The sequence below is a fragment of the Oryctolagus cuniculus genome, chromosome 11 (genome assembly GCF_964237555.1).
Source record: "Oryctolagus cuniculus chromosome 11, mOryCun1.1, whole genome shotgun sequence".
Lineage (NCBI taxonomy): Eukaryota > Metazoa > Chordata > Mammalia > Lagomorpha > Leporidae > Oryctolagus > Oryctolagus cuniculus.
In genome coordinates, this window is record NC_091442.1 from 114,722,358 (window position 1) to 114,961,008 (window position 238,651).

At 61.4% G+C, this 238,651-nt stretch overlaps 7 protein-coding genes and 1 long non-coding RNA gene across 27 annotated transcripts; 3 read left to right on the forward strand and 5 right to left on the reverse strand.

Moving 5' to 3' along the window:
* Nucleotides 1-9,184: 9,184 nt before the first annotated feature.
* Nucleotides 9,185-33,713, forward strand: MICALL1 (MICAL like 1). Its single transcript, XM_051840046.2, has 16 exons — nucleotides 9,185-9,694; nucleotides 14,140-14,188; nucleotides 14,481-14,622; nucleotides 19,399-19,487; nucleotides 20,218-20,360; nucleotides 22,823-23,268; nucleotides 24,323-24,380; nucleotides 25,098-25,477; nucleotides 26,340-26,755; nucleotides 29,409-29,543; nucleotides 29,965-30,091; nucleotides 30,189-30,279; nucleotides 30,368-30,441; nucleotides 31,462-31,576; nucleotides 31,729-31,775; nucleotides 32,611-33,713. Exons 1-16 carry the CDS (start codon nucleotides 9,549-9,551, stop codon nucleotides 32,730-32,732), a joined length of 2,580 nt encoding a protein of 859 aa, XP_051696006.2. The 5' UTR covers nucleotides 9,185-9,548; the 3' UTR covers nucleotides 32,733-33,713.
* LOC138844438 (uncharacterized) lies at nucleotides 20,367-22,670 on the forward strand. The gene is made up of 2 exons (XR_011380282.1): nucleotides 20,367-21,721; nucleotides 22,101-22,670. It is a non-coding gene; the product is annotated as an uncharacterized lncRNA (long non-coding RNA).
* Nucleotides 33,714-34,621: 908 nt separating the features above from the next.
* Nucleotides 34,622-39,834, reverse strand: C11H22orf23 (chromosome 11 C22orf23 homolog). 2 transcript variants are annotated; one of them, XM_008252019.4, is made up of 7 exons: nucleotides 39,644-39,834; nucleotides 39,377-39,488; nucleotides 38,407-38,469; nucleotides 36,319-36,501; nucleotides 35,655-35,783; nucleotides 35,478-35,578; nucleotides 34,622-35,332 (listed from the first exon to the last, which is right to left on the reverse strand). In XM_008252019.4, exons 1-7 carry the CDS (start codon nucleotides 39,683-39,685, stop codon nucleotides 35,261-35,263), a joined length of 702 nt encoding a protein of 233 aa, XP_008250241.3. In that variant the 5' UTR covers nucleotides 39,686-39,834; the 3' UTR covers nucleotides 34,622-35,260. The 2 variants fall into 2 exon arrangements, with proteins under 2 accessions (XP_008250241.3, XP_051696008.2); XM_051840048.2 differs by having other exon boundaries at nucleotides 34,622-35,578.
* A 37-nt stretch (nucleotides 39,835-39,871) lies between these two features.
* Nucleotides 39,872-134,666, forward strand: LOC100356004 (PRKCA-binding protein). The gene is given in 18 exon segments (XM_070052926.1): nucleotides 39,872-40,047; nucleotides 41,944-42,013; nucleotides 43,847-43,977; nucleotides 48,413-48,484; nucleotides 62,467-62,571; nucleotides 62,573-62,630; nucleotides 120,066-120,163; nucleotides 121,265-121,376; nucleotides 125,467-125,595; nucleotides 127,367-127,433; nucleotides 128,214-128,303; nucleotides 131,593-131,646; nucleotides 131,763-131,825; nucleotides 132,346-132,479; nucleotides 132,641-132,733; nucleotides 133,002-133,052; nucleotides 133,746-133,890; nucleotides 133,986-134,666. Coding segments are annotated over 18 exon segments (1,767 nt in total). The 5' UTR covers nucleotides 39,872-40,027; the 3' UTR covers nucleotides 134,261-134,666.
* On the reverse strand, nucleotides 51,969-61,273 carry SOX10 (SRY-box transcription factor 10). Its single transcript, XM_002723532.5, has 4 exons — nucleotides 61,051-61,273; nucleotides 60,104-60,609; nucleotides 55,854-56,122; nucleotides 51,969-53,765 (listed from the first exon to the last, which is right to left on the reverse strand). Exons 2-4 carry the CDS (start codon nucleotides 60,529-60,531, stop codon nucleotides 53,062-53,064), a joined length of 1,401 nt encoding a protein of 466 aa, XP_002723578.1. The 5' UTR covers nucleotides 60,532-60,609; nucleotides 61,051-61,273; the 3' UTR covers nucleotides 51,969-53,061.
* On the reverse strand, nucleotides 133,985-140,766 carry SLC16A8 (solute carrier family 16 member 8). 5 transcript variants are annotated; one of them, XM_070052924.1, is made up of 6 exons: nucleotides 140,628-140,766; nucleotides 139,725-139,772; nucleotides 139,318-139,542; nucleotides 138,886-139,029; nucleotides 137,927-138,724; nucleotides 133,985-136,333 (listed from the first exon to the last, which is right to left on the reverse strand). In XM_070052924.1, the coding sequence occupies exons 3-6, from the start codon at nucleotides 139,529-139,531 to the stop codon at nucleotides 135,990-135,992; spliced, it is 1,500 nt and encodes a 499-aa protein (XP_069909025.1). In that variant the 5' UTR covers nucleotides 139,532-139,542; nucleotides 139,725-139,772; nucleotides 140,628-140,766; the 3' UTR covers nucleotides 133,985-135,989. The 5 variants fall into 5 exon arrangements, with proteins under 5 accessions (XP_069909025.1, XP_069909023.1, XP_069909024.1 ...); XM_070052922.1 differs by having other exon boundaries at nucleotides 139,318-139,545; XM_070052923.1 differs by lacking the exon at nucleotides 140,628-140,766 and adding an exon at nucleotides 140,415-140,494 and having other exon boundaries at nucleotides 139,318-139,545.
* Nucleotides 140,767-141,342: 576 nt separating this feature from the next.
* On the reverse strand, nucleotides 141,343-171,308 carry BAIAP2L2 (BAR/IMD domain containing adaptor protein 2 like 2). Of its 3 annotated transcripts, XM_051837819.2 has the most exons (14): nucleotides 170,701-171,308; nucleotides 169,639-169,714; nucleotides 168,759-168,845; nucleotides 168,309-168,370; nucleotides 151,406-151,477; nucleotides 151,196-151,312; nucleotides 150,479-150,625; nucleotides 145,113-145,265; nucleotides 144,694-144,835; nucleotides 144,435-144,597; nucleotides 142,592-142,714; nucleotides 142,149-142,344; nucleotides 141,846-141,889; nucleotides 141,343-141,739 (listed from the first exon to the last, which is right to left on the reverse strand). In XM_051837819.2, the coding sequence occupies exons 1-14, from the start codon at nucleotides 170,749-170,751 to the stop codon at nucleotides 141,664-141,666; spliced, it is 1,509 nt and encodes a 502-aa protein (XP_051693779.1). In that variant the 5' UTR covers nucleotides 170,752-171,308; the 3' UTR covers nucleotides 141,343-141,663. The 3 variants fall into 3 exon arrangements, with proteins under 3 accessions (XP_051693779.1, XP_069909021.1, XP_069909020.1); XM_070052920.1 differs by having other exon boundaries at nucleotides 142,149-142,323; nucleotides 144,435-144,835; XM_070052919.1 differs by having other exon boundaries at nucleotides 144,435-144,835.
* Nucleotides 171,309-171,452: 144 nt separating this feature from the next.
* On the reverse strand, nucleotides 171,453-225,887 carry PLA2G6 (phospholipase A2 group VI). 13 transcript variants are annotated; one of them, XM_070051269.1, is made up of 18 exons: nucleotides 225,738-225,887; nucleotides 215,500-215,753; nucleotides 208,663-208,878; nucleotides 207,564-207,747; nucleotides 204,172-204,359; nucleotides 198,695-198,791; nucleotides 197,503-197,685; nucleotides 193,526-193,634; nucleotides 192,397-192,561; nucleotides 190,753-190,831; nucleotides 189,003-189,166; nucleotides 187,268-187,418; nucleotides 182,050-182,121; nucleotides 176,729-176,865; nucleotides 176,300-176,454; nucleotides 172,784-172,951; nucleotides 172,314-172,387; nucleotides 171,453-172,229 (listed from the first exon to the last, which is right to left on the reverse strand). In XM_070051269.1, the coding sequence occupies exons 2-18, from the start codon at nucleotides 215,706-215,708 to the stop codon at nucleotides 172,085-172,087; spliced, it is 2,496 nt and encodes an 831-aa protein (XP_069907370.1). In that variant the 5' UTR covers nucleotides 215,709-215,753; nucleotides 225,738-225,887; the 3' UTR covers nucleotides 171,453-172,084.
* Between the last annotated feature and the right edge of the window lie 12,764 nt (nucleotides 225,888-238,651).

The following is a 238,651-nucleotide window of genomic DNA, read 5'->3' on the forward strand; positions in this document are numbered from 1 at the left end:
TCCTGGTTCCTGTGGCTCCACATTCCTGTCCAGCCTGACTTCCTTCTTCCTGCCTGGCCTCTGGGCTGAGCTCCAGGTGCCTCCCTCCTGCCCTCAGGGCCGCCTCTGCTGCTCTATGCTTCAAATCCTGAGGCTGCCCCTGGGCCTCTGCTTCCTGCCTGTCAAATGCAGACAGCCTTTCCTCCCTGCCCCCACCCCACCCGGGGGAGGCCCCTAAACCCCAGCACGGAAGACCGGATGAGACAGGTGCACCCGCCCCTGCCTGTTCCCCCAGAGGGCAAAGCTCTCACTTTCTGTTTCTGTCTGGAAGGGCGGCAGCACGAGGGGCAGGTAAAGCGACAGACGGCCTTTTCCGGTGTCTTGACAGCCCCTTCCTCTCTCTGGGCCCTTGGGAAAGTCCCGCTCTGCCGGCCTGGGGGAGTGGGGAGGCCTCTGTGCCCGCCCATTATCCGCCCTCCACTGGTAGCTGTGCAGACCTGAAGTCAGATCCCGTGCTCTCCCCCCTCTCCTGCCACATTCCCGCCTCCGAGCCCCCTCCCAGGAAGCAGCAGGAACCCTCCCCCTACAGAGAAGACAGCACGCGGATGGCGGCCTCAGGCCTGCTGGAGCAAGACAAGACGTGGATAGCACGCGGATGGCGGCCTCAGGCCTGCTGGACCAGCCGTGTTTGCTGCAGTTGAGACTGGGAAGCTCTGGGAAGGCCCTGGCTGGAGGCCTCTGGGGCTCCCTGGCCAGGGTGGGCCTCACTGCAGTCCTGGCCTCCAGGCCCTGACGCTGGGGATCCCGGGAGGGCTCTTGGCTCAGCCAGTTCCTAGGAAGATAATGGAGTGGAGTTCAGTGAGCTCCAGGTGTGCAGCGGTGCGTGGCACGATGCCTGCCTCCACGCACCCGTGCTCACTTTTATGGTGAACAAGGTCCTTTGTGAAGTCGGAAAGAGCCAGGCTGGGGCCAGTGTTGTGGCACAGTGGATTAACTGGCTGCTTGTGACACAGGTGACATAGCCCATACTGGAGTGCCTGCCGGTTCCACTCCCAGCTCCTCTGCTTCTGATCCAGCTCCCTGCCAGTGCGCGTGGGAGAGCAGCAGCAGATGGCCAAGGGCTTGGATCCCTGCCACCCATGGGGGAGACCCAGATGGAGTTGCAGGCTCCTGGCTTCCGCCTCAGCCATTTGGGGAGTGAACCAGCAGGTGGAAGATCTATCTCCCCCTCTAATTCTGCCTTTCAATTAAATAAATATATATTTTTTTTAAATAAAAGAGCCAGGCTGTGTCCTGACTACCGGTCGGCAGCTGTGTTGCTCTCAGCTGGCTGCGTAACCTCTCCGAGCCCCATTGGTAAATGGGGGTAATGTGACTGTGTCTGCCTCATCGAGTGGCCGTGACGAATCCAGGAGGTGGTGCCCGTTAGTAATAAGGGCACTGTCCACGGGAGTGTGGTGGCGGCTCGGTGAAGTTGAGACAGCTGTGTTATTCAGGGTCTCCCCAACGGGGAGGGGCACGTCTGCCAAATACACGCCAACTATTCGTCTGTCCGTCCCCTCCTTCTGGGAGCTCTGTACCCTTTGCCCATCTCTCCATCTGTTTGTTGTGGTTGTTTACGTATCTGTTCTCCACAAGGCTCCTGGTCCTCCCTCCAGGGGCCCTCCCTCGGGTAGCACGAGGTAATTCCTCTCTGAAGTCCTGTCTCACTCTAAGGGTGGGATTCTGTGGGGCCAGTCAGGGCAGTCTTCAGGGAAGAGGTGACATTGGAAGCCTGGGTGTGACGTGGAAGAGCAGTTCGAGGTCATTTCAGAGGTAGCCAGAATTGGGGAGAGGGTCTGGCCAGTGGGGACCCCAACAAGCAGCCTGTGGTCAGGTGGGTGGGGGCTGGGCGCACGCCTCCCTCTGGGCTCCGTCTCTGCTGTCAGAGCGCTGCAGGGGCTGTGCCGTGGGAGGGTGCTTTCCAGGGTGGCTGCCTTGACCTGAGGCCTCCCCCATGACCCAGCCTGCCGTTCCCAGGCTCAGCGCCGTCCTGGTGGCAGGCCCAGGGCTCTTAGGTCCCGCAGAGCGGCGCTGGCTGCTGGTTGGTCTGGGGTAAGGAGGAAACCCACCTGCCAATCCCAGGAGGATTCTCCAGCGTGGGTGTATGAGGGTACTTCAAACCGTTCTTGGAAACAGAATTGAAAGGTGTTTATTTGGGGGCAGAAAATACTAGAATTCTGCATATGTGCATGTGGGGCAGAGAGACTTGGAGCAGCCTCCCGTGCTCAGGCGGGGGTTCCGGGGAACCCAGGCCGCATCCCGGCAGCCGGCAGGGGCCCAGGCTCGCGGAGCTGTCCTGGCATGCTCAGGGCGTGCCTCTGGCCCAGCAGGGATGGGAGAGCGCGGGGAGCAGCTGCCACTCCTGCCACAGCTTCCCACGCGCCTCCCTCTGCCCCTGGGCCCCAGCTCCTAAGGCCCCACAATGCTCCCATTGTCCACGGCTCTGCCAGGCTGCCCCCCAAGAGAGCAGCTCAGAGTGAAGGGCGTGCCAGGGCCCGAGTCCCGGGCTGTAGTCTGCGTGGAAACACAGAGCGGTCAGACCCACAGGTCACAGCTCGGGAGCCGGAGAGCCCTAGCCCAGGAATCCTAGGATCCGACCGCGGAGACGCTCGGGAACGCAGGCCGCGTGCTCACCGTGTTTTCTTCTCTCCCTCGTACGAGTTGCTGGTGCTCTGTGCCACGTCTCCCCCACTTCACTTCCAGCCATCTGTCGCCCTGGGCTATGTGGCAAACTCCTTTCTTGGGGCTGATTTTATTTTAAAATTAGCACTGGATTTCCTTCTCAGGATGTTAATTAAGCTACAAACAATGTTGTGTTGGTAAGAAAGTGAAACTGACGTTTTAAGTGAATGCTTCCAGCCCCGAGTTGCTGTGAGCGTGGGAAGCCGCGTGCTGGCATCCGTACCCAAGCCCTGCTTCAGGTCCTGGCCGCTCTGCGTCCGATGCCGCTCCCTGCTACTGCTGCCTGAGGAGGGGGTGGAGATGGCCCGAGTGCTGGGCCCCTGCCACCCAGGTGGGAGACCCTGATGGAGCTCTAGGCTCCTGGCTCCAGCCTGGCCCTGCCCTGGCTGTTGCGGGTATTTGGGGAGTGAACTGGAAGATGGAAGATTGTATGTGTGTGTGTGTGCATGTGTCTCCCTCTCTCACTCTGCCTTTCAAATAAAAATAAATGCATTTTTTCAAAAGATTTTATTTACAGACAGAGGCCAGAGACAGAGCTCTTCCATCCACTGCTTCACTCCCCAACTGGCTGCAGTGGTCAGGGCTGGGCCAGACCAAAGCCAGGAACTTCATCCTGGTCTCCCATGCGGGTGCAGGGGCCCAAGCACTTGGGCCATCCTCCACTGCTCTCCCAGGCCATTATCAGGGAGTTGGATGGGAAGAGGAGCAGCCGGGACATGAATCAGTGCCCATATGAGCCTACTATGCCACAGCACTGGCCCCAATAAATACATCTTTTTAAGAACCCAAATCAGTGACAGGTGCTGTATGAAGTTGTCTACACAGGCAGAGCACCTGGAGTGGTCAGTTGTACAGACAGCAGGTGGCAGCAGGTAGCGCCAGGGGCTTGGCGGGGGGGGGGGGGGGCAGGGGGGGGGTGACGCTGGGGAATGGGGGTTTGCATTTGGGGAGTTTCGGTTGGGAAGATAAAGTTCTGGAGGCGGATGGTGGTGATGGCTGCGCTCGAAAGCCTGAGGTGGCGAGTGTGATGTTGTGTGCACTTCACCAAAATAAAAAACACAATCACTAGCGAAGAAGCTCTGCAGCTGACTGTGCTAAGTGGAAAAGCCAGACGGAGGCCACGGTCTGTGCGTGTGTGTGTGCGCGTGTGATTTCACTTCAGGAAGTGCTCAGAGCAGGTGCATCCACAAAGACCGGAAGCAGCTTGGGGGGTTCGGGGGGGGGGGGCTGGAAGTGGTCGCTGGCGGGCACCTTTGGGGGTGATGAAAATGTCCTGAGATTAAACAGTGGCAATTGTCGCACAGCTCGGTGAATTTGGGGAAAGCCACTGGACTGAACACTTTAAAATGGGAGTTTTATGGTATGTGAATTATATCTCAATAAGGCCGATAGTTTCCAAAGTTACAACTACTAGTTCTTACAAATCTGAGCTAGAATGACTTGTAGAAAGCCATTCTGGGCCACCTGTGGTGCCAGCATCCTCTGTGGGTACTGGTTCAAGTCCCGGACACTCCACTTCCGATCCAGCTCCCTCCTAATGCGCCTTGGAAAGCAGTAAAAGACAGTCCAGGTGTTTGGGCCCCTGCGCCCACGTCGGAGACCCAGATGGAGCTCCAGGCTCCTGGCTTCTGCCTGGCCCAGCCCTGACCATCACGGCCATTCAAGGAATGAACCAGTGGAAACAATTCTCTCTCCCCTTAAGTCTGCTTTTCAAATAAGTAAAATAAAGTATTTGTAAAGATTTATTTTATTTGAAGGAGTTACACACAGAAGGAGAGGCAGAGAGAGAGAGAGAGGCAGAGAGAGGTATTCCATTCGCTGGTTCACTCCCCAAATGGCCACAACGGCTGGAGCTTAGCTGATCTGAAGCCAGTAGCCAGGAGTTTCTTCCTGGTCTCCCACCCGGGTGCAGGGGCCCAAGAACTTGGGCCATCTTCTACTGCTTTCCCAGGCCATAGCAGAGAGCTGGATGGGAAGTGGAGCCACTGGGATTAGAACCGGTGTCCATGTGCAATGCCTGCACTGCGCCACAGCGGCGGCGCCTTGTCTCCTAAAGTTAACCACTGAGCGCATTTGGACATGCATCCTTTCTTAATGTTTAAATTTTTAAAATTCTTCATCTACTGTATCTAAGTGTAGGTAAATATATATCATAAATTTAGAAGATATAAATAGTTTATAGAATGAAAAGCTTTGTTATATAATATAGTAAATGTATTAGTATAGATATTTATCTTTGTGCATGTTCTGTAAAAATGGGGCCCCACTGTACCCATTATTCTGCAGTTTGCTTTTTTCACTCCTTTTGAACGCTAGTTACAGAGACAGAGAGGTCTGCCATCTGCTGTTCCACACCCCAAATGGCCTCAACAGCTTGGGCTGGGCCAGGCTGAAGCCAGGAACCAGGAGCTTCTGGGTCTCCCATGTGGGTGCAGGGACCCAAGCACCTGGGCCATCTTCAGCTGCCTTCCCAGGCCACAGCAGGGGACAGCTGGGCCTTGAACCGGGCTCACATGGGACACTGGCGTCGCAGGCAGGGGCTTAACAAGCTGAACCACAGTGCCTGGCCCCTCTCTTTTTTTTTTTTTTTTTTTTTTTAATTAAATAAACAACCATTTGTGTATGTGTTTTTATTTGGATGTGTTCATACCTGAGCAGGCAAACTCAGTTTTACAGACCAGGGGTGGCATCAGCTTAGCCAGCATTAGTTTATTGCAGAAGAGACTCGGGAGGTGTTCACATGATGAAGGATTGCAGGGCTTCGTGGGACGCCATGGCCATGCGTGCAGCCTCCAGATGTTCCGCGGACGTCCCGGCTCGAAATAAACATCTGGAATGATCCCCGGCATCCACGCTGCCTGGCGGAGTCTGCACCGTCCTTAGAGCCTGTCCCACAGCCTTGACTGTTGCTGGCAACCCTGTGCCTTGTGATTTTTCTGGAAGCAGAAGGCTTCCTTTGGTTGCAGTTTCCACAGCACTCCCGTTGAAGAGTGGGATGGGCGTCACCCCAGGTGGCCCCATCATTCCTTCTTAACAGCCCCTTGTTTTGCCTTTTTCCCTGCACATGTCACTGTCTGAAATGACCTTAATTGGTTCATGTCCTGGTCGGGTGCCTGCCTAGCCCACTAGAGCCTGAGACCCGGAACCTTGTCTCGCTCCCCGCCCCCGTGGGCCCTGGGTCCCGGCACTGGCTCCCCTCACGGGTGCTCAGTGGGCATTTGGTGAGCGTCCCTGCTGGGCAGGGTCTGGAAGACTGTTCCAAATGGACCACGGAGGCTCCTGCTGCTTTGGAGGTGCCTGCGACAGGGTGAGGTTAACCACAACTTTATTTTCTTTGTAAAACCTTCGTAAAAGATCTGCTGCAACAGTCAAGGCTGGACCAAGAGGGAGCCAGGAGCCAGGAGCTCCCTCTGGGTCCCCCAGTACTTGGGCCATCATCTGCAGCTTTGCTAGGTGCGTTAGCAGGGAGCTGAGTGGAAAGTGGAGCAGCCGGGACTCACACTGGCACTTGGATAAGGGCTGCTGGCATGCAGGCAGCCACTTGACCCCCTGTGCCGCAACGCCTGCCCCTCTTTTTAAATTGTTGGCATGGAAGGGCTGCTTCCGTCTTTAGAAATCAAACGGAAAAGCCCCGAACGACATGCTCACGTCCCTCAGCCCCATCCTGAAGTCCTGGCTCGACGTGGGCAGGTGGCTGACTTGCCCGTCTGTGACTTCTGACCTCACCTGTGCACGTAGACTCACCTTCCCCCTGGCCCGGCGTTTATAGTGTGCACAGCACAATCGCGCCCATTGTCTCCCCTGATTACCCACCACTCTGAGATGCAGGCCAAAGATTATCCCCAGTTTACAGGGTAGGAAATGGGGCTCCCAAGGGTGAGCTGGCCGGCCTGTGGTCAGAGCTATGATCGCAGGTGCTGATCATGACGAGGTGAGCTGACTCAGAATGGGCTTAACAGGCCCACAGATAGATGGCTAGTGGGGGCCACGCGCTGGCTGTGTATACTATTATTATGGCATCGGGAGGAGTCAGGGTTGGATCCGGAGCTGTCCTCAGGGACCCAAGGGGAGCCTTGAAGGCTGCTCGTGGACAGGAATAGAATTACTCATACGGTTTTTGTTTTTAAAGATTTATTTGGAAGGGAGACTGATAGAGACCTTCCATCTGCTGGTTCACTGCCCAGGTGGCCAAAGTTAGGAGCCAGGAACTCCATCCATGTGGGAGACATGGATGTCAGGGACTTGAGTACCTGGACCTCCTGCAGCCTTCCCAGGCTGGCTCTGAAGTGGAGTACCTGGGATTCCAACTGGCACTCCAGTACGTAGCAAGCTGCGGCTTCACCCGGTGCACCACCACGCCGGGCCCTGCCCCGGGGCTTTAATGCAGGTCCTGCACGGTCTGTGAAGGTCAAGGCAGATGCTGGCCTCAGATCCTGAGCCCAAATCTCAGATTTAATTAAAGGAAGCGCCTGGAACCCTGCCTTCCTGAGTCACTTCCCCTAAGGGACAGGGCATAAAGGAGGGGGCAGTGCAGGGCCAAGAGGGGCAGGCCAGGCAGTGAGGCCATGGCAAGGCCTTCCCAGGGGGTCTGAGAGGCCACATTCTGGGCCAACATGGTGGCCTTCCAGTTTTGGGCACACCCAGGGGTATGAGGCTGACCCAGGTCGGCCTACCGCGGGCCCCGGGTCATAACTGTTCTGAATTGGGACTCTGGAAGTATTGAGGAGGTGGAAGTCCCTAAACTGGCTTCTCTCCTTAATCATGTATCCAAAAAGGCCCATGTGACAAGTGGACATTGCTAGGTCACGAGTTTCCCAGATAGCAAATATCAGATAAAACCTGTGACTGAGGACCCACATATCAGGCAGGCACTTTTTTTTTTTTTTTGTAAGATTTATTTATTTATTTGAAAGAGAGGCAGGGGGGGAGAGGTTTTCCATCCCCTGGTTCACTCCCTAGATGGCTGCAACCGCTGGAGCTGCGCCGATCCAAAGCCAGGAGCCAGGAGCTTCCTCCAGGTCTCCCACATGAGTGCAGGGGCCCAAGCACTTGGACCATCTTCTACTGCTTTCCCAGGCCATAGCAGAGAGCTGGATTGGAAGTGGAGCAGCCAGGACTTGAACCTGCGCCCACGTGTGATGCTGGCACTGCAGGCAGCGGCTTCACCTGCTATGTCACAGCGGCACTTTTTAAAAAGACCTATTTATTCATTTGAAAGAGTTACACACACACACACAGAAAAGAGATCTTCTGTCTGCTGCTTCATTCCCCAAATTGTTGCAACAGCCAGGGCTGGACCAGGCCAAAGCCAGGAGCCTGAAACTCCATCCAGGTCTCCCACACTGCAGGCTAATGGGGGCCTGCACTTGGGACCCACGCCCTCGGGCCATTGTCTGCGGCCTTCCCAGCAGCGTTAGCAGGGAGCTGGGCTGGAAGTGGAGCTGCCAGGACCTGCACTGGTTGTCCACACAGGATGCGGGGGTCACAGGCAGTGGCTGTCCTTGGAGCCACAACGCCATGCCCACTTTACACCCTAACCCTCAGCCACCAGCTAAAGTGGGATCATCCCCAGTTCCCAGGTGTAGACTGCAGCTGAGGGCGGCACAGGTCACAAGGCTGGTGGATGTGACTCCGCGCCCGTTCTGGATGACTAAGACCCCTGTGCCTGCCCACCGGGAGGCCGCAGACCCGCTCCAAGCCCAGCCCGGCCTCGGTCAGGGTGACCTCACTGCCGCGGGCAGAGGGAGGCTGATTCATCCGCGGGAGATTCGGCGGAGGCCTCTGGGACGGGGCCAGTAGATGGAGAAAGGCCAGCCCAGAACGGTACCGGAGGGGGCTGCTACCCCTGGGTCCTTTCCATAGGCCTGAGGCCCTGTCACTCCAATCCGACCTGCAGGGGACCCAGGCCCGGGGGCGGGGCAGATCCCTGAGCTTCCCGGGGGATAGAGGTCCTGCTTGCTGTTTGGGGCACTCAGTCTGTCACCGGGTGGACCCTGGGGCTGACGGTGGTGGAGGGGGCATGAGTCGCCCCTCCCCCTGCACTGCATGGGGAGGGGATGGCGGGAGTCAGCCGGCTGAGGGGGCGCGAGCCGGGAGGGAACTTGGCGGCCCAGCAGGGGAATGTCCCCAAGGTTTCAGGCCAGGATCGAGTGGGTTGAGGTTAGTGTGGGGGAAATCTGCCGGCGCTCAGGAGTGGGGAGCAAGCGGGAGGTGTCCCGCCTCTGGAGGGGGAGTCCCGGTGGGCAGCGTGGTGTTGGTGGGGGGAAGTCACTGTGGCAAGGGCTGGCCCGGGCGAGGCGCACGCCCGGGAAGGAGTAGTAGGGATCCTACGGCAGACGGGCCACCGGGTGTCTGACCTTCTGGGTGGGGGCTGGGGGTCCGCGCCTAGGGGCGGAGCCGCAGATGGGTGGGGCGCCAGGCCGCCCCCTCCCCGCTCCCCCGCGGCGGCGGGCGGGCCTCGGGCGGGGACCGGGGCGGCGGGAGGCCCGCGCCCGCGGCCGGCCCACTAGGAGGCGAGCGGGCCGCCGTGAGTAAGGGCGGCCGGCCGGGCCACGCGGGGCGGCGGCTGCTCGGGCAGGTCGGGGCAGGGCCGGGCCGGCCGGGCGGGCGGGCGGGGGCGGCGGCGGCGGGAGCCGAGCCCGGGCCCCGCGCCGGAGTCGGACGGGGACAGCGAGGCCCGCCCGCCCCGCGCCCTTCGCCCAGCGCCAGCCGGTGGGCGCCCCGAGCTCCGAGAGGCGCCGGGCAAGGCGCGCCGCAGCCGCAGCCGGAAATCGGTCTCGCGCGGCGGCCCCCGAGCCGGAGCCGGAGCCGGAGCCGGAGCCGAGCCGGGCCGGGCCCGCGCGGCCATGGCGGGGCCGCGGGGCGCGCTCCTGGCCTGGTGCCGCCGCCAGTGCGAGGGCTACCGCGGCGTGGAGATCCGCGACCTGAGCAGCTCCTTCCGGGACGGCCTGGCCTTCTGCGCCATCCTGCACCGCCACCGGCCCGACTTGCTGTGAGTGCCGGGGCGCGGCGGGCGGACGGGCGGGCGGACGGACGGGCGGGCGGCGGCGGCGGCGGCGGCGGCGGGCGCTGGGGGCCGCCGCCCCCCTCAGTGACGCGGAGCCCGGCCGGTGGCAGGCGCCGCCCCCCGGGGACGGCCCGGAGCGCGGAGACCCCGGCCCCGGCGGCACCCCTCCCCCCTCGGCCGCTCGGACCCCGCCCGCCGGACAGGGGGTCCTAACCCTCGCGGGGGCCGTGGCCCCGCCCGCGGGACGCTGAGCCCTCTGCTTGGGGACCCGCGCCCCTCCTGCGCCGGATGCCTGGGGGACGGGCGCGCCGAGCCCCAGTGCCCCACTTACGGCTGTAGAGGTCAGGATGCCCCACCCCCAAGTGCACTCTCCTAGGCGTCTATGGAGTTGGTCTGAGACCTGCAGATGGTTCCTGAGGGGCGGTGCTGTTGCAGCAGAAATTTCCATGGACAGGAAAGCACTTGGGTCACCGAGGGGCTCCGCGGCGCGGCAGGACCGCGTTTCCTTCCCTCGCCCGGGAGCCCCCAGCCCTCATCCATCCCCTTCGTGTCCGCAGACACAGCTTCCAGTCCCATTAGTGGGCCTTCCATGCAGACAAAGGGAATTAAATGCGGTTTTTCTCCTGTTAATCCGTTTTATGTCACTGTAATTCAGGGCCCCGCGGGGAATCTGGGGGGGCAAAGGGTAGCCATGTTCACCCCCTACACCCCACAGGGTGGGGGTGGGGCTGGGGCGGGGGCTCCTTGCTCTGTGAGTGCAGGGGGTCCCTGCTTCTCTGACTCATGGTGGGGCGGATCTTGTCTGCAGGCACCAGCCCAGTTCTAACCCAGAGGGTTAGAGGGGACCCCACGGTAACAGTTTCTGGATGAGTGGGCGTGCACCCTGCTGTGCTCTGGCGCTCAGAGGAGCAGAGGTGGCACTGGGAGAGACACGGCCTCAGGGACAGCCGCCAGCCGGCTGCTCAGGCTGAGAAATGGCCGCTTCCTGCCTGGAGCTGCCCTGTGAGAGTCTCAGGGGAGAGTGAGTTCAGACCCCCCCCCCCAACCTCCTTCTGTTAGTTCATGCGTTGTGAAACAGTGAGAGTTCACCTGTGCCCACCTGGCCTTTGGCCTCAGGTCACACCTGGAAATCTGGGACAGGAGTCCTGGCCCCCGCCTCCCCGCCTCCCCAGCGCCCTCCTCCAGGCTCCCCCTCCCCCGGCCCTAAGCGAGGCACCCCAGCCTGGCAGGGTTTGTGTCCTTGCACCTGCCGACCTGGAGGGATGGTCCCAGGGGTTGTGGTGCACACACACCCGCTTCACTCTGCACCAGGCGGTCCCAGGTCTGGGGGTGGGGCCTTGGAGGAGAGAGGAGGAGGTGAGAGGCCTGTGTCACTGCTGATGGAGGCGCTGGGTGGGCTGGGAAGGTAGAGGAGGAGGGTGCTGTTGTTGGGTCCGTGTTGGAGCTGGGGACTTGGGGGGGGGGTCTTCCGTGAGGCCGGGGCAGGGGTGGCCTAGCGTGGGAAAGCCCTCGGGGGTGGAGCTGAGCTGTTTCAGGGCGGGCTGCCTGGCTGGGCGTGTGTAACGGGGGCTGCATGGTGAGGCCCGAGCTCCGACGCTTGCAGCGTTGTCAGGGGGGCTGCGTGTGGTCAGGCGCGGGCAGGTGCCCGTCCTCGTCCTCGCACCCTGGCACTGGGCGGCAGAGGCTGCTGGCGCTGTTCCATGCCCACGTTTACCCAGCGCGTATTTACAGTTACTACTCCGTGCTGGTGCTGTCTGGCCACCGGGCTCCCGTGGGAACCGCAGGTGCTCCAGCAAGGGCCCGGGCTGGGCTGGGAAGACCTCCTGGGGCGAGCACCGGTGCTAAGGAGATGGACCACAGGGTTTTAGGCAGGGGAGGGATGTGGCTGGAGAGGGAGCGGAGGTTCTGTGCCATCACGCGGCCCACTGAGGCCCAGCTCCCCTGCAGGGCATGGGTGGTGGTGGGGCGGGATCCCTGTGAGCCCTGGGCGTGGGGGTGGGGAGGCCCAGAGCCCTGCTGTAGAGCGGTTCAGGCTTCCACAGTGCCTCTGCTGGGTGCGGCTGGGGCGGCAGGGAGGCTGGTCCATTCCTGGACTGGTTCCTGAGGCCGGGGACCATGTGGGTTTCATCTGTGAGTCCTGCGTTTTCCCCAGAGCCAAATAGAACTTCCCAGGCCTCCGCAACTCTGAGAAAATCTGTCACCAAGACCCGATGTCGGGTAGGGACGGAGATGGAGGCGGGATGGTGGAGGAGGTTCCTGCGGGAGGCTGCCCCTAGGCTTTTCACCGGTTATGCGGCCAACGGCCCACAGTGCCCGGCCACTCAGTGGAGAGTGGTGGGGGCTCCAGGTGGACGAAATAGCGACCTGACCCTTTGCAGGAGCGCTGCCAGGAAGACGGGGATGCACGGCGAGCCTGGTCACTCGTGTCTCCAGCGTGGGAGCAGGGGCCTGGGTGGAGAGGGGCAGAATAGCTTGCTTAGGGCCGCACTGCACTGTCAGGTGTGGGAAGACCGTGGAGTTAGTGAAGCAGCCGAGGGGCACGGACACGTGGCCGGGGGTGATGCAGGGGTGCAGCGGGAGCCCAGGGTCCTGCAGCTGCCCACTTCTGCAGCCGTCCAGGGTGCGTGGTCCCTGCCCGCCCCTGGACAGGGTTTAGTTAGGGGCAGGAGGAGGGGGGTGGGCTTGCCTGGCTCCCTCGTGTCAGGGAGGCCTGCGCTTCACCAAGCCCCACCTGCCAGTGCCCACGCCAGCTTGGGAGGCGGCACCCATGCTTTCCCCAGCCTGCAGGTGGGGACGCAGGCGGAGGCCGGAAGGCTGCGGACCTGCCTGAGGTCACAGAGCCCGGCCTGGGAGAACAGGGCCTGGGCCTCCAGCCCTCCCCTGTCTCAGGCCCTCGCAGCTGCAGTTTGCAATCCTAGAAGGAAGTGCAGGCTGTGGGGTCGGGGCCCCAGGAGGCTTCGGGGCAGGGAGCTGAGCTGCCTCAAGCTGGTTTCAACCCCTCCAGGGCCCTGGGGTCAGGAGGGGGGTGAGGGATAAATAAAGCCAGCAGGCGGTCAGCTGTCCCATGCCAGGTCCCTGGGCCGCCTCTCACCTGTCCCAGTGTAGTCCCCAGTGCCCCAGCCATTCAGCTGGGGCTCTGAGTGTATACCATTTCCTCTCTGGTTCCAACTTGTTCTGGCTCCATGAAGAAAAACATTTGTCCTGGGCCTGGGCTCGGAGTTGGCACGTCGGAGAAGGCGCTCTGAGCCTGGGGTGTGCAGGGCGAGGGCTGGCAGTGTGACTTCCCCTGTCCAGGCCTCAGCGTTCTCATCTGTAAAATGGTCCACTGGGCCCTGTTACGCCTGCTCTGGGCTCTCAGCAGGCAGGCGGCTTCCTGGGGAAGTGGGGAATCTCAGACGGCAGTGCCGGCTTCCTGGCCGCAGTCTGCCTGTATGCCTCCAGAGACCGTGAGCTTGTCCCATGCAACCTGGCAGCCCCAGCTCTGCTAGGGGCCTTCGAAAAGTTCATGCAAAATGGAATTAAGAGATAAGTTTGTTTTGGTGAGACATTTTTTCATAATATGCATTGTCCATGAACTTTTTGAAGAGCCCACAGGTTAGCAAGTTCCTGCTGCCTCGCCCGCTCCTCTGCAACCCGCAGACCTCCCCCAACCCTGCCAAGGCCGACGCTGGCCACTGTGACGTCACCACTGCGAACTCCACACCCTGCCCCTGCCCCCGTCACATCTTCTCTCTCTCTCTGCTTTTTAATAAGATTTATTTATTTGAAAGACAGAGCCATGGGGCTGGCGCTGTGGCGCAGCGGGTTAAAACCCTGTCCTGCAGTGCCAGCATCCCGTATGGGCGCTGGTTCAAGTCCCGGCTGCTCCACTTCGATCCAGCTCTCTGCTAACACACCTGGGAAAGCAGTAGAAGATGGCCTGAGTCCTAGGACCCCGGCACCCACGTGGGAGACCCGGAAGAAGTTCCTGGCTCCTGGCTTTGACCTGGCCCAACCCTGGACCAGCAGACAGAGGATTCTCTCTCTCTCTCTCTCTCTACCTCTCTCTGTCACTCTGCCTTTTAAATAAAATTTAAAAAGAAGAGCCAGAGAGAGAGAAGGTAGGACAGAGAGAAGAGAGATCTTCAGTCCGCTGGTTCATTCCCCAAATAGCTGTAATAGCCAGGGCTGGCCAGGCTGAAGCCAGGAGCCGTGAATCTATCCGGGTCTCCCACACAGGTGGCAGTGGCCTAAGCACTTGGGCCATGTCCAGTTGCTTTCCCAGGTGCGTTAGCAGGGAGCTGGATCAGAAGTAGAGCAGCTGGGGCTCCAACCATCTGTGAGATACCGGTGACGTGTGCGACAGCTCCCCCTGCGCCACCGCGCCGGCCCCACCGCGCAGCCCCTGTGACCCCTCTCTTGATCAACCCTCCCCTTTTTACCTTTTGCAGAGATTTCGATTCACTTTCCAAAGACAACATCTTCGAGAATAACCGTCTGGTGAGTCCCCAGACAGCTGGAAGCCCAAGAGGCTGAGTGTGTGTGTGCGCACACGTGTGTGTCTGAGTGTGCACATGTGTGTGACAAGGATCTTGCCCTTCAGCTGCCCTTGTCTGTGGGCTGCAGCTCCCAGAGAAGACCCCAGCCCCTCTTCTGTGGACCCCCTGTGCCTGCAGCCTCAGGCTGGCCCCTGCTCCACATCCTGTGGGCCTGGTGGGGGTGGGGAGCCCACAGTCCCCCACCCTGCCCAGGGCCCCCTGACACCACCTGCTCACCCTCCCGCCCCGCGCAGGCCTTCGACGTGGCTGAGAGAGAGTTGGGGATCCCCGCTCTGCTGGACCCCAGTGACATGGTCTCCATGCGCGTCCCCGACAGCCTCAGCATCATGACCTACGTGTCCCAGTATTACAACCACTTTGCTGCCCCTGGCCAAGGTGAGGCGGGGGGGTGGGGGAGGCTGGTCCTGGTCCTGTTACTTTTTTTCTCCCTGGGCGGGGTGGGCGGGGGCACAGCAGGAGCCTCGTCCCCTGGATCCCTCGGTCAGTCCTGTGCTCATTCAGCCCGGTGCTCGGCCCTGGGGCCCCCGAGGGTGCCCGCTGCCTGCAGGCTTGTGGGTGGACACAGGCGGCAAATACGGAAACCAAAAAGCGAACAAAATCAGGTTGGAGGGGACAGCTGGGGGAGTGCCCCCCGCACCGTTCCTGTCTGCGGCAGCTCTGTCCTGTGTGCGGGGTTGTGGGGAGCAACTCGGACTAGACTAAGTTACTGGAATTAAGACTTATTCTATGCATCTGCTCTCCCACAATATGGCGCTGGGAGAGGAGGTAATAGCTTCTACACAGCTGCCTCCAGTTCAACCAATAAACTGTAGGACCTGCTCCTGATTGGAGGAGAGCAGCGTACTCGGCGTGTGGGTAGCAGAGTTGGGATTGGTGGAAGAGGACTATAAAGGAGGAGAGAGACAACATGCACCAGGAACATCTATCTGAAGGAACACCTGTGCAGCCCCCGAGAGAGACGGCCGGCGGTGTGCCGCTCCCCCGCAGAAGTGGGGAAAAGTGGCAGGGGGAACCGCCCTTCCACGGAGGTGGAAGGGTCGGTAGCCAACCCGGGAAGAACCAGCAGCAAACCCGGGGAGGGCCAAGCAGACCAAAGAACAGCGCAGGGTCCTGTGTCGTTCCTCCACGGGGAGTGACACGGGGTGACCCCCAAGGCCTGGGCGGCCTGGGCGTGGGCTCCAAGGGGACAGCTCTGCGCTGAGCACCCCCAGGCTGGAGCCCCCCGGAGCGCTGGGGCCTCCTGCAGGGAGGAATTGGGCCCAGCAGGGGAAGCAGGGGCTCAAGGTCACACAGCAGATGGAGGGCGTCTGGAGGGTGTCCGGAGGGAGTCCGGAAGGTGTCCGGAGGGTGTCCAGAGGGTGTCCGGAGGGTGTCCAGAAAGTGTCCGGAGGGTGTCTGGAGGGTGTCCGGAAGGTGTCCGGAAGGTGTCCGGAGGGTGTCTGGAGCCCGCGTGGGTCGCCGCTGTCCCGGGGCCCTGTGTCTGCCTCCGCTCTCCCCCTGGCGCGTCCCAGCCCAGCCCCTCTCCTTTTAAAGAGTGTTTCATGAAGTCACGGTTTCTTTCCTTACTAACTCATGCTTGCTATAGAAACTATACCATACAGAAGCAGCACAAGAATGAAAAGAATGTGGAATTAACATGATAGTTGAGCAGGCGTTTGGGGAGAAGAGCTGGGACTCCATTTTTGCTCTTTCTCTTTCTTTCTTTGAAAGGCAGAGAGAGAGAGACAGATTTCTTCTATCCTCTGTTCACTCCCCAAATGCCTGCAACTGCTGGGGAAACTCCATCCGGGTCTCCCACGTGGGTGGCAGGGACCCAGGGACTTGGGCCACCACCCGCTGCCTCCCAGGGTGTTCTGCCACTGATTCTGTGTGGGACAGTGGGGCAGTTGCTATGCCTCTCTGCCTCAGTTTCCCCTCTGTGGCGGGGATTAGAATAGCGCCTATCAGGGGCTGGCATTGTGGTGCAGCAGGTTAAGCTGCCACCTGAGATGCCGACCACCCACATGGTTACTGGTTCGAGTCCTTGCTGCTCCACTTCCAATCCAGCTCCCAGCTAATGCGCCTGGGAAGACGGAGAAGGATGGCCCAAGTGCTTGGGCCCCTGCACCCCTGTGGGAGGCCTGGACGGAGTTTCTGGCTCCTGACCCAGCCCTGGCTGTTTTGGCCACTTGGGGAGTGAACCAGCCAATGGGAGATCTCTGTATCTCCTTCTCTGTCTCATAACTCTGCCTTCCAAATCAATCAATCAGTCATTCACAGGATTGATGTGAGGACCCACGGTCACCCTTCCTACGACAGGTGTCCCAGACAAACGACACAGCCACGCGTGATGGTGCCAAAGCTGCACCCATTTAGTAGAATCTACCTGACGTTTCAGAGTCTGATCTCTTCTTTCTTTCTCTCTTTTTTTTTTAATAAAGATTTTATTCATTTATTTGAGAGGTAGAGCTACAGACAGAGAAAGGACTTCCATCCGCTGGTTCACTCCCCAATTGGCCGCAATGCCCAGAGCTGTGTCGATCCGAAGCCAGGAGCCAGGAGCTTCCTCCGGGTCTCCCACGTGGGTGCAGGCACAAGGACTTGGGCCATCCTCTACTGCTTTCCCAGGCCACAGCAGAGAGCTGGATCGGAAGTGGGGCAGCTGGGATTCGAACTGGTGCCTATGTGGGATGCCGGCACTGCAGGCGGCGGCTTTACCTGCTACGCCGCAGCGCTGGGCCTGGGTCTGACCATAGCTGCCACCGGCTGGCTGTGGTCTGGTCCGAGCCTCCCCCACGGTGCTGGGCAGTGAGGGGAAGCAGCAGGCGCTCTGCAGGGAGCTGGGCTGCGGAGCCGCGAGGCTGGCAGGTTCCAGGCGGCAGGCAGGTGCCTTCTCCACCTGGGAAGTCGAGGCGCACCTGCGCTGCTCTACTGCGTGGACCCGATTGGCCTGTGCACTGAGGGTCACCCTCAGCCTTCTCTCCCGGGGCTTCCTCAGGGCCAAACCCAAACCTCTCTAGGAAACCCTGCAGGGCCGCTCCTCCTGGGACCCTCAGGGTGGGCCCTACTCCTGTGCTGTGTCTGGTGGGAGCACCCCCCACCCTGGGGGGACTCTTGTTGATAACTGTAGCTTGTGCTTTTCTTCCTTCTTTTTAAACAATTTATGCGAAAGGCAGAGAAATAGAGAGATCTCCCATCTGCTGATACGCTCCCCAAATGCCCGCCGCAGCCAGGGCTGGGCCAGGCCGAAGCTAGAAGCAGGAATTAGATCCAGGGACCCAGGTACTGGAGCCAGCACTGCTGCCTCCCAGGGTGAGCGTTAGGAGGAGGCTGGGATCGGAAGTGGAGCCGGAACTGCAACCCAGGCGCTGGGACAGGGCCGCATGGGCCGCACGCTGGTGCCCGGCGCTTGTCTGCCTAGCACTTGGTCCCTACGTGCAGCCGTGTTTATCCCACCTGCTGCTGAGGTGCAGGGGCAGGGCAGTGCCCCTGTCCCAGAGGCGCCGCTAGCTGCGCCGCTCCACCAGCTGTCCTGGGCACGTGGGGGCTGTTGGGCATGACTGATCAGACTTGCCTTGGTAACCTGGGGCCTGCTCCCGGCTAAGGTGTTGGCACCCTGCCCAGGGACCTTGCCCGTGAAGAGCCCCAGCCTGGCTGGAGAGGTCCCGAGGCTGTGGGAAATCAGGAGGGGAGCCTGCCCCACAGGGCATCAAGACAAAGTTGGGGGACTGCTGCCTGAGACGCCAGCATCTCATATGGGCGCCAGTTCGTGTCTCAGCTGCTCCACTTCTGAACCAGCTCCCTGCTAATGGTCTGGGAAAAGCAGCAGAGGGTGGGCCAAGTGCTTGGGGCCCTGCACCCACGTGGGAGACCCAGAAGAAGCTCCTGGCTCCTGGCTTCGGCCTGGCACAGCCACAGCTGTGGCAGCCATTTGGAGAGTGAACCAGGGGTTGGAAGACCTCTCTGTCTCTTCTTTATGTCTCTTGTAACTCTGACTTTCAAATAAATAATTTAAAAAAAGAAGACAGTAAGGGTGATCCAGGAGGGCTGCCCTGAGGAGGTGATGTTAGAGTAGAGCCTCAGAGGAGGAGGCCCTGTGCAGGTAGGGGGAGGAACGTTCCAGGCCAGGGGCAGCGGAGGGTGTGTGCTGTCAGGGAGTGAGCGTGAAGAGGAGGCGGTGAGGGTCCCCCGAGGGACCTGGGTCGGCGCCTGGGCGTCCCGGTCCCACGTCACGCACACGTGTGTGACTGAAGCAGCTTCAGGGAGCAGCGCTTCCCCTGGGAACACGTGATGCGTGCACGTGCTTGCTCTCCCGCCCCGGCTTCTGAACGTGCCGTGTGCCGTCACTGCCCGATTTCAGGGCCCGCCAGCGGGCTGCCACCGAGGTTTGGTCAGTGCCGGTTTAGACTACACTGAGGCCGGGTTTGGTTTTTAAAGTTATCACAGTGAAACCAACCCCCCCCCCACAGTTCCCCAACTTCTTTATTTGAAAGGCGGAGGGAGGGAGGGGGAGGGGGGGAGAGGGAGAGAGAGAGAGAGAGAGAGAGAGAGAGAGAGAGAGAGAGAGAGAGAGAGAGGCAGAGGCCTTCCATCTGCTGATTCACTCCCCAGCTGCCTGCAGCTGTCTGGTCTGGGCCAGGCTGAAGCCAGGAGCCGGGAGCTCACTCCATCCTGGCCTCCCAGGTGGGGGGCGGGGACCCAGATACCTGGGGCCATCACCTGTGGCCTCCCAGTGGACTTCAGCCGGGAGCTGGATTGGCGCTGCCCCGGGGGACGTGGGTCTCCCTGCAGGGTGTCCACCTCTGGGGTTGTGCTGTGATGGACGGTGCACAGCAGACCCCAGGGAGTCAGAGGACGCAGCTGAGTCTCACAGGAGCCCAGGTCGAGGTGGGGTGGGGGAGGGCCCTGCCCCCGCCCTCCCTGTCACCCCAGGCACTGCCTCCCCCCCCACCCCCGCACCTGTGCTGTTGCCTTCTTGTTCCCCTCGGCTACCCGCAGTGGGAGTTCCCCCTCCCCTGCCCCACTTTACTGAGCTCAGCGGGGCCGGGCGCCTTGCCCTCCGCACATGGCCGGCCGTGCAGCTCCCAGCACACCCCTGTGCCCGGCCCTCCTCCAGGCCTGGGCCTCCAGGGTCTCCACGTGCCTCAGGGCCCCTCTCCTGTCTCTTGGCAGCTGGCGTGTCACCCCCCAGAAGGGACCCGGCAGCCTCCTCTCCGCCGGCTCTAGCGCCCCCTACAGAGGAACCGGGACAGGAGACTCAGGTAGGCAGGCATGGGGTGGGAAGGGGGTAGGGGGCAGCTGTCATGGCGGCGACTGTCACGCGGGGACTCTGGTCAGAGGATGTTCTCTGCCCTCGTCCCCGTGGGCCAGGGTGCCCTCCCGATTCCTGATCCAGTGTGACGGTTCAGTTCCGCAGGCAGCTCGGGGAGGTGGGTGCTGCAGGCCCCGAAACGCAGATGAGGAACCTAGGCTCAGGGAGGTTTAGTCATTTGCCCAAGGTCACTCAGCAGGGAAGCGGGGGCCGTGCTGCCTGTTCCAAAAAGCTTAGAGGAAGTGAGAGCAGCGCTTTGTACTGAGGGGCTCCGGGGAGGCTGGGATGGAGGCTGGCAGGGCTGTACCAGTCCAGTTTCCCCCGGGGGGATCCCAAGGCCCAGAGACTCGGGCAGCTGGCTCAAGGTCCCAGAGCTAGGAAGGGGAGAAGACAGATGAGGTGGGCCCAGGAGGCCAGTGGTCTGTCAGTCCCAAAGGGGAGGGCCCCAGGAACCAGGAACCACAGGTTTCCATCCTGGCTCCGGGCCTTGAGCGAGTCTCCCCCCTTTCTGCCCTTGGCTCCCGCAGGTGGGGGCAGGAGGCAGCCTGCTGTCCTCTGCCCTCTGCATCACCACCAGGAAGCTTGGCGCACGGGGGAGGAGGGGGACGGGGGGAGTGTTCTGGAACAGGGTGGCTGTGACCGGGCCCCCACCCCCTCTCCGCCTGTCCTGTGCCCTGCAGGTCGAGCAGCTCTCCTCGGGCAGCCTGTCGGAGCAGGGCACCCACCGGACTCCCAGCAGCACCTGCGCGGCCTGCCGGCAGCACGTGCACCTGGTGCAGCGGTACCTGGTGGAGGGCAGGCTCTACCATCGGCACTGCTTCCGGTGAGTGGCCAGGAGAGCTGGGGCAGGAGCCTGTTCCTACCATCCCCAGAGCCAGGGACTCGGCACCCACGCGTGGCTCATTCCCACTTCATCCATGAGCTCCCAGCAGCCCAAGCTCTTTGAGGGTGGCTACCTGTTGATGATTAAGGAACATCAAATACTTTTTAAAAAAAATCTTTTCTTTTGCCGGTGCTGGGGCTCACTAGACTAATCCTCCGCCTTGCGACGCCGGCACACCGGGTTCTAGTCCCGGTCGGGGCGCCGGATTCTGTCCCGGTTGCCCCTCTTCCAGGCCAGCTCTCTGCTGTGGCCCGGGAAGGCAGTGGAGGATGGCCCAAGTGCTTGGGCCCTGCACCCCATGGGAGACCAGGAGAAGCACCTGGCTCCTGCCTTCGGATCAGTGCAGTGTGCCGGCCGCAGCGCGCCGGCTGCGGCGGCCATTGGAGGGTGAACCAACGGCAAAGGAAGACCTTTCTCTCTGTCTCTCTCTCTCACTGTCCACTCTGCCTGTAAAAAAAAAAAAAAAAAAAAAACTTTTCTTTTTTTCTTTGTTTGAAAGGCAGAACGACAGAGTATTTCTGGTTCACTCCTAAGTGGGACAAAGGCCGGGGCTAGGTCAGGCCAAAGCCAGGAGCCCAGAACTCCGTCTAGGTCTCCGACCACCCGGGCCGTCTTCTGCTGCCTTCCCAGGTGCATTAGCAGGGAGCTGGATTGGAAGTGGAGCGCCCGGGACTTGAACCTGTGCTCATAGGGGTTGCTGGCACTGCAGGTGCCACTTAACCTGCTGCGCCACAGCACCAGCCACGGGAACAGTGTGTACTTTAAATGCCACTGAGAAAAGGGAAGAATTTTTTTAAAACCATAAGAACTTGCTTTAAGGGGAGTGAACCTGTGGATGGAAGATCCCTCGTTCTCTGTAACTCTGCCTTTCAGATAAATTTATTTTTTATTTTTTATTTATTTATTTATTTATTTTTGACAGGCAGAGTGGACAGTGAGAGAGAGAGAGAGAGAGAGAGAGAGAGAAAGGTCTTCCTTTGCCGTTGGTTCACCCTCCAATGGCCGCCACGGCCAGCGCTCTGTGGCCGGCACACCGCGCTGATCCGATGGCAGGAGCCAGGAGCCAGGTGCTTTTCCTGGTCTCCCATGGGGTGCAGGGCCCAAGCACCTGGGCCATCTTCCACTGCACTCCCTGGCCACAGCAGAGAGCTGGCCTGGAAGAGGGGCAACCGGGACAGAATCCGGAGCCCCGACCGGGACTAGAACCCGGTGTGCCGGCGCCGCTAGGCGGAGGATTAGCCTAGTGAGCCACGGCACCGGCCGCCTTTCAGATAAATAAGTAAATCTTAAAAAAAAGTGAGGCCGGCGCCGCGGCTCACTAGGCTAATCCTCCGCCTAGCGGCGCCGGCACACCGGGTTCTAGTCCCGGTCGGGGCGCCGGATTCTGTCCCGGTTGCCCCTCTTCCAGGCCAGCCCTCTGCTGTGGCCCGGGAGTGCAGTGGAGGATGGCCCAGGTGCTTGGGCCCTGCACCCCATGGGAGACCAGGAAAAGCACCTGGCTCCTGGCTCCTGCCATCGGATCAGCGCGGTGCGCCGGCCGCAGCGCGCCGGCCGCGGCGGCCATTGGAGGGTGAACCAACGGCAAAGGAAGACCTTTCTCTCTGTCTCTCTCTCTCACTGTCCACTCTGCCTGTCAAAAAAAAAAATAAAATAAAAAAAAAAAAAAAAAAAAAAAGTGAGAGAGAACTTTAAGTGTGTGACTCCCAGGGAAAGCCAGGCTTTAATAAAATGCACCAGGAGGCAAAGAAAATAAGAAACTTAGTAAATTGATGAAAACATCGTACACGTCACCAAAACAGCCCAACCAAAAACAGCAGAGAAGGAAACGGAACGGCCAGGAGAGGCCGACGACTGGATTCCAGCCTGCACCTGCTGTGGGTTAGTGCGGTGCCTGCGAGGGGACCCAGCGCAGAACTGGGGCGTCCTGGGGAGGAGCCGCAGGTTGCAGTAAACGCACTCGCAAAGGAAGCCAGAGGCGCTCCCGGCACACACAGCCGTGACGGGAGCTCGAGTCTGCGCGTGCACGGCTGGAGGCAGGGTCTGGGAGAACGGCCGGACTTTGCCGCCTTCTGGACTCGTTTGGGTGAAAGCCATTGATTGGACTTCCTGCCACGGCCACGTGGCCACACGCGCACTGTGTGGCACCTCTGCCGGGGACCCCGGCTTCTTCCTCTTGCAGCGCACGCCGGAGGCGCGTTTCACAATTCCTGTGGCCTATTGCACGTGACTTTAACTGTTCCACTCTGCTCCTGAGGGGTGCCGTTTTCCTTTTCCTCTGGGAGGTGCAGGGCGCTGCGCTGGGGTCCCTCTGGCCGGCAGTTGGGACGAGGGGCGGAGGGACAGCCAGTTGGGAGGAAGGGCGGAGGGACAGCCCAGCGAAGCCCCGTCCTGTCGCCCGGCAGGTGTCGGCAGTGTTCCAGCACCCTGCTCCCCGGGGCTTACAGGAGCGGGCCTGAGGAGGGCACCTTCGAGTGTGCAGAACACTGTGCCAGGCTGGGCCCAGGAGGACGACTGGGACCCAGGTCCGGGCCACCCACACAGCCAAGGCCGCCGCAGACCACCGAAGAGACCCAGGATGGGGAGGCAGGCAGCCCCGGCACTTGCGTGGCTGCAGGGGCCGAAGCAGATGAGCCCAAAGCCAGCCCCGAGGCCCGGCCCCAGATCACCGCCAAGCCCCGGGTTCCCAGCAAATCCCAGGAGCTGACCAGCCCCCTAGCCGGCCGCCCCACGCCCGCCCCTAGGAAGGCGCCTGAGAGCCCAGCCCCGACGCCGCCAACGCCCCGGCCCCGGTCCAGCCTCCAGCAGGACGGCTCGGCGGAGCAGGCTGGCAGCAGTGGCCTTGTGAACGGTGAGCGAGGGCCCAGCTGGGGCGGGCAGCAGGTGCCGGTCTGCGTCCCTGTGCGTCGGGTGCACTGCTCGTTCTGAGTGGCGTGTGGCGTGTGCTGTGCGTGTGCTGGGGCGTCCTGTGTTTCTGAAGCTGGCGCTGCCTGTGGCAGAGCGTTCTCCAGCGGCTCTGTGTGCCGGGCTCTGTTCCCAGCGCCGGGCGCTTTCCGCTCCAGCGTGGGTTGGGACATTTGCGATGTTTGGTGTCCATCTTGTGTGCCCCAGGTCCAGGGTGAGTAGTGAGCGCACATCTGGGGACTGTGCATACTGGTGTCCTGGGCAGTCCCGGGCGTGCCCCAGGCGACCTCTTGTGCCCTACCTGGTGGCTGGGAGAGCTTGGGCTGGGGGAGGGCTGAGGGACTGGCAGGGCGGGTGGCCTTGCTTGGGCTGCAGTGGGGACCCTGCCCACTCTCCCTGGCCCCGCTCTGCCTGGGTTTACCTGAGCTCGGGGGACACACAGCGGATTGTACTACAGCGTGCGCCGGGCAGCCAGCCCTTACCTTGTCAGGGAAGACGCTGGAGTCTGAGTCGGGGGGGAGCCTCCCTGGGCCTCCCTGGGGCTTGCACCGGGACCTCCCGTGTCCGGTTCTGCTCAGTACTCACTGAGCTGGGCCCTGGGACCCAGTTACTGTTCAGACCTGGTTGTGCCTTCGAGGTGCTACCAGTGGGGCAGAGAGGCAGGGGTCTCAGGGTCTCAGGTGGATATGGAAGCCGTGTTCCAGTGGAGGGCAGGAGCAGGCGCTGCGTGGGATTCCCAGGGGACACCTGGAAGCCAGGGGAGCTTCCTGGAGGAGGTGGCGCCTGGTTGAGTTGAGATGCTATTTCCTAACTGCACATGCAAGCGGGGTCTCAGGTGGCCTGGCCTTGGCCCTCTGACCACTCTCCTGCTTACCTGGGCTGGAGTGCGAGGGTACAGGAGGCTGTCATGACCATCTAGAGGGGGCACTCCTGGGCGGGGCGGGTGCTGGGCCGCCCCCTGCTGGCCCCACAGGCCTGGCTCACTCTCCTTTCCCATCCAGGAAGACTGCACGAGCCCCCTGTCCCCAGGCCGAGGGGGACACCCAAGCTGTCAGAGAGGTAGGCTGGGCCCCGGGGGGCTTTCCTGCTCTGGGACAGAGGCCTTGCGTGGGCTCAGGATGGGGAGGGAGAGCTGGGCGTGCATCCCCTCCCCTGCATCCCCTCGATTCCCGTCGCCGCTGCCGTGGTCAGCAGCGCCGGGGGTGGGGGCAGCCACCCTGGAACCACTTCCCCTCCGCGGGCCCCACTGGAAAGTCCTGGAAAAGCGCACCTGGTTCCCGGTCCCCCAGTCCCAGGCCCCCACTTCACAGCCGAGCCCGGGTGCTTGCAGCCCTGCAGGGGGCGCTGTGCTGCCTGCTTGTCTGGGGGGAGGTGGGTGGGCCAGGGCTGCACCGCAGGTACCATTTGCAGTGGGCCCAGCCTGCGGCAGGTGCTCGGGTGGGGAACACCGTGGCTCCCTTGGGCCCTCAGTGGCCCCGTGCACGCGGGGATCTTAGTCCTATTGGGCACATGGAGAGACTGACAGGCCGGGTGACACCGCAGGGCCACACAGGCCCAGGGAGGCTCCTTTCCCTGGCCTCCTGGGTCCAGCGGGGATGTGACTGTAACGTCCCTTTCTGCCTTGGCCTGGATTGCCCCACAGGCCTGGGGGCGGGACAAGGGAAGGGGTGGTTTCTCACCGGCCCCTTGTGAAACGGGTTCAGAGCCTTCAGGAGAGAGCAGGAGGCCGCTGTCCAGCCTCCATGAATGGCTTCCTCTCCTTCCACCTCCCTGCAGGACGCCGGCCCCCAGGAAGGACCCCCCCTGGATCACACTGGTGCAGGCGGAGCCCAAGAAGAAGCCGGCACCCCTGCCCCCAAGCGGCAGCCCTGCACCACCAAGGCGCGGCGGCCAACAGGGGGAGAGCGGAGGTGTGGACGAGGTGGCCCAGCAGAGCCCTGCGGCTGCCCAGGAGCCCAAGCCCTACAACCCCTTTGAGGAGGACGAGGAGCAGGAGCAGGAGCAGGGGGAGGAGTCCTCGGCGGCCCCCAGCCCTGGCCCTGCCCACCCAGAGGCCACACCCAAGTCCCTGCATCCCTGGTACGGCATCACCCCCACCAGCAGCCCCAAGACCAAGAAGCGCCCTGCCCCGCGAGCGCCCAGCGCGTCCCCGCTCGGTGAGTGCGAGTGCTGGAGCCCTGGCTCTGTCCCTGCCGGTGCCGGGTGGGGTAGGGGCCCCTCGGCAGACCGAATACCGCTGGGCTTCCCTGTGTCCTCTCACCTTGGAGAGGTGGAAAATCAATCCGAACCTCCTCTGTGGGTGGTGGGGACCCAAGTACTTGTGCCATCACCTGCCGCCTCCCTCCCAGGGTGCACGTTAGCGGGGAGCCGGAAACAGAAGTGGAGCCGGGACTCTAACCCAGGCCCTGCAGCATGGGATGCGGGCATCTCAGGCGGCGCCTTAGCCACCGTGCCAGATGCCCGCCTCTCCCAGTCCGCATGCCCTGGGCTTGGTCACCTTCCAGCACGGCTGGGGTCTGGCTGCCTCTGAGCTGGCTGGGGCCGAGAGCGTGTTAGACACGGCTGCGGTCGGGGTTCAGGTGGTCTCCCTGGAGCCCTGGGCCCCTGAGCCGTGCGTGGTCTGCATGAGTAGAGGTAGGAGCGTAGGCAGGTTTGGGACGTGGCGGCAGGCCTGAGCTCTGGAGCCGGGCGCGTCTGGCTGCCAGGCCAGCCCTGGCGGGGGGAGGTGGCTTCTCCCCTCTGAAGCAACAGATCTCAGGCCGGTGACAGGCTTGGGAGCGTGGACTCGCCCCTGCAGGAGGATCCATGGCCCAGATCTGGCCACAGCGAGACTGCTCCTGCTCTCGCTCCCCCCACCCCCCGGCCTCCCTTGCGCCAGCTTTGCCTCTGGGCTCACTTGGGCGAGGGAGAGCGTGGAGGGGCAGAGCAGATGGTGAGGGGGGGGGACAGAGGACAGGTCAGGCGAGGCTGAGAGCCCTGCCTGGGCCCCTCACGCAACGCGCACTTGATCCTTCGCAGCTCTGCACGCCTCCCGCCTCTCGCACTCGGAGCCCCCATCGGCCACGCCGTCGCCCGCGCTCAGCGTGGAGAGCCTGTCGTCCGAGAGCTGCAGCCAGAGTGGCAGGGCCCAGCTGCTAGAGCCTCCGGCTGTGCCCAAGAGCTCCTCGGAGCCTGCCGTGCACGCCCCCGGCGCCCCTGGCAACTCTGCCAACCTCTCCGCCGACTCCTCCCTGTCTTCCTCTGGGGAGCTGGCACAGCCCAGCGTGGAGCAGACGCCACAGGCTGGCCCCAGCCTTGCCCCCAGGACGCGGGGCGGCCCAGGGCCCCAGCCAGCCAAGCCGAGCAGTGGCGTCACCCCCACCCCCCTCTCAGTGGCGGGAGACAGGAGCCCTGCGCCTTCGCCTGGAACCTCATCCCCCCAGCTGCAGCTCAAGGTGAGTGCCCATTGCCCTCGCTGGAGGCCGGGTCCTCTCTGGCAGGCACGGGTCTGCTCTCGAGGGCAGGGATGTCTGGGCCTTCCCAGCGGTGCTGGCCTCTGACTTCTGGAGTGGCCTTGGCCATGGCCCTCATTGAGCACCCTGTTGAGGGAGGCACAGGTCTGCCTATCCGTCTCTTCACCTGTCTGCCAGGCCTCCCGCCTGTGGTTCACCTGTCCCCCTGCTGGGCCCTCCAGCTGTTGTACCTCCAGGCATGGTTTGCCTGCACACAGGCCCACCTGGGATCCATCAGCCCGCCCTCTGCAGCCCCACCCCCTGGGTCCACCATCCGGACCCCCATTCACCCCGGCCAGGCCCTGGCCAGAGTTACACTAAGACCATGTCCTCGCCCTCCTGCTCAGTCTGCTCAGGGAGACAGGCAGCATAAATGTTCTAGAAGGTGGTCAGGTGACACAGAGTGGAGGGGAGCGGCTGGGGCTCACTGGGCACTCCCGTGTGGGCTGCCTGGACTCAAGATGGTGGGACGTGGTGGCCCCGTCCGCATGGTGCTCACAGCCAGGTTGGGGGAGGTGCTGGAGCTAGTGTGGGCGGGGTCAGCCCTCACCAGGCTGCAGGTGTGTGTCCTGCAGGGGGCTGCAGGGAAAGACAGGGACACCCTGTCCCCAGGTGTCCACCCCCTGACTGGGCTCTGTCACCTCTTAGTGCTGGTGGTGGACTGGGCGTGAGGCAGCTCTGGCCAAGGGCCCCTCTTGGGCAGGCTGTGCGTGTGTGTGTGTGTGTGTGCGTGTGTGTTTCCATTTTCATTTTAATCAAAAGGAAGAGAAGAGAGACAGAGAAAGAGAGATTGTCCACGTGCTAGCTCATTCCCCAAATGCCCGCAACAGCCAGGGCTAGGCCAGGCCCAGGCTAGGCGCCCGGAAGCCAGGCTGGGTGTCCCACACAGGCCAGGGGCCCAGGCATTTGAGCCAGGGTCTGCCGCCTCCCAGCACGTGCGTCCACAAGATCAGAGCAGAGCAGCTGGGCACAGACCAGGCTCTCTGATACGGGACGCAGATGTCGCGAGCGGTGGCTTACGTGTGTGCCCAACGCCCAGCCTCAGATGGCTCCTCTGCAGCCGCCTGTGCGCTGTGGGCGGTGGGCTGTGTGCGGCGGGCTGTGCACTGTGGGCGGTGGGCTGTGCATGGTGGGCTGTGTGCTGTGGGCGGTGGGCTGTGCGCGGCGGGCTGTGCGCAGTGGGCGGTGGGCTGTATGCTGTGGGTGGTGGGCTGTGCTCGGTGGGCTGTGCGCTGTGGGTGGTGGGACGTGGGCTGTGCACTGTGCGCTGTGGGCGGTGGGCTGTGCTCGGTGGGCTTTTTCTCTGCTCCATGCCAACAGCCTGGGGTTGCTGGGGTCAGGAGTCCCCCTGGGCTCCCCTTGGTGAAGGGGCCGCTCCCGTGCCACCCTCCGCAGGTTCCCGGTGCCCAAGGCCTGTAGCACACAGGCACCTGCAGATGCCAGCCGTGCAGGGTGCAAGGCGGCCCTCGGTCTGGCCCTAACCCTGCGCCTTGCAGACATCACTCAGCCTTCCCTGGCCCCTGTGCGCCGACTCCTGCTCTGCCTGCACCTCCCCCCCACCCCAGCTTCCCCTCGCTAGTGAGAGGAGCCCCTGGGCTCCTGGGTGTGGGAGGGTGGGGGCGGGGCCCTGGGGCTGTAGCCAACATTGATTTGCAGGAGCTGTGGCCAGGAAAGCCTGAAAACCCTGGAGGGGGAGGCTTTGGGCTTTGTGGCCCAGCTGGGCCCCCCGGGGTTTGTGGTGGGAGGGGCAGATCCCCAGCAGAGCTTCCTTGGGGGGGGGCTCCATCCCGCCCTCCCCAGGGTTCAGAGAGAATCTCAAAGGCCCTGGTTCCAGCCCCAGCCCCAGCCCCAGCCCCAGCCCCAGCCCCAGCCCCAGCCCCAGTGCATCTGGCGGGGCTGCCCTCTGGGAAGCAAACACACTGCCTGCCCTGCTCCACCCCAGCACTGTCCCTGCCTCGGAAACCGGAGCCCACCCCCAGCCTGCAAGAATCTCCCCCAGCCCCAGCCTGCAAGAATCTCCCCCAGCCCCAGCCTGCAAGGATCTCCCCCAGCCCAGCCCGGCTGCTGGGAGGAGGCTGGGTCACTTGGGCACTCCCAGCCGCCGTGCTGACGAGCGGGGAGCATAGGTAGCTATGGCCGCTGTGTGGTGTCAGGGCCTTGCGTGCCCCAGAGGCGGTGCCGCCCGGCTGGCCTGGCCTCAGAGACGGGAGGGGTCTCCCCAGAAGGATGCAGAGCCTGGGCTCATCAAGTGCAAAGGCGGCGGGAGCCCCGGAGACGCAGGACGGAACACAGTGGGTGCGGCGGGAGCCCCCGAGACGCAGGACGGAACACAGTGGGTGTGGCGGGAGCCCCGGAGACGCAGGACGGAGCACAGTGGGTGCGGCATCAGTGTGGCCCTGGCGCCCGGGAGAGCTCTGGAAGTGGAAACGTTTCTTCAGGGTGGCGGAGCCGGCATTCGGGGCGCTGTCTGCCGCCCCCCCCCGCCCCGCCCGTCCCGGGCCTGCGCCCTCCCTGCTCCCCGCAGGTCCACGCCATCAGCTGCGGGGGCTCGCGGCCCCCTCCCCCGACTCACCCTGCCTTATCTCCCTGCCTCCAGTCTTCCTGCAAGGAGAATCCTTTTAACCGGAAGCCGTCCCCTGCCGCGTCCCCAGCCACCAAGAAGGCCACCAAAGGATCCAAGCCAGTGAGGCCACCTGCCCCGGGCCACGGCTTCCCACTCATCAAACGCAAGGTGCCGGGGGGAGCGCCCGGCCGCCAGCCGGCCTGGGTCCCACACCCTCCCTTCCCAGCTTCAGGCTGCCCGAGGGAGTCCCTCGAGGCTGGGCCGTCCGGGCTGCTGCCCTCGGATGTCCAGGAGGGGCCCTGGGGGGGCCACCTGGGAGGCGGAGCGTCCAGCCCCGGGGACTGAGGGCAGGGCAGGGGTGGCGTGGTCACTGTGTCGCTCACAATAGCCCAAGTGTCAGGCGCTCCCATGGCGGAAGTCTCCTTAGACTGGTTAGAATGTTCCAGAGCGCCAGAGAGGGGGAGGGGTTTCTAGGGAGGGCAGGGGCGGTGCATGGAGGGGCGGGGCTGCCTGCATGCCCACACCTGCCCCAGCCTGGGGTGCAGGCCCCGGGAGCCTGCCGTGACCAGCGCAGCGTGCCCCGGGGCAGGTGCAGGCTGACCAGCACATCCCCGAGGAGGACATCCACGGAGAGATGGACACCATCGAGCGCCAGCTGGATGCCCTGGAGCACCGCGGGGTCGCGCTGGAGGAGAGGCTGCGCGGTGGCGGGAGCGGTGAGGGGCCCGGGGAGGGCCTGGCCAGTGGGCCGGGGTGGCGGGGAGCCGAGCTGGGACCCCCGGCAGCCCCGGCCTTGCTGGTGTCTGGTTCCAGAGGGCTGTGAGGACGACATGCTGGTGGACTGGTTCAGGCTCATCCACGAGAAGCACCTGCTGGTGCGGCGGGAGTCGGAGCTCATCTACGTGTGAGTGCCCCTCCCCCGGGCCCGGGGTCCTCCTGGCTCAGCACCGGCCCGCAGCCTTGTTAACGGCCGCCCTCTGCGCGCCCCGCAGCTTCAAGCAGCAGCACCTGGAGCAGCGCCAGGCCGACGTGGAGTATGAGCTCCGCTGCCTCCTCAACAAGCCGGGTGAGTGCAGCCGCGCCTGGCCGGGGACGGGGCCGGGGCGGGGCTGGGCGGGGGGGCGCCTCTGAGGATGCAGGCAGGGACCCGCGGGGCCCTGCAGAGCGCAGAGCGGGGGGCCAGGGCTTTGCGCACTCCTGTGGCCCAGCACGCCCCCGCCACGTCTCTGACAGCACAGGCAAGCTGCGCTGGCCGGCGGGGACAGCGGTCGGGCCCCTGCGCCCGCGGGGGGAAGCCCCAGGACTTCCCAGGCCTCCCTGATCTCCAGGAGGCTGGGCGTGGCCAGGGCTCAGAGGGAGCCGCAGCGACACCCTGTGGCCAGAGTGGGTGTAGCTGGGCTTGTCCGGCCCCCTGTGGCGGCCGCACATCCTAAGCTCCTGGACCTGCCCCCATGCTGCAAGGCTGATGGTGTTCCTCCTGTGGGAGGACACCCGGGGCTCTGGCCGTCTCCCCATCCTGCCCCCCGAAGCCTCGTGCACTTCTGTCGCCTGCATGAGTGAGCACTCGCAGGACCCCTGGAAACACGTGCTGGGCCCCCTGAGGGGCTTTGTGGGTAGCAGCCTTGTATCCTTGTCTCTTCTAAAAATTTATTTATTTATTTGAGAGGTAGAGTCACAGACAGAGAGAGGGAGAGACAGAGATATTAGGTTCCATCCGCTGGTTCACTCCTCAAATGGCCACAACAGCCAGAGCTGGGCCGATGTGAAGCCAGAAGTGTCTTCCAGTTCTCCCACATGGGCACAGGGGCCATTCGGAAGTCGAGCAGCCAGGACGAGAACCGGCACCCAAATGGGATGCCGGTGCCGCAGGCAGAGGCTTAACCCAGAGCCACGGTGCCGGGCCCATCCTTGGATCTTCATTTCCCGGAGAACTTGCAGCCCCACCCAGCTGGGCCCCGGCTCTCTGCACCTGGTACCTAGCTCGGAGCTGCCCCCCCACCCCCCGCACTCGGGCACTGGCCTCCGGCATCCTGGGGCGGAAGAGGGTTCTCCCACTGCTCACGCCGCTGACTCTCCTCCCTGGCAGAGAAGGACTGGACGGAGGAGGACCGGCTGCGGGAGAAGGTGCTGATGCAGGAGCTTGTCACCCTCATCGAGCAGCGCAACGCCATCGTCAACTGCTTGGACGAGGACCGGCAGAGGTGCTGGGCGGGGAGGGGCCGCGGGCGGGGCCCAGTCAGGCCCGGCCAGCACAGCCCGCCCCGGCCCTTGGTGGCCCTGGCCGCTGGAAGGGACGCGGGGATGGTCTGGCCCTTGCTCCTCGGGGCACTCGAGCTTCCCGTTCTCACTCCAGGGAGGAAGAGGAAGATAAGATGTTGGAAGCCATGATCAGGAAGAAAGGTGAGGCCCAAAGAACTCCTGTGTGCTTTCAGCTGGGGGAGGGGGAGTGGACGGGGCACCGCTGCGTGGCTGTGCGCCGACGCCTTAGCCTGGTCTTGCTGGGAAGGCTGTGCGTGGTAAGGGAGGCCAGTCCCCAGCTGGGAAGGCCGTGGCTGGCTTGGAGGACGACTGTGGGGCACCCTGATGGCCACAGGGAGGACTGGTCTGTTGGGGAGTTGGAGCAGGGGCTGCGGGTTGACAGCGTGCCTGGATCGGACCGTCCGATCTGCCGTCCCGGGCTCCTGGGGTTTTCCTTAGTTCCAGCGGTGACTCACTCTGTGGCCTTGTGGGTAAGTTGTGACTCAGGCCGGAGTCTGACCACGCGGCTTCCAGCCACAGCTCTTGGCACGGATGGGCTGGGCGCCGGGGCCAACCTCTCCGCATCCGAGGCGCCGGGGTGGTGGCGGCCGCCCTCCCGCCGTGCGCTCCGCACTTAGTCCAGGGCCTGGCGCCCACAGATGGTGCCGGTGGTGCGAGCCTGTTCCAGAGGCCGACGCTCCCTTGCCGACGCTCCCTTGCCGACGCTCGGTGTCAGAGAGGTGCTTTCTGAGGTTCCTCCCCGCGTGGCAGCTGGCGTTTGCGTTGGAACCAGGCGCTGTGAGCCCCAGGCCGGGAGGATCAGGCTGGCCCGGCCTGTGTCTCCTGGCCCCTGGGGAGGACACTTCCCCGGCTCCAGAGCGATGGGGGAGGCCGGGAAGGTGTGAAGGGACCGCCGAGCCCTGCTGGCTGGCATCTGCCCCGGAAAGACCGCCGCCCCCTCCTTACTTCATCGCCTGTCCCCCTTCCTCTTCCTCAGAGTTCCAGAGGGAGGCGGAGCCCGAGAGCAGGAAGAAGGGGAAGTTCAAGACCATGAAGGTGCTGAAGCTGCTAGGGAACAAGCGTGCCGCCAAGAGCCAGGCCCCCGGCGACAGGAGCTAGCGGGCGGGAGCCGCCCCGTCAGCCGCCCCCCGGGGAGATGGCCCTGGGCGGGCAGCCTGCGGTGCGGCCTCCCCTCCTCAGGTCCGCCGGCTGGTCCCCGTTCTCCGCCGCGGGCAGCCGGGACTCAGCCCCGCCTCACTGGCCTCTGAGAACTGCACCCGCCCGGTCAGGAGCAGAGGCAGGGCGGGCGCCGGGGCCCCGTCTCCCTGGCCAGCGCAGGCCCCTGCACCCCCTCGCTCGGGCGCGTTTGTGAAGTCTCTGGTTCGGCCTGAGTTAGCTGCCCGGTGGGCCGTGCTGTGGCAGGCAGGAGTGAGCCTGGCCCGCACGTGCCTCCTCTCCCCAGCTGCAGGGAAACCCGCTCCCCGCAGCGCAGGGCTGCAGGGCCGTGCTGGGGCAGGGGCTGCCCCGTTAACAACCCCGCGGGGAGCGGTGGGCCCTGGCCGCTACCGTGCTGACGTAGGTGCTAACCCTGGTCTGTCCTGTCGGCTGGCCCTTGCTTCGGCTTCCTCTTGTGCCCCCGGCCCAGTGAGAGGCACCTGTGGGGTCATCGCTAGCCTGTCTCCTCTGGCGAGGGACTGCAGGCCACTCGGCCACCTGGAGGGCCGTGGGAGGGGAGGGGTCGTGGCCTTCCCGGGACATGAGCCGCAGCTGTGCATCCGAGCACTGTGCCCTACGCTGTCGCCGGGATGCCCCCGGGCCACCAGCTGCCCTCTCTTCTGTGAGGACACCACGCCGATGAACTGTCACTGGCCCTCACCAGGAATCCATGGAGACCACTCAGGCCACGGCCACGCCTGCCCTCCTGCCTACCCTGCCGCACCTCGTGGCCAGGTGTCCCAGGCTGCCCTGAAGGACCTGGGCCACGCTGGGGTGGTTTACCTAGAGCAGGGCGGGGGACCTGTGTGCGCCGAGGGCCACCTCGCTATCGCTGGGTATCGAGCCGTCGTTCGTGAGCCTACAAAATGATCAACTGAAAACAGAGCCTGCTATGGATGTTTTGAATTTCTAGTCCCACCCGCGGTTGCCTGGGCAGGGCCAGACCAGGTGATTCTGTGGGCCTTCTACAGCCCCCGGCCCCGATGGTTCCCTGCCCCGGAAGAGGGCCCTCGAAGGGAGCCGTCTCCTTCCAAACGTGCCGGGTGACATGGCCATCTCCAAGGCCTGTGGGGACAGCAGGCAACAGAAGCGAAGCTGGCTGCGTGTAACCTGAGGGTTGGCTCAGCATCAGGAGGTGAGTGGTGGGGCAGCCGAGCCCGTGTCGGTGGCTGGAGCTGGAGCTGGCGGGCACGAGAGCACGGGCCCAGGGAGGCCGGGCCTTTCCCTGCAGACGGTGTGTGCGTGCATGTGTGTGCGTGTGCGCGCGGGAGTGCTGACAGCCCACGTGCTGAAGTGGGGGCTGTCGGGCCGGGCTGTCGTCCGGGGGCAGGGCCGTCAGGGTGGCCGGCGGCTGGCCCGCCACGCTGCACCTCCGCCCGCAGGTTCCTGTGGGTGTGTGGACGGAGGCTCCCCCGAGCCAGCACTTACCCTGTTGGTTGTGCACACTGCAGTGTGCCTACACAGCCAGGAAGTGGTGGCTGAAAACCCACAGTGGTTTGCTGATGTGGGGGGACAGGACAAGGAGAAGGCAGCAGGCAGGGCGTGTGGGTGTCGGCAGCCTGGGGCCCGGGCAGGTGGGGGCTGCCTTCCTTGTCAGCCAGTCCTCCCAGCAGCACTGGGGGGGAGGGGGGGCGGGGCTTGCAGATGCAGACGGGGCTGGGGCCATGGGTTTTCTCAAGGTCACGAGTGCATGCTGGGAGTGGAACTCCCGAGCCAGGCTCTTCCAGCAGGCTGCCTAGGCTGTAAAGCTAACTTAGCCCTGAGTGGCCACTTGCTAGTTCAGTGCCCTTGGCTGCAAGACCTTGAGAGCTTTATTTTCTACCACCATTATCTCAAGTTTACAGAAATTCAAGTGCTCCTGAGTGTTGCTTCATTGGCACTCGAAACGTCCCAGTAGGTCGCTGGACACGCACCTGTGCAGGGGCGTCACTCACTGAATAAGCCTTAGCCCTCTGAAAACAAGGCAGTGCGTGCGGTGACCCAAGTTAAATGTATTCTATTGGCCAATTAGTTGTCAAACATTTGCCCAAGGCTGTATGAAGTCAAATTCGTTGGTTCTAAGATGGGTATGATGAAAGGAATTGTTTTCATTCCCGGATGCACAGGCTGGAGGGGGTGGGAAGGAGGAGAGCCCGCTGGGTGACCTTGGACAAGGTCGCAGGACGTGGGCATGGCTTTCGCTGTGACTGGGGCCCTTTTCCCGAGAAACCGTTCAGTCTGTCTGAGGCTGCAGGTCTCAGCGACTCCGAGAGTAGGGCCGTGGTGTCCCTGGGCAGTGTCCAGGGTGCTGTGGGCACCCTGGGCTCCCCCAGGCAGGGCAGTGCTGTGTGGCCGTGCGACATGGCTGGAAGCCAGAGTGGCTGGGCTGACTGGGTGATGACCCTGCGTGGCGAGGGGTAGGTCCAGTGGCCAAGGCCGGGCTCCGGGGCTGCCTAAGCGATGGCAACAGCCCTCCGAAGCTCCTCGCTCCGCTTGCGGTCAATGTCTTCCATCTCCCGCAGTTTCTGCAAAGGGCAACAGGGAGCTGGTGTCGGGGCTGGAGCTCGGGGGGCCAGAGTGTGGCCCCGAGAGCCGCGGCTGCCCCCGGCCCGCCTGTCCTCGCGTCTCTGGCCCCACACTTGGGTGCGGCTCCCCGATGCTGTCTCCTACCTGGGAGATCTCGGCGAGGATGATGGCTCGGTACTGCTTGCCCTGTCCCAGGGCCTCCATGGCGGCCAGGAATTCTCTCCTCTCCTGGATTTCCTTCACCACTGCACAGGGGGGAGGGCCCTCAGTGCCCGGGCTGGGGGGCCTGTGGGGCGGTCCCGCAGCCCCCCAGGGGCTCACATTCTTCAAAGCGGTCCAGCTCGGGGCCCGGGTCCTGCCGCGCCGGGGGTGCCTTTCTCCTCCGTTCCTCTGTGTCCTTCCCCGTGGCAAAGAGGTCTTGGAGTCTCCGCTTCTCCTTCTCCAGGTCTCCTGGGGGGCCCAGAAGTGGCCAGGGAGGGTGCGAGGGGCGCCCCCTGCACGCTGCAGGGGGCCTGGGCTGTGCAGGCCCCGCCCCTTCTCCCCTGGGGGCACCTGAGCTTGTGAGAGGGGCAGGAAGAGACAAACCCACAGGCCTGTGGAAACAGGCCTGAGCCCTGGGCGGGGCCAGCAGTGACGTCAGAAACCAAGGGACAAGGGACAAGGCTGGAGCATGGGGCTGCCCAATCTGGGGACCGCGGGGCTGCTGGGCAGAGACCGGCAGGGTCCAGCTAACTGTGAAAATTTCTTGGGGGAAAAAAAGAGGAACGGGCCCCCTCTGTCCCCCGCAGCCAGCTCCCTTTGTCCGACTACCTCCGAACACCAGCAGTGGGCACGAGAGCGTTAGTACAAAGGCGGCCTGATTCCATGCGGCCTCCCCTGCCCCGTGGCTGCCGCCCCCACACGCGCGCGTGTGTGCACGCACACACACACGCACACACACGCACACGTACGCACGGCAGGCCCTCGCTGGGGCCCTGGCACTCACTCGTGGCCCGAGGCTTGAACTGCTCCCGGCTGTAGGCCCCGTTGGCTTGGCAGAGGCTCGCGGGCCGCAGGTGGGTCCTGGCTGCCAGGATGGGGGGCAGGTAGATGGCCGGGGCCGGCTGCTTGCAAGGTGAGCCCCTCTGGCTGGACGTAGGGCTGCACTGCAGGGGCAAGGCTCCCCCTCCTAGGGGAGGGAGGGTCCGGTGGGAGGAGCCCCCTGGCTGGTCTGTGTCAGGCCCACCCTCTGCGGGGCCGTGTCACTGTGCAGAGGTCCCGGGCAGGGAGAGTCTTTTGTTTCCAAACACTGGATTATGCTCTACTCAATTCAGTAACAGGCTCTTTCCACTTAAAGTGCATCAGACACCTTTCCAGGACACTCCCAAGTGTAACTTATTTTTATAGCTATTTACCAGTCCTTAGTGTGCACCTGATTTATTCCGCTGGCCTCTGAGTTTCAGAAACTTCAGGTTGTTCTTCCCAGGTGTGTGTGTTTTTGTTTGTTTGTTTCTTTTTTACTACTTCAAACAATGCTGCAATAAACATCTTTTATGTCAAAGTCTGTGTTGGCGCTTTTAATTCTGTAGATAACTTCTTAAACTTGCTGCTTGGGCCACAGGCAGAGAGGGACAACGTGGACGGTGATGGACACCTGTCCCTCCTGCTGTCTGCTCCCTCCCCACTGGCCTCCTCCCCCAGGCCAGCCAAGCTTGCCACTTCCTGTCTGGCCAGTTCCGGTCAGCACGGAGGTACCAGGCATCTCTGTGCCAAGCCCTGGACACCGAGGGGGAAGACAAGTCCCGCCCTCCCGGGGCTCACGCTGGGGTCAGGTGACGATAGGTGGTGTCCTCAACACCAGTGCCTCGTGGATTTCAGCGCTAGGAGGTGGCCAGGGGAGGCCTCATGGAGGCAACACTTGAGGACAGACCCAAGCTTTGCAGGCATCTGGGGGAAGGCGCTCCAGGCCGAGGGAACGGTGGCAGCCAAGCCCAGAGCCCGCACAGTGCCCCAGGAGCTGCCAGAAAGCCAAGGGCAGCAGAGGTCAGAGGTCATGGAAAGACGCCTCTACTATGTGTGAAATGGGATGCCAGGATGAGGTTTTGAGGAGAGGAGTGATCCTTGAGCTGTGCCAGGGTCAAGGCCACTCAGGTAGTGTGGAAGGCCCATGGGGACCTGGGCAGCCAGAGGAGGCACAGGGTCAGCAGATAGGCCGGTGCGCTGGAGGTGGGGTTGGGGCGGCTCCAGGGCACTGAGGAGCTGGAAGCTGGCACCGGAGCTGGGTCAGGCCTGCCTTCCTCCGAGTCCTCCGGCCCCCGCCCCCGCCCCCGCCCCACTCCTGCTTGTGCCCCTCCCTTTGGCCCACTCCCAGCAAATGATCCCGGCCTAGGTAATTCTGGGCATCAGGTTAAGGAAGGGGGATTTGTGGCTTGCCGTGGAATTTAGATTAAGCTCCCAGACAGTGAGCAGGATTCTGCTGAGAGGAGAGAAGCAGGGAGGGGCGGGGTTCTAAGAGAATCCCTGGGACATTCTGCCTGCAGTTCTGCGGGGCCACCAGCTGAGGAGCCTGCCGAGTGTGGGGACTGAGCTCCACGAGTCACATGGGGGACAGCACTGGCCTTTGGCCACCGAGTTGTCCTCCGACCCTGAACTAGCCTGACACGCCTCCCCCCGGCGGCCAGTGCTGGACAGGTGCTCCGGGACCTGCCTCTCCCTCTCCGATGCCCTCCCGACCGGCTCAAGTCCTTCCTTGGAGAAGGCAGCAGCTTTTGATGGAGTGAATACGACTCCTCTAGCCTCTCCCTCTTACATGGACGTCCACACGGGGCTCTGTTCAGGGCCACTCAGTGAGGTCACAGGAAGTCAGAGTTGTTTCCAAGATCCCGGGGGGCGCCCTGCTATTGTTCTAGAACACCCACTGCCGCTGTGGCAAGGCCCTGCCTGTCCTTCCCGGGTGTGGGATTCAGACCTCCTTTTGTTTCTGCTGGCTCCCGGGAGCGGGAGACACAGGAGGAAGACACAGGCACATTTCCTGGGGACGCATTCGTGGGGTCCCACACCCCTCCGCCCAGGAAGACTGTGGACTGCCCCTTACTTTTCATGGTGTCCCTGATGTGGCGCTGCTGGAAGTTGGTCAGCTTGGATTCTTTCATCATCACTGCAAGACACAGACGCTTCCATGAGGCCATCCCTCCATGGCCACTGGAATGTCAAATTGTATCATTCTTATCTCCGCTCTCTACAGAAAGTTTTGAATGGGAGGGAGGGAGGGGGAGGGAGAGAGGAAGAGAGGGAGGGAGAGAGAGAGAGAGAGAGAGAGAGACACCGGAGCTGGGCTGAAGCTGGAAGCTGAGAACTCTACCCAGGTGCCCACGTGGGTGACAGGAGCCCAGTTACTTGAGCCACCACCATTCCCTCCCTGAGCCCCCGGTAGCAGGAAGCCGGAGCCAGGAGCCGCTACTGACACTGAGTTCCCTGCCTACGGAGCGCTCCCTCTCCGTCTCCGGGTTCCTGATCTCACAGACTCATCTCCACCTAAGAGCTGTTACATTCATCTGCTCATGATGTGGTGCACTCTGCTCTACCGAGCAAGGGTTTCTCCCGTTCTGGGCTGAGAGCCCCAGCACCGAGCAGTGTTGAAAGCTTTGCATTTTTGTTGCTGTCAATACTTGTTCATTCAGGTGCCAGTGCTGGAGCCACAGGTCTGAGGCAGACTCCTGCCTGGTGGGATTTAGGATCTAGGGGAGCGGGCAGAACCCTGACGATCCGACCACAGGTTGAGCTAAGTCCAGCGCAGGAAGAGGTTATCTCGGGTGCGAGGGCCAACTCAGGTCCCGGCCTGGCCGCGGTGCGGGGAGCTTCGGCCTCCCTGGGAAAGGGCGGGTGGGAGGCACCCGGGCTGACTCTACAGTCTCAGCTCTGCCTTTTGGCCCCGTGCAAGCGCCAGCACCCTGCGCCTTGCCGCATCCCGGGCTCCCTGTTTGCAAAGGAGAGCAGCGACTGCGAGAGCTGAGTCAGGGAGCAAAGCTGTCACCATCGCCCTTCTCGCTGCCTTTAACGCTGACCTCGGAGCAGCTCGCAGGTCCCCGGGGTGTACGTGGCCGGCTTGGGGCAGCGCCAGGGCTCCGCTCCTTTGGTCACCGCCTCCACCGTCTCCCGCGAAGCCACAGGAGGACCCTAAGGGAAGGAGAGACGCCACGTCGCACCCCGGCCCTGACCCGCAACCTCTGCTCCCGCAAGCCCCCAGGCCCCGGAAACCTGGGAGCAGGGGTCGGGCCGCACGGAATCGTGACGTCACCGGCGCCTACGGACTCAGTGCCCCACCCTCTCACCCCGACACGCGGGCTGGTACACATCGAATCCTTATGCTTCATCCTGACGCGCTCGGGCGGCGCCCCGCTGCCCGCTGAGAGCGGCAGGGGCGCTCCCGCAGACGGAGACCCCGCTCCGCTACGGCACCCGCGCCAGCGCCCAGCAGAAACAGCGCGGTCCGGGAGACGCGCTCCGGCAACGCGGCCCTGGCTACCATGGCAACGAGGCGCGTCACTCGCGCATGCGCATATTCCCCCTTCCGGCCCGCCTGCCGGAAGGGGTTTTTCTCTGGGTCACGGCGCAGGCGCGGAATAGGCGGAGGCGCCGCGCGAGGCGGAGGCGCCGAGTTTGCGTTTGTTCTGGTGGGTCTGGGTTTCGGAACCGGTGGTTGAGTGGAGGGCGCCATGTCAGACAACGAGGACAAGTGAGTGCGGGAGCCTCGGAAGGGGCTGGGTGAAGCGGGGAGGCTGAGAGGCCGGCTTCGGGGGGCGGTGTCCGAGGGGCCTGGGGTCCTGGGGGGCCTGGGGTCCTGAGAGGCCTGGGGTCCTGAGGGGGCCGGCGGGGCGGCAGGGCGCGGGGAGCCGGGCCGTAGACCCAGCCGGGGGCGCGGCAGGGCGCGGGGAGCCGGGGCGTAGACCCAGCCGGGGGCGCGGCAGGGCGCGGGGAGCCGGGGCGTAGACCCAGCCGGGGGCTGGGCGCACTGGCTGGGCCGGCCGTGTGTCTGGCCGCGGCGGTGCCGAGGCGGGCGTAAGCATACCCCTGCCTCCGACGCTCGCCTCTTAGAGGAGGGGCAGGGCCGCACGCCCTCAGCTCCCGCGGGGTCGAGTGAGCTTAGGCGGCAGCCGGAGTTCTTAGCACAACGTGATGCAGGTGGGCGTTCGCCGCGTGGCCAGGGACTGGGAGACCTGGGGGCGGGCGAGGAGCGGCGCTCTGTTTCTTAAGGGTTGCGTGGTGGGGTGGGAGGAGAGCGAGAAGGCAGAGCCCTCAGCATGGGGACCGTAGTCCAAACTGAGAAGGCCGTCGGTGCCCGGTGCCCGAGCAGTGCTGGAGGCGGGGAGGGGGCCGAGACAGAGAGGCCGGACCGTGGGGCAGGACGCGCGGCCCAGCCGGGGAGCTGCACGGGGGGCAGCAGCCTGGAGGTCACTAGGGAGCTGAGTGGTGGCTTTGATGGAGCCGTGTGGGGGCGCGCGCGCTCGTGTGTGTACCCATGGGTACGTGCCCGCGCTCACGTGTGTGTGTGGGTGCGCGCGTGCTCGTGTGTGTACCCATGGGTACGTGCCCGCGCTCACGTGTGTGTGTGGGGGGGCGTGCTCGTGTGTGTACCCATGGGTACGTGCTCGCGCTCACGTGTGTGTGTGTGGGTGCGCGCGTGCTCGTGTGTGTACCCATGGGTACGTGCCCGCGCTCACGTGTGTGTACCCATGTGTACGTGCGCGTGCTCGTGTGTGTACCCATGTGTACGTGCCCGCGCTCACGTGTGTGGGGGGGCGTGCGTGCTCGTGTGTGTACGCATGGGTACGTGCCCGCGCTCATGTGTTGGGGGGGGCGTGCGTGCTCGTGTGTGTACGCATGGGTACGTGCCCGCGCTCATGTGTTGGGGGGGGCGTGCGTGCTGGTGTGTGTACGCATGTGTAGTGCCCGCGCTCACGTGTGTGGGTGCAGGTCGTTGGAGGAGATGACAGAGTTGGGGGACAGGAAGGGGGACAGTGAGGATGGAAGACCATTTCACACATTTTGCTCCAAATGGGAACATGGAATTAGGACTGGGGGGGGGCCAGCGGGAGAAGTTAAGTTTTTGTTTTTCTATTAACTTTAAAAAAATTTGTTTTTAAAAATTTATTTTTATTTATGTGAAAGAATTAGAGAGAGAGAGAGGTCTTCCGTCCACTGACTCACTCCCCAGATGGCCGCAATGGCTGGAGCTGAGCCAATCTGAAGCCAGGAGCAGGAGCTTCCTCCGGGTCTCCCGTGTGGGTGCAGGGCCCAGGCACTTGGCCATCCTCTGCTGCTTTTCCAGGCACATTAGCAGGGAGCAGCTGGGACTTGAACCAGCGCCCATGTGGGATGCGGGCACTGCAGGCCCCAGAAGTTAAGTTTTTAAGCTGGAGAGAGCCACGTGTTTAAATGCTGGTGGGTGTGGCCCATTGGAGAGGGAAGCAGGGTGATCTGGGAGCAGACAGGGTAGGACTGAGGGGAAGGGGCCAGTTTGGTTCGCTCATCAAGTGGGTATTTATTGGTGTCTGCTGCACCCTGGGTGAGATGACCCCTGGCTCTCTGCTTCCGGAGAGTGACCTCTGACCGCTGGTCTCTTCCTGTGCAGTTTTGACGGGGATGACTTTGACGACGTGGAGGAGGATGAAGGGCTGGACGACCTGGAGAATGCTGAGGAGGTCAGTATTCATCCTGCAGTCCTCGCTGCCGGACTGCCTGGCAGGGGATTTTTTTTTTTTTTTTCCAGAGATTTATTTATTTGAAAGGCAGAGATACAGAGAGGTAGAGACAGAGAGAGATCTTACATCTGCTGGTTCACTCCTCCAGTGGTTGCAGTAGCTGGAGCTGCGCCAATCCAAAGCCAGGAGCCAGGAGTTTCTTCCAGGTCTCCCATGTGGGTGCAGGGGCCCAAGGACTTGGGCCATCTTCCACTGCTTTCCCAGGCTGTAGCGGAGAGCTGGATTGGAAGAGGAGCAGCCAGGACTCGAACCGGTGCCCATACAGGATGCCGGCCCTGCAGGCGGCGGTTTTACCTGCTAGGCCACAACGCTGGCCCTGGCAGGTGATCATTCCCTCACGATGTCTTCCTCCTGTTTGTGGTCAGGGCTCTGCTGCAAGCGCCCCCAGCCCTGGCTGGTAGAGCAGCCTTGCTGGGTGGATCTGAAGGCTGTTGCCCTCCTGGTCCATAGCCCTTGACTTCTGGGCAGTTAGTTCTTCCATGTCCTTCTCTTCTTTTGTTTGTTTATTCACTTGGAAGGCAGAGTTACAGAGAGAGAGGGAGGGACAGAGATCTTCCATCTAGCGGTTCACACGCCGAATGCCTGGGGCTGGGCCACACTGAGTCTAGGAGCCAGGAACCCCATCCAGGTCTCCCACATAAGTGACAGGGGCCTAAGCACCTGAGCCAGGATGCCATCAGTTTCAATCCATTTTGCTCTCTCTTCTCTTGCCTCCTTTTTCTTTTATTTTTTTAAAAGGTTTTATTTATTACCTGAAAATCAGAGTTACTGAGAGAAAGGGAGAGAGACAGAGCAACAGAGATATCTCGTATCTGCTGGTTCATTCCCCAGATGGCTGCAATGGCCAGAGTTGGGCCAAGCTGAAGCCAGGAGCTTCTTCCAGGTCACCTGCATGGGTGGGGGCAGGGGTCCAACCACTGTGTATCTTCCACTGCTGTGTTTTTTAAATTAATTTACTTATTTTAAAGAGTTACACAGAGAAAGAGAGACAGAGGTAGAGATCTTACATCTGCTGGTTCACTCCCCAAATGACTGCAATGACCCAGGCTCGGTCAGGCAGAAGCGAGGAGCCAGGAGCTGCTTCTGGGTCTCCCACATGGGTGCAGGGGCCCAAGGACTTGGGCCATCTTCTACTGCTTTCTCAGGCACGTTAGCAGGGAGCTGATTTCGAAGTGGAGCAGCTGGGACTTGAACTAGCGGCCATGTGGGATGCCAGTACTGCAGGCTGTGGCTTAACCTGCTGCACCACAGCTCTGGCCCCCTTCCATTGGTTTTGCAAGGCCAGAGCAGAGAGCTAGATTGGAAGTGGAACAGCCGAGACTTGAACTAGAGCCCATATGGCGTGCCAGCGTTGCAGGCAGTGGCTCTATCTGCTGTGTCGCAATGCCAGCCTGCCAGTCATCTCTTACCTGCCTGGATGATTGATTTCTGATCCTCCTCAGTGATACCTCTGCTTCTGCCCTTGCCCTCAACAGCCACAGAGCATTCAGAGTAAGACTTCAGAATCTTAAATTGTGTCTTTCGGGGCCAGTGCTGTGGCTTAGTAGGGTAAGCCTCTGCCTGTGGCACTGGCATCTCCTATGGGAGCTGGTTCGTGTCCTGGCTGCTCCACTTCCCATCCAGCTCCTGGCTCCTGACTTTGAATCAGCCCAGCTCCAGCTGTTCTGGCCATTTGGGGAGTGAACCAGTGGATAGCAGACCTCTCCCTCTCTCCCCCTCCCTCACCTGAAAAATTCACTCACATTTTCCCTACTTTTCTGTCTTTCTGGCCAGGAAGGCCAGGAGAATGTTGAGATCCTGCCCTCTGGGGAGCGACCACAGGCCAACCAGAAGCGAATCACCACCCCGTACATGACCAAGTATGAGCGAGCCCGCGTGCTGGGCACCCGCGCCCTCCAGATCGCGTAAGTGACGGGCCCCTGCACTGTCTCCCGCATTGGCCAGAGCCGCTGAGAGCACTGGTGGTGCTGGCCCGTGTGCCAGGCGCTGTGCTGCCCTCGGCCCTCAGGGGGCCTGTGGGCTAAGGACGTGAGAAGTAGCTGCCGCCAAATGACAGTACAGGAGAGACTGACAGTGCAGTCACCTGAGGGTCAGTGAAGCAGAAAGCGAGCTCAGGGACCCCCAGCCTGTCCGAGCTGATGAGTCGCTGGTGGGGCGGGAGGGGGGCTGTGGCAGCACCCGTCGGGCCCAGGGGAGTGGGGACGGCTATCAGGGCAGCGTGCTGAAGACAGGAGAGTGGAGCGGTGGTGGGCTGCGGGGGACTCGGGAATCTGTGGCCCAGTCGCTTCTCGGCCTTTTGGCTAAGATCAAGTGTAACAATTTGTGACCCTCCTTTTCTTCAAGTTTGGAAGGATCGCTGGGTCCAGGAGACAGACAGTGGGCAGGTGGAGCTCAGAATGTCTGCTGGCTGCAGAAAATCCTGGGAGCCACAGGCAGTGGGGACCTGCAACGCCTGCCGAGGTCACGGGCGCCCGGGGGAACCGGCCAGAAAGCACCTCTGTGCCGGCAGGTGCTGTGGGAAAGCAGGGCTCTTGACGAGGCCCATCTCCCCCCAGGCTCGCCTGTCAGCTCTGCCTTCCTGGGGACGCCCGGCGTTGATGGGCTGCAACGTCAGGTCCTCTGCCGGGAGCCGGGGCTGAGGAAAGGAGCCCCTACGACACACGGCGAACAAGCTGGTGGGAGATGGAGGAGAGGGTGCTTCAGGGAGGGACTGTGCGGATTCGGCTGCAGGGAGAGCGCTGGGTGCTGGGGGGCGGCCATGCCCTCTGGTCTCCGCAGTCCGCCCGGCGGGTGGAGACCTCAGTGAAGGGTTTCACCAGGAGGCAGCCCCGCCCTCAGCCGTTCTTCAGCAGTAGCAGTGGCCTCTTGGCCTGGGGGTGCTGCGTGCTCTCCTGGGTGAGCGTAGCGCCGCACTCTGGCCTTCTGCACCAGCAGTCACGGCGCTCGTGAGTTGCGTGTGGCCGTTGCGGTGTAACGGGAAATTCGGGTTCTGTCTCACTCGCCACAGCGTAAGCACTCAGCAGCCACATGTGGTTAGTGTGACCGCGGGGGTAGCACAGATACAGGACATTTCTGTCACTGTAGAGCATGCTCATTAGTTCTTTTCAACCAGAGCCTCCTTGTGGAGCCGTCTGTCAGCACTGTCACTGTGGCGCTAAGGGAAGACACGGTGCAGTCTTCAGGTGTCCCTGGCAGGGAGGTGGCCCTTGCACAGGTACCCAGAATTCAGTGCGACATGAGTGATGCTCTACAAAAGGTAGAAAAAGTGAGAGATGGGAGTGATTGCAGGGTCCCTGGGGAAGCTTCATGAAGGAGTTAGAGTTCTGATGGGGAATGGGTCAAGGGAAACGGCTCTCAGGCATCTCAGGTGCCAGGAACAGCAAGAAGTTTGGGGCACAGGTTGGAGTGATGTCACTTGTGCCTTGAGTGACAAGTTCAGAGGACTGGAGACTAGTTGCTTGATAGGATGGAACACTCCAAGGTTCTGGGGCCAAGTCCAGCTCACTTACTAAGTCCAGGAGTCCTGTTTTTCTTGGAAACAGGCGTGGTCCACCTTGGTCTAGTCTGTAGCACTCTTTTTGGTTTAAGGTCCTTGTCTATTGTGAGCCCTCAGACAGCCGTGCTGTTCCCTTACCTGGCTCTGCCCAGCCCTGCACTTAGGCGCTGAACACATTTCTTGGATTTGTTTCTGGTGAAATGTCAGTGTGGTTTGTTGGCACCACCTGGTGGCTGCTGCTGCGTGTCGCACTGCTTCCTCACTGGGTGGCTGACATGTTTGTGGAGGCCGTGGTGCAGGACAGGTTGCCCAGGCCACAGAGCCTGCACCCGAGAGGGGCTGGAGGAATGCATGCCCTGGCAGTCATATCTTGAAAGAACAGGGAAGCATTTTTGTTACATTCTTTAAAGCTTCCTATTTGGGGACCACATAAATATTTACTAAGGGAGAGTGTAGACAAAAGTAAACGCTTGGTCTCTGCCCTTGGGAACTTCTTGGGCTCTCGAGAGTCACAAATTAGAAGGTCAGAATCAGTGGGGCAGCTTTGGAATGCAGGTTCTTGGGCCCCTTCGCTGGAGTTGCTCAGCGCGTCCGAGGGGAACTGGATCTGTTAGTGTAAACTTGAGGTGGAATGATCGGGGTGGCTTCCTGTGCAGTCCTGGGCCACCAGGAACTCATGGTCTGGTGCGGAGAACTTCCAAACAGGCAGTTACCACCCAGTGAGGTCGTTGCCAAGAGAAACATGTAAATGAGCTGAAGATTCAGCAGATGACGTCTAGCGGGGAGACACTTGAGCCTGTCCCAGGCTCCTAGGGAGAAAAGCATGTTAGGAGGCCCGCGAGGGAAACGGCACGGTGTGTGCGGGTGTCTCGTCCACTTCTGTTGCTGTAACAACAGACTTGGGACCGGCTCTTTCCTAAGAAGCTCGTTTGGCGTCTGGTCCTGGAGGGTGGCAAGTCCGCGAGCATGGTGCCGCAGCTGCTCCGTTTCTGGAGAGGGCCTTGTGCTGCATCACAGCATGGCAGGGTGCTCTACGTGACCAGACAGCAAGCTGCCGCTCCCTTACAGAGCCACTGACGCGGTTGTGGGGCCTCCCTCATGACCTTCCCGAATCCTGGTTTCCTCCCAAAGGCCCCACCTCCAACACCACTATCGTGAGTTTTGGGGATATATTGAAATCGTAGCACCAGGAGACCCTAAGTAGTTTGGCAGGGCTGGAGTGTGGGGGTACGTATAGGGAAGTAGCCTCAGAAGGTGCTAGAAAGGTGGACGGGGATGAGGCCAGGGTTCTGGCCTGGTGGCTGTTGGCATCTAGAAGGGCTTTAAGCAGACGAGTGCCCTGACCTTTGTGGCGCCCGGGAGGGGCCGGGCTGGAAGTGAGCTGCCGTAGAGAAGGAAGATGAGGGCAGCAGGGCTCTTGGGGTTGGGTTGAGGTGGTCAGGGAGATGGGCCTTAGTACTTGCTGCCCTTCTGCTGGGACACTGCCACGGCCACTGGCTCAGCCTCTTGGGAGGGTCCTTGGAAGTGGAGCCGGCATGACCAGTGTGTGTAGCCTAGTGATGCACACTTCAACTGCCATGTTCATGCACTTTTTTTTTTAAAGATTGAGTTATTTATTTATTTGAAATTATTTGTAGAATTACAGAGAGAGAGAAAGAGGTCTTCCATCCACTGGTTCACTCCCCAGATAGACACAATGGCCGGAGCTGAGACCATCCAAAGCTAGGAGCCAGGGGATTCTTCCAGGTCTCCCATGTGGGTGCAGGGGCCCAAGCACTTAGTCCACCCTCCACTGCCTTCCCAGGCCATAGCAGAGAGCTGGATCGGAAGAGGGGCAGCCGGGACTAGAGCCAGTGCCCATATGGGATGCCAGCGCCGCAGGTGGAGGCTTAGCCCACTCTGCCACAGCACCAGCCCCCTGTACACTTTTCTTAAGTTAGCAGATCTTCAGCTTGTTTCACAGGAAGTTAGATGAGGAGCAGGCAGGGCTCAGATCATGGCTCTGGCGCTTGCTGTTATGTGGCCTTGGGCAAGGTACTGACTTCTCTGCCTCGTTTTCCTCATCAGTAAAATAGAAATACAGTAGTTACTCAGCAGCAGGCGTTTAGCCCAGCGGTTACGGCGCCTGCGTCCCACCGAGGAGTCCCCAGGTTCAGCGCTCGCCTCTGGCCCCTGCTAATGCAGACTCTGGGATGGGAGTGTGTGCTCGCTCTCGTGTGCTCGCTGTCTCTCAAATAAATAAAATGTAAATATCTGTGCACCAAATAATACAGCATCAGCATCCATAAGGCAGAAATGCAGGGTCTTCGAGGGAAAATTAAAGCACATTGGGAACAGGAGACTAGCTCAGTTTTCACAGAAGTGAGAATGTGGACTGTTCTGCTGGAGTGGCTGTGCCGCTCCGCAGTCAGAATGCTGGGTACGACGCCTGCGTCCGTTGCCAGAGGACCTGGCTCCAAAGCCCAGCTCCTGCTGCTGGAGACCCTGAGTGGCAGGGGTGGTGGCTCAAGTACTTAGTCTCCTACCACCCACGTGGAGACCTGGATTGAGTTCCTGGCTCCTGGCTTTGACCCAGCCTAGCCCTGATCGCAGATGGAAACACTCGGACTCTCGAATAAAAATAAATTAATTTAAAAAGTAATTCTTGTTTCAAATGAGGCTACTGAGATCTGGGGAGAGATTCAGTCACCTGTCTGTGACTGCTTCCTGAGCTGGGTCTCCGGCAGTGCCCTTGTATCGCGCTCCCCACCACACCTGCCTGCCTAGGAGGTGACCTTTCTAGGTGAGGACCAGGCTCTGCTGCCCGTGTTGCAGTCTGCCCAACACCTGTCCTGCTCCTACAGGATGTGTGCCCCTGTGATGGTGGAGCTGGAGGGAGAGACAGATCCTTTGCTCATTGCCATGAAGGAACTCAAGTAAGTGTCCCCGATTCCGGCTCCATCCAGCAAAGTCTGGGGGGCACCCTCAGGGCTTTCTGCTTTACCCTCCACCCCTACTTTCTTGGCTGTCAAAGTCGCTGCTCGTTCCTTTAGATCCTTAGTGCATTCAGGAGTCAGCCATCGGGAGGGAGGAGGGAGAGGGAAGGGGGCATGGATGGGACAGGGTCTGCACGCCGTCTGCAGCCCTTATGTACCTGTGACTTCCCCCGCCACAGGGCCCGAAAGATCCCCATCATCATCCGCCGCTACCTGCCCGACGGGAGCTATGAGGACTGGGGGGTCGACGAGCTCATCATCACCGACTGAGCCGAGCCGTCTGCTGCCCTGGCCCCTGCCCACTTGGTTCCCGATTTCTACGTGTAAATAATAAACTATTTAGTCTTTCCGTCCCTCTACCTCCAGCTGTCTGTGATGCCAGCCCTGTTTCTGCCTGCTGCCTGGAACAGGCACCTGTCACAGTGGTCCGTGACCGTCAGCTCTGTAAAAGCACCAGGGGCCCTTCACCCCGCGGTCCCCCGCGTCCCTCCTCATCTTCCCACTCACCAGAGCAGAGGCTGCTGCAGGGAGACACCTCAGCTGCCTTCCCAACAGACAGACATGTCTTTGTGCCCAGGGAGCTGGTTGCCACGGAAACCCCCAATTTCCTTTCCTGTGGGGACTGGCTGCAGGGGCTTCTCCCTTCTCAGGAGTATCACAGAGCAGGTCTCATCAAGCCGCCCATTGTTTCCTGAGGACCTGCCTCAAGCCTCTTATCGTGGGCTCGGATCCCCTTTCAGGAGCAAGGCCCCAGCAGGAAGCGTGGGGGTGTGGTGATCCCCCACCCTCCCCAGGCAGAGCCCTGCTGAGCAGTCCGCAGCTGGAGCAAGGACAGCACACCTGCCCACCCCTGCCCCCACCCTATCCCCTTCTTCCTCGGGCCACCTCTGGGCTGCCATCCCCATGCCCTCTTTCCCAGCCCCTCTTGTGTGGGGCCTGTGCGGGATGGGTCCTGGGATAATGTGCTCCTGGGTTTGGCCTGCGCTGGAGCTCCCCTTCCTCTGCCTTAGGTGCTAATGGGTCCCCTCCGCCCCAGGTGAGCCCAGTCACACGGGCTCTTGCCTCCTCAGGGGAGGAGAGGGTGTATCTGACACCAGCAGAGACGGAAGATTGACACCCTGAGTATTCCGCCCGCCCGGCCTCCATCCCGCTGCCAGCTCCCCTTCCAGGAAGAGGAGCTGGGCCCGGCTGACCCCAGCAAGAGGCAGGGCCCCGGGACAGCGCACCCTGCTCAGTGGGGAGAGGATGAGTGTCGCAGGGGTGGGAGGGAAGCGTGCTGCTCAGGAGAAGGGTTAATTCCGGGAGCAGTGGACTTCGCACCCCTGCCACCCTCCTCCGAGCCCGTGGAATCCTTTAATCAAGTTGGGTGCTGAAATTTCAGCTCTGAAATGCCGCCTTTGTGCTGGCATCCAGGCAGCGGCCCCGGAGTGCGGGGGTCACTTTCTCGGCCCCGTTTCTCTAAATGGTCTCTTTGTTTCCTGCTGGGCCACTCAGTATCAGATGTGATTAAAGAGAGATGGGGTTTGGGCGGGAGGAGAGGGGGTGGGCTTAACCCTTAGGGGATAAGGGTGCAAGGGAAGTGGAGGAAGGGGTGTTCCCCCTCCCCGAACGTTCTGCTCTTGCAGGGAGCCCCTTGCTACTCAGGCCTGCCTTCTGACCTCTTGAATGGAAGGCCACCTGCCAGCGCTGGTGGCTGGTGTTTCCTCAGCGTGGCCACACTCCTTCTCCTAGGAGCTGCTACCCTGCTGAGGCCCAAGCGTGCCCGGAGCCTCTGGTCTTCCGATTTCTCTGAGGTCATCTGTCCTTTCCTGGGGGCACGTCCCTCCTTCCTCATGCCCAGTGACTTCCCAGCCGGCCTCGCGAGACGCAGGCCCCGGAGCTGGTGCTTTCATCTGAATGGGGCCTCTCGCCTTGGCCCTGCCGGCTCCGTGTCCATCAGCCCACTAGTGTGGGAGCAGCGAACAGGCCGGAAATGGACAGATGTCCTGCCTTTGAGTAAGGGGAAGGGTGGGTTGTAGAAGGTTTGTACGGACTGATCCCTGACAGAATTCTAGAATGGGGTTTTTCATACTTGGAAGCACTTAGGTAATAAAGAAGAGATCCAGTAGTGGGATGGGGTTCCTAAGAATATCGCCAGGTGAACTCTTTAGTGGTGACTGGTCTGGCAGACCCAAAGAACGTCCCAAGTCTCTATTTAACAAGGCCTTGGGCAGTCCTGGACAGCCGTGAGGTCGTGCTCTTCAGTGATGTAATGAGACCATGTCAGAACTGACCAGACTGTCCCACCCCGAGAGTTCAGACAGTGGTACTGATGGAGAGAGGAATTTAGTGTGTACGCAAGGCCCTGTCCCTCTTCGTTTCCACCTTTATTAGTGGCCCAAGTGAACATAATTCAAGTTTGCAGATAATAAAAGCTCTGAAGGAGTGCTAAGTTCCGAGAGATTTAATTACAGGTGGGAAAACAGATGTAACCCAACAAGATGAAATCTGTTAATGATCAGTATAAAATCTTGCATTTATCCACAAAAACCCAAAATACCAAAACAGCTCATACACAGTTTGGATGACTGACATTGCAAAGAGACCGTCTGGAAGAGCAGGGGCTTCCGCGGCCTCCAGGCCTCAGGGGGCTGGCGGTTCCTGGGTGTCTGAAGAGCGTGTGTGATGCAGCTTAGCAGGGAAGGAGCCTGGCCCCCTGGGGGGGCTGGGCTAGCGCCTGTGCCCCCGACTGGGGTAGGGGGCTGGAGATGCCTGGTCTGGAGCACCCCAGAATTGGGATGAAGTGAGGCCTGCAAGCCATGGGCAGGTGGAGCGAGCAGTGAGGAAGAGGGCGAGTGCTGGCACCCGCCTCTTGAAGCTCCAGTGTCCCCATCTGGAACGTGGGATAGGACTGGACCTGAATGACAAAGCCCTTGACCAGAGAGTACTCGAAGACTTTCCAACCAGCGCCCCGGGGTTGTGTGCTGGTGAGTGGGAGCTTGCTGAGGAACAAGCTCTTGGGCAGTGAGAGCTGGGCCACACCCTGGCGTGGGGGGGGGGCGGCTTGTGTGGCCCTCCATGTGCTGGGGGGTGCGGCCACAGAAGGCCCAACCATGCATCCTGGGGGACCTAGCCCCTGACTGCGAGACGGCAAGATGTCAGACCCCACCCCCTCCTCCCTCTCCTGGATGTGGAGGGACCACTGGGAAGGCTGTGAGCTCCAGCTGATCCCGCTGAGGTTACAGTCCCCTGTCCGCCTGCAGAGTGACCCCACTGAGAGGCCAGCTGTCCTGGCCTCCGCCGTGTCTCCAGTTCCTCAGGGGAGACAGCCCTGTGGATGGTCTGCCCTTTGCTTTCTGCTCCTAACTGTTGCCAGACTGGCTGTGGGGGCACAGGTATGGGGTGAGAGATCAAGAGACAGTCCAGGTCAGGCCCACCAAGCAGGTAACCGGAACCTTCAATTTTATTATGTGGAATGCTTAATGCAGAGTTAATAGGGGCTGGAGTAGCTAGGAGAGGGGACTACTGAGATAAATAAGGGGACAGTCATGAGTTACACGTGGATTGGGAGGGCTGCGGAGTGGAAGACGGGCAGAGAGGGCTACACACGTTCTTCAGATACGGCTGGGAGGCGGGGGGCAGGGCAAGAGGGGAGTGTACAGTCAGGATCTTAGTGTCTTCAGCCTGTGCCGGCAGCCTGAGTGCTGGGCCCCTCCTCCTGGGGTTGAGGGCTGGGGCCGAGCGGCTCTGAGTTCTCTGGGAAGCCCAGGGAGGTGGGACTGGCAGGACAGGGGTCACGGAGTCTAGTGAGGGAAGGGGGCAGTGGCAAGGAGCCCAGGGAGGAAGGCTCCGTGAATTGTCTCCGAGTCCATTCCTGGAGCCCCAGCCTCCTCGCCTCGGGTGTGGCACAGGCCTGGGAGGCTGAGTGGGGGGAAAACTGGGGGCTCGCTCACCAGTAGACAAGGCATGAGGTTGTTGGCACAGAATTGGGGCTGGGCGCCTCTGTGCCAATTCCTTCCTGCGTTCAGGAGGACAGGGGCCAGTGAAGGGATGAGAACCCCCACTGAGCCCCTGCACCCCAACTCCTCATGAGCTCAAAGCTGTCCTCAGCCCCAAGTGGCAGACAGAGCCAGCTCCAGGCTCTGATGCAGGTCCCTGGGTGCCTTAGCCGTGAGGCGCCACGAACAGGTGGCACAGGGGCCTGTCCCCCCTCACTCCAAGAGAGGCAGGAGTGCACAGGAGAGGCACGGCCTCCGATGCCCGTCTGACCCGCGAGGGGGAGGGGGTCCTTCTCAGGTCCTGGATAGAGGGTCATTCCTGAGGGCAGGGCACAGCCCTTCATCTTTCAGTCTAGGGCCTGTTAGCTGGCGCCTGGCTGGGGCAGGTGGGTCATCAGGGCAGTGAGCCAGACAGAAAGGCTTCCCTCCTCCACCGCCGCCACCAGGCCTGAGCCGGGCGAGGAGCAGGGCGCACGGGCTGAGGGAAGGGGGCGTGGGCCCCAGGAAGGGCCGGGCGAGGGCCAGTGGTGACAGCCCCCTTTAAGGCCGGGACAGCGTCGTATATACCGGCTGCTCCCAGTGTGTGGGGCTGTGGGACTGGGGCCCTGAGGGGCTGGGGTCAGAGATGGCCGTGTAGAGAGGCCGCTGTGAGGGCCCCATGTAGGAGAAGGCCGAGTAGAGACCAGAGGCCTGGCTGGAATGGCCATAGTAGGGTCCTGAGGGCTGATGGTCGGAGTAGTCAAACTGGGGGCGGGAGATGGAGGGGAAGGCGGAGCCGTAGTGGGGCAGGCTGAGGGAGGTGTAGGCAATCTGCGAGGTGGACGGCTGGTCGGTGTAGTGCGGGGGCCCTGGGGGTCCTGCGGTCTCTGTCTTCACCTGGGCTTTGGCATCCACACCAGGAGGCGAGACTGCGGGCAGAGCCACCCCTGGTGGCTTGGAGATCCAGGCGGAGTGTCCACTGGCTACGGCCAGGGCGCTGCCCAGCCCATAGCCAGCTGCTGAGTAGCTACCCACGTGGCCTGGGTGCCCGTTGGGCGGCAGGTACTGGTCCAACTCAGCCACGTCAAAGGTCTCCATGTTGGACATTACCTCGTGGCTGATCTCACCGATGTCCACGTTGCCGAAGTCGATGTGAGGCTTCCCGCCCTCCCCCATGGAGCGCCCATCCCGCTTGGGGTCTGCCTTGCCCGACTGCAGCTCTGTCTTTGGGGTGGTTGGAGGGGTGGGTGGGCCATGGCTCTGGCCTGGGGGGAAGGAGACAGAGAGAGCGAGGTCAGAGGCCAGGTGGGGACAGTGGGCTCTGATGGCTCCCCCTCAGGCAGCAGATACCTCCCGGAAGCTGGGCTCTGACCCCTGCGCCCGCCTTGTGGGTTTGACGTGTTTTGGTGGCAAGTTGGCATTTATTTATCTACTGATCTCCGGTTGGTCTCCAGTTGCTTACAAAAGCCTCCAATCTTGGGATGGGTGCTGCCTCCCAGCCTCCGTTATGCGCCTCCTGGGGAGGTCTGCTTCCATCTGGGACCCTTTCCTGTTGGCAAGTTCTTCTCTGCTCAGCTGTCAGTCCCCCTGCTGCACGCCCTCCTGCCCCAGCTGCTGACCCCCGTGTGGTCCGGCCTGTGGGCGCCTGTGCCGGGGCCCCTGCTGGCCACTCTCCTGACTTGCACACCCTCCGCACTCCTGACTACTCTTTCACTGCTGCTGGCCTGCCTGTGCCTGCTCCCTGCCTTCACCCCACACAGTGCTGCGTCCCCTCCAAACCCACCCCTCCTCCCACATCTGCCTGTTGCCCAGCCCTGGGGGCTGTGCTGCCCGCTGCCCCTCGAGGGGCTCTCCCTCCTTCTCCAGGAGGACACTTAGACCCCTGGCCCTTGTTCCTTGGGCTGCTCACATTCCCTGCAGAAAACATTAGGGGCACTGCTAAGGGCCAGGAACCGGGCCAGGTGCTAGGGAGACATGCAGAAGCAGGCTAAGTCCCTGCCTCCCGAAGCTCACAGTCTGGGCCGGATCCGGGACCGCGCGTGCCTGGAGCTGGGGGCCGCGCACTGCCCCGGGGACGGGGGGAGCCTCACTGAGGAAGTGAGCCCAGGCAGGGTTCTGAATGGTGAGAAAGCCACGTGCACAGTTCACTCAGAAGTGCTGGTTCTGTACATGGCCCGCAGACTTCTGGGGTGTGTGTGCATCTGACTCCTAGAATGAGGAGTATGCGTGTGTGGGAGGAACGGCTGGACTAGATGCATCACAGCCGTGTCCCTGGCTCTGCAGTCAGGAGCCCGTGCCTCCCCCATCAGACCCAGAGGCAGAGCCAGGCCGAGTAGGCCAAGGGCTCCGGACTTGGAGAGACCTGCCTGGGTTGACATCCTGGCCCTGTCACTTACTGTGTGACCCTGGCCAATTGGGTCTTAACCACTTTGCTTATCTACAAAAGCAGACAACACGCAGCCGCTCAGATTCCACATCCTTGGGTAGGCCTCCGGGGCCACAGTCTGGGTAGTCAGGTAACTTGGAGACACAGACGCCCGGAGGGCTGGGCGACCCCTCCCCAGAGACCCCGCCGTCTCTGCGTGTCAGGGGTTTCTCGTGCCCTGATTTCTTCCTCTGTTAAGTCCACCCGTCTCCGCCCCTCCTCTTCCTAGACCGTGGGCTCTCGGGGTCTGGGACCGGGGGCTGCCCTCGGCGCTCCCAGGGCCCACTCCACAACGCAGGCTCAGAGCGTGGCCTCTGAAGGCAGAGCTCTGCCCACTGCCGCGCGTCAGACCTGGGCACAGCCCTTTCTGTCCGTCAGGAACACACCCCGTTCCCTTCCCACCCATAAGGTGAGTCACTTTCAGAACTGCTGCAGGCTGAACGAGCGACTGCACACCACGTGACGGCCCGGTGCTGGCACCCGGTAGGCGCCAGGTTACCGTCAGCTGCGGCTCCCGTTATTGAGAATGAAAACGAGGCCGCACGTCTGGTCTGTCCCGACGTGTGGCGCAGCTGCCGTCCCAGGCCACATCGCCCCTCAGCGGGAGGCACGTGAGAGGCAGCCATCACCTCGCTCTGTCCTTGCTGGGGTTGCTCCACCCATGGCCTCCATAACTGGCCCCCTTTCGTCAGCCTGGCCAGCAGCTTCTCTCCCAACCACTTCCCTCAGCTCGGGGGTCTGCACTGAGCCCCCTCTGGGCCCCTGCTGCCCAGCCGGCGCAGCTGTACTGCCTAACAACCCCTCCCGGGAGCCCAGGACTGCTGGGGCGTGTCAGGGCCTCGTGCCATCCAGTCTTCTCTCTCCCCTGCCCGGCCCCCCTCCCCAGCCCTGGCATCAGCACCGTGGCAGCTCCCAGCCCAGCACTCACCTGAAGGGTGCTCAGGGTTCCCATCCGACATTGGGGAGCCCTCTCCTGGGTGCCGGTGGTCTAGGTGGGCGCTCTTATAATGGGCCTGGATGGCAGCAGCTCCGCCCTGCTCGGCCTCGCCGCCCGGGCACTCGGCCTCCCCTTGGGCTGCCTTCCCATTCTTCCGCCTCCGGGGCTGGTACTTGTAGTCCGGGTGGTCTTTCTTGTGCTGCATCCGGAGCCTCTCCGCCTCCTCAATGAAGGGGCGCTTGTCACTCTCATTCAGCAGCCTTGGGGCCGGGGGGACAGCAGAGAGGTCCTTGTGAGTGCCAGAGCCCCCAGTCTGGCTTCCCCCTGAACGTCTGCCCCGGAAAACATGAGCCGCCTTGGGGAGCCCACAGGGCAGGGCCCAGGTGGGGGCTGCCTAGTGCTATATGGACCAGAAGGTGCAAGGCCCAAGGAGCAGCAGCCTCAGGGCTGGGGTGGGTGTGAGCCCCTGAGGAGGACTTAGAAGTAGGGATAGAGGCTGCAAGGGGGCAGATAGCAGTCAAGGAAAGGAAAAGTCTTCTTGTCAAAGCTGTGTGCAGGTGCCGCTGGCTCCTGGTTAGTGCTGAGCCCCCTGGGCCGAGGTGTGCAGAGCAGAGCCCCGTCGGCTGCTTCCCAGCTGTGCGTGTGGCCTTGGCCAGTTACCGCTCTGGGCCTGCCTTTCTTCACCTATAACCACCCAGGGATGATGCTCTCTGTTTGGGGTGTGGGATCAGCCAAGATCCCACGCACGGGAGCCTGGGAAGAGCAGGGAGGCCTCCTGAGAAAGTGGTGTCCCAGCGCTGCTCGGGGTAGCTGGACAGGGGCTCGGTGTGCCCACCTCTGCAAAGCAGGGGTTGTGAATTCCAGTGTGCTGGAGGTGAGGGGGCCCGGTGGGGGCCCCCGTCCTCGAGCGGGCACCAGCATCTGCAGGAGACGCTGCATCTTTGTCTAGGGGGCCAGAGAGGAAGCCATGGTCTCTTCCCAGACCCTGGGACGGTCCCTAAGATCCTCTCACGGAGGGAGCAAGCCCTGGGGGTAGTTTCCCTGCCCACCCGACTCCACCTTCAGGCCAGGGTTGGAGGGTACAGGGGCTGCCCCAGGGTGAGGAGGGCAGGATGGGGAGGCGACAGGGTACTGCATGCCTGCCAGTGGTGGTGGGAATGCCCCTCCCTCTGACCAGAGGACCCCTCCCTGCCAGTAGGTGCCCTGTCCCCCAGACAGCAGCAGCGCTGGGCCGGGAGGGGGTGGTCACACCAGGCACCTCCTAGCCGGCAGCAGCATTCCTCTGCAGCTTAGTCTGCCCGCCACCCCAGCCCCGCCCCAGCTTTCTCCAAGGGTCCCTTGGCAGAGACCGTTCGGGTTGATGTTCACCCCAGCGCAGGGCCCTGGGGGCAGAGCGTGGGATGCAGGCGCCCTGGCCCGGGAGCAGATGGCAGGGAGAGCAGACAGGCCGAGCATAGAGGCCCCACAGCCGGGGAGCCCCATCCTTGTGTGCCCCCTGCCCAGCTGGCAACCAGTGGTCAGCAAGGAAATGGCAGGTGAACAGGCCAGGAGATTCCAACACTGGGTCCGAGTTTCCAGTGGTCGCCTAACCGAGGGCCACTGCCACCCCTGACTCCGGCCCTAACCTCAGCCCCACCTCCTGCACCAGGCTCTCCTCTAACCCCAGGTCCAGTGCACCCCACTGTGTAAACCCCCCAGTCTCAGAGTTAACTTTTGACAACTGCGCTAGCCCCCACTCTCCACCTTGTCAATCCTCGCTCTAACTGCAAACCCGGTCAGTCCTCATGTACACCTTCACATCAGCCCGCGGTCCTCCCGGTGTCCAGGGTCTGGATTGGTAGGGCAGGGCGAGCTGGCGAGGGGAGAGGGTCGGCCGGTTTCCCACTCACACAGAAAATCCCAGTTAGGGGCTCCCGATGGGTACTGGCTGTGTCTGCAGCTGTCCTGCACAGCCAGGGGTGCAGGGATACTACCTGGGGAAGAGGCTGTGGACGGGGACAGGAGAGGTTGAGGGGGCCCCACCACATGGGGAGGGCTCCCACCTGTGACCCCCTTTCCAGTTCTCTCGGCTTTGATGTTCATTCCAGGCAGGCCAGCCCACACACAACCACCACCACCACCTCGTGATCCGCATCCGCCGGCTGCCCCCAGACGGGCACCCACGGCCAGCGTGACTGTCGGAGCCCACAGAGCCACCCCGAGCCCGGGCTCTGCTGGGGCTGACCCCACACAGTCTGCCTGTGAGCCCTCATCTGTTTGGTTTGCGGACCCCTATTTCCCTGTGCTGCCTAGCTAACCATCCCCTTTCCCGGCACCCTGGGAGTCTTGAACTTGGCGGGGTCTGGGGAGGTGGGGGTTCCAGAAGCCTCTGGAGTGACTGGCCATCCCCGCTCACATCCAGATGTTTGTGGGGACCCTTGCCACCATCTGTGGGCACAGCTTTTGATCCTCGCTATTGTCCCACTGCCCTCCTGTCACTGGGGTTGGGTCCTGCTCTCCTGCCAGCCCTGCCCAGGTAGGCCCCTGTGCTCACAGCTCAAGAGCTGGCCAGGAGCAAGTCCCTCTGAAGGGACCTCCAGCCCAGCCAGGGGCAATGGAGGGGCAACCTGAGACCCTGGCCATGGGAGGTGGTGGGAGAGCCGGGCTCACGCGTGGGTCTGCCCAAGGTCCCCGGCGCTGTTCCGTCTGCCTCCCTTTGGCTGTGTCTCTCACTGCCTCTTTGTTCCACAGCGGCCAAGGCGCCGCGCACCCAGCCTGGGCCAAGCCCCACCCAGGTCTGGAGGGGCCTTGGACAGAGGGGAGCTAGCAGCGACCTCTGCTCCTGGCAGAGCTGGACACACAGCAGCTGGTCACCAAGCCCGGGTCTGCCCAGGATGAGCAGGGGCTGGTGGGGGAGGGGAAGGGGCACCAGGCGAGCACATGGCAAGGACGGGCCAGGGGACTGGGCGCAGGGACCCTCTTGCTCCTCCCAGCATCCAAGCCTCGGGCCCTCTAGCCCTCACCTCCACCCTGCTGGCTTAGTGGAGAGGGACAGGCAGCAGGCTCCGCTGACAGAGCCCAGTCTCTGAAACCCCCCATCCCGCTCCTTGTGACCACCATGCCGGGCACAATGTGGGGGAAGACCTCTGGCCCGGCTGTGCCACCAGCTGGTGTGTGACCTTTGCAGTGGCCCTGCCTCTCTGGGCCTGTGTCCTGGGCAGTGTGATGGAGATCAGGTGGCCACCACAGGCCGGCATCTCCTGAGCCTCTGTTCCCTCTTGGAGCTGGATGAGGGCTCTCAGGGTGGGGCTGAGGGGTCCCCTGCTTCACACGTCCCTAAGGGGCCAGGCTTTCCCCCTACGCGGTTTTCCCCAGAGGTGTGGGCTTGTCCCTGGGGCTCTGAGGGACCCTGGGCAGAACGGAGACCAGGGTGTCCTCCTGGCCAGAGTGCTCGGCTCCAACTCTGGGGCTGTGGGGAAGAGGTTGCTCAACTCTGGGTGGGGCCCTGGGAGGAAAGATGGCGCCCAACCAGGAGAGCAAGGAAGGGAGAGAGGCCAGCTTGGTGGCTCTGGAACAGGGTGGGAGAGAGCAAGGTGTCCTGGGTGCCCCTCCTCCCAGAGAAGCAGCCCCCCCCCCCGCCCAAGGGAGGGCGGGGCCAGGACCCAGTGGAGACAGGTGGGCCAGGGTGAGAACCCCCTGGCAGCTCTCCACCCCTACCCCCACTCCCTGCCCCTCATCCGAACGCCGTGGTCTCAGACCTCCCCTGACTTCTCAGCTGGCTGCCTCAGTTTCCCCGAATCTGCAGCTACGCCCCCGGTGCTTGCCCAAGCCTTTCCCCTCACATCCTCCCGAGCGATGAGATGGTGGCAGTTTGGCCCCCTTGGGTGTGCACCTACATGGGAAGGGAGTTAGTGAGGGGCTGTGGTGGGCTCCCGGAGGAGCAGCCCCGGAGGCCCTAGGTGCCACCGAAAGAATTCCAACCGCGAGGGGGCGCTTTCCTGGCCGCCACCCGGGGTGGGAAGAGACCCGGCCTAGGCGGCTGCAGTTCAGAGTTCGAGTCGCTAGCGGGCAGAACCCAAAGGCGCGCCTGTGGAGGCCAGGCAGGCACGGTCCCTGCACCTGGTCCTCCAGGCGCATCCCAGGAGGGGGCTGCCCCTGGGGAAAGGGCCCCCGGCAGACCCCGCCCCGGGGGGCAGGAGACGGGGCGCTCCCGCCTGGCGCGAACGCGTCGCAGCTGGCTGGTCGGGCCGGGGAGCGCTCACCTCCAAAGCTTGCCCAGCGTCTTGCTGAGCTCGGCATTGTGCAGGTGCGGGTACTGGTCGGCCAGCTTCCGGCGCGCCGCCTGCGCCCACACCATGAAGGCGTTCATGGGCCGCTTGACGTGTGGCTTGCTCTTGCTGGCGCCGTTGACGCGCACCGGCATGGGCACCAGTGTCCAGTCGTAGCCGCTGAGCACCTGGCTGACGGCCTCGCGGATGCACACGGGGAACTTGTCGTCGTCCGCCTCGCCGGCCTGCTGCTCCTTCTTCACCTTGCCCAGCTCGCCGGGCCCGGGGCTGGCTCGCAGGCTGGAGCCGCCGCCGCCGCCGTCGGGCCCCAGCGAAGGCGCGCTTCCTGGGGACAGGCAGCGGGGCTCTTCGGAGCCCACCGGGCTCAGCTCCACCTCCGACAGGTCCTGCTCCTCCGCCATGTCGCCCCCGGCCGCCGCCGCCTCGGCCGCCTCCCCCGGGCCCGCCGCGGGGGTCCTCGCAAAGAGCCCAACGCCCACCTGGTCGGAAAGGAGGGCGCAATGGAGCGGCGGCGCGCGCAGCCCCGAGGGCGGCCGGGCCGGGACGCGGGCGCAGCCCCGAGGTGTCGGGCCTCCCTGCGTGCGCTAAGCCCGCGCCGGCCGCTGGGGCCCCTCGCACATGCCAGACCCCAGGTGGGCGCGTCCCGCCTCCGCGCCTTCCCACCACCTGGCCCCAACCGTCTGTTGGTGTGGGTGGGTTTTTCTTTTGAAACCTCCTTTTGGGTGGAGGTTTGTTGATGGAAAGGAAGAAAAACGGACCCTTTATTCGGCTCTAATCCCGGCCCCTGGAATTTCCCACTTTTCTCTCACCTTGCCTTCTACCAGACCCGGATCCAGAGGGGCAGGTGTGGGGCGCGCGGGGCGTCCGCCTCTCCCTTCCGCCCGGCAGGGGCCCAGGCCTGGCCGGCCAGGCGCACTCACCTCCTCGGACCTCTCCTCCAGCCTGGGGCTCGTCCTCAGGAAGTGGAAAACCGAGTCCCAAGGTGTGCGGTCCAGCTCGGGGCTGGGGGGGGTGGCGCTGGTGGACCGGGAGGGAGGGGCTGAGGGGCCCCGAGCCTCAGGCCACGGCCTCTTAGGACGGAGCCTGAATCCACAGCACCAGCCACCCTGGCCGGACAGCCTGAGACTGACTGAGCGACTGAGCCGCGGGCTGCAGAGGCTGGGGAAGGAAGGGGGGGAGTGGGGGAGGGGGAGGGGAGGGAGGGAAGGGCAGAAGGTGGAGCCTCCAGCGCTTTCCTTCGTCCCCAACACTCAGGGGCCCCCCCACCCTGCCCGGGCACTGCTGCCCAGACCCAGCTCGCCTAGGCTTAGCTCGGACTTAGTCTGGGAAGCTCAGGGGCAGGGAGCGGGGGTGCAGACTGGCAGGGCGGGAACCTGTTGCTGGGTGGGGGGGTGGGGTTGGGCCCAGCTGGTGCCCTCACCCTCTGCCTCAGGTGGCAAGATCACAGTTGGCAAAGGACGGATGGGAGACATAGGGAGGCAGGTGGGGGGGGGGGGGTCCTGTCCGGCCGCCTGCGTAACAGGCCTTGCGGCCCAGCCCGTGTCACTGGGCCTCCCACTCCCCCAGTTCGCTCTCTCTGCCCCAAACTGCGGTAATGGGACAGAGATGCCAGGTCCCTACCAGGCGAGTGGGGGCAGCTGGACGCTCCCTGCCCAGTGCCGGCGCCCCAACTCCACCCAGGCACAGGAGGGGCCCCTGGCATGGGGTCGTCATCGAGCCCCACTTCCTGGGAGCAGTTCCTTCCCCTTGGGAGGGGGAGTCACCACGTGCTCCTGTGCCCCCCTGTGGTCCTTCCTGTGGGACCGTCACCCACGGCTCCTCTCCCCTCCCCTCTCAGGTAGGCAGGCAGGGGCAGGCGGAGCCTGGGTCCCACTGACCACCCCAAAGAGCTCCTGGCTGCAGCCGGGCTGGGAAGGGGGTCTGGGGCAGCCAAGGGGGTGGGGGGCGGAGTGGGACACAATGAGGTAGTCACACGAGGCAGAGGCATGTTGGGGGTGGGGGCGGCGGACACTGGAACACACACACACACATGCTTGCGCACACACAACCCGACAGACAATCGGGCCAGTGTGTCCGGGGCCTCGGAGCCCAGTGAATTAGGAGTTTGATAAGGGTTTTCTCTTTCTCTCGCTCGCTGGCCTTGGACAATCTCCCCCCAGTTTTCCTCGACGCCACCCCCGGTGCTGCCAACCCTCCTCCCCCCGCCTCCCTCTCTTCCCTGTGCCCAGACTCTTGTTCGGGCCTTGAAACAGTGAGCCGTCTTTGTTCGAAGCACAGGTGAACGGCAACGGCAATCATGTGATGGACACACACACACATAAAAAGCTTTTTAACAGCGCCCGCCCGGCCTCAGAAGCGCCCGGAGAGGAGCCGCCCTGGATGGACAGAGGGACGGAGGGACGAGCATCCGGCCGGCCGGGCCGCTGTCCCGGCTGCCCGCAGCAGTCTCCGACTCCGCTGCTGCCCGCCCGTTGTCCGCCTGCCCGGCATCTCTCTTGCGGTGGGTCCCTGTTCATGCCCCCACCCCCACCCCGGTTCCTCCTCTTCCAGGGAAGGGCCTCTCCCTGCGCCCCGCTGCACCTGTGACTGGGCCCGAGACCCCTGGGGCAGGGAGGCGGCTGTGCAGGGAGCCAGCGGCGGCGCAGAGTTAGGAAGTGGGTGTGGGGTCTTTCTCCAGCTCCCTGCCCCCTTACCCTCCTTGGCCCAGCTGTGCCATCCAGGGGGTGGGGGTGGCAGTGGGCGCGCACTGTCTGCACAGAAGCCACAGCAGACGGTGGGGGGGGGGGCGCACAGACACCCGTTCTCCTCAGTGCCGTGCCCGGGCAGTCTGCTGAGAGGTGCTGGGTGAGGCAGGTGGCGCGGGGGAAGGGCCGTAGGAGGACCAGGGCCGCATGCGTGTGTGTGGGGTGGGGGGTGGGGGGCTGCTGCGAGCACATCTCTGTCCCCCATGCTGCGACTGGGCTCCCCCTCCTGCCCATTCCACGCCCTGGGAACCCAGCTCTGTCCAGCAGGGGAAGAGGAAGCCCACCTCCCATCCCCCCAGCCCCGCAGGGAGATGGGAAGAGGGAGGGGTCCTGGCTGAAGTCACGGGGACCTCGGCCCTGGCAGGGCAGGGAGCAAGGGATCCCCTCACCCCGCACTCAGGGACATTAGTGACCCCTGTATCCCACCCCGAACCACACCCGCCCACGGTGAGGAGGGGTGCAGGTGGGCACTGGGGCCGAGCGCGTGGTGGGGCTCAGGCTGCCTTCCATGGACGAGGGAGTCCTCCCAGGAGGACAGGAGATTCCCAGGATCTAGGCTGGGTTCGCTCAAGGCTGGTCCCAGATCTCCCCAGGAGTCAGTCCCCTAGAAGGGGCGAGGAGATGAAACCCCGACCCACAGCCCTGAAGCCCACACAGCCTGGCAGAGCTGCCTCTGGCCAGCAAGGACCCTTAACCCCTTAGCCCCAGAGTCCTCTCCCTTAGGGTCCCGCTTTGTGGAAGGCCTGCCTGTGGTTCCTGCTCCTGCTCCATGACACGGGGCAGGGGTGGTCCCTATCACCCCCACCTGGCCCCCAGGACACACCAACGGGAAGTGGGGAGACTGCTGTGGGGCATGGCGAGGGAGGGGTCCAGTTGAGTTGAGCCCCTGTCCCAGCCTCAGTTTCTCCACGTAGGCATCAGGTGCTCTTGCTGAGAAGACGTAGGGATCAGCTCAGTGTGGCTGCGACCTGGGGTCCCGCTGTCCCCTCACACCCTCCCTCTCATAGGAGCTGGTTGGCCTAGGACTGTGTCTCAGAGGGCGGGCCGGGAGCCCAAGACTCTGCATTTCTAACCGGTTCTCAAGCGACGTCACTGCCTTCAGAATTGCTTGTGGAGTTTTAGAAAAACGCGGAAGCCCTGACCTGGGCCCAGTGGGTCAGCTCTGAATCTTGGGGTGAGGTGTACCCCTTTCCCCCAGGGCCTGCTGGTCTTCTCTGGAGCCCTGAGGCTGTGAAGTCCCCTCTTTAGGGGAGAGGGGAGGGAGCTGGGGCCATGGACCCCAGAGCTGGAGGCCAGAGCTTCAGGAGAGGAGCTGTGTACTGGGCAGGCCAAGGGCCTGGCAGCTTCCGGTCAGCCTGGGGCGGGGTTGCTCCCCTGGATGTCTGCTGGGCCCAGCCCCCACTTTTGGACAAGGCTTTGCCATCTCCGTGTGGAATGTGGTGGGAACACCCATGGTGTCCCAGTGGCCTTGGGCCCGTTACCCCGGGACCCTCTCAGGACTTGGCTGTTGTAAGCGTCGATGATTTCACCCATCGGCTGTATCCCCAGGTGGGTGAGAGCTGTCAGTGATACTCACCTACAGCACCTGAGGTAAAGGCGTGACGGGGGTTCTCACCTGCACAGGTGTGCTCCCGGCAGCCGGTGCCGGCTCACCCTCAGCAGTTCACAATCTGCCCGCCGACCCCCGACAGCAGACTGGGGTGTGTGTGTGGCTGGGCCCCCTCTCCCCGGCGCTGCCATCTTCACCGTGCAGGGGGCACCTCCAGGGCTTCCCCGAGCACTTGGTCCTCCCAACAGCCCTCCGAGGTGCTGCCGGTCTACGAAGGAAACAGGCACAAGGCAGTTCCGTGCGGGGCCCGAGCTCCTTCAGCTAATGGTGGTTGGGTCTGGACAGGCATAGCCCCGTGGGCCGCTCCCTGTGCTTTCTGGGCTTTGCTCTTGCTCCGCCGTCCCCCTAAGCGTGCGTCTCCCTCCCCCTGGGCCTGCTGGAGGCCTGCTCACTGCTTCCGCCCAGCTCAGGAGCCCTCTTCAGGGCCGCGCCTGAGCGCCTGCGCTGGACTTCTCTGCGGCTGCTCTCCTGGGGAGGCCGAGGAGGGGCCGTCTCTGTGGCTGCCTCCCCACTCCCTGCACAGCCCAGGTCCCGACAGAGCCCCCGCGGGCAGCCCATGCCTGCCTCGTGGGTCTCGGCCCCCCGGGGAGCCGGCGCCCCCTCCGGTCACCCTCCCTGAGTCTCAGGAGGGAAAGACTGGGCAGACTGCAGAGGGCTGGAGGCCGACGGCATTCCAGGGCCTGTCCCAGCAGGGCTGCTCACCCTTCCCTGTTTCTGGTCCAAGCTGAGGGTCCGAGACCAGGGCCAGGAAGGCAGCTGCGAGGGCCGAGCCTCCTCCCCTTCCCACCCCCCGCCCCCACCCCGGCCTGACTGGGAACAAGGAAGCTGGGGCCAGTGCTGGGGTTGCCTCGGGCAGCCTGACCTCTGTCTGCTTCTTAGAAGCCTTCAGAGACCGCTCGTTCCTGTCTTCCAAGCCCAGCTGCTGGACGCCCTCCCTGGTGTCTCCTGGGCCTCAGGCTGCTGGGACTGCTCTCTGAAGGTGGCTTCTGTGGAGGGCGCGGGACAGGAGCTGGCCCGGCGGGGACAGGAGCTGGCCCGGCGGGGCCGGGGGGTGGGTGGGATCCTGGCTGGGCCCTGGCTTTTTTTTTTTTTTTTAAGATTCATTTTTTACTTATTTGAAAGGCAGAGTTAGAGAGAGGGAAAGGCACACAGAGAGAGGTCTTCCATCTTCTGGTTCACTCCCCAGATGGCTGCAACGGCCGGGGCCGGGCCAGGCCGAAGCCAGGAGCTTCATTTGGGTCTCCCACGTGGGTGCAGGGTCCCAAGCATTGGAGCCATTTTCCACTGCTTTCGCAGGTACATTAGCAGGGAGCTGGATTGGAAGTGGAACAGCCCAGACTCGAACCGGTGACCCTATGGGATACCGGCAGGTGGCAGTCTTACCTGCTGCACCACAGCGCTGACCCCCTAGACCCTGCTTTGACCTGGTGGGAGGAGACCTGCAAAGAAAGCCAGAGGCCGGCGCAGCCCAGTGGGCGGCTGGAGCTGGGACCCCGAAGCCTTGAGGGCAGGGGCCCGTCCCGGTGGCTGCAGAGCCTGTGTTGCCCTAGCAACCTTCTTCTTGGTTTCCCCATCTGTAAAAGGGGTCAGGCCACATTATCTCTGAGCTCGTTTCCGATTTGATAGCCCGTGAGTTTTATTGCAAAGCAGGAGGCCAGTGCCTGAGCCGTCCTTCAAGGTGGCGTCTCAGACCCTTGGCAAGTACATTTGGGAAACCCTGCTTTCTGGAGGCACAGAGAGAGGGAGGGAGAGAAATTTTTTTTTTTTTTAAAGATTTATTTATTTTAGAGGCAGAGTCACAGAGAGAGGGAGAGACAGAGAGGTTTTCCATCTGCTGGTTCACTCCCCAGATGGCCACAACAGCCAGAACGGGGCCAATCCAAAGCCCGATGCCAGGAGCTTCTTCTGGGCCTCCCACGTCAGTGCAGGGGCCCAAGCACTTGGGATATCTTCCACTGCTTTTCCCAGGCCATTAGCAGGGAGTTGGGTTGGAAGTGGGACTCGAATTGGCACCCACATGGGATGCTGGCCTCCTTGGCAGAGGCTTAACCTACTTCACCACAGCGCCAGCCCCAAGAGAGAAATCTACTGCTGGTTCACTCTCCAAATGGCTGGAACTCAGGAGCCAGGTCAGACCAAAGACAGCAGCCCAGAGCTCAATCACGGCTCTCACGTGGGCTGCAGGGACTCAAGTGTCCAGCCCTCATCTGTGTCCCAGGGGTGTTCATTCGCAGGAAGCTGGAATGGGAAGTGGAGGAGCTGGGACACGAACCGTGCGCTCGACACAGGATATGGGCGTCCCAAGCGGCAACTTGGCTGCTGCAGCCAACGCCTGCCCCTCGGCCTCCTCTTCTGGGAGACGTGGGGCCTGTTGTTGAAAGCTCTAAGTTAAGGAATGACTTTGTTCAAAATCCTCATCCCTGGGGCTGCCGCTGTGGCACAGCAGGTTAAGCCACCACCGGCAACACCAGCGTCCCACATCAGAGCGCCGGTCCAAGGCCCAGCGGCTCCACTTCCGACCCAGCTCCCTGCTAATGTACCTGGGAAAGCTGTGGAAGATGGTCCCTGCACCTGCGTGGGAGACCTGGATGGAGTCAGCTTGGCCCAGCCCTGGCCATTTGGGGAGTGGACCAGCAGATGGAAGATTCTCTCTCTCTCCGTTTCAAATAAATAAGTCTTTAAAAGATGGCATCCTAATGTATCTTCATAGCACTCCCCTTTCGTAATGTCTGGCAGAGTGTTTGGTGGACTCTGGTCTCTCTATTCCAGAGAGCACCAGGTTGTCCTGCCTTGATTCTAGCTCCGCTCAGCCCAGCTTGCCTTTCCCTGGGAAAGGGCACAGTGTCAGGCCTGGGCAGGGGCCTGGCCTGCAGAGAACCCGGCATCTGTCCCACAGGTCCCTGTGTCCCTCTTGTCCTCACCTCCTGCCCATGGTGTTCCATCCACCTCTCACCTCCAACCCCTGGGCCCTCTACTTCCTTCTGGCTCCCTCCCAAAGTTCAAAGAGGAAAGTGGGGGTGGGGTGCCGTCTTTCGTTCCTCAGTCCCCCAGTGATGCCAGCTCAGAGCTCTGAGACCCTCGTGACCCACCCTGCACCTGCCTGACTGGCCGCCACTCGCTCCTGCGGGCCCCGCCCCCAGGACGTCTTCCTTGTTGGCAAAGGCCCTGCCCCCCCTTCTCAGCGGCACCTTGTCCCTGCTGGGCTGCCGGTGGGACGTGTGGTGCCTGCGAGGTGCACAGGTGAACAAGTGAGCGAGCCGATCCATGTAGCTGGGGGGAGCGGCTTGGTGTGGAGCGGGAGCTTGGGTGCTGGCACCCTGCTTATTAGCTGTGTGTCCTTGGCCAGTGACTGAAGGTCTCCTGAGCTCTGCTTCTTATCCTCCTGGTGAATGCTGTCGCCAGATGTCCCCCCCCGCCCAGCCCTGCCCCGGTGACCCTGGAAGCTGGCCCGGCAGGGTCTCGGGCACCATCCCATTGAACCACACAGAAGTGGAAGTGAGTAATGGTCATGTGACTGCCCAGTCATGGGCCTGGACATCTCCACTGGACTTCGGGCCCAGGCTTCCTGGGGACACACCCCGGGCAAGGCTCTGCTGTCGGTGCGGGAGAGGAAGGCGGGGAGTGCTCACCTTGTCTTTCAGGAGTTTCTGCGTGAGCCAGGAGTGTGCCCGCCCACACATTCCCCGGGCGCAGGCTGAGAGACTGGTGAAGGCAGAGGGAGGAAAGAAAGGGGGGCCGGCGCCGTGGCTCACTAGGCTAATCCTCCATCTGCAGCGCCTGCACCCCGGGTTCTAGTCCCAGTTGGGGTGCCGGATTCTGTCCCGGTTGCTCCTCTTCCAGTCCAGCTCTCTGCTGTGGCCCGGGAGTGCAGTGGAGGATGGCCCAGGTCCTTGGGCCCTGCACCTGCATGGGAGACCAGGAGCGGCACCTGGCTCCTGCTTCGGATGGGCGCAGTGCGCCAGCCGTAGTGGCCATTTGGGGGGTGAACCAATGGAAAAGGAAAACCTTTCTCTTTGTCTCTCTCTCTCTCACTGTCTAACTCTGCCTGTGAAAGAAAGAAAGAAAGAAAGAAAGAAAGAAAGAAAGAAAGAAAGAAAGAAAGAAAGAAAGAAAGAGAGAGAGAAAGAGAGAGAGAGAGAGAGAAAGAAAGAAAGGGGGAGATGGCCTTAAGAAACGACATATTTATTTGAAAGGCAGAGAAGGGGAAAAACCATTCGCTGGTTCATTCCCCAAATGGCCACAATACCTGGGGCTGGGCCAGGCCCAAGCCAGAAGCCAGGAACTCCATCCAGGTCTCCCACGTGAGGGTCAGGGCTTGGACTCAAACTGGGGCTCCCTCTGTGGGATGCTGGCGCTGCAGGCAGCGAGTTACCCCACTGCACCACGATGCTGGCCCCAAGAGAGTGGCATCACCAGCACCAGGCTGAGCCGGAGTGAGCTGGGGACACCTGCTCCCCTGTGGCTTAGCTGTGTCCACAGGAGTGAAAAATGGGGTGACCCAGTAGGATTCCAGGCTTTCTGTGAGCTCAGAGGCCCTCCCGGCGATACCCTCTCCTTCCTGGGAGATGTCACGTTACAACAGAAAGGGGAGCTGAGTGACCGTGAGACCTGGAGCAGACGCGGGAGTTCAAGGCCAGCCCTTGCCCCATTTATGGCAGTAGCAATGGAGCCAAGTTACACCATCTGCCTGCACCTTAGTCTGGTCACCCGTAAAACGAGGATAGCAGTACCCGCCTCACGGGAACGTGGCAAAGACAAGAGCCGAGGGACGGCCGCTGCTCAGCACAGAGCACCCAGGGGCCACCTCCTCTCGGCCATCTCAGCTCCAGTCAGTGTCCAGCGTCTCCAGGTAGGATGGCTCCTGATTCGGATCTGGTAATGTCTTAGATACCACAAGACCCAGGAAAATCTCTTCCCTCCTGGGGTGAAGCTTCGCAGGTCGGAACAGGGCCCCGGGCACAGGCCTGGGGGTGGGTCTGAGGCCACCTGCGGCCGTGTCTGCTGCTCTGTGCACGGGTATTTTGCAACTGTCCCCCTCCCTGCCAGGTGTCAAGTTGAGAAAGCCGGGAGCTTGAATGTCTTCTGTTTGGGTCTAGATGGCTGGGATCAAGGGTCAGTGACTTGGTTTTGGCAGTTGCAATGGCAGGAGCAGTTTCCAACTCTGCCGAGGTCTCTGCTCTTACTGTGTGACCCTGCGGAAGTCAGCCGCCCTCTCTGGTCACCTCCCTGTATCTGTACAATCCGGAAGTGGCCCTCTGACATCTCCAGGGGCTGGCTCAGGCTTGGCAGCCGGGCTCTAAGGGTTCTGCTCAGGGCTGGCTTTGTGAGCACACAGCGGGTTCTCAATAAGTGCTTGTGGTACCTCATCAACCAGGGCGACAACTCACTCAAAACCCCTGCTCCCCAGCAGGCCTCCCCCACCCCGGCACTAGCCTCCCCTCCCCCACAGCCATTTCTGCATTGCTTCTAAAGCCGCAGGTGCAGCAGGCACCCATGCACACAGGAAACAATAAATAAATAAATAAAACTTCAAGTTGCAGAGCAAATAAATACTCCCCTCTGCTGGCTCTAGGACAAAAATCCCAAGTCTTTGGGGGGGGGGGGCAGCATGGCCTGGCCCCACCCTCCAGCCAGGGTGGCTGCTTCTACCTGCTCCTAGTCAGGAAGCTGCTTCCCACCACCAAGCCCCTCCCACGGTCACCTCCCAGGCGGTGCGAGCCTGTGTGCACCTGCAGTTCCCTTCCCAGCACTGCTGCGGGGTCAGGGTTCTGCACAAGCAGCCACTGCCTTCCTCCCAGCGACGTTGGCTTCCCGACTCCTCAGCGACCAGCCCAGTGCATGGACGAATGAATGAAAGTAGTTTCGCGGCTCAATAGCTAATCCTCCGCCTGTGGCACCGGCACACCGGGTTCTAGTCCTGATCGGGGTGCCGGATTCTGTCCCGGTTGCTCCTCTTCCAGTCCAGCTCTCGGCTGTGGCCAGGGAGTGCAGTGGAGGATGGCCTAGGTCCTTGGGCCCTGCACCCGCCTGGGAGACCAGGAGAAGCACCTGGCTCCTGGCTTCGGATTAGCATGGTGCGCCGGCCACAGCGGCCATTTTGGGGGTGAACCAATGGAAAAGGAAGACCTTTCTCTCTGTCTCTCTCTCTCACTGTCCACTTTGCCTGTCAAAAAAAAAAAAAAAGTAGTTTCATGGTAGAGCCGATGCGGGCCAGGAGGAGGCTGGGGGTTGGAGAGAGGAGCTTGTCCAAGGCCTTGCGTGTGACAGGGCAGGGTCCTGATCCCCAATCTAGTGCTATTCTGGGGGGTCAGGCTCCTGAGGACCTGGGGAAGGGGAGGAGAAGAGGGAGGGGAGCTGGGCCAGCCCCACCCCTTCCCCAGCAGGCAGGAAGGGACAGGGCAGATCTGTCAGCTTGAGACACCACTGCCCCAGGGGACCCAGCCCTGAGCCCAGGGAGGCAGGGCCAGGAGGGGACAGGAAGCACCCTGTCCTCCCCTCCTCCCTCCTGCCCCACCCTCCGCCCCCATCACTGGCGAGAGCGTGCAGCCGCAGGCCTTGGCACTCGGGGGACGGGGGTGGGGAAACGGAGGAAGAAATCCCATTCTGGCCAAATGCCTTCCTCTCCTCCATTTGATTTCTGGGGCACAGGATGGCGACTGCCCTGGCAGCTGCTGGAGAGGCTGGCGGGACGGAGGACGGGAAGAGGGCACTGGCCACCTCGGTGTGCCTGGCGCTGTGCAGAGCCACTCTGCAGCCCTGCCCCAGGGCAGGAGGAGCCCCAGGGAGGCCTCACTGGAAGGCTGAGCTCTGCCGGGAATTGCTGTGTGACCCTGTGCGGGGCGGTGGGGGGGGAGGCCCCTCTCTGGCCACCGTCATCCTCCTCGTCCTCCTCATCCTCCATGTGGCCTTTGGCATTGCACTAAGTTTCTGGAGATCTGGTTCCCAGGACCCATTAGGAGTTGCAGATGTGGGTGGGAATCTGTATTTTTTTAAATTAAATATTTATTAATCTATTTATTTGAAAGGCAGAGTTACAGAGAGAGAGAGAAAGATCCTCCATCTTCTGGTTCATTCCCCCAAGTGGCCGCAGTAGCCAAGGCTGAGCCAGCCTGAAGCCAGGAGCCAGGCGCCTCCTCCACGTCTCCCACGTGGGTGCCGAGGCCCAAGCACTCGGGCCATCATCCCCCACTGCTTTCCCAGGCCACAGCCGGGAGCTGGACCAGAAGTGGAGCCGCTAGGAAATGAACTGGTGCCCCTATGGGTTGCTGGGGTCGCAGGTACCCGCTAAGCCCTAGTGCCAGCCCCAAGGGAGCCCTGCTGTAATTGTGCTGCACCTGATAGGGGCACTATTCAAGCCCCTCCCCCAATCTCAGCAGGCCACCCCTTGGCTTCTCTGGCACCTTCCTCACTGCCGTGTCCCGGCTCAGGGTGGCAAGGCTGCCGTGACTGCCACCCTTCTGTGGTGCTGGTGCACAGTAGGTGTGCAGGCCCCAGGGAGCAGGGTGCTGCACAGAGGAGCCAGTAGGTCTCCCCTCCAGCCTTGGTTTCTCCTGCCTTCTCCCTCTTTAGCGGGCGTCTTCCTCCTGGGTGGTGTCGTGGCGCAGCAGGTTAAGCTGCCTGCAGCACCGGCAGCCCGTATTGGACGCTATTCCAGTCTCGGCTGCTCCACTTGCAATCCAGCTTCCTGCTGATGCGTCTGGGAAAGCAGCGGAGGCTGGCCCAAGTGCTTGGGCCCCTGTGCCCATGTGGGAGTCCCAGATGAAGCTCCTGGCTCCTGGCTTTGACCTGGCCCAGCCCTCGCTGTTGCTGCCATTTGGGGGAGGGAACCAGAGGATGGGCGATCTCTCTCTCTCACAAATAAATAAATAAATCTTCTTTTAAAAATCTCTTCCTCCTGACCTTCCTTTCTCCTGTTCTTTCCACTCCCGTCTCTGCCTTGTCCTCTCTCTCCCGCCGTGTTCCCCCTTCCTGTCCCCAGCCTCCTCTCTTGGGGGGGGGGCTCTTGATTTTGAGCCCACAGCTGATTGCTCAGGCTCTCAGGCTCCTCTCTCTCACGTCCTCCCTGGCCCTGGAGTCCGTGCGCCCCTTCCTTTTGCCGCCCTGGGCTCTGCTCCCAAGGCCTCCACCCCCCCCCCATTTCCCCCTCATTACCTCCCTGCCCTGTATTTGTTCTCTCTCCCCCCACCCCACCGCCATCCCTATGCGTCCTGTCTCCTTCCAGTGGTGCTGGGCTCTGGGCGTGAGGACAAGCAACAGCTCAGGGAAGCTGAGCCGAGGGCCGGCGCCTGCTGGCCTGACCCTGGGCCCCACCCCACTGCTGGCTGCAGTCCACAGACCCAGCTTGCTCCTCCCCAGGCCACCTGCGGCCACGGGTCACCATGTCGCTCCTGCGCTCTGGGTCTAGTGCCCCATGTCCCACAGAACCGGTGCTGAAGGCAGGAGATAGGCAGGAGGGTGGGCGGGGGCCGTCCTGGCACTCGGGCCTCGTCTAGCTGTGGAGCGGAGGGTCTGCGCCTTCTCCTGGCGGGAGGCAGGGGCTGCGGGGACTGGCGGGGGAGCGGGTCTTGCGGCCCGTGAGCGTCCCTGTGCCCTGAGGGCCAGGCCGCTCTGCACAGGCCGCTCAGCCAGGCCTGCAGGACTGGGCCGAAGCAGGGAGAGGGTGGCAGGTGGGAAGGGGAAAGTCTTTCCATCCAGAAGCCAGGACCTGGGTACCGGGCTGTGCCGCCGACTTGCAGGGGCTCGGGGGCCGCATTCTTCCCCTCCCTGGGCCTCAGTTTCCCCACCTGAACAGCAAGGGGCTGCCCAAGGTGGCCTCAGGAGCCCTTCCTGCTCGCACTATCTGAGTTGGCCTTTCTGTCCTGCTGCTGCCTGGGGGCAGGGCAGAGACTGGCGGGGGGTGATGGGGTTTACCCAACGGAGCCCTCCCTCCTCCGTCTTCCAGGATCAAAAGAGGCCAGGGCACCAGGCTGTCCTCTGCGACCTGCCCTGACAGGTGCGTCCTGCCTCTGGTCCTGTTAACCCCTCAGGGCTGGGCCAGGCTGAGGGCCTGTACCTCCCATCTGCCACTCGAAGGGCCTCCCTTGCCGGCTGAGGTGCCAGGCTGGCCCTGGGGAGGCTGCGGGCGCAGGCCTCCCACGCTACCCTGTTGGAGGCCCCTCCTGGCCTCAGGGCCCTGGCTGAGGACAGCTGGGGTCGGGCTCCCCCGGCAGACCGGGGTGGGCCGGCTCCCCCATGCTGGGGACTTCACTCCAGGAGCCCTGGGCTGCAAGGAGCCCCTGTTCTTCCCAGACGCCCCCTCTGCGCCCCGCCGACTGCAGGCCCCGTGGGCCTGGGGGCAGGCCCTGAAGAGGGGCAGCCGGGAGAAGGGTTAAGTCAGGGACTCTCGGGATGGCTTTGGCCACGGCCATTCCTCCGGGAGAGGAGAACAAGGGGCCCATTCTGTGTGTGAGAATTAATAGCAAAGAGTCATCTGGGGTGTCATTCAAGCTCTGATCGACTCCCGGAGGAATGCGAGGGAGAGAGAGAGAGAGAGAGAGGACATGGTGGGGGGAGGTGGGGATGTCAGAGGCAGGGCGTGAGGGTCCGGCTTGTAACAGGAGCCGCCCTGGCCTGTGGCCTGCACCTGCCGTGGGTCCTGCCCCAACGCGGGATGGAGACCCGCTCCGTCACTCCCTCACCAAGGGTCTCGCCTTCTGTCTTCCCCCCTCCCAGATGACTGCGCCCTCCACCCCAGGTGGCTGTCTCCCCTGAGGCCTGGAGCCCTGCCCAGGCTGTGGGCCTGTCAGGGCTGGCCACTGGTCCTGCGTCCCTGGGCACCCCAGCGTGCTCCCATCTTTGCTTGGGGTGCTGTGAGTGCCAGCCCGGCTTCCTGAGCTGGGCCCTCTGTTCCCCCGTGGCCTGGCTCCAGGTGTCTCGGACTGCCCGAGTGGCGGGACACCAGCACACTCAGCCCCCTCCAGCTGCCCAGACCCCTGTGTCCGCCCCTGGGCCCTCGGGAGACTTCTAGAATGCACAGCGTGAGGAAGCCTTGGGGAAGCTCCAGGCCACACTCCTGGAGGGCACAGCCCCAGCCATCTGCCTCCCACCAAGGCCCCCGCCCCCAGGCCTCAGCCAGGGCAGCAGGAGCCTGGGGGCGGAGGAGCCCAGGGGCGGAGGAAACCAGGGGGAGGGCTTTGGTGCAGTCGTGGCAGGGGCCCCACTCCCTGACCTGGGACCTGGCTGCTTAGACTCCAGGCTCAGGCCCATCACACTCACCTGGGGGCTTTCTCAGAGGCAAAAGAGGAAACAGGTGCAAAGCGCCTGGCACAAGAGCCGACCTCCGCGCCTGCTGTAATTCGTATCGTGATTATTATTATTGGAGGGCCCGGCAGCTTCCACTGCGCTTGGCTGAAAGGCACGGCACACACCACTGGGTGCCGGCATCTGCACCTGGCAGCCGTGCCCTCCTGGGCAAATCCTCGGAATGCCATCATGGCTCCTCCTCGGCTGCGGTTTCGGTGCAGGTGAGTTTCCTGGCACCCAACCTCCCTTGCACCGGGGTCGCTTCCAGATCTGGTGACTCACCCCGGAGGCGTGGTGCTGGGTCAGGGTGTGCAGCCACGGTGGCAGCTCTGAGACTCTGGCCTCAGTTTCCTGCTCTGTGCCATGGGTAGGCTCCCTTGCCGTGGGAGACTCAGGGCATGGCCAAGCCTCAAGGGACCTCAGAGGCTGTCCGGCTGCACCCACGCATTGTGCAGAGGGGCAGCTGAGGCTGGGCCGGGAGGCTGCAAGGAGCTGAGTGGGTTTGGAGAATTCCTTAGCAGGGTGGGGAGAGGAGCAAATGCAGGAAGGGGGCGGGGCTTTTGCAGAGTGTAAGTGTTGGGGGTTGTAGGAGGGTCGCTTTGGGACCCCTCTTGAGGTGCTAATGCTGTGGCCTAGAGACCCCAGGAAGGGGCACAGGTGGTCCAGACCTGCACACAACCTTACCTAACCTCCCTTCCTCCCTTCCCTCCTCTTTCTTTCTCCTGCCTTCTCCCTCTTTAGAGGGTGTCTTCCCCCTGGGTGGGTGTCATGGCACAGCAGGTTATGCACAGGCAGCCCGTATTGGATGCTGTTCCTGTCTTGCAATCCAGCTCCCTGCTGATGCGTCTGGGAAAACAGTAGAGGATGGCCCAAGTGCTTGGGCTCCTGTGCCCATGTGGGAGTCCCGGGTGAAGCTCCTGGCTCCTAGCTTTCTTTCTTTCTTTTTAAAGATTTACTTATTTATTTGAAAGGCAGAGTTACAGAGAGAGGGAGACAGGGAGATCTTCCATTTGCTGGTTCACTCCACAAATGGCCACAATAGCCAGGGCTCAGCCAGCCTGAAACCAGGAGCCAGGAGCTTCTTCCACGTCTCTCTCTTGGGTGCAGGGGCCCAAGCACTTGGGCCATCTTCTGTTGCCTTCCCAGGCCATAAGCAGGGAGCTGGATCGGAAGTAGAGCAGCCGGGTCTTGAACCGCTGCCCATACAGGATGTCCCCATTGAAAGTGGTAGCTTTACCTGCTATGCCACAATGCTGGCCCTGCCCCTCTTTCTTTTAAAGTTTTGCCTTATTTTAAAGACAGAATGAGAGAGAGAGAGAGAGAGAGGATTCTTCCATCTGCTGGTTCACTCCTCAAAGGGCTGCAACTGCTATTGCTGGGCCAGGCTGAAGCCAGGAGCTGGGACTGCATCCTGGACCCTAGGGTGGTGGGACCCAGTCACTTGGACCACCCTCTGCTGCTTTCCTAAGTGCATTAGAAGTGGAGCAACTGGGACTCCGATATGGGACGAGGGCATCCCAAGTAGCCACCTAACCCTGCCCTACACAGCTTTACCCCCTTGGAGATGTTTTAAGGGGGAGAGGTGGTCAGCTTTTTTTTTTTTTTTTTTTTTTTTAAAGTTCATTCTGCATGGTTGGAGGGGAGAGGAGATGCTGGGCAGATCGGCCGCCAGGAGACAGAGCAGAAGCCTGGGGTGTGAATCCTGGTGGAACACGGCCCGACTTGTGCTGGGCTGGGGCCAGAGTGGGAAGGGAAGAGAGAACAGATCTGAGAAGGAATCAGGCCAGGGCCGCAGTGAAAGAGGTTGGGGACAGATGTGGAGCCTGCGCTGTGGCGTAGAGGGTAAAGCCACCACCTGTAGTGCCAGTAATTCCATCTGGGCGCCAGTTCAAGTCCTGGTTGCTCCACTTCCACTCCAGCTCCCTGCTAATGTGCCTGGGAAGGTAATGGAAGATGGCTCAAGTGCTTGGGCCCTGCACCCATGTGGGAGACCCAGATGAAGCTCCTGACTTTGGTGTGGCCCAGCCCAGGCCATTGCAACCGTTTGGGGAGTGAACCAGTTTACAAAAGATCTCTCTGTCTCTGTTTCTTTCTGTAACTGTGCTTTTCAAATAAATAAAAAATAAATTAAAAAAAAAAACTACACATGTCTGCTGTTCCCTGAGTGTTAGGTCTGGCACTTTCTACCTAGACATTGTGTACAAGGCGGTACCTGTAAGACACAGAGTATCTCCTGGCTGAATCTGCACAGGTGCATGGAGGGAGGGAGGGAGGGAGGGAGAGAGAGAGAGAAGGGAGGCAGGTTTCATTTAAGTGGAATCTGTATCACATGAACTTTTAACCAGAATCTTTATTCATTGTATACAAATTAAAAATATAGAGAAACAAGTGTGCACCCGATCTCATCTGATCTCAGAAGCTAAGCAGGGTCGGGCCTGGCTAGTAGCCGGTAGGGAGAAACATGGAGAAATAGCAGGGAGGGAAAACTCACCCCTGGCCCCCCTGTCCAGGGTGGGACAGTTTGGGGTGCGCATTTCTGAGCACACCCCAATGTGTCTGTGTCTGTCTCCACACGGAGGACGGGGCGGGCGTTTGGGGTGTGCCTGCCCACGTGTGACACGCCAGCAACAGCAAACTGTTCTAGTTTTATTATCAAAATGTTTATCTGTTTGAGAGGCAGAGAGAGAAAGAGACAGAGAGAGAGATACAGACAGAGTGCGAGACCAAGAACTCCCAACCGCTGGTTCACTCCCCAGACAGCTGCAGTAGCATGGACCTGGGCTGAAGCTGAGCTGGAGCTGGTGTCGGTCTGGGGCTGCGGCGTGGGCTGCGGCGTGGGCTGCGGTGTGGGGCTGCGGTGTGGGGCTGCGGTGTGGGGCTGCGGTGTGGGCTGCGGCGTGGGGCTCCGGCGTGGGGCTGCGGCGTGGGGCTGCGGTGTGGGGCTCCGGCGTGGGGCTGCGGTGTGGGCTGCGGTGTGGGGCTGCGGTGTGGGGCTCCGGCGTGGGGCTGCGGTGTGGGCTGCGGTGTGGGGCTCCGGCGTGGGCTGCGGTGTGGGCTCCGGCGTGGGGCTCCGGCGTGGGGCTGTGGCGTGGGGCTGCGGTGTGGGGCTCCGGCGTGGGGCTGCGGCGTGGGGCTGCGGTGTGGGCTGCGGTGTGGGGCTGCAGTGTGGGCTGCGGTGTGGGGCTGCGGCGTGGGGCTGTGGCGTGGGGCTCCGTCGTGGGGCTGCGGTGTGGGCTGCGGTGTGGGGCTGCGGTGTGGGGCTCTGGCGTGGGGCTGCGGCGTGGGGCTGCGGCGTGGGGCTGCGGTGTGGGGCTGCGGTGTGGGGCTCTGGCGTGGGGCTGCGGCGTGGGGCTGCGGCGTGGGGCTGCGGCGTGGGGCTGCGGTGTGGGGCTCTGGCGTGGGGCTGCGGCGTGGGGCTGCGGCGTGGGGCTGCGGCGTGGGGCTCTGGCGTGGGTGGCAGGAGCCCTGTTATGTGAGCACCACTGTTACCTCCCAGGAAGCTGGACTCAGAAGGTGGAGCTGGGCATTGAACCCAGGCACTCTGACATGCATGTGTCTTTTTTGTTTTTGAAGAGTTATTTATTTGAAAGACAGAGAGAGAGAGAGAGAGAGAGAGAATGAAGAGAGAGAGAGATCTTCCACTTGCTGGTTCACTCCCCAAAAGGCTGCAACGGGCCAGGTTGGGTCTGGGCCAGGCCAAAGCTGGGATCCAGGGCAGCTGGAGACTCCGGTGGACTTGCTGATATGGGATGCTGGCGTCGCGGGCAGGAGCTTAACTTTCTGTGCCATAGTGCCGGCCCTGGAACGTGAGTGTCCTATCTGGCATTTTTTTTTTAAAGATTTATTTATTTATTTGAAAGGCAGAGAGAGAAGACCTTCACCTGCTGGTTCACTCCCCAAATGGCTGCAATGGCCGGAGCTGGGCCAATCCAAAGCCAGGAGCCAAGAGCCTCTTCTGGGCCTCCCATGTGGGTGCAGGGGCCCAAGCCCTTGGGCCATCTTTCACTGCTTTCCCAGGCCACAGCAGAGAGCTGGATGGGAAATGGAGCAGCCGGGACTCCCATATGGGATGCTGGCACTGCAGGCGGCAGCTCTACCTGCTACAGCACAGCACTGGCCCCCTTAACCGGCATCTTCACTGCTAAACTAAATGCTTAAACCTTCTAGATTCTTCCTTGACCTGTCAGGGCCTGAGAAAGTGGAATGCAGTCTCCTATTTGCTTTAATTTCTCCTTGAGTCTCCTGCAGCTCTGCTTTATGGGTGTTGATGTTTTGTCCTCCGATGCACAAGTGTTTACTTATTTATTTATTTATTAGAGTGAGAGGGAGAAGTCCACACGCTCCCATCCGCTGATTCACTCCCTAAATGCTTGCAGCACCTGGGGCTGCTGGACTTGGCCGAAGCTGGGAGCTAGGAATTCGATCCAGGTCTCCCACGTGGATGGCAGGGTTCCCGTAAGCTGAGCCATCACGCTGCCTTCCAGGGTGTGCATTGGCAGGAATGGGGCACACAGTCAGATCCAGGAACTCGGATATGATTGAGGCATTTTAACCAGTGTCTTGACCAGTGGCTAAACACCTGCCCTAATATCTACATTTTAAAGATCTATCTATTTGAAAGGCAGAGTTACAGAGAGAGAGAAAGCTTCCATCCACTAGTTCACTTCCCAGATGGCTACAAGCCAGCAGCCCAGAGTTTCTTCCGGGTCTCCCATTAGGTGGCAGGGCCCAAGCACTTGGGCCATCTTCTGTTGCTTTCCCAGGTTATTAGCTGAGAGCTGGACTAGAAGTGGAGCATCCGGGTCTTGAACCCACACCCGTATGGGATGCTGGCATCCGAGGCGGCGGCTTAACTCATTATGCTGCAACACTGGCCTCCAAGTTTCCATTTTTGTATCTTCATTTTGGTTAGCTTTTAGCTTTGTCAGGTTCATGTTCTCCATCCTATTCAATGCTTTGTGGCCTGGGTTGACCCTCGTCGGTCGTCAGGTTCCATCCCTTGGCTGCTGTGTTTGGCGGCTGTGGCTTTAGCGCCTGCAGACATTTAATACGCATGTACATATGTAAAACTTTGAACCCCAGAGGCTGCCCAAACCGAATTGGAATCCTCATGTTGACACTCGCTGGGCATGTGACCCTGGGCAAATCCCTTCATGCTGGCGAGGCCTGGTCTATTTCCTGTAAGAGGATTCTAACTTCATGGGGTTGTTGTGGTTATAGGCGACAAGTCCCACGTGGAAAATTTCTCTGTGGGAAAGGGTGTTTGGCCTAGGGGTTTTGACACCCATGTCTCATATCAGTGCACTGAGTTCAGTACCTGGCTCTACTCCAGATTTCTGCTGTGTAGACCCTGGGAGGCCCATGGAGTCGAGCCCCCTCTACCCACATGGGAGACCTGGGTGGAGCTCCTGGCTCCAGTCTTAGGCCTGGCCCAGCCCCAGCTGTAGTGGGCATTTGTGGAGTAAACCAGACAGCTCTCTCTCTGTCTCTTTCTGCTTCTCAAATAAATACATAAGTAAATAAAAATTTAAAATCACCCTAGATGTGCACCTGCTGTCGGCAGGGCCCTGTGGCACGGAGAACTGGAGGCCGTTGGAGCAGCACCTTGCTGGGTCGAGGTTGGGGGTGGGAGAGGTGGCACACTTCACCTGGGGAACTGAGGGTGGCGCGGGCTGGCAGAGCGGCCGCAGGAGCTGAGACAGGGAGGATGGAGGGGACCCGGCTGGCTGAGGAGGAGTGAGGTCAGAACACCGTGCAGGAGCAGCCCTGGAATCTGGTGCACGGTAGATGGGGGATGCAGGGGCCCCGGGGCCAACCCCAGGCTTGCAGGGAGCCTAAAGGGGGAGGGGAGGCTGGGGCGACTGCAAGGCCAGGTTCCAGAGTTTGGAGCCCTAATGGGGAACCGTGAAGGGTTTGGCCCAGGACTGACTGGAGCCCCACCATAAGCCTTAAGCAGCTCACCCTGGCCAGGCAGGGGGTGAGGAGGGGAGGCGGGAGAGCAAGGCCCTGGCCCGGGGGCTGGATAGGAGGGGTCCCGCCAGCCAGACCCCGGGTGGAAGGAAGTTGGTGATGGATTGGTCTGTGTGGGTGGCAGGGTGAGGGCTGGCAGGCAGAGTGGGGGTGGAGGGTGATGCTGTGGCCAGCGATGACGGAAACCAGAGCCGCACCTTCCTGGCGGGGGCCTTGGACGTTGGGCGCTGGTCGCCGGCGAGGTCGGAGATGCGTGCAGCAGCCGGTGCAGCTTGGGAACCCGCGGCACAGCTGGGCACAGCTGCCTTCCCAAGCTTGCGGTCGTAGGTTACGGGGAAGTCCTGCTCCATCAGGGATCAGCCTTCCGGCACAGTGGGCTGGCGAGGCCTGGTCTAGATGGCTGCCGGCCGGCCGCCGAGGCTGGGAGCAGGTGTGCTGGTGGCCGTGCACCTGCCCCCAGGGACCTGGGATGTCTGTGGGGTCAGAGTGGCCACGGTCACCGGCCGTGGCTGCCCATCCCGTGGTGAGGGCCTTCCTCCAGGCGCTCGTTCAGCATTCACTGGGAATGGACCCTGCGCTATGTGAGGAGGGCAGCGGAGAGCGAGCCAGACCCCTCCCTGTCCTCCTGAGCCGGTCCCGAGGGCTCCTGGGAAGGGGGCACTTCAACGTGGCTGTGGGGAACAGAGCTGCAGGAAGGGCCCAGGCGGGGGCAGAGGCATGGCGGCACGGGGCAGGGCTGGGTCACGCCCACTGGGCAGGCTCCGGGGCCGTGCCCTGCTTCTGTGTCCTCATCCACCTTCTGGAAGGACTTGGATTTCACAGATGCAATGCTCTCTTTTACAGGGACAAACGCAAGAGGGCCCAAAAGGCACAGAGATTGCCTGAGGCCACCAGTGACAGCCCCAACTCCCAACTTGAGGTCTGGTGAGACAGGGCCTCCTGAGCCGAGTGAGCCCCGGGTGGCAGGAACTGGCGCAGGACTGCACCTGGGTGCGCCACTCCTGAGAAGGCAGAGGGAGAGGCGGCTGGGAGCCGGGCGGCCAGGGCTGAGTAACCTTGGGCCGCTTCACTTCTGTGCCTCAGGTCCGCATCTGTGAAATGGGGAGAATGACAGCACTGCTCCCAGGGGTCACTGCGATCTGGGGAAAGCACGGGGCCAGCGTGTGCAGGACGCCTACTGTGTGCTGTGGATCGTCCTGGGTCCTTGGGCTCCCTCAGCAGACACAACACAGATGCCGGCAGAGGGAAGAACCAACGGTCACTGGTTGACAGGGGGTGGAGAGGTGCGGGCCGGGGGGGGGGGCGGTGTCAGGAGCAGAGAGGAGAGTGCCCTCTGGGGAGCTGGTATTTCAGGAAGGTCGTTAGGCAGCAGGGCGTCTGCGGAGGAACATTCCAGAGAGCCCCCTGCAGAAGCCCCAGGAGGCTGTGTGGCCAAAGTAGGGGTGGAGCTGAGAGGGACCACCAGATGGCCCTCTGGTGGGAGACCGATGAAGCTCCTGGCTTCAGCCCGGCTCAACCCTGGCCATTGCGGCCATTTGGGAAGTGAACCAGTGGAAGGAAGATTTCTCTCTCTCTCTCTCTCTCTTTCAAATAAATAGTAAATCTAAAAAAAAAAAAAAAAAAAAAGCATGGAGCTGAGACTCAGATCTGGGTGCTCTTACATGGGATGCACACATACTATGTGGCCACTTTACCATTAAGCCAAATGCCTGCCCCTGTATCCCCCCCCCCTTTTTTTTTTTTTTTTGACAAGCAGAGTGGACAGTGAGAGAGAGAGAGAGACAGAGAGAAAGGTCTTCCTTTGCCGTTGGTGTACCCTCCAATGGCCGCTGCGGCCGGCGTACTGCACTGATCCAAAGGCAGGAGCCAGGTGCTTCTCCTGGTCTCCCATGTGGGTGCAGGGCCCAAGGACTTGGGCCATCCTCCACTGCACTCCCTGGCCACAGCAGAGAGCTGGCCTGGAAGAGGGGCAACCGGGACAGAATCCGGTGTCCACAGAATCTGGCGCCCCGACCGGGGCTAGAACCCAGTGTGCCGGCGCCGCAGGCGGAGGATTAGCCTAGTGAGCCGCGGCGCCTGCCCTGTTTTCCCTTTTAAAAAATTATTGTTTTTTTAGCAGCTTCGTTGAAGTAAGTTGACATAGGATAAACTGCACGTTTTCAGATGCGCACTCAGGAGTGGGTGTTTAACGCAGCCGTTCAAGCAGGCTTGGGATGCCGACAGCCCACATTGGAGTCGCAGCTCCAGCCTCCGTTCCCGGCTTCCTGCTCTGCACCTGGGAGGCAGCTGGATCCCCGCCACCCACAGGGGAGACCTGGACTGAGTTCCTGGTTCCTGTCTTTGACCAGGCTGTTGTGGGCATTTGGGGAGTGAACCAGTGGGTGGGAGAGTCCCTCTCTCTCTCTCACTCTGCCTTTCAAGTAAATATAAAAAATATCTTTAAAGATAAAATGTGGGGCCGGTGCTGTGGCGCAGTGGGTAAAGCAGTGCATATGGGTAAAGCATCCCATATGGACGCCAGTTTGAGTCCCAGCTGCTCCATTTCCGATCCAGCTCTCTGCTATGGCCTGGGAAAGCATTGGAAGATGGCCCAAGTCCTCGGGTCCCTGTACCTGCAAGGGAGACCTGGAGGAAGCTCCTGGCTCCTGGTTCCTGGCTTCTGACAGCTGTAGCTCTGGCCGTTGCGGCCATCTGGGGAGCAAACCAGTGGATGGAAGACCTCCCTCTCTCTCTCTTTCTCTCTCTCTCTCTTTCTCTATCTCTCTGTGACTCTGCCTTTCAAACAAATAAATAAATCTTAAAAAAACATGAAAATTATAATAAAGTAATTGATTTAAAAATATTAAATGTGCATTTAGATGATTTTTTAAAGGTTTATTTATTTATGTGAAAGGCAGTGTTACAGAGAGAGGAGAGACCTTCCATCCACTGGTTCACTCCCCAAATGGCCGCAATGCCCAGGGCTGGGCCAGATCTGGGAGCTTCTTCCGGGTGTCCCACATGGCCGCAGAGGTCCAAGCCCTCCAGGGCTTTCCCAGGTGCAGTAGCAGGGAGCTGGATTGGAAGTGGAGCAGCCTGGACTGGAACCGGCGCCCTTATGGGATGCCAGTGTTTCAGGCCATAGTTTTACCCACTGCCCTAAAACACTGGCCTCTCTTAGAAGAGTTTTGTCATTGGAAACCATCACCACAATCAAGTGAATGAGAGGGTCCATCACCCCCTCTACCCTCCTGCCCTTTGGCGACCGCTCCCTGCACCCACCCCATCCCCAGGCACCCACTGGTCTGTTTGCAGTCACTGTGGATTAATTTCCGTTTTCTAGAGTTTTATCTACATGGAGTAACGCGCCGTCGCCTTTGTTTGGTCTGGCTTCTCTCACTCGGCGTACTCGTTTTGAAGTTCATCAGTGCTGTGCGTGGCAGAGTTTATCCTTTTTACTACAGAACAATACACCATGGCGTGGGCAGACCATCACTTGTTTACGCATTCGCTGCTGATGGACACCTGGGCTCTTTCCAGAGTTTGACTATGACAAACATAGCTGCTGGGAACATCCACGTGCAAGCTGTGCAGACGCAGGCTTTCATGTTGCTGGGCAAATACCTGCACGTGGGCTGTCTGGGTCGTAGGGTATGTGTATTTAATTTCTCAAGAAACCATCAGGGGCAGGCTTGTGGCACAGCAGGTTAAACCGCCACTCGCAGGGCCTGCATCCCGTATCGTAGTGCTGATTTGGGTCCTGGCTCCTCAACTTCTGATCCAGCTCCCTGCTAATGCACCGGGAAGCAGCAGATGATGGCCCAAGTACTTGGGTCCCTGCCACCCACGTGGGAGACCCACGTGGAGTTCTTGGCTCCTGGTTTTAGCCTGGGCCAGCCCTGGCTGATGTGGGCATTTGGGGAGTGAACCAGAGGATAGAAGATCTCTCTGTCTCTGTCTATCACTCTCTGCCTCTTAAATAAATAAACAAACCTTTAAAAGGGGGCGGGGCTAGCACTGCGGCACCAGCATCCCATATGAGCACTGGTTCAAGTCCCGGCTGCTCCACTTCCAATCCAGCTCTCTGCTGTGGCCTGGGAAAAGCAGCAGAAGGTGGCCCAAGGGCTTGAGTCTCTGCCCCACATGGGAGACCTGGATGAAGCTCCTGGCTCCTGGCTTCAGAATGGCCCAGCTCTGGCCATTGTGGCCATTTGGAGAGTGAACCAGTGGATGGGAGATCTGTTTCTCTCTAACCCCCATCCCAGCTCTGCCTCTCAAATAAATAAAATCTTAAAAACAACAACAACGACGACGAGACTATCGAAATGTTTGTCAGTGGTGTGAGAGTTGCAGTTGCTCCAGATACTGGACAACGCATGGCAGGCTCAGGGTTTTTAACTCTGGCCATTCTAATAAATACGTAGTGGTGTCTCATTGTGGTCTCGATGAACCAGCCTGAGTCTCTTTACTGTTTGTTTGCCATCTGTGTGTCTTTGGTGAAATCTCTTCACATCTTTCGGCTGTTGAAAAACATGGCTGTTTGCTTTTTATTAAGTTTTGGGAGTTCTTCATATATTCTGATTACAGCCCCTCATTAGTTATATGATTTTCAAATATTTTCCTCTAATCTTTGCTTTTCATTTTCTTTTAAAAAGATTTTATGTATTTGAAAGGTAGATGACAGAGAGAGAATTTTCCATCCACTGCTGCACTCCTCAGATGCCTGCAACAGCCAGGGCTGGGCGGAGCCAGGAGCTCCATCCGGGTCTCCCACGGGAGTGGCAGGAGCCCAGTCGCCTGCACCACCTTCTGCCTCCAGGTGCACGAGCAGGAGGCCTGATCCAAAGCAGAAGCAGAACTCGGTCCCAGGCCCCCGCTGCGGGGTGTGGGCGTCCCAGGTGCCTGCCCTGTCTTCGTTCTCTTGGCTGTGTCTTTTGAAGAGGAAATGTTTCTAGCTTTGATGTACTCTTACTTTTTGTTTAAAGATTTATTTCATTTATTTGAAAGGCACAGTTATAGGGGGAGGGAGGGAGGGAGAGAGAGAGAGGATGATAGAGATCTGCCATCCGGTGGTTCACTCTCTGGATGGCTGCTACAGGGCTGCCGTCCCAGGCGCATCAGCAGGGAGCTGGACTGGAAGTGGAGCAGCTGGGACTTGCACAGGCGCCCATGTGGGATGGAGGCGCTGCGGGTGGTGGTTTTACCTGCTGCACCACAACGCCAGCCCTGATGAAGTCTAATTTATCAACTTTTCTTTTATAGGCTATGCCTTTAATGTTGTATCCAGGAAATCTTTGCCTAACGATGGTCCCACATATTTTCTCCTAGTCTTTCTTAGTGTCAGATTTTTACGTTTAGTCGTGGTCTGTTTTGAGGGTTTCTGCTTTGCTGTTTGCGTGCGGCGTGGCTCGTGGTTTTGTGCGTGGCTGTCCGTTCTCTTCCCGCGGACTTGTCTCCGCCGGCCGTAGGTGCGGTCCGTGGCCGGACGCTGTTCCGCCCTGGCCCAGGCGCCTTCCTGCCCAGCGTGGCCCCTCCGCCGTGATTCCTGGAACCTCATGAGTCTTGGGATCGGTGGCAGAGTCCTCCAACCTCGTTCTTTTTTCAAGTTGTTCTGACTTTTCCAGATCCCGTTTCGTTTCTATATAATTTTCAGGATCAGCTGGTCAAGTTCTACAAAAAAAGAGAAAAAGCTTGCTGGTGTGTCTGTCAATGAAGCCCGTAGAACAACTTGGGGATAACTGACACCTTGGCGATTCCGAGTCTTGACCCATGAATGTGATCCATCTCTGCATTTATTTGTCTTTCTTAATTTCTCTCATCAATATTTTATAGATTTATAGATAGCTCTTCAAAATTTTTGCTAACTTATCCCTCACTATGTCATTTTTAATTTTTTATTTCATCATTTAAAATTATTTTGAAAACAATTATTTATTTATTTGAAAGACATTGCGAGAGAGAGGGATAGAGAGAGAGAGGTCTTCTATCTGCTGGTTCACTCCCCAGATGGCTGCAACAACTGGGATTGGGCTGATCCGAAGCCAGGAGCTTCTTCTGGGTCTCCCATGTGGGTGCAGGGGCCCAAGCACCTGGGCCATCTTCCAGTGCTTTCCCAGGTGCATTAGCAGGGAGCTGGATTACAAGTGGAGCAGCTGGGACTCGAACTGGCGCCCTGGGATGCCAGCACTGCAGGCAGCGGCTTTACCTGCCACTCCACAGTGCCAGCCCCTGTTTTAAATTCATAAAACAAAACTTGTAGAGTTGTGCAGTATTCCCAGATACCCCACACCCAGCTTGCTGTATGATTTTAACATCATCCATTAGTATACTTGTCGCAGTCCACAAACCACACCCAACCCCTCCTGTTTTTTAACCCCCAACTCCCTGTTCCCCCGCCCTGCGCTCCTAGTAATCAGCATTCTGTGTTTGTGCTGAGGTTTTCTTCTGATTTAATATTTTTGGATAACATATTTTAAATTTACATTACAGTCCAAGGCCTAATGGCTCTACAAAGTAAAGAGTCCAACAAATAACAGAAGTAGAGAGGACAGCGTAGCAGGAAAATAGGCAAGGGCTATAAACAGTCAAATCAGAGGTTCAGCTCCACACAGAGTCGACTGCAAAAACAGCCACAAAATCGGCCGGCGCCGCGGCTCACTAGGCTAATCCTCCGCCTTGCGGCGCCAGCACACCAGGTTCTAGTCCCGGTCGGGGCGCCGGATTCTGTCCCGGTTGCCCCTCTTCCAGGCCAGCTCTCTGCTGTGGCCCGGGAGTGCAGTGGAGGATGGCCCAGGTGCTTGGGCCCTGCACCCCATGGGAGACCAGGAGAAGCTCCTGGCTCCTGCCATCGGATCAGCGCGGTGCGCCGGCCGCAGCACACCGGCTGCGGCGGCCATTGGAGGGTGAACCAACGGCAAAGGAAGACCTTTCTCTCTGTCTCTCTCTCTCACTGTCCACTCTGCCTGTCAAAAAAAAAAAAAAAAAAAAAGCCACAAAATCACTAAAACGTGGTGCTTCATACCTGCCATCAGCGTGAGAAAGAGTTAAAGTCTGACAAACACCGTATTTCCAGAAAGCTGACACACGGGCATTTCCATTCTTTTTTTATCTCAGCCCCCACACACGGGGGCGAGCGTGCGGGGTCTGTCTTCCGCGATGACTCACTCCACTGCACTTGATGTCTGCAGTTCCGTCTGCTGTTCTGCCAGTGGCAGGGCCTCCTTCCCAGTGGCCGCACGGTGTTCCACGGCGCACGCACACGCACGTCCCGCACCCGCTCATCTGACGACGGTCTTCTTGGTTGACTCCAGTGTTGGTGTTGTCATGCTGTTTTGCTGGATACAGTTTGATGTTGTTCTTACTTTTTAGCTATAAATATCCGAGGGCAGCACAGAAAGTTCTTGCAGGCCGTTACGCAGCCTCCTTTCACAGCGAGCTCTCGGCAGCCAAGGCTACCATGATGGAAAGTGAGACCTTGACATCGGCAGAGACCCCTAACCAAACTGCAGGCTCTATTCAGATCGCCCCCGTCCCCCACCAACACCCATCCTTTTGCTTTGTTAGTTTCGGGACCGATCCAGAGTCCCACACTGCGCTTCGCCGTCCCGTCTCCTGCGTCTCCTCCGTCTGCCGACAGCTCCTTGTGCTGTGTGCACACCGCCCTGGTCACACGTTTTGTAGCAAGACCCTCGGGTGGGTTCTTCTGTGTGTTCTGTGTAGACTGAAGGTACTGCACTGGGGACTGTGGCCTTCACACCCGGCTGTATTAGGGGGAACACAGTATTGAGATTTCTTCTTTTTTAAAGATGCATTTATTTATTTGAAAGTCACAGTTATAGAAAGAGAGAGAATCTTCCTTCACTGGTTCACTCCCCAAGTGACCGCAATGCCTAAAGCCAGGAGCCAGGAGCTTCTTCCAGGTCTCCCGCATGGGTGCAGGAGCCCAAACACTTGGGCCATCCTCTGCTGCTCTTCCTAGGCCATTAAGCAGGGAGCTGGATCGGAAGTGGAGCAGCCCGGACTCGAACCGGGGCCCACATGGGATGCTTTCCCTGTTATGCCAGCGTGTCTTCTGTGCCATTGTCACATCTTTATGATACACATTTATCTAAACATTGTGTATTTTATGATGCTGTTTTAAATATTTAAAATTTAACTTGATTTTTAAAAAAGATTTATTTATTTATTTTTTGACAGGCAGAGTGGACAGTAAGAGAGAGAGAGACAAAGAGAAAGGTCTTCCTTTTTTCCGTTGGTTCACCCCCCAATGGCCGCTGCGGCCGGCGCACTGCGCTGATCCGAAGCCAGGAGCCAGGTGCTTCTCCTGGTCTCCCATGGGGTGCAGGGCCCAAGCACTTGGGCCATCCTCCACTGCACTCCCGGGCCACAGCAGAGAGCTGGCCTGGAAGAGGGGCAACCGGGACAGAATCCGGCGCCCTGACCGGGACTAGAACCCGGTGTGCCGGCGCTGCTAGGTGGTGGATTAGCCTATTGAGCCACAGCGCCGGCCAAAGATTTATTTATTTATTTGAAAGGCAGAGTTACAGAGAAGCAGAGGCAGAGAGAGAAAGGGAGAGAGAGAGGGAGAGGTCTTCCATCTTCTGGTTCATTCCCCAGATGGCTGCAACGGCTGGAGCTGCACTGATCCGAAGCCAGAAGCCAGGAGTTTCTTTTGGGTCTCCCACGCGGGTGCAGGGGCCCAAGAACTTGGGCCATCTTCCACTGCTTTCTCAGGCCACGGCAAGGAGCTAGCTCAGAAGTGGAGCAGCCGGGAACCAGCGCCCATATGGGATGCGGGCATCACAGGCGGCGGCTTTACCCGCTACGCCACCGCGCCGGCCCGCATTTGATTGCCGCTGGTGTATACTAATACAGTTGACTTTTGTATATTGACCTTGTATCTTGCAGCCTCGCTGCACTCACTAATTGTAGCTATTTTGTAGATTATTTAGGATTTTCTGTATAGACGATTGTGCCCTCTCGCTCCCTTCCAAGCCAATGCCTTTAATTGCATTTTCTGACCTTACTGTGCCGCTAGGACTTTAGTAAGATGCTGATGACATGCGAGATGGCACATGCGAGATGGGCTTTGACAGGACCTCCTGAAGGATTCCTGGTGTTGAGTCAGCGCCCCCAAAAAGGGCCCGGAGCTCCCGCTGGGTGGTGGAGCCGGTGTGTGGGGAGTGCTGGGCGGGCTGTGTGTGTGTGTGTGTGGGTGCTGCTCAGCAGGGGGGAGGGGTGGCCAGGCGACCTTCCCATGTGATTTCTTTCTGCCAGTTTTGGGCTTAAACTCGAAGGGATGGAGGGTCCCCGTGACCTTTTAGGAAGGAAGGCAGGCTGAAGGCTGCTGGCCTGAGCCCCGCCCCTCCCCACTCCTGCCCACTCCTCTGGACTCCCCCAGACCTGAGGGGGGGACTGTGTCCTGTCCCCGGCGCCGTGGGACTCGGCAGCCACGGGGCCACCCGTGCGTCTCGGGCCCACAAGTTCAGCTCGGGCACCAGCCCCGGTGGCATCCGGCCACACCCTCAGGGGTCACGGAGAACACTCCTTCCGGAGAGTCGGACCTGGCCCCAGGCATCTGGGAGTCGCTCCTCCCTCTGCGCCTCCACCAGCCCACCCCAGGATGCTCCAGGAAGCCGCGCATGACACCCGCCCCCAGGCGCCACCTCTCAGAGAAGGGGCCATTGTGTCCCAAGGGTTAACGAGGGATGCAAGGAAGGGGCCCTTTAGCCATGGTGCCCTCTGACCTTTCATAAATCAGAGGGGCTGGGGGCAAGGGGGCTGCTTGGCAGGGCTTGGCGGGGTGGGGGCTCAGAAGCAGCTGCGCGCGACGTTGACATTGTTCCCACCATTCTAAGTGCAACAAATCCCTCTATTGTGTTCCTGGTTTATCTGGTTCCTCTTGTTTATGAGCAGGGCTCCTCTGGCAGCGGTTCCAGCCCTGGGCGGGTGGAAAGAGTGCTGGCACGCACCGCGGGGGGAGGGCGCCCGGGCTGCCGTCAATGCCCGCATTGTCCCCGCACTTTTTGTTTCTACTGTATTGACATGTTGGAAGAGAGAGAGAGAGGGCGAGAGGGCGAGAGAGAGAGAGAGAGAGAGAGAGAGAGAGAGAGAGAAGGGGGGGAGAGAGAGAGAGAGAGAGAGAGAGAGAGAGAGAGAGAGAGAAAGAGAGATGAGAACCGGGGAGGGAAGAGGAGGGCAGAAAAGAAAGAGCGGAGCCAGGGCTCTGGTGTGGACTGATGTCTGGGCCTGGGCGGATGTGCCGGCAGCTGGGCAGCCGGGGTGCCCTGGGGGGTGACGGGAGGGGCCGGCCAGTCTCCCACCCCAGCCTCTGCCGCCTGGCACCAGGTCCCCCCGCCATGCTCCAGTCCTCCTGGGGCAGCTGTGGGGCTGCGCCAAGGGGGCAGGTGCTAGGGTCTGGGGTCGGCATGGTAATGTGGCCCTGCCTGGCCGTGCTGCCTGAGGCCACTGTCCCCCACCTCTGCCCACCTCGGGGTCCAAGATCTGCTGGGGGGCAGTGCGGGGGGAGAAGGGCCCTTCTGGTATTTCGGAAAGGGTGGCCTGTCCTCCCCGGTCCTGTGCGTCTCAGCTGGGGGAGGTGGAGCTGGGGCTCAGACAACCGCGGGAGTGACACGGTGTGGTCCACAGGTACAGTGAGGGGAGCCTGAGCGGGGGTGCAGGAGGAGCCCTGGCCCCACCTGGCTCTGCCAAGGGCTCCCCGGTTGCTCCGCACCCCCGGGCAGGTGGCCAACTCCAGACTCTCCCACATCTGCAGTCTGGGGTGCATCCGGCAGGCCTCTCTAGGGACACAGAGCCCGGGGCTCCTTGTACGGCTCGTCCTGTCCCTGCCAGCCCGGGCTTTGGGGACATTCTCTCTGAGATCTGTTCCCCTACTTCTTCCCCCTTCCGGTTCTAGTTCTGGTCAGCGGGCCCTCGTGGAGCCAGTCTCAGGCCTCCCCGAGAGTCATTCTGCTCGCCTGTAAAATGGGGGCGCTGCCTGGTCCTCTTGCTGTGCGCCAGGGGCCATCGTGTGGATCTGCAGGAAGTTCTCCCCCCTTCCCAAAGCTGGCCTGGGAGAGGGGCGAGAACCACGCTCGTGTCCCGGAGGGCCGAGTTTTCTGAGAGGATCGATCAGGCTGCAGGCAGCAGCTGGGCTGAGGGCTCGGGGCCGCGGTCAGGATCAGGGCTCCGTGGGCAGCTTGTTCTGGGGTCAAGCCCAAAGCTCAGGCCTGGCTGTGAGGGCAACCACAGCGCCCGGGGTCAGGCTGCGACGGGGCCGGGTATGGAACAGGGCTCAGTTTATAGTGTCAGAGCCAGGGTAGGGCTCCTCCTGGATTTGGGGTAACGATGCGGGGCTCAGCTTTGACTACGGAAAGTGTTCATCAGGGTCAGTCTTTTTGTTGTTGTTGTTGTTAAGATTTATTTATTACTTGAAGGGCCGTTACAGAGAGGCAGAGAGAGAGAAAGAGAGAGAGAGAGAGAGGTCTTCCATCCTCTGGTTCACTCCCCAGATGGCCACAACACAACAGCCAGAGCTGTGCTGATCCGAAGCCAGAAGCCAGGAGCTTCTTCTGGGTCTCCCGCACGGGTGTAGGGGCCAAAGGACTTGGGCCATCTTCTACTGCTTTCCCAGGCCATAGCTTTCCCGATCCATAGTGTGGATCGGAAGTGGAGCAGCCAGGACGTGAACCGGCGCCCATACGGGATGCCAGCACTGCAGACGGCAGCTCTACCCGCTGCCCCACAGCGCTGGCCCCGTCAGGGTCAGTCCTGTGACCTCGAGTGAGGCTCATGGTTGTTCATTTTGGGCTTAGGGTCAGGCTGCAGGCTGGGGTCAGGGTCAGGGTCTCAGGGTCAGGCTTGAAGCTCAGGCGGGGGTCACGGCCTCGGGCTGTCACCCAGATTGAGGGACAGTCTCTGGTGTCAAGGCTGCACCTGGGTTGGCCCGGGTCAGGGCTCAGCTGTGACGGGAGTCTGCGGGTCTGTCTCAGGCAGCCTTCGACGTTTTAGTGGCCCAGGATGGGGCTGAACTCTGAACCGGTGCTTTCTGCTTGCTACAGGCCCAGCTTGGTCCCCCGGGCTGGAGCCGCTGGGAGCCCAGGAAGTCGGAGCGCGGGAGGGAGTCCCCTCTCCAGGTGCACCGGGAGGGGGGCGGGGGGCGGGGGCGGGGACAGGAACCGTGGTGTGGGTGGGTGAAGCTCCCCATCTCCAGGGAGAACCAGGCCACAAGTCTCAAAGCTACCCGGTTGTGACTTGGGGTTGGGAAACAGACAAGGACCAGCCGAGGAGGGGTGGCGTGGAGGGGGTGGTGGAAGGGGGCGGAGGGGGTGGAACGGGGTGGGGGGGTTGGCCCCGCCTCTGTGCACATGCGCAGACGCGCCTTGTGTGGTGGGGACGTGTGTGGCGGCCAGGTGTTTGGGGTAGGGCGGGATGGGGTAAGAAGACACTCTCCGTTTCCCGCATCCCGGGGCCCTGCACCCCCCAGGAGGCCCGGCCATCCCACATGATGGGCGCCTGTGCCCCGATGAGCTGTCAGCTGAGAGCCCGTGACGCTGTGGCCTGGTGGCTGGAGACACTCCAGGAGCAGTGTTCCCTGCAACAGCCCCGTGGCGTGCCAAGGACCTCCCCGGAGGTGGCTGGAGCGGGACTGTCAGGTCACGACCCCAGAGTGGTCACACACCTTCCCCCCAGGTCACCCGGGCGCACCCCTAGAATGGCCCCGTGGCCAGAAAGAGGGTGGCAGGCCCCCCCACGCTGGGCCCCTGCAGCCGGAGCCTCTAAAGAAGCCTGGGGGGTCGGAAGTTTCCAGCGCCCCGTACCCCCACTCCCCACCATCGCACGGCCACCGCCTCTCTGGCCCAGTCCTGCTGCCAGCATCCGGTCGATATGTTGGAGCTGCCCCTCTTTGCCGTCCCTGCACCCTGTCATGTGCCTCCCTTCCCACTTGCTGTCCCAGGGGGCTCCTTCTGCTCTGAGGGTCGGCTGCACCTTCACTTCCCTGGGGTCTCAGCCCCTGCCGGAGCACCCAGGGCACAGGGGAGTCCCACGTGGCCTGGTCTTCAGGGAGCCACTGTCGCCTAGTGGGGAGGTGGCCAGCAAGGACCAGTGCCTCCCTCGTGAGGCACTGGCGTAAGTTGGGGTTGGCGGATGAGGAGCAAGTGGCCAGGCAGGCGGGGGGTGGTGGGGTGCTGGGGTCGGGGCGGCCCAGAATTCGCTGAGGATGTGGCCGTGGGGCCATCTTTGCCAAGCTCTTCCTCACGGTTGGATGAGTGACTCCAGTGGGAGCAGCAGGAATTTTGGGTTAGACCCAGGAGGGGTTGGGTCTTGGCTCGGATACTGTCTGGCCCCATGACCTCGGAGACGCTGATGAACCTCTCTCCCAGCCTGGGTTTCGTCATCTGTAAAAGACGGTGGCAACGCTCATCCCCTGGGGCTGTGAGAGTGACCGGGCCTCACTTCTCCCGCCCGGTAAATGGAGCCGCGGGCTCTCACTGCTTCTAAGCAGTTACCTCTCTCTGCGGCTTTGGGTTGTGCGTGTTTCTCGGAACCAAGGCGCAGGCATAGAAGCCACAGGAAATGGCCAGCCAGTCCTCACGGGGGACGAGATCCAGACGCGGGTTAGAGTGCTGAAGCCATCATGGGCGGGTTAGAGTACTGAAGCCATCATGGGAATGTGTCTGATTCTAGACCTACACAAAGGAGAAACTTTACGATGGAGTAGACAGACACGTGGGGAGGAAGCAGGGGTTCCGCTTTGCACCTCCCTGGTCACCCGTGTCCCCGAGTGCCCCTCCCCTCTTTGAAGATGCCTGGGCTGTCCCGTGGGGCTGGGTGGGGGACGCTCCAGCGTGTCCTCCACGGGGCAGCGGGGCGGGCAGGGCCCTGTGGCAGACGCCATTCCTCCGCCAGCAGCTTCCCTGTGCGCTCCATGCACCTGCACCTGGCGCCGCCCCCTGAAGGAGGCTGTTGGCGCTGTGTGTCTTCCCGGCAGGCTGAGTGTCCTGGACTGAAAGTCCAAAATCTGAAAAGTGGCGAAGTCCAGCATCCTCATAAAACTGCCTGGACCTGGTGCCTTTAAAAAAAAAAAAAAAACAGCGCTCCGTGCGTGCTAAAATGTACACGATGTGAAATTTGCCATTTTAACCACTTGAAAGTGTACGGTTTGGTGGCGTGAAGTGCACGGCACGGCCACCAGCCGCCCCCTGAGCCTTCTCCTCGTCCTAGCGGGAAGTCTGTGCCCGCTCCGTCACAGCTCTCCGTCCCCCGGCAGCCGGCTCTCCACTTCCTGTCTCCGTGGCTCTGAGCGCGCGAGGACGGCGCCTACGCGGATGACACACTCGGGCTTCTTTGGGTCCGCGGGGCGTGCCGGGGGGTCAGGCCGAGCACGAGCCGGAGCTTCCGCCTCCCGACGGCTGAGTGATCAGTGTCCCACCTTCAGACCCTGCACGTTTGGCTCATCCATTGTCTGTGGCGGACACTTGGGCTGCCTCCACGTCTTGGGTGCAGGGAGCCCACTCCTGGCCCTGCGGCTTTCAATTCCGGGTGCTTGTGCTAGACGAGGTTTCCCCGGGGGCTTGGGTCCAGTGATCCCCGTTACACCTTCTGCAGCACGCACGCGTGTGACGGTCCCAAGTGTATGTGGGCGCACAGGGCGACATCGTAGGGGTGCAGGAGAAAGGGGCGGGGCAAGCGGGGCAAGATGGACACTTGGTGCAGACAGGATGGGGGAGGGCAACGCGTGGGAGTGAGGAGGGCTGGACAGAGGTGCAGGTGGGAGAGGGGTTTGATCTGGCTGAAGTGTGGATCTGGGTCTGGCGCCGGGGAGCCGGCAGGAGGAGAGCAGGGCGGGGGCCTGGCCGTGGAGGGGGTGGCTGACTCCGCTGAGGAGTCTGGGGGGTCTGCTGGAGGGAAGGCGGAGCCAGGAGGACAGGAGGATGGTTACGGGTGAGAGGGGCACGGGCGGTCCCTGGGGTGCGGCCCAGCTGCTGGGGCCTCCTGGAACCGGGGAGGCTGGGGCTAGAGGAGGCCGCCCCCACTGCAGGGTTCTCTCTGCTGGGGGTCTCCCGCCCTTGCAGGTCTTTTCTGTCTCTTGGTGTCCTTCCTGGTCCCCAGGAGGCCATTCCCAGGCAGCAAGGTGGCCTCTTGCCTCCCAGGCAGCAAGGTGGCCTCTTCGTTTATGTCCAACATTCCAGGGCTCGGTTCTGTCTGCTTGCAAAGGAGCAGTCCGTTCTTTCTTTCTTTCTTTCTTTCTTTCTTTCTTTCTTTCTTTCTTTCTTTCTTTCTTTCTTTTTTAATTTAACAGGTAGAGTTATAGACAGTGAGAGAGAAAGACAGAGAGAAAGGTCTTCCTTCCATTGGTTCACTCCCCAAATGGTTGCCACGGCCAGCACTGCACCGATCTGAAGCCAGGAGCCAGGTGCTTCTTCCTGGTCTCCCACGCGGGTACAGGGGCCCAAGCAGCTGGGCCATCCTCCACTGCCTTCCCAGGCCACAGTGGAGAGCTGCAGTGGAAGAGGAGCAACTGGGACTGGAACCCGGCGCCCATATGGGATGCCGGTGCCACAGGCAGAGGATTAACCAAGTGAGCCATGGCGCCGGCCCCAGGAGCAGTCTTAAATAATATCCATTCCCGGCAACACACACGTGTGCGATCTTGTTCACACACACCCATGCATGCACACACATGCACGCATATGCCCATGACTGCACACAACACAGTCCTCATAGGCACACACCCATCATCACAAAACTTACAACGTAAGCGTTCACACACTGCACACACTCACGCACAAGCACACAGTCACACACTCACGTCTTACACTCTCCCACACCCCCTCTCCCCTGGGTTGGACGCTTACTTTATCTTTCGTCATCTCCTGCTGACTTCTCACCTCAGCCCTGCTGTGTAGACGGCCACCCACTGTGCAGATGTGGGTGGGCTGTGCTCTCACAGGCGCTGAACACTGGGTCCCAGGGCACAGAACCTACACCCTCTTTGCAGCCCCTTTTGTGGCCAGCTCGGGTGGCTTTCCACGTGTAAAACGCGGCATGCGTGGACGAGACCTGCAGAATCAGGAGTGGGCTGGACTCAGCTCTCAGGTCAACCACTCGGGATCCAGTGTGCACGGGAGCTCCTGGCCGTGGAGGGTCCCTCCATCCCCCCTCGGGCTCGCCAGTCAGGGCCGCTCCCCCACGCGTGCCCTCTGCGTGCGGCTCGCTCGGTGTGGGCCTGCCGCGGGAGCCTTCCTCCACGGGTCTCTTTCATTAGAGCGGTTTCCTGACTCCTGTGTCTCCCCCGTGGCACTGGGCACTCCCCGGGGACAGGGCTGCGTCTGACTCACGGGTACTGGGTTCCACTTCCTGATTAAGGAGGGCTCTCCTGCCTGCTCTTGGGAGGTGGCTTTGGGGTGCCTCTGCTGGAATCCCACCCCCACCCCCAAGCCTGCTGGCCTCTGGGTGCCCGATGGGTGGCACCGGGTTGGGGAGGGTCAGGGCCCTCACCCAGCCCCCTGGACGCTGCAGCTCAGAGGTGCGAACCACTTCGTTTCCTTCTCTCTCCCTCCACGCCCAGGGCGGTTTGCTTGGTCCTGGGCACCCAAGGCCCCTTCCCTTGAAGCCTGGACAGGGCAGTGGGCACAGATGAAAGAGCCCATGAGACTTGTCCGCCTCCAGCCGGTGGCCCGAGGCGAGGCCTCAGTTTCCCTCTCTGTGACCCTGGCGCCCTCCCCAGCTGTGAGATGCTGAGAGCAGAGGCAGGATGATGGGATGGATGGGCCGTCTCCCCCTACCTCCTCTCCCAGTCCCCCAGGGTCACCCCAAAGCCGCCCCCTCTCCCAGCTCCCTGGGACTTCCCTGCAGCTGCAGGCCTGGTGAGACAATTGGGTGTTTTAGAGAAATACATTTTTGGGCTAATTTGCCATGCATAAGTGTTTCTCTTACCCTTTAAAGGCACAGAACAAAGAGGCCTTTCTGTGCCCGGGGAAGGCTGCTGGGGAGGGGACCGCAGCTGTACTGGGCTGGCGACCCTCCTCCCTCCCCCCCCCCCCGCCTGCAAGCACCCCCCCACGCCGCCCCCCACCCCCCCAGGACAGACAGCCTGGACTTTCCCAGCCTCCCTGTCCCCTGCCCCGGCTGCCTTTGACGCCCCTCTGGTCCTGCCCCACCCCAGCCCCCTCCCACCAGCTGCCCCAGGCAAGAGAGAAAGTGTGTGTGTGTGTGTGTGTGTGTGTGTGTGTGTGGGTTGGGGGTGGACGGGAAGGGGGCAGCAGGCAGAGAGCATCTTTCCATGCAGCTGGGTGCATGGCTCACAGACGGGGACGGCCCGGCTGGGTGTGTGCTGGTGCCCCCGTGGGGTGCAGACAGTGGTCAGGCACTGGGTGACTCATCAGCATCCGGGGGGGATTTGGTAGCCATTCGGTTCATTCATTCATTCATTCGTTCGTTCATTGTCCTGGCCTCTCCAGTGCCACCCACATGCTATCAGAACGTCCCCATCCGGGTGGGAGTGAGGCAGGGACGTGCTAAGGAGCGGTGTCGTGGGGCTGGGGGCACCGTGCGTCAGGAGGGGCGGGGGTCGAGCCCAGCGCCCCGAGGCCGTCATGCCCCTCCTGAGCTGTGGGCTCTGTGCCGCGCTCTCCCTGCCACAGCTCTGCCTCGCGCCTGTGCCCGGGCGTCTTCCACCTGAGCTCCTTCCTCTGGTCTGCCACTCTGAGGTCGCCCCCCCTTCTCCTGAGGGAAGGCTCCTGGCCCTCCCTGGTCAGGGCTGGGCCCCCTACTGCCCTTGCCCTCCCCCCCATGCAGAAGCGGTTCACGCAGGCACAGCTGAGTGTGCACGCGGAGGCCTGGGCGTGGCTCTCCCCGTCCACACCCCCTCCCAGCTTCACCAGCTCGGTGGGCGCCTTCCGCAGCACCCAGCCCAGGGTGAGCCTGCAGGCGGGCATGTGGGGCTGAGATTGGGTGCATGGGGCGTCGCCCAAGACCATCCATTTTTTAGTGGAGCCGTGTCAGGAGCCGTCCGAGAGCCCCAGGCCATCGGGGCCGTCCGGTACCCGGGCGTCCCCTGTGATCCTACAGCCGGCTGTCGTACCCTGGGCTCTGCACGTTTGGGAGCCACAAGGGACTGAAGCAGAGGTGCGGGAGGTCGCCCCCGAGGACCACGAGACCTTGGGTGGCTTAGAGAGGCAGGGCCCGGGGCTGGGGCCAAGGCGGGGGGCGGCTCTTGGTACTCAGACTTGGAGACCCACGAGTGACGGGAGCCCCTTCCACAGCCATGCGTGGTCTCCCCCATGGCCGGCACACTGGCCTCCACGTGCTGCTTCAAGTGTCAGTGCGGGGTGACTGAGCTGGGGGCCGTGTGTGTGCGTGCGTGTGAGTGTGTGTGTGCGGCCCGTCTCTGTGTGTGCTTGGGAGATGGGGGCGAAGGCGGAGATGGGTGAGCACGGGTTGGGGAGGAAGGGGAGGAACCAGGCAGAGAAGGCGAGGTGGCTGTTTGTCCCGGGGGCTTGACGGTACATCCCCCCCCCCCCCCCATGCACACACACTGTGATGGGCAGGCGGCTCCCGGGCCTGTCTGAACAGGGGTCCTGCCAGCTCGCCAAAGCCCCGCAAGCCGCAGCTGCTCCGTCGCAGCCACCGATGCCAGCTGCGAGTCTGGCTGGTGAGAGGCCAGGGCGGGTGGGCGAGGCCTCTGCCAGTACAGAGATGCCCATGGCCTGGGAGCACCTTGGAAAACGGGGTTCAGGGGCCCGAGGAGTGGCTGCTGTGGTCTGTGGGGTGGGGAGGGGCAGCCCACGGAAGGGAGGAGACTCCAGGTGAGTCGCTGCTGGGGGCGTGTCCTTCCAGAATCCTGGAATGTGAGAGGCAGGAGAGGCGACCTAGTCCAAGTCTAGTTTATACCGGGGTGGGGGGCTGGGGGGGGATAAGGCCGGGGGGTGGGCTGTCTCACCACAGTGCTGGTCAGTCAGGTCTACTCAACAAGCAGCTCCCAGCCCGCCCAGCGCCGGGCCATCTCCCATGGGCTTGTATGAGAGCAGTGTGAGTTAACAAAAATGCTCTCCCGTTAGGATTTATGTCGCTGTGTGCAGGGGCCGCCACCAAGCTAAATAAACACACTCAAATCTGTCCCAGCTGGCCGTGGTCTAGGGGCTGATGGACGGATGGGCACTGCCCAGCACCATGAGCACAACCAGCAGCAAGGTCAAGGCTGCGGGGAGGAACAGAGGCTTCCACTGGGCAAGGCCGCTCAGTGGAGGGAGCGTCCGGCGTGGGCTGTGATGGATGCAGAGGAGTTCAGTGGACTGACCAGGGAACGAAGGTATCCCGGGTGGTGTGAGCTGGTTCCTGTCGGTTCCCCATGAGCCCCGTGCCCCCAGAGGCTGCAGGCCAGCTGGGAAGCAGGAGGGGCTGCTGTGTGTCTGTCCTGGGGCTGGGGACTGCATTCAAGGTTCCCAGGGCCCCTGCTCTGCCCTGGTCACTGAGCTCAATGCAGTGCCCTCCCGTTCTGTCACTGAGCACTGGCCACCAGTTTTAAATAACCCCTTACAGAGTGGAGGGAGGCACCAGCAGACTGGGAACAATGGCCACTCCCCAAGAGCCGGAGCCTGGGCTGGGGGCTTGAGAGAGCCCAGAAGCCAGGAGGTGGGACCCGTGGACAGGGGATGCTGGGAGACGCCTGGCAAGCATCTCTGTTGGCGGGGGTGGGGCAGGCGGTGGACTGCCAGTTTGCATGGTGCATAAGATCCCGTTGGCAGGCCCCAGTCTTCCCGAGGAGTAATGGCAGGCCTGGGAGGGGCGGAAGCCCTGCCCACGGCTCTCGTGGCAGCCTGAGCTGACTCCGGCACCTGCTCACCCCGTGGCTCGTGCTGCTGAGGTCTGAGACCTGGGCTCTGCTGGGGCGAGGGGGTGGTTCTGGGAAGGTCCGGGGAGCCCAGGCTACGGTCCCCTGGGGATAAGGAACAGGCCCACCCCCACCCTGCCCCAGCTCATTCGAGTGACACATCTGTCCCGTCATGGGGCTGTCACCAGAGTGGGCAGGCAGGGTCTGTGAAGGGGCTGGGGGCAGAGAGAGCCACATGAGAGGCCCCAGCAAGAGGCCAGAGCAAGAGGCGGGGTGGGGGGCGGCCACAGACCAGCTCCTCAAACCCTGTGGCCGACGCAAGGGCAGGTCTCTGGCCTCGGCCCCTCGTGGCCTCACACCCCCACGCCCCGTCCCCTGCCCCGTCCCTGGCACTCGGGAAACTCCCAGCACCCATCAGGGCTCAGTTCCAGCTCAACTCTTCCAAGAAGCAGGGGCAGGGCCTGAGCAAGGCCTGGGCAGTCAGTGTGACCTTCCCTGACCTCAGCTGCAGGAGGGGGCGGGGCTAAGCCAGGCCAGGGACGTGGCAGGGCCTGCCTCTGATGGTAGCTACGCCACCTCCCCCCGCGGCCCACCTGGGCTCTCGGAGTCCCCGCCATGCTTGGGGCACCCCTGAGAGCAGGCGCCGACTTGGCCATGGCTGTCCCCCGTGGCTCCAGCCCAGCCCCTGGCACAAGCCTCACCCTGTGAGACCCTGCCAGGCCCCCTTGCCACAGGCCCCTCGCCTCAGAGCGGCCAAGAGGCTGCTCGTCCCCCAGCCCCCACCTCCTCATGTGGGACCCGGGTGACCTCCGGGGTCGCTTCCAGTCCGAGACGCTGTGTGAGTCCATGTCCCAGACCCACGTCACCAGCCTGCCCCATCAACAGCCCCACTGTTCTCCAGGACCCAGGCGAGAAACTCCACAGTCATTTTTGACTCATCTGTCCCTCCCCACCCCGCCCCGTGGTTTCCCTACAGCACGTGGTCCTTGCCCGTCGGCCCCTCCCACTGGCGTTCTGTGTGCCCCCCCTCCCCCAGCCCCCATCTCAGCCTCTCTCTGGGTCTGAGGCTGGACGCTCCCATCTGCTAACTGGCCAGGGTCCCTTCGCTTCCCCGGGGCCACATCCCCAGCAGGGCTCCCGACCCCACATCGGTGGCGTCCGCGACACCGCAGTGGGCACGGATTTGCGCCCAGTGGCTCCTGTAGCCAGGAGCTGAGCGGGCTCAGGAGAGAATGTGCAGGCAGCACCGTGCACTCACACCCTCTCGCTGCTGTCGTCTGTCTGTCGCACGGGGCAGGGGAACCGGCTCTGCCCACGGGACAGACAGCTAGGGCAGGCCTGGAGGGTGATGAGGCGTCGGGAAGCAGCTGGGCAAGGAGTGGGAGGGGCGGGAGGGGGCGGGGCAGGGCTGAGAGGGGTTGGGGAGGGGCTCCTGGCCAGAAATGAGCAGCCTCAGGGGCCCCCTTTAGTTTGTGTCCCCCGGATGCTGGGAGGGGGCAGCTCCTGTCTATAAGCCTGGCAGTGGCCCTCTGTGGGGCTGCACGCCCCAGCGCTCGGCTTTCCCTGCAGCCGTGTGCCATGGGCTGTGTGCCGTGTGCCGTGGGCTGTGGGCCGTGGGCCATGGACCGTGTGCTATGTGCCGTGGGCCATGGGCCATGTGCCGTGTGCCGTGGCCCATGGGCCGTGTTCTGTGGGCCGTGTGTTGTGGGCTGTAGGCCGTGGGCTATGTACCGTGGGCCATGGGCCGTGTGCTGTGGGCCGTGTGCCATGGGCCATGTGCCGTGTGCTGTGGGCCGTGTGCCTTGGTTCGTGGGCCGTGGGCCATGTACCGTGGGCCATGGGCCGTGTGCTGTGGGCCGTGTGCCATGGGCCATGTGCTGTGTGCGGTGGGCCGTGTGCCGTGTGCCGTGGGCCGTGTGCTGTGGGCCGTGTGCCATGGGCCATGTGCCGTGTGCTGTGGGCCGTGTGCCTTGGTTCGTGGGTCATGGGCTGTGGGCCGTGGGCCATGTACCGTGGGCCATGGGCCGTGTGCTGTGGGCCGTGTGCCATGGGCCATGTGCTGTGTGCGGTGGGCCGTGGGCCGTGTGCTGTGGGCCGTGTGTTGTGGGCTGTAGGCCGTGGGCTATGTACCGTGGGCCATGGGCCGTGTGCTGTGGGCCGTGTGCCATGGGCCATGTGCTGTGTGCGGTGGGCCGTGTGCGGTGGGCCGTGTGCTGTGGGCCGTGTGCCTTGGTTCGTGGGCCGTGGGCTGTGGGCCGTGGGCCGTGGACCGTGTGCTGTGTGCGGTGGTCCATGGGCCGTGTGCCGTGTGCCGTGGGCCATGGGCCATGTTCTGTGGGCCGTGTGTTGTGGGCTGTGGGCCGTGGGCCATGTACCGTGGGCCATGGGCCGTGTGCTGTGGGCCGTGTGCCGTGGGCCGTGTGCCGTGTGCCGTGTGCGGTGGGCCGTGGGCCGTGGGCCGTGGGCCGTGGGCCGGGCAGAGCTCAGCGTTCCCACACAGAAGCGGAAGCTGAGAGCGACAGGGGAAAGGGCTTGCCCGGGTGGCCCCGTCAGTGTCAGGGAAGCGGGGTGGGGTGGGGGGTGTTCCTTGGCCCTGGATACCAGAGACTGGAGGTTGCCGGGTTGGGGGAGCGGAAGGGGCTCAAGCCTGGTGCTCCAGGATCCTCAGGGGAGGGGCTGGTTCTGCCCACTCCTGGGGCCCCTGCCAGGGCGAGCCACGCTCCTCCAGCGGGTTTGTCTCCACTTGATTTCCTTCCTTGTTTTCCAAAGGCTGGGGCGGGTTCCCGAGGGGTGGGGCGGAGGCGGGGACGCCACCGGAAGGCGCCACAGCCCGGCAGCCAGCTCTCATGTGACTCCACTGACTGGCGGCAGTGCTGCCCGCGTGGACGGCCTCGAGGCTTCCGTCCTGGGCTGCCAGGCGTGTGGGTGACGTGGGCCGGGGCGCCACGCCCGCACAGGCACTGCACGTGACGGCGCTGTCTCTAACTGCACCGCCCTCGCGGGGCCCCAGCCCCTTGGCTTCTGTGAGATGAGAGGGCCGCAGCCATCTGGGGACCCCCGTACTCAGCACCACGTGGGGGCAGGTACCTGGGGCACTGGGCAGGGCAGGGCTGGTGTGGCCCGTTCCTGCTGGCTCCCCTTCTTCCTACGCCCTTTCTGGGCCGCAGTTCAGGTCTGGCCGTCTTGCCACCGGCCCCGTCTCCCCATTTCCCAGGCCTGTCCACGCTGGGCTCCCGCCTTGCCCAGCTGCCGCCCATTCTGGTCCCTTCCCTCCCTCTCCCCCTGCATCCATAGGCCTCAAAGGAGTGGGCTCAGCCGCCTCCCGGCTGGGGGCAGCAGGCGAGGCCCAGCCCTCTGTGGGCTTTGGCTTCCTCCTCTGAGAAGTGGGAGGTGACCAGGGAAGCAGCCACCTTCCAGCGCACACCCAAGGGGACAGAGGTGCCTGGCACGAGGCAGGGACGAACTGCGAGGAGCCAGGCCTCTGTGGGGGCCAGGGTCTCCGACTGCGTCTCTCTGGGCCCCGGTTCCCCCCCTGTAACATGGGGTAATCATCGTCCCCTCCCTTGGGATGGGGTGAACCGTCCCCAGGGCAGACTCTCCGTGGGGGTTCTAAGGGGGTCTTGCCTGCCCTTGAGCCAGCAGCGGCCAGCAAAGACACACAAGGCCCCGGGTGGGGCAGCTGGAGCAGAGGGGAGAAGCCGGGGGGCTAGGAGGGGCGGGGCAGTAGGTGGGACGTCCCACGCACACCCTGCTCCTCACCCCTCTCTTGCCTCCGTCCTGTGCGGCCGGGCTGGGGGCGAAGGAGCCGTTAGCCACTGGGCGCGCTCCTGCGGCTGGCGTGGGGGAACCTGTAGGGGCCCGTTTCCTTGTTTGGCTGGGAATCGTGTGTTCTTGTCCCTCAGGCCACGCAGCCTCCCTCTCCTGCCCACGGGCCTCGCTGCTGTCCCTGGGTCCCCACACTCACTACTTCCCATGGGTGCTGCCTGGTGCCCAGTGGGTACTTGGTGGCCTCTGCGGCTGACACCCAGGGCTGAGCTGAGCCCTCCACCTGGCCTCAGGGCTCACCGGGAGGTGGTGCTGCCTTGCCCAGCCGGGGACGTGAGCCGTGAGCTGTAACCTCCCCTCTCCGACCTCGCTTTCTGCCCCTGAAGGGCGAGCTGCTTCCTAGGAGGCACCCATAAATCTGCCAGCTGAGTGTGGCTTCCCAGAAGGGGCTCCGAGGCTCTGGGAAGCGGGCTCTGGGCCCCTGCTTTTCGGGCCGTTTGCTGGCATCCCAGCACGGTGGGGCTCGGGAGTTGGGGGGTGGCTCAGGGCCTTTGTGAAGCTTTCGAAACCGTGACAAGGACCCTCAGGCTCCCACGGAGGCCTGGCACCCCCTTTACCAGTGACGCCCCATGGACGGTTCTGCCTGTCCCCAGGAGCCTGTCTTAAGGGAACAGGGCCAGTTCCTAGCCGTGGTGGGTGCTCAGATCCGGGAGGGCAACCTGGGCAGCAGCCTGGGGGGGAGTGGACGTCGGTAGACACCTGTTCTCTAGCTTTCGCCCTTGACCTCTGCAGAGCTGGGAGAGCTCAGACCACACTGGCCCTGCTCCAGGCCCCTGAGTGCCCCCTCACACCTAGCCTCCCCCGGCCTTTCTCCCATCTCCCCTCGCTCACGCGGCTCCAGTCACGCTGGCCTCTGGCTGTTGCTAGGCCCTCCCGGGACCTGTGCACCTGCTGCTCCTACCTTCTAACACTCTTCCCATGATTCTCTTCCTCTAGATTTTTTTTTTTTTTTTTTTTTTTTTACAGGCAGAGTGAACAGTGAGAGACAGAGAGACAGAGAGAAAGGTCTTCCTTTTGCCGTTGGTTCACCCTCCAGTGGCCACCACGGCCGGTGCACCGCGTTGATCCAATGGCAGGAACCAGGTACTTATCCTGGTCTCCCATGGGGTGCAGGGCCCAAGCACTTGGCCCATCCTCCACTGCACTCCCGGGCCACAGCAGAGGGCTGGCCTGGAAGAGGGGCAACCGGGACAGAATCCGGCGCCCCGACCAGGACTAGAACCCGGTGTGCCAGTGCCGCAGGCGGAGGATTAGCCTATTGAGCTGCGGCACCAGCTCTTCCTCTAGATTTTTAAAAAAATATTTATTTATTTGAAAGGCAGAGTGACAGGCAGACTGGTGGGGAGAGCAGAGACAGACAGAGGTCTTCCATCTACTGGTTCACTCCCCAAATGGCTGCAGTGGTCAGGGCTGGGTCAGACCAAAGCCAGGAGCTTCATCCAGGTCTCCCACATGGGTGGCAGGGACCTAAGCACTTGGGCCATCCTCTACTGCTTTCCCAGGCGCGTCAGCAGGGAGCTGGATTGGAAGCGGAGCAGCCAGGGCTTAAACTGGTGCCCATATGGGATACCAGCGTCGCGAGCAGCAGCTTAACCCGCTACGCCAGGATGCTGGCCCTCATCCAATGTCACAGCCTTGCGGGGCCTTCCCTGGCCACCACGCACGGCCACGCACACCTGTCCACCCTGCTGTGGCTCACGGTGGAGCCTGTGCCGCCTGGCATCCGCTTGCAGGCTGGCACGCCGCTCCTCCGTCCCCCGGAGGAGGAGACATCGCCACGCGGGCAGGGCCTGCCACAGCCCCAGGGCTGGAACAGTGTGGGAGGGAGGAAGGAAGAAGGGAGGGAGGGGGTGGTGGCGGGGACGGGGTGGGGGTGGGGGTGGGGGAGGGTGCATTCTAGTGAGAAGAACCGCACCAGCTTTTGCTCGCAGCCCGCGCGCGCTTTTCGACCAAGCAGCGCCAGGCGCGCACCTGGCCCTCGGTGGCACTGGTCATTACGACGGCTTAGGTGCGGCGCCACAGCGCAGGTGCCCCAGCCGCCCTGGAGCCCCGGCTGGTGGGCAGACAGGGAGGGAGGGGCGGAAGCCAGGCCAAGGGTGAAAGCACTTTCATTAACTATTAAGAGAATCCAACAGGCAGAACTGCAGGAATGTGTGGAGAGAAGCGGCCCCTCCGCTTTCAGGGGAACCCGCGGCCGGCCAGCCCGGGGCGCCCCATGCCGGGATGCTGGGATCAGAGGCCCCCTCCTTGCTGGGGGCGGCCAGGCCCTATCGTTCCAAGGCGTCTTAGGGCTGCCCAGGCCCTGGCAGGTGCAGGAAGCCCAAGCTCCAGGCCCCATCCAGAGCCCGCCAGGCCTCGGCCAGGCGGCCATGTTGGGGCCCCGCGGCGGGCGCCACAGACCAGGCCCCGGAGACAGGAAACGGCGCGCGCAGGGCGCTGCAGGCCCCCCGAGCGCCCCCGCGCCCGCGCCCATGGGGTTAACTCTCTCCCCGTCCCGCTCTGCTCCGAGTTGTTTTCCGAGCGAGGCAGAGAATGGTTCTCTTGTTACCAACATGGCTTCTGGGCATTGGGTAATGCGCTCCTCTTCTCCAACCGCTCCACAAAGGGACCCTTTGTTCCCCTCCCGGCCCCTCTCGCGGGCTCTTCCCGGCCCCCCACCCACCCCAACTCCCGCCTGCCCAGCCTCCCGCCGCGCTCGGCACCCCTGGGCTGCGAGGAGTGACCGCGGCCTGGCCGTGGCGCCTTCCCTCGGCCGGGCGCGGGCGGCGCGGCCGGTGCGAGGCTCCGGGCCAGGAGGGCCCCGCGGGGGGCGTCGGGGCGCCACCGGACGCACTGTGCCCCACCCCGTCCTCCAGGAGGGTCCCTCTCCGCCAGCAGCACCCCCAGGCCCCGAGATGAGCGGCCTCCCTGAGCACCGGGAGCCCGTGGGAGCTGGGCGGAGGCCCGAGTGTGTCCGTCCCCGCAGGGCCAGGGGCTTCTCCCTCGCGAAGCTGCACAGGACGAGCCCTCGCGTGGGTGGGAAACGCCCTGGCTGGGGCCGGGCCTCCAGCGGGAGCCTAAAAACCTCACTTGCTGGAATTCTTTGGAAAAATGAAGCATTAGTTGTGTGGGGATGCGACTGAGGGTCTGCGTTCTGAGAAGAGCTTCTGCCACCCCCGCCCCCACCCCCTAAGGCAGCCCAGCAGGTGCAGGCGTGGGCTCCAGACCCCATTTTCCAGCTGGGGAAACCGAGGCACGGAGCAGCCGCGCAGGCAGCGCTGGGAGCTCCGCCAGTTGACCCTGGCTCTGGTCATGTCTTTCCAGGGCTGCTGCATGCCTGGTACTTGAGCAGGTGGAAGCCACTGGGCCCTGCACTGAGGGCAGCAGGAAGCAGCAAGACCGTGGAGGCCCTGGCCTGAGAACCCTGTTGTCCCAGCAGTGCCCCCTGGGCTGTCACAGCGGTCATGGGGGTGGGTTGTCCTGAGCGGAGTTAGTCCCCAGGCCGGCTCTCAAGGTGGAGAACCAGACCAGTAGCTGGGAGACAGAGAGCTCCTGAGGGTGCGGGGCTCCTGGCCCTGCCCGGGAGTTGGGAGAGGAAGCTTCCTGGAGGCCAGGGTGGGGAGTGGTGCGGCCACTGTGAGAGTGGAGCAAGAGGCAGGGAACAGTGGAGCTGGCGGTAGGGGCAGGAGGAAGAGCCGAATGTGCGTGGTGGGCCACAGAGGGGCTTTATTTTTAAGAAAAATGTATTTTGAAAGCCTGCGCTGTGGTGTAGCAGGTTAAGCCGCCGGCTGCAGCACCGGCATCCCTTGTGGGCGCTGGTTCTTGTCCGGCTGCTCCACTTCCAATCCAGCTCCCTTCTATGACCTGGGAAAGCAGCAGAAATGGCCCAAGTCCTTGGGCCCCTGCACCCACACGGGAGACCAGGAAGGAGCTCCTGGCTCCGGCGTTGGCCCAGCTCTGGGACTTGCAGCCATTTGGGAGGTGGCCCAGCAGGTGGAAGACCTCCCTCCCCTCTCCCCGGAGTGATTGCCTTTCAATTGTTTGTTTATTTTGATTGATTGATTGATTTTGCAAGAGTTATGTAGAGAGGGAGCCACACAGATCTTCCATGCGCTGGTTCACTCCTCACAGGGCCACAGCGGCCAGTACTGGGCCCGGCTGAAGGCAGGAGCCAGGAGCAGGGCCCAAGTATTTGGAGCATCTTTTTTTTTTTTTTTTTTTTTTTTTTTTTTTTTTTGACAGGCAGAGTGGACAGTGAGAGAGAGAGACAGAGAGAAAGGTCTTCCTTTTGCCGTTGGTTCACCCTCCAATGGCTGCCGCGGCCGGCGCGCTGCGGCCGGCGCACCGCGCTGATCCGATGGCAGGAGCCAGGAGCCAGGTGCTTTTCCTGGTCTCCCATGGGGTGCAGGGCCCAAGCACCTGGGCCATCCTCCACTGTACTCCCGGGCCACAGCAGAGGGCTGGCCTGGAAGAGGGGCAACCGGGACAGAATCCGGCGCCCCGACCGGGACTAGAACCCGGTGTGCCGGCGCCGCTAGGCGGAGGATTAGCCTAGTGAGCCGCGGCGCCGGCCTTGGAGCATCTTTGTTGGGATGAGAGAATAGCTAGTGACAAATATCTAGGACTAACTATTGCTAGGTATCAGTTGCTTCTGTACTGGGCTGCTCGCTCCATGGCTTAACAATCGTGCTTCCATGACGGGCTTCGTTTTGAGCTAGAAAGGGGCAGGCCCGGGGGTGCGGGCAGTTTCCCAGAACTAGACTTGGTGAACAGTTCCTGGTATTTAGATTCCTCCGCATTTGCCGGTGTGACGCCTAGGCCTGAGTTGTTCAAATGCACCAGCAAAACACACAGATTCAGGTAACTGCCACTAGGGAATAAGGAACGTGCGCGTGGTGGGGCGTGTGAGACAAGGCTTCGCACCTGGGCACTGCGCTGTGGCGTCCGTGCCGGTAGGAGCCCCAGCTAGCTGGAAAGAAAACTCCTCTGGCCCTTTTGCGTCTGTGACTGTCTTTTGTGAGTTATTTGGGAAAAGTCTTGATGTCCGGAATCCCAACAGTCTTCTGCTTTCCCAGGCGCGTTAGCAGGAAGCTGGATTAGAAGTGGAGCAGCCGGGACTTGAACCGGCGTCCATATGTCAGCATCGCAGGCAGTGCGATGTGCCACAGTCCCCACAGTCCCACGAGTACCCATTGTGCCACAGTGCTGGCCCCCAGAGGGGCCTCCTGACAGGGTACAGTGGCTGCATCTTGAGGGCTGTGGGGTTGTCATTAAAGGGGCGAGTTTTTTGATAAAAAATCTTATTTATTTATTTATTTGAGAGGCAGAGTTACAGACAGAGAGAGAGGCAGAGTCAGAGAGAGAGATCTTCCATCCGCTGGTTCACTCCCCAAATGGCCCCAATGACCGGAGCTGGGCCAATACAAAGCCAGAAGCCAGGAGCCTCTTCTGGGTCTCCCACACAGGTGCAGGGGCCCAAGGACTTGGTCCATCTTCCACTGCTTTCCCAGGCACATTAGCAGGAAACTGGATGAGAAGTGGAGTGGCCGGGGCACAAACCAGTGCCCGTATGGGGTGCTGGCACCACAGGCAGAGGCTTAACCTGCTACGCCACAGCGCTGGTCCTGGGGTCAGATATTTAAAAAAAATATATATGTTTGTTTGTTTGAAAGGCATCAGAGAGTTACAGAGAGGGAGAGAGGCAGAATCTTCCATCTCTGGGCTCACTCCCTAAATGACTGCAATGCCCCGGCCAGATGGAAAAGGGGAGCCTGGAACTCCAACCGGGTCAGGGGTGCAGGGGCCCAAGCACTTGGACCGTCCCCTGCTGCTTCCAGGCCACAGCAGGGAGCTGGATCGGAAGTGGAACAGCGGGAGTTGCATGAAGGCTCGTATGGGTGCTGGCATCGCAGGCGGCAGCTTTACCCAGTGCACCACAGTGCCAGCCCCAGAAAGAACATCACCATGAGGGCTGAGTTCATTACTGTCTTCCCGGCACCTAGCTCAGTGCTTGCACACAGTAGGTGCCATTGAGTCAATCTGCAGGTGCTGCCGTGAGATCTTAGGCCTCGGTTTCCTCGCACTAAGCTGAGGGTGCCGGCCCCTGCCTGGGGGAGTGTTGTGCTGGTTAAAGGCGTGTGGCCGGGCCTGGCTCCTGGTTCCTTTAGGAGCACCTGCAGGAAGTGCCGGGGGCAGCCGGGCGCCTGGTCAGGAGCCACTGGAGAGAGCATGGCGAGGACTTTGACCTCCGTCCAGGGCTGAAGCTGGCACCCGTTTGGTTCATGCCACGCTCAGGACTGGCCCGTGAGGAGACGCCATTCTGTGTCTGTTCTGTCGTCCAGGACACAGGCCCCGTGGTCAGTGCAGGTGGGGCGGAGGCTGGGAGCGGGGGTGGGGGGCAGGCATGGGGGTCATGGAGGCCGCCTGGGTCAGTGCCCGGGCGCCCAGGCGGAGGCCATTCCATCTCCTGAACCAGGGCTGCACAGTGGGACAGAGGTCAGGGCAGGGTGGGGCGGGGGGATGAGGCTGGGTGGGGATGAGTGGATAGGCTGGGGGGTGGGGGCGGTTGGGGGGCCCTGGGCTGGGCATCAGAGGGGAGGGGAGGGGAGGGGAGGGGAGAAGCTGTGGCCCTCCCCCCACACTGCTGGAGGGGCTGCAAGAAGAGGCCTCATGGTCACAGAGGTCGGGACGGCCAGCAGAGTGCCGGGGGCCAGGGGGGCAGGTGGGCCAGGGGCAGGCAGGCCAGGGGGCTAGAGGGCTGGGGGCGGGCAGGCGGGCTTCGGAGAGTGGTCGGGTGTGCACCGTCACTGGGGCAGCCATGGCCTGTTCGGGAGAGGAGACGGGCGGGCAGGCAGTGTAGACAGCAGAGCAGGGAGTGTGGGCCCTGGACCCACCCTGGTCTCAGTGATTCGGGCCTGTCCTTGGTGGGCGTCTTTGCAGCCCTGCACAGGGCCCCCCGCCTGATCCCAGCCGCCCATCCCCTCACCCAGTGTGGATGAAGACTGATGAGGGGCCTCCAGCCGCCAGCCTGCCCTCGCGGGGATCTGCCCGCAGCCCCGTCCACCCTGCACCCCACAGGGCTCCGCCTGTGGTTGGTTTCAAACTACTGGTGGGGTCCCATGCCTCTGCCACGCCGGCACACGCGTGGCTGCCACAGGGGCAGAGCAGGTGCACGGATCTCAGCGGCTCCATGTCCTGTGCTGGCCCACAGCGGGGGTGGGGGTGGGGGTGTGGGGAGCTGTCACCTGCACCCCATTCGGGCACTCGTGCGCCCCACGGCTCCTCAGAGCTCCTTCCTCTCCCCGGGGACACACTCGTGGTTCTGGTGCTGCTGCGGTTTCTAACCTGGAGCAGAAAGGGAGAGGGACAAGCGTGCGGGCGAGAGGCCGGGAGGAGGGCACGGCTGCTGAGCTGATCCCGCGGCTGACACGTGCAGCTTCCTGCCCAGGGAAGCCACAGAGCTGCCACTCGAGGCAGACAGGAGGGGAGGCAGGGGCCTCGCTGGAGTGACTTGTTCCCCGTGCGGAAAATGAGATCAGAAAGATGGGCGCCCAGCGCTGTGTGGGACCGCAGAGCGGCACCGGCCCCACGTGCTGCAGGAGGGTGGTGCAGGCTGGGAGCGCGGCCGCCTGCTGGGTCGTGCGAGGTGGCCGCTCAAAGGCGTGCTTGCGTGGGCCGGCGCTGGGCACAGCGGGATGCGCTCTGCCTGCAGCCCCTGGCAGCCCGCATGGGCACCTGTCCAGGTCCCGGCTGCTCCACCTCCGATCCAGCTCCCTGCTGATGTGCCTGGGAAAGTGGCAGAGGGTGGCCAAGTGCTTGGGCCCCTGCTCCTGGCTCCTGGCTTCAGCCTGGCCCAGCCCTGGCTGTTGCGGCCACTTGGAGAGTGAACCAACAGATGGAAGATCTCTAACTCCCAACTTTCAAATAAATAAGTAAATCTTAAAAAAAAAAAAAAAAAGGCATGTTTGTGAAGAATTTTAGTGTCATGGGAAAATGCCTGTGGTAGAACCCTAAGTGAAAAGCTGGGATATAAATGACAGATTCATCTAAATGATGTAAAAAGGAAAAAACAGAAACAAAAACCTGTGCATTCAGCATCATTTAGAAAGGTGCGGGAGGGGCCGGTGCTGCAGTCAGCCGGTTGGGTGCCCCATCATGGGGAGCCGGTTGGAGTCCCGGCTGCTCTGCTTGGGATCCAGCTCCCGGCTAATGCCCCTGGCCCAAGTGCTTGGGCTCTGCCACCCATGCGCGAGACCTGGATGGAGTTCAAGGCTCCTCGCCGTGGCCTGGCCCAGCCCCAGCCGTCGCGGTCTTTTGGGGAGTGAAGCAGCAAATGGAAGAGAGCTCTCTCTTAATATCTGTCTCTTCCTCTCTCTCTGTGACTCTGCCTTTCAAATAAATAAATATTACAAATATGGGGGCCGGCGCCGTGGCTCACTTGGTTAATCCTGCACCTGTGGGGCTGGCATCCCACATGGGCGCCGGGTTCTAGTCCCGGCTGCTCCTCAAAAATTTCAGTGCTTTTTACCTTCTGTATTTCCAAGTTTCTGTTTCAAATTTTAAAGTAGTTTGGAAATGCAGATAAGGAATGGGTTCCATTTTGTTGTTTTAAGGTTTATTTATTTATTTGGAAGTCAGAGTTAGAAAGAGGGTGAGGCAAAGAGAGATCTTCCATCCACTGGTTCACTCCCCAAATGGCCGCAACGGCCAGGGCTGGGCCAGACGGAAGCCAGGAACTTCTTTGAGGTCTCCCACGTGGGTGCAGGGGCCCAAGCACTTGGCCCCCTCTGCTGCTTTCCCAGGTGCATGGGCAGGGAGCTGGATCAGAAGTGGAGCGGCCGGGACTCGAACATGGGATGCTGCAGGCGGTGGCTTTCTCCACTGTGCCACAGCGCCAGCCCCTGGTGTCTCCTATAAGACTGTGGATGGGCCGGCGCTGTGGCTCATTAGGCTAATTCTCCGCCTGCGGTGCCGGCACCCCGGGTTCTAGTCCCGGTCGGGGGGCCGGTTCTGTCCTGGTTGCCCCTCTTCCAGTCCAGCTCTCTGCTGTGCCCGGGAGGGCAGTGGAGGATGGCCCAAGTGCTTGGGCCCTGCACCCCATGGGAGACCAGGAGAAGCACCTGGCTCCTGGCTTCAGATCAGTGCAGCGCGCCGGCCGTGGCAGCCATTTGGGGGTGAACCAACGGAAGAAAGACCTTTCTCTCTGTCTTACTCTGTCTAACTCTGCCTGTCAAAAAATAAAAATAAAAAAAAAGGACTGTGGATGTTTGAGACCTGGGAGTTGGGGTGAGGCACTGACTCAGGTTAGTGACCACAGACAACAGATCCACCTGATGCAGGTTTCCCCTCTACTCCCTCTTACCAGGAAGCCCCCGCCAGGGCCGACGCCGCTCAGGGCCGCTGTCATGGGCCAGCTGCCTGCCGCCTCTCACTGGACCCCTCTCTTGGGAGCTGCAGCCCACCGGCCCCGTCAGCGTCCTGGGACTGAGAACAGCACCACGCACTCGTCCTGGCCGAGCCTCCTCACTCAGGGAGCTCAGGCGAGCGGGTCTGAGCCTCCCCAGCCCAGCCTCTGGGTAGGGCCTCTAGGAAGTGCCCTGGCCCAGGTGAGCCGAGGACAGCGCGGCCGGCCCAACCTGGCTGTGCACTGTGGACACCCTCAGTGGCACAGGAGCCGCCTGGGCCCTGGCTCTCACCACTGCTCATTTTACTCTGTGCCTTCGCTCATGCTGTTCCTCTGCCCAGAATGCCTTCCCCTGCTGCCCCGGCCACTGTGGTCCAACTCCCACTCGCCCATCGAAGCTCCGGCTGAATGCTTCCCTGCCCTCCTGGCTGGGCTGCGGCTCCAGTTCTGCACCCCACGGGACACGGAGGCACCACCCCCAGCTGGGAGCCCCTCGGGGGAGGCTGTGCATCCAGCCCACCTCAGCAGGAAGTCACAGGACCCCGCTGGAGGGCTGGGCACCCCCTGATGAGTTCTGAGGGCCCAGCTGGGTCAGAGGCCAGGTGGGACAAGGGGCGCCGGCCCCTGCCGCTCCCCATGTCCCCAGGTGGTAGGAACTGGCTGGGTGTGGAGCAGGGCAGGCTGCAGCCCGGGGCCCCAGCCCCATGGACCCCCAGACAGGCCGCCCTCCATGGTCATCCAAGACCAGCAGAGACCAGGCCCCCATCGGTGGCGTGGGGGGAAGGGGAGCTCCGGGCCATCCGTCAGCCCCAGCACAATGGCATCATTAACCCTTGACCTCAGCCCCCTTTTAGCCACTTCCTCTGGAGGGCTGGGTGTGGGGGGCTGGCAGGGGAGGGAGGGGCGGGAGGGGAGGACTTCTGCTCAGCGGCCCTTTTCATCGAGGGCCAGGGCCGGCGGGGGTGGGGTGGTGGTGGCCAGTGTCTCCAGCCTTCGCCCCCTGGGACTGCACGGGGCCCTGGCAGAGCCTCCTACCCTCTGCCACCCTCAGGGGCGCCTCTCGGCACTGGTGCCGGGCAGAGTGGCGTGTGTGGGAGGGGCAGAGCCTGTGAGGCATTGGGACCCCAGGATGACTGGGCCATCCCCAGGGCTGGGGCCGGGGGGTGGGGGAAGCAGGCTCAGCTGTGCGTGGAAAAGGGTGTGTCCTGCCCCCCCCCCCCAGGGCCGCGCCAGGCCAGGGAGCGCACGCTGGGAAGTGGCTTGGTGACCTTCGCCGCGCTCAGCTTGGTGCTGGGAACGGGTTTCAGCATCGCCTTAGGATGAAAATGCTTGTGGTTGTGTGAGCTTGGGATAGGAACGCAAAATCGAAACGGAACAGAGAGTAAGGGCCAAGCAGGAAGAAGCAAAGTGGCCTTTTGTGCAGGGGTTCACTGTCCACATAGCAAACCCATGCAACCTGGGGCCAGGTGTGACGCCAGCATCCCATGTGGGCGCCGGTTCCAGTCCCGGCTGCTCCACTTCTGATCCAGCTCTTTGCTATGGCCTGGGAGAGCAGTAGAGGGTGGCCCAAGTCCTTGGGCCCCTCACCCGTGTGGGAGACCCGGAAGAAGCTCCTACTCCTGGCTTTGGCCTGGCCCAGCCCTGGTCATTGCTGCCATTTGGGGCATGAACCAGCGGATGGAAGATCTCTCTCCTTCTCTGTAACTTTGCCTTCAAGTAACTAAGTCCTTTTAAAAACAAATAATCCCCAGGGAAATCATTAGAACTAGGAAAGAAACTCAGCAGAGAGAGGCTACCCCTCATCAATCAGGATCAAAAGTTAATTGGAGCTTGGAGGAAAATGAAGGAAGCGACACAAAAGGCCACAGATAAGGGACTCGGGGATGTGAATTGTCCACCGAGACAGGAAGTCGACGTGTTGCCCGGGCCGGGAGGGGCGTGTGGATGCTGGCAAAGCTCTGGGATCAGTGGTGATGACAGCGTGTGAAAGGACTGGAAAGCAGCTGAACTGGACGCCCGAGAATGTGCGCTTCTGTGGCCTGTAAATTATGTCTCAGTAAAAGCAACTGGGTGGGTGAACATCAAGCCCACAAGATACAGTTTCTCACACGCACACACCCCACCCCCAGCCACGGCAACAGTGGGATCACCTGTCACCCAGGTAGCTGTGAAACACTCCCGAGGCACAGCCACCCTGGGAGCACCCGGGAAAGCGGCCCACGTGCCTGGGCCCCTGCACCCGCGTGGAGACCGGGAACAAGCTCCCGGCTCCCGGCTTCCGATCGGCCCAGCCCTGGGCGCTGCGGCCATCTGGGGAGTGAGCCAGTGGCCGGAGGGTTTCTGGCTCCCTCTCCTCTGGCTCCCGACTCCAGCTTCCTGCTAACGTCCGCGCTAGGACGCAGCAGGCGACGGCTCAAGTACTCGGGTTCCTGCCTCCCACACGGGGGCCCCGCCGGAGTTGCTGGCTCTGCTCTTGGGCTCCCAGCCGGGCCCAGGGCTACGGAGGGCGGATGGGCAGGCCCCGGTCTCTGCCTCTCAAATAAAAATTGTTTTCACAGAGCGCCGGTGTCTGCTTCTGCTTCTGTGCATTTTACAATGTCCTTAAGAAATAAAAGAAAAAGACGTGAATCAATGCAGGGGGAGAGAGGGGCCCGGAAGCCATCCTCCACACTCGAATGTGTTCCTCCCGAATTCAGGTCTGCTTTCAGTGCGGTGCCCGTCAGCCCCCAACCTCGTTCTAGGATCAGGGAGGGAACCGTGAGATGGCCCCGGAGAAGCAGGGGCGCGTGCCCGCAGAGGGGGCCCCGGAGGAGCAGGGGCGCGTGCCCGCAGAGGGGGCCCCGGAGGAGCAGGGGGCGCGTGCCCGCAGAGGGGGCCCCGGAGGAGCAGGGGCGCGTGCCCGCAGAGGGGGCCCCGGAGGAGCAGGGGCGCGTGCCCGCAGAGGGGGCCGCCCGGCCGCAGAGGCGGGGGTGGGGGTGTCCCGCAGAGGCGGGGGTGGGGTGGGGTGGGCGGCCCCTCGGCACCTGTCCGTCCCCTCCACACCGCCTCCCCGTGCGCCCGGCACCCCAGGACCCCGACCCCGCTTCACGCCCTGGGCTCTGAGCTTCCCAGGCTCCGTCCCCAGTGGGAGCCACCGGCTGATGCTGCTTCAGGGTCCTGGGGGCTGGGGGGAGCGTCTGGTGTCTGCCTGGGTGTTAACTTCCCGCTTGACCCAGACAGACGGGGTGGGGGTGGGCACAGGGAGAGAGAGGAGAGAGCCAAGAGCCGGTCCCTCTGTGCTGCAGGGGCGGGAACAATCGGGCACTGTCCCTGTCCCCCTGCCCCGAGGCTCCCACCGGCTTTCATCACTGACCTAACCCAGGGGGTGGACGGGAGGTCAGGGGCCAGCAGAGCCAGGAATAGAGCCGCTGGGGGGCGGCTGGGGAAACTCAGATCCCAGCATGCCCAGAGGAGAGAGGGCTGTCCCGCCCCCGGGGGAGGTGAGGCCCAGGGCCCCATCAAAGCCAGGAGCGGCTTCCAGGCTGAGGGTGCCCGCTGCACGCCCTCCCCAGCCTCCCCTGCAGATCCCTGCCTGCAGTGTGGCCCCTCCCTGCCGCTTTGCCTGCTGCCAACAGTGTCAGCTCCACCAGGGCCCTCCCTGGGGTCCTGATGCCGACTCCGAGGCCTCCGCTATCTCCAGCCACGTCAGCCCCCGACTCTCCATGACACACCGATTCCTACCTTCAACAGCTTTGCACGGACGCTAGCCCACACCGGCCCAGTGCCAGCACTGGGGATGGAGGGCTGAGTCCAACGGGCAGGTTCCCGCCCCCGAGGACGGCTGGGAAGCAAACACAGACGTGGCGGGCACACACTCGGCCCCAGGTGATCCCGCCGCCTCTCCTCTCCCCATCCCCAGGCCCCCCCCTTTGTAAGCCAGGATCCTCGGAGACCCCTCTAGAAGCGCCCACCACTGGCCCCTCTGCCTGCCCCCTGCCAGTCTCCTCCCCAAGGTGTCCTAGGCCTGGAGTAACAGGTGCTTAGTGAGCATGCTCAGAGGGATGAGGGCGTCAGACCCACCTCTGCGGGCTGCTGGGAGGCCTGCGTGTGCAACTGGGCAGCACAGGGCCCAGCGTCCACCGCCATCATTACTCTTAGCTGCTGGGCTGAAGACCCCAGCTCCAAGTCTCTGCCAATGGCCAACTGAACCCAATCCCACCGATTCACCCCTCGGTTCTTGACCTTCACAGGGGCCGTCGACGATGGATGGCGGCTCAAACAGTGAGGTCGTGCTGGTACAGTCGCAGCTGAAGGCTGAGCGGGGCAGGTGCAGCCCAGCCTGGCCGACCAGGGCTCCCCAGCCAGCCGCGGGCGTGGGGAGGTTGAGGTGCCCCAGGAGTTATTTCTCGCAACGGCCACCAGGTGGCAGCACTCCCCCAGGAATGTGGGAGAGGGCCCGTTTGGCATTCTTGAGGCTAGCGTCTGAGGCTGGAGCCCCAGGATGGCCACCTGGGAGGGACCCAGGCTCAGGGAGGGGTTGGGGTTTGCCCAGGATCACACAGGTCCCAGTGTTCACAGCGGGGCTGGGTGAGGGGTCACCCACCTGCGGGATGGGCTTGGGGGCAGCGGCAGGGGAGAGGCGAGTGGGAGAGGGTCTGTGCACCTGCTGGGCTCAGCCTCGGGAAGTGGGTGGGTGTCTCAACCGAGTTCCATCACCGTGGACAAATAAATTTACGGTGGCAACCTGGCCCCTGGCGGGGGGTTCGTACAGGCTCCCACTGACTGCCTCCGCTAAAAAGATGCAGGGGGGTCTCGGTTTCCACGCTAACAGGTGCACATCCTGGAGCGGAGGATTCCCGTCTGGGTGTCCCGGTGATGTCCGCCGGTGGCCTCCGAGAGTGCTGGGGTGGACGGCGTCTGGCAGGAGAGAGGCAGGAGAAGCACTTTGCCTTCTGCCAAGATCTGACCCGCAGGCCCTGTGATGAAGGGGGAAGACCACCGGGGCCAGGAGCCGCAGCCCCTCGCCATGGGGCAGAGCCGGGAAAGGGGGAGGTGGGGCACAGGCAGAGAGGGGCCTGGGTGGTGTGGCGTCTGGAGCTCCCAGCGGCATCTGGGCCTGCTCAGACCTGCCGAGAGCCCCATCCACGGGGAGGCTGGTGTGGCGGGCGCAGGGCAGGCCCTTGCTCTGGTGGGTTCTGTACATCTGCGGGACTCAGGCTCCCCGGGGGGGCGGGGGCGGGGTCCCACGAGGCCCTGGACTTCGTGGTCAGCCGGGCTGCTCCATTTCTTCCTCCTCTGTGGCCCAGCCCGGCTGCGGAAGGCGCTGCACAGGCCCGGCCCCATGCCGCCTGCCTCCTCCGGGGAGCCCGCCTCAGCCATGTGGGGAAACTGAGGCACAGCAGAGGTACACGGCCACTTCATACACCTCCCGCGGCTCCCGGGCCAGTGTGCAGAGTCCTCAGAGCCCTGGGTGAGGCGGCGGGGATGTCGGGGCCACGGGCTGAGTCTTCTTTCAACCGCGCGCGGCGCTTTCCCCCTCTGCCTGGGGCTGGGGTCCCCGAGGGCCCTCCCGGCCCCGACGCTGGCCAGTGACAGGCTTTGCTCGGACCTGCCGGTGCGGCTGTGGAACGGAAGGGCCCGGGGTTTGTGGTCCGCCGGACTCCGCTGGAGGTAACCCCCGCCCGGGGATGCTTCCGTTGCTACGGCAACCGCCGGGCCGGCGTGGTCCCCTGCGCGCCGCGGAGCCCGCCGGGAAGGACCTTGCCCTTCCCAAGATGGCTGCGGCGGCGGCCGGCGCGCGGGCGGGGTTAGGCGCCGTCGGCTTGTCCGGAGCGTCCCCCGTTCCCGCTTTTTCGTGCTAACGGCGAGCTTCCGCCCACGCTGGTTCTCCGTCCCCGTTCCGAGAGTCCTGGGGGCCGAGCAGGGGAGGTTTGTCTGCAGAGACTGGGGCCGATACCCAGGGAAGCCAGGCAGGACTTCCGTGTCCCGCCGGAAGTGACGCGACAGTCGCGGCCGCCGCCAGGTGGAACGGCAGGTGGGTCCAGGTGCCAGCTTGGCCGGGACCCGGCTGAGGGACCGACTCTTCCGGTGAGCGACGGAGGCAGCTCGCAAGGGCCCGGAGGCCCCGGGGCGGGCTCTGGGCTCTGCGGCCATCGCTCTGGCCTGGACTCTCCTCTGTACCTAGTGAGACCCGCCGCGCCCCACTCCGCGCCGAGACGCCCCCACCCCACGCCGGCGGCGGGGAGGGGGCCGCACTCCGGGAAGGGGCAGGGGGCGGCTGGCCTCGGCGCTTCGCGTCCCTAAACCCTGCCTCGTCTCTCTCCCGGGTCCAGTTCCCCGCGCCCCTGCCGAGCTGGGCGGTTGGCCCGCCTGCCCGCACTCTCGGGACCATGTTTGCAGACTTGGATTATGAGCTCGAGGAGGATAAACTGTGAGTACCGTGTGCCTCCACGCCCGGGAGCACAGGAGCCGCAGGCCTCGCGCCCCCGGCTTCTAGCTCTGCAAACGCTCGCCTACGGCCGAGGGTCGGGCGCGCTGAGGACCGGCGGGTCAGGGCCCTGAGAGCGCCAGGAGCAGCCGGGGCAGGGCATCTGCTGGGCGGCCGGGGGAGGCGGGTGTCGGGGACCGGCAGGAGGGCGGGAGACAGCCAAGGGCCAGGTTTCCTAAGGTCAGACCGTGTGCCCCGTCACAGCATGCAGTGCCACTTACTAAGGAAGATTCCTTTTATTTGAAAGGCAAAATGACAAGGAGAGACAGAGAGAGGTCTTCCATCCACTGGTTCCTTCCCCAAATGGCTGCAACGCCCAGGGCTGGGCCGATAGAAGCCAGGAGCCGGAGCCTCTTCCAAGCTCCGGCGTGGGGGCAGGAGCCCAAGGACTCGGGGCACCTGCCGCTTTCCCCAGTGCATCAGCAGGGAGCCGGATGGAAGCCGAACAAGCCGGGTCTCAACCTGGTGCCCATATGGATGCCGGCATCGTAGGCGGAGGCTTAACCTGTTGCCCCACAGTGCCGGCCCCTCCAGCCGGTGCTCTGATACGGGTGCCAGTGTGGCGGGCGGTGGCCCCGACCTAGTGCCGTTTTGTGTCCTCGGCACCGAGGTCAGTAGGCTGTCTGCCTTCTCTGAGTGAGATGTTTACCCTAGAACGTGGGCAAGCGCTGATTTGCTGTGGGAGCCGAGAGGTGGCTGGACAGCGACTGAGACGGGGTGGGGGGGGCGGTTATGGGGGCTTTGGGAGGAGGGAGCGGTGATGTTCCCTGTGCCCGTGAGGGGAGGAAGTGGGGGCGTGTTTCCGTGGCGGCCGCCTGGGCCTGTTGGTGTGGACACTGACAGGGGAGCCTCCCGACGCGCCCGTGAGGAACCGAGATGTGGGGTGGGGGGCAGCCCAAGTGCCACGCTGCTGGGAGGCCGGGCTGGGGGCCTCCATCCCATCCGCACCACTGCGAGGGCTGCGTGCGCCCAGCGCGAGGTGCTGGCCCTCGGGCAGCTTCGGGCCTCCCCGGGGAGACTGAGGCCGCCGGCTTCTCGTTGCAGCGGGATCCCCACTGTGCCCGGGAAGGTGACCCTGCAGAAGGACGCCCAGAACCTGATCGGCATCAGCATCGGGGGCGGCGCCCAGTACTGCCCCTGCCTCTACATCGTGCAGGTACTGGCATTCGGAGGCTGGGCAGGGTCCTGGGAGCTGAGCCACCTCCTGCTCCAGTGCAGCCGGTGGGCCGGGCCTTCCCACGCCCGAGCCCCCCGAGCGGGCCGCCCCTGTGTCCCACCACTGCTGCCGTCTGCCCTGGTGCGCCGGGCGCGTGCTGCGGTCTGGCACTGTGGACGTTTGCGGAGCGCATTTGCTGAACCCACAGGGCTGCGGAGTGGGTGCTCACCCAGGGATGGGAGTGGGGGGCGGCTGTGGGTGCTCACCCGGGTGGGGGTGGGGGGCGGCTGTGGGTGCTCGCCCGGGTGGGGGTGGGGGGGTGGGGGTGCTCGCCCGAGTGGAGGGGGAGGCTGAGGCCGGGGCATGAGCGCACAGACTTCGCTGGGGGAGCAAGGGGCGAGCTGCCGCGGACGGTGCGGTGGGCTGAGTCAGCCGAAGCCAGGAGCTTATGGGGTCTCCACAGAGGTGCAGGGGCCGCAGCTTTCTCAACCAGAAGCAGGTAGTTGTGGGCACATGCTGGTTCTGGGGAGAAGTGGGCGCAGTGGGTGCCTGGTGCGTAGGAGCAGAGGGCGCCTGCGCTCCCTGGCAGCGGGCGCTTCCCCAGCCGCTCCGCATCCGCACCGCCGTGCCCTGTGCAGGAAGCCGCCTGGTGACGCCCCGTTGGCTGGGACAGCGGTGCAGGAGCGGGGTCAGGCCTGATGCGAGGCTGGCGTGCAGCCGTGGCCTTTCCGGGGAGGACCGGGCCTGTTGCCTGTTGGGCAGGCCAGTGCCGTCACTGAGCAGAGCCTGTGGGGAGGGGCAGGCTCCGAGGGTCTGCAGGGAGTCCCTTCCGGCCTTGGGGAGGGAGCCCTAGGGGGCGGGCAGGGCAGCTTCCCGATTGTGACCGGAATACACCTTAGGAGCATTGGCACTTTTACCGAAAACCATTCTGTTTATCCGTTTGAACGGCAGAGTGACAGAGAGCCTGGGGCTCCGTCCACATCTCCCGCGGGGGTGGCAGGGGCCCACGCACTGGGCCCTTCCTCCACTGCTTTCCCAGCTTCCTGTTCAAGGAGCTGGGTCGGAAGTGGAGCAGCTCGGAGGGGCTGCCCGCGTGGCGGGTGGCCTGGAAGTGGACCTTCGGAGTGCAGTGTGTGTATGAACGTGCGGAGTTGCTCGCAGCTAGCGGGGCGCGCACAGCCCAGGAGCAGTCAGTTCCCCGTTCCCGATCATAGGGCGCCTCACCGTCCGCTGCCCTTGCACCGCTCCCCCTCGGCTGTTCCCCGTGGGATGCGCGCCCTGGGGTGCCTCCCTGGTCCGGTAGCCGGGATGTCTGTGCCCTCCGGAGCCGCGGCTTCCTCTCGGGCCACTCTCCCGACGGTCGCTCTGCCTGTGGCCGAATGAGTCTCACGCAGCCGATGTCTCGTTCGGGATGCTTCCCTGAGCTCCCGGCCAGGCCCTGCCGCCGGCCGGAGGGTCAGGAAGGGAGGTGGGGCCGTGCTGTGGTACAGTGGGCAGAGCTGCTGCCTCCGTCCCCGCATCCCATGTGGGCGCCAGTTTGAGTCCCAGCCGCTCCACTTCCGATCCAGCTCCCTGCTGGTGCGCCTGGGAAAGCCGCAGAGAATGGAAGGTGGCCCCGCCACCCGTGTGAGAGACCTGGGGGGGCTCCTGGCTGCTGGCTTCGCAGTGGCCAGCCCCAGCCGTTGAAGCCATCTGGTGAGTGAACCAGCAGATGGAAGACATGTCTCTCTGTCTCTCTGTAAACTCTGCCTTTCAAAGGAATGGAAAATAAATCTTAAAAAAAAAAAAAAAAAAAAAGCCAGGGTCCTGTCAGGATCCCGCCCACCCCGGCCTCCTGGGGCCTCCCCAGAAGCCACTGTCGTCACGATACGCATCACAGGCTGCTCAGATCAGGAGTGGAGGTGGGATTTGGTCCCAGGCCCAGTGTGGGGAGCAGGTCTTCCTGGCGTCCTCGCACTGTGCCCCATCTTTGATGCGTTTTCTGTTAACTTTATTTCTTTTTAATGGAAGGTAGAGGGGCAGGAAGAGACAGGGATGTTCCGTCTGCTGGTTCTCTCCCCAAGCTGCCACAGTGGTCGGGGCTGGGCAGGAGCCGGGAGCCCCGTCCAGCTCTGCCTCCTCCGCTGCTTCCCCCGGCGCACTAGCAGGGAGCTGGGTTGGACGTGGCGCGCCTGTGTTGGGGGCCGCGCTGCGCTGCAGGCAGTGGGTTGACCTGCGCCGCGGTGCCGCCGTGCGTTAGCGGTTGTATTAGTGAGGTCCACTCTCTTGCACTCCCCCGTCTGTTGGGGGGACTTTGCTTTCCTCGCTGCTGCTGACCCCAGGTGCAGAGGGATCGCTTGCTCTGGGCTCCCGCCCCCCCTCGGTCTGGCTCTCTGTCTTGATAAAGTGGTAGTGTCGGAAGTTTTGAGTGTCTCACAGCCTTGCCCCTCTGTTCCAAGAGTGTTTCCCCTATTCAGGGTTCCTTGAATTCCATATGAATTTTAGGGTTGGTTTTTCTATTTTTTTATAATTTTTTTCCTCTTAACAGAAGAAGGCTTTTCTATTCCTATAAAAAATGCCATTGGGATCTGATAGGCGTTGAGTCGAGTCTGAGGTTGCTTTGAGTAGCGGCTTCTAATCTATGAACATGGGATGTATTCCGTTTACTTATGTTTTTTTAAATTCCTTTCAGCCATTTTTTAAAAAAAATTATTTTTACTTATTTGAAAAAGTTACAGAGAGAGAGAGAGAATCTTCCATCCGCTGGTTCACTCCCCAAATGACCACAACGGCTGGAGCTGAGCTGCTCAGGACCCAGGAGCCAGGAGCTTCCTCCGGGTCTCCCACGTGGGTGCAGGGGCCCAAGCACCTGGGCATCCTCTGCTGCTTCCCCAGGCCACCAGGCCACAGCAGAGAGCTGGATCAGAAGTGGAGCAGCCGGACTCTAACAGGCGCCCATATGTGATGCCGGCACCGCTACACTGCAGTGCCGCCGCCCCCACCACACACCTTTAAAAGACATAAAATTTATTTATTTTGGAAGGCAGAATTACAGAGAAAGGAGGAGAGATGAGAGGAAGATTGTGATCTGCCATCCGCTGGTTCACTCCCCAAGTGGGCACCATGTCTGGGGCCGGGCACAGTGCGAACCAGGAGCTGGGAGCTTCTTCCAGGTCTCTCGCATGGTTGCAGGGGCCCAAGGACCTGGGCTGTTTCATTGCCTTCCCTGGCACATGAGCAGGGGGCTGCATCGGAAGCAGAGCAGCTGAGACGAGAGCCGGTGCCCGTATGTGCTGCTGGCACTGCGGGTGGCGGCCTAACCCGCTGTCCACAGCGCCAGCCCCTGAGGTGTTCTTTTGACGTGCTTCTTGTAGAAAACTCAGAACGTAAAGACAGTGGAGAAGGAATGTAGCAGCAGGTGCGTTCTCAATAACTGTGTGCTCTCTCAGTGGTTTCTGTTTGTTTATTAATAAGGCAGAATGATAGAGAAAGGGAGACACACACACACGCACACACAGAGAAACAGAGAGAGAGAGAGATCTTCCTTCCCTTGGCTTACTCCCCAAATGGCCACCACAGTCAGGGCTGGGCCAGGCCGAAGTCCAGAGCCAAGAACTCCATCTGGGTCTCCCACGCGGGTGGCAGGGACCAAGCGCTTGGGCCGTTAACTCCTGCCTCCCTGGAGCTTCAGCAGGAAGCTGCATTGGAAGCAGGCAGCTGGGACCAGACGGGCTCCGTGTGGGCTGCAGGTGTCGCGAGCCCGTTGAGCCCCGCGCCAGGTGCCCGCCCAGGGTTCCCTCCTTGGGTGGTTTGTGTTCGTGTGGCCCGCTTTCCTTTGTCTCATGCATCTGATCCTGGACGGCCTCACCCAGCCGGGGCAGCCAGTGAGGGCGGACCCTGTTGAAGGGGTCGCCTGGGGAAGGGGACTCACGGGCCTCTGCTCAGGCAGCCGGCGCCGCGCTCTGGGAGTCAGCCGTGCTGGGAGCCATGGGAGCGAGCGTCCCGTCCTCCACGCCCCGTCCCCAGGGCCGCAGGGCGCACTCGGCGGGGGTGAGTGCAGAGCTGGCCCTGCCCGAGGTCTCACCTCCGTCCCCCGTGGCTGTGTCCATAGGTGTTCGACAACACCCCGGCCGCCGTGGATGGCACAGTGGCGGCTGGCGACGAGATCACCGGCGTCAATGGGCGGTCGATCAAAGGGAAGACCAAGGTGGAGGTGGCGAAGATGATCCAGGAGGTGAAGGTAGGGCTGCTGCTGGCGTAGGGGCTGCCGGAGCGGAGCCGGGGCGCCACCCACCCTCGCCGGCGGATCCTCGTCGAGCCCTGGCCAGAGTGGGCAGCGTGACCTCGCAGGGCCGGGCGCACCAGGCACCTTGCCGGGGCCAGGCCCGTGCGTCCTTGGCCAGGGCGGGAGTAGAAGCCACTCCAGGGTGAACTTGGTGGGTCAGCAGGTGCCGTGGCCTTGCAGGACCTCGGAGGGGCAGGAGGAGCACCCTTGTGAATCCAGACTCCTAGGGGCGACGCCGGGCTCTGGGGCAGCTCCCAGCCCAACTGGGCTTTGGGCCACCCGCCCCCACCCAGGCCCTCGCCCAGGCCGCGCCTGTGCCTGCGGCCCCTGCACGCTTCCTAGGCTGGGCCCCTCGGTGAGGCTCACCTGGCCGGGTGCTTCATCTCCCCTCCCCCAGCCCACTCCCACCCTGCGCAGCTCCAGGAACCGTCCCCCACCCGCACCGGTGGCTTCTGGGAGGGCCTCACCCTGCTGTGGCTCTGCTGGAGCCCCTGTGGCCACAGGACGGGCTGGGCGGGGCTCGGAGCGCTGTCACACACTAGGGAGCCCGCAGGCCTGACAGAGGTGGGGCGGGGGGGGGGGGTGCTGTGGGAGGCGTCCCTCCTCCTGCAGCCCCGGCCCCAGGGCCCCTCCCCCTGCCGGAACCGCAGCTCTGCAGGTCCCCCGCCCCTGTGTGTGGGCGGGGTGGGGTGACCGGCCCACTTTCCTGGGGTCCTGGGGAAGTGCCCTGCTTGTGGTCATGCGGCTGACACCCCAGGCTGCAGGGTGGCCCCGGCGAGCGCCGGGTGTTCCCTGGGAGTGGGTTCACCTCCCGCCCTGGCTGGTGGCGTCGGCTCATTGTGGTTTCCTTCAGGAACGGTTTTGTTTTTGTTTTTTTTTTTTTTTTTAAAGATTTATTTTATTTATTTGAAAGAGTTAGAGAGGGAGAGACAGAGAGTGGTCTTCCATCCGCTGGCTCACAACGGCCGCACGGCTGGAGCTGCGCGGATCAGGAGCCAGGAGCGTCCTCTGGGTCTCCCACGCAGGCGCAGGGGCCCAAGGACTTGGGCCATCCTCCACTGCTATCCCGGCCATAACAGAGAGCTGGATCGGAAGTGGAGCAGCCGGATCTCGAACCGGTGCCCATATGGGATGCCCGTGCTTCAGGCCAGGGCGTGAACCCACTGCGCCACAGTGCCGGCCCCAGGAACAGTTCTAAAGTTTTGTGTTTTGTTTGGACGGATTTGATCCGCGGTTCACGGGCCTTTGGGTCATAGGATGAGTGACGGTGGCGCCCCAGGACGGGGACCCCACTCAGAAGCTCTGTCCCAAGCAGCCGCCGGACTCCCGTGTGCCCCTCCCTATGTCCCACAGCGCCCTGCCCGGCCTGGGCCCTGACCCTGCGGCTGCCCCGCCCCTTCTGCTTGGTGTCTGGCTGACTGAGAGTGGGGACCCTGAGGATGGGGGACCTGAGGAAGGGAGGGGATGCCGCACAGGTTTGCAATGGGGTGTGGCGTTGGAGGGAAGGGGTGCAGAGAGGCGGGGCGTGCGCCGTGTGGTGACAGGAGCTGTGTCCCGCTGTGGTCTGCAGGAAGGGAGGGCCTGGGAGCAGACAGGGCCGCACACAGGACTGTGTCAGGCTGCAGCCGGGCCCCTCGCGGGCGCAGGACTGTCTCGTGAGCCAGCTGCCAGGGTGGAGGCTGGGATCCAGGGGAGTCCGTGACAGTGGCCTGGGCCGCCCTTGCAGGGGGAGGTGACCATCCACTACAACAAGCTGCAGGCGGACCCCAAGCAGGGCATGTCCCTGGACATCGGTGAGTGGCGTCCAGTGCCCCGCAGGCCCCTTGGTGGCTGCATCTGTGGCTGCGGGGTCTGACCGAGGCCACAAGTGGCCCGGGAGGGCTCAGTGGGCCGTCCCTCAGCTGCTCCCACACCCTGGCCCTGGGTTCTCACTGCCCTGTGTCCCCCGCCAGCTCCCCCGCCCGCCCCCTCTGGGTCCTGTTTGTCCTCCTAGGCCAGCTCCTGGGCTCACCGGCCCACACAGCCCGCTCTCGCAGGCTCTGGCTCAGAACTGCACCCTGCGCAGGGCAGAGGGCCCAAGCCAGTCCTGCTGCCCGTGGCGTGCCCGAGGCGAGTGGCCTCCTGCGGGAGGGCTGGGCCTTGGTTCTGTAGAAACGGATCCAGGAGCTGCAGGCGGGAGCCTGAGGCCCAGAGAGGTCTCCACGCCCCTGCAGACCGAGGCACCCGCGTCTCCCTCCAGGCCCTCTTGTTCCAACCCCGGCCCCTTCCAACGGCAGCAGTGCGTGCGTCTGGGGCCGGCCCGCTGGTCACTGATGAGGCCTGCTGCTCTGGCGTGGTGGGCACTGACCCACCACGGGTCCCCCACGGCCCTGATGGAGAGGGCGGGGGAAGCAGCTCTCCCTGGCCCGGGCCATCGCTCCCGTCAGCTGCCCGGGGCCCTCTCCCCAGGACGCAGCCACCACGGCCACCCCAGCACCCAGCCACAGGGCAGCCCCTCTGCCCCCTACTGGCCGTGGCCAGCGAGCTGTGGTGACGCTGGTGGCCCTGCTGCTGCCTTTTCTCACCCGGCCCAGTGTTGAAGAAGGTCAAGCACCGGCTGGTGGAGAACATGAGCTCGGGGACGGCCGACGCCCTGGGCCTGAGCCGGGCCATCCTCTGCAACGGTGAGTCCCCGCCCGCCCTTCCCGGAGGGCCGCACAGTCACCGCCCCTGCGCCCCCGAGTGCCCACAGCTCCCCACGGGGCCTTCCCGGGCAGCTGCTGATGGGGCGGGGCCTCCTCAGCCCTGGGCCTGCACTGCCGGCGTTTCTCCAGCGGGTGGCGCTGCTGCCCGTTTCTCCCCTGTCCTGCCCAGGGCTCTGGGGGGGCTGCCCAGGCAGGGCACAGGCGCGCACCTTCTGGTCCCAGGTGGCCAGTGAAGCTCTGGGTCCCGCCCACAGCGCCGCGGGCCGGTTATAAATAGCGCACCCCGCAGTGTCTTGGGCAGGCTGAATATAAATAGCTGCAGGCGGCTCCAAAGGCTGGTGAGTGGGGGTGCTGTTCTCGCCTGGGCCGTGCACCCTGCTCCGCACTCACCGCGGCTGAGATGAAATTAGAGCTGGCTCTTGTGTTTTTCCCCCAAACCTTGCAATTTCCCAGCCGTAAATAGAGTTTCTAAAAGTGAAGCTGTCACGATGCTGTGACCCAGCTGAAAACAACCGTGTGGGCTCGCGCCCGGCCCCTCCTGCTGGCTGGCCGTGTGCCGGGCCTCCCAAGGACCTCCGAGCTGCCCCTTCCTCCCCAGGGCCGCTGCCCTGGCCCGACACCCCTGCCCTCCTGCTCAGAGACCTGGCCCGGGTCCCGCGGGAGAGGGGCCGTGGAGAGCACTGGCCTGGAGCGTCCCTGCTCCACGCTGGGCGGGGCGCTGTGCCTGCCGTGGTGCTCCCCGGCAGCTGTGGGCCGTGCCCCAGCCTTCAGCGGGCCCAGGTCTGGGGGCCAGGCCTCAGGAAGTTGCCCCTGAAGCCAGGCCCTGCCCTGGGAGCGGCTGGGTGGGGGCCCCTGCCCTCCCGGCTGCTCCTGGCAGGGACGTGTGTGTACCTCCTCTTCATCGGGGCGCAGGGGAGCCCACAGGAGGGCTGCTCCCTATGGAGGGAGCCCCGAAGTGTCACCTAGGCAGTGGGCTGCCTCCCGTGCTGAGCCCCGGAGGAGACAGCTGCCCCAGCACTGTCCCCCATGTCCCACGGCCCTGTCCCACTGGCCCCCACTGTCACACTGCCCCCATGTCCCATGGCCTCACTGTCACACTGCCCCCCCACGTCCCGTGGCCTCACTGTCACTCTGCCCCCCCACATCCCGTGGCCCTCACTGTCACTGCCGCCCACATGCCCCCATGTCCCTTGGCCCTCATTGTCACTGTCCCCCACGTCCCGTGGCCCTGTCACTGCCCCCACGTCCCGTGGCCCTCACTGTCACACTGCCCCCACGTCCCGTGGCCCTCACTGTCACTGCCCCCCACGTCCCATGACCTCACTGTCACTGCCCCCCACGTCCCGTGGCCTCACTGTCACTGCCCCCCACGTCCCGTGGCCTCACTGTCACTGCCCCCCACGTGCCCCCACGTCCCATGGCCTCACTGTCACTGCCCCCCACGTCCCGTGGCCTCACTGTCACTGCCCCCCACGTGCCCCCATGTCCCATGGCCCTGTCACTGCCCCCACGTCCCGTGACCCTCATTGTCACTGTCCCCCACGTCCTGTGGCCTCACTGTCACTGCCCCCACGTGCCCCCACGTCCCATGACCTCACTGTCACTGCCCCCCACGTGCCCCCATGTCCCTTGGCCCTCACTGTCACTGCCCCCCACGTCCCGTGGCCTCACTGTCACTGCCCCCCACGTCCCATGACCTCACTGTCACTGCCCCCCACATCCCGTGGCCCTCACTGTCACACTGCCCCCCCACGTCCCGTGGCCCTCACTGTCACACTACCCCCACGTCCCGTGGCCCTCACTGTCTGTCCCCCACGTCCCGTGGCCCTCACTGTCACACTGCCCCCACGTCCCGTGGCCCTCGCTGTCACTGCCCCCCACGTGCCCCCATGTCCCTTGGCCCTCACTGTCACTGCCCCCATGTCCCATGGCCTCACTGTCACTGCCCCCCACGTCCAGTGGCCCTCACTGTCACTGCCCCCACGTCCCATGGCCTCACTGTCACTGCCCCCCACGTCCAGTGGCCCTCACTGTCACTGCTCCCCACGTCCCGTGGCCCTCACTGTCACTGCTCCCCACGTCCCGTGGCCCTCACTGTCACTGCCCCCCACGTCCCGTGGCCCTCACTGTCACTGCCCCCACGTCCCGTGGCCCTCACTGTCACTGCCCCCACGTCCCGTGGCCTTCACTGTCACTGCCCCCCCACGTCCCGTGGCCCTCACTGTCACTGCTCCCCACGTCCCGTGGCCCTCACTGTCACTGCCCCCCACGTCCCGTGGCCCTCACTGTCACTGCCCCCACGTCCCGTGGCCCTCACTGTCACTGCCCCCCCACGTCCCGTGGCCCTCACTGTCACTGCCCCCACGTCCCGTGGCCCTCACTGTCACACTGCCCCCATGTCCCTTGGCCCTCACTGTCACTGCCCCCACGTCCCGTGGCCTTCACTGTCACTGCCCCCACGTCCCATGACGTCACTGTCACACTGCCCCCATGTCCCGTGGCCCTCACTGTCACTGCCCCCACGTCCCATGGCCTCACTGTCACTGCCCCCCACGTCCAGTGGCCCTCACTGTCACTGCTCCCCACGTCCCGTGGCCCTCACTGTCACACTGCCCCCACGTCCCGTGGCCCTCGCTGTCACTGCCCCCCACGAGCCCCCATGTCCCTTGGCCCTCACTGTCACTGCCCCCACGTCCCATGGCCTCACTGTCACTGCCCCCCACGTCCAGTGGCCCTCACTGTCACTGCTCCCCACGTCCCGTGGCCGTCACACTTCTGCCGGTCCACTGCCTGGCTTCCCTGCTAGACGTCGAGTCCAAGGGCAAGGGCAGGACCTGCACTCGTCCCCGTGGGCCTCCCTGGGCCTCCCCAAGGCGGGTGCAGCAGGGGCTGCAGGGTCCCTGGGGACCAGTGCGAGCTGGGTGTAGCGCTTCCTGGGCTCTGTCCCCTCCCGTCACAGCCCCGCCTGGGCTGGCCCCGCCTCGCCGGGACGGGCGGCCGCAGGGCTCTCTCGTGCCGGCCAGCCGTGGGGAGCTGCTGACCACCTTCCGGTCCTGCCTTCGGGAAGTGCCCGCGTCGTCATCACCTGCTGCCCCTTGGATCCGGCCCCCTGGGGCGGGGGCTCCTCTCCGCCGCCTCTCAGGGTGCCGGGCTGTTTACCTCTGAGCCCCGCTCAGCCAGGTGCCCTCGCCCCTCCCCGGGCCTGTTCCTGGGGTCCCTTGTCCTCTCCCGGCTGTGGCCGGCCTCACCTTCTCCCTGGTCCCTGCAGATGGGCTCGTCAAGAGGCTGGAGGAGCTGGAGCGGACCGCCGAGCTGTACAGAGGTGGGTGGCGCCCGGCCAGGCGCTCTGAAGGGGACGTTGGGGACACAGGCGTCAGGACAGGCCGGGGGCCCCCAGGGTGCCCTGGGCCCACCCCGCGTCTCGGCTCTCTCCCCCAGGGATGACGGAGCACACCAAGAACCTGCTGCGGGCCTTCTATGAGCTGTCGCAGACCCACCGGGGTAACGGCGCCCCCCACACCCGCCAGCCCCGCTGGGCTGTGACCCCTGTACAGTGAGGCCATGAGCTCCCCCAGGGCCGCCCACGGCGGGGCCTGGCCCTGGGTGCTGGGTGCTGGGGTGCGGCCGTGCTGGGCTGCACGGCGCTGCAGGGCGGGCCTCCCCTGCTGTGGTCCCCTAGCCAGGTAGGACAGCTGAGCTACCCCGCTCACCCTTGGGAAGGTGGAGCCAGGCCGAGGGAGCGGCCACAGCGCGGAGGCCACGCTGGCGTTAGGACCCGGCATCGGAGCCCCAGGCTGCTCCCCGGGGTGGGGGTGAGGGCCTGCTCCCTGGGGGCAGACCTGGGCAGGTGCCAGGGAACCCCGAGGAGCGGAGGCCCCGCCCAGCTGCGCAGAGGAGTCTTGGGTGGGCGGAGCTCTGCAGCCCCCTCCCAGGGTAGAGCGCGACCCGCCGCACCCCAGTGAACCCTGGCTTTCCCGTGGCGGGCCGAGGGGCCGGCCTTCAGGGCAGCCTTGTCCCGCAGCCTTCGGGGACGTGTTCTCCGTGATCGGGGTGCGGGAGCCCCAGCCGGCCGCGAGTGAGGCCTTTGTGAAGTTCGCCGACGCGCACCGCAGCATCGAGAAGTTCGGCATCCGGCTCCTGAAGACCGTGAAGCCGGTAGGGCCCCGGCGCTGCTGCCCCACCCCGGGCGCCACGTCGCGGCGGCCCTGGCCCGGCCTGGCTCCTCATCCTTGGCGGGGCCGAGGCCGCCAGCGAGCACGCGGGCTGTGCGCGGAGGGCAGCGGGCTCCCGGCCGACCCCGCTCCCCGCTCCCCCAGATGCTGACGGACCTGAACACGTACCTCAACAAGGCCATCCCCGACACGCGCCTCACCATCAAGAAGTACCTGGACGTGAAGTTCGAGTACCTGGTGAGTGCGGCCGGCGCACGCGGCGGTTCGCGGTCCCGGGAACGCTGCCTAGACGGGGGCTGGGGCTCGAGTGGAGGCGGAGGAAGACGTTTGCGGCATGGCCGGTCCCTCAGCCCTTGCTGGGCCCGTGTCCACGAGTGCCCCAGACCCCGGAGCCCGACCTGTCCCTGCCGCCAGCGGGGAACCCGCAGGACCCAGGAGGCGGGGCTGGGGCTGTGAGAGGGGGCGGTGGAGGCCGCAGCGCCCTGACCATGCCCCCCCCACCCAGTCCTACTGCTTGAAGGTGAAGGAGATGGACGACGAGGAGTACAGCTGCATCGTGAGTGCCGCGCTGCGGTGGCGGGGCGGGGGGGCCCCTGGGGCGCGGCCCGCCCCGCTCCTCGGCGCACCGCGCCTGGCCAGCCCGTCGAGGGGCGGCCCTGTGCCTGCCCCGGCCTCTTGCAGGGGAAAATGGAGTTTCCTCTCCAAAGTGGTGTTTTTAAGTTTTCTTTCTTTCTTTCTTTTTTTTTTGGGGGGGGGGGAAGCAGAGTCACAGAGAGGGTGGGAGAGAGAGGTCTCCCATCTGCTGGGTCACTCCCCAAATGGCCACAACAGCTGGAGTGAGCTGATCCGAAGCCAGGAGCCTCCTCCAGGTCTCCCATGTGGGTGCAGGGGCCCAAGCACTAGGGCCATCTTCCAGTGCTTTCCCAGGCCACAGCAGAGAGCAGGATCGGAAGTGGAGCAGCTGGGACTCGAACCGGCGCCCATGTGGGATGCTGGCACTGTAGGCGGTGGCTCAGCCCAGTACGCCACAGCACCGGCCCCACGTTCTCATACTTTGGCCGTCAGGGGCCGTCACTTACTTAGTGAGGGCTTTGTTTTGAGTTTCTTCTCCTCCAGAACGCCCAGTCACCACAGGGGGCGCGGAACCGCGCCGGGCCGGCTTTGGGGGTGCAGCAGGGCAGCGAGCAGCTGGGTGAGCCCGCGGCTGCCGGCCCCAGGCCCTGGAGTGCTGACGGGCTGCCCCTGCCAGGCCCTGGGGGAGCCCCTGTACCGCGTGAGCACGGGCAACTACGAGTACCGGCTGATCCTGCGCTGCCGCCAGGAGGCCCGCGCCCGCTTCTCACAGATGCGCAAGGACGTGTTGGAGAAGATGGAGCTGCTGGACCAGAAGCACGGTGAGGCCGCCGCGCTGGGCCCCGCGGGGGAGCGGGTGGGCACTCCCCTCCCGCCGGGCGGCCCTGCCACTGTGCCCCTGCCGGCCCCGCCCCAGTCCAGGACATCGTGTTCCAGCTGCAGCGCCTCGTGTCCACCATGTCCAAGTACTACAACGACTGCTACGCCGTGCTACGGGACGCCGACGTCTTCCCCATCGAGGTGGACCTGGCGCACACCACGCTGGCCTACGGCCCCGGCCAGGGCGAGTTCACCGACGGGGAGGAGGAGGAGGAGGACGAGGATGAGGACACGGCGGCCGGGGAGCCAGCCGGGGACACGCGCGGGGCTGCCGCGCCTGTGGACAAGGGAGGAAGCTGGAGGGACTCCTGAGTCCCCAGGGGCAGGTGCACGGAGCAGGGTGGGGCCGCTGGGCGACCGGGCGGCGCATAAAGGCCTGCTGGCTCGGGGCGCCCGCCTCCCTGCTCCTCTGTCCATGGTGGCCCGGACCCCTCCTGGGAAAGGCCCTGGGGCCCCAGCCTTCCCTCCCCCAGCCAGAGGGGGCGCCCATCTCTGGAGCAGCCTTAGGAGGGTGCTGGAGGCGGCAGACAGCCCGGGGCCTGGTCCTGCGGGTGCCTTGGCGGCCCCCCGTAGCCTGCCGGGAGTGGGGCCGAGGCGGGCAGCCGGCGGGGCCGGCGTCTCCTGGGCCACACGCGCACCGGGCGGCCGCTGCTGTGAGGGCCAGGCGCTGGGCTGTGCTGAATAAACCGGCCTGGATGGCGCCAGGCTCTTGGCAGTGGCCTCAGCCTTCCTCTGACGCCCGGCTTGGGGCAGGCAGGAGCCCGTGTGCGCCGCCGTCCCGGGACAGCGGGGGACGCCGGGTCCCGAGAAGCCGCTGTTTAAGGCCGTGTCTGTGGGGGCAGAGGGCCCTGGACTTGCATCTGCGGGGCCCGAGGCTGGCAGGGTCACCTGCCCGCAAAGCTGCCAGCTCTGTGGGGCTCTCCCGGGCCTGGGGGCTTCTGGACGGGGCAGGGGGCAGGACAGCAGGCAGGGCAACCTGGGGCCCAGGGCAGGGATCTGGGCCGCTGCAGGCGCCTGTTGGTCTGGGCCTGGGGAGGCACGGGGCTGTCCACTAGTGAGACGGGGTCCGTGGGTAAGCACCCTCACGTGTCCTTGTCAGGACAGTGGATGAGGTCACCTTGGGAGGAGGGGTGGGCACAGGCCCAAATGGAGAAGCAGGACTGTGCCCACGGCCCTGGGCGGAAACAAGACCCTCGGCTGGAGGGGGAGGCTGTCCACACCTCCCTCCTGCAGGGGGCAGCCTGGAGCTCACAGCCCCGGGGACCTGGGCTGGCGCCAGACTCCTGTGCCCACCGCACTAGGTTGTGGGGCCTTGGCAGGACCTGGTGCAGAGCGAGCGACGACAGCGGAGCAGTGGGCCAGGCACCGCAGGGCTCCCTGTCCTGGGCCAAGGGGACCAGGGGGAGGGCCCTCTGCTCTGGGCGGCTGGGTCCACATGGGGCCTGGCTACCACACTCAGGTCCCAGCAGAGGCACAGAAAGGGGCACGCAGTTCACGAGCAGAGTGAGGACAGGAGGAGGTGGGCCCAGGACCTCCCAGCTCCACCCGGGTCAAACCGCACGCAGCCCAAGGTCAGGGCGCCAGAGCAGTCGCGGGCCCCGGCCCGGCACACCTGCGGCTGCCCGCCCCTGGGGAGGGGGCGCGCGCACCGTGTGGAAGGCGGCAAGGCAGGCGACCACCACGTCTCCCCTCGCAGGCCTCGGCCACGGTTCAGCCCTGACCCCGACCAGGGGGCCTGTGTGCAGCCCGCAGCTACAGGGGCTGCCACCGCCGCTCACCCCGGGAAGACTGAGGGGCGGGCAGGTGAGGCCCACCACCCCTTGTGCACACGCAGAAACCGGCCCGGCCCCTTCATCTCTGATCCCTTGGGCGCCCTCCTCCCCCTCCCCCTCCCCCAGCGCAGGGCGGAGGCGCAGGACTAGGACTTGTGGCTCTCTGGGGCGCTTTTATCAGCAAATCCGGGAGGAGTTCCCCCGACACGCAGGGGCCAGGGAGCCCGGCCCGGTGTGGGCGGGGCCCAGTTCTCAGGCCCCGCCCCCGCCTACACAGTCTCGGCCTCCAGCCCCGGCTCTGCCTCCTCCGCCTCGGGCTCCGTGGACCCAGCGCTGGGGCTCGGCGCCGCCAGGGCCTCGAGGCTGCGGGTCTTCTCGGGGGCGGTGGGCAGGGGCTCCGAGTCCGCCTCCGCCTCGGCCTCGGCTTCGGCTTCCTCCGTGTCGCTGGCTCCGCCCTCGGAGCCCGGGCCCGCGGCGGCGTCCTGCGAGCCGCGGCGGCGGCGCTGGAGGCAGCACCTGGTGGCCACGGCCATGAAGATGCCCGCCAGGGCCACCTCGGAGCCGGCCAGGTAGAAGATGATCTCGTAGTTCTTGAGCGCGTCCACCAGGCGGCCTGCGGGCGGGACGGGCGGTCAGGGCCCTCACAGGGCAAGTCCCGCGTGGGCGCCACTACCTGGGCTCTCAAAGTGCCACATCTCCTGGGGCCGCATCGTGACGGTGGGCGACCTGCCACCTGCGATACCGGCATCCCATATGAGCACCGGGTTCCCACTCCCCACTAATGGCCTCGGGAAGCAGCGGAGGGTGGTCCAAGTGCTTGTGGGAGACCCACAGGGAGGAGCTTCCGCCTGGCCCAGCCCTGCCCCGGCCATGGGGGACATCTGGGGAGTGAACCAGCGGATGGACGATCTCTCCTCTGTCACTGCCTTTCAAAGAATTTTTTGGTCACATCCCCAGTCGGGGCGCTGGTGAGGCGGCTGTGTCTGGCTCTGGGCAGCCTCCACCCTGGCCTGCTTCCAGCCCCCAGCCCCGTGGGCCGTGTCAGGGGCAGTAAGATGCCTCCCCTCCTGGGGAACCCCAGCTCTTGCTGTCCCCAGGTGCCGGCCCCCCACACTCCTCAGTCTCCAGGGGCGGGGCTCAGCCCTGGGGCCCTGCTGTCCCTGCGAGGCAGGGCTCGTGGCCAGGAAGCTGCCTTCTCCGGTCCCCAAGCTGTGTCACCCACACGGCCCTGGCACACGCAGGACAATCTCACTGCAGTATTTCCCCCTGAAGTGCAGCTCCGGTGTGGGCGCCACCTTCTCTGGGACGTGCTTGTGGCTGTGGCCTCGGGCAAGTCCCCCAGGGGCTCCCTGCCCCAGCCCCTCTGCTCAGTACTCCTCGGCCCCTCCCAGCCAGCTGCTCTTGTCCCTGGCCCCCCAACCCCCACCCTCTGCCCACTGGATCTGCTTCAGGCTCACACAAGAAGCACGTGGGTCCCTGAGCCCCTGGGTGGGCTGGTTTGTGGCTCTGGGGGTGGGTTTCGGGGTGCTGAGTCCACCTCAGGTGCAGCCTGGGCCCTGGCAGAGGTGGCCTCGCGGTCACTGCCCCCCCCGGCACCCTGCCCATCTTGGTTCCTGCCTCATTCGCATGGGGCCACCGTCCCCCAAGCCATGCCCGCAGCCACTGCTGCCTGGAGACTCCCTGAGGCAGAGGGAGCGAGCACACGGGGCCCAGCGGGCATCTGCAGCGGATGCTCGGCCTCCCCTCCTCCCCCTGCCCCACCGAGCACCTGCCGGTCCACTGGTTCACTCCCCAAATGTCCCCACTGGCCAGGGCAGGGCTGGGCCGGCGGAAGCTCCCCACTGAGCACCTGCCAAGGCCGGTTCTTCAGCCACTGTCCCCATCCTGGTCACCAGGCGCACAGTCCTGCCCACTCCGCACGCTTGGTGTGGGCACTGCGCCCCCTGCTAAGCCACACTGCCTCAGCTTTCCCACCGACAGCTTCCCCAGGCCCGCGCCAGCCGCAGCGCACCGGTTTCTTCGGTTTCTTCTGGCACCTGCCCCGGCTTTCCCGGGCCCACTTAGAGGGGGCGGCTCCAGCCTTGGGGTGGGGCTGATTGGGCCCGAACGGGAGCCCCCCACCCACCCCAGGTGGGATCTGCAGATGGGGGCCCTTCCCCTCCTCCCTGGAAGTGCCCCGCCAGCCCGTTCCCCCGCGCGGGCGCACCGGCAGAGGGCGGTCCGATGAGCACGGCCACGGCCTCCACGAGCAGCACCAGGCCCAGCGCGCTGGGGAAGCGGGGCGCGCCCACCGTCGCCATGAGCACCTCGAACTGCAGCGCGCCCACCATGCCGTAGGAGAGGCCGAAGGCCACGCAGAAGGCGACGAGGGTGCCGTAGGAGCGCGCCCGCGCGCTGCTCAGATCCGTGAGCCCGTTGGCCAGCAGGGCCAGGCTGAAGAGGTAGGGGACGCGCGGGCGCAGGCGTGGCAGCCCCGCCAGCGCGCCGCACGCCGGCCGCGCCACGATGTCCACGAAGCCCACGATGGACAGCAGGAAGGCGGCCTCGGCGTCAGGCACACCCGCGTCCTTGGCGTAGTTCACCAGCAGGATGGCGGGCACGAAGAGGCCGAGCGCCATCAGGAACTTGGTGACCACGTACACCACGAAGGCGCGGTCCGCGCACACGGCCACGTCCAGCAGGCGCCGGCGCGGGCGCGCCTCGGCCCCCGCCTCCCCGGGGCCGTCACGCGCGCGGTCCTCGGCGCGGGCCCCGGGCGGGCCGGGCCCGGGCGGCGGCCGCATGACGGCGCCGCAGGCGCAGCAGTGCAGCAGGAGGCCGCCGAGCAGCAGGAAGCCGCCGCGCCAGCCGAAGCGCTCGAGCAGCAGCTGGCCGAGCGGCGACAGCGCCGACAGGAACACGGGGCTGCCCGCCGCCGCCAGCCCGTTGGCCAGCGGCCGCCGCCGCTCGAAGTACAGCCCCAGCATGATGAGCGACGGCTGGAAGTTGAGGGCCAGGCCCAGGCCTGCGGGGCGAGGCGTCGCCGTGCGTGCGTGCGCGCGCGCGCGTGCGGGGCTCCCCGGGACGCCCCTCCCCCAGTCCCACGGCGCGGGCGGGCCCCGGGGAGCCGGGCCGGGGGTCTCCCCGGGCAGCCCGGCCGCCCGCCCCCTCCCCCGCGGCCCTCACCTGTGAGCACGCCCGCCGACAGGTACAGCTCCAGGAGGCGCGTGGAGAAGGAAGCCAGGACCATGCCCGCCGAGGCCAGCAGCCCGCCCACCAGCATCACCGGGCGGCAGCCGAAGCGGGTCACGAGGATGCTGGACACAGGGCCTGAGGGCAGGGCAGGGTCACGGCCAGCCCTGGGAGCCGGCCTCCGGGGGTAAGGTCACCTTCGGCTCAGGGGCCCCTAGAGGGCAGCGCCTGGCCGAGGTCGGACAGCTCCGCTGGGCCCGGCCAAGTGGACAACAGGGCGACCCACCCGTCCCCAGAGCCCGGAGCTGGAAGCAGAGGGGGCGCCGCCTCCCTCCCCCCAAGACGGCAGGACCCCAGCCCATCCCGGCACACACAGGGGACCAGGGCCGCGGGGTGCCCGCCCCAGGCGCCGGGAGGGGCGCTGACCCGTGCCGTAGAGCATGGCCAGCATGATGGAGGACACCCAGGCCGTGTCGCTGTAGCCGGCGCCGAAGTCGCGCATGAGCGCGCGGAAGAAGACGCTCACGGCCTTGGGGAAGCCGTAGGCGAAGCCCGTGACCACGAAGCAGGCGCCCAGCACCACCCAGCCCCAGCCGCCGTCCGGGGGGCCCGCGCCCCGCCGGGGGCCGCCGGCGCCCATCGCTGCTGCCTCTGCTGGGGGGAGGGCGACAAGAGAGGAGCTGGGTTGGGTGGAGGCCGTCATGGGGACGTGGGGCCACCCCCGCAGCCCCCGCTCAGGTCGTGGAGCAAGGAGGGGACGCCTAGGAGCCTCTCCCCAGGTATCTGCCCTGGCCCCCCGCCCGAGGACGCGGGAGGACACTGGCGCCGCCCACCTGGACTGCAGGGAGCTCCCTCTGGGGGGCACTTCTTGGGGCCAGAACCTAGTGACAGAAGGAGGGAGGCCGCCGTGAGTGCCAGAGCCTCGCAGCCACCGTGTGCCTGAAGGTGTGCAGGCTGAGTCCACCGGCCAGCTGCCCAGCGGCCGTGTGCATGCTGCCCGTTTCCCCCGGGCCTGGCCCTAAGCCCCCGGCTCTCCTCAGTGGCCGGGGATGGCTGCCATCACGAGGCAAGGCCACGTCCAGCGGAAGCCGGGGGAGCTGAGTACCGGTCTTCCCCGCTCTGCAGGGATTTGCTCTGACTTGGGCAGTGCCCCTGCCCTCACTGATCCTGTCTCCCCACCTGTGAGATGGGCGATTCCTTACCCCCCGGCCAGCTGCACTCTCGGGGCGGGAGGCTTGGGGCTCTGGCTGCCAGTGGGCAGGTGGGGGCTCCGAGGGGCCCTGCACGCCCCTCACAGCCCCCCACTCCTCCAGAGGCGGGCGCCGGTTGAAAGGCCAGGCCTGCCCCTCGGAGAGGAGGGTGGGCCTCGGAGGCTGGAGCAGCAGCCCCAGCCGGGCAGGCGCCCACGTTCCCGGCACGGCGTCCTCGCCTCCTGCGGCCCCTGAGCACCCCCTGCCTGCCCCCCTCCCGTCACAGAGGACAGGAAGCGGGCAGGTGTCCCTGGCCAACCCCTCCCCACTCACCTGGGCCCGCCTGTGGTCCGGGCAGGTGTCCCTGGCCGACTCCCCCCACTCACCTGGGCCCGCCTGTGGTCCAGGCAGGTGTCCCTGGCTGACCTCACCCCCACTCACCTGGGCCCGCCTGTGGTCCGGGCAGGTGTCCCTGGCCGACTCCCCCCACTCACCTGGGCCCGCCTGTGGTCCGGGCAGGTGTCCCTGGCCGACCCCCCCACTCACCTGGGCCCGCCTGTGGTCCGGGGTGCCGCCTCACATCGCCCGAGGCCTGCAGGGAGAAGCTGGTGCCGGTGTCTGGGGCTCAGGCAGGCAGGACTCTGGCCCGCTGCCCCTCCCCCGGGCGGCGGGCAGGCACGGTGCCCCCCCCCCCCCCACTAAGCGGCTTTTGCCCAGGAAAGGGAAGGGCCCGGCTGGGCCCCCACGATGGGGCTCCGTGTCCTGGGCCTGTCCCACGAGGGCTAGGAGACCCCTTGACCTCTGGGAGCCCAGCCTGGGACAGGGGGGGTCCTGCCCGGGTGGGGGGCTCCTAGCATGGTGCTGGGGGCCCAGCCCCGTGCAGGGAAAACCCCACCAGGTCTCTGATCACCTCAAAGCCCCCACCCCGGCCGCATTCCAGGAGGGGCTCCGTGGCTTTCCCGGGATCAGGCTAATCCAGGCCTGAGAGCCTGGGCACGTGGGGGTGGAGGCGCGAACAAAGGGTGCTGTGTCCCGGCCTCCCGAGGGCACCCGCTGGGGTCCTGGGCCTCAGCCCCCACCCCCGCCCCCACCCGGGAGTGGCCTCCGCCTCCTGGGTCGTGGGGGTGGAGGGGGGGCTGCAGCCTGAGGGGGCTCCTAGGGAACAGCTGTGGCCTTCAGGACCGGCAGGTCCATTCTGTTGGGGGGGTCTCCAGCCCCAGCCCCCCCCCCCCGGCTTTGTTTCCCAAATCAGACGCCACCATTCCTGCCTCCACGTCCACTCCCTTTATTCCTCGCCGTTTACAAAAGTTAATTGGGGACACGTGTGGGTTGGGGGTGGGACACGGGGGCTCCTCCCCCTGGGGCGGAGACGGGGGGGGGGCAGCTGGGGGGGCGCAGGGCTGCTTCTCAGGCACAGTCCCACCTGCCGCCCGATCCCCCGCTTCACTCTGAAGGCCCCGGGCCAGCGCCCGTGGGCAAGGACGGCCACTGCGCGTGGGGCCCGGCCTCCGGGAGCCGCCGCCGCCGCCTGTGCCAGCTGGGAGCGCCGGGGCGGGCGCAGGCCTTCAGGTGCAGGCACGCCTCAGCGGATGAGCGGTGCCGAGCGGTCGTTGGTGACCGTGGGTCGCAGTTTTACGGTGGCAAAGGGGTTCGTGCCCCTGCGGGGAGAGAGGCGGGGTGAGAGGGACGCAGGCGGTGGCCCGGCCAGTGCCCCAGTGCGCGCCGTCACCCCTCCCCGGGGGGCTCGCCTGCGTGCGCGCTCACCGCGGGAAGAGCTCCGGGGGGTGCTGCTCCCAGGACATCAGCTTCTGCGGGGGTTGGGGGTCCGGGTTAGGGGGGCAGGGGGCGGGCGCCCGGCTCTTCCTGCCCTGCCGGCCTCGCGGGCTCAGTGTCTGCGGTTTCAGATCTGAGCCGCCCTGGGCCACAGGCCGCCTCCCGGGACCAAGCGACCCCACGGGAGGAGCCTCGGCCGCAGCCCACCCCGCCCTGCACACAGGGCGCCGGGCGGGGCGGTGACCTGGGCTCCCGCCACCCCGGCCCGCTCAGCCAGGCTGCACTGGGGCTCACCTTGACGTCGCCGGCCGCCCCCACGCTGCCCATGCTGCTCCGGCGGCTGCCAGGCAGAGGGGTGGGCGCGGGGCTCGGGACGCGGCTCGGGGTCCGGGAGCGGGGCTGGCCGTCCCAGAGCTCCAAGGACGCCGTGGCGTTGCCCGGCCGGTCCAGGAGGTCGTCCATGCTGTGGCTGCCGCGGAGCGGGTAGGACCTGAGTCCAGAGACAGGAGAGGGCAGGGGGCTGGGCAGGCCCCACGGCACCCGCCCCACGGCACCCGCCCCTCCGCGACACCCCCTGCCCCGCACCCAGGGCAGGGAGGCCGAGTCTGAGAGAGCACCAAGACGGGGCAGAGGGATGGACACGGTGACCACCGCGTACAGGGTTGGGGACACCGCAGGCGGCCAGGCCCGCGCGTCTGCACCCCACGGGTGCCTCCCCACCCCGCCTGCCCAGGTACCTGGAGGGGAGCTCATTCGCCGGGGTCACGGGGTTCATGGAGGTCATGGGGCTCAAGGGCTTCATGGGGCTCAAGGGCGCGTCCTCCAGAGGCTTCACATAGGCCTCGGGGAACCAGCCGCTCCTGGGGGCGGGAGCGCGGGGCGCGTCAGGCAGAGCGGGGGTCGGGGTCGGAGGAACACGGCGGAAGAGCACACGGTACTGGGCTGCAGGCCCGGGCCGTGCCGGGGGGCCGGGCTGAAGGAGGCCTCACCCCAACCCGCCTCTCCAACCTCGAGTCCCTCCCGGGCTGGGCCCCTGAGAGAGGAGGAACTGGGGACAGGCAGTGCGCGGGGAGTGCAGCCCCCAGGCTCGGATCCCCTCGGAAGCCCGCGGCCACTGTCCGGGTGCCAGCCCTGCTCCCGCTTCCAACTTCCTGCTGTTGCGCCCGGGAGGCAGCAGAGGGCGCTCAAGTCCTGGGTCCCCGCCACCCACGTGGGAGGCAGGGATGGAGTTCCTGGCTCCTGGCTTCTGTCTGGCCCAGCCCTGGCTGCTGCAGGTATTTGGGGAGCGAACTAACAACTGAGAGCTCTGTCTCTTGGAGAAAAATTAGATGACGACAAGACAGCGAGCTAAGGGTGGCTGTGGGGGGCACGGGCGGAGCCCAGAGGAATGGGGTCACTGGGCTCCGCCCAGCCTGTGGTCCTACGTGACCCAGAGGCTCACCACACAGCTGGGGCCCGGGAGGAGAGGCTCTGAGCCGCCAGCATCCTCACCCACGGGGAGCCGCGCCCGGTGTCTCCTCTCGCAGGCGCCCACTGCCCACAAACTCAGCCCGCGCGTCCGAGCCTGAGTCACAGACTGACAGCGCGGCCGGGGTGGGACCAAGCAGCCCCGTGCCCTCGCCCCCACCGCGGTCCCTGCAGTCACCTGCCCAGCCATGCACCTGATGATGGACCCAGCCACACCACTCCTGCCGCCACTCGCCCTATGTCCTCCACCTGGGTGACCGCCCAGGGGCCACCAGCCTTGTGCACCGCCAACTCACCCGTCACCCACCAGCCCTCTCACACACCGCCCCAGTCCCCGGGAATCCAGGGACGCACCCTGCGTCTGCACATCCTCCCAGCCCCTCCCCACTCACCCACAGCCGTGCACCCTGGGCTGGGCATCCACCCCGCACGCCCTCCCCTCGATGCCAGGCACGGCAAGTGCCCACCTTCCTCTTTTTCTGGGGAGTGGTCCCTGCACACTCCCGTTTTAGCCACCAAGCCTGCTCTCCTGGGCTCCCTGGTGCCTGCCATGTCCCCATCTCCCCCTCCACTCCGGGCCCCACACCCAGCCCGGTTAGGGTCTCTAAGGACAGCAAGGAGGGGGGCAGATTGAGCCACCTGCCCTCCAAGCCCCTCTGCCATAGGCCACGGCCAACCGGCTCCGGGCAGAGGGGACACAGACCACAGCAGGCGCCCAAGCGACAGGGGCTCTGTGACGTCCCCTGTCCCGGGCCACCTGGCAAAGGCCACCACCCTGCACTGGAAACAGGCTCTCGCTGGGCCGGCTCTGCGGTGCAGCAGGTTGAGATTCCGGCTGCTCCACTTCCCAACCAGCTCCCAGCTGACGGCCTGGGAGAGCGGGGAGGCGGCCCCAGTGCTGGGGCCCCTGCCCCAACCATCACGACCATCGTGGGCGAGGTGGGTGGAGTTGCAGCCTCGCCCAGCCCGAGGCCTTATGGGGGAAGAACCAGCCGATGGAAAACTGCCTTTCAAATCCTCATTTTTAAGGGGGGCAGGGGAAGAGGCTCTAGCTACCCGCGGCGAGCAGGCAGGAACCCGCGGTCGGGGTGCGAGACCCGGGGCCCCACTCACGCGGACGAGCCCTGCAGCTTGCCGTAGAGCCAGCCGTTCTGCGCCTCGGGCACCAGCACCTCCACCACGTCCCCCGCCGAGAAGCGCAGCAGCGTGTGGTTGGCGCCCTCCGAGTGGGACACCAGGGCGCGCACCCTCCGGGCGCCGCCGCCGTAGAGCGAGGCTGCGGGGCGGCGCGGGGTGCGTGGGTGGCCAGCTCGGCCGGGACTCCCCCCTGGCCGCCCCGCGGTCTCCCCGGCGGCCCGGCGCGGGCACTCACCGGTGGACGGCGTCCGGGGCAGGGGCCGGCGCGCTGGCTCCAGCTGCGACGCGGACCTCGCCTCGGCGGCCGGCTCGGGACCATAGGAGCCGGAGCCGTGCCGGCTGCGGGGGGCGCCGAAGTCGCCCAGAGGCCGCTGGGGCTGGGGGGGGAGAGGGCGGGGAGGTGGGGCGGGGAGGGGCCGCGCGCTAGTCCTGCCCCCAACCCCAGTCCCAGGCGGCGGCGTAGGGGCTGCGGGGTCGCCGGCCCGGCCACCAGGGCGGCGTCGAGGCCGCGCCGGGGCGCCAGGGCGGGCCGAGGGGCGCGGCGTAGAGCGGGAGGCCGGGGACAGGGAGGCTCCAGGCGGGGGCCGTGAGGCCCCAGGGCCCCGCGAAGGGTGCCGGGGGCGCGAACGGCGGCGGGGGCGCCCAGGGCCTCACCATGTCCAGGCGGGTGGGCGTCAGGCGGCCCGAGGGGTAGGGCGGCCCCAGCACAGGGCCCAGCAGGCCCGGGGAGTGGGCGCGCGACGGGCCGCGGCTGGCCTCCGACTGCTCCTTCCACAGCAGCACGCGGTTCTGCAGCGTCCCCCGGGCCTGGGGGGAGGGGGCACCAGGGTCAGCGAGGTCTCAGCAGCCCCGGAGCCCTGGGTTCCCAGGAGTGGTGTCTGGGCTCGCCGCCCACCCTCCCCAGCAGGGTGCCTTGGGCGGGGCAGTCCTCCCTGCCCAGCTGCGAGGGGAGGGGCGGCGTCCACGGCCTCCTGGCTCCAGGGGTGGGCTGACGAATGACTTCCTGTGGAACAATCTGGAAGAAGCCGATTCTTCGGCCTCGTGGCGTTTGCTAAACGGTAGAGTGAGGCCAACACTGGAAGCCAGAGCTAAGCAGGCCCGCGGCACGGCTCTGACCGCGTCTGTTGGCTCCAGCTACACCTGACCTTCGACCTGCCGTTAGCTGAAGCAGGAACAGCTCAAGTTCAAGTCCAGGTGCCTGTCTCCAGAGGAGCCTCTGCACACCCACTCCCAGGCCAGGCCCACAGGCTGCACAGCCCCGCCCTGCTGGCTGCAGCGGCCTGGGGTCAGTGTGTTAATCACACCATTTATCTCCTTGATGCTTCCTCGTCCTGTGGCTTTGCGGAGCCCGGAGCTCGTGCCCCTCCCGGCATAGGACAGCTTGCTGGGGGCCTGTCTTTGCTGTGTACAGCCCCCGCCCCACGCCTGCTCTCCTGCTCTGGGACACCAGCAGCCCCCCACGCCGAGCCACCCCAGGCCAGGGACTGGACAGCCGGAGACGCAGCGGCCCTGACCGACTGAGTGTCCACTTCCCACCTTGCTCGCTCGCCCACCCTGCCTTGCCCAGTCCCGTGCAAACCACGGCAGAGGACTGGGCTCGGCTTTCTTCTTCTTTTAAAGATTTATTTCATTTACATGGCCGGCGCCGCGGCTCACTAGGCTAATCCTCCGCCTAGCGGCGCCGGCACACCGGGTTCTAGTCCCGGTCGGGGCACCGGATTCTGTCCCGGTTGCCCCTCTTCCAGGCCAGCCCTCTGCTGTGGCCCGGGAGTGCAGTGGAGGATGGCCCAGGTGCTTGGGCCCTGCACCCCATGGGAGACCAGGAAAAGCACCTGGCTCCTGGCTCCTGCCATCGGATCAGCGCGGTGCGCCGGCCGCAGCGCGCCGGCCGTGGCGGCCATTGGAGGGTGAACCAACGGCAAAGGAAGACCTTTCTCTCTGTCTCTCTCTCTCACTGTCCACTCTGCCTGTCAAAAAAAAAAAAAAAAAAAAAGATTTCATTTACTTGAAAGGCAGAGTGATAGGGAGGGAGAGAGGGAGGGAGGGAGGGACAGAGACAGAGAGAGGGCCCCCATCGGCTGGTTCACTCCCAGATGGCTGCAGCAGCCAGGGCTGGGTCAGGCCGCAGCCAGGAGCCCAGAGCTCCAGCCAGGTCTCCCACGCGGGTGCAGGGCCCCAAGCACTCGGGCCACCATCCACTGCCTTCCAGGCCATCAGCAGGGAGCTGGACGGGGCTCCGACGGGCACTTTGACATGGGAGGTCCCCTGCACCCCACCCCCTTTCTGCCTCTCACCAGACCCCCGGGGGGGGTGCGCTCCCCTCTCTTGGGCGTGGTAAGTAATAAAACTCCACTGGCACTGGGCTCTGTGCTGTCAGTCACCTCCATAAATCAAATCCCACAGACAACCAAAACACTGCTCCCCAAACACAGACCTCTCCGTTTCTATGGCAACGTCCCTCCCCCGAGGCCCAGCTCAGGACAGCCGCCTCAGGAACAAGAAAAAGCTTCCCTCTGTTGAGCACTACTGTGCCAGGCCTTGTGCTAAATGCCCCTCCTGCTTACCCGGCTCCGTTACGCAGTGCGCAACCTGCACAACCTCCCCAAGGGGCCCTGTCAGCAGCAGCTGTCCCCTGCTCCAGGACTGCCCGAGGGCTGAGGCTGCCCGCTGGGGTGCAGATGGCCCCCTCTGCCCCTCCCCCATGTCCTGCACCACTGCCGAGGCTTGGTGCTCACTCAGCCTGGAGCGGGGACACAAGGGGCACCAGAGAGCTGCCGGGGGTCAGGGAGCAGAGCCCAGCGCAGCGCCCTGGGCGGCTGGGGGAGGTGCCCCGAACGCGAACTTGGGAAGCGCATGCCGCCCGACAAGGACCTCTGCAGCCAGACAAGGCATGGTTTCAAGATTTAAACGCGAGCACACTAAGAGGACGGACCTGCTGAGTGGAGTCTCGGAGCAGGGATAAATGAGGTGGGAGTGGTGGGGAGCCCGCAGGGTACGCGCTCCTGCGAGGGACAGGAAGGGAAAAATAATGCTCCCGCCCCAAAGGAACGCTGGGGCCCGCAGCTGGCACCCTGACCTGGACGTTCACAGAGGGATGGGCGAGTGCCGGGCCCAGGGGTCCAGGGCGAGTCTCCAGGGCCACCGTGCACCTGCAGCGCAGGAGCAGGAGTCGGGGGCCGGGAGAGAAGGCCACAGCGCCTCTAGTGCAGGGGAGGCCACGCTCAGGCACACGAGGTTCAGAGAGGCTCTCAACCCTTCGGCAGTCAGCACAGGCAGTGGGGGATGGCACGGTGGGGGGGGCGGGTGATGGGCACCGGGCAGCGGGGGATGGCACGGTGGGGGGGTGGGTGAGGGCACCGAGCAGCGGGGGATGGCACGGTGGGGGGGTGGGTGAGGGCACCGGGCAGCAGGGGATGGCATGGTGGGGGGGTGGGTGAGGGCACCGGGCAGCGGGGGATGGCACGGTGGGGGTGGGTGAGGGCACCGGGCAGTGGGGGATGGCACGGTGGGGGGGGGCGGGTGACGGGCACCGAGCAGTGGGGGATGGCACGGTGGGGGGGCGGGTGATGGGCACCGGGCAGTGAGGGATGGCACGGGGGGGCAGGTGGCGGGCACCGGGCAGCGGGGGATGGCACGGTGGGGGGTGGGTGAGGGCACCGAGCAGCGGGGGATGGCACGGTGGGGGGGCAGGTGATGGGCACCGGGCAGTCGGGGATGGCACGGTGGGGGGTGGGCAGGTGACAGGCACCGGGCAGTGGGGGATGGCACAGTGGGGGGGTGGGCAGGTAACGGGCACCAGGCAGTGGGGGATGGCATGGTGGGGGGCGGGCAGGTGACGGGCACCGGGCAGTGGGGGATGGCACGGTGGGGGGTGGGCAGGTGACGGGCACCAGACAGTGGAGGATGGCACAGTGGGGGGGATGGGCAGGTGTCGGGCACCGGGCGGTGGCGCTGTAGGCAAGCTAAGTGAGGATCCTAAAACTCAGGGTCAGACTGCAGTGAGGGGACCAGCGGGGACCTGGAAGCAAAGCCAGCAGCGAGAGGCAGAGGGGAGAGAAAGGAAGACAGAAATCTTTGCAGAGGCCTCACCCGGGGCCGGCAGGAAGAACAGGCGGACGCTTCTCCAGGTCACGTCTTAGGGGCTGGGGGAGTGATTGTGTGTGGGGTGGACACATGTATCTTTACATAGGTATGTAAAGGTGGACATGTGTGTTGTGATCATGAGAGTCACAAAGTGAGGTCACCCTCTACACAGGCACAGAGCTTCCAAATTAATCAGGGGGATACGCGGCGACTTAGCCAGACCGACGGGATTGAGAACGGGGCGGGGGGGGGGTGTCAAAGCGGAGTCACTTCACGGAGAAGGAATGAGACCCTCACGGCAGTGGCTGTGCTGAGTGGGAACGGATGTCAATTCGGTCAGAACCCAGAACTCAGCTGTGTACCACAGCCTTTCAGAGGGAAGTGAAAGGAGGAGGAGGGCCGGCGCTGCAGCTCAACAGGCTAATCCTCCGCCTGCGGCGCCGGCACACCGGGTTCTAGTCCCGGTCGGGGCACCGGATTCTGTCCCGGTTGCCCCTCTTCCAGGCCAGCTCTCTGCTGTGGCCAGGGAGTGCAGTGGAGGATGACCCAAGTGCTTGGGCCCTGCACCCCATGGGAGACCAGGAGAAGCACCTGGCTCCTGCCATCGGATCAGCGCGGTGCGCCGGCTGCGGCAGCCATTGGAGGGTGAGTCAACGGCAAAAGGAAGACCTTTCTCTCTGTCTCTCTCTCTCTCTCTCTCTCACTGTCCACTCTGCCTGTCAAAAATAAAAATTAAAAAGAAAGGAGGAGGCGGGAACACTAATTCCGATCATCAGACTGGATTAAGAGGGACATTAAGCACACAGTAGCAACATTTATGGAACCAGGATAATCACAAACTCCAAGGCACCAAATAACATGGTAGCTAAGTACAGAAAGCAAAGCCAATGAGAGGGGCCGGCGCTGTGGTGAGAAGACTAAGCCTCTGCCTGCAGCACTGGCATTGCATGTGGGCACCTGTTTGAGTCCCGGCTACTCCTCTTCCAATCCAGCTCCCTGCTGTGGCCTGGGAAAGCAGTAGAAGGTGGCCCAAGTGCTTGGGCCCCTGCACCTGCATGGGAGACCCAGAAGAAGCTCCTGGCTCCTGGGTTCAGACTGGCCCAGCTCTGCCATTGTGGCCTTTCGGGGAGTGAACCAGAGGATGGAAGACCTCTCTGTCTCTCTCAATGTAACTCTGCCTCTCAAATAAATAAATTAAAATCTAACAAAAAAAAGAAAGCCAGTGAGAAATGCTCTAACAGAACAAAGCAAGAGCCGGCGCCGTGGCTCAATAGGCTAATCCTCCACCTTGCGGCGCCGGCACACCGGGTTCTAGTCCCGGTCGGGGCGCCGGATTCTGTCCCGGTTGCCCCTCTTCCAGGCCAGCTCTCTGCTATGGCCAGGGAGTGCAGTGGAGGATGGCCCAGGTGCTTGGGCCCTGCACCCCATGGGAGACCAGGAAAAGCACCTGGATCCTGGCTCCTGCCATCGGATCAGCGCGGTGCGCCGGCTGCAGCGGCGGCCATTGGAGGGTGAACCAACGGCAAAGGAAGACCTTTCTCTCTGTCTCTCTCTCTCTCACTGTCCACTCTGCCTGTCAAAAAAAAAAAAAAAAAAAAAAAAAAAAAAAAAAAAGAACAAAGCAAGAGCATAAAAGATTTCTGAAACATGATAAAATTAACAGACAATAACTGAATAAACTTAGCAATTAATGAATTTGTGAATGGTGACCATAGGTGTCCAGGAACGAGAAAACTAAAGGACTCAACCATGAATAAACCTGAATTAGTGAATGCACAGAAAATTATGATACAAAGAAACACAGGAATGGCGATATAAAGAATAGGTGGAGAGTGAAAAAATGCATTTCTATGCTGAGGGGGGACAGGGAGGAAGGGAGGGGACTCCTGGGCTCAGGGCGGTGCAGCCCAGAGGGGCTCCTGCCTGGCCCCACTCACCCGGCCGAAGAACTGCAGGAAGGTGTTGGAAAGCAGCAGGTGCCTCTCGGCCAGGAAGCGATAGCGCCGCTTCTCCTCCAGCTCGGCTGCCCGCTGGCTCTCGGACACGAAGGCCTGCATCTGGGCGTGCAGCCGGTTCACGCTCTCCTGGGGGACAGGGAGTTCTGGCCGGGGGCAGTGGCTGAGTGTCCCGTCCCACCCCCCACAGGTACCACAGGTCCGAAGCCTCCTGCCCTTCCTGCCCCACCTCCTCCTGGAGGCCTCCCCCGAGACCCTGAGGCTGCTCCTTCGTGGGCATCCTCACCCCCGTGAGTCTGGGCCCAGCGTGCCCTTGGCCTGGGCACTCCGCACAGGCAGGGCGGGTGCCCAGCAGAGGCCCAAACACAGAGGTGGGGCCAGGGAGGTTGGTTTAACGGAAGTATGGCTGAGTAGAAGGGCCAGTCCCGAGCCAGGAAGGAGAGAATCTGAAGACGGAGACTCCGCTCACATGGGCCTCTGGGCTGGGGGCGGGGGCTGGGCTGGTGGACAACACCTCTGCAGCCACGTTCAGGAGCGGCAGGGGGAATTCAACCTTCCCAGTGCAGGAAGGGGAGGAGGTGCTGGGACTGTGGGCGGAGCCTGGGGCAAGGAGCGGCGCTGCCCACCCCACCAGAGGCTGGCGGGGGTGGGGGAGGGGTCTCAGGGGTGCCCGCCGGGCCCCGCCCCCAGCCCCCGCACCTTCATCTCCCGCGCATTCTTGTCCCGCGTGCGCTCCATGCGCCACAGCTCAGACATGCACTTCTCCAGGTTGGCCGCGCGGTGGCGGTACTCCATCTCGTAGTGCTGGCGGCTGTCCTGGGGGAGGGCGGGGAGGCAGGGGCCAGCCTGGAGCACGAGTGCCCGCCTGTGGGACGGCGAGGGGCGGCCCCCTCCGCAGGCCGGACTCACTTTGATAAACTGCATGTCCAGCTTGGTGTTCTTCTCCATGTGCTGCAGCAGGTCCCCGTGGAGTGTCTGCACCTGTGCGGGGCGCAGGGGTGGTCGGGGCGGCCCCGCACCCCCCTCACTTCCACACGACCCACCGCTCACTGCACTAACTCGCCAGGCACCTGTCCGCTTCTCGGACAGGCAGGGGTGGGAAGAGCCCGTGGCTGGAGGGAGGGGCAAATGGCTGAACAACGAGAAACCGTCGGCACCGGACCCGGCCCAAAACATGGCCTTGAAAGACGAGCTGACGCTTTTCTGATTCACTTTCCATCTTGCTCTTGCTCTGTGTTGTGCTGACGTCATTTCCTCTGTCTGGAGTCTCCTACCCATCTTCAAATGCCAGCTGCCCTGCCCCCTCTGCCGGGAGGCCCTCCTGCCTTCCCCAGGCAGACGCAGGGCCTCTCGCTGCGTTCCTGGGTGCGCACGCTTGTTCGTTCTTTGCTCGTTCCACTACCACGTGACAGAACTCACTGCTGGGCCCCCTTCGTGGTCCCTTTGAGCTGAACCAAGCCTGGCTCGGCTCTGAGTCCCCAGCACCGTGGGCAGGCCTGGGCGGCAGGTTCCTGTGACCTGCGAGAAGCAGATGTCTGGCCACCAGGGGGAGGCTGCCGGGCCCAGGCTGGGAAGAGCTGCCTCCCAGCTCTCCGCCAATGTGCTTTGTGACGTTGGACAAGTGGCTGCCCCTCTCTGGGCCCCAGTTTCTCCATCTGTACGAGGAAATCTTTGGCCAGGTGCCCCCTGTGAACCCGAGGAGCTTTGATGCTGAGAGCCTGGCCGGCACCTGTGCCCGCCATTGCTTTCCCAGCCACGGGGCAGCAGACCGGAGTCCTCCCTGAGGCACTGTTTGCCGGGGGGTGTGGAGTGGGGAGGCTTGTTCAGGCAGCGCAGAAGCAAAGAGGCTCCTCCCCTTTCTTGGACACGCCCACCTCCGAGGCCCTGCTCTCCTGTGCAGCCCCCCAACAGACAGCCCCTCCTCCCACCCAGGGCCCGTGCCATGCGGCAGGAGTTCTGTCCCACCCGGCTAGTGCACTGCCCAGAACAGGAATGCTAAGTCCGTCTGGGTGCACGGGAAAGACAGCCCACTTAGCCGTGGTTAGGATGCCGGCAGCCCAGACCCCAGGACCTGGGCTGCGTTCCAGGCTGCGGCTCCTGCTGGTGCAGAGCCCGGGAGGCAGCGGTGGCGACTCTGGTGGTGGGGTCCCAGCCACCCACAGGACACCTGGCCTCAGCCTGGCCCAGGCCTGGCTCCACTGCAGGCAGTGGGGAGCCACCTGGCAGACGAGAGCGCCCCCTTCCTTCCACCACGTCTCAAATGAGTACATTTAACAATTGTTTCAACTTCTCCTGAAGTTTAAGTCTTCCTTCTCCCAGTATTTCTGAAAATCTGGTAACTGCTGGTCTGCAAGGCAGCCCGAGCTACCAGCGTGTGGGGCCGGGGGCGCCGGGGCTGAGGAGAGGGTACCATCCAGGTGTGCGTGGAACAGAACGCGTCTGACGACAGAAGCAGCACCTGGAGGCCTCTCTGCTGGACCTGGGGAAGGAGCTGTCCCTGCTCCGGTGCCAGCCCCCTGAGATGCTGCGTCCTCGCTTGTCCCCCCGCCCTGCTCCTCACCACTTCCTGTGCAATCACCCAGTAGGAACCACACACTTACAGGAGATGTGGGATGGGGCAGACCTCAGCCCCAGAACCCGGGCAGCACTGTAAGCGGAGCGCTGATACGAGCTGAGGCGGGCCGTAGGAGCTGGCCGCAGAGACCGGGCAGGGGAAGCAGCGCGGAGCCAGCGGGGCTGTCCCTGGTGGGCATGGCGAGCGGCTCGACCTGCCCTGAGAGCCCAGGTGGTGGGAGGGCCCTGCCCCTGGGCCTGGGGGCAGGAGCTCTTAGAGTGTCCTGAAGGGCCAGCACTGTGGTGCAGTGGGTTAAGCTGCTGTCTGCAGTGCCAGCATCTCATATGGGTGCCGGTTTGAGTCCCAGCTGCTCCACTTCTGATCCAGTTCTTTGCTGAGGGCCTGTGAAGGCAGCAGATGGCCCAAGTGTTTGGGCCCCTGCACCTACATGGGAGACCAGGAAGAAGCTCCTGGCTCCTGGCTCCTGGCTCCTGGCTCCGGACTGGCCCAGCTCTGGCTGTTGTGGCCATTTGGGGAGCGAACCAGCAGATAGAAGATTCTCTCTCTCTCTCTCTCTCTTTCTCTCTCTGCCTCTCACTAACTGCCTCAAAAACAAAAACAAAAACAAAAACAAACCTAAAACCACGACCACGTGTGAAATGCAATCCTTGGCACTTTCACAATGACTCTTAAAAAAAAAAAAAAAAAAAAAAACGCAGCAGGCCGGTGCCGCGGCTCAATAGGCTAATTCTCCGCCTGCGGCGCCGGCACATGGGGTTCTAGTCCCAGTCGGGGCCCCGGATTCTGTCCCGGTTGCCCCTCTTCCAGGCCAGCTCTCTGCTGTGGCCCGGGAGTGCTGGGAGCCACTGTGCTGGTTTCCCTGTATAGGCCTTTGTTTAGGCTACCCTTCAACTGTGTTCCTGTAAGAAGGATTCACTAGAAAATTCCATTTGTACAGTTCACTGATATGGTTAGCGCTTGGCCATCTGGCTTCAGTGCTCTCTTTATTGTACCTCGATAAACCCGTCTGGTAGCTGTAAGACCTCGCTGTAACTCCCTTTGTCAAACTGATACTGATTCCTGTGAAATTATTCCTTTGATCTATGTTGTAAGATGACCCCTGCTTACCCTCGACTGTTACAATCCTTGCCTTGTACTATATAAGTGACCTCCTTCTCCAATAAAGTGAGACCTTGATCAGAGTACTGTCTTGGTCTCCCTTCTCGTGTCTGGTTTGTCTCTCCATTCAGGTCTGTGGGGAGCAGCCCGGACTGGACTGAGTTACTGGAATTAAGACTTATTCTATGCATCTGCTCTCCCACAATATGGCGCTGGGAGAGAAGTAAACAGCTTCTGCACAGCTGCCTCCAGTTCAACCAATAAACTGTAGGACTTGCTACTGATTGGAGGAGAGCAGCGTACTCGGCGTGTGGGCAGCCGAGTTGGGATTGGCAGAGGACTATAAAGGAGGAGAGAGACGGCATGCACCGGGAACATCTAAGGGGAACATCTAAGGGGAACATCTAAGGGAACACCTGTGCAGCCCCCCAGAGAGCCGGCCGGCGGTGTGCCGCTCCCCTGCGGAAGTGGGGAATGTGGCCAGGGGGAACTGCCCTTCCACGGAGGTGGAAGGGATAGTAGCCAACCCGGGAAGAACCAGCAGCAAACCCGGGGAGGGCCGAGCAGACAGAAAGAACAGCGCAGGGTCCTGTGTCGTTCCTCCACGAAGACGGGGAGCGACAAGGTCTGCCCTCCTCGTGTCCTAGTTGATTACCCCGCGGGCCGGGGCAGGGAGGGCAGTGGAGGATGGCCCAAGTGCTTGGGCCCTGCACCCCATGGGAGACCAGGAGAAGCACCTGGCTCCTGGCTTCAGATCAGCGCGGTGCGCCAGCCGCGGTGGCCATTGGAAGGTGAACCAACAGAAAAGGAAGACCTTTCTCTCTGTCTCTCTCTCTCACTGTCCACTCTCTCACTGTCCACCGCAGCTGACGGCACTTGCTGCCGGCGCCTGCCTCTCCCGTGTGCTCGCTTTGCCTGACTCCTCCCGCCTAGGGGCCAGTGCACGATCCAGGTGCTTTCCTTCACAGGTCATGTGACACGGTTCTGCGTGCGAACAGCTGTGCACAAACCGAGGCACCCGTGGAAGTGCACGTTAGACGAGACAGCCGTGGCCATGAATGCCCCCCACTGGGGTGTGGCTGTGAGTGCCAACGGTCAAAGAACACGGGCCCCGCATGCCTCCTGCGTGCATCACTGGTGGATGAAAGCTGTCTCGCTCCTGAGGAAGTGTGTCTGTCCAGAGACCGACATGGGGACAGGCGCTGTGGTGCAGCAGGTTGAGCCAAAGCCTGCAACACTAACATCCCACATCAGAGCGCCAGTTAGCGTCTGGGCTGCTCTGCTTCCAGTCCAGTTCCCTGCTGATGTATCCGGGAAGGCAGCAGCAGATGGCCCAAGCGCTTGGGCCCCTGCCACCCATTTGGAAACCTGGGCGGAGTTCTGGCTCCTGGCTTTGGCTTGGCCCTGCCCTGACTGTTGTGGCCATTTGGGGAGTGTATCAGCAGATGGAAGATCTCTCGCTGCCTATCAAATAAATAGATAGAAAAAAAAGAGGTTGACACCGAGGCTACTTCGTGCATCTGCCACAGGGAAACCAGGGGACTGTCTAAGCAGCAGGTGGCTCCTGTGTCTACATACGAGGGATTCTCAGTGGGTCAGACACAGCCAGCCCCGCCTACCCGCTCCTGGGGCCGACACTTTGTTAGAGGGTCCTGTGAGCCCTCAGCATACAAGCACAGGAAGCACAGGGAGCCGGCCCCTCTTTGAGACCGTGCACTGTGAGCTCCAGGACCCCACCTGCCCTCCCCAGCTTCCTGTCTCTGCAGGCGGTCGCTGTGGCCTGCACTCCTGTCCTGGTGCCATCTGCAACGAGGCCCTCAGGAGAAGGGGGACAGATGGCGCCACCGGGGCTTGGGCTTTCAGACTCCACAGCTGGGAGCCAAGTAGGCCCCTTTCCTTTATAAAGTACCCGCCTTTCCTTACAGCCGCTCTGTGGGACCCCACCCCACCCCACCCCCGCCGCCCTAAGCACGGTCTACTCCTCCCTTTCTCTCTCTCTCTTTTTTTTTTGACAGGCAGAGTGGACAGTGAGAGAGAGAGACAGAGAGAAAGGTCTTCCTTTGCCGTTGGTTCACCCTCCAATGGCCGCCGCGGCCGGCGCGCTGCAGCCGGCGCACCGTGCTGATCCGATGGCAGGAGCCAGGAGCCAGGTGCTTTTCCTGGTCTCCCATGGGGTGCAGGGCCCAAGCACCTGGGCCATCCTCCACTGCACTCCCTGGCCACCGCAGAGAGCTGGCCTGGAAGAGGGGCAACCGGGACAGAATCCGGCGCCCCGACCGGGACTAGAACCCGGTGTGCTGGCGCCGCTAGGCGGAGGATTAGCCTAGTGAGCCGCAGCGCCGGCCCCTCTCTCTCTTTTTTAAGATTTATTTTTATTTGAAAGACAGAGTTACAGAGAGAGGTAGAGAGAGAGAGAGAGAGAGAGAGAGAGAGGTAGGTCTTCCGTTCGATGGTTCACTCTCCAGATGTCTGCAACAGCGGAGCTGCGCTGATCCGAAGCCAGGAGCCTCCTCCAGGTCTCCCACACGGGTGCAGGGGCCCAAGCACTTGGGCCATCTTCCACTGTTTTCCCAGGCCACAGCAGAGAGCTGGATCAGAAGAGCAGCCGGGACTAGAGCCGGTGCCCATGTGGGATGCTGGCACTTCAGGCCAGGGCGTTAACCTGCTGTGCCACAGCGCCAGCCCCTCCCACTTCCTCTGGAGCCCCTTCCTGCTGGGCTGCGGCTCTGCCTGGGCCAATCACAGTGACGCACATTCCCAACTCCCGTGGTCAGTTCTTGGGACCAGGGACTCGTCCTGCCATCGTCACGTCATCGGACAAGGCTGACCACTCCTCCTCCTTGCCACGCCTCCCTCCCCCAGTGGGCAGCCCCTCACCCTCTCCTGGTCTCTGCTGCCTCCTGGACTGCTCCTTCCCTGTCCTTGGCTGAGGCCCCTTGGACCCCTATCCCTTAATGCTGGGTTGCCCCCGGGGCGCAGGCTTTGGGCCTCTTTCCTTCCTGGTCTACACCCAAGGCACACTCCTCCCGTCCATATGTCTACACCCGAGGCACGCTCTTCTGGCCCATATGTCCACACCTGAGGCACGCTCTTTCCACCCATACGCCAGTGACTCAGACCCCGGACCTCACCCTGAGCCCTGGTCTCGTCTGTGCAATGGCTTCTTCTGCACCTCTGACTGGTCTTTTTCCTCTTCTTCTTCTTCTTTTTTTTTTTTTTTTTTTTTTTTTTTTTTTTTTTTTTGACACGCAGAGTGGACAGTGAGAGAGAGAGAGGCAGAGAGAAAGGTCTTCCTTTTCTGTTGGTTCACCCCCCAGTGGCTGCTGTAGCCGGCACACTGCACTGATCTGAAGCCAGGAGCCAGGTGCTTCTCCTGGTCTCCCATGGGGTGCAGGGCCCAAGCACGTGGGCCATCCTCCACTGCACTCCCGGGCCACAGCAGAGAGCTGGCCTGGAAGAGGAGCAACCAGGACAGAATCCGGGGCCCCGACCGGGACTAGAACCCCATGTGCCGGCGCCGCAAGCGGAGGATTAGCCTACTGAGCCGCGGTGCCGGCCATGACTGGTCTTCTACAAAGCACTCAGCTAACGGCAACTCCACCTTTCCTGCGGGCCCGGTTACCCTTGACTTTTCTTTCACACCTGATGTCCCATCCGTCAGAAAACTGATCTCTCCTTGATGCCACCCAGCACTGCCGCTGCCCGATGCCAGCCACATCCACGCCTAATCATTGCCTTGGTCTCCTAACTGGCCTTCCTCCTGCCCTTGTTCTGACATTCACACTCAGCACAGTAGCCAGAGTCATCCTACTGAAGCAAAAGCAATGAACAGCTGAGAAATGCAGTTAATAATGCTTTTACAATGACTTCCAAAACATCAGATCGTTGCTGGGGTTCGGCCTAGTGGAAGGCACCAGGTGAGAACCGGTGTCCCACGCTGGAGTCCCCGCGATACTGCGGTAAAGACACCAGGTGAGAACCGGTGTCCCACGCTGGAGTCCCCGCAATATGCGGTAAAGACACCAGGTGAGAACCTTGTCCCACGCTGGAGTCCCCGCGATACTGCGGTAAAGACACCAGGTGAGAACCGGTGTCCCACGCTGGAGTCCCCGCGATACTGCGGTAAAGACACCAGGTGAGAACCTTGTCCCACGCTGGAGTCCCTAGTCCTGATTCCAGCTTCCTGCCAACGCAGACCTTGGGAGGCAGTGGTGACGGCTCAAGCAGTTGGGTCCCTGCCACCCACGTGAGAGCCCTGAGTTGAGTTCCCTGCTCACAGCTTTGGCTTTGGTCCACCCTGACAGATGGGAGCACCCTTTCTCTTTCTCTCTGTTTTTCTGCCTCTCAAATAACCAAATAAAATTAAAACAAAAAAATCAGATATTTAGGAATAAATCATTCAAAAGATGTATAAGACAGGGCCAGCATTGTGGCGTAATGGGCAAAGCCGCTGCCTGCAACGCTGGCATCCCATATGGGCACCGGCAGTTCCACTTCCAATCCAGCTCCCTGTTAATGTGCCTGGGAAAAGCAGCAGAAGATGGCCCCAGTGTTTGGACCCTTGAGACCCATGTGGGAGACCCTGATAAATCTCCTGGCTCCAGCCTGGGCTCAGCTCTGGCTGCTGAGGACACTTGGGGAATGAACCAGCGATGAAAGACCTCTCTGTCTCTCCTTCTCTCTGTGACTTTGACTTTAAAATAAATAAATAAATAAATCCTTTAAAAAAAGATGTGTAAGACAACTATGCTGAAAATGACAAAACTGAGACAAACGTTCATGGACCTGAAGACATGATATCCTTAAGACAACCACTGATTTATGGATTAATGGAATTCCTACAGTTTTTTTTAAAGAGATTGACAAACTGTTTTTACAATTGAAATGGAAATTCAAAGACCTTGAATAGGTAAAGCAATTTTGAAAAAGAAGAACTCAGCTGGCGCTGCAGCTCACTAGGCTAATCCTCCGCCTGCAGCGCCGACACCCTGGGTTCTAGTCCCGGTTGGGGCACCGGATTCTGTTGCCCCTCTTCCAGTCCAGTTCTCTGCTGTGGCCCGGGAAGGCAGTGGAGAATGGCCCAAGTGCTTGGGCCCTGCACCTGCATGGGAGACCAGGAGGAAGCACCTGGCTCCTGGCTTCAGATCGGTGCAGCGCGCTGGCCATAGTGGCCATCTGGGGGGTGAACCAATGGAAGGAAGACCTTTCTCTCTGTCTCTCTCTCTAACTCTGCCTGTCGAAAAAAAAAAAAAACCTCAATCTTAGACTGCTGGATCTCAGTACTTACTATGAAGCTATAGTAATTAACACAGTGTGGTATTAGTACAGAGGCAGACAAATATATAGATAGAATGGAGTCTGGAAATAGACCCACGCTCATATGAGAAACCAGTTCTCTTCACCAAGACTCCAAGTCGATTCAATGTGTAAAGGAAAGAATTGTTTTTATTTTTCTAAGATTTATTTATTTGAAAGGCAGAGTTACAGAGAGAGAGGTCTTCCATCTGCTGATTCATTCCCCAAATGGCCGCAATGGCTGGAGCTGGGCTGATCTGAAGCCAGGAGCCAGGAGCTACTTCTGGGTCTCCCACGTGGGTGCAGGGGCCCAAGCACTTGGGCCATCTTCTACTGTTTTCCCAGGCCACAGCAGAGCTGGATCGGAAGTGGAGCAGCTAGGACTCGAATCGGTGCCCATATGGGATGCTGGCACTGCAGATGCTGGCTTTACCTGCTGTGCCACAACGCCAGCCCCAACGCTTCACTTTCAATTCAGCTCCATGCTAATGCCCACCCTGGGAGGCAGCAGATGGTGGATTAAGTGCTTGGACCCCTGCCATCTGCATGGAGACCCGGATGGACTTCTGGGCTCCTGGCTTTGGTCTGGCCCAGCCCTGGATTTCAGGGCATTTAAGGAATGAACCAGCAGGTGGAATATTCTCTGTCGTTCTGCCTTTCAAGTAGATGAAAATAAATACATACACATTTATTCAATGCAGTAGGAACAACTGAATCCTAACAGGGTTACGAGAGCCCTGCCTACATGTCATCTCACACAAACATGAACCTGAGATGGCTCAGAAGCAATGGAAAGCCCAGAATACAGATTTTATAGAAGATTTGGAAGAATATCCTTGCCATAGGGTAGGACACAGCACGAACCATTTACAGAAATTGCTAAATCAGACTTCATAAAAATTATGAATTTCTGGGGGCCAGCACTGTGGCACAGCACTGCTGGCATCCCACATGGGCACCAATTCAAGTCTCAGCTGCTCCACTTCTAATCCAGCTCTCCACTAAGGTGCCTGGGAAAGCAAGGAGGATAGCCCCTGAACCCGTGGAGGAGACCGGGATGAAGCTCCAGGCTCTGGCCTGGCCCAGCCCTGGCGGTTACGGCCATTTGGGAAGTGACCCAGAGGATGGAAGATCGATCTCTCTCTCTCTCTCTCTAACTCTGCCTTTCAAATAAATAAATCTTTAAAAATAAAAGTTACTGGCTGGCGCCGCAGCTCCTCCGCCTGTGGTGCCAGCACTCCGGGTTCTAGTCCCGGTCAGGGTGCCGGATTCTGTCCCAGTTGCTCCTCTTCCAGGCCAGCTCTCTGCTGTGGCCAGGGAGTGCAGTGGAGAATGGCCCAAGTGCTTGGGCCCTGCACCCGCATGGAGACCAGGAGAAGCACCTGGCTCTTGGCTTTGGATCAGCGCAGTGTGCCGGCTACAGCAGCCACTGGGGGGTGAACCAACGGCAAAGGAAGACCTTTCTCTCTGTCTCTCTCTCTCACTGTCCACTCTGCCTGTCAAAAAAAAAAAAGTTATTTTAAAAATTTAAAACTTTTGTCATCTAAGGCAGACACTATTAAGAAAATGAACAGACAAACTACAGAATAGGAAATAGCATTCACCATAAATATGTCATACCTTAACTGTATAAAGAAGTCCTGTAGATCAATGATAAGTACAGCACAATAAAAATGGGCAAAAGAGGGGCTGGCATCGTGACACAGCAGGTGAAGACGTGGCTTGCGACACACACATCACAGATAGGAGTGCCCTGAGTCCTGGCTGCTCTGCTTCTGATCCAGCTCCCTGCTAATGTGCCTGGGAGAGTAGAAGATGGCTCAAACACTAAGGCCCCTGCCGCCTGTGTGGGAAACCTGGTGGAGTTCCTGGCTCCTGACTTCAGTCTGGACCAGCCCAGGCCATTGTGGTCACCTGGGGAGCGAATGAGCAGATGGAAAATCTTTCTCTCTCTCTCTGTCATTCTGTCTTTCAAATAAATAAATAGTATTTTTAAAAAATGGGCAAAGACTAAAATACCTCCTGGAAAAAGAAGCATAAATGTCCAAACACTGAAAGTCACCAGCTGTCTGGCACATGCCAGACGAAAGCCACTCCACGTCCACTGGAAGAGTGACAGGCTGGAAGACTGAATGGTGGCCGAGACGTGCGGCGGCAGCGGCTCTCATTCACTGCTGGTAGGCGTGAGCACAGCACAAGCACTCCAGAGAAGTCTTTAGCAGCTTATTATAAAGCTAAACATCATTATATACATCACCATTATACCTGTGACCCTTAAGTTCCAGTGCTCGGTGTTTACCCGGCAGAAATGAACACATCTGCCCACAGAGGGCTCGCACAAGGAGCCTCACCACAGCCCTAACCACAGCAGCTCCACATTAGCCTTTGACTGGCGGTGACCGAGTGAGCATCCGTGCCAACGTGGGGGGACCAACTGCGGTGTAGTCACACAGCGGAGGATGAAGCAACCAGACAGAACCCACCACAGGCACGGGCCGTGACAGAGCTGACCTCACAGCCGTGCGAGGGGCGCCAGGTGCTGGGCAGAGTGAGCACACGCGCACAACCTCTGATAGGAACCTGACCTCACAGCCCAGGCCGGGGTCGGGTGGGCGGGGCAGATGAAGCTGAGGCAAAGGGGACTTCCTGGCTGATGACTGTGTTCCAGGTCTTGTTTGGCAGGGTGGTTACGCAACGTACTCAACCGTCGAAGCTCATCAAACTCAACCCTTAAGAGCCGGGCGTTTTACCCTACATACATTTCACCTCTATAGAAGCAAAAAGCAAGTCAGATCCTGGGACAGTGGTGAGCCCGAAGCGCAGCTGTGAAATCTTGGCCCCCCTCGGCACAGCGGCTGGAGAAACCAGGGAGCCAAACAAAAAAGCCAAGCCACGCTTACAGCAAAGCCGGTGACAACTCGGTGCCTCCCAAGCTGCAGCTTTGCCTTTGGCGGTTTTGGTGACCTTCGGTCAAACACGGTTATGAAATAAGTTTCATCAGTTTTATGTGACCTTTGCTACAGCATATTGCTGTACCTGCTCGATCTTATTATTAGCTATTGTTATTCTCTTCCGGTCACAGGTATGTATGCATAAGAAAAACAGAGGGTTTGCCCAGCGTGAGATCACCTGCGGAACAGGGGCTGCCTGCCAATGCATGCGACCCCCAGACACATCACTGCCAGCTGTGGGGTCCGGGAGGAGCAGCATCTGTGCAAAGCTGAGCACTGAAGCTCCCCACCCCCACGAGCCGGTGGAGTGTGAGACCAGCAGCTGGGACCCTGAGGAGCGGGTACGAGGCTCCCTGGCAGGGTCTGTGGGGTCTGCAGCGGCTGGAGAAGCTGAGTATCCAGGAGCACCTGAGAGTGACCGGTCAGGCCCGGGTCAGGGCTCCCATGGAGCAGAAAATGTCGCAAGTGAGATCCAAACCCAGAACAGGGCCAACATGTGCAGGGCAGAACTGGCCAGGAAACTGCAGAGAGGGAGGCCTGCAGGTTTGGAGAACTACGCGAGAACATCAGGGAGAGGTCCTGAGAAGCCAGAACAGCCGCTGCGCCGGCGCGATGGCAGCACCCCACGCGGGCGCCAGTTCCAGTCCCGGCTGCTCCACTTCTGATCGCCCTCCCTGCTGATGCACTGGGAAAGCAGAAGAGACGGCCAAGTGCTTGGGCCCTGCCGCCCCTGTGGGAGACCTGGATGAAGCTCTCGGCTCTTGGCTTTGGCTTGGCTCAGCTCTGGCTGTTGCAGCCATCTGAGGAAGGAACCAGAGGATGGAAGATCTCTCTCTCTCTCTCTCTCTCCCTTTTTCACTGTAACTTTTTCAAATAAATAAATAAATCTTTAAAAAAATTCTCTTGACTATGCCTCCTTATAAAATTTCAGGAAAAAAATTATTTTAAACACGAGAACAGAAAATCTTTGACATAAAATCCAACAGGAAGTTATGTGAGAACGGGCATGGGACAGAGTGAGGTTCCCGCGGCCAGCGGCAGCACAGAGAAAACCGTCACGTGCGGCTGGAACGGGAGCCAGCGGCCTCTGAGAGGATGACACAGGACAGGAAAGCAGAAACGTGGGCAGGCGCTCGAACAGGCAGAAGCAAAGAGGCAGAGCCCCGAGGAGCGCGAGAAGCTTCACAAGACCAGGGGTGCGGTGAGAAAGGCTAAACCTCGGGGACGCAAGAGCGCACAAACACAACAAACAGTGCCTTATGGGCAACAGACAGGGCCCGAGGCCCACGTGTTAAATACAAATGAAATGAAGATGGGTGTGGCCAGGGTTGCTGGGATTCTCTGGGGGTGGGGTAATGAAGATGGTGTGAAGTTGGACAGTGGGGGTGTCTGGCTGCAGCTCTGTGATCACACTAACGGCCTCCAACTAGGCTCGGCTCTTCTCTCTCATTCTTTTTAAAAAGATTTTATTTATTTGACAGGCAGAGTTACAGACAGTGAGAGGAAGAGGCAGAGAGAGAGGTCTTCCTTACCTTGGTTCACTCTCCAAATGGCCGCAACGGCTGGAGCTGCGCCGATCCAAAGCCAGGAGCCAGGAGCTTCTTCCAGGTCTCCCATGTGGGTGCAGGGGCCCAAGGACTCGAGCCATCTTCTACTGCTTTCCCAGGCCATAGCAGAGAGCAGGATGGGAAGAGGAGCAGCCAGGACTAGAACCGGCGCCCATATGGGATGCCGGCGCCACAGGCAAGAAATTAACCTACTGCACCACGGTGCTGGCCCTGGCTCTTTTCAAAGAGGTGCATTTTCTGGTAGGTGGGTTGTATCTCAACAAAGCTGAGTCAGGCATTTACAGATGCGATGTGTTTGCCCTCCAGGATAGGGCTCCTGGGTCTCTAGCCGAGCTCCACATCTTACATCATTATACCTGGCAGTGGGGAAACAGAGAGAAAAGAAAAAAGAGGAAAATACCCAGGCAGAAGAAACAAGCACTGAAGGCAGGCTGTGAGGGTCTGACGTCCACACACTAGGCCGCTGCAGCAGCAAGATTCAAAGAGCGAGAACCAAACCATCCTAAGAAGTACAGCTGTGACACAACGTTCCTGAAATTTAAAAACGAGTTAAGGCCAGCGCCGCGGTTCACTAGGCTAATCCTCTGCCTGCAGCGCCGGCACACCGGGTTCTAGTCCCAGTTGGGGCGCAGGATTCTGTCCCTGTTGCTCCTCTTCCAGTCCAGCTCTCTGCTATGGCCCGGGAGTGCAGTGGAGGATGGCCCAAGTGCTTGGGCCCTACACCCCATGGGAGACCAGCAGGAAGCACCTGGCTCCTGGTTTTGGATTGGCACAGCGCCAGCCGTAGCAGCCATTTGGGGGGTGAACCAACGGAAGGAAGACCTTTCTCTTTGTCTCTCTCTTTCACTATCTAACTCTGTCAAACAAAACAAAACAAAAAAAAACAAACCAAAACAGAGTTAAAACCACACAGCAAAAACACATTACAGGGCTGGTGTTGTGACACAGTGGGTAAAGTCGCAGCCTGTGACACTGGCATCCCATATGGGCTCCAGTTCCTGTCCCAGCTGCTCCATTTTCTAATCCAGCTCCCTGCTAACGGCCTGGGAAAAGCAGCAAAGGATGGCCCAAGTGCTTGGGCCCCTGCCACCCATGTGGGAGGCCCCAAAGGTGCTCCTGGCTTAGGCCTGGCCCAGCCCTAGCTGTTGTGGTCATCTGGGGTATGAATCAGAGGATGGAAGACCTCTCTCTGTCTCTCCCTCTCTCTCTGTAACTCTGCCTTTCAAAGAAAATAAATAAATCTTAAAAGAGGACTGGCAAACTTCCCCACCGGCAGCAATTCAGCGTGCGTTGCTCCCAGGAGCCTGCCCTGTGGGAACTATCGCAGAACAAGCTGCAGGGAGGCAAGGCAATGAGAGACACTGCCGCAAAGACTGGCAGTCCTGAGCTGCTTGTGGACAGAGGTCAAAGGCAGAGCACTGTGGATAGCAGCCCTGTGCTCTGACAGTGGAGACCCAGCAGCACTGGGGTTGACACACACACAGAATGGGCCAAGCAGGTGCAAAGTGACCCACACCTGCTTTCAGAAGTCATGAGGCCAGGCCGGCGCTGTGGCTTAGTGGGTAAAGCCCCAGCTTGCAGTGCCAGCAGCCCACATGGGCTCTAGTCCCGGCTGCTCCACTTCTGATCCAGCTCTCTGCTGTGGCCTGGGAAAGCAGTAGAAGACGGCCCGAGTCCTTGGGCCCCTGCACCCACGTGGGAGACTGGGAAGAAGTTCCTAGCTCCTGGCTTCAGATCAGCCCAATCCCGGTTGTTGCAGCCATTTGGGGAGTGAACCAGCAGATGGAAGACCTCTCTCTCTCTCTGCTTCTGCTGCTCTGTAACTCTGCCTTTCAAATAAATAAATCAGTATTCAAAAAGAAAAGCAATCACAAAGCAGCTGCAGAGTCAGTCCTGCTGTTCTGAGATGGTTGTGTGTGCGACGTGAGGTAAAGCACGCAGGTGATTATGGGTTACTCTGGCTCTTCCATTCATTCTCCGTATCCCTGAGAGAAGCAGGCAGGGTCTCGATGTGGGACGCAGGAGTCACTAGCAACACACAGAGGGGGTGAAGGAACGACCCTGTTGTGTGTGCCGAAGCCTCACTGGGAGTGTGTGGTGCTGTGTGCACTCTGAATGCGGACGTGTGTGCATAGGTACGGCCGTGTGGACACGGGTGCAAAGCGTCAGCCCCAAGGATGCCCAGACGCTGGGCTGGCAGTGCCCCGGCCACTGACCATGAACACCAGGGCTGTGTGGAGAAACACCTGATCCCAGGTCCCAAGGAGCAGAAGGAGATGAGGCTGAGACACGGCCACACCAGACAGCAAGGGAGCTGTGCAAGCAAGCAGGCCGTGTCAAAAGGACTCGGAAGGCCGAAGATGGGCCATTTCCAACTTCATTAAAAGGACCGAAATGCGCTCCCTCAGCTTAAATCTGTGTCTGGTGATAGTGGAAAGCCCTCCAGCAGTCGCGCCTTTCCTGCGCCAGTGGCTAACCCGGGCAGGTCGGGGGAGGTCTTTATGGAAGCCTTGCAGACAAGCTTCAGAGGACAGCTGCGTGGATGACCCGACTGAAGAGCTCGGCCCCCTCTGGTCCTGCCAGAGGACGGGCTCGGAGTCTGTCCAGGCCTCTGGCTGCAGAGGACACGGGCACAAGGGGGCAGCTCCCGGGCTGTAGGGAAGCCAGGTGGAACAGCCCCTGGGCAAGGAAGGTGCAGGTGGAGGAGAGCCAGCAGCTTGGAGACTCGAAGGCCTATTTCTTTCAAAAGAGCAAAGCCAAATCCTGGCGTCTAGGACGTGTGTGTGGCTGACGAACCACGGAGGCACACATTTAGCGTCAGCCCAGGCCAGTGGCAACCTCCGGCGGGAGGGAGCGGCTGGGATTTGGAGGGGGGCCCACGGAGGGGGTTCTGGGGAGGTGACAAAGCTCTTGACCTGAGTGGCACTTCTAAGGCCGGCCTGCCTTACAAGGCGCCCTCAGCTCTGATTGCTCTGTGGCATTTTTTCTGTGTTTCCATTTACGATAAAAAGGTAAACCAATTAACATCAAATCTAAGCTCAGATCCTGTTCTCTCTTTGCTTAAAACTCTGTCATGGGGCCCTTTCCCTCAAAGAAACAGCCAGAGCCCAAGAGCGTTCCCATGAGCGGGCCCTGGGCTGCCCGGCCACCTCCTGTCACTCACAGTCCTGCACCCGCCATGTGCCCTGCCAGGTGTCGCCTGGTAACTCCCGCCCCTCCCTCCCTTAGGCATCTGCCGCCTGCTTGTCTCCTTGCACACTGTGCATCTCACCTGTGACAGCCACGCTCACAGGGATTTCTGTCTGCTGGGTCCTCAGTGCCTCCCACAATGCCCAGCACACGACGACAGTCAACAGTCCCCATAGTCCAGGCGGATGTGGCCTCTGGCACCGCTCTGCCTGGTACACTCCTGGCCGGGGGCCCTGCCCAGTTGTCACAGCCAAGACCACGGTGCCTGAAGAGGGCAGCTCTCCTTACAGAGCCAGCCTGGGTGACACTGTCCCTGCACAACCCAGGTGTGCCACAGTGACATGCAGGGACAGGAAGCCCAAGTCTCCACAACCTAAGCCCACTTCATCCTCCTGAGGCTCTTAAAGGCAGTTTCCTTGCGTGTCTTAATCTTCCAGATGGCTCAACTGAGGGACAGAGCCCAGCACAGGCACACAGGGCCAGTGACTGGTGGCAGTGGCTGGGAACCCAGGAGCTCTGGCTGCAGAATTCGCTGCCCTGACCACACGTGCTGAGAACAGACAGAAGCATCCACTGGCGCCCAGAGCAGTGAGCGGCTGACCCTGTGCGCGGCGAGGGGAGCCCTCAGGAGGAAGGGACACTGCTGGGGAGGGGCCAGCTGCTCGGGAGGCTGGGCTCCAGCTGGGGGTGCTGGGGAGGGGCTGCGGCTCCCGCACTGAGGAGCCTAGGTGAAGTGCCGTGGACGGCAGGTAGTGGAAGGCATCTGCCAGGACAGCGACATGGCCAGATCTTGGCTGCTCCCTGGGAGACTGGGGGTGCACTCTGGGAAGCAGGGACAGAGGCACCTGCCCGGTACCTCCACCTGCTCTGGACTCTGAGGAGCTGACCGGAACTCTGGGACTGTGTTCTGCTCTGTAAAATGGGACAGTAAATGGCATCAGCCTCCTGGGCCACTACGGCCTGGAACAAGCTGCGCAGGGGGACGCGCCCAGCAGAGCTGTCCGGGCAGCGGGGTCACCAAGGGCAGAGGGGGCAGGAGGGCCTCCCTGAGGAGGGTGTGCAGGCTGGGCCCTGGCTCTCCCTGGCACGCAGCCGGTTTCCATGAGCAGGCCTGCAGGCCCGGGTCTGGTACTCACCACCACCTCCAGGTCAGAGTTCAAGTGCCGCTGGGTGTCGGACATCTGCACCAAGATCTCACCTGGGGGCAGGAGGGAGCCGGGCCTCAAAGCCTGCCCCGCCCCCGCCCCTCTGCCCACAGCAGCCAACAGGAGAGGGCCTGTCTGAGGCTGGACCTCAGGACCAAAGTCCGGGGATTTCCCATGTGGCTCTCCAGGACTCAGCCCTGCGGGGAGGGGTGCGGAGGGCTCGGGCTCCACAGGCAGGGTCTGGGCCCCAGGCCTGTACTGGGGGCGGGGGGGAGGGGTCAAGGGGGACTTCCTGGAGGAGCACCTGTGCAAAGGAACACTCCGGAAGCCCAGGATGGTGGGCAAAGGCGGGCTCAGGGCAGAGAGAGCCCAGACAGCAGGAAGAGGCCTGGGGGCAGTGGGGGCTGGGAGGAGTGCCGACGGCACAGTGGGGGGGCTCACCCAGGATCTGCGAGGTGGAGCTCTGCAGGGCCTGCTCCCCGATCTTCTGGATGGCGCTGAAGTAAACCTCGGCCGCCTCGGACAGAGCTGCGGGCAGGAGGGCACCGTCTAGCCCCCGTGCGCCCCCCGCCCCCTACCCATCCCTCGGGGACTCCTGCTTTCTGTAGGAGACTGTGTGCAGCGGTCACTGAGGGTCTGTGCTGGGGGGGGGTCCCCTGGGTGGTGTGCGCAGAGGGGGCACGGGCCAGAGGCCAGCAGGGACGTGTGGGCCTGGGCTCTCCCCAGGGGCCAGCTGCACCCAGCCCCGGCCTTGTGCTAGGATGGCCTCAGTGTGTGTCTCTTGTGGGTGGGTGTGAGCATCTGTGTGTGCCCACGAGGAGGGTGTGGGCAGGTGTGTTGTGAACCCCAGGTACAGGGTGAGGGGTGGGGCTGCGTCAGGGGCAGGCTCGATTCGGAGGCCCTAAGAAGCATGGAGGGAGGGAGTGGCCCTCAGCCTCAGTGGGACTGGTATTGGGAGAGGGGTGATGTGGGGACATACTGGCAGCCACGCACACAGGGACAGAGCGGGTGGCCTGTTGGGGAAGGCAAAGCAGCACGAGAGGCTGAGGTTGCAGAGGTGGGGGCTGGGTTCTGCAGGTGGCATCGAGGGGACAAGTGTGTCTCTGGGGTTGTGCAGGAAGGGTGGGTGTGTGGCCTGGGATGCGGGTAGGAGGCGGGTGAGGGGTGCATAGGGCGCCTCTGGCTGCATGGGCGAGCACAGGCCACATGGCTGAGGATGAGTATGTGGGGTGGGCTGGGGCACCGCTGGTGGCCTGGAGGGGCCCGGGAGGGTGGGGGAAGTGGAGGCGGAGGGACGGGCGCCCCAGGCACAGGCACTCACCGTGGAAGGCCCGCAGGTAGTTGTTCCCTAGGTACACCAGGTTCTCCAGGGCGGGGTTGAACTGCTCCATGATGCTCTGGGTGCAGAAGCAGGGGGCGTGGAGATGGGAGAGGAGGAAGGAACGATGGGCAGAGGCACCTCCAGCCCCAGTGAGGAGCCTCCAGACTCTGGGGAGATCCCTAGAAACCGGGGGCACCAGGATCCTGGCCCTCAGTGCCAGGAGCCTCAGGGACCAGGGTCCCCTTGCAGCCAGCTTCTACTCACACACCTGCCCAGATGAGGCCGCTCACCTCGAAGGTTCTCCTGCCACCAGGCTGAAGCCTGTGCCTCTGCTGTGGCCGCCCCTGGACGGCCATGCCCTGAGCCCAGGCCTCGCTGGGCCAGTCATATGGGGTTGCCAACAGTCACCTCAGGGTCAAGGGCAGATGTCGCCCTCCTCAAAGATGAGCTCTCCCGGGAGCCAGGTGGTGGCTGGGTCACTGTGGGCCACCTGGAGCTGTGGTCAGGTGAAGTGACCCTTGGCTGGTGGAGACAGCCCTGAACTCGGGCTTGAAACTGGGTCTTGATTCCAATCCCAGCAGCACTCTTCCACTCTCATGACCCTGGACGAGCTGTTTAACCTCTGTGGTCTCAGTTTTCTCATCTCTCAAAGGTGGTGGGTATTTGTGCTTCACAGGTAGAATGTGAGCCTCCCACGTGAAAGGGCCTTGCATTCAGGAGGTGCTCAATAAATGCCTATGCAGCAACCCCTGTGAGTGTCGGCATGGAAGAGAGCAAGCCAAGCCCACAGCCAGGTGTCAGCTCCCTCCTACCTGGGCTCCTGCCTGTAGACTCAGCTAGAGGGACCCCGCTCCCAGCTACGGCCACCCTGGCTACGGGGCCCCGACCCGCCTCACCCTGGGAGTGGGAGCTGCAGGTCCTGCTGAGTGTGGCTGGCTGCTCGCTGGGACCACACCCCATGCCCAGACAGCCAGGCTTGTTCCGGGCCTCCCTCCTGAACGCCTGCAGCCTGGGCTGGCCCTTGCCGTGCAGCGGCCTCCATGCCCCGGGGGAGAAGCTCACCTTGTAGATGGCCATGGTGGACCTGTAGAACTGGTCCATCTCGGGGGCCATGGGCGGCTGCACCAGCGCTGAGCAAGAGGTGGGCGGCGACAGAGGGGCTGCGAGAGCGAGGTCAGTTCTTGCGGTGTCCAGCGCTTGGCGGGCAGCGCGGAGGCTGCAGAGCCGGGCCTGGAGCTGGAGGCTGCCCCGCTTAATTATTCACCAGCTGGGGCTGTCAGAACGCCATCTGGGGCGTAACCGGAGCCAGCGGGGAAGGCAGCCTGTGACGCTGAGGGTTCGTGTGACCTGCCCTTCAATTATTTACCCCTCCGCGCCGTGGGCTGGTGGGCACATGTGGACGGTCACTCCCCCAGGACTCTGCCTGTCCTCCCACCCCAATGGACAGAGCTGCCCCTCCTTGGGGACCCTCCCTGCCAGGCCCTGGGGCAGGCACATCAGTGCCCAGGAGCCTCGGCCCCTCAGCCCCACGCAGCTCCCCCACAAGCTAGAGGAGGGGCGGCAGAGACCCCGCAGCCCCCAGCCTGCCTCCTCGCTGCCTGGCCCGAGTTCCCTGCTGTTCCGGATCTCTCCTGAGGCTCCCAACTGAGGATCAAAGAGCCCCGGTGGCTTGTCTGGGGCGGCTGGGCCAGGAGGCTGCCTCGGAACACCCTAGGAGCCTGTTTGGGGGAGGCCTGGAGTGAGAGTGGGGTGTCCCCTTCTGCAGGCAGCTGACGGGAGCTGGGGAGGCAGTCAGGGCACTCACACCACAGTCGTCCTTGAACCCAAACCGTTTATTTCTGTTTGGAAACAGCCCACCTCCCCCCACCAGCCCGCTCTCCTTGGGCAGGGGACGGGTTAACTCAGAGCGACCTTTGAGAGCCGAGGAGGGGCCTCTGGGTGGGGTGGGTGGGGCAGCTCTGGAGGTGGGGTGGCTGGGCTTGGATGGAGGGGCAAAGTCGAATGGGGCACCCCGCTCCCAGAGCCTGGGTTCCCTTGCTGACGGGGTGGGGGACGCCCTGTTTCTCTAGAACTCACTCCCAGGGCAGAGGGTAGAGGGCAGGACAGGTAGGCTGCTCCAGCAAGGCAACCTGGGAGCCGGAGGCTCAGGATGGAGCAGAGGCAGCCCTTGCCGGCCCTCTGGGAAGCCAGCGTTGGGCAGGGATCGGGCGCTGGGCGGCCGTAGTGTTGAGCTGAGAGGGCGCAGGGGCCCAGGTCAGTTGTCCTTCACGGTTGGGGAAAAGGGCCAAGGGGGTCTCATGGCTTTCTATGCCTGGAGTGACAAGGTGCCAGAAGGGGGAGGGGTCAGGGATCAAGACCCGCCTCAGGCAGGAAGCTCAGCGCCCCCCCAGCCCCCAGGCTCCACGCTGCCTGAGCAGGGGTGCAGGGGAGGGCGGGGTCTGGCGCCTCATGGTGACAGCAGCAGCTGGATGAGTTTCTGGAACTGCTCTCGGTGCTCGTAGATGTAGACCTCGGTCTCCCAGAGGGCGTTGACCAGCACAGCGTCGCTGACCTCGTCCAGCATGATGTCCGCGCCCAGCTGGGGGTTCAGCCTGTCCCGGCCACGAGCAGGGGTCACCTCAGGTGCTTGGCCGGGGCTGGGGGGGGGCTTGGGACACCGAAGGGGAGGGCCCTACCTGAAGTACTGGATGCCGACCATCTCGCACCAGGCCCGCGCGCGGTCCACGGCCCGCCCGTCGGGATCCGTGCACTGTGGAGAGGCGGCCTCTGCATGCCCAGCGCCCCCGCGCAGGCTCTGCTGTGTTCCAGAGTCCCCCCGGGGGGCCCCAGTCCCAGCCGCCCAGCAGCAGAGTGACTCTGGGCAAGTCCCCCTCCTCGGCCTGCTGTGATGGCCCCGCTGCGAAGGGCAGGGTTCTGTGGTTGCACAGGTTGGCGGTGGGTGGGGGGCAGTGGCGGAGTGGCCACACCTACGTGTCCCGCTCCCTGCAGCTTCTGTCCGTCTCAGACCCTCAGCTGTGGAAAGTGTCCGCATCTGAGTCCCTGTGGGAGGTGGCTGAGGCCCCTGCCCAGCACTGAGACTGAATCAGGAAGCTCCCTGCAGCCGGGGCCCAGTGGGGAGACCCCCCAAAAAGGGGCCCAGACTCACACAGTCCACCACCATCTTGCCGAGTTCCTTGGCCCCAAAAACAGTCTTGGCCAGCTCCCAGGGGTTGCTGGGGCGGAAGACGTCCACGCAGGTCACGGGCACCTGCGGGGACCTCCCTGTCCCCAGAGAGACAACGATGGAGAGTTTCTTCACCCTTTCGCTCTGACCCTGTTGGGAACAGGGCAGAGAGCGTCAGAGAAGATCTTCCCACGGGGAGGGGCACCCAGGGAAGAGTCAGGAGGAGGCTCCTGGGGCTGGAGCGCACCTGGGCACTAACCTCGGCCCGGTCCCTGGGGGACGGGGTCCTGCCTGTGGCCTCTGTGCCATAGCCCCCCCTCTGGAAGCACTGGGGTGGGTGTCATGTGGGGTCTACTGGGAAAGCACCTGTGTACCAACAAATATCCACACACCCCTGCTGTGATACACACACGCTCATATATACTCATACGCTCACACACAAATACACATATGCACTCACACATACTCAAATACACATACACTCACTCACACACATGTACACTCACACACTCACATACATATGCTCCCCACACTCACACAAATACATGCTCTCACACACATACTCAGCCACACACTCATACACTCTCCCTCATATACCCTCACACACTCATACACACATACACACACACACTCACACAAATACATGCTCTCACACACATACTCAGCCACATACACTCATACACTCTCACTCATATATATCCTCACACACTCACACATAATCATATACACACATACACACACACTCACACAAATACACGCTCTCACACATACTCAGCCACTCATACACTCTCACTCATATACCCTCACACACTCACACATATACACACATACACACACACTCACACAAATACACGCTCTCACACATACTCAGCCACATACACTCATACATTCTCACTCATATACCCTCACACACTCATACTCATACATTCACACTAACACACACACACTCAAATACACGCTCTCTCACATATACTCAGTCACACACTCATACACTCTCACTCATATACCCTCACACACTCACACATACTCATACACACACATACACACACACTCACACAAATACATGCTCTCACACACATACTCAGCCACACATACACTCATACAATCTCACTCATATACCCTCACACACTCACACATAATCATATACACACATACACACACACACTCACACAAATACACGCTCTCACACATACTCAGCCACTCATATACTCTCACTCATATACCCTCACACATATACACACATACACACTCACACACACTCAAATACACGCTCTCTCACATATACTCAGTCACATACTCATACACTCTCACTCATATACCCTCACACACTCACACATACTCATACACACACATACACACAAATACACGCTCTCACACATACTCAGCCACATACACTCTCACTCATATACCCTCACACACTCATACTCATACATTCACACTAACACACACACACACTCACACAGATACATGCTCTCACACACACTCAGCCACACATGCACTCGTACACTCTCACTCATATACCCTCACACACTCACACATACTCATACATATACAAACACACTCACACACACACAAATACACGCTCTCACACACTCAGCCACACATGCACTCATACACTCTCACTCATATACCCGCACACACACACACTCATACACTCACATACATACATACAAATACACATTCTCTCACTCTCACACACACACATAGATGCTCCTCCACACTCACTCACACATACACTCGCTCACACACACATACACTCTCACACACAGACCCTCACATACACATTCATACACAGACTTACACACATACTCACACATATACACACACTCCTACTCACACTCACACACATACTCACATACATGCACACTCAATGGTCAGTAGAAGTCAGGAATCAGCCTGTGTGAAAAGGGCCTAAGGAAACTGACATCCACAGCAGTCCAGCACCTGCACTCAAAGTCCTGCCCAGACCCTGATACCCTCCCAGGTGGTCCCAGCCCTTCCCCCAAGGAAAGCTCCCAGGAGAACTCTCTCCCCAGGACCAAATGGGCTACCTGACCTGAGAACATGGGGCAATAAAACCTTCACAGAAACCCTAAGGGAAGTGCCTCTGCTCTGCCCAGTGCCAGCAAATCTGGGGAGGAATCTGCTAATTTTCACCCAACAAACCCTTTCACTAGGGCTCCCCATCCTTTGTCCTGGAGGGGAGAGGGAGGTGGGTAGACAGACTCCATTAAAAACTGGGAGTCTAAACAAAGACTGCACACTAGGCCCTCTGCTCTCTGCTGAGCCGCCCGCCTGCCTGCCCAGGTGTGTTCTCTCCACTGAACCATGGAACCTCGCTCTCCCCCACTCCGAGTGACTGGGCGCTCTCTCTGTCCCTTCCATCCTGAGGGATGCCCTGTCCCTAATAACGCCTTATCACTTCGCTGTCTCACGCCTGAATTCTTTCTTGTGTGCAGACAAGAACCCCATGGCTTCCATGGCTCTTTTCTCTGGTAACACACACACATACGCATATACCCTCACATACACACACACGCTCACACATGTACTCACATACACACTCACACACTCACAAATACACTCACACACACACTTTCTCTCTCTCTCCCTCACACACACACACACACCAGTCTCCGAGTCAAGGCAGGGCAGGGCAGGGCAGGGCAGGGCAGGGCAGGTCAGGGCAGGGAGACAGGTCCCTGGCGGCTCTTATCTGCTCTTTGCATCATTATCTCATCTAGGACCCCAGCCAGAGGGAGGAGAAGGCAGCCACTGGCCCACTTCACAGGTGGCGAGAGCCTTGGCCATGTGACTGGAAGCAGGGGCTGAGGCTTGAACCTGCGGCCCTGGAGGCTGCTCCTCTCCTTTGCTCTAGAACCAGCTCCTGCTGCCCGTTTGCTGGGTGACCTAGGGCCAGTCCCTCCCACTCGGTCCCAGGATCCTCATTCTTAATAGGACACGACTTAGACTGGACCAGGTCTCAGGACCTGTGTGTCTGTTTTCTTCAGGACGCCTACCCTGCCCAGTCTGGCCCCAAGAGGGCGCTCCCTTCTCTGGCTCCGAGGGCTCCTCCGAGGAGCCCCTCCTGAGTCCCCAGCCTGCAAGCACGGCCCTCGTCCTCCTGGGCCCTGAGCAGTGTCCCCTCTAGACGTGAGCTGGGCAAGGGCAAGGGCGCGTCCCCAGGCTGGGCACCGGGCGGCAGGTGCACAGTGTGCCCGCTGTCCTCCCCACTAGCACCAGATGCTCATTGATTTTAACAACTTCCGTCACCCGGTGCGGACTGGCCTCGGAACCCCTCTCGCACGGTGCCTCAGGCAGACGCCGCCGATCCAACAGGCCCCAGTGTGAGAGAACACGGGTCGTGAGCACGGGTGAACGCATGCATGGACGACGGCCCTTGCTCTCCGGGCAGCTGATCCTCGGAGGGCTTGCTGGAGCGGGGCTGGCTGCAGGCACTGGTCCTGTCCACCCCCTCCAGCCCGAGACCCGTCTCACCTTGCGGATCAGGTCCTGGTTGTACTCGTGGATCTCGGTCATGGCGTCCAGCGTGGGGTTGTTGGCCAGCAGCCCGCCGTCCAGGAAGCGCCCATTAGGCCGGAAGTAGGTGGGGGCCGCCCCACTGCTCCGGGCTGCCCGCCACACCAGCTGGTCTGGGGTAGAGCGGTCTGGTGTAAAACCCATGCACTCCCTGCCTCCAGGTCTGCACATGCATGCGTGGCATGGGAAGAGGGAGGCGGGACTCATCAGAAGCAGGACCCACGGGGCCACCTGTCGCCCTCGGGCTGCCAGCAAGGCCTGTCCGCAGCCAGCAGGGCCCAGGGCAGTGGGCGGCAGGGGAGGGCTGCGGCTGCCTGATGTCAGCCTGCACCTCCCTCCCAGGACCCGGCAGCGGCCTCCTACACATGCCGCGACTGTGGCTGTCACCTGAGGGCTGAGTCAGGGGCTTCAGGTTGATGTTCGGGCTGAAGCGAGGCTCCCGCACGGACTCTGGAGCGTCGTAATTGCGGAAGAGATGGAGCTCGGCCGGCTGCCGGTCAGACAGTGTCCCCGTCAGCATCACCCTGGAGCGGAACAGGAGACAGCTGGCCACCACCTCTTCCTGCTGTCCTGCCCCTGTCCTTCTCCCCGGATGGGCCTCTCACAGCGCCCAGCGAGGGGACCCGGCGACGCTGGTCCACGCTGCCGATGGGCTTCCCTACCCCAGCTATCCTGGGCGCTTGACCTGAGAGGCCGTCACTCCACGCTGCTAATGACAACATGGGTCATTACAGCCACCGCCTGCAGACAACTCAAGCGTCCACTGCAGGACAGTCTGTCGTGGCACGGCGCACCCACCCACGGGCTCTGTGTCTCTGCAGGAGGCCTGAGGGAGCGTGTTCCATACTGACGGGGCACAGTTACCAAGATCAATAGTTATTTGCAAACAAACAAACAAACAAAAAAAAAGCAAGGTTCAGGGCTGTGTGCTTGGTGCACCATTGTTTAAGACAAAACTACTTACCTACCGTCTGCTTGGGTAGGAGGTGCCTCTGAGAGGACCCCGGGAGGCACCTGGCGGCGGTGAGCCGACTTTGGGAAGGGAACTGCTTGGCGGCTGCAGCGCCAGAAAAGAGGGGAGGAGACTTCTCACTGTGTGACCTCCGATGCCTTTCCACGTTCCGCCAGGGAAGTGGGTGGTCCATTGAGGAAGACCCCCGCTTGCCCCGAGACACACGCACCTGCACCAGTGCCACCGCAGCCCCTAGAGAACTCTGAAGGCCCTTTCAGAGGCCCTGGGAATCTGACCCGAGAAGCACATCTTGGGCAATCTTCTTAAAGGAGCAAGCTCAACTGCACGAGCGCCTGCGCAGGCTCTTCGCTGCGACACCTGGCAGAGTGGCAAACCAAACTGGGAGAGCAGGAGGGGGACTAGGAAACTGCGACGTTCACCCGCGGGGAGCTCCGCATAACACAGAAGTGTATTTGTCATATTGTACAGAAAAACACACAGGCAAAGGGACAAAAACTACTTCGGAAAAGAAGTTTTCCACTTCCCCGACCACTGTGGGACTATCGTCTGAAGAACTCTCCCGCTGGACAAAACTGAAATGCTGGGAGAAAGATCTTTAAAAGTCTTCTTCAATGTGCAGAAGGTCTGACAAGATGGAAAGCAAATACCACGGAACTCGGGACGAGCAGGAACTCGGGCAGGCCCATGAACGCAGCCCCAGCTTCCGGTCTCTGAGGGCAGACAGCAGCCTCTGTCAGTCTGAACTTCCCCAGCCGAGGGCAGCAGAGTGAAGCCCAGGACCCACCAAGGAAGGAGCAGCCTTCCACCTGGGGACAGGCCCAAAGCTCCATGCCAAGAATTTAAAGTGGCCCTAGACGGCAGCGTCCCCAGTACCGGAAAGAGACAGCATAAAACACTCCTGATGAAGAGACTCTCGTTTTAGACTCCAAAGACTCTGCACATAGTATTTTTCAACAGCAAAGCACAGCATACAGAAGGGGGAAAAATGGGGGTGGGGGTTACAATGAAATAAAACACCACGAATGAGAACCAGTATGAACCAGTATAAATAGTAAAATATACCAAAATAGATTGAGGGTATTTGAATCCTCAAAGATGATAAAACTGCTACACTCACAATGTTTAAGGACATTAAAGACAAATTTGATTTTATCTTCAGGGTATAGAAAACTCTAAGTATTGACCTAGAATATTTAAAGAAGAATGAAAAAGGAGTTCTAGAAATTAATATATATATATATAATAGAATAATAAACTGATTATATGAAAATGAGATAAAGCCAAAGAGAAAATTAGTGAATCGGAAAATAGATAAATTATTCTGAATGTAGCACAGAGATAAATGATAGGAAAATACAAGAGGAGTTAAAAGACATAGCAGAGAGAAAAGGCTTAACATGGTTACCTGGCTTTGCAGAAGGAAAGTAGAAAATTAAGAAGAGATAACAGGGAAGGATATAATAGCTCTTTGAGAAATGAAGACTAATGTAAGGGTTCAAAATGGCCACCAAATCCCATACAGTGTAAAGTAGAAGAAGAAATCCACACCCAGATACATAACAGAGCAACTGTAAAAGACCAGTTACTCTCAAAGCAGCAACACACACTCTCCAATGGTCATGTTAGGTGGGAAGTCAGAAATGAGCTCATGTGTGTGACAAAGGCCTAAGGAGTCGACATCTACAGTGGTCCAGCATCCGCATCTCAAAGTCATCCCGATAACCTTCCAGGTGCAGCCCAGCATCTGCACTTCAATCGTCTGCCCGGATCCTGATGACTTTCCGGGGGTCCTGCCCCTTCTACCTGATAAACATCCTTCTTCTAAGGTGGGGTGACCCCAGTCAGGCTTCCCCTGTCTGGTATTCAATGGGAAAGACTCAGAAAGGAATTTTTTTTGTATTTACATCCAACAAGTCCTTTGTTCTGAGAGGAGAAGGAGAAGAAGGGGAGGGAAGGCAAGACCCATCCCCTTAAAAACCCCCGCCTAGATGTGCACTGCGCACTCTCTCTCAGGTCCTGTCTGGAGAGGGGCCCGTCCGTTCTTATGGACGTCCCTGCCCTAATGAACCTGCTGTGTTGCTTTCCCCTGCTCTCTGTCTCACACCTGCATTCTTTCTCGCGTGAAGACAAGGCCCCTCTGCTCCTCCAGTAACAGTCACAATGGCCAGCACAAAGCCAGGAGCTTCTCCCAGGCCTCCCACGAGGGTAGCAGGGGCCCAAGCACCTGGGCTGTTCTTTGCTGCTTTTCCCAGGTGCATTAGCAGGGAGCCGGATGGGAAGTGGAGCAGCCGGGCCTTGGGCTGGTGCCCGTGTGGGATGCCAGCGCCGCAGGCAGCGTCTTCATCCACTACGCCCCCGTGCGGGCACCAGAGCTTCAGTGCTACGGGGCGACAAAGCTCTGGAAATCGGCTGTGCCACTGTGTGAGTTACCTCCCACCACCGAACCTGAAGAGGGCTACGACGGAAACTCCTGCGTGCTGTGTCACCACCATGAAAACATTTTAAATAAGCAAATACGGTTTACTTCTCAACACCGGCAATGGTTAGAAAATGAATGTCTGAAAGTGGATAATCCGCCACAACACGAGGCACAGGGCGTGCCTGAGGGCAACCTCGTCCTGCGACTCTGCACTCGCCGTTCCCTGACGGGGAGGCTCTGCGTCTCCAGACGCCCACCCCCAAATGCAGGCTCAGGGCACCCTCAACCCTCAAGCCAGGACAGGACTGTGGTGCAGGGTGCAGGCCCTCCCCATCCCCGCAGCGGCTTCCCCTGCCGCCCCCACGCACCACGTGGGTTGCCCCCCCAGCTGGGCAACCGTGCTAGGAGCGAGACAGTCGTGTTCCCGGCTGCCCGGGAATCCCACCAGGATCTGATCTCCTGCCGAAGCCAACACTTGACGGCTGCTCGCACGAGGGTGCAAACGGCTCACAGCCACACAGCAGTCCTGTGTGCCAGGGCCTTCAAAGTGGACTAGGGAACGCTGACCTTTGACCCCTCTGGAAGTGCTGGGAGGTGGGTCATGCTTATAATCCCTTCTCTACCCCAGCTCCTCGAACAGCCGCAGTACAAAGAGGGACGAGTGGGGACTTGCTGACGCCCGGACTTCTTAGACGCTCCTGTCATCAAGGCTGTGCGGCCCCAGTGCAGGGAACCAGGCACAGCCTGGAGCGCCCTCCGCACTGCTGAAGAAACAGTGCCCGAGAGTCGGGAGGGTAGAAGTCTTTAGAGGAAGAAAATCAGGTAATCACGGGGAGGACATGCGGTTGTACCTGCTTCTCCCTGACACAAAAGCACTTCCAGAGGAGAGAAGACCACAACGCGAAAGGCAGACTTAGGGTGGGCGTTTGGCCTGGCAGTTGAACCCCCATTAATACACCCCCATCCTGCACTGGAGCGCCTGAGGGCGGTACCAGCTCTGGTTCCTGGCTCCAGCTTCCTGTCAATGCAGGCTCTGGGAGGCAGCGGTGATGGCCAGGTAACTGCTCCTGCCAGCCTGGGAGACCTGGATTCCAGCAGAGCCTCCGGCACAGCGTCTGGCTCGGGGCGGAGGCTAAATCCATGACTCCTCCTGGGACAAGCGGCAAATACGCCAGCGTGGACGAGAGCACCGTCCAATCACCAGAGACAAAGGGGATCAACGTCAGGGTCAGAGGCCGGCAGCAGTGAAAACCAGCGGAAGGACAGGCCGAGGGTGCAGTGGCCGGCTGCCCAGCTCTGCTCCGGCCCTGCCCCAGGGTGACTGGAGACCACCTTCTCTGTAGAGAGCCTCCATCTTGACACAGGAGAGGCTGTGGTCCCTCAGGCTAGGAAAGGGGTTCTCAGGTGAGGCTCTGAAAACAAACCACAGGCGTGGTGCCTGGGGAGGGGTGCGTGGGGAGGGGTACGTGGGGTGGGTGCGTGGGGAGCACTGCCTGGGGAGCGGTGCACAGGGAGGGTGTGCGGAGAGCGGCAGGTGAAGCTGCTCACAGCCCTGACGTGAGTCCTGGCAACTCTGCTTCCACTCCAGCTTCCTGCTAATGCCCAGCCTGGGAGGCAGCAGGTGATGGCCCAAGTGCTTGTGCCTCTGCCACCCACACGGGGGACCAGGATGGAGTTCCTGGCTCCTATCGTCAGCCTGGCCAAGCCCTGGCCATTGTGGGCATTTGGGGAAGTGAACCAGCAGATACGAGATCTCTCTCTGCCTTTCAAATAAAAAGTGAAAATAAATAAAAGTTTCTATTTATTTTTTTAAAAGATTTTATTTATTTATTTGAGAGAGAGTTACAGACAGTGAGAGGGAGAGACAGAGAGAAAGGTCTTCCTTCCGTTGGTTCATTCCCCAAATGGCTGCAATGGCTGGAGCTACACTGATCCAAAGCCAGGAGCCAGGTGCTTCTTCCTGGTCTCCCGTGTGGGTGCAGGGGCCCAAGGACTTGGGCCATCTTCTACTGCTTCCCCAGGCCATAGCAGAGAGCTGGATGGGAAGAGGAGCAGCCAGGACCAAAACTGGCACCCATGTAGGATGCCGAAACCACAGGCGGAGGATTAACCTAGCGTGCCATGGCGCCAGCCCCAATAAGTATTTAAAAAACCCAAACTAGGGGCCAGCACTGTGGCACAGTGGGTTAAAGCCCTGGCCTGCAGCACCGGCATCCCATATGGGTGCCAGTTCAAGTCCTGGCTGCTCCACTTCCAACCCAGCTCTGCTATGGCCTGGGAAAGCAGAAGATGGCCTAAGTCCTTGGGCCCCTGTACCTGTGTGGGAGCCCCAGAGGAGGCTCCTGGCTCCTGGCTTCAGATTGACACATCTCTGGCCATTGTAGCCATCTGGGGAGTGAACCAGCAGATGGAAGATCGATCAATCGATCTCTCTCTCTCTCTCTCTGCCTTTCAGATAAATAAATAAATCTTTAAGAAAAAAAAACCTAAACTATAAAAAAGGAGTCTATAAAATTGCTACATTAAGAATGTCTATGTGTCAAAAAACATCATAGAAAAAGCGAGAAGACAAGCCACAGGGTGGGAGAAAATACTTCAATCCTGTCAAAGGACACCCTTGGGAAATATACACAGATCACTAAGAAGCCACAGCACTCAAAAATCATTCAACCAGGGGCTGGTGCTGTGGCAAACAGGTTAAGCTACCGACCTTGACATCAGCCTCCCTTACTGGAGCGCAGGTTCTAGTCCCGGCTGCTCCACTTCCCAGCCAGCTCCCTGCTAATGCACCTGGGAAAGCAGAAGATGGCCCAAGTGCTTGGGCCCTGCCACCATGTGGGAGACCTGGATGGAGCTCCTGGCTCCTGACTTCTGCCCAGCCCACCCCTGGCCATCGCAGCCATTTGGGGAGCAAACCAGCAGATGAAAGCTCTCTCTCATTCTCTCTGGTACTCTGCCTTTCAAATACATCTTAAAAAAAAAAAACAAAAAAAACAAAAAACAACAACAAAAAAAAACCAAAAAAAAAAAAACTAGGCAAGACTACAGAATGGGAACTTTACAAAAGGGGAAATGTAAGCAGCCGCACCACACAGAAAGGCATTCGGCGTTGCTAGGAACCAGGAAGATGAAAATTCAAGCCACGGTGAGACAGCACGTTACAGCCCCAGACTGCCAAGACGGAGGTGACAGTGACCAAAGGTGGGCAACAGGGCAGGTGACAGAAGTTCTGAGCCCTGGGACCCTGCCAGGCGGCTGAAGACAGAAACCAATGCCGACGACAGGAGGCACAGTGCCCCCAAGCTGAGGCTATGCACCCTTGGGGTGCGATAGCCCCACTCCTAGACACGCACCCTAGAGAAGGGCATGCCCAAAATGTTTACGGCTGGACTCTGGGCAGGAGCCGGGGACGAGAACGGCCTCCACGACTGCCACAGGCCCGTGGGGTGGCCAGCGGCGGGGCTGTCCATGGGCCCGCGGGGCAGCCAGTGGCAGGGCTGGCCATGGGCCTGTGGGGTGGCCAGTGGCGGGGCTGGCCACGGGCCTGTGGGGTGGCCAGTGGCGGGGCTGTCCACAGGCCGGACCCGCCACAGAGAACAGAACAGGTAAGGCAGCAGGGAGGTGCTGACACACGCAAGGTGGAGTGAAGCAAGGGGAACCCGCCCACAAGACCCACCCCTCGAGCTCTGGCGATGCCATCACAGGCGGGACACGGCACACACGTACCAAGAACCCAGTCTCACCCAGTAGGAGGCAGGAGCGGGGGTGGGGGTGGGGGTTGGGGTCTGTGGTGGCCAACAGTTAGGTGGGTGTTTTCTGACGACTCATTAGCCCGTTTATGGACTTGTTAAAATGCACATTGTGTTTCACCATGAAAAAGAAAAAAAATGTCTAGAATGAAATTAAGTGTTTAAAAACATCTTTTGACAAATTTTCTTTACTTTGTATCTCTTCTAAATTTCCTTAAAAGACTATGTATTATTCTTTTTAATTTTATAACTTTTTAAATTTATTTGACAGGTAAAGTTACAGACAGTGAGAGAAAGAGACAGAGAGAAAGGTCTTCCTTCCGTTGGTTCACTCCCCAAATGGCCGCAACGGCCGGCGCTGTGCCAATCCAAAGCCAGGAGCCAGGTGCTTCTTCCTGGTCTCCCATGGGGGTGCAGGGGCCCAAGGACTTGGGCCATCTTCTACTGCTTTCCCAGGCCACAGCAGAGAGCTGGACTGGAAGAGGAGCAACTGGGATTAGAACCCAGCACAGGGCCGGCGCCGCAGCTCACTGGGCTAATCCTCCGCCTTGCGGCGCCGGCACACCGGGTTCTAGTCCCGGTTGGGGCACCGGATTCTGTCCCGGTTGCCCCTCTTCCAGGCCGTCTCGGTTGCCCCTCTTCCAGGCCAGCTCTCTGCTGTGGCCCGGGAGTGCAGTGGAGGATGGCCCAAGTGCTTGGGCCCTGCACCCCATGGGAGACCAGGAGAAGCACCTGGCTCCTGCCATCGGATCAGCGCGGTATGCCGGCCGCAGCGCACTGGCTGCGGCGGCCATTGGAGGGTGAACCAACGGCAAAGGAAGACCTTTCTCTCTGTCTCTCTCTCTCTCTCTCACTGTCCACTCTGCCTGTCAAAAAAAAAAAAAAAAAAGAACCCAGCACCCATATAGGATGCTGGCACCACAGGCGGAGGATTAACCTAGTGTGCCACGGTGCTGGCTCCAAGACTATGTATTATTCTAAAAATGGAACAAGAGGGGCTGGGGCCATGGCTCTCTTGGTTAATCCTCCACCCGCAGTGCCGGCATCCCATATGGGCGCTGGGTTCTGTCCCGGTTGCTCCTCTTCCAGGCCAGCTCTCTGCTGTGGCCCGGGAAGGCAGTGGAGGATGGCCCAAGTGCTTGGGCCCTGCACCCACATGGGAGACCAGGAGGAAGCACCTGGCTCCTGGCTTCGGATCAGTATAGCTCTGGCCATAGTGGCCATTTGCGGGGTGAACCAACGGAAGGAAGACCTTTCCTCTCTCTCACTGTCTAACTCTACCTGTCCAAAAAAAAAAAAAAAAAAAAAGGGGAACAAGAAAATGTTTCTTATGAAAAGGAATTCCCCCTAGTCCACTTTGCTTCCTCCGGGAAGCCCTCTCACTGGTCAGCCAGTCAGTTGATGGACACTGCTAAATGGCCTGCTCTGTGGCAGGCACTGTGCTAGGCGCCACAGTCGTGATTCTGGCTGTCACTCAGGGCAGGGCCTACAGAGCAGCAGTTCTGGGGCCTCTCCTGGAATCTCCTCAGCGCCCACTGCCCTGCCTGGCTGCTACACACTGGTTTATTTGTCTCCCAAGCAGATGGCCAGTGGGCTCCGGCCTGCTCACCTGCTGCGCTCAGCAGGGGGCTCCCATGCGGTGGGTAAGGACAGACCCCTCCCTTGGACCCGGGGCTGGGCGAGCCACCAGGAGGTGGTGACAGCTGGTGTGGCCTCAGATGTGCAGCCGCAGGACGAGGAAGTGACAACTGACCCGGGGCTGCGGGACACTGGGGCAGCCGGTTAAGCCTCGGTCAGACACAAAGTGCTGAGTGTGTGAGGGCAGCATCTGGGGGCCACAGGGATGCCCCGCCTTGCCATCTCCCCAGGGAGGAAATGAAGCCACAGGTGAGCCCCCACTGTGTGCTGTCTCCCTCCTCTAGCCCACAGGCTCCGAGCTCAGGTAAGGAGGCTGCCCTAGCATGGCACCCAACTCCCTGAGCTTTCTGCACTGCCTTCCCCGTGTTCACAAGAAGGGGAACCCCACCGGCTTCCCACAAACCCACTGCTGCTGTGATTAGACGTGAGCACGAACGAGCTCGCCAGGGGACCACACGAGACCATCGCCACGGGACCACAGGAGAACATCGCCACAGGACCACACAAGACCATCGCTAGGGGACCACATGAGACTATCCCACAGGAGACCATCACCAGGGGACCACACGAGACCATCGCCACAGGACCACAGGAGACCATCACCACAGGACCACATGAGACCATCGCCACAGGACCACAAGAGACCATCACCACAGGACCACATGAGACCATTGCCACAGGACCACATGAGACCATCACCACGGGACCACACGAGACCATCGCCAGGGGACCACAGGAGACCACCACCAGGGGACCACAGGAGAACATTGCCACGGGACCACAGGAGAACATCGCCACAGGACCACAGGAGACCACCACCACAGGACCACACAAGACCATCGCTAGGGGACCACATGAGACTATCCCACAGGAGACCATCACCAGGGGACCACAGGAGACCATCACCACAGGACCACAGGAGACCATCGCCACGGGACCACACGAGACCATCGCCACGGGACCACACGAGACCATCGCCAGGGGACCACACGAGACCATCGCCAGGGGACCACAGGAGACCACCACCAGGGGACCACAGGAGAACGTTGCCACGGGACCACACGAGACATCGCCACGGGACCACACGAGACCATCGCCATGGGACCACAAGAGACCATCACCAGGGGACCACATGAGACTATCCCACACGAGACCATCGCCACAGGACCACAAGAGACCATCGCTAGGGGACCACATGAGACTATCCCACACGAGACCATCACCAGGGGACCACAGGAGAACATTGCCACAGGACCACATGAGACCATCGCCAGGGGACCACATGACACCATCGCCAGGAGACCACAAGAGACCATCGCCAGGGGACCACATGACACCATCGCCAGGGGACCACACGAGACCATCACCACAGGACCATAGGAGACCATCGCCAGGGGACCACACGAGACCAAAGCCACAGGACCAAGCCAGGGGCACCTTGCTCTCCACAGGCCACTCTTCATGTTGGAGAGATGGTTTTCCCTGGCAGGAGTCAATGTCTGGGGCATGGTCACAGGCCCTTGGCTGGGGCTCTGAAAGTTCTAGCCCAGCCTTTGTGTGGAGCCCAGTGCAGTCTCAGAAAGGGTGGAGGCCCAGGACCCAACCCTCCTGGGTCCCTCCTGGGTCCCTCCTGCCCAGACACGAGCTCTCCACCTCCACAAAGCCCGCCCACCATCCTCGGCAGGTAGGAGAGCTGCCCTTACCCTTCCTCAGCTGTCTTGGCCTAGTCACTGGAGGAGGTGACGGAGCCTCCACTTTGTCTACACAGTGCAGCAACAGGGTGGGAGGGGCTTAGCGTGTCCTTGCCCTGGGAGGGCTTCCAGGGCACTCCACAGGGGTGCGCCCCTCTCCGTCCCCACCAGGAACAGCCAACCACCCTGTGGGACACACCCTCTGCCCGGTCCTGGGCTGACCCTCCTGGAGCTGTGTCTCAGAAACAGGACTCGCTCCTTAGGTCTCTGCTCCGACTCAGAGGGGCTCACAGCTGGAGGTTTAAATGTAAGGTGGAAGGGAGGCTGCCTGGCCCGAGGGGGTGGGAAGAACTGCTCCCCCCCCCCAAGGCGTTATTCAGAGCAGGACTGGGGCCCTCTGCCCCCGGGAGCAGCTGACAGGTGTGCAGTGGCGGCAGTGGGGATGGGGGTGCTTACTTGGGTTTCTTGACGTCTGTCATCTTGGTGTGCTCCCCGAACTCCCGCTTCAGGAACTCCTCCAGGGGCCCCGACTCATAGGGCCGCGAGCCCCGGAACACCTCATCCTTCATGCGGAAGTACACGCCACGCATGTAGGCCATGGACTTACCTAGGAACGAGGGTGGGAAGTAAGAGACACCAGGGCCACACGCGCCTGCCAAGGGGTGAGACCACTGATGGGGCCAGCAATGCTGGGGAGGCAGCAGGGGGGGCATTCGCCAAGGAATGCGTCAGCCTAAGCTTCAGGCCTTCCTCTGTGACTTCACACAGGGGCAGGTGTCCACCCCAACGGGCCCACGGCTCTGCCCCTCGTTCCGTATTATTTTCCTTAAAGAAGGGCCCCCGAGGTTTGCAGCTTGTAGGGCTTAGAGCCACCCCGTCAGCCACAGAGGAGGAGCGCCCTGTCCTCCGCACCTGCAGAACAGATGCAGTCAAGGGGCAGGAAGCAGAAGCTGCCCCTCGGCCTCGTCAACCCCCGGTGCCTGCGTGTGCCGGTGCAGCGTGGCCGAAGCAGAGCTTCTGCCCGTGGGAGAAACTCGACCAGCAACTTCTCAAGCCCCTTCCGTAGCTCCCAGAAGTCTGAGGAGCCCAGATCGGGAGAACGGCCCCCAGAGGGAAGCAGGCCCTCTGGAGAAGAGACCAGGGCCCGCGCCCGCTCTGGCCACACGACCTTCCTGGAGGTTCTGGGCTTCTGAGATGGCTCTTCCCTCCCGGAGGGTAGAGATGGAGACCAGAGAGGGACGTGTGCCTCTGAGGCTGGGGGAGAGCCGTGCTGGCTCTGCCCAGCTCACAGGCGCTCGTGTCCCCATCTGCTCACCCCACAGGGCCATGGATGGTGGCAATCATCGAAACAAAACAAAATTCTCATCAGTACACATGGGCGTGAGCACTGCCTGAGCCCCATGGGGCACTGCTCTCTGCAGCTTCAGGGCTGGCTGCCCCTGGCGTGCCTGCTGTGGCCTTCTCACGTGGCCCAGTCAATGTCCAGAAGCCTGCACCCCCCACATGAGGCGAGTGTGGGCCTGACTCGGCCCTAGTGCCCAGCACAGGCACCTCCAGGGCTTCAGATCACAGGATGCGAACTCGGAGGATGTTCAGAGAGAACGGAATCTGACCAGCTGGTGTTTTAGAGCTTTGGGGAAGAGAGGGCTTTGGGGCAGCCCTGTCTCCCCGGTCAGCATAACGCAGTCCAAAAAGCTCCCTGGAGGAGACACCACTGGAGTCATGGCATCAGCCTAGCCAGCAGCCTTTCCAGTGGGCCAAGTGCAAGGCCACAGTGAAGGGAGGCCGTGGCAGTGGCCTGGGACATACGGAGTCTGGGGGAGTGCACTCTGGCCTGAGCAATCCCAAAGAGTAGCCATGAGACTTTTGCCACCACTCCCCACCCAGGGCCTTAGTTTCCTGTGGGTCAGTGGTGTGTTCAGAGCAGGGGTGGTTCTCCTTGTCTGGAGACAGGAGCTGCACACAGTGGGAACGGGTGGCATAGGCAACCAATCTAGATTCTTCCTACACTGGAAGTGAGCACCAGCTCTGCCAGGCCAACGGACAAGGCCAACTGCAGCCCCTACGAGGGGCCTCCAGGCCCACCCCTGCCCCACAGCCCTCTCTCCCCCGAAGCTCTAATAAAGGACTCAGCCCCGCTGAGGGCCGGTCTCAGCCCCTCCCCACCCGGCCACCCCAGGAGTGGGCTCACTGTGTAGGATGGCCAGGGCCAGGATGCCGCCAGTGCTGGTCCCTGCCACCCAGTCGAAGAGGTCCTTGGTGGCCACGCCTGAGGCCTTCTCGATGGCGATGAGGAGCTGGATGATGACGAGGCCTTTCACGCCCCCGCCGTCCAGGCACAGCAGGTGGTCATGGCTGCAGTGGGCACAGCAGTGGAGACGGGGGTCCTGTCACCACCTGGCACGGATGCCTCATGCTTCCTCAGCCCGGCCCCCACACGCATGGTGGTTGCAGGAGCAGACAAGACCTGCCCTCATGGCACAGTGGGGGAGGCAGGGAGGTGTGGTGTCTGGCGGGGAGAATGGCTCCAGTACAATAGCAGGGCAGCAGGGGCGGGGACGCCTCACAGAGCAGGTGCCATCTCCCTAGACACTGCCTGGATGGGGGATTTGCTAAGGGCCCACGACCAGGCCTGATGCAAAGCAGGCACCTGACAAGTCTGTCTGGATTAATCAGGCTAGGAAGGAAGAGCTGGGGCGGTGTGTGTGTGTGTGTGGGGGGGTGTCAGGGCCCTCTGTTCAGCCTGGGAGATGCACGGTGGGAGGGGTAGGAGGAAGGACGTGGACATGCCAGGGCCTCACCTCCCTGTCCTGAACCCCTCTGAGGTGACACCTCCTGCTACCCCCATGCGTATTTTTGGATAAGGAAGAGGCGACAGTCACACAGCTGACTTGAGACCACCATAACCCCAGGTGCTTCCGACTCTCACTCAGCCCCACCTGGTCCTGCTACACACTCTGCATCTCCTCCTCTGGCCAGGAAATGCCAGTCCTCCCTCAGGTGCAGCTGCCCGTATATGCATGTGTGTGTGTCATGAACAGGTGTGTGTTAGGTGCACACGAGGAGGGAAGGCCAGGATGCTGCTGGAACAGGTGTGTCTCTGGGGCAACCAAGGGGATGCTGGCACCCACAGACAAGAGGCATCAGGGCCGCGGGACGTGGCTGCCTGGGAGTAGCGGCTGCCATGCGATTCCAAAAGCAGAGCTTCCCCTGCAGGTCAGGCAGCAAGGCCATGGGGTTGGAGGCCAGGGCAGGGGCCGTGGCCCTGAACTCAGTCTCTGCAGCCTGAGCAGCCATGGGCCTCCCAGGGACTCCCAGGACTGTGTCTGCATGGCACCAGTGCTGATCTCCTCCCGCCCCCATGCAGGGCAGGTCGCAGGAACACGAGGAAGTAATAAAAAACAAATAAACAACCTGTGCTCAGAGGGACGGAGCAGAGCACACAGCTGGTTGGAAACGCATTTGTTCCGATAACGTCTGTGGCAGCTGGCACTGATTCTAGACGCCAGGTTCTGTGCCTCAAGGGCAGGGCTTGGGCCTCTTCTTGTTGTGGCCCCTGGAAGGGCCTGGGTACACAGCAGGTGCTTGGGAAAGCGCTCACCCACTACTCTGGGCAGGGAGCTGGGTAAGGGATCAGGCAGAGTAGGAGGAAGACTGCTGAGCTCGCTCTGCACGAAGGATCTGGGCGACACTCGCCTCCCCAGACCAGGCTGATGTCTAGGAGGGAATAAGAGGGCCATCCTGGGCCTGCCTCCTCCCAGCTGCATGGCCTGCACCATCTGTCATGGATGAACCAGCCGAGAGTGCCAGGCTCAGTCTGCTGTGAACTGCAGAACCGGGAGAATCCTCACGGGCCATGGTGGGGATGAGACAAAAGCCCCAAGAGCACCGGAGGCACCAGCAGAGGCTGTGCCGTGGGCCCCTGGCTCTCGCCCACTTACGTCCGCTTCTCGTCCCTCAGGGAGCTCAGGATAAACGCCGGCTTCCGGGCCCGGGAGATGTGCATGACATCCTGCAGTTCTGCAAGGCACAGGGCAGGCGTGGGGCCAGGCTCACCCCTCCAGCCCCCCAACCTGGGACTGCGCCCCACATGTGCCCAGGGCCAAGCTCCCGCCCCCACCCCTAACCCCATCATCTGCCTCTGCCGAGGCCCCAGGCCTGCCGGGTGGGGGGCCTGCCAGGGCGGCACGGAGCCTGCTGCTCTGGGAAGGGCTCTCCACCCACCCAGTCAATTTCCAGATCCTGCTCCAAGTCCTCCTCCTGGCACCCTGATATGGGGCACCCCTGCTGTGTCCTGAGGCCTGCCGGTCACAGAGCTGCTTTGTGAGCCAGAGCCCAGGCTGCTGACATCCACCCTCGGGCCTAAGAACTGTTATCTCCAGTCACAGACTCGGAGACACCGTGACTTTCCAAAGTCACTGGACCAAAGCGCTGAGTCCACGTGTCCTTAGGGAGTCGCCTCCCTGGACGACGGGAGATTAACAACTGATCTCTAGATGGCCCTGTCTTGATCCCGCAGGTCGGGAAGCACCCTCAGCGGCCTCAGGTGCACCCACCCACCCCACCCACGTCTTCCCTGGTGCCCCAGGCCCACCCCACACCCACCCTCCTGGCAGGCAGCACAGCAGCCGGGGCCCCGCCCACCAGGGCCTCCCAGCACTGCGCAGGAAGGCTGGAAGCAGCAGGGCAGCAGGCAGTGCGCCCCTCACCAGGGCGAGCAGCACAGTGGGCGCAGCCAGCGCCAGGCAGAGGGACAGTGTGTGGTGTGCGACTGGGGAGGAGGAAGAGGGAGCAGGACGAGAGCTACAGCTAGCACGGGCGTGGCTGGGCTCTGCTGCCTCGCGAGGCCCAGGCTTTACCCACGTGCCGCAGCGCCCCAGGCCCGCCATCCAGCCTGGCTCGGGTGACCACCTGCCTGTAAAACGGAGAGACAGAGATGGGGCAGGGCCAGCAGGAGTAACTGTGGCTGCTGCTCTGCTTCCGGCGGGGCTGGCGTCTACCTCCTGCTCAAAGCAAAGCCTCTCTTGCCAAAGACTGGTTCCCAGCTGCCCTCTGTTCAGGGGATCCCACGCCCAATCACAGCAGGGCCCACATCCTCTGGGCTGTCTCCATGGACACCAGGGATGCGTGTGGCAGAGGCCAGGTGCTTGCTTAGCTGGAGGTCACTGGAGAGGCCAGCAGGGGGCACACGGGCCTCAGGCCCAGCAGATACAAACTGTAGAGGGAGCCGAAGCCAGAAGCCAGAGACTTGGGGCCCCTAACAGCACTCCTCACTGCCCACCCTGAGCTGTGGGGGGACAAGGAGAGGCAATCAGAGCGCCTGCCTCACGGGTGCCGTGGGAAACGCCTGACCTGAGACCCAGGTCCAGGACATCCTCTCAGGGGCAAAGAACCGTGCAGCCTCAGCCAGGGGCCCCGGGCCTCGGCGTCACCAGCTGCCCACAGAGGCTACCATTCTGCCTTTTCCTCTCAGGCTCCCTTCAACCACGTCCACCCCAGGACCCCGCTTCTCTCCAATCAGGACTGCCTCTGATCCAAGGCCCTGGGCGCCTGCTGGGGGAGGGCACGTGGGGCGAGTGGCCTACCTAGGTTGTTTAAGCTGATCGGCGGGGGCTGAGCTCTCTCCAGGGAGAAGAAGGGGTGATGTGATGCCGCGGAGCCCTGCTCCGCGGGGACCCCTTGGAGGAGTGGGAAGCGGTGGTCGGCCCCCACAGTTCTCAGCAGAGTCAAGAGCGCCTTCCTGGTGACAACTTGTCATGGTTGGGGGAAGGGAGATTGCACAGGATAGAAATGGTGTCAACATGCAAGTGAGAGGCCCCCCCTTTCCGCACATGGTTCCCTGCCCATCTTCCAGGAACCTGGGTGTGAGGGGAGCCACCCTGGCAGGGCTGCCTCTGCTCCGTTCCACCCAGAGCGGCCTCCCAGGCCCAGGGAAGGCACTGGGAGCTGACCATGGGAGTGGCAGGAGGGGTGAGTCGCTTGCCCGATTATTTTCAGAATCCTGTCTTTCCTTCTGTACCAGCCTAAAGCAAGGGCTTCCCACCTCCACAGTCAGCGGCTCTCACAAATGCTGTGTGGACAGTTCCTTTCAGAGGTCAAAAGGGACGAGCCAGCCAGCCAGGGGCGCTCACCCCCATTTAACAGCTGTGAGGACTGACAAGGGTGCCACAGGAGGCAGTGTGGACACACACACACACAGGGACGCACACAGGGGCACACACGTGGACACAGGCACACACACTCAATGGTAGCCCCCACGGCTCCCTGAAACCCTGCAGAGGGGCCCAGGCTTCTGCAGCCAGGCTCCCTGGGTGAGCGTGCCATGCATGCACAGTGCCTCGTGTGCACAGGGCGTGCGTGGGGCTGGGGCAGCACAGCGCATGCTCTGACCCTGTGGCTGTTCTTGCGAGTGGTTCCATCGGTGCGCTCACCAACAGTAAAGAGGAGGCTGCAGCTGCCTACCCCACCCTACCCCTGCTGGGAGTCAGAATCCCTGAGATGGGCCAGGGAGCTTCTTGAAAGGCAGTCCTGGCTTGGCAAGCCCTGAGTGGGCCTGCATCTGCTGCGTGGGGCCCTCTCTGAGTGGCCTGGCCTTTGTCAACATCCAGGGAGCATCTGGGGCCATCGGCACAGAAAACCCTGGCACCGGTGCCCGGGGCTCCCTTCCTCCAACCCCTACACCTTGACTCTGGTCCCGGAGAGCAGAGCACATACGTTTGCTGATCTTGGAGGCTATGAAGGCAGGAGTCTCCCCGAAATCATTGGGTGTGTCCACCTCTGCCCCAAACACGATGAGGGCCTTGACCATCTCCACGTTGTCTTTCTGTCGGGGATGGAGGGGGGACACAACAGCTCAGGGAGATGAAGACGGAAAGGAGCCGGGGCCCTCCCTGGCCCCCACACCCAGGGGATCTGCTCTCTCAAGGTCTGCATCTTGAAGGTGGGGGCCTGATAGATGGGTGTATCCATCAGTATATCCCCAGGGGGTATACTCCAGCAAACACTGGAGGCCACTTGGGCCAGCTCCTCCTCACGGGCAGCAGTGTGTCTGTGGCCCTGACCTGGGAGCCTGGGGTACCCTGAAGGGTGAGCTCTGGAAGCTTTAGGGAGGGGCAGGAAGTGAGTGAGGGAGGACAGGTAACTGCCTTGCTCACCCAGCCCAGGTCACCATGTCTGAAAGGTAACTCGGCGGCACCCTTCAAAGGGAGCTTCAGGGGGCTGGTGCTGTGGCGCAGCGGGTAAAGCCACCAGCAGTGCCGGCATTCCACATGGGCGCCGGTTCGAGACCTGGCTGCTCCACTTCCCATCCAGTTCTCTGCTACGGCCTGGGAAAGCAGTGAAAGATGGCTCAAGTCCTTGGGCCCCTGCACCCGCATGGGAGACCTGGAAGAAGCTCCTGGCTCCTGGCTTCGGATCGGTGTAGCTCTGGCCATTGCAGCCATTTGGGAAATAAATCAGGGGATGGAAGACCTCTCTCTCTACCTCTCTCCTCTGTGTAACTCTGCCTTTCAAGTAAATAAATTTTTTTTTTTTAAAAAGGGGGAGCTTCCGTCCACAGAGTGCTGTGCAGTTAAACCTCTGGGGGTGGGCCAGGGGACAGGGCGTGGCATGGTCATCCTCCAGGGCAAACAGATGGGCCACCTGGCAATCTGAGCTGAGGCCTTGTCACCTCCCTCTCCTTGGGGCCTGACTTCTCCACCTGGAGAACAAAGTGACTTGTCTAGAGTGGGGTTCTCCAGTGGTTTCTCGTCGCCCCATGGGCACGGGCAAATGTGAACAGGATCATTCTCTGGGCACCTCTTGGAGGCTACACTAGTTTCCCATGTACAGCAGCGGTCTGACATGTCCTTTCAATCTAAGTAAGTTTCAAAACATAAGCTGGGGCCAGCGCTGTGGCGTAGTGGGTTAAGTCTCTCTCTGTCTCTCCCTCTCTCTCTCTGTAACTCTGCCTCTCAAATAAATAAATCATTACGAAAAAAAAAATCTTAAGCCGATATCAAGAAGGCATTAGCCACACGATCATAAAGGCTCCTGCTGAATATGCCAAGAGTGCTGAAAGTGGTCTGCAAAGGAGCAGAGCACGGGAAGCCATCAACGGCACCGGCAGTGTGGACCCCTGCCATGTGTGAGACCCCTCGGAGGATCTGCAAGGTGAAACTGCTCTCCAATACCCAGGCGCCATCTGTTTTCGGGCCGTGCTGACACTGGCACTGACGGCGCAAAAACACGGAGGATACAACTGCTGGTGCCTTCGCACCAATTATGGCGGCGGCACTGAGAGCCGTCACTCTGCACTGCTGGACAGTCGAGGGAGCCCGGATGAGACAATGAGCATTGCTCGTCTCATTCGTGTTTGCTATGTCATAAATGGAAAGCAGACACGAGGCGTATCTGCAGCACAGTGGAAGCATGGCATGGCGGTCACTCGGGGAAACGCAGTTACAGCTGCGTGGAAGTTGCCAGCCCAGCTGGCTGCTCTGCTTCCTGGACGCCATTTTTACTTGAAAGAATGACTGCTGGACAAACTGTGACGGATCAGCCCAGGGTATTTAGCAGCTGTTTTCTCAAAAATGAATGCAGTGAACTTGCTACTTCAAGACAAACAACGGAGGGCTGGCTCTCTGGTCAGCAGGTTACGTCACTGCTCGCGATGCCAGCGCCACAAGCTGGTGTCGGTTCAAGTCCTGGTGCTCTCCCTTTCCTCCCCCCCCCCTTTTTTTTTTTTTTTTTTAAGATTTCTTTATTTTATTTGAAAGCAGGAGTCACAGAGGATGGGGCAGGGGGAGAATATTTTCCATCCACTGGTTCACTCCCATGTGGCCACAGCAGCCAGAGTTGAACCAGGCTGAAGCCAGGAACCTAGAATTCCATCCATGTCTCCTACATGGTGGCAGGGGCCCAAGTATTGGGTCACCTTAAGCTGATTTTCTCAGGCCATTAGCAGGGAGCTGGATCAAAAGTGGAGCAGCCAGGACACAAACCAACACCCTTACAGGATGCCAGCATCACAGGGATCCTCAGTCAATGCTGATAATAACTGTACACAGGGACCAGAGAGAAGGGAAGGTTGGAGGGCTGATAGAACAGTCATTCTAAGGGCCCCATTCAAGGCTAAAAATGTCTCGGGGCTTATTGATCGGTTTAGCCTCTCGGGCAAATCTCCTCTGTAGTCATGACTTTTGGTACAAAACAGGACATCCTGAGTCTGTCTTGGGTCAGGTATTTGGCCTGGTAGTTAGAAGCTTGATCCCACTAACAGAGTACCTAGGTTCAGCGTTGGCTCTGTCTCTGGTTCCTGACTCCAGCTTCCTGCCAGTGCAGAAGGGGATGGCTCAAGTACATCGGTGCCTGCCGCCCACATGGGAGGCCCTGATGGAGTCTGGAGCACGTGGCCTCAGCCTGGCCCAGTCCAGGCCACTGCAGGCATTTGGGAGTGACCCAGCGAATGGGAGCTCTGTGTGGCTGACTCCGTGTGTGTCTGTGTCTGCCTCACAAATAAACACATTTTTGAAAACGTAACGAATCTGTCCTGACTACTTCCTTTAGGGTCACAGCCTGGTCTCCTGTCCTCTCACTCTGATACTTGCCAACAGATGTGTGTCCGCGTGGTACTGATACAGAGTACGCGCATCCCCCGTGTGTCTACATCACAGCAACACCCTTCCCTGGGTTTAATGCGTCCACACCACAGCTGCCTAAGCAGCCTGCAGGGCCTTCCAGGGCAGGAATCGCGTTCCAGAATAAACCAACACAGTGACCAACACCTGCCCTGGCTCCTCAGCCATGTCAGCAAACTCTGCCTCCTGGGTGCATCCAGTCCGCCTGGGCGTGTGAGAGCGACAGGTGGCTGACCGCCTTCCCCAGTCACTGGTATCTGCTGGAGCCCCTCTCCAGGCTGGGCACCGCATACATGGTGTAGACGCCGTGTGGTACCAAGTGTCCACTGCTGACCCCACAGCACCACTCCCAGTGAGTGCACACTGCGGTTTTCCAATGAGAACATCAAGGCAGATGGAGGATGCGACTTGTCCCAGGCCACAGCTGGCAGCCACAGCTGTCCCTCTCCCCCTTTTACACCACACAAGTGTCAAAAGTAAGGCCCAGGCTGTCGCTGTGGCACAGTGGGTTAATGCCCTGGCCTGAAGCGTCAGCATCCCATATGGGAGCCAGTTCAAGTCCTGGCTGCTCCACTTCTGATCCAGCTCTCTGCTATGGCCTGGGAAAGCAGTAGAAAATGGCCCAAGTCCTTGGGCCCCTGTACCCATGTGGGAGACCTGGAAGAAGCTCCTGGCTCCTGGCTTCTGATCGGTGCAGCTCCAGCCATTGTAGCCAGTTGGGGAGTGAACCAGTGGATGGAAGACCTCTCTCTCTCTCTCTCTCTCTCTCTCTGTCTCTGTCTCTCCTCTCTCTGTAACTCTTTCAAATAAATAAATAAATCTTTAAAAAAAAAAAAGTAGGGCCCAGGAGGAAACAGTACTGCAACACAGAGGGAGAAGACATCTTTACACTGAGGGGGCACACGGAAGGCTTCCCGAGGGAGGAGGCGGGTCTGAACCGAGCCTTGGAAGGCAGGACTGTCGGTGGTGGAGGAGAGGAGGGGAGCACAGGGAAGTGAGCGCCGGCCCCTGATCCCTGTCGCCTGGGCAGCCAGCATGGGCCCGGCACGGAGGACGCGCGGACCGCGGACTCACCGACATGGCCAGGTGCAGCGGGGTGTTGCCGTGCTCGCCGCGGGCATCGGCGTTGGCGCCGTAGGTGAGCAGCACCATGACGCACTCGAATCGGTTGCGCATCACGGCCACATGCAAGGCTGTGTACCCCGAGGAGCTGGTGCTGTTCACGTCGCAGCCTCGCTTCAGCAGCAAGCGAGCCATCTGTGGGGACAGCTCGGGCCTGAGTCAGCACCCAGGGCGCTGCCCTGCCTGCAGTACCAGGGCCGCCTCTTCCCCTAACACGCTTCCGATACTGGGCCCTGGGAGCAGGCTCCTGCTCCAGGTGGAGTGGCCCTAGACCCTGCTCCCTTACCGTCTGCACCCTAGGGGCCAGGGTCAAAAGCCAAACATGCACCAACCAACAGGACCCCAGTCCCCCTGATGGGCACTGTCCACACACATCCCGCCCCCTGCAGCTGTCCTGGGCCTGGAAGCCTGGGAGAGCCTGGGATCACAGGGTAGCCTCTGGGCTTTGGAGCCAGAGAGACCTGGGCCATCTGAGCTTGGAGGGGCAACCCTGGCCCTCCGCACCTCAGCGTCCTCTTCTGAGGAAACAGGAACCAAGTCCCTGCCTCGCCCAGCGCAGCACCTCCGAGTGACAGAACACACAGGGTGCTGGACCTGGGGTCCAGCTCTGGACGCACAGAGATGCCTCCCTCCCCCGGCTCATCACACTGATGGACAGCCAGCATCTCTGGGGCACCTTCGGAGCCAAGTCAGGCTTCCTGGCGATGAGACCAGTGGCCTCCTTCCTCCCAGAGGACACAGCCTGGTTTAGGGAAAGACCTCAGAGTGGACGTCCAGCTGACCTCATCCTCATCGTCGTCAGCCCCTCAGCTTCACCCCTCACCCCCTCACTGTCATCCTCATCCCTGCCACCCCTCCCCTCCCCCACCTCTGTGAGCACTTTTAGTGTGTGAGCTTGCCTCGGGCACCGTCTCACTGATTCCTCGGCACTGCCAAAGGCTGGCCCTAAGCCCCCGGATTCAGGCAGAGGGGCCAGCACCACCCAGCCAGGGAGCAGCGGAGCAATGCCAGGACCTCAGCTCTCCGTGGGCTTATGTGCCTGTGGGCCACCATGAGCCCAGCCCCTTACGTGCCGTCGTCAGAGTCCCCGCAGGAGCCTCCCCGCGCAGGCACAGCCCCCTGTCCCACCCCCGAGCCTGCCCACCTCCGCATTCTTGGCCCAGTGCAGGGGGCTGGCTCCATAGCGAGGGTCTTTGCTGTGGATCTGGTTGCTGTCCATGCTGATGATCATCTCAGCACACCTGGGGACAGAGGAGGCAGGGCGGAGAGGAGAGGCTGGGATGGACCTGGAACTGGATCAACTTCCCTATGGATTGAGCAGGGAGGGTCTGACCTGCAAGCAAAGTTGCAACAATGCCAACCAGCCTGGGCAACGATTTCTTAGACGTTACACCAGAAGCTCAGGCTGCAAAAGTGAAATAAAGAAACAGGGCTACACCAAACCAAGAGGCACCTGCACAGCAAAGGGAATAGCAAAACGCAAAGGCAGTGTGGGGAGCAACTCGGACTAGACTTACTGGAATTAAGACTTATTCTATGCATCTGCTCTCCCACAATATGGCGCTGGGAGAGGAGGAAACAGCTTCTACTCAGCTGCCTCCAGTTCAACCAATAAACAGCAGGACCTGCTCCTGATTGGAGGAGAGCAGCGTACTCGGCATGTGGGTAGCAGAGTTGGGATTGGTGGAAGAGGACTATAAAGGAGGAGAGAGACAACATGCACAGGATATCTAAGGGGAACATCTATCTGAAGGAACACCTGTGCAGCCCCCGAGAGAGCCGGCCGGCGGTGTGCCGCTCCCCCGCGGAAGTGGGGAAAGTGGCAGGGGGAACCGCCCTTCCACGGAGGTGGAAGGGTCGGTAGGCAACCCGGGAAGAACCAGCAGCAAACCCAGGGAGGGCCGAGCAGATGAAAGAACAGCGCAGGGTCTAGTGTCGCTCCTCCACGAAGAGGGGGAGCGACATAATGGTGCCGTGACTCGGATAGGGAAACCTAGGCAGGGTTTAGTGTCGTTCCTCCACAAAGACGGGGAGCGACAGGCAGCCTCATGGGCTGGACATCGGGTAGGGCTGACATTCAAGAGCACACACTCACACATGCGGGACTCCATTATAACGGGCAAGAGGACCTGAGCAGACATCCAGAGACGACGCGGAAACAGCCCGCAGGTGCACGGGAAGGTGCTCGCCCACTGAGCGGGAGACGCGCACCCCAGCCACAGTGAGCTCAGAGCTCACTCCCCTAGGGCGGCTGTTCTCAACAGCACACACCACATCAGAAAAGGGAACCACGTACGCTGTCTACGGGAACGCGGGCTCGTGCAGCTCCTACGGAAATCACTATGGTGGCTCCTACAGAAATTACAAACGGAACTACCGTCCCACCCAGCCTCCCCTCTCGGGGCACGCAGCCAAGCTGACGAAACCCCCACCCCGGAAAGCCGCCTGCACTCTCAGGGTTGCCACAGCACCCGTCCCAGCAGCCGGCCTGCAGGAACGACCCGGGTGCCCACCCACGGACAGTGGAAAGAGAACCTGTGGCACACACAAGCCACACACATGCAGACATGCCTACATGCATGCACACACGCACACACACCCGTGCGTGCACGATGCGTACTACATGCACGTACACAGATGCACGCGCGCACACACACACACACACACACACAGAGGGAGCGTCATAAAGTTCAGGAGAAAACTGAATGCAAAGATGGCGAGACTCCAGCGGCCTGTCTGAAGCCCATCCAGGCAGCCGCGCACACGGTGGAGTACAGCTGACTGCTAGGAGAGGAGACGCCGCGCTTGCCACGACGTGGACGGCAAAGTGGGGCAAGTCAGGCGCAGAAAGAAGAGTCAGGTCCAACATACAGAGACAGGGAATGAGAAGTGGTTACGACGATCTGAGGAGGGGGGCAGAGGAGCTGGAAATGGTCTGAAGACGCAAGGTAGCGGATACGGCGCATGAAGAAGACGAACCCACAACACGCGCTATGCCTCAGACCCTGTGTGTGTGCTGAGGAGTCTCCTTCCAAGAGGAGGTGACAGCAAAAGTAACCACATGAGGTGCTACCTTGTTTCACCACAGTAATGAGTTATCATAACCAGTATCGCAGCATCAACATCACCTCCTAGCCCTTAGACACAATAGGGCACAATTCATCAATAAAAAAGAAAAACTTTAAAAAAATAAATTAAGCCAAACAGCCTGTGCATGAAGGCACATCAGGGGCATCCTGAGCCCTGAGACACATCTTCCTCCTCCTCCAGGGAGCCGCCCTGATGACTGCAATCAGCCGTGATGGATGTCCCTGACACTGGCATCAGAGCTGACAAGCTAGAGGTCGAGCCAGTTTCCTCGCTGGCGACCTGCAGAAGCTGAGCCTGTCTGCAGGCTGGGGACCGTCCCAACGGGAGTGGGCATTCCGGAATCCATCCTAGGCCCTCCAGTTCCCTGCACTCTCTGGTGACTACACTGTGGGAGCACAGTGACTGCACCCACAGGAAGCCGTGTGGCAGAATGGTCAGGAGCACCCTGGCTTTTCACCCTTAGGTATTTAACCTGAAAAAGGACCAGAACAGGTGCTGCAGGATTCACACAGGCAAAAGGCAAAACAGCCAACGTGTTTATCAAAGAATGACCGCATAAGCACAGTGTGGGATATGAGTGTGCGCACAACCGACTACGATTCAGCCTTGAAGAGGAAGGCGATTCTGACGCGTGCCGCGGCACGGAGAAGCCTGAGCACACCGTGCTCAGTGAAACAGATCAAGCACAAAAGGCCAGTGGCTGTGCGATCCCTCTTCTGTGAGGTACCCACGCCAGGTGAGTTCATAGAAACAGACAGCAGACTAGAGGTGACCGGGCGGGGGACGGAGAGCTGGGAAATTACCCGTGGTCACAGAGATTCTGCTTGGGTTGATAAAAAAAAAAGGTTTTAGAAATAGATGCTGATGACTGCACAACATTGTGAATGGAATTAATGTCACTGATTTGTACACTTAAAATGGTGAAAATATAAAATTTTATGTTACAATAGATATTTCACCATAATTTAAAAAGCTAACAGACAAAAGGCCATTGGTTTCTATCCTTTAAATAGGTGAATTGTATGTGAGTTACACTGCCATAATGCCATTTAAGTAGATAAAAGTGAGGGGCCAGTGCTGTGGCATAGTGGGTTAAAGCCACTGCCTGCAGCCCCGGCACCACATGGGCGCTAGTTCGAGTTGTGGTTGTTCCATTTCCAATCCAGCTCCCTACCGGTGCATCTGGGAAAGCAGCTGAAGAAGGCCCAAGCCCTTGGGCCCCTTTATCCGTGCAGGAGACCCGGAAGAAGCTCCTGGCTCCTGGCTTCGGACCTGTCCAGCTCTAGCCATTTGAGCCATTTGGGGAGTAAATCAGCAGATGGAAGATCTCTCTCTCTCTCTCTAACTCTCTTTCTTTTTTAAAGATTGATTTATTTGGAAGAGTTACACACAGAGAGAAGGAAAGGCAGAGAGAGAGAGAGAGAGAGAGAGAGAGAGAGAGAGAGGTCTTCCATCCACTGGTTCACTCCCCAGTTGGCTGCAATGGCCAGAGCTGCGCCAATCAGAAGCCAGGAGCCAGGAGCTTCTTCCAGGTCTCCTGCATGGGTGCAGGGGCCTAAGAACTTGGGCCATATTCTACTGCTTTCCCAGGCCATAGCAGAGAGCTGGATTGGAAGTGGAGCAGCCGGGACTCAAACCAGCACCTATGTGTGATGCCAGCACTGAAGGCAGCAGCTTTACCCGCTACGCCACAGCAGTGGCCCCAAATTCTGCCTTTCAAAGAAATAAATAACTCTAAAAAATACAAGATGAAAGTGAGCAGTCAGTAGGGACCTTCTTCCTGGGTTTAACTCCTAGCTCTGACACTTGCTGCCGGCCTGACCCTGAGCAAGCTACTTATTCTTGCTAAGCCTGGTTTTCTTACCTTTACAATGAGGGTAACACACAACTTCTCGCTGAGTTGCTGAGAAATAACCAAGCAAAGGCTGAGCCCAGCGACTGGAGCAGCACCGGCTTTCAACAGGTGTGGCTTACCTGCCACTGCCATGAGGGAGGGCGTGGGCCCAAACCCAGAGAGGTGCAGGACCTGCAGTCTCATCTCCCTGCAGCCCAACCCCAAGGCCAGCCTCAGCACCAGGCACGCGGAGCTGAGCCCTCCCTTACAAAGCAGCGAAGGGGCTGCTGGTCTGAGCTGTGCTGGTACCACGTGCTCTTAACACTGAACCACGGGACCCCACAGTGGTGCTGCAGCTTCCACCAGGCAAAGGGAGCCCCCTGCAGGGCCCACCCCGGGGAGGAGGTGCTCCCTGTCCTCTAGGCCCTCTCGGGTGGTCTGACGCCAGACCACACAGGACAGGAAGGCCTGGGTGGGCAGAGGGTTTGTGGCTGAGAGGCTGGAGGGAGAGCTCAGTGGGCAGGGGTCAGGCCACTGCACAGAGAAGCCTCGGGTGGCTGGAACCCAGCGAGAGCAGTGCCGTGTCCTCCGTACAGTGTCCGTTCAGATCACGACCTGCAACTACTGCTTGGGTCTACTGGGGTGCCAGCGCTCACACTCTGCCTGTCTGGTCAAGTGTTTCTAAACGTTTTGGTTCATCGGGCTGTGCAAGGGAGAATGGAGGAAAGGAGGGTTTGTCCAAGCTGGGACCACACCTCAGAGGGGGAGCAGTGACGGTGGGGGCCAGCAGGCTGGGTGTGGACCCCAGGGGATGGAAAGCCTGGCAGAGGGCCAGCGGGCCCGCCTCCCCTGCCATGCGCCAGCCCCTCGTACGCTGTGCTCGCTGCTCATCCTGCATGCTGCCCTGGAGCCACGGGGTGACCTGTGTCCCCTGTCCTGGAGCTGCCTGGCTCGGGCTCATCCTGTATCGCTCATGTGGCTGGCGCACAGCAGTGCCCAGTGTGGAGGGACCGACGGGCCCGGCCGTGCGGTCCTTCAGTCAGCCCATCTAGATTCTGGTCCAGCTGGAGAGCACTTGGAGACTTTTCACCTTTCACCCCACTTCCCTCCTTCCTACACTCAGCCCATACGGAGGAGAACGTTCCCGAGACAGGCTTTCCTCGGTGTCGGGAGAGGGGAAGAAATGAGGGTGCAGAGCCCTCGGAGGCAGTGCACCTGCCAGGAAGGAAGGGCCCACGGCGGTTCCCAGGCCCTGGGCCACCTGGGGAAGCATCCCCGGCTTCAGGCCGGACACCGGAGCTGCTGGGTACTGCAGCTGTGAAGGGGCTGCTCAGCCCAGGCTGCGGGGACCCAGCGGGGAAGCCAGGCCAGGGCCCTTCCCAGGCCTGGGCTCACATCAGCCTCTCAAGCTGGAGCACTGCTGGGAGAGCGGGAAAGGGGACTCACGGAGGACAGAGCCTGGAGGGCTTCCTCCGTGTGGTGGCGGGGGCGCCTGGTCAGAAATCACGGTGCGCCACAGAGAAGGTGGAGACGTTCTGCTGCTCAGGACACGATCATCAAACGCATCCTCACAGCAGGCCAGCCCCTGGGCCAGCATCTGACCTGCAGCCAGCGAGGCTGCGGACCCGGGCCGCCCCCTCCGAGGCTGGGCGCTGCTCCCCGGGGGCCGAGCCGGGCCTGCGGGAGGTGGCGCTTACCCCCTCTGGGAGAACTTCATGGCCGTGTGGATGGGGTAGCCTTCGGGCCCCAGGATGTTGCAGCGGGCGTTGCACAGCAGCAGCACGCGGACCATCTCCTGCTTGCCCATCCGGCAGGCCAGGTGCAGCGGGGTCAGCCCTTGGCTGTTCACCTGGTTCACACCCGTCGACGCGTTCTTTCCTAGGAGCTGACAGCAGGACACCAGGGGTGGGCAGAGCCCAGCACAGAGAAGCCCCCGTGTGCCCTCCTTCCTGACACCCGGGGGTGGGGAGGCCACCTCTCTCTCGGGACCGAAAGGAAGGAGGTTTGATACCATGAGGAGCTGACGAAACTTTTAAAGAGGAGCAAGAGGGTAACAAGTCGGTGTGGACTGGCTGGTGGGGCGTGTTGCTCAGCATGGCCACGGCTCATGGGAAAAACTTCTGAATCAAGAAACTTAGGGGCCGGCGCCGCGGCTCACTAGGCTAATCCTCCACCTAGCGGCGCCGGCACACCGGGTTCTAGTCCCGGTCGGGGCGCCGGATTCTGTCCCGGTTGCCCCTCTTCCAGGCCAGCCCTCTGCTGTGGCCCGGGAGTGCAGTGGAGGATGGTCCAAGTGCTTGGGCCCTGCACCCCATGGGAGACCAGGAAAAGCACCTGGCTCCTGGCTCCTGCCATCGGATCAGCGCGGTGTGCCGGCCGCAGCGCGCCGGCCGCGGCGGCCATTGGAGGGTGACCTTTCTCTCTGTCTCTCTCTCTCTCACTGTCCACTCTGCCTGTCAAAAAAAATTAAAAAAAAAAAAAAAAAAAAAAAAAAAAGAAAGAAACTTAGGGGGCCGGTGCTGTGGCGTAACAGGTAAAGCCGCTGCCTGCAGTGCTGGCATCCCATATGGGAGACCCAGAAGAAGCTCCTGGCTCCTGGCTTTGGGTCAGCACAGCTCTGGCCATTGTGGCCAACTGGGGAGTGAATGAACCAATGGATGGAAGACCTCTCCCTCTCTCTGCTTCTCCTTCTCTCTGTGTGTAACTCTGACTTGCAAATAAATAAATAAATTCAGAAAAAAAGAAAGAAACTTAGAAGGTGGGTGGGGGTAACCAGGGACGGGCACTGGGGGTCTAGGTGGGAATGATCCCTGTCCTGCTTGATTCTGGTTTTCCATGCAGGTATCATGTTCTCAATGAAGCACTCCAAAGAGAGCTGGAGGGGTCTACCTTCTCTCTCTGAGGTTAATCACAATGGCTGTGCATCCGTGTGACACCAAGGTCACCTCATGGCAATCCCACCTGGTGTGTGGGCAGGCAGGGGACACAGCAGTGAGGTCTAGGGGCTGGAGGCCAGGGCCAACCCCATCCTCACAGCGTGTGGCCCTTTATTTATTTAACTGAGAGGCAGAGAGAGAAAGTTTCCGTCTGCTGGTTCACTTCCTAAATGCCTGCAACGACCAGGAATGGACCAGGCTGAAGCTGAGAACTCACCCACATGGTCACTTAAGCCTGCTACAGTTTGCATTAGCAGGAAGCTGGAGTCGGGAGCCAGAGCTGGACTCTAACCCAGGCACTCGATACGGGATGTGGGTATTTTAAGCAACAGCTTAACTGTAGGCCAAAAGCCCACCCCAGCATGGACATATTTCTTTTCTTTTTTTTTTTAAGATTTATTTATTTTTTTGAAAGAGTTACACAGAGAGAGAGAGAGGAGAGGTCTTCCATCCGATGGTTCACACCCCAATTGGCCGCAATGAGCAGAGCTGTGCTGATCCAAAGCCAGAAGCCAGGAGCTTCCTCCGGGTCTCCCATGTGGGTGCAGGGGCCCAAGGACTTGGGCCATCTTCTACTGCTTTCCCAGGCCATAGCAGAGAGCTGGATCAGAAGTGGAGCATCGGGTCTCAAACTGGTGCCCATATGGGATGCTGGCACTGTAGGCGGTGGCTTTACCCATTACGCCAAAGCACCGGTCCCCAGCTGCTCTACTTCTAATCTTGCTCCCTACTAATGTGCCTGGGAAAGCAGTGGAAGATGGCCTGAGAGCTTAGGCCCCTGGAACCCATGTGGGAGACCTGGAAGAATTGCCGGGCTCCTGGCTTCTGCCTGGCACATCCCTGGTCCTTGTTGCTATTTGGGGAGTGAACCAGCAGACAGAAGACCTGTTTCTTTCTCTCTCTCTCTCTGAACTTTGACCTTCAAATAAATAAAAACAAATATTTTTTTAAAAAACCTGCTCAATCTAGACAATAAAATACAATCCAGGGGCTGGCGCTGTGGCTCAGTGGGTTAACTCCTTAGCCTGAAGTGCCAGCATCCCATATGGGTTCCGGTTCTAGTCCCAGCTGCTCCTCTTCCATCCAGCTCTTTGCTATGGCCCTGGAAAGCAGTGGAAGATGGCCCAAGTCCTTGGGCCCCTGCACCCACGTGGGAGACCTGGAAGAAACTCCTGGCTCCTGGCTTCAGATCAGCGCAATTTCGGCCGTTGTGGCCAATTGGGAAGTGAACCATCGGACGGAAGACCTCTCTCTCTCTCTCTGCCTCCCTCTCTGTAACTCTGACTTCCAAATTTAAAACAAAAACAAAAACAAAAACAAAAAACAAACTTAAAAAAATACAATCCAGTGGTCTGCCTTTCCCTTCTGAGCAAATATATAAAGCAGCATTTTCATGTCATCATTCCATCTACTGCCCACAATTTATTTCTAAATCTTCTCCCCAGGTAATCAGAAAAGTGACTAGAAGGGCTGGCGCTGTGGTGTAACATGTAAAGCCACCCCCTGCAGCGATGGCATCCCACATGGGCGCCAGTTCAAGTCCCAGCTGCGCCACTTCCTATCCAGCTCTCTGCTATGGTCTGGGAAAGCAGTAGAAGATAGCCCAAGTCCTTGGGCCCCTGCACCTGCGTGGGAGACCTGGAAGAAGCTCCTGGCTCCAGATCGGCCCAGCCCTAGCTGTTTCGGTCATTTGGGGAGTGAAGCAGCAGATGGAAGACCTCTCTCTTTTTCTCTCTCTGCCTCTGCCTCTCTGTAACTCTGCCTTTCAAATAAATAAATAAATATTAAAAAAAAAAATAACACTATGATCACTTAAAGAAAACGTGAATAGAAGTGCCTTGGAACCACAGGGAGCTGCTGTTTTGGTTTGAGTTCCTGTAAAGGAGACGGCGTCCACCACGAGATCCTCCAGGAAGGGGGTGAACCCCTCTCCCCCAGCACAGGGGTCTGGCTGCTCAGGAAAAGCTGAACTAAACTGACTGCAGCTGGGCCTAGATTTAGCTCGCTGGAGGGATGCGCAGCCTCCACAGAGCTCAGGCCCCAAGGACCAGGAGAGCGTGGTGAGGCCTGGAGTGACCCGAGCTCAGGCCCCAGAGAGAACGAGGGGCGCGCGGGGGGGAGGGTGCCAGCCGCCTGCTCCTCCTGCCGCTCACCTGCAGCACCTGCGAGTTGTCACCCTGCACAGCGTAGTGGAAGGCGTTTTCCCCCTTGTTGTCGGTGACGTCCATCTGGGCGTGGCAGTACTGCACCAGCTCCAGAAGAATCTCCCCGTCTCCCTTGCGGCAGGCCAGGTGCAGGGGAGTGCAGCCCTCCTCATTCTCCGTGCTGTTGGCACAGCTGCAGGAGGGGACCGGGGAGGAGAGAGGGCACAGAGGGCTGGGGTGCTGGGGACCCCGAGTAAGGAAGCAGGGAGCGGGCTCGGGAATGTGGGCGTTTCCGCTTGTGTGAGTACACTGCTCCAGCCAGCGGTGCACAGGCAGGGCTGTCACGGCCTATCTTCCTCTGATAGGATCTGCTTTGGTTTACCTGGCCCATCTGCAGAAGGTGCCTGGGGCCACACCAGCACAAGGCGGGTGGCGGGTGGCATGGAAAAGGATTCCACGCGGCAGGGGTCTCCCTGAGCTCGGGCAGTTCCCTCGGCCTCCTGGGCCTCAGGTTCCTCATCTACTGCACCTGCTGCGCCTGCCCTAGGAGAGGGACACAGCTCTTGTGGGATGGGACACCTCGTCTTCCAGGAGCGTGCCTGTGGACCTTGAGAACACAGAGCGCCTGGGAGCAGGCCTGAGCCTTCCGCAGTGGGAAACCAGAGGGGCAATGGCTGCTCCGGGCAAGGGGGCTGCTGGCATCCTGAGCAGGGATGGCATCGTGTCCTCGGCAGGGGCGTCTGCTGACGCATCTGTTGGCTGAACGGACGGACACGAGTGGGCATTCCAGCTTCCAGGAGGGCAGCCAGGCGTTTGGAGGGAGACACACAGCCTCTGAGCCCCTCTCCAGCCCTCTGCAGCTGAGAGACCCCCGCATGGGGCCCACGACCTCTCTTTGGGATAAGCACACGTCAGCTCCCCAGAGTCTGGCACCTGGTGAACACTCCGGAATGTGCCATTTCTCCTTCTGTCTTTCATCAAGTTCCTCTGCCCTAATGCAGGAGCAACGCTGCTCCTTTTTCTGTCAAAACTACAGAAGGGTGCTCAGGCAGAACCCGGAGATTTCCCAAGGGCCCCACCCCCAGTCCACACGGCCCTGCCCACTCACCTGATGATGCGGCTGTGGTGGAAGCACTCACGGATCCCCAGCTCCACGGCCAGGTGCGCCACCGACCAGCTGGGGTGGTTGCGGATGAGGTCGGACAGGTGCTGCAGGACCTCAACGTGCAGGACCTGGACGGAGCTCTCGTAGAAGGGCGGCAGCTGGGAGGCATACTGCTGGAAGTTCACCAGGGCGTCGGCCTCCAGCTCCAGCTGGAAGAGCCTGCGCAGCCAGGATGGGGAAGAGAACACAGAGGGGAGTGGGGCGGGGCCCTCAGCCCACATCTCTGCTGGGCGCCCCAAACCGCCTGTCCCGGCTGCAACCTGACCTGTGCCAGCCAGACTCCCCTCCCCTAGCAACACACACACACACACACATACACACACACCTAAAGGGAGTGCAGTTTGGGCTTCTTTATTTAAAATAAATAAATATATATATATATTTAATGGCAGAGGGACAGAGAGAGAGGGAGAGACAGAGTTAGAGAGAGAGGTCTTCCATTTATTGGTTCACTCCCCAAATGGCCACAATAGCCAGGGCTGGGTCAGGCTGAAGCCAGGGGCCTGGAGCTCCATCTGGGTCTCCTACATGGGTGGCAGGGCCCCAGGTTCTTGGGTCACCTTCTGTGGTCTTCCAAGCTATGTTAGCAGGAGCTGGATCTGAAGCAGAGTGGCTGGGACTTAAACCAGGCTCCAATAGGGGATGCTGTTGTCACAAGTGGCAGTTTAACCCACTGCGCCACAGCAAAGCCCCTGGACTTTTTTTTTTCTTTTAAAGATTTATTTTATTTATTTGAAAGGCAGAGCTACGGAGAAGCAGAGGCAGAGAGAGAGAAGTCTTCCATCTGTTGGTTCACTCTGCAGATGGCCACAACGGCTGGAGCTGGCCTGATCCAGAGCCAGGAGCCCCCTCCGGGTCTCCCACGCAGGTGCAAGGGCCCAAGGACCCAGGTCATCCTTCACTGCCCTACCAAGCCATAGCAGAGAGCTGGATCAGAAGTGAAGAAGCTGGGACCCGAACTGGCATGCACATGGGATTTCGGCATTGCAGGTGGCCCCACCCGCCACACCACAGCACCAGCCCCTGGACTTCTTTTTATTTGAAAAGACTTCCCTCCCTTCCCTCCTTGCTTTCAGTACATCATATAATACTTTTAAATTTTATTTGACCAAAGGCTTGTCATGTCCACTTTCTAACTTGATTTTCACACCCGAGGGCCCTCCTTGCACCCAGGAGAAACTAAGTAAGAGGGGGCCAGAGCTGTGGTGCAGCAGCAGGTTAAGCCGACATCTGCGACGTCCATATCCTATACTAGCCATATGGGAGACCTGAATCAGAGCCCCTGGCTCCTGGCATCAGCCTGGCCCAGCCCCAGCTGTTGCGGCTATTAGGGGAGTGAACCAGCAGATATAAGATCTCGCTATATCTCCTTTGCACTATGTCAGTCTACCTTTCAAATAAATAAAATAAATCTTAAAAAGGAAAAAGAAACTCAGTTTTGTTTAGCATAAATGCCCAGCAAGAGGATACAGATAAACTGTGGCACGCCTATGTGATGGGACACTTTGCAGCCACTGAAATGAAATATTAAAAGAACAGGGAAATGTTTGTTTTGTAATGTTAAATTTAGGGGTAGGCATTTGGCTCAGCAGTTAAGTCGCCACTCGGGACACCCACATCCTATATCAGAGTGCTTCCGATCCACTTCCTGCTAATGCACACCCTGGGAGGTCCAGCTGATGGCTCAAGCGCTTGGTCCCTGTCCCTCACACAGAACTCCAGACTGAATTCCTCTGCCTTGCAGATAAGATCAAAGTGAAAGTATAAAAATAAATAAAGCAAGTGCCTTTCTAATTACAAGAAGCAGGATACAAATTACATAAAATGTGATCTCAATTGTAAAAGAAAAAGACTAGAAGGAATGCGTCCAGTTGTGTATGGTAGCGTAATAAATAAAGTTCTTTTTTATCCATTTCTATAGCTTCTGCATTTTCTATAATGAACAGGAAAAAAAAAGTCTTGTTCATTTTAGAGTTAGATTTGGGTCCGCCCTCTGCTACTGAGTTGCTTTCTGACCTGGGGAAACACAGTCCCTCTCTGAGCCCCACCTGAAACAGGAGAGCAATGGCACCTGTCCCGCCTACCTCAAGGGGTGCTGTGCCGTGGGTGGGGCCGCAACGCAGGGCACTTAAAAACCGTGAAGCTACGCGTCCACGTCCCTGACTGCCAGCAGGGGCCTGGGGGAGTGCACTCACGGGCAGCAAGGCCAGCACGTCTTCCCCGAGGGCCATGGCTTAACAAGCATCTGCGTGGGTGTGAGCTGCGTCCCACATGGCTCTAAAGGGAGGGGGCAATGAGGGAGCACCCTGCAGCAAGTGCCCCGCCCTCCGGAGCCACAAAAGGAACAGGCTGAGAAACAAGTAAAGAGGGTATTACCCAGGCCTCAGGCTCTGTGAGCCTCTTGAAGTTGTGGGTCCGTGTGCGATGTGCGTGTTGGGGAGGAGAGGGACACAGGGGCCCTCCGGGACCCTTCAGATCCGAAGCCCGGCCCACCCTGTCCCTGGCCACAGGCTCTCCAGAGTGCCGCTGCTCTGCTCTGCCCCGCCCTGCCCTTGCCCGCGATGCCCCTCTCTCTGAGGGGCCCTCTCTCTCACGCCTTCCCCTGGCAACGGAATCTGGGCCCTTGAAGGCCCACCTGCACCCCACCACCCCAGTGAGGCCTCCTCCACTCCCTCCTGTCAGACGCACTTGACCTTCAGTGATCACAGAACGCACTCATCCAGTCAACAAATATTTGCCGTGCACCTGTTGTGTGCCTGGCGCCACACCAGGCACCAGGGACACAGAAGGGACTCGGCTGGGCCCTGCCCCTCAACAGGAAAGCAGATGTGTACAGAGACACCTGGTGACGTCAGACACCCGGCCAAACTGAGGGAGCAAGGGGGAGTGAGGACAGGCTCACGGGGCAGGGAGCCACGAGTATGGGAAGGATACTCTTGGTGGAGGGAAAGGCAAAGGCAGAGAAATTCACGTACAGGGGTGAAGTGGTTCAGGGAACTGAGGGTCTCACAGGGTCCCAGTGTAGTATTTCTCACCGGGCGCAGGCAGACAGCCCCTCTGCTGACTGCCGCCTGAGTCCCTTGATGGCAGAGCCAGGCCATCTCAGCTCTGCTCAGTGACCACGGGCTGTGGGCTAATGAAGGGACCGAGCAGTGGACTTGAGGTGCATGGCTAGGATACCACATGCTCGTCTGAGGTCTCCCAACCAGCAGCTCTATGGGACAGGCACCGGCCAGAGGCCCCCAGGTCCGCCCGCCTAGAGGGGCGAAGGTCAGCACTCTGATCACCCTGTGCAGATCCCCAGGAAGTACAGCCCTGTTTTCTGCTGAGATACCGGCGAGAGGCTGGCCGGGCGCATCGGGGAGCATCTGTCACGGTGAATGCCGGCAGTAAATGATTAATTTGTTCCAGGAACCGAAGTATGGGTGCTATCCTAACAGCAATGTGACGGCCGTCTCCCAGGAGCGCAGAGCACAAGAGCCGGGGGTGGACATACGTCAGGCCGGGGCGCCCGGCTGGCCAACCTGCGAGGCGGCCCTGGGCTGCAATGAGGAAGAGGACAGGCTCTGCAGCCAGCAGTGGGGCTTGAACAGCTCTGCTACTGACCCACTGTGTGGCCTTGGGCAAGGGACTAGACTTCTGCAAGGCTGTGTCAGCCGTCAGAGGGGCCAGCAGGAGCCCTGACCTCCTGGGACTGCCCTGAGGACAGAGCTGCTGCTGAGCTGGTGTGCAGACGACAGGGCGCACTAGGACCGCAGGTTCTGTGGGTGCCGCCCCGTCCCAGCCAGGGTGCCCCATCCACGGCCTAGAGCAGAAAGCCCGAGACTGCAGTAGATCCTGACAACGCACCTGACGTGGCCAGCACACAAGAACCACGGCAATACCTCCACCAGGCACCACGGCCAACACAGCACCCTGACGTGGACTCAAAATACTCGAGGGACGGCCCTAAGGCTCGCCAGGGAAATGCAGGAGGAGGAGGAAGAGGAGCAGAAGGAGAAGGGGGCATTTCAAAGGGAGCGCCTGGTCCCTGAGGAGGACGTCTGGCAGTCGAAGCCTCCTCCCTGCAAATGGCAAGGGCTGGGGCTGTGCCACACAGCCAGAACAAGCACCTCAGGGCTCTGGCGCAGTGCCCAGCACCTACTTGGCAGCCTTGTCCTTGCCCCGTGGCGGCCCTCACTCCAAATAAAATGAAAATAATTTTAAAAATTCTTTAAGTGAGGCAGGCAACAAAAGGGGACGTTTTCTAGGCCAAGATGAGTGCTCAGGCAAAGCCGGGAGCACGAGGCAGCAAGAGCTGTCACACGGTGCCCTTTCCCGCTAGGTTAAGCACCTGATGTCAAGGAAACAGGAAGCCCTAGAAGCATTAAGCAGGGGAATGACGTCACTCGCCCTCAGGAAAGATCCCTGTGACGGCAGTGTGATGGGGGGAGAGGCAGGCAGGCTGCAAGGCCAGGCGGCAGGAACCCGTGCACACAATGACTGTGGCCTGGGAAGACTGGCGGGGAGATGGGAAGCAACAGAACCTCCGGTGCGGAATGGCATGTGGCTGGCTGGACACAGGCCACCCTTCCCAGCCGCCCTTTCAGTGAGCTGTGACCGGGAGACTAAGTTCTGGCCAGTGAGAGGCACGCGGAAGGCACGTGTACAACTTCTGAGAACTGTCTCTAAAGAGAGAATGTCTTGCCGCCTGCCCGCTGGCTGGAAATGTGGATTACAACGCTGGGTCTGGCACAGCCACCTCGGACCTGCTGGTCTAGGGAATGCAGGCCACGCACAACAAGACAGAAGGAGCTTGGGTCCCTGAGGCCTTTTAGGAGCAGAGCTGCCACCCCAGCCCTCAACTGCCATGGCTGCCGCTAGGGGAAAACGGCACATGTATCCCTGAAGCTGGGTCCCGGTGTCGTCCCTGGAGGAGAGCAGCAAACTCCACAGAGGCCCTGTGGTGCAGTGGGGTGGCGGGAGGGACAGAGGAGCCACCGGACAGATAGGCTGTTTGTGGGGTGGACACGTGAGGGCGGGAGCCGGGTAGAGAGGAGATGAAGAGCTCAAGCCAGCTCAGGGGCACCAGCGATTCCTGAGGGATCCCGAGCTCGGTCTGAGACCCAGTGCTCCGCCTTCCTTCTCGACACACGGAATCCCCCCAGCGGCACAAGGGAGGAATGGACTGGGAACCGGAAGACATAAGCTCCGCTTCTCCGCTGCTTCCTGGGCAACCTACGACCCATCACTTACCATCCCAGGCCTCTGCTTTCCCATTCAGATGGGAGGTGGCACACGTCCATCAGAGGGCCTGTGGACGGGTGCTGACGCAACATCTTGTGAACTAAAAGATACTGCCCAATTCAAAGGGGAACAGTCACGTGTGGCCGACAAACTGCTGGCCCGCAATCTGAGGCCCCGGGACAGAGGTCTGCCCACAGGGGCCCAGGCCTATGGGGACGAGTCTGGAACCCTGGCAAGAAACATTCCAGCTCACAAGACTGGGCGGTTACTTGCACTGGCAGGAGGTGGAATCTGCACAGGGCAGGACATGTCAACAGTATCGCAGAGTGGCCCCCTGGACCCACTGCCCTGGCCACTATGCCTCCCCACTGCCCTCAGCTGCAGGTGCAAGACCACCCTGGCCAGGGCCAGCACAGGCCGAGGCCAGGGGAGGGCAGTGGGCTGAGGCCATCTGCACTCAGGTTTGGTCGGACCCCGCTGTGATGTGACTGGCACCTGGATTGGTCTCTGGTGCCCAAGGTGGGCTCCTCCGTCTCAACTTCCTGGTGGAGCCACGCTCTGAATTCTCACCTGCTGTTCCTCTCCCGTGGCTGGCCTCTGACCTTCAGTTTGCACTTGCTCAGACACCTGCCGCCACACCTCCCCGACCAGAACGACGCCCAGCCGCCGCCCCCTCCCTCTCCTGCAGGCTCACTCGCCACGGCTCTGCGTGTCTGGGCTGATCTCAGCCACTTTGCTCTGCTGGACAGATGCCCCCCACCCCATTCTTTCAGACGCACTTGGCCAATTCCCCCAGGAAGTGTCCCCACTGTTCCCTGGGCTCTGCCTCCTCCCAGGCTTGCATGTGGCCTCCCCGACAAGCTCCTTAAAGACACAGACCACATCTGTCATTTCGGAGAGCCAGCTGGGCCTGGCCGCAGGCCTGCAGAGAGTGGAGGCGCTCAGGCACGACAGGACAGCCGGACGATGAACGGATGGGAAAGTGGACAGGACAGCCAGACGATGAACGAACAGGAAAGCAGAGATGAGCACAAGCCCTGCACGACGTGAAACCCACCAGATCCTGCCTGCAGCCCCTGGGCTACTCCTCTGCCCTCCACCCCGGGAGCTTGTAGCCGGCCCACTTCCCTTGGCTCTGTACTGGCTCCTTGCCTTTCCCTTCTAGCTCACAGGAGCCCCGGCAAACCCCAAGAAGCCACAGCTCGGTCCAGCCCTGAACAAACCCTGGATAGCCGTGCTTTGAAAGCCAGGGCTGAAGGCTACTCCTGTGGGCCTCACCTGATGGAGCCCTTGTCAGCTTCTGCCTCCAGGCAGCAAACAAGCCAGGCTTCCACTCCCACGCCCCTGCTGCTGGCACCCTGATGGGCCAGCGGGTGTGAGGACTAGGAAGCCCCTCCCTCCACCCTGAAGATCAGTCTCCCCTCCCTCCTGGCCCTCCCCAGACCCCTCAGGTGGAGACCTCAAAAGCTGTCTCCTCTTCTCCAAGGCACCTCTGGCCCGAGGCCTAGGGGGAGTGAAGGGAGAGCAGTGCCGGTGGCAGCTGCCGTCACCCACCGGAATGCACTCTGTGAGTTCCTGGGGTTGACCAGGATGCAGTCCCAGGTGCGGTTGGGCGAGTTCCGGAACAGGATCAGCTGCCCTTCTTCCCGGACACGCTCGCTCGCGGCGTAGTCGGCCACAGCCACCTCCTTCACCCGGAACGGGTTAGAGAACAAGTTGGAGACGCTGCTGAGGGTGTTGACCAGACGGCCGAAGAACTGCATCTTCTGTGGGGCGGGAGGGGCGGCCCCACTGCCTTCCCCCTCGGTCTGGAAGAAAACGGGGTCTCTGGTCAGCTGGGCTCTGTCGCCCATGCCCACCTCACTGACCACAGCGGTTTCCTGCACAGGCACCCAAGTCAGTGCCCACCAGTGCCGGCGCCCGACTCTGGGCCTGCAGGGACCTGGGAAGGAGAGAGAGAGAAGCGGTGCTGAGTAGGGGGCATGGCCCTCAGTCAGGTGGGACTGAGGAGGCGGCCACTGTCACAGGTGGCCTGCCCCAGGGTCCCCAGCCCTGTGTCAGGGAGGTGTACTGATGGAAGCAGACAGCAGGGGTGAGGCTCCTTAGGGACAGTAACGTCCTGGGGAAACGGGCGCTCGCACCGCGCAAGTTACAGAGAACTTTGGGGCACTCCGAGAGCCCGTGTGAGTCATTTCAAGTCCACGAGCAAGTCAGTGGCCCCTCTCCAGGTGTGAGACAGCAGAACGAGAACAGGATCATGAGATACTCGGGGTGGGGGGGGGGTCAGTAAGCATTTGTCTAAACCCTATGCTTCCTGCTACTGCTGGTTTCCCAGAGCGCAGGGAGAGAGAGACAGGGAGAGAGACCCCAAGCCTGCTCCCCAGCAAGGGAGGTCAATGGCAGGGCTCTGCAACAGCGAGCAGTAACGCTTCGTTTCAGCACAGAGCTTCCTTCCGTTATGAAAATGGACTCTGGAGGGGCCGGCGCCGCGGCTCACTTGGTTAATCCTCCGCCTGCAGCACCAACATCCCATACGGGCGCCAGATTCTGTCATGGTTGCTCCTCTTCCAGTCCAGCTCTCTGCTGTGGCCCAGGAGGGCAGTGGAGGATGGCCCAAGTGCTTGGGCCCCTGCACCCACATGGGAGACCGGGAGGAGGCACCTGGCTCCTGGCTTCAAATCGGCATAGCTCCAGCTCTAGTGGCCATCTGGGGGGTGAACCAACAGAAGGAAGACCTTTCTCTCTGTCTCTCTCCCTCACTGTCTAACTCTGTCAAATTAAAAAAAAAAAAAAAAGAAGAAGAAGAAAAGAAAATGGACTCTGGTGTGGATGACAAAATTAGATCTTATTTCCTAGGCTCCCAGGAAACACAATGCCTTCCAAAGGCACAGCCACCAAAGTCGGGTGACAGTCACAGGCCACCCTATGCCGCCACGACAGGAAGTCACCTGCTAAACAGGCACACCAAGGGGGCGGGCACTGTGGCTAAGCCACTGCCTACAGTGCTGGCATCCCATGTAGGCATCAGCTTGAGCCCCAGCTGCTCCACTTCTGACTCAGCTCCCTACTAATGTGACTGGGGAAGCAGCAGAAGATGGCCACGTGGGAGACCTGGAAGAAGCTCCCGGCTCCTGGCTTTGGTCTGGCCCAGCCCTGGCCATTGTGACGGACTAGGGAGTGAACCAGCGGATGGATGATCTCTCTCTAAGTCTGCTTTTCAAATAAATAAATAAATCTTTAAAAATAAATAAAGAAGCAAACCAAACCAGGAGGTTTACAGAGTCCTCTGAAAGGGATAAAGGGGGCCGGCGCTGTGGCGTAGCGGGTAAAGCCAGCACCTGCAGTGCCAGCATGCCATATGGGCACTGGTTCGAGACCTGGCTGCTCCACTTCTGATCCAGCTCTCTTCTCTGGCCTGGGAAAGCAGTGTTGGAGGGCCCAAGACCTTGGGCCCCTGCACCTGTGTGGAAGACCCGGAGAAAGCTCCTGGCTCCTGACTTCGGATCAGCGCAGCTCCAGCCGTTGCGGCCAATTGGGAGATGAACCAGCAGATGGAGGACCTCTCTCTCTCTCTCTCTCTGCCTCTCCTTCTCTAACTCTGACTTTCAAATAAATAAACAAAATCTTCTTAAAAAAAAAAAAAAAAAAAGATGGCCAGTGCCGCGGCTCACTTGGCTAATCCTCCACCCGCGGTGCTGGCACCCCGGGGTCCTAGTCCCGGTTGGGGCGCCGGATTCTATCCTGGCTGCTCCTCTTCTAGTCCAGATCTCTGCTGTGGCCTGGGAGGGCAGTGGAGGATGGCCCAAGTGCTTGGGCCCTGCACCCACATGGGAGATCAGGAGGAAGTACCTGGCTCCCGGCTTCAGATCGGCGCAGTGCCAGCCATAGCGGCCATTTCGGGGGTGAACCAACAGAAGGAAGACCTTTCTAATAAAAAAAAAAAAAGAAAGAAAGGGAATAAGGATCAGTTATAATATAGGGGGCCAGTGCTGTGGCATAGCAGGTAAAGCCGCTGCCTGCAGTGCTGGCATCCCATATGGGTGTCAGTTTGAGTCCTGGCTGCTCCACTCTCTGCTATGGCCTGGGAAAGCAGTAGTAGATGGCCCAAGTGCTTGGGCCTCTGCACCTGCATGGGAGACCTAGAAGCAGCTCCTGGTTCCTGGCTTCAGATTGGCCCGGCTCTGGCCGTTGCAGCCATTTGGGGGATACACCAATGGACAGAAGACATCTCTCTCTCTCTCTCTCTCTCTCTGCCTCTCTGTAACTTTGCCTTTCAAATAAAAAAAGTTATATACGGAGATCAGCACTTCCTGATCCTGAGCACTGCTGTCCCGCAGGCCTGAGCTCATCATGTTACAGGACTGTCTTCTGCCTCTCGCAAAGCCACGTGCGGCAGGTGCACCAAGTCGTATGCAGTGCGGCTCTGGAGCTGGGCTGTGCTCAGACCTGAGCCCCACCACTTACCAGCTGTGTGGCCTCGGCCTGTGTCTGTTTCCTCCGCTGTAACTGGGCGACTGCTAACAGTGGCAAGCAGTGGCTCCCAGCAGGTGGTGCCTGCTCCCTGTCCTGGGGTCACCCCCTCACAGAGCAGGACACGGGGCTTAGAGCACCACGGCCACAGAGCTCTGAACGTGTCCTGACGCTGCGCACGGTCCTGCCCTGGGCATTCGTAAGACGCGACGTGAGCAGGCTGAGCCTGTTTCCACCTTTAAGTGGGGACAGCGCTCCCCTCTCACATGTGGGGAGGACGCTCAGACCTGTGGCCCAGGTTCCTGCCTTACCCCTCCCAACATACGGGGGATGGGGAGGGGCCCCAGAAAAAGAGCCCCTGTCACAGTGCAGAAGCCGACGCGACTCATCTCCCGTGGGGCAGGTCATCGCACGTGTGGTCACCCAAGGCGGTGACGGCGGAAGCTACAGGTGTAAGCTCTCGGCGTGCTGGTGCTGGCGCAAGGCTCTGGGCCGTGGGGACCGCGGTGCTGCAAGACGGCCTGCAAAGCCCCTGCCTCCCTGCACAGCTTCCCTCCCCTTAGCCCCTTCCAGCCCAGCCCTGGAGCCCCCAGCCTGCGCACCAGGAACTACCATGGCACAGATCCAGAGCCACGCTGCCCGGCCCCTCAGCGCCTGTCTCCGCTCCTGTCTCCACTGCACCGTCTGGAATGCCCCTCGCCCTTCTCTGCGTTTCTGTCTTGAAAACCCCGATCCTTTGTCCCGCCCATGCTCAGCTCTCACGTCCTCCTTACAGTGCTCCGGGGGCACCAATCCCAGCTCCGGGTCACCTGTCACATGCCGCCCTTCTCACTACTGTGCCCCCGTGGTTGGAACTGCCCCTTGTGCCCGCCGGCACCTCCACGACAAGGACCACCCCGAACACGCCTGCGCCCCGGACACCGCCCTGAGGGCCTTGACGTGCTCACCCTTCGTCCACACGACTGCCCTGGGAAACGGCCCTCGTTCCACATGTGAGAAAGCCACAGCACAGAGAAGTCAGGTGCCACGCTCAAGGTCACACAGCAGTACAGGCTGAGGACCACGGCTTGCAGCCCCTGAGCCGGCTCCGCTCTGCATGCTAACCCCATCGAGAAGCTTGGCTCACTGAAAGCCTCATCCTTCAGCATGGACGGAGGAAACGTTACACACGGGGTTACACACAAGGGCCAGACCGTGTGTGAATGGTTATGGCTCCCAAAGAGAGCAGGAGTACAGACTGAGCCCTGGCGTCTGCAGGCAGGAAGATGGGGGCCCCAGGCTCGGGTCTGGCGTGGAACAGTGGTAGGGAGGTCTCCCACAGGTATCTGGGGTGAGGCGTGGAGGAGAGCAATCGAGAGAACCCAGGACCCACGAGCCTGCTCAGGCTAAGGGAGGAGGAAGGTCAGGGGCCGGCACTGTGTAGGTTGAGCCTCCGACTGCAACACCAGCATCCTTATGGGTACAGGTTCGAGTCCCCGCTGCTCCACTTCCAATCCAGCTCTCTGCTATGGCCTGGGAAAGCAGCAGAAAATGGTCCAAGTGCTTGGGCCCCTGCACCCACGTGGGAGACCCAGAGGAAGCTCCTGGCTCTTGGCTTTCTGATCAGTCCAGCTCTGGCCATTGCAGCCATATGGGGAGTGAACCAGCAAATGGAAGACTTCTCTGTCTCTCCTTCTGTCTGTAACTCTGCCTCTCAAATTACTAAAGCTAAATCTTAAAAAAAAAAAAAAAAAAAAGGTGGTGGGGGAAGGGAGGTCACCACGGGGGTCCCACTGTGTCAGGGCCTGGCCCAGAGCGGGGCCCCTCCGAGTGCCCCAGCCTCTGCCCCCAGCACAGGGGCTGGCGGAGGTGCCTCCCACACACTTACAGCAGTGTGGCCGTGGGAAGGACAGCCTGGCTGTAGGCCAACCTTCCAGGGCTGGCATGAGGGTGAAACGACACAACAGAGGGAGGGTGGCCAGGGTGTTGGCCCGTGTGGGCGCACCAACAGTGGCTACTGGGTGGAAGAAAGGACACGTGCACGCTGGGCCTCATCCTGGAACAACCACAGCGCTGCCAACCGGGAGGGGGCGAGTGGGGCCACAGCTCGGGCTCCTGCTTCCCTCTCCCAGCCCCCCGAGCCCAGAGCCCCGTGCTTCCCACACAGCTACAGGGGGCGGCCACGGCACTGAGGAAGGAGGCACCTCTGGGGCCCCTTCCAACCCCCCCGTGTCTCCTCTAGCTCCCCCAGCCGCCTACGTCGGACCTGCCCACGTGTAAACACCTGCTTTTAGAGCTCTCCCGTCCTGCTCCTCACTGGCCTTGCGAGGGGCCCAGCGGTGACACCAGGTCGTCTGAACAGACCAGCACTCCCGGGCACACCGGCCGTGTAGCAGAAAGACTCAAACGCAAGCACGGCTTTCCGCGGCGAAGGTGACGAGGACAACCTCAGTTTCCAGGCACCAGGTGAGGCCAGGCGTTTCTGCTCTCTCTCCCTAGCCCTGCTCCCCTGTGCCCTGCCGAAGGCCAGGCCTCCCTGCTTGTCTCCCTCACGGGGGATGTGCAGAGCGTCTGCTGGGTAGGGGGTGCTGGAGCGGCGATCAGGCAGGGAGAACGGGGACCCCTGCCCCCACTGCAGAGATAAAGAAACCGACGGTGTTCAAAGAGCAAACCCAAGTGGGACGTGCTGGGGCAGACGTCTGGCACAGAGATTTTGAAGACATCACCTGGGACGCCCACATCCCGTCCCGGAGGGCCTGGGGTCGGGTCCCGGCTCTGCTTCCAATTCCCGCTTCCTGCTGATGCGCACCCTGGGAAGCAGCGGTGAGGCTCAGGTGGGTCCCTGTCACCCACGTGGGCTCTGCCTTCCGCCTGGCCGGCCCTAGTTGTTGTAGGCATTTGGGGAGTGAACAGTGGATGGAAGATCTCTCCTCTCTCTCATAAATGGAACATAACTTGTTAGAACTAGATAAAAAAAAAAGTGGGGCCTGCTGTCCACCAAAATAAAAACCAGCCCCTGACTGAAATCAGGGACTGCAACAGGCAGGCCAGGGCTCTGCGGAGCTCCCTGGAAGAGGCCGCCTGGGTTCAGAAAATGAGCCGTCAGGGCAGGGAGCCAAGCCCAGCGGTTGTGCCTGTCCCCTGGGGGAAGCACGGCTGTGGGAGAGGACGCCTGAGCTGAGCTCTGAAGAGAAAACAGGAGTCTGCAGAGAGGGGGAGGGGAGGCCTTCCCAGCGGAGGCAGGACTGTGAACACTCGCAGCTGGGACGGCAGTGGAGAGGGGAAGGTGCTGACCCAGGGGGGGCCGCGGTTACCGCTGTGGTCAGGACGAGCGCCCGAGCCCTGTGTCCTGCAGCTGCTGCCTCGGCCAGGCCCACAGCCGCCAGGCATCAGCGTCTCTGCCTCCATCTTACGGACAGCAGCGCAGCGAGGGAGCGCTCCGTCCCAAAGATCTGGCTCCTCCTGGGCAGGTCTCCAGTGAGGGGCTGTCTCTGCCCTGTGCCAAGGCCACCGGCCAGGCCGTCCCCTCTCCCCTGCTTTGGATGGTTCGGCACGAGAGCAGTGCTTCTGTGCCTGTGTGACCCGGAGAGCCTCTGCTGGTCCACCGAGGCCCGTCAGAAACTAGACCCGCCCCTCCAGCGATCCTCCCTGCACCAGGAGGGTGGGTCCTCGCCCTGCCCGTCCCTACAGCCCCACCTGTGTGACTGCCACAGGTCCCAGGTCAGCGCCTCGCTGCTGACCCTGGCCAAGGGGGCATCCCCGCCCACCCCTGCAGCCACAGTGCACCTCTGCTGCCTCCCAGCCTGGCCAGGCTGGAGCCCCATCAGCCCTGGCTGCGCCTGGGCCCCAACCATCCTCCCCGCGTTCTTAACCCATCCCTCCGGGTGTGCTTGCCATAAAGCAGGTCTGGACAAGTGAACAAACCCTTTCTTATCTGTCAAGACAGTTCAGGAGCCCCTCCACCCAGATTCACCCCGGCCCCCAGCCTTGGTGTGTGGACTCGTCTCCACAGTGCCCCATATACCACACACACCCCATGGGATAACAATGCTGCATCTAGGGGCTCAGGGCTCCCCCCCACCCCCTTCCATTTGTTTCTGCCAGCACCTGGCATCTCTTCCCCACTCAAACATCAATAAATCTTTGGTGATTGAATGAGGGAAAACAAATGAATGAACCAACTGTAAGGACACGGGCCTGCCACCTCTGAGGTGGCCCCCATCTCCACACAGACCCATTCATTCTGACTGGCGGTAATGGAGACCAGGGAGCCCCATGGTGGGCTGCCAGGCACCCCTCCTCCACTGCAGCCAGTGGCTGTCATGAGCTCACCCTGGGCCAGGGATGCTTTCTCCAGCATCTGCTGGGCTCTGCGGGTGTGGTCCCTGGTCCAGGGACCAATCCTTCCCCCAGACTCCAGTCTGCAAAGTTCCACCTAACGTGCTGACAGGACACTTATGGCCCAGCTCGCTCCCACTCCAAGTCCCTGCGCTTCCTTCTCAACTGGGCCAAGGCCAGGGGAGCAGGACAGCTGCTGGGGGCGGGGTGGGTGTGTGTGTATGGCCAAGCCCCACAGGCCACGGGCCAGGAAGCAGACCTCACAGGACCGGCCACGTGGGGGGCTCTCGGAGCACCTGCAGAACTGCCTGCGGTGGAAATCGGGCCTCACGGGCCTCGGGCGCTTCCCACAGGACGTCCCGTGACTGGAACAATCACTGGGCACTCCCGGCAGCAGGACAGCGGCACTGCCCTGAGCGTGGGATGTGCCTGCCACACCGTCCTGCGTGACAGGGTCTGATCGGAGCACCCAGCCTGCTGTCGCCCCCACCTTCCTGCCTGCGGTGGCCCTGTCCACACCAGCACGTGACCATGTCACGCTGGCCAGCACCCTCTCCCAGCCACCTCCCTTATGGCCAGCGATGGGTTCTAGGGCAGCAGCCTCTGAGCTCATAAAGAAACGGGAAAGGGGTGATCATTATCCTTGTTTGGCACATGGGGAAACTGAGGCCCAGACAAAGGAAATGCTGGGGGCTGGGGTCTTACAGGAGGGCAGGAGCGGGACTCACACATTCCTCACGTAACTCCTAAACAGCGCTACGCAAGGGGCCTGCACACGCGTGTGGTGAACTAGTGTGCAAGGAAGGACTGCGGAGGGTGAAGGCAAGTCAGACGTCACACAGCGGAGTCTCGGGCCACAAGGCTGCCTCCCTGCAGGATGACCTTCCAAAGTTCACTCCGACCCCAGCTCCTGCCACACTCTGCCTGGAGCGGATGGGGAATGGGATGGTTTGCGCCCACAGGCTGTCCCCGACACCCACTGAGGGCCAGCTGCCTTCACAAGTGTTTATGGCAGGTTTCATTTAACCCTCAAAACAGCCACAAGCAAAGGTATCATTCTCTCCCCATCACACACCAGAAGCTCCGTGTTACACACAAGGGGGTCACCTACCTCGCCGGGGAACCACCCCGGCAAGCAGGGATCCAGAGCACCAGCTCTCAACTCCCCTGAAGGCCAACGGCTGGGCCAGACCTGCGGTCTCTGTACTCCAGAGCCAAGGCCCGCTCCTGGAAACGCACTGCTGTCCCCTGGCTCCTAAAAGGGACAAGCGTCCCTGACACCAGCTCTGCGAGGCCAGACCATGGCTGGAGGCGAACCGCGGCTGCGGCTCCAGAGACACGAACTGTGGGTGACCTCCAAAGACCTCTGGGCATGGTGGCCCATTTCTGACCCGGTCCATGATGTTAATCAGGACCTGAAGCGGCAGGCATTGTTCTAGGCCAAGGACACAACAGTGAACGAAACAGACAAAACCCCTGTGCCCGGGAACCTGCATTTCAGAGCTACAAACGACAAAGAAGATAAAGGGAGCGGGCACCGTGGCACAGCAGTTCAGTCACTGCTTGGGATACCATCACCAAGCAGCAGGCGCAAGTCCCGGCTCCTCCACTTCTGAGCCAGCTTCCCACTAATGCACACCCTGGGAGGCAGCGGATGACGGCCCACGTACTCGGGTCTCTGCTGCCGCCCTCCGTGGGAGATCTGGGTGGAGCTGCAGGCTCTCGCCTCCGTCCTGGCCCAGCTCTGGCTGCTGTGCAGATTTGGAGAATGGACCAGCGGACAGATCGGTCTTCCTCTCTGTGGTCCTATCTTCAAATAAATAAACTTTTTTTTTTTTTTTAAGTGCATGGTGAATGGAATTTAAAGTGATGAGTTAAAAAAGAGAAACAGGCAAAATATGTATAGATGGACTTTGGATCTTTTAGTGGGTTAGTCTTTTTTTTTTTTTTAAGGTTTTATATATTTATTTGAAAGGTAGAGTTACAGTGAGAGGGAGAGACAGAGAGGTCTTCCATCCGCTGGTTCACTCCCCAAGCGGCCGCAATGGCCAGAACTGCCCCGATCTGAAGCCAGGAGCTTCTTCCGGGTCTCCCACGTGGGTGCAGGGGCCCAGGCATTGCCGCAGCATCCGCCTGGCTACAACGCTTCGCCCTGTGCATTTTCTCACTTAAACTCCCAACCCTGAGAGTAGGGCCTACCACCTCCCCGTCACTGGCGAGGGGCAGAAAACAGCCCCAAACTCGGGAACATTCTAAGGTAGCCCATAACAAAAACACCAGGCTCGGCCCAAGGGTGGGGCGTCATCGCTGCCAAGCCAAACGCGCCAGACATCCTGCTGGGCGGGGAACAGGCCAGGTGAGGACAGGCCACTTGTTCGGGGTCATGTGGGCAGCCCATTAAAAACAACAATAAAAGGGCGGACCCCAGAGCCTCCCTGTCCCACACTCACGGCCTCCCCCCACCCCGCCCGGTCACGCGGGTCACACGCACCAGCTTCCGGGCCATCCGAGGGGGCAGGAGGTGGACACGGCCCGGGGCAACGGGGGCGCAGGTGGGGAGCGGGTCCCCTGAGATCGCGAGGCCCTGGAGAGGGGCCAGGCAGGGCGCGGCGGGAGGGCCGAGGGGAGGCTGGGGCACCCGGAGGCAGAGCTGAGGGGGACCTGGGTACAGCGGAGAAGCTGGAGGCGACCGTGGGCCCAGCGGGGGACACGGAGCGGGGGAAGGGCGGTTCAGGAAGTTCGGGAGCCACCGGCGGAGACTGGGGTGCCTGGGGGAACACAGCTCGCCTTGAACACCGGCGGGCACGGGACGGGAGTTGGGGTCGCCGGGGGAGCCAAGAACGGAAGCTGGAGGCACTCTGGGGGCCACACAGGGGTCAACGGAGGCCTCGCCTCAGACCCGCGGACGGCTCCGACGAGGGTCCCGCCGCGGCGTCCCAGACGGAGGCGCTGAGGAGGTTTGGGATGGGCCCCCCAGGCCCCGCCCCCGCAGCGCCGTCACTCACCTCGACTTACTCAGCACTTCTACTTCCTCCTACTTCCGCAAACAAACGCGCCCCGGGCCACGTGACGGCCCGGCCACTGCTCGTCAGCCAATCAGCGGGGCCCGTGCCCCTGGCCTCCGCTGCGGCCCCGCCTCCCGCCGCGGGCCCTGCGCGCGCGGACAGCCGGGGGGCGGGGCTCCGCTGCTGCTATAACTGCCCAATAGAAGGGGCTCTCGGCGCCGACGGGGGCCGGGCTTTCGGCTGGAGCCAATCCTCAGCGGCCCTGAGCGGCCACGTTTGTGCGGGGCGGAAGTTCTACGTGACAGCTCGTTGACGGCCATGTTGATGAAGGGCAAGGAGTTTCACCTGTGTTCGCCCCGCCCCTCCTATAATGGGCTTGGGCGTAGAGTCCGAACCTATGTTAATAACGGCTCATAAAGATAAAAATAAAATCCAAGAAGGCATAAGGCATAACAAGGAGGAGTCTACTTTGATTTTGCCTGGGACCCCCAAGCTAGGGTTGCCACATTTAGCCAATGAAAATACAGGTCGCGTAGGGGTCGTCAAGTTCAGTTTGAATTTCAGCTAACCAACCAATAAATGTTTAGTGTTAATAAGATAAACTAGTAGGCTGGCGCTGTGACGTAGTGGGCTAACCCTCTGCCCGTGCTGCTGGGATCCTATATCTGCACTGGTTCAAGTCCTGGCTGCTCCACTTCTGATCCAGCTCTCTGCTATGACATGGGAAAGCAGTGGAGGATGGCCCAAGTCCTTGGGCCCCTGCCACTCACGTGGGAGACCTGGAAGAAGCTCCTGGATTCTGGCTTCTGATGGCCCAGCTCCAGCCATTGCGGCCTTTTGGGGAGTGAACCAGCAGATGGAAGACCTCTCTCTCTCTCTCTCTACCTCTGCCTCTCTGTAACTCTGCCTTTCACATAAATAAATAAATCTTAAAAAAAAAAAAAAGAAAAAAAGGTGGCCGGCGCCACGGCTCACTAGGCTAATTCTCCGCCTTGCGGCGCCGGCACACCGGGTTCTAGTCCCGGTCGGGGCGCCGGATTCTGTCCCGGTTGCCCCTCTTCCAGGCCAGCTCTCTGCTATGGCCAGGGAGTGCAGTGGAGGATGGCCCAAGTGCTTGGGCCCTGCACCCCATGGAAGACCAGGAGAAGCACCTGGCTCCTGGCTTCGGATCAGCGCGATGCCCTGGCCGTAGCATGCCGGCCATGGTGGCCATTGGAGGGTGAACCAACGGTAAAAAGGAAGACCTTTCTCTCTGTCTCTCTCTCTCACTGTCCACTCTGCCTGTCAAAAAAAAAAAAAAAAAAAAGTCAAAAGGAGGCTGGATCAACTGTTAGATACACTCAAAGATCAGCAGAAGAAATTAATAAAATAGAATCTCGGCCTCTGATGAGGTTAAGTATTCTTTTTCTTTTTTAAAAAATGTATTTATTTCTATGAAAGAGTTACACAGAGAGAGGTAGAGGCAGAGAGAACGGTCTTCCATCCACTGGTTCACTCTCCAGTTGGCCGCAATGACCAGAGCTGTGCCAATCTGAAGCCAAGAGCCAGGAGCTTCTTCCGGGTCTCCCACATGGGTGCAGGGTCTCCCACATTGGGCCATCTTCTACTGCTTTCGCAGGCCACATCAGAGAGCTGGGGCAGAAGTGGAGCAGCTGTTGCCCATATGGGATGCCAGCACTGCAGGTGGTGGCTTTATCCGCTTCGCTTTAGGTATTTCTGCTGGAAACTGTTAAATGAGTGGATAAGGCAAGAGCTGGGGGCATAGAGGTCCCCCCTTATCCATTGTGATACATTCCAAGACCCCCCCCTCCAGGGCATGCCTGAAACTGTAACTGGCACTGAGCTCTCTATACGATGGTTTTCTCTAAACATGTGAATCTATGGTAAAGCTTAGTATATACATTAGCCATAGTAAGAGGTTAACAACTACTAATAAAATAGAACAAACATAACAATATACTACATACTATATAATAAAACCCATTTATGGAGCCGGCATTGTGATACTTTCGGTTAAGCCACTGCCTGCAATGCCTGCATCCCATATGGGTGCTGGTTTGGGTCCTGGCTGCTCCGCTTCCGATCCTGCTCCCTGATAATGAGCCTGAGAAAGCAGCGGAAGATGGCCCTCGTGCTTGGACCCCTAAACTCATGTGGGAGACCCAGAAGAAGCTCCTGGCATCGGATCGGCCCAGCCACAGTTGGTGTGGCCATTTGAGGAGTGAACCAACAGATGGGAGGTCTCTCTCTGTAACTCTGCCTTTCAAATAAATAAATAAATAAATCCTTAAAAAAAAAAAAAAAAAAAAGGAAGCTGGATCAGATGTGAGTGCGTCAAATGCCTGCCGCTTTTTTTTTTTTTTTTTTTTTTTTTTTTTTTTTTGACAGGCAGAGTGGACAGTGAGAGAGAGAGACAGAGAGAAAGGTCTTCCTTTTTGCTGTTGGTTCACCCTCCAATGGCACTGCAGCCGGCGCACCGTGCTGATCCGATGGCAGGAGCCAGGAGCCAGGTGCTTTTCCTGGTCTCCCATGGGGTGCAGGGCCCAAGCACTTGGGCCATCCTCCACTGCACTCCCTGGCCACAGCAGAGAGCTGGCCTGGAAGAGGGGCAACCGGGACAGAATCCGGCGCCCCGACCGGGACTAGAACCCGGTGTGCCGGCGCCGCTAGGTGGAGGATTAGCCTAGTGAGCCGCGGCGCCGGCTCGCTTCTATTTGTCTGAACTGTGGTTGACTGCAGGTCCCTGGGATGGCAGAAGGCAAACGCACAGGTAAGGGGCCGGGAGCTGATGAAGGGGGGTTGCCAGGCAGCAGGGATGAGGGAGGGGCCAGTAAGCGCATTGTTTGCCTGCTGGGCTGGGCCTGGGAGACGCTGGCGGTTCTGGAGGAAGGCCTGCTTTTGAGACGCTGTCTTAGCCCCGCACCTGCAGACATCCCGGAGCAGGGTGTCTGTTCCCACGGTCAGACTAGACCAAGTCTCCTCCCTCGAGCAGGTGGAAATTCCACGCACGCACGCTCCACAGCCAGTGTGCACCTGCTGCCTTCGGGGAGCTCGCCGCCCTCTACCCTGCTGTTCCAGGAAGGGACGCGGTCCCCAGCACTGCAAATCAATGAAGGGGAGAAGGGGGCGCAGGACCTGCCTCCTCCATCCCCCAGGCTGCAGGAGTGCCCACTGCTGGCCTTCCAGTCGGGGAAGACAGTAAACGAGACAGAGCAGTCGGACACATGGGGCTTGCTGAAGTCCTGTGGGACATGGCCATGTCCTGGCATCAGGGCTGTGCGTGTGGGCTGGGGGAGTTTTAAGTGGAGCCGTGGGGAAGTCTTGCCTGGGAAGGGCGATGTCTGGAAAGACAGCATGGAGAACCGGGAGTGTGTCCCGTGGTGCCCCACTGGTTTCAGGACAAGCGAGGGGTATGCGAGCGGGAGCATGGTAGGCAGTGAAGTCAAACGGATATTGGGGGTCAGAGTGGGAGGACGTTAGAGACCAGGTTAAGACTTTCGCTTTCATTCTCAGGGAACTCGGGAGCCATGAGAGGCTTTTGAGCAGTGGAGTGACCTAAGGGGACATTTTAACAGATCACGGCTATTGTTTGAGAACAGACTGTGGAGGCAAGGCAGGGCCCAGGAGCCCAGGGAGGAGGCTGCCACAGGAACCAGGTGGCCACCCTCCCGTGTAATCATCGCAGCGACGGAATTATTACAATCTGGGTTCGCATTCTGACAAAAAATGGGTAGGGGCCGGCACCGTGGCTTACTTGGTTAATCCTCCGCCTGCGGCACCGGCATCCCATGTGGGCACCGGGTTCTAGTCCTGGTTGCTCTTCTTCCAGGCCAGCTCTCTGCTGTGGCCTGGGAAGGCAGTGGAGGATGGCCCAAGTGCTTGGGCCCTGCACCCCATGGGAGACCAGGAGGAAGCACCTGGCTCCTGGCTTCGGATCGGCACAGCGCTGGCCATAGCAGCCATTTGGGGGGGAGTGAACCAACAGAAGGAAGACCTTTCTCTCTGTCTCTCTCTCTCTCACTGTCTAACTCTGCTTGTCAAATAAAAATAAATAAATACAAAAATGATAAAATGGGTAAGCTAGCCTAGGGGTTGAGAGCTCCTGTCCCATAATACAGCACCTGGGGTCCGTAGCTCGCTCCAGCCGCTGACTGCAGTTTCTTGCTACTGCAGGCCCGGGAGGCAGTGTGATGGCTCAGGTAATTGGGTTCCTGATTGGGTTCCTGGGACTGATTCCCAGCTCCTGGGTTTCACCTGGCTTAGCCTTGTGTCTATTGCAGGCATCTGGGGGAGTGAACCAGGAGTTGAGAGCTCTCTGTCTCTGTGCCTTTTATTTATTTGAAAAGCAGAGAGGGAGAGCGAGAGCGATCTTCCGTCTGGATTCAGTCCCCCAAATGACCACAGTAGCCAGGGCTGCGCCAGGCTGATGCGAGGAGCCTGGAGCTCCACCCAGGTCTCCCACGTGGGTGATGTGGACCCAAGCACTTGGCTCATCATCCGCTGCCTTCCAGGGTGTGCACCAGCAAGAAGCTGGAGCAGAACCAGAGGAGCCAGGACTCAAACCAGGCTCTCCAGTATGGATGTGGGCGTCCCAACCGGTAACTGAACCATTGTGCCAAATGTCGCACCCAAGAAACAAATAAATGAAGTTGGTGGGCGTGGGAGTCACTGCTGGAGGCTTTGTGAGCTGACCACCAGTGGACAAGCTGCCCTGCTGGCCGCCTGTCTCTGGCAGGGAAATGGAACCGGAAGACAGGCACACGCTTTGTTCACGTACGCCTGTGTTTTTCCGCATTGAATGATGATTGAAGCAGAAACCGTATGGCCCACCAAGCCTGGAATATTTCCATCTGACCTTTACTGCCGGAGAATTTACCAACATCTGTTCTTGTGCTGGGTTTCCAAGGTTGAGTAGGAGTTTGCTGGCTGGATCGGGAAAGAGAGGTCATTTCAGTGGGGAAGGACCCGTGTGGGGGATGGCACAGATCGGGGACCTGCAGGAGGTTGGGCACTGCCGGAGCTGCTGTGGGAGCAGGTGGGCAGGCCCTGTGCGGACTGTGTCCTGTGGGCGGGAGGAGCCCCGGAAGGCTTCCGAGCAGGGAAGTCAGGCGGAAAGATCCCGCTGCTGCTGCGGGAGGGGTAAGTGGCGAGCCGAGGTCATGCGGCAGTCGTGTTCAATGTACCGGGTCGGTCGCTCCACACTCGGCTCGGGCCCTTCTCCGGAAGGAGGGAAGTGAATGCAGGTGACCCGGAGCTGGGAGGCGACTCCCTGGCCAGGAAAGACGGGACCTCCCCGGTCTGTGGGCCCAGGCCCAGCTCCAGAGCTCATGGGGGCCAGCCCGTTGCCTGAGGAGAGCTGGTGCTCAGGGCCAGGGCCAGGCCAGAGCAGGATGGAAACATTGGGGGCTGAGCACAGGGAGTCTTGGGCGCCTGTGCACACTCACGCCCCAGGCCGCTCTCACGATGCCCGTCCCCGCCCAGCTCTTGGGTGCCATGGTGTGCCAGGCCCTCGTCCCTTGCCTCCTCCTCTCCAGCTTTTTCCGCTCCATCAGCCATTAGTGACGAGGTCCTGCTATGCACACGGCCTCACTCACGATGGCGTGGGATACTACAGAAGCCTCTGTACCTATTCTCAGAGCTTTTTGTTTCTTTTAAGATCTATTTTATTTATTTGAAAGACAGAGATATAGAGAAAGGTAGAGGCAGAGAGAGAGAGAGAGAGAGAGAGAGAGAGGTCTCCCGTCTGCTGGTTCACTCCCCAGATGGCTGCAATGGCCGGAGCTGAGCTGATCCGAAGCCAGGAGCCAGGAGCTTCTTCCAGGTCTCCCACGTGGGTGCAGGGGCCCAAGGACTTGGGCCATCTTCTACTGCTTTCCCAGGCCACAGCAGAGAGCTGGATTGGAAGAGGAGCAGCCGGGACTAGAACTGGTGCCCACATGGGATGCTGGCGCTTCAGGCCAGGGTGTTAACCCGCTGCGCCACAGCGCTGGCCCCTCTCAGAGCTTTAATATGCCGCTGTGCCAAGGCACTGGAATAAAAGGAAGGCAAGCTGTTTTCTCCAGCATCCGGTTTGCCGTGGTCCAAATGTGTGTGTCTCCCGGAAATTCCCATGCAGGAAGCCGAGCAGCAGAGCGATGGGGTGGGGGCGGGGCCGTGGGAGGTGAGGGGTCTGAGGGTCCCACCCTCGTGAGGGGGACCACTGCCCTGAGGCCTGTCCGCCTCACCAGCCATGTGACGATGCAGCCTTTGAGGCAGAGAGCAGCCTGAGCCAGACTCCAACCTGCTGGCTCCCCGGGCTCCCCAGCCGCCAGCAAGTGCACAGCGCACATCAGTTACGAATCACTCACCCTGGGGCTGGCGGCATGGTGCAGATGGGCGCTGGTTCAAGTCCCGGCTGCTTCACTTCCAATCCAGCTCCCTGCTAATGCACTTGGAAGAGCAGTGGCTTGGTCCACTGCACCCACGTGGGAGACCCGGATGGAGTTCCTGGCCTCTGGCTTTGGCCTGTCCTAACCCTGGCTGATGTGTCCACTGGGAGAGTGAACCAGAGGATGGAAGAAATTTCTCTCTCTCTCTCTCTGTCATTCTGCCTTACAAATAAATAAATAATAATCCGAAACAATACAAAAAGCAGATTACGCACTCTAAGGCTTTTTGCTTATTGTGAGCAGCCCGAGCACACACGGAGCACAGCGTCAGGCGCGTCGTGTTCTGGGCGCTGTCTGGCGGAACAGGTGCAGGAAGGCGGCCGTCTCCCGGCCTCGGCACGGTGATGGCTCTGTGTCCATCCAGTGTGGTACTGGGGGGCAGTGAGGGGGTGTCTCCGCTTCCCTTTTGTTTTTCACTGTTGAATTCTACCAAACTTTATTTACTGTTTATTTAGATAACCAATTCCATATATACAGATTTAAGAGCATAACAATAGTTCCCATCCCCCCGACTGCCTCCCGCATCTCTGCTTTCCATGGCCACTGGGACGCCAGGGTGGGGGACACCCTCTGGACATGGCAGACTTCCTGGCTCTAAAGCCACCGCCCAGGAGTGAAAGATGACTCCTCCCCTTACATCTCATTGGCTGCCACAGGTCACATGGCCACCCTGACTTCCAGGGGGGTGGGAGGCCCTGTGTGGCCCAGGGAGAGGCCCCAGAACGGCTGGGACTTCCACACTGATTGACAAGGCAATGGTTCTACTTTGCTCGCGATGACAGAAACTTCCAGGTTTAATGAGCCACAACCCGCAGTCTCAGGATTTAACTGTGCCGTGTTTCTGGGGGCTCCTGACCGAGGGAAGAGTGACAGGTGTCTGTGGAATCAAGAGGCCCAGAATGAGCCAGAATGTTCTCGATGGTACTTGGCAGAATCCCACGGCAAACGGGGGCAGAGAGAGTGGCCATGTGAGTGGCAAACAGCCCGCCGCCTCCCAGATCCAAGGGAGAGGCGAGGAGCCAGCCAGCAGGGGCCTGGGGGTCGCGGCCGGGCCCTCCACGGCCTCTGTCCCTCGGCGCGTCCATCCCTTTTGCTTCTCCATCTTCTTCCGCCCAGGAACGGGACCCAGCCCCTCCCCACCCAAGCCATCTGTCTCACCGTCAGACAGACCCACCTCTGCCTGCAGTTCCTGGAAAGAACCAGAACAGGGCCAGCTTGGGCTGGATGACCACACTGGGCCTGTCAGCTCTGGCCAGGCACGGGGAGCCGCGGTTGATCATGGCTGACCCAGCTCGGGACCACAGCTCTGCCAACGCCGGGTATCTCAGGGCATGGGCAGAGTCACCAGGCCAAGGGAGGGTGCTGGGCCTGGCGGGGTACACCAGGGTCCCCTACTCTGTGGCTCATCCCTCTTCCTGGCTTCCAAGACCCTAAAGATGCCTGTTAAGCCCCCCAAGGAGGTGACAAAGGACAAGGAAGACACCAGTGGCCTCAAGGGCTGACGGGGGGCAGGTGGGCAGTACAGTGAGAGGCAGGTGGCTTGGAGGGGGAGGGGAGGGCCGTACATCAGGGCCCCACCCAAACCACCAGGTCCTGCGCTGTCCACGGGGCCCTGACACTGCCGCCATTCCCCAGCAGGCCCGTGGGCTCGGCCCTGGGACAATGACAATGATAGAAGGGCAGGGCCCTGAGAACAGTGTTCACCTCTCGCCACTGATGTCTCCAAACGAACATGCAATCAGTGGCATAAACATGCCACCACTGTCGAGGACCCAAGGACCTTAGAGGAAGTTAGCAACGCCCTCTCCCTTCGTCTCCCCTGTGCCACAGCCCAGAGCGCTGAGGACAACTCATCCGTTCATGTGACAAACACTTATTATGCTCCAACTGCATGCCAGGCCCTGGGCTAGGCTCCCGGGGTGGGGAGAGTTTCCTCCTGCAAGCGATGGGGAGCCCCGGAAGGGTTCGGAGCAGGGCAGGTTCCCCGGGCAAGTTTAGGTCGTAGGGAGCGCTCTCTGTCCTCTGAGCACAGGTTGGAGCAGGGAGGCCAGGCAGAGGCTCTCGCCATGGTCCTGGGGAGAGAGGAGGCCACAGCTGCAGAGAGAGCAGGGGACAAGGAGAGACATTCAGGAGGCGAGGTCACAGAGACAGGGGACAGGTGTGCAGCAGGACAGAGGGACCGGGCCGAGGGGGGCAGGACGGCCTGGCTGTCTCCAGGGCGACTGGGAGAAGGTGGTGTCATCAGTCTGTTACCGCAGGGGACAGGGCGGTGGCCCCGGTGCCAAGGTGACAGGGTTGACTTGGATAAGCGAGGAAGGCAGGGGGAACCCACACCAGCAGCGCCTTGCTTAAGAGACCCAGCCCCCGAGAGACAGCTGCGAGCCCAGGGGAGACGTGGGAGTCAGCCCTGTCTGACGGCCCTGGGGCCTCCGGGGGTGGGGGTCAGGTTCCCCCAGGGAGAAGAGAAGAAGGAAGAGGCAAGGTTAGGAGCCCTGCCAGTAGTAAAGAGGCCAAGAGGGCCAGGATGGAGGCTGGAGAAGCATGTGGGGAACCAAGGGAGAAAGGGCTTTGCAGAAAGGAGGGGAAGCAGAAGTGAGGGCCCTGTCCCACCGATGTGGGAGACCCAGATGGGGGTCCCAGCTCCTGGCTTCTGCCTGGCCCAGGCTGGGCTGCTGCAGGCATTTGGGGAGTGAACCAGCGGATGGAAGCATGCGCGCTCTCCCTCTTTCTCCCTCTCTCTGTTGCTCCTACCTTTCAAATAGGTAAAATTAAGTCAATGCAACTGTTGTTGAAAAAGGAACAGAGAATGGGAGGGGCCGTGTGTGGTCAAAGAAGGAGGAAGGTTGGGGTGGAGCTGGCTCCGTGCTGGGACCTCGCCCCACGTCCTGCAGGGGACACGGAGGGGCTGAGGCGGCAGGAGCCAGAGGGCTGCGGGGCCCAGTGGGAGGGGCCATGTGCGGAAGGAGCAGGGGTGGTGGCAGCGTCACAGCTGGGGGCGGGGTGAGGCTGGGCGGTGGGCATGAGGGTCCAGGGAGCAGGACAAGGGACAGGGACAGAGCCCTGGGCCTGAAGGTGCCCGGCCCCAGCTGGGGCTGCGGTGACGGCTGTGGTGGGGGCAGTGGTTTCTCCCTGAGCTCAGGGCGGGGGCGCTGGATTGGAGCGGACAAGGTGGCGGTGCCCCACGTTTGGTGTGGGGGGCTCAGGCAGAAGGCACTCACACCAAGGATGGCAAGTTCCCAAGTACACTGAAGCTGTCGGGGGCGGGGGCAGAGCTTCATTTTGCTTTAATCATGTATTTGAGAGAGAGGGAGAGAGAGGAGAGCGAGTGAGCGAGCAAGAGCGAGAGAGCTCCCATCCACTGGTTCTCTCTCCTCGATGGCCAGGGCTGGAGCCAAAAGTGCAGTCCCGGTCTCCCAGGTGGCCGCAGAGCCCAGCCACTGGAGCCGTTACTGCTGCCCCAATCTAGAGCCAGAGTCAGGGTCAAACCCAGGCACTCATGTGGGATGTGGCTACCTTTTCTTTTTCTTTCTTTTTAAAAAGATTAATTTATTCATTTGAAAGGCAGAGTTATATAGAGAGAAACAGGTGGAGACAGGGAGAGAGAGAGAGAGAGAGAGAGGTGTCCTCCATCTGGTGGTTCACTCTCCAAATGGCTGCAAGGGCCAGAGCTGAGCTGATCTGAAGCCAGGAACCAGGAGCTTCCTCCAGGTCTCCTATGTGGGTACAGGAGCCCAAGCACTTGGGCCGTCTTCTACTGATTTCCCAGGCCACAGCAGAAAGCTGGATCAGAAGAGCAGCAGCCAGGACTCGAACCGATGCCCATATGGGATGCTGGTGTTGCAGGCTGGGGCTTTACCTGCTATGCCACAGTGTCGTCCCTGAGGGATGTGGGCATCTTAACCGAGTGTCTTAGCCGCTAAGCCAAGCACCTGTCCCAGGGAAAAAGTTTTTCCAGGGCAGCAGTGATGGAGAAGCGGGAGACCACTGGGAACACGCGCAGTCCTAAGTTCCAGGTTCCTGGAATACCAGCTGCAAGCAGTGAAACGCATCATCCAAAACAGACGGAGCGCGCAGACGGAAGCAGGGAGAGCCCGGCTGGTTCGCAGGCTGTGGCCGGGAGGTGAGCTCCTTCCTGCTCAGACAGGCGCTGCTGCAAACATGGCGGCGCCATCCACCCAGGGAGTGAGTGGAGCTTAGGAAAGGAGCACCCAGGCTGGCACCGCGGCTCACTAGGCTAATCCTCCGCCTTGCGGCGCTGGCACACCGGGTCCTAGTCCCGGTTGGGGCGCCGGATTCTGTCCTGGTTGCCCCTCTTCCAGGCCAGCTCTCTGCTGTGGCCCGGGAGTGCAGTGGAGGATGGCCCAAGTGCTTGGGCCCTGCACCCCATGGGAGACCAGGAGAAGCACCTGGCTCCTGCCATCAGATCAGCACGGTGCGCCGGCCGCAGCGGCCATTGGAGGGTGAACCAACAGCAAAAGGAAGACCTTTCTCTCTGTCTCTCTCTCTCACTGTCCACTCTGCCTGTCAAAAAAAAAAAAAAAAAAAAAAAAAAAAAAAAGAAAGAAAGAAAGAAAGAAAGAAAATAAAAGAAAAAAAAAGGAAAGGAGCACCCAGCGGCTGGCGAGGCGGCAGGAGGCGCTGCGGGTCCCACGCGGGTGACTCCCTACCCGGGCCTGGCGTCCTCTTCTGTGAAGTGGAGACGATGCAGATTCTCACCTCGCGAAATTCTGACAACGTTCAGGAGCCAAGGGCAGGGCAGTGTTGGGGCACAGGGGTTAAGCTGGCCCTCGGGACAGCTGCGTCCCACATGGGAAGGGCCTGGGTTCGAGTCCCAGACCAGCTGCCTGCTGACGCGCGCCTGGGAGGAGCAGGCAACGGCTCCCCTGGCTCTCACAGGGAAGATCTGGATGCAGCTCCAGGCTTCCGGCTTCAGCCAGGCTCAGCCTTGGCTGCTGTGGGCATCCGGGGGATAAACCAGTGGGTGGAAGCTCGCTCTCTCTCTCTTTCCCCCTCCCTCTCTCTCTCTCTCCTTCCCTCTCCCACTCTCTCTCTCTCTGTTCTCTCTCTCTCTCCCCCTCTCTCTTTCTCTCTCCCTCTCTCTCTCCCACTCTGTTCTCTCTCTCCCTCTCCCTCTCCCACACTCTCTCTCTCCCTCTCTCTGCTCTCTCTCTCTCCCTCTCTCTCTCTCCCTCCCTTTCTCTCCCTCTCTCTGTCCCACTCTCTGTTCTCTCTCTCTCTCTCTCTCCCTCTCTCTCTCTCCCTCCCTTTCTCTCCCTCTCTCTGTCCCACTCTCTGTTCTCTCTCTCTCTCTCTCTCTCTCTCCCTCTCTCTGTTCTCTTTCTCTCTCCCCCCTCTCTCTGTTCTCTCTCTCTCCCCCCCTCTCTGTTCTCTCTCTCCCTCCCCCCTCTCTGTTCTCTCTCTCTCTCTGGTGCTCTGGCTTTCAAACAAAAACAAACAAATATCATTTTAGAAAGAAGCCCAGCATGCTGTCCTGGCCCCGTGCCGGTGAGTGTGTGCCTGTGCGTGCACCTGCAACCACACAGGGCCCTGTCCACTGCCCCGCTGGCCTTGGGATTTTCAGAGTAGGAGGGAAAAGAAGGGGAGCAGGAGGGGAAGGAGGGCACGGGATTACTTCTGGCAGCAGCGGCAGTGGGAGAGAGCACACCCCAGCGAGTTCAAGTGCGGTGGGGCGTGACCGGGTCCACGGGAGCACACACCCTGCCATCAGGGACCCTCAGCCTGCTGGAGCCCCTGCCCGACCGGCTGATCATCTGCACCCAGCCCCCCTCTCGGCTGTGAGAAGGCAAACCGAGCTTCTGAGCTCTGAGCTGTGATTCATGCACAGGTCCTCGGTTTGGGATGGGAGGACAGGGCGGGGGGAAACAGATACTACGCAAACAGGTCTGGCCGTGCTGCCCCTCTGACACACGCCAGTGTCCCACACACGGTGGTAATGATATTGGATGAATTAGCATTCATTACTGGTGACCTCGGCAGAGCCCTGTGGCGGGTGGGAATGCTCTGATGGCGCGCAGGTGCCTGGGGACACTGGAAGGGGGCCTGGGCCTGCCCAGGGGGCCCAGGACAGGAGCTCCTGGGGACCTGGAAATAGAATCGCACCCAAGCAGGTCCCATGGCTGGCCCCGCCCACCGCCACGGCAGCTCCACGCCTGGCTGTTCAACAGCAAGGGCCGGCCCCACCATGGACCAGGGGCCCGAGGGGCTGGGGCCGGGCGCTGGTCTGCCTTTTGGCAGGTGAACAGGGCACCAGCCGGGCCGCTTAGGAGTTCTGCTGGGTGGTGCTGGCAGAGGGCGGCTCCCTCTCCAGAAACTGGCGACCTCGCCCCTCCCTGTTGGGGACAGGTAGGTCATCCCTGAGTGTGTCACTCACGGGGAGGAGCAGGTTTCTCAGCGGGCGCTCCCAGGGGACTCCCTCTCGCTCTCGGCCGGGAGGCAGGCACTATGAGCCAGCCCGGTTTACAGAGC

What these genes read in the sequence shown, in the direction of transcription:
- SLC16A8 (XM_070052924.1), bottom strand. Translation starts at nt 139,531, where the DNA reads ATGGGCGCCGGCGGCCCCCGGCGGGGCGCGGGCCCCCCGGACGGCGGC. An exon ending in GGCCATGCTCTACGGCACGG is followed by an intron (nt 139,030 to 139,317) that starts GTCAGCGCCCCT and finishes CCCTGCCCTCAG; the next exon opens with GCCCTGTGTCCAGCATCCTC. An exon ending in CATCGGACCGCCCTCTGCCG is followed by an intron (nt 136,334 to 137,926) that starts GTGCGCCCGCGC and finishes TCCCGCCCGCAG; the next exon opens with GCCGCCTGGTGGACGCGCTC.
- MICALL1 (XM_051840046.2), top strand. Translation starts at nt 9,549, where the DNA reads ATGGCGGGGCCGCGGGGCGCGCTCCTGGCCTGGTGCCGCCGCCAGTGC. An exon ending in TCCCACTCATCAAACGCAAG is followed by an intron (nt 29,544 to 29,964) that starts GTGCCGGGGGGA and finishes GCCCCGGGGCAG; the next exon opens with GTGCAGGCTGACCAGCACAT. An exon ending in AGCCATGATCAGGAAGAAAG is followed by an intron (nt 31,776 to 32,610) that starts GTGAGGCCCAAA and finishes CCTCTTCCTCAG; the next exon opens with AGTTCCAGAGGGAGGCGGAG.
- SOX10 (XM_002723532.5), bottom strand. Translation starts at nt 60,531, where the DNA reads ATGGCGGAGGAGCAGGACCTGTCGGAGGTGGAGCTGAGCCCGGTGGGC. An exon ending in ACGCTGGGCAAGCTTTGGAG is followed by an intron (nt 56,123 to 60,103) that starts GTGAGCGCTCCC and finishes CCCGGCCCCAAG; the next exon opens with GCTGCTGAATGAGAGTGACA. An exon ending in GAACCCTGAGCACCCTTCAG is followed by an intron (nt 53,766 to 55,853) that starts GTGAGTGCTGGG and finishes CCTTCCCCCCAG; the next exon opens with GCCAGAGCCATGGCCCACCC.
- BAIAP2L2 (XM_070052919.1), bottom strand. Translation starts at nt 170,751, where the DNA reads ATGGCCCCCGAGATGGACCAGTTCTACAGGTCCACCATGGCCATCTAC. An exon ending in AAGCTGCAGGGCTCGTCCGC is followed by an intron (nt 142,715 to 144,434) that starts GTGAGTGGGGCC and finishes TCCCGCCCCCAG; the next exon opens with GAGCGGCTGGTTCCCCGAGG. An exon ending in GCGAATGAGCTCCCCTCCAG is followed by an intron (nt 142,345 to 142,591) that starts GTACCTGGGCAG and finishes CTCTGGACTCAG; the next exon opens with GTCCTACCCGCTCCGCGGCA.
- C11H22orf23 (XM_051840048.2), bottom strand. Translation starts at nt 39,685, where the DNA reads ATGAAGCATAAGGATTCGATGTGTACCAGCCCGCGTGTCGGG. An exon ending in GACCTGCGAGCTGCTCCGAG is followed by an intron (nt 38,470 to 39,376) that starts GTCAGCGTTAAA and finishes TGTGTCTTGCAG; the next exon opens with TGATGATGAAAGAATCCAAG. An exon ending in GTTCAAGCCTCGGGCCACGA is followed by an intron (nt 35,784 to 36,318) that starts GTGAGTGCCAGG and finishes TGGGCCCCCCAG; the next exon opens with GAGACCTGGAGAAGGAGAAG.
- PLA2G6 (XM_070051268.1), bottom strand. An exon ending in GATCAGCTTAAACAACCTAG is followed by an intron (nt 190,832 to 192,396) that starts GTAGGCCACTCG and finishes TGTGCCTTGCAG; the next exon opens with AACTGCAGGATGTCATGCAC. An exon ending in CTGAGGGACGAGAAGCGGAC is followed by an intron (nt 189,167 to 190,752) that starts GTAAGTGGGCGA and finishes TGCCCACTGCAG; the next exon opens with CCATGACCACCTGCTGTGCC.